Source organism: Lepidochelys olivacea (genome assembly GCF_965140295.1).
Source record: "Lepidochelys olivacea isolate rLepOli2 genome assembly, chromosome: 1".
Lineage (NCBI taxonomy): Eukaryota > Metazoa > Chordata > Testudines > Cheloniidae > Lepidochelys > Lepidochelys olivacea.
The window spans coordinates 340,635,939-340,924,296 of record NC_140411.1 but is presented as its reverse complement, the minus strand read 5'-3'; the positions used below and the strand labels follow the sequence as shown (position 1 = coordinate 340,924,296).

At 42.0% G+C, this 288,358-nt stretch overlaps 1 protein-coding gene and 1 long non-coding RNA gene across 8 annotated transcripts; both read right to left on the bottom strand.

Moving 5' to 3' along the window:
- Positions 1-4,875: 4,875 nt before the first annotated feature.
- LOC311513238 lies at positions 4,876-17,124 on the bottom strand. Its single transcript, XR_014709693.1, has 4 exons — positions 17,003-17,124; positions 9,323-9,386; positions 6,193-6,263; positions 4,876-5,095 (listed from the first exon to the last, which is right to left on the bottom strand). It is a non-coding gene; the product is annotated as an uncharacterized lncRNA (long non-coding RNA).
- A 46,532-nt stretch (positions 17,125-63,656) lies between these two features.
- Positions 63,657-287,775, bottom strand: USP6NL (USP6 N-terminal like; the record flags this gene model as incomplete). 7 transcript variants are annotated; one of them, XM_084617571.1, is made up of 15 exons in its annotated part: positions 63,658-67,467; positions 83,304-83,456; positions 87,451-87,550; positions 87,640-87,705; positions 100,277-100,371; positions 104,721-104,841; positions 106,908-106,956; positions 111,318-111,427; positions 119,672-119,779; positions 137,590-137,670; positions 150,678-150,717; positions 176,458-176,540; positions 180,315-180,388; positions 281,572-281,661; positions 287,270-287,775. In XM_084617571.1, the coding sequence occupies 14 exons, from the start codon at positions 281,573-281,575 to the stop codon at positions 66,017-66,019; spliced, it is 2,535 nt and encodes an 844-aa protein (XP_084473697.1). In that variant the 3' UTR covers positions 63,658-66,016. The 7 variants fall into 7 exon arrangements, with proteins under 7 accessions (XP_084473699.1, XP_084473694.1, XP_084473700.1 ...); XM_084617570.1 differs by having other exon boundaries at positions 287,343-287,775; XM_084617569.1 differs by having other exon boundaries at positions 287,425-287,775.
- Between the last annotated feature and the right edge of the window lie 583 nt (positions 287,776-288,358).

Here is a 288,358-nt window from a genome sequence, read left to right as displayed (position 1 = left end):
ATGTCCTGATCTTCCGAGAGAGACTGGCTGAACTCATGGGCCTGGCCAGGGAGAATCTGGCCAGAGCCCAGAGGAAGCAGAAGGTCTGGTATGACCGCACGGCGCGGGCCCGTGCCTACGCCACCGGGGATCCGGTGATGGTTCTCATCCCAGTGAGAAAGAACAAACTACAGGCCGCCTGGGAGGGCCCTTTCAAGGTCGTCAAGCAGCTCAATGAGGTAAACTATGTGGTGGAGCTGTCGAACCGGGCACACCACCGCTGGGTGTACCATGTGAATATGATGAAGCCATATTATGCCAGGGGGAATGTGGTGTTGGCCGTGTGTGGACAGTGGGAAGAGCAGGGAGATGACCCTTTAGTAGATCTATTCCCTGGGACCAGAGCTGGTTCCCCGCTGGAAACAATTCCCCTCTCGGATCAGCTAACCCCTGCCCAGCAAGCTGAGGTCAGGGAGGTGCTGCATCCGTACCGACAGCTGTTTTCCAACCAGCCTGGACGCACTAATCTGACTGTCCACCGGGTGCAGACAGGGTCGCACCCGCCGATAAGATGCTCCCCCTTCCGAGTCACAGGGAAAACTGCTCAGGACCTGGAAAGAGAGGTCCGGGACATGCTGGCTTTGGGGGTGATCCAGCCATCTGCCAGCCCTTGGGCCTCGCCAGTGGTGCTGGTCCCCAAAAAGGACGGGTCGGTCCGGTTCTGTGTGGACTATCGGAAGCTCAATGCCATCACTGTATCTGATGCCTACCCCATGCCCAGGCCGGACGAGCTCCTAGACAAGCTGGGAGGAGCTCGGTACCTTACCACCATGGACCTTACAAAGGGCTACTGGCAAGTGCCGCTGGATGCAGATGCCCGACTGAAATCGGCCTTTATCACCCCTCTGGGGCTCTATGAGTTCCTGACCCTGCCTTTTGGCCTCAAGGGAGCACCGGCCACCTTCCAGCGCCTGGTGGACCAGCTACTGAGGGGGATGGAGAGTTTTGCCGTGGCGTATATTGATGACATCTGTGTCTTTAGCCAGACCTGGGAGGACCACGTGTCCCAGGTTAGACAAGTGCTGGACCGACTCCAGGGGGCTGGGCTGACTGTAAAAGCGGAGAAGTGCAAGGTGGGGATGGCGGAAGTATCTTACCTGGGCCATCGGGTGGGGAGCGGCCGCCTAAAGCCGGAACCAGCCAAGGTGGAGGTGATCAGAGACTGGCCCGCTCCCCACACCAAAAAGCAGGTCCAAGCCTTTATTGGGATGGCAGGATACTACCGAAGATTTGTGCCCCACTTTAGCGCCATAGCCACCCCCATCACTGAGCTATGCAAGAAGGGGAAGCCAGACAAGGTGGTCTGGACCGAGCAGTGCCAGGTGGCTTTCTGGGCGCTGAAGGAGGCTCTGGTCAGTGGCCCAGTTCTGGCAAACCCAGACTTTGACAAGCCCTTTGTGGTGTTCACCGACGCCTCCGACACGGGACTGGGGGCGGTGTTAATGCAGGAGGATGAAAAGGGGGAGAGACACCCCATCGTGTACCTGAGCAAGAAGTTGCTACCCCGGGAGCAACACTACGCGGCCATCGAGAAGGAGTGCCTGGCCATGGTGTGGGCCCTCAAGAAGCTAGAGCCCTATCTCTTCGGGCGACACTTCACCGTCTACACCGACCACTCTCCCCTGACCTGGCTTCACCAGATGAAAGGAGCCAACGCCAAACTCCTGAGATGGAGCCTGCTCCTGCAGGATTACGACATGGACGTGGTCCACGTGAAGGGAAGTGCCAACCTGATAGCGGATGCGCTGTCCCAGAGAGGGGGCCCCGAACTTCCCCAGGTCACTGGTCAGCGTGACCCCGCTCAGTTCAGTCTCGAAGGGGGGAGAGATGTGACGATGTGACTCAGCAGGGAGGGGGGAGTGTTGACCTGGGAATGTGCCCTGGGGATGGGAGACCTGAGAGCCTGTCACCTGAGCCAGGAGGGGGTGGGGGAGGTAACACCTCTGCCCAGGAATGTGAACAGAGGCTGCAGCAGGGAACCTGCTGGGTGGGTTTAGTTTCAGTTTGGGGCTGGGGAGAGGAACACAGGGAACCCCAGGGCTGGGGTCTAAGCTCCCTGCTCCCCCAGAAGGACGTGATTGAGGGGTCCTGGTTGTACCCACAAGCTCTGTTGTGGACTGTGTTCCTGTTGTCCAATAAACCTTCTGTTTTACTGGCTGGCTGAGAGTCTCAGTGGATCCCAGGAAGAGGGGTGCAGGGCCTGAACTCCCCCACACTCCGTGACAGTTCTCTAATAGATCAGCAACCTAATAACGAAACAATGTTAACCGGGACTACTTTAGGTCAGGAGTTACTGTACTTGCTACTATGGAGATACTCCTAGCACAAAGCTAGAAGCCCATGTTCCCTCTCCCACTTCAGCTCCACTATCCAGCTAATTCTGAGTTTGTATCCAGTTATAGTGACTTGAGGAATTCTGGGTAGAAAGTTTATGCAAATGAGCACTCTCTCTAGCAGAGCCGTCCTGTCCATAGGATGGACTGGGGCAACCGACCCAGGCCCCGGACTTTGGGGGGCCCCGCATTTCGGGACATGGGGTCCAGGGCAGCTAGCAGGGGGCCTGGTGCCGGCAGCAGCGAGCAACCCAGCCCCAGGCCGTCCCGCCAGCTCCCGGCATCACTCGGGGGAGGGGACGGAAGCTGGAAAGAGGTGGAATGGGGGCAGGGGCTTGGGGGCAAGGGGTGGAATGGGGATGGGGCAGGAGCAGGGTCAGGAAGGGGGGGGTAGGGATTTGGGAGATGGTGCAGGAAGAGGTGGGGCGGAGCAGGGGCAGAGCAGGGGTGGGAAGAGGAGGGGCAGGGGCTCGGGGAAAGGGGTGGAGTAGGGGCAGGACCTGGGGTGGAGGGGGAGGGGTTGTCCCAGGCCCCACACCTCCCTAAGGACAGCCCTGCTCTCTAGTCATACTTCCCACTGTTAACCAACCGATGGGACAGAGAGCTACTTACCCCCCAGAGCTTCAGGCCACAAGGGTTACATTTGCACTAGCCCTCTGCACATGGGTGAATTTCATCTACAATTAACACTGATGTTTCCCTTATGCCTTACAGAATAGCAGGGCTTTGCCACACACACCCCAATTCCCACAGCTGCGCAGCTGCTGGTAGCATCTGTCCCAGATGTAGCTGTAGTACAGTGGTGCTCCACAGGAGAATGATCAAGGCGCACCACGAGAAATCCGGGTCAGATGAATTCAGTGGGAGTAGGTGCTCACATCTGAAAAGAAACAGGGCAGATACTGAAGGGTCGAAATGGCCTTAGGCCCAGATCCTCAAAGGTATTTAGGTGCCTAACTCATTCATTCAAGTGGGAATTAGGTGCCTAAACATCTTTGAGGATCTGAACCACAGGTATCTAATTTAAGGCATCCGGGTTTTGGTCTTCATCTGTGTGAGCTCATGAAACTTCCCTAGCCCACAAGAGTACTACCAAGCTAAATCCATTCATGACTGTAAAGCACCATGAGATCCTTGGACAGAAGGCACTATGCAAAGAGTTATCGTTATATAGGGTCTAGAGCATGGAGGATGAAAGGCACAACAGGCATGTAAAATATAACTGCTATTAAAAGCATGTAAAATATAACTGCTATATTACCATATAGGCTGGATGGCGATACTAGAATGCTGACCACATCATTTAAAAAAACAAAAAAAACCCCCAAAAAATGAATCCACAATATTCTTGCCAGACACAGGAAATAAGAGCAGAGATGAACTTTCAGTCATACAAGGAAAGGTCACCCTGCATCTTTCCGTTTCCCTTTGGTCTGCAAAAAACTAGAACAAGGTTCAGTGGAGAAAACGGGGAGCCATTATTCAGAGAGAGATGAAAGGGGGAGAAAGAATAAGGTTGAAAAGAGTGTGTGTTAAAAGTGGGGGGGTGAATTAAAATGGGCCAAGTGGCCCTGCTGAGAAGCCTTACGCAGGGAGAGGGAGGAAGAAAAGATCAAAAGGACAGAAAGCCAATTAGTCAATCACAAGGTAAGGAGCCCAGTTTGGAAATAATGGGGAATCGTTTTAAGCAGTTGGGCCGCGAGGAGATTAGGAGCGGGTTAGCGGACGGCTGTGTGGCTTAGCAGAATGCAGGGCAACACATAGCAGCAGAGAGACAGTTGTCCTCACTGTTATTTACTCCCCTCCCTCCTGTCTTTGCCACTAATGTATTTTGTCATTTTCCTCTGCCTTGGAACCCTTCACTATCACCACCTTGGTTTTTCTAATCTGTTCCCCAGCTGCTTGAAATTGTGCCCCTTTGTGTCTGAACACTGCTCCTTCCCCTTTGATCAAATAATTGCCTTTTTATCCAACAATCCCTTTTGTCTTCTCCACTGGTATCCTAATCATTTATCACCTAACCCTTCCCCCTGTGATGTCATCCCTCCCTTTTTATCGCCAACTTCTCCTTTATCCAAATAAGCTTGCTCCATCTCCATTCCCCTCCAGAGCCAAAAGCAAGTGTCTTGGTTCCACACCCAACGTGGCTATACTACGGCTAATCCGACTAGTTCCAGCATTCATTTCACTAACATCAAAGTGGTAATGCCAAAGCAGCGCCTGCGTCACTCACCAGGTAATTAATGAGCTGTAAATGTAAGTTTGTTAGTAACTAGGGAACATGTTTTCACAGCTTCTGAGTGCTCAGGAAGGTCTAGGCTTGAGGAAGGGCCTATGCCCTTGTTGGGAGGGACATGAATTCACACAGATACCAGGTTTTTCATCCTAGTCCATTTATTTATAATATGCACACTTTGGGGGAGAAATATTGGTTAAAGTCAAAACATCAAAAAAGCAACTCAATCTGTTTTCAACCACAGTGTGGTCCCAGTTCTCTGTTCCAGCCAATCTCTGCTCAATGGGGGATTGGATAAAGAGGGAAAAGGTGGCTTTATGCCACCTTTCAGCTCCCTCTCTTCTGGGTTCCCCCAGGAAGTGGATTGGCACCCGATGTAAATTAGAACAGCCTGAAGTTTGCTCCGATTTGTGCTCATCTGCCTGTAAAACTGAAGTGATTCTTCAATCTTCAGTTGATTCGTCAATCAATACAAAGTAATTTGTAACTGGTTAAAAGATAAGAAACAAAGGGTAGGAATAAATGGTCAGTTTTCAGAATTGAGAAAGGGCTTTTAGCAAATGAAATTTTAAAGAAAAGTTTATTAATATTGTTTTAATGAACAATGTAGTGCCTTTTTTCAAAATTAATTCTTGAAAATGTTATCAAATGTTCTAGAAACTCAGGTTTCCGGTAAATGGAAAATGTAGAACTATTTTTCAATCTGTTTTTCAAGAGTCTAAAAATTAACACAAAACACACACGCATCTATTTCAGTCACTTGGAAATGAAAACAACCTCAACATTTGTCCCAAATGTAAATTTTTGTTTGTTGGCTAATGTAATTGGTGAATTAATGAGAATACTAAGTGATGTAAAGAGCCTTGTCCTTCATAAGTCCATTTTCATTCCTTAGCCACTTGCACCTTTTCATCCAATATTTACCTTCAATGGTATTCAGACACTCACAAGAAAGGAGAGAGAAAACTAATATTTGCTCATTAATTTATAGGACCACTAAACAGAAGGAACAGAGATTTAAGCAGTGAACAGAGTGAGAGGAGGGATAGCTCAGTGCGTTGAGCATTGGCCTGCTAAACCCAGGGTTGTGAGCTCAATCCTTGAGGGGGCCATTTAGGGATCTGGGGCAAAAATTGGGGATTGGTCCTGCTTTGAGAAGGGGGTTTGACTAGATGACCTCCTGAGGTCCCTGCCAACCCTGATGTTCTATGAACTACCTAGCTGTGCCAGAAACTGTCTCAGTTCAAGTGACCTAAATTACACATCTTCAGGAAACTCCAATAAACCAGTGATTCTCCAATGGCCTCCTGTCATTCTTTTTTTTTTGTTCCTTCCTAAATGGGACCTGCAAAAAGTGGGGGGGGGTCAGCATTGAAGGGTTGTCTTTGGTTCTGCTTCATGGTGTATAAAGGCCTGAAAGATTTTTGTTCGTTCGTTTGTTTATAAATGGGCACTGGAGGAGTCTGGATCTTTCACAAAGAAAGCTTTCCTCTCAAAGCATTTGCCAATAAATTCAGTTAAACAGGTGTTAAAATCAGCCCAAGATTTTAATCAGTAAGACTCAAAATTCCCTTTCTCCTTCACCTGTCCATGATTCAGTCTCTTGTGATGCTGTAATTCCAACAGTCCTCTAGAAAACCCCAGGAAGCCAACACCTAATATTTCAAATAGAAAACACAAGCTAGAATTATTGTTCTTGTGAGAACGGTGAAAGGCAAAGTACTGTCATGGATCAAAAACTGGCTGAAAAAGAAGAGGATGAAATGGTCAATTTTCATCATGGCAAAAGGTTATCTGTGCAGCGTCTCATGTAGATCCAGTGATGTTAATATATTTATTAATTACACTCTCAAAAACTAAGTTAAAAGAATATTAAGGTTGCAAAGTCAAGCACTCAAAAGTTAGGAAATTCCAGAATTCACTAGGTAGCATGTGCAACCTTAACTCAAGCCTCCTGTGCAGATGCATTATGATAGTCTGTAATTACACAATCACATACTATTTTTTCTAAAGACCCTTGCCTCATTCAGCGCACATGATGGACAATTTTGCTTAAGGAGCAAATTTTTATTATTTGGTTTCTCTTCATTTCAGTGTGTGTCCCCCCATGCCTTATTTACTGTACACTGTTCAAACCCCACTCTGAAGACAGAATTATTAATTTACCCAGGGGCTTTTTTAGTGTGCTCATCACATCCGAGTGCTTCTTAAACATTAATTAATCTATCTTCACAACACCCCTGTGAGCTGAGGTATTATCCCCATTTTACAGATGGCAAGCTAAAGCACAGAGAGATTTAAGGTCAAAAGTATCCACTCATTTTGGGTTGCTATTTGAGATACTAAGGAACTTTACATGTTCAAAGCACAGCTACGGTTGACTTTAGTTGAAGCTGTGAGTGGCTCAGCACTTCTGCAAATCAAACCTCAGGGTCTCAAGTCAGGCATCAAGAAATTGATGAAAACCACTGTGAAAAGCCTGGCTTAAGTGGGTTTTCTGTATAATTTCCTCTATTTTAAAAAAGGAGGCAAAACACAGAATCCCATCATGTAGCATATTGTCACCCACATGGTTTGTCACCAGGATCAGGAACGTTTAGCTTCACCTCACAGATCTCTAACTTGAATAGTGGAGTAACTGATACAAGTAGTAGGTTGTCATCCTCAGTATTGCTGAGCACTTGATGGGGGTGAGACATTTCAGGCTCTGGAGGGGAGTGGTTCCTGGTGGGCATAGACTATTCTGCCTGTTTCCACCCAAGCATGACTCCTATTGCCCTGTCCTTTGAAGCTGCGCTTATTCTAGTCCGGTCTCTTCCCCACCTCTGGCTGTTTGTCCCAGTCCCATTTTACAAATTTTCAAAACAATTCAGCCAGAGGCCGACACCCAAAGTAGAAAATTTCAGTCCAAATGTGCCTAGCAAAGTTATACGCAACTGAAAACAGGGTCTTATAACATGAAGTGCCAAGCAAACTTAAGAATAGGCAGCGCTACCAGCCCTCCCTGCAATGATCTGAAAAAATGAGCAAGTAGGTGAGCTAACAACATTTGCAGGTGACACAAAATTCCGATGAAGCGAGCTGCAGCTCACGGAAGCTCACGCTCAAATAAATTGGTTAGTCTCTGAGGTGCCACAAGTCCTCCTGTTCTTTTTGAAAATTATTTAGGTTATTCAGGACCAGAGAGGACTGTGAAGAACAACAGAGAGACTCAAGGAGTTAGGTGAACTGGCATCACAGTAACGAAATTCAATGTCAATCAATGCAAACTACTTGTATACCTTACCAGGTGCTAAATTAACTATGAACCCAGGAAAGGGACAGGGCATCACTGAAAACTGGTGGTTCTCAACTTATTACACCTTGTGGGCCCCCACATATGCAGCTCTCAGTGTGTTACCTGGCCACAGGGGCCAGGTGGCAAGGCAGCAGCAGCCCAGACCCCTGCCATGAAGGGCAGGCGGCTGCCCTGGATCCCACCATATGGGGGTTGCTGGTTGCCCAGACGCCCGGAGCTCGTGGGACTGGGCGGCAGCCCCGGACCCCACCACGTGCAGGAGGCTGGCTGCCTGGCCCCCGGACCCCAGAACTCACAGTGCCAGGCGGGAGCCGTGGAACCCGACCATGCAGGGTTGGCCACACTGACCCAGAGGCTGTCCCAGAGCCTTGGCTCCCCGCTGCACTGGGCTGTCCAACTGCTCTGACTCCAGGCCCCCACCACATGGCTACCCTGGACCCCAGACCCCGCAGGACCGGCCAAGAGCCTCAGACCCCAGACTCCTGCCATGCGGGGCAAGCTGGCAGCCCTGACCCCACCAGGCAGCCCCAATCCCTCCATGCCAGGCAGCTGGGAACCTGGTGACCCCAGCACACTGGCAGCCTTTAGCACACAGCTGAGCTGGGCCACAGCTGTGTGCTAACTGGGCCACATATGGCCCGCGGGTTGAGAACTGCTGCTGTAGACTGCTCAATGACACCCTCTGCTTAACGTGCAGCTGTACTCAAAAAAGACTAACAAGATGTCAGGATTAGAGGTGGGCGAAAATTTTTAGATGAATACTTTATTTGCCACAAAAGGAAGTATTGGTGGACCCAGGACTATTCACAAATGTGTTGAATAATTTTGGCCAGAAACATCAGGGTGAGGGTGGCTACGTTCACAAAATGGCTGAAGGAGTCGGTGAAGGTGCCCTCCTTATAACTTTTAGCTGAGTGGTTAGGACCCTCTCCCTAGGATGTGGGAAACAAATGTTGGAATTCCCACAGTAGTGTAGGGATCTGAACCCTCCCACGTGAGTGCCCTAACCACCAGGCTATAAGCTATTCTGAAGTATGGCTCTCTCATTTTCTATTGTTGAAGCTGTTCCACTGTGTGTTAAATACTTGAATAGTCTTTGGGCTACAGATTGAGAATGAGAATAGCCTGGTGGCTAGACCCCTGTTCAAATCCCTGCTCCAAAGCCCAGAAACAAAATGCTTTGGGTCAAATGACATGGTTCGTTTGACCTGAAATGGACATTTTTGATTTGCCAACATTTTTCAGACTTTTTAGATCCAGTTAAAACTGAACTAATTTTTCCCCCAATGTTTTGGAACTGCCAGTGAAAAATCAGTTATTCACTCAGCTCTAGTTAGGCTGCATTAGGCACTGAATGGATAATAATACAGAGAGCATTATAATTCCTTTATAATAAAATCAATGGTGAGGCCTCACCTGGAATGTGCGCACTCTTGGTCATCCTGTCCTCCAAAAAGATATTGCAGAATTAGATGGGGTTCTGAGAAAGGCAACAAAAATGATCAAGAGCCTGGAAAAACTCATACGAAGAGAGATTAAAAGATTGGAATTGTTTACTTTAGAAAGAAGATGAATAAGAAATGACATGTTAATAGCATATTAAATAATGAATGTAATTGGGAAGATAGATCAGGAACTTCTGTTCTCCCTATCTCATAACTCAAGAAAAAGGAGACATTCAGTTAAAGTAAAAGGTGGTAACCTCAAAACTGGTGAACGGTCATATTTTTTCACACATATAATTAAAATTGGGAACTCATTGCCACAAGAACTGGTTAAGGACAAAAATTTAGCAAGATTCAAAGTTGGATTGGATGCTTATTTAGATACCAAGAATATCCACACTTGTTTATATTTAAGGATAATAAATTTTGCACAGATATTAAACCTCATGCTTTAAGGCTTAAGCCAATGTCCAAACTATTGGAGATCAGGATGAGATAATAGGGGCAGAGGGCTAGATTATTGCACATCGGCCTATTGTGCGGGTTTTATACCTTGCACTGGTGCTGAGCAGGGTCAGAGAGAGGGCACTGGACCAGATGGGCCTGGGGTCTGGCAATTCCTATGAGAAAAGCCTATTAGGCCCCGGCCACATATGCAAGGTGCACAGCAAGACTTTAAAAGAACCAGGTGAAAACCTACTTATTCGTCCAATTAATGCTAACGTTGTACCCAATTGCAGCCACGGGATGCCGCTGGAGATAGCTTTGTTAAAAGTAGAGGTGAGTGAAATTCCTCATCAAAGCTTTTATTTCAAGTGGAAAAAAAATGTTTGGTCAAAAATGGAAGTCTGCACCAAAAATATCCATTTCAACTAGACGTTTCCAGGTTTTTCATGGGAAAAGATTTTTCTGTTTTCAGCATCTGAAAATTTTTGGCCATTCAGTAAAACTTTTCAGTTTGGAGGGTAGCGGTTTTGCCAGTTGGCTGAAGTTTGTTGATTTGCAGCTACCAAAAGTAAAAAAAAAATAAAACAAAAACAAACAAAAAACTAATTTTTTTTGCTGAAACTCATCCCCCCCAAAAATTTTGGAGAAAAATTGCAATGTTCTATATTTTCATTGAAATTCTTCATGGGGGGGGGGGAACACATTTCCCAGCCAGACATGGTTAAAACATTCATGTGACCATCTTGCTGATATCGGCAGTGCATGCGTGTTAAGAACAGTGATTCCAAGAAGACCAAGACAAAACCCCTAGGTCTTACAAAAAGCGCCCTCGGATCTTTAACATTCAGGTAGGGCAGAAAGGACATTGGGCCCAAATTATCAAAAATGACTAGATTCATAGATTTCAAGGCCACAAGAGACCATCTCTTCAGAGTAGGCGGTATTTTTCATATTAGCTAACCTCATTATTATGTCATTTTAATAATTACCAGTCACTAGAATGACCACTACCACATTCCCAGAATACTGAACATTGAGGTACTTCTGGGAACAGCATGACCCTGGCCCCATCAGCACGACCTCACATGCTTAGTGCACGCAAGGTTACACCACGTGTAGGATGCCATTTTCTTCCTGAAAACACCATTCTGGCCACCATGGATGTAGAAGCTCTTTACACCAATATTCCACACGAGGATGGACTACAAGCTGTCAAGAACAGTATCGCTAATGAGGCCATGGCACACCTGGTGGCTGAGCTTTGTGACTTTGTCTTCACCCACAACCATTTCGGATTTGGGGATGACTTATACCTTCAAGTCAGTGGCACTGCTATGGGTACCCACATGGTCCCCACAGTATGCCAACATTTTTATGGCTGACTGAGAACAACGCTTCCTCAGCTCTCGTCCTCTAGCGCCCCTCCTCTACCTGCGCTACATTGATGACATCTCCATCATATGGACCCATGGGAAAGAGGCCCTTGAATTTCACCTGGATTTCAACAATTTCCATCCCACCATCAATCTCAGCCTGGACCAGTCCACACAAGAGATCCACTTCCGGGACACTACAGTGCAAATAAGTGATGGTCACATAAGCACCACCCTATACCGGAAACCTACTGACCGCTATAGTTACCTACATGCCTCCAGCTTCCATCCAGGACACATCACACAATCCATTGCCTACAACCAAGCCCTAAGATACAACTGCATTTACTCCAATCCCTCAGACAGAGACAAACACCTACAAGATCTTTATCAAGCATTCTTAAAACTACAATACCCACCTGGGGAAGCGAGGAAACAGATTGAGAGAGCAAGATGGGTACCCAGAAATCACCTACTAGAGAACAGGCCCAACAAGGAAAATAACAGACCACCACTGGCCATCATGTATAGCCCCCAGCTAAAACCTCTCCAGCACATTATCAACTATCTACAACCTATCCTGGAAAACAATCCCTCACTCTCCCAGACCTTGGGAGGCAGGCCAGTCCTCGCTTACAGACAGCCCCCAAACTGAAGGAAATACTCACCAGCAATTACACACCACAACCCAGAAACATTAACCCAGGAACCAATCCCTGTAGCAAACCTCATTGCCTACTCTGTCCCCATATCTACTCTAGCGACACCATCAAAGGACCCAACCACATCAGCTACACCATCAGAGGCTCATTCACCTGCATGTCTACTAATGTGATATATGCCATCATGTGCCAGCAATGCCCCTCTGCCATGTACATTGGCCAGACCAGACAGTCCCTATGTAAAAGAATAAATGGACACAAATCAGACATCAGAAATGGTAACATACAAAAGCCAGTAGGAGAACACCTCGATCTTCCTGGACATTCTATAACAGATTTAAAAGTAGCTATACTTGAACAAAAAAACTTCAGAAACAGACTTCAAAGAGAAACAGCAGAACTAAAATTCATTTGCAAGTTTAACACCATTAATTTGGGCTTGAATAGGGACTGGGAGTGGCTGGCTCACTACAAAAGCAGCTTTGCCTCTCCTGGAATTGACACTTCCTCAGCTATTATTGGGAGTGGACTAGATCCACGCTGATCGAATTGGCCCTGTCAACACTGGATCTCCATTTGTGAGGTAACTCCCTTCCCTTCATGTGTCATTATATAATGCCTGCAACTGTAATTTTCACTCCATGCATCTGAAGAAGTTGTGTTTTACCCACGAAAGCTTATGCCCAAATAAATCTGTTAGTCTTTAAGCTGCCACCAGACTCCTTGTTATTTTGAATAGTGTACTACTGCCTTGCTCCCTGCGGGCATGACTTCACCCACACCATGTGTGCAAGGGGGGACAGGGAGGCACGCTCTTCAAAATGGCGTCTCCAAGCCATGATACCAGATAAAATCACATCCGGTTTTGTCTCAGTTCCAGACAAGGAAAAACCTTACAAAAAAAGAGAACTGCCTTTCTTAAAACCAAACGAATGGCCTGCCTACCTATGATAAAAATTGAAAACAGCTTGGACAAAAACCCAATAGTTTCTGATTGTTCAGTTCAATGTGTCCGAGCCAAAGAAAGCATTCAATCTGCAGCCTACACGTCGCACATGTGTAAGGGGACTGGTGCCCCCTTACTAACATTCAGTGGGGGTGTTTTAGTTGCTAGCTCCCAGTACTCAAAGGGGAACGGTCGATGGGGAATCAGGACCCTGAGACTGACAGTCCCCAGGAAAAATGGGGAGAGGCCAACGCTCCAGGTCAGCCTGAATGACAGGGCGGGCAGGCTAATCTGGGAGTCAGGAGGCCAGGGAGGTCCCGTCCCCTGTGTGATCTGGAATTGCCTGGGTCAGACAGAGTGGGGCTGAGCTAAAGAGAAAGCAGGGGTGCACGCTGAGCTGGGGAGCAGAGCTGCAGCCCCAAAGCCAGAGGCACAGCCCAGAGAAAGCAGACTTGACCTGGGAGCAGAGCTGCAGCAACCAGAGCCAGAGGGGCCAGAGAAGCAGCCCGCGAAGCAAGTCAGTGCTGGGAGCAGAGTCACAGAAGCAGCCTGCAGAGCAGACCTGTCCTGGGAGCAGAGCTGCAGCAACCAGAGCCAGAGGGGCCAGAGAAGCAGCCCAGGGAGCTGGAGGCAGAGCAGCAGCAGCAGTGCAGAGACCGAGCGGTGGAGCTGGGGCAGTCCGGAGCTGGGTGCGGTGAGCCGCTGGGGACAGCGAGGGGGACCCTGGGCAGCGGGCCCAGCACAGGGAGACGCCTCAGCCAAGAGGCTCTGCAGGCCAGGCTTGGATCGTAACCCTGACAGGGCGGGGGTGATACTGGGAAGAAGGGTCCTACCACTCAGAGCCTGAGAGTGTGAGGCCACCACCAGAGCCAGTGTCCAACCCACAGCGTCCCTGCAGCACAGCCAAGGCCTGAGAAGAAGGCCTGGGACTTACAAGGAACAGACTGTGAACTGCCCTGACATTCCAGAGACACTGTTTGTGACGTTCCCTGCCACAGAGCGGGTTGATGTGTTTCCTTTAACCTTTCCCATTTTTCCTTATTCTTTTTAAAATTAATTGTTGATTAAATAACTTGCATTTGCTTTAACTTGTATGTAATGGTCAGTGGGTCAGAGAAGTGCCCAGTGCGGAGAGAACACCCCGGAGCGGGGACACCCTAGCCCCATCCTAGGTGACCACAGCAGGGTTGGGGGTCGAGCCCCCCAGGAATCCTTGGCCCAGCCTTGTTGGGGTTACGAGGACTCTGCCAGACAGGAGAGTGGAAGGGGAGTCCTCAAGGGCAGGGAGGCCAATGGGTAAAGGAAGAGGGAGCAAGGACTAAGATCCTTTAGCTAGCCCACTTCACCAGGGTAGTGCAGAAGCCGGGAAAGTTCCCCACAATAGGGGGACTATTCCCCCACTTACACATGTATTTTAAACTGGAGCAGAAGAGAAATATGCCCTGGAAGTTCAAATTAGCCATTCACATTCTGCGTTGCTAAATGTTGCTGCATACTTCCATGTGTTCCTTTAAAAAAATATCTTTGGAGGCCTGATTCTCATGTCTGGTACATGGCTCACATCTCTGCACATCTCAGAATATGCACTCCTGCATGGATTTTCAAGACATAGTGGCAAACACCAAAAGGTAAAACCTCCCACAAGGAACAATTAGCAGGTTGTGAAATTATGCAGGGAAATCAAGGGCCTACACATCAACCTGCACTGTCCTGCAGCCCAAGGCTCATAGCCTGGACCTGGACACGTTTTCCAGAAGATTGACTACTTGATAAAATTAACCCCAAAATTCTCTCTTCTCTAGTTTAAAGATAGCTAAGGCCTGGAAATCAGATGCATACTTTGTGTAACTCCATAAAGGAGTCATTTGATGCTGGATCTGTAATAATACACAGACAAGTTAGGTCTCTTGGCTTGTTCTGACATAATTTTATATGAACAGAGCCACAGACTGCACTCATAGTTCTCATCTCTAGCGATTTCAAGTCTGCTTTGTCTTACACAGCATAATCTAGCAGTAGAGTTTGAGTAGTGTGACAAGATGTCCCGATTTTATAGGAACAGTCCCGATATTTGGGGCTTTGTCCTGTATAGGTGCCTATTACCCCCACCCCCATCCCGATTTTTCACCCTTGCTATCTGGTTCAAGAGTGAATCTTCAGTTACTCCCTCTCCCACGATCCCATCTGAGTGAGCACAGCCAGCACCTGAGGCAAGAGTCTGACATCCTTAAAGGGCCATACCCTACAATGGCAGGGTTTTATGCCATGGTCCAGTTTAGTGAAGGAAAAACTACTGGCCATCCTGGGTAATTACTGCATTTGCAAATTCCCAGTGAAGAAAACTTACTGATTAAACAGTAAGCTTTTGGGAATAAAAATATATTTTTTAAAAAAACTTATCAGGCTTAATCATCAAATGACAACAGCATCTCTTCCAGTTTCACTAGCAGAGCAACATAGGTGAAGGTGAAATTTTGGCCAAGAAGACCAAGACTAAACCTTTAGTCTTACAAAAAATGCCCTGGGATCTTTAACATTCAGGTAGAGCAGAAAGGACATTGGGCCCAAATAATCAAAAATGACAAGGTTCATAGATTCCAAGGCCACAAGGGACCATTGTGATCATCTAGTCTGACCTCCTGCATAACACAGGCTAAAGAACTTCCCCAAGATAATTCCTAGAGCAGATCTTTTAGGAAAACGTCCAAACTTGATTGAAAAATTGTCAGAAATGGAGACTCCACCATGATCCTTAGTAAATTGTTCCAGTTTAATTACCCGCGCTGTCAAAATTTTACACCTCATTTCCATTCTGAACTTGTCTAGCTTCAACTTCCACCCAGCGGATTGTGTTATACCTTTCTCTGCTAAATGGAAGAGCCTATTAAAAAGTGGAAGTTAACTTGTGAAAGGAGTGTGCATTCTTATGGAACATGCAGTGTGTACAATAAAGGGAGTAAAAGAAATGTAAACAAGACAAAGGAGCAGTAGAATGTAGACCTGCCTTGACATGAGTAATTGAACATGAGTGAGGCCTCATTTCTTGGGAGAGAGCTAGGATAAGGGGGAACATTAGGGTGACCAGATGTCCCAATTTTATAGGGACAGTCCCAATTTTGGGGTCTTTTTCTTATACAGGCTCCTATTACCCCCCACCCCCTGTCCTTATTTTTCACATTTGCTGTGTGGTCACCCTAGGGAACATCCAGGGAACCATGGACAAGACAGGCCATCTCAAAAAAGATATATTAAAAGTGGAAAAGGTACAGAGAAGGACATGAAAAACAATTAGGGGTATGGAACAGCTTTCACACAACGAGAAATTAAAAGGACTGGGTCTTTTCAGCTTTGAAAAAAGATGACTAAGGGGGTAATTATAGAAATCTATAAAATCATGCATGTGTCACCTTTGGGTGGGCTAGAGTTCACTTCATTTCCCATCTCCACTGGCTTAAAAAAAAACCCAACTCCCATAGAAAGTAGCTGGAGACCCCCAGTTCAGTCTCAGAGTCTAAGGATTTTCAGCAAGGCTTGCACAGGGTCAGCCTCCCCACATTCAAGTCCCAAAAGGAACTAAAGAAATGAATTTAAATAACTTTATAAAATCTTATGATAAAGAAAATTAATTTTTATAGCATGAAATGGCTATTTTATAATCCACAGACTTTATCTTCACAGGTATATAGGAACATAAATAAAGAAAACAAATTAAAATATGAACAGTTCAGTTCCCACAGAAACACAGTTAGAAGAAACTGAAAGTTCCCAGAAGCTTAGGTTTTGTTCACCTAAGTCTCAAAGTCTTTGATCACCAAATCTAGACAATCTGCTGAGTGGAAAACATCATCTTCCCTCCATTTGCTTGCAGGAATCTTCAGTTGGAATCCGGGCAGACCCTTCCTCTGCTGAAATCACTGCTAGCCAGTCAGCTGACTGATTAACCACCCACAACATTAAGTGTATAAATTTAAAGAAAACCCTGTTACAAGAAAATACAAAACTGAAAATAGCAAAATAGAAATTACTCTTTCCCCAGTACGACATTTAAAGAAAAGTTGGTGAATCAGACTAGTTGAGACAATGGAACTGGAACAGTTTGGCTAAAATCAAAACCACATTCAAAGCACACAATTAAAACAAAGTTATTTTTCCCTCCCGATTTCCCCTTGCTATAATTAGCATTACCCAGGCTTCCCTGTTGGAGGGTTAACAATATCACTAACCTGCTGCAAAATGCTTCAGAGTTAGGGACAACAGCGTTGCTTCCTGCTCCCAGCTCACACAGGGCACATGGCCCCCTGCAAAGCAGCTGCCCTGACCGCTTGCCCTCATGGAGTCTGACCGCAGCAATAGGGAACCTACTGGAGCATCATATCAAAACCACCACCCCCAATTCCAGAAGCTTCTGGATGTGGAGTGCTTAATCCGCCCAGCAACAATGACCCAGACACAACTCACTCCTACCTCCCTGCAATGAGTCTCAAAGAGATATCTCCCTATTAGGCACATGGGTTACACATGGTGTAGAGAAAAAGTGTCATTTACCCATTCACATAATACAAGAACCAGGGGTCGCCCAATGAAATTAATAGGCAGCAGATTTAAAACAATGTACTTCACACAATGCGCAATCAGCCTGCGGAACTTGCCAAGGGATGTTGTGAAGGTCAAAACTATAACTGGGTTAAAAAAAAAATTAGATAAGTTCACAGAGGATAGGTTCATCAATGGCTATTAGCCAAGATGATCAGGTATACAACCCCATGCTCTGGGCGTCCTAAGGCTCTAATTGCCAGAAGCTAGGAGTGGACAACAGGGGATGGATAACTTGATAAGTGCCCTGTTCTGTTCATTTCCTCTGAAGCATTGGGCATTGGCCACTGTCGGAAGACAGGATCCTCAGACAATTGGTCTGACCCAGTATGGCCGTTCTCATGTTTTTATACTACTTAATTCAAATCCTATTAGGGCTCTATAGAGGAGACACAATAGGTTGTGTTTTTTCTTTTCAGATGGCTGCATGCTTTGAAAATAGAAACTAACCCAGCACCAAGGAAAAAAATGAGTAAATATAAGGAGTGACGCCCAACCATCTAAATCCTACTCAGAAGTGCCTTCCAAATTTTGTTTTCTTTGAACAGGTTACTAATTATGAATGATGGAGCTACATTGAATGGTGCAGTGGCCATCCAAAAACATGACAAAAGCTCCAACCACTGACAGCGTATGCAGCAGTTCCTTTTAACTGTGGTGTAAAATAAATGTTAAGGGAGTAAAAACAAAAACTATATGGAGGAGTTTTGTAAATTAAAAAAAAAAAAAAAAAAAAGACTAAGAAGGCCTAGACTAGAAACAGGTCGAAGTGGATTAGGGTTAAGTCCTATTCATGAAAGATTGTACCACAATGTTTAGTTTATTTATGGGTCAGTGTTATTGAATTTTACCAATCTGCAGTTACCTAAAGGATTGTGCCCACTAAAATTTGGTAGAATATAGTTAAAAACTGTTGAAAGGAATTTCTGAACAAAAGGTATACTTTAGAATGCATAAAACAGCCAAGGCAGGAGGCAACCACATCAAAAGAAACTTAACAGGATTGGCACAGGAACTGTTTGAAATTGGTATGTAGCTGACAGATATGCTGTGGGAACATGACCAAGCATTTCAGCAGAATATAGCAGCAAAAGCATCCACAGGATGAGCATAACCAAGGGCTCCTTAATGAAGCTTTGTTAACTCTGTGTGTGTGCGCGCACGCGTGCACGATGTTGCAATTGCTTTTAAGGAAGTATGAAATTAAGTCAACGTGTTCTAATAATAATATGTGTAGTATGTGGGGGATACATGCTATACAAAGTAAAAGCCACCTTAAGTGATATGGAGCAAGTATTATCACCACAGAAAAGTAAAAAATTTGGTAGAAGACGGGTGACAGTTGTTGCAGGATAAGAACATTAACAAGGATCCAATACCACAAAAGTGAAGGTGAAACCCACAGCAACCCCATGTGGAAGAAGTTGGTTTTCCCTCCTCTAATACTGTTGCAAGACAATGCAAGGCCTGGAAAACCGCAAACTTACACTGCAGTTTGCACCTGTAAGGCACTTCCATGAGCAGGTATAATGTCTCACAGGGAGCGTTACTGGCATGTAAGTTTGCTCTGGGGGAAAAGTCACCCAATTGCAAAGTATGGTTGAGATGCCAGGATGTTGGTAAAGTGAAAACTGATGGTGATAACATGTATTGTATGGTTTCAGAGCAGCAGCCATGTTAGTTTGTATCCGCAAAAAAAAAAAAAAGAAGATGAAGAAGAACAGGAGTACTTGGGGCACCTTAGAGACTAACAAATTTACTTGAGCATAGGCTTTCATTATTGAATGGAACATATAGTAAGAAGATTATATATATATATACTTATATATACACACACACACACACACACATATACATACACACACCCATTCAGAGAAGGTGGAATTTGCCATACAACCTGTAAGAGGCTAATTAATTAAGATGAGCTATTATCATCAGGAGAAAAAAAACTTTTGTAGTGATAATCAAGATGGCCCATTTAGACAGTCAACAAGAAGGTGTGAGGATATTTAACATGTGGAAATAGATTCAATATGTGTAATGACCCAGCCACTCCCAGTCTCTATTCAAACCCAAGTTAATGGTATCTAGTTTGCATATCAAGCTCAGCAGTTTCTCGCTGGAGTCTGTTTCTGAAGCTTTTCTGTTGCAGAATTGCCACCCTTAAAGTCTTTTACTGAGTGGCCAGAGAGGTTGAAGTGTTCTCCTACCGGTTTTTGAATGTTATGATTCCTGATGTCAGATTTGTGTCCATTTATTCTTTTGTGTAGAGACTGTCCAGTTTGGCCAATGTACATGGCAGAGGGGCATTGCTGGCACATGATGGCATATATCACTTTGGTAGATGTGCAGGTGAAAGAGCCCCTGATAGTGTGGCTGATGTGATTAGGCCCTATGATGGTGTCCCCTGAATAGATATGTGGACACAGTTGGCATTGGGCTTTTTGCAAGAATAGGTTCCTGGGTAGTGTTTTTGTTGTGTGGTATGTGGTTGCTGGAGAGTATTTGGCCTCAGGTTGAGGGGCTGTCTGTAAGCGAGGACTGGTCTGTCTCCCAATATCTGTGAGAGGGAGGGATCATTTTTCAGGATAGGTTGTAGATCTTTGATGATGCGCTGGAGAGGTTTTAGTTGCGAGCTGAAGGTGACAGCTAGTGGCGTTCTGTTATTTTCTTTGTTGGGCCTGTCCTGTAGTAGGTGACTTCTGGGTACTCTTGTGGCTCTGTCAATCTGTTTTTTTCACTTCAGCAGGTGGGTACCGTAGTTTTAAGAATGCTTGATAGAGATCTTGTAGGTGTTTGTCTCTGTCAGAGGGACTGGAGCAAGTGTGGTTGTATCGTAGAGCTTGGCTGTACACAATGGATCGTGTGGTGTGCCCTGGATGGAAGCTGGAGGCATGTAGGTAAGTATAGTGGTCAGTAGGTTTCCAGTATAGGGTGGTGTTTATGTGACCATCGCTTATTAGTACAGTAGTGTCCACGAAATGGACTGCTTGTGTGGATTGGTCTAGGCTGAGGTTGATGGTGGGATGGAAATTGTTGAAGACCAGTTCTGGTATGGACTCAGGGAATGCTATTTTAATTGACCTGTGCTCTGTTTCACGCCTAAATTTCCTATGGTGATAAATGGAAAGATTTTTATATTTTGTACCAGTTTTTTATAATGTAATAAAAGCAAAGTTAAAATTACAGAAAGACGCTTTAAAGGCCAAGCAAACTTATAATGCAAAATTACACTCTGGTGGGCTATCCCAGAGCAGGTGAGCTTGCACCCTCTGGTTCATACTTTGAGCGTAGTATTCATGGTGGTTCAGATGATTACAACTACTGTGGTCTTGTTGGATAGTGTACTTAAAGAAAGCATAGAAAGACAGGAATATGATGCAAATGAAACAAATGCTAATATAAAAAAGAACAACAGCAGCAATGGAATGTAGGCCTGGCTTGACATGAGTAACTGGACATGGGTGAGGCCTCATTCCTTGGGAGAGAGGATTAGGGAGGTAAATGGGTCATCAGGCTGGAAACAGAAGGTCTGTACTAGCTAAGATAAGGGGGAAGAGCCAGGGAATCATTTGCAATGGACAAGATAGGCCTAGAACACAAGATGAAGAAAAGAGTAAGGTGTTCACAGACAGCATGCGCTGTACAGAGATTGGTTCCTACAAAGTTACGAAGCCAAACCCAAAACGTGTGATGCAGTGTATAGTAAATGCCATGTAACGTGTAAACGTACATAAAGGAAGAGGTTTCCTGTGTGACCTTGGATGTATGGTATGCCCTGTACCCACCCCTCAGCTTGAGTCAGCTCACTCAGTGTAACTTTGCTGTAGGCCAAATAAAGGAACCTGACTGATGTGACTGCAGTCTGACTGAATTCTTGGGCAACCAAGTGGAAGAAGTCTCAGGGGAATCACAACAATAGACTGTGATCAAGTCATCCCTTAATCTTCTCTCTGATACACTAAATAGATGGAGCTCTTTTGAGTCTATCACTATAAGGCATGTTTTCTAGTCCTTAAATCATTCTCGTTGCTCTCTTTTCTCTCCCATTTATCAACATCCTTCTTGAATTGTGGGCACCAGAACTGGATGCTCTATTCCAGCAGTGATTGCACCATTGCCAAATATAGGGGTAAAATAACTTCTCCTACTTGAGATTTCCCTGTGTATTCATTCCAGGATTGCATTCACTTTTTTAGCCACAGCATCACACTGGAGTTCATGTTCTGCTGATTATCCACCACAACCTCCATATCCTTTTTTTCGAGTCACTGCTTCGTAGGATAGTGTCCCCTATTTGTAGGTATGGCCTACATTCTTTATTCCTCATATATTCATTTACATTTAGCTATATTAAAACGCATATGATTTGCTTACATCCAAAAGTGAGACTTTGCACTGCTAAGGGGGAGTGTGTTTAAACATTTAAAGGGACAGGACATCACATTACTCTACCCTACTTTAAAAAACTTCTGAAATATTCTCATACATTATTGTTTGTATGGCTAACATAAAACACAGTATAACCTAACTAAAAGTTGTGGGTGGACTAGTCCACACTCAAGTTGCAAGGCTTTATTCTGCCCTGGAACAGCAACTCACTAACTAGACAATTTATAAGTTCAGGCACACAACTGGATTTCACACTTTCTTGGTGGGGGTAATGGTGCAGCAGTGTCCTGAACAGGTTGGTATGGAATCAGCTGGGTCTGGTACCAAGGGTGTAGACAAAATGGACCAGGGTCATGCTGAATTTGCTGACACATAGTACAGTTCTTCACCATCCTCTCAATATCTATGTTGATCCTCAGCCATCAAACACAACTCTGGGCCCTGGCCTTCATCTGTACAATGCCAAAATGACCTTTGTGAAGAGCTTCCAAAACCTGATACTGAAGTGATTTTTCAGTGATCACTTGCATTCACCATAAGATGCAACCATGATTCACAGATAATTCACATTAACTTGACATGAATTGTGCAAACTGGGGATTCTGTTGATCCAACACTGTACCTTGTGGTATCATCCTTAGCGGTGTCTTTGTTGATATCTGTGCTAGTGATGGGTAACCTAGCCATCAAGTTGAGATAGAACTCTTCATCTGAAGTTTCTTTGGGTTTGATGACAGCTGGCATGGCAGGCATGACAGCCCATCAGCACTGCTGTGCCGAGTCTCTTTACAGAACTGAATAGTATATGAATGAGCTGAAAGTAGAAATGCCCATCATTGCATGCACCAACTAATGATGGAATTCCATGTTTCAGTCCAAAAACTGAAAGCAATGGGCAATGATCCATCAGCAATGTAAAATGCAGATATGTATGGAGCTTCCAAATTCCAAAGATAATGCTAAGAGCGTCTCATTCTATTTATGCGTAGTTCTTCTCCAGTGTGATGAGTGTACATGATGCAAAGACAATTGGTTTCTCCCTGCCATTCGAAAGAACTGCTCCCACTCTGAAGCATCACAAGCCAATTTCGATGACAGTGAAGCATGAAAATGCATAAGAACTTCAGCTGATGTCAACAGTTTCTTTGCTTTCTTAAATGCACACTCACACTCTTTAGTCCATTTCCATTTTTTCTTTGCTTGTAACAGTTCATGTAAAGGTGCCAATACTGCCACCAGACACTCAAGCAGTCCTAAGAATGAACGTAATTGTGACATGTTTTCTGGTGGTGGTGCTTCAAGACCCACCTTTTCTTTCTCTCGTTATTTCCTTAAGTCCATGGCATCAGTTACAAGTCCAAGATATTCAACAGAAGATTTGAAAAACTCACGTGTCTCAATGTACTCGGAGCCCCTCATTTTCCAAACACTGCAAGACAGCATACAAATTTCAAAGATGATCCTCTTGACCCTTTCCTTGGTCCTGGGATTTTTGTCCAAATAGCACTGAACTCTGTTCAGTCCCTTCAGAATCTCATCAAGGGCTTTCTGGAACAGGGCAGGTGCCAATGTGATACTGAAAGGCAACCTGTTGTAACAAAGTAAGCCTTTTTGTGGGTTGATTGTGAGATATTTGCAAGATGCCAAATCAATCTCCATTTTTAGGTATGCACTGAGCAAATCCAATTTGCTGAAACACAGTCCTCCACTAACCGTGGCAAACAAGTCTTCCACATGAGGTAGTGGATACTGGTCTGCATATATAATTGGATTCAGTGTCACTTTGAAATCTCTACAAATTTGGACAGAGCCATCCTTCTTGATGACTAGTATGATGGTTGCAACCAACTCACTGTGTGAAACCGGTGACAAGACTCTGACGTTCACTAATCAGTCCAAATCAGCTTCTACCAGAAGCGTCAGAGCATAAGGCACAACTGTGGCTTGCAGTATTTTGGCTAGCTTTCAGATTTAAGCAATGTGTTAGTGAAGTTCAGTGTTATCTGTCCAAGCTCTTGTTCAAAAATTTTGGAGCATCTGTCCAGTATTTCTTGAAGATTTCAGCATGCTTTCATGATCACCTTGATCTCGGTCCAATTCAGCTTGAGTTCCTCAAGCCAAGCTCAGCCAAATAATGGTGGATACTTTCCTTACATCACATACCAGGGTAAAACGACTGATTGCCCATCTAGTTGAACTTCCACCTGGAGCATCTCCTTTGGGACCAACTTTTCTCCAGTATAAGTCTTCAAAACCATGGAGTTTTCTTCCAAAGGAACTTGTGATGACATCTGTGGAGAGGTTTCAAGCACTATTCTTGTAGGAACTCCTTCAATCAAAGGTGTGACCCAGATGCCATCTCTGACTCCAGCTTCTGATAACACATTGCAGTGCTAGGTCTTGGTCAGTGTAAGGGGGCTTATTCCTTCACCCACTTACTTCCCTGGTCCTTCTCGCATGAACAGAGAGCAACAATACCCGAAGTCCAAAGGTGCAAACAATTCGATGTTTATTGGGGTGAACTTGCAGCAAGCATGATTCCAGTTTCCTTCCTTAGTATCCTCCTTCCCAGCTCTGACACCACAGAGCCTTACACCTGTGTCCTTGTTCCCATTCCTGCCCTTAGCCAAACATGATTCCAATTTCCTTACTCCCATTCCCTGTTCCCATTTGCCCCTTTAGCAAAACATGATTCCAATTTCCCCACTCTCATTTCCTGTTCCCATCTCCCACACCCACCCACACACCCACCCCCTCCCACCCACACCCACTCACTTCCTCATTGACTACAGATTATATAGTAACACTTGAGTTCTGCTTAGCTCTACCTTAACCAATCATTTTCCTGAAATTTAACTAACCAATCCTAACATATTGTAACATGATTATGTAACCAATTATATCCCACCACCTTAATTAGTTTACACCCAGCAAAATTAATTATACAGCAGACAGGAACAATCACAGAACCAGACAGAGATTATACAGACAAACAATAGCAAAGTGGGAATTATAATGACAAAACAATACAGAAGTGAGGATTTCACATCCCAGCTATTGATAAGTGAATTCTTGCCAGACAGGATGCTATCAAACTAAGTTTCCTTTTACATTTTCTAGGCACTTCCCTTTCTCTGGAGGCCATAGGCACTATCAGGACAGGACTGTATTCCTAACAGCCCAATAGCACCTTCTTTCAATGTGACTAGTTTGGAATGTGAGGATCTGACCATTCGCTTCCCAGCTTATGGCTGCCTCTGCTGCTTAGCCAAAGGCCTTAGCCTAAGCACAGGGCCTCAAACTGTCACAGTAAGAGAAGGCCCTTACACCGGCAGACAGTGATTTTGATTCTTTCTTTTGTACCTCTATAACTAGCCAAGTGATAAGAATACACCTAAATTCTTAGAGTATAGGCCTTTACAGACAGACCTGAATATCTATATCCTAACACTCCACCCCTTTTTTTTTCTTTTTCTTTTGGGATCTTCCTGCCCAGGTATCCCTGGAAAAGCGTAGGACATATGGCATCACATTTCCTGATAGGGCCAGGCATCAAGGTGGAAGGGTCGATATTCCATTTGTCCCACTGCCCCTTGTGTAGTATAGTGCCCTGCACCTTCTCTCGTACAGGCATACCACACCTATTCCAATTAGTGTTCCAGACTTCCCATTATAGTGGGCCCGAGAAGGTTGGGTCCGGGTTGTCTAGTACACTGCAGCGTTTGGAGGGCTTATTACATTACTTATAGGTTATCTCCCTGTGCAACGTAACACAAGTACAGTTAACAATACAAAATCCACAGCAACACCGAGTCCTGACCACTGCAGTATGGTCCAACATCCGAGACACCCCCAAAACACTGCCTCTCCTCCTTCGACGGGGTCACGATCTTATGTGTCCAGTTGCTGGCAGTTGCAACAAGCTGCTCCTGCAAGTTTTGCATGCTTTTGTCCATATCATAAGTCCATTGAATGTTCACAGAGAAATGGGATATTGTCCAAACCAGCTTGACCACTTGGTATGGAATCAGGTAGTAGGCCCTGGCTTATTCACAGCAATAAGATTCACAGATCCATTTGTGCACCAAAGTCCAGATAGCAGCATGTAGATGTGTGTAGTTTGGTTATGGGCTGGTGTAATTGTGCCCCCAGTAATATGTACATTCCCAGCAAAACACCTTATACACAGTACACCCAGTTGTCCACCCCTTGCATAGGCCATTGATCCTGCTCCTCTATAGTCATAGGAGAGGGGCACATCCAAACATCTTCTATTGATTTACACTATTTTACACCCCTCCATTGATTCCCAGTGAGCTCCTCCCCTTCTCATTAGTTCCATAGGGCTTGTGGGGGCCACCTTAGGTGCCATTCCATTTCCAGGTACCACGGTAGCTATTACACAGATGCTGGCCTCCTAGTTGAGCATTTTGCATTCCCATACACATCTTCCCCCCCAAGGTCAGCCTTTTGAAGCCATCCCCCACCCACATCATGAGGTTTTCTGTTCATTAAAACACAACAATGCTAGCAACAAGACAAACACCACAGACAAACAACACAAACATAGATCCACGGTATTCTGAGTTATTCTTCCGCTTGTGCCAGCTTGCTTGTAGAGTGTCTGAAAAACAAAAGAAACAATTTCCACCCCCCTGGTGGGGACAGATTATTGCTTAATAATAATAATACCACTTTCTTTTACAAACTTCCTTGCTAATTGCAGGAAAAACAGAAGAATTACCTCCAGGCTGTCCTTATTTTGTTCTATAGTCAGGCTAGTGAATTACCTCACTCACTGGTCATTTATGAAATTCATGAGATGGTGTACCTCAGTTTCCCCTCTTGTACAACAGACCAAGTTTGCAATAGTTTCTCTGCTGTACCAAGCTTTAAGTTTATTCTCAGGTAATAGCTGAGACACAGCTTCAGATTTTAGCACTGTACACACACACACACACACACACACCCACCCCTTAAGGTTAACCTGTCCCCTTTATTTTCAGGCTTGACTTTTTTTTTTTTTAACCTCCGTTTCCTGGAGGGCCATAATCTTGAGTCTTCTAGTAGCTTGTTTGCTGACCATATGTATTCGTTATTTGCAGCTCCTTTGTGCCCATCAGCTAGGTAATTTGCATTTACACAGAGGCTTACTAGCTTGCTTCTGGATCCAAAGCTGTTAGCAGTTTAGAGAGTGTCTTAAAAGGGAAACATTCCACTTCCACTAGAGTTCTGATTACTTTCCACTTTCATCTCCTGCTCCAAAACAAACAGAGATCTGAAAAAGAAAACACAACCTATTGTGGCTCCTTTTGGAGCCCTATTAGGATTTTAATGAAGTACCATGTTTTATTTGCATTTCTTTTACCCCTTCTCCAATATACACTGCACACGTCCTGGGAAAGTGCACATTCCTTCCATATAGTTTAACCTCGATAACATTATATTAGCCAAATTAATTTTACACAAGGTGTAACTGCCTTCCCCGTGCCCACAGAGTTTTCATGCACCCACCAAAGCAACAATCTGATCCCCCAGAGCCACCCCAAGGCTCAGTGTTCCCATCATTCCTCCCCTTTTCCTTTTACCTGTGCACATACAAAATTCTCTTTTACCTAACATCCCTTGCACTGTGATTACTCTTTTACACAACTGTACCCCGATTACACTTCCATCTTGTACAACTAGACACAACCAGGAGCAGCCAAGTTAAGTTCCAATAGAAACCCCTTACATCCTTTAGTGGTTTTGATTACATTACCCAATAGTCAAAATTTTGATCAGATTCTCTCTCTGCCTGCTGCCTGCAGCAGTCCCTTATAGACCATTTCTGTGGGAAAAGGGCCCATTTTCCCTCAGAATAGCTGTAAAGGCTTCTGGGGACAGAAGCATAGTGGTGGTAGTAGCCACTCTACCTGACCCCCTTGGAAAATTTAATTACCAAGCTTCCATCCAATATGACTGCACAGAGTTGCACATACAGTTACATGTATATAACTGGGTTTTATCATTAAACAAAAACTTCCTCCTTGACATCTCACATAAGTATCCAAAGTACCCTCCATTAAAACTTCAGAAAAACAAAAGAGTGTGGAAAGGCAGGTTGCACTTTGAAACTTCTTTTTTTTCCCCACTCCCCCAGGACCAAGTCCCAGATCCAGTCTCTAAAGGTGGTCTGTTCACTCTGCTTTTGACTATAAACCCTTTTGTGCCAAATCATCTTTCACCACCCCTAACTAATTTACAACCCTTCAGCAGCCCTTGCTGAAGCAGCACCAAACTTGAAAGATTCCTGGCAGCTTCCCGTAATGCTGCCCTTACTTCAAACCTCTCACAAGCAGACTGAAGTGCCTCCTTTCCCTAAAAGGCATTCAGTCCCCATGGGCAGGGACCTTCTTCCACTACCCATATACCAAGGAGGGTGGGCTCCTCAGCCACCCCCCATACCTCTGGGTCCCCTAACACTTCCTCCATTTCCTTTTTAATCTCATCCCAGGTTGACCCCTGCACCTGGTATGGGCCATAGTTCTTCCTTATCCATTTATCCAAAAAATCCTTTAGCCTGGCTTGCCAGAACCCGCAACTACCATCACGAGAGTTCGCGATACCCCCTCCAAGCAGCTGCGCGGACTGTTGGGGAGGGGGACTTACAGGCTGCCACTCACCTATCCGATGCGATGTCAGTCAGTGTCAGACTTCTTGTCTTTTTCCAAGTTATGAATTCCCAACTTCCATCCTTTCTTAGATGCAGTCTTCACAGGTGTCTTCTTGGCTGAATGGCTACTCTATGTTGCTGGTCACTGAACTGTGCAACAGATCCTGGTAATGTGTCCGTCCGTCCTGACAGTTTCTGCAAATAATCTGGCGTGCCCAGCAATCCTTGTCAGAGTGCGTAGTTTGTGCACAATGGCCACAAGGAAATTCCATAAATTCCCACGGTCCTCCGTCTCACCAATTCACAAAATGAACCTCTCAATTCACACTAAATTCCAGAGACTCCTCTGCGGTTTCCATTGCAACTGCTGTTTCAACTGCCTTCTTGAATGTAAGCAATAATGCAGTCAATAACTTCTTCTGGACCTGGTCACTGCATAATCCAGAGACTGACTGGCCACACAAGGCATCGCTTAACATTTGTCCAGACTGACAGTGCTTTGTCATCTGCCTTAGAGCAGCAAGGAATGAGGATACTGACTTTCCGCTTCCCTGATGGGACCTATATTCTGCTATCATTGGTGGGATAGGAGAAAAGTATTTCTGCAGTAGGCGTGGCATTCATACCATTCCGGGCCTAGTGTGAGACAACAGGTCACCCAGCAGTGCATATGCTTTTGGACTTATCGCTGTCAGAAAGGTTGAAACGTATCGCCGGCTGGATGGTGTTGCAGGATTCAAATGGCTCAAAATGTTCGAGGTATACCACCCATGATTCTCCATTCACTGACCTTGCCCACAAAAGTTGCCATTTTCTCTGCTCTCCTGTTGGACTTTACAACTTCTCGGACGCCTTTTCTGCCACAGGGAAACTTTTTTTTTTTTTGTTACTGAATTATCCACGCTTGGCCTGCCTCTTCTGGCTGCATGCCAACACTGCGGACTGCAGAATTCTTCCTTTAGCTGTGCTTGGCCTCCCTCTGTTGGCTATAGACTTTCAGTGCAGGCTAAGCTGCTTTTCCTCCTTTGCCTGCTTACTTCCCCCTCACGGCTTTTTTTGCAGTAGCTCTGGGCAGCAGCCTATTCCTCTGTTGTGTTTTTATTTGCCTACACCCTCCTCTCTAGCTGGCTGGTTCATGCTGTCCCAGCAGCAAAAAGCAGCAGTCTGTCACCTTGTGCCTCCAGGTGCCTCTGATATTATTTGCTTATATTTCCGTCTTCAGGCAGAGACGGCACTGAGCACACGTGGGATAGAAATCCTTCGTCATCAAATATTCTATCTGGATCCACCAGCGGAGGAGATAGACACAGTGGTTTGCTCTGGTGGTGGCTTTATTGTTTTGGCTGCAAAATGGAATTAACCCAAAAGTGACGCTTTGCACTGGGGAGGGGGAGAGTGCTCGAACAGTTAAAGGAATGGGAAATCACACCTATTATGGCCAACTGTCATGATTTTATCACGTCTCATAATAGCTGGTGTTTTTCTGACATCCCCAGCTCCTGGAGTCATGTGAATATGTGAAATTCTCAGCTTTCCTTTAAAAAGAAAAGATTTCAGCCCAGGTGGTTGCAGAGAAAAGCTTAAAAACATGACCCCTAAACATTCTGATACTAGAAGGCAAATAAAAGGACCAGACATTTTAATTTTAAAATTAGATCATTAGTTTTATGCCATTCTTATGATTTTGAGAGGCTAGACTCATGATTTTTGAAAGCATGGGACTGGAACTGAGGCATCCACTTTGAAGATGTAGGCCTCAGTTTTTACGGTTTTGATGAAAGACCTCTGGCTCACTAAATAAACTGCATAGTCCTCAATTTAACCACCACAGAAAGGTGGAAAGGTCAAATTAACCCTGCTAGGATTTGGTTCAAGGGAGCATAGGTACTTAAAACCTGAGGCTTAGCCCACCAGAGTTGGGAAATGTCACAGTTGCCTGAAGAACAATGAGAATGTGGAAATATCTCCTCAGGAAATGTATGTCGGTTGCTGTGCCTGTCAAGGAAATTGTCAGCAAAATTTCAACGGACAAACACGCATACCCCATCCTCAGCACTACCAAAAAATGACAAACTCAGCAAACCAAGGAAGAGTGATTGTCAAACACCTTCAAAGAGTGCACTTACTGCTCCAAGGGCAAACAATTCATAGGAGAAAAATAAACCTAGTCCAGTGGAAATTGCCATGCTTTCTGAGAAAATGGCCTGTCTCAGTTCCAGAACAAAGAAAACCCCTCAGACATTGCCAGAGTGGGCAATGAAGTACCAAGGTGCCAACCTATTCCCCCCGTCCACTCTTCTGCCTAACTTCCCTTCAAAAGAGATAGGCCGAGAAACACCCAGACTTTCCTACCAAGAGCATAGGCTGAGGCAAACACCACCACCATCTAGTTTTCATATAAATTTTTTTAATCAGTAGATCTCAAAGCACTTTATGAAGGGAGTAATCATTATCACCATTTTACAGATAGGGAAGCTAAGGTACAGAGGGGTGAGGTGACTTGTGCATGGTCATCCAGCAGGCCCCTGGCAGACCTGCGAATAAAACCCAGGTCTCCTAAATCCCAATCCAGTGCAGTAGGCCATGATTTATTGCATAAAATGCTTGACTTCTGGGTGTTGTCTCAACACTGAATTTTATGAAGAGAGTTCTAAGGGTGGAATCTGCACTGCCAAAATCAGGCATGGACCCTGCAGTATCTCTATTGCCTTCTTGGATGTTTAATACACACCCACACCCCACCCACATACACACACACACACACACCCCTGCCACTTCACAGAGGCCTGTCACCAAGCTGATGCACTAATAGGTACCCATCACCCACAAGCTGGCCGTGATGGGTGGCAGAGAAATGGGCTCATGCAAAACGTAAAGGTTTCTGTTACCCTATACCGGTGCAGACTGGCAGCTCCCATCACAGCCTAATGGCTGGGGGAAAGCTAACTCCAAGGAAGAAGAGACTGGGAAGAGCATGCCTACTGGATCAGGCCCCACAGGCCAAATGGGTGAGGCAACACCTATCTTCACCTGGTTTGAGGATTGTGCAGGGGCGTAGGCATGAGACAGATGCCCAGACACCTGCCTGATGCAAGAGTACACCTGTTCAGAGACAGAAAAACCTAGGCTCCTATAGAACTTTTACAGCAGAAATGTAGGCACCTACACATTCAGGCAGGAGCTGACTGCGGGGGGGGGGTTATGCAGAACACTGAGTATCCCACTCATGAGCAGTAGGGATACAACCTTGAGCTTGATGCATAAGCCTCCACTGCCTGAGCTAAGAGACAGATGTCTCTTAGTCCAGGCTGTAGCAGGCCTATCAATCTCTAGCGGGCCTCGCCTCCACTAGAGGGCGACAGAGTGCCACACTAAATAGGCCAGGGTTACGTACTCCCCCTGGGCAGGGCAGCACAGTCTTGAGTTTTAGAGACTTCCCAGTTGACTTCCCACTACAGGCCACTACTGGTAACACCAGCCACCTCAGTCATCCGCAATGGGGATCAAAGCTGGGACCTCTTGAGCTTAATGTATGAACTTCCGCTGCCTGAGCTAAGAGACAGGTCAAGGCAGTAGCAGGCTCCATCAATGTCTAGCTGGCCTAGCTACAATTAGAGGGAGACAGAGTGCCACACCGAGCAGGCAGGGGTTACCAGGGGATCACAATAGCCCTTAAATCTCGGGGTCAGGTGCCTAAGTCACTTTGTGGATCCGGGCCTCATAAAAATCAGTGGGAATATATCCACATTACACCTATGAAAGGTTGATGGTTAATAAAATGGGAGACTGTCTGCTTTTCTAACGAACGCCTTGAACGTTAGATCACAAAAGATAGCTACCATCGTCCTTACTTAGGGGTACGGAACTTTTCAGCGGCCTCTCCAGATCTAACTCTTAAATCTGACAAACCTAATTTCATATCTACCTATTTAAAGCTAGCACAGACAACTGGAAAGAGATGAACGCCTGTTAAAATGCCTTAAAAGAGTGCGTTTTTAAAAACATAAAAACAGCAACCAAGACAGCCTGAGCACTTGTGTGCCAATTTTAATCCCCTTGTTAATTTAAAACAGCTGAATTATAACCCTCTTTAAAAACTGGGATTACAATGGAAATGCCAAGCGAACAGAGCCTTCGCTGTAACAGCCCTGCTGGCGCCTCTAGAACATAATCACAAAATGGCAAAACACATTGGCGCCTTCTGTATATGCAATTGAAATATTCACTCGGTGCTGTCTCTTCCTGTTAATTGCTGTGTGGAAAGTGGTCCCCTTACAACCTCTTTATCTGTCTGCTTCAGGAGCATTGCCTACCTCTGCGAGCTCTCTTGGGGCGCAGTTGGCTAGGCTGCAAGACAAATGCCAAGCACTGAGAAGGAGCTGGTAGTTTTTTTCCCCAGCAGTGGCATCTGGATCTTTGTTTGGCTTCTTGTCTGGTGCCTTGGCGGGTTCTCTTTTGGCTTTGTGGGGCTCTGGAACAGCTTGCATGCATCGTCTTGGAACAGACTCACTGCTCCGGCTACTAGACTAGTTCAGAATCTCTGTTTTTTCTTTTTCATTTCACTAACCCTTTCTTGTCTTGAACACATATTTCAAGCAGCCCCTGCTTCAATAGCCTTTTTACCATGGGCGGCAGTGTGGAATAATGGATGAGGTGCTAGACTGGGAATTGAGAGACCTGGTTTCTAGTCCCGGTCAGCAACTCACCTGCAGCATGAACTTCTGCAAACCAATTCACCCCTCCCTTTCCCGTCTCACCCTTTGTCTGTTCTGTTTAGATCATGAGCTCTTCAGGAAGGGAACTGTCTTACTATGTGATTATACCACTCCTAGCTGCACATTGTACCTGTGCAATTAAACAAAGGGGCCCAGGCTTCTAGGTGGTCATGTAATACAAATAATAAATTGAATTAAACTGCAGGTGTAATCATAAAAGCAAGTGTAAAAATGGCTCCTCCTTTCCCAAGGGACCTATTTCCTGTCTGCAGCCAGATCCTAAACTGGAGCTATGCCAGTTTACACCAGCTGAGGATTTGGCCCCCCAAAATTGTTTTTAGTGCTGTTTGGCACGGCAGGGTCAGTGCAGCTACAGAAGTTTAACCTGGATTCTACTCCACCGCGTATCATTACCAGACACATCGGCTGAATCGTGATTGCAGAATCTTTACTAGCAGTGATGATATGAGAGAGTGAGGAAGAAGCAGATTTCAGGCTTAGTTTTGCAAGGTTGGCAGAGACATGATATTTTTGTCTTGGATTGGGGCGTTAGTCATTAAGAAATAATATAACACTTTTCATTTATATACCACCTACCAAAGGACCACGGAGGAGCTTTACAAACATGAATTTCCAACGCCCATCCTTTTATGCTGGCTAATATCGCCCACAGTATCCAAATAGAGAACTGAGGCATAGAGAGATTAATTGACTTGCCCAAGGTCACACAGCAAGTCAGTGTCAGAGCAAGGTGGAGTCTTCTGACAGCTTTAACGTCAAAGTCAGGGCTTAGTGTTTGAAATGGCATTGCCTTAAAGTGCACTAGGGAGCCATTAGTGCACACCAGCAGGGTTTACGTGAACCAATTAATGTGCAACACATCAGTACACTTTAGAAATCACACCCCTTATAGAGCACACTATTGTAGACAAGCCCTTAGAAAAACAAAGCCATTTCTTTGGAAGCTGAGCTATTCAACTGTATATAGTTTAACTGTTGATAGTGAAGAAAATGAAAATAGCTCTGCGAGAAAGGAAGAAAAAGCTTTTAATTTCCCCATAAGATGTTCTCTAGATTGACATGAATAGAAATATGAATGGAAGAGTGTAATTAAACAAGGCTTGCTAATGTTGCTGTTCAAATTAAACATTTTTTAAAATGTAAATAAAGAGACAGATAGACAAGGCTCAGCATGTTATAACCATTTGCATAGCTGTTAATCAAGGGGGATTAGAAACATAATATAGAAATGCAAGGCATGGCAATATTTGATCAAGCAAACTACTTTAATGATTTCCCCTCCCTAGTTTCATTAAGGTCATACCATTATGGTTTGATACAAAAATACATGAGGGGGACAAGACAGCGCCATGGGGAATTTTTCAAAATCGTCAGGGTTTGTTGAAAGTTTTGTAGAACTTCTGCTTTTTTCATTTTGGCTTCCTCTTGGCCCCATCCTTTGGAAATTACAAAGAAGATAATTCTGAAGATATTTATCAACTCATTAAACTATGAGCAAAAGTTGTAAATGGGACCAAAAGCCAATAGAAAAATGTCAAAAATTCTAGCCAAGTCTAGCTCTACAATGTTATGGAATAATAAAGCGTCACATAAGGCAGACTTTTGAAAGTGGGTCCAGATTTTTAAATGAGCCCAGCACCCACAAGCTCCTAACAAGATTAAAAGGAGGAAGGGTTTTTATTATTTGTATTACCGTAGTAAAAAAGAGGCCTCAAGTGAGATTGGAGCCCCATTGTGGTAGACACTGAACAAATAAAGAGAACGTGAGACAGTCCCAGTCCCAGAGATCTGCCAACCTAAACAGTCAAAGCAGACAAAGGTTGGGTGGGAAAAAGAGAAATAAAGCGACTTACCCAAGATTGCACAAAACCCAGGTCTCCTGACTCCCACTCCAACGCTCTAGCCACGTAATCAGGCTGGCTTGGCTGAGTTGTTCGGTACTGAACACTGGACACTTTGATCACGTCATTTAGATGCCTATCCCAGAGCTCTTTTGAAAATCAGGCTCCTAATATTTTAGTAGAGGCCCACTTTTAAGAGAGCTGAAAGGCAACGAGGATTGCTCATGGGGCCCCAAAGCCTTTCACCTCTGTAGGGTTGATACAAGTGCAAGTCTGGTCAGACGTGAATAGATATCACTGCTGCTTCCTGCCCTTTTGAAGGCTTGCATGAAATGCACTGATGGTCTCAGTCAAGATCCTAGCAGCAGGTTACCATCAATACTGTACTGATATAGCCTCCCTGACAGTTCAGCACTTGAGAATGAGACTGCCTGAATGGTTTTAGTTTGAAAAATAAACCAACTCAACCTTTGACATTTTCCTCTAAGTGCTTCTTTCTAAATGTTTGGATCAGATAGAGACAGCCTTGTTGTTCAAATGGTTAAAGCTGACATGTAAAGGTAAAAACTTGGGTTTGTATTTGTTTCTGCTTCTCTGTGGATATACACCAAGGGCCTGAAATGTGTGAGTTACCTTAGAAATATCAGGAATGTGGTTTAAATTCTGGTCTTTCCTGCTTTGCTGGAGGATTTTATTGGAAAATCTAGACACATAGATAGAAGCTTTCTTAACTGATAATGCAGGGATGTTGAATATTGAACAAAACAAATTTTCTTCCAACCCTTTGTTTTCAATGGGGCTTAAGAAAGATACCCACAGCTTTGAGTATCTGATTTAAAAAAAAACCCAACACATTTCATTCTTCAGTTATATTTTATTTGAATTATTTCTCTGATGTGATTCTCTCTTGCTCTTCCAACCCATCATACTGTCTCCCAGGAAAAACAATGTAAGTAAGACTTGAAATTCTAACTTCTATTCCATTCACGTTCATATGCTACCCTCATCACCACGGCGTCTTAGTGCTTTAGTACCTTCTAGGTTATCTAAAAGATTGTCTAAAGCTTGAGGATGAAGACCATGGTCAACAACTATGTTGCTCTGGTAGAGTGGAACTCTCAACAATAAGAGTAAAGTTAGTTTGTGAGGAAGACGGAACTTTCTCCAGGGCTGGGCAGAGAGTGTGGGATGAACTCCACCCCCCCAGAACTAAGGACCATTACAAACCTCCCCACCTTCCATTCCAAGCGCAAACCTTTGACCAGGACTTCTCCAATGTAAACACATAGCCACAGGCATATTTATATTCAATGTGGGGAGGGGGAAGACATCCAAGCAAACCAAGACACACTACTGCACATACTTCTCCCTCTGGTGAAAGGAGGAGAGAACAAGCAACACACAACAGACATGGTCATGTTGCTTAATGCACTACTCAAAAGTGCTCAGATAAAGTGATGACTGAAGTACAAAAAACGATATAGAATAGTTGAGCATTAACTGACATGACTAACATCTGCCATAGGCAGCTCTTCCTTTCTCCTTCCCAGGGGAAAACTCTATGGGGATTTATTCTTTTAGTTGAGAATACACACACACACACACACACACACACACACACACACACACACAGAGTTCTGTTTATTTATATTAGCAGTGGCGAGGTTACGGAAAAGCATCTTGGATGTAGAAGGGAAGGTGGGAGCCTGGAGGTGGTCTTTAGATTCCACAGTAGTTTATTATAGTGCCTTGGACCTGCCTCCCCAGAAAGCTCCATCTCCTGCAAAAAAGACAGTTACCTGTTCTGTAACTGGTGTTCTTCGAGATGTGTTGCTCATGTCCATTTCACATTAGGTGTGTGTGCTCGCGAACTGCACCAATGCCGGAAGTTTTTCCCTCAGCAGTATCTGTAGGGGAGCAGCTCTGGTGCCTTCTGCAGTGGCGCCCACATGGTGCGGTATAAGGGGTGCCAATGGGAGCAGAGAGGAGGGGGTTTGCCACAAGGCATTGTATATCTTCAATACCCCTTCGTGAAGGGGAAGGGCCACCCTAGCAGGGGTTGTGGAGGAGAGGATGTTCAACAGGGAGTCTGCTTGCTCCTCCAACTCCTTGGCCTCCAGGCAAAGGTTGGACACAACACTCTTCAGCAGCTCCTGGTGTACCTTAGCATCATCCTGAGGAACCGGGTGAGGGGGCTCCGTGATGGCCTCAGCCAGTGACTGTGTGGAGGAGGCTGGTACCGCGGGTTCCACAGCACCCATTGGTTGTCCAGCAAGCTGTTTCCCTTGGTCTACAGGGATGTGTGGGGTCTTATCCCCTGGAGTCTCAAGAATAGGAGCGAGTTGGGTCATCGAGGCCACCGGCCTGTCCGAGGCTCCCGACACCGAGCGGGCAGGCTGGGAGGGCTGAGTGAACCCCATGGTTTCCAGGGGTACCACAGGACCAGCCACTGGGCCTAGGGCCACGGGGCGCATTTCAGTACCGATGATGCAGGCAGCCAGAGGATCTGGGAGGCTGCGGCCACCAATGTGGAGCCTTCCTCCATACCGGAGCCATATCCAGAGCGATTGCTACCTGGTGACCAGGATCCACTGGAGCGACAACTGTGCCTAGCAATAATCACGGTCACGCCTAGAGGAGGACCAGTCTGAGTGGAACATGCACCTCCGTGGGGACCTCAGTGACCAGCAGCACTCGGCAGATCCACAATGGAAGACCGGTGATCCACGCCTCGTGCTTCAAGACCAGTATCGGGACGAGGGGCAGGACCTGCAGGTCCCGCAGGCCGAGTGCCAGCGGGATCTCCCCGAATACGGTGACACCCATCTCAGGGATTGTTGGCGGGTCCCATGGCTCCGGTCTTCCAGTCATTCCCGGGATCCGTAACAGCATTCCGAAGATGCAAAGGGCCGGCTCCAACATTCCTGCTGGGGAGCACGTGCCTTCGTGGGTCTGCGCCAGGTAACCGGTGAGGTCCACTGTCTAGTAACCATAGAGGGCTCCGATGCTTCTGTCTCCTTAACTCTGAGGCATGATGGCTTTGAGCAGGTGAACAGCGGCAGGATGTCTCCCACGATGGGGAGTGGTGCCGTTGAGGTGAGGGCGGATGGAAAGGTCCTAAGGTGGGTTTATTCTGAGTTCTGGGCAGCACCGGGAGCATCAGGATCTCCTGCGCAGCCTGGAGCGCTTCAGGCATCGATGGGACCTGAAGCTGAAGAAGGCCCGCCTTTGTGTCCAGGCTTCCACAGACAAGGAATGGGGTGGGGTCCATCGCTCAACATGAGCTGAGTCCAGACTTCCTGATGGGAGAGATGAGCTGCCCGGTGCGGGTCTTAGCATGCCCCCAGCCCTGTCCATCCCCTACTGGCCTTCTTCGACTTCTTGGCTGGGGCCGTGGATGGGGATGGGTGCCCGCTCGTCAATGGTGCAGCACTATGCACCAATGCTGTGGTGCTGGGGGCAGAGTTGGAACCTCTGCTCCGGGGCCGGAGCAAGAACCGACTCCATCAGGAGTACTTTGAGTCTGATTTCGCGCTCTTCCTTGGTCCTAGGTTTAAAGAACTTTCAGATACGACACTTAGCACTTATGTGCCCTTCACCAAGGCACCTGAGACAGCTACTAAGCGGATCGCTCACAGGCATGGGCTGTTTGCAGTGATCGCAGAGCTTAAAGCCTAGGAACTGGGGCATGCCCTGTCCCCCAGATAAGTCCCCGACGGGACTAACAAAACTAACTACCGCTAAGGGCTAACTAACTCAACTACTATGTACACTAACTTTACAAGAACTCTAGTTCGTACAAACAAAGCTTAAGCTACACTAGTAAGAGCAGCAAATGTTCCGTGCACCATCACTGGCAGCAACAAGGAACTGAGGGTGAGGGGAGCCAGCAGTGCCCCTTATATCGAGCCATGCAGGTGCCACTCCAGAGGACGCCAGAGCTGCTCCCCTATGGATGCTGCTGAGGGAAAAACTTCCGGCACTGGGGCATGTGGTGAGCACACACACCTAATGTAGAATCAAGTATCAGGGAGTACCCGTGTTAGTCTGTATCCGCAAAAAACAACGAGTCCGGTGGCACCTTAAAGCCTAACAGATTTATTTGGGCATAAAGTTTCATGGATAAAAAACCCAGCTTTCGTGGGTAAAAAACCCACTTCTGAAGTGGGTTTTTTACCCATGAAAGCTTACACCCAAATAAATCTGTTAGTCTTCAAGGTGCCACCGGACTCCTCGTTTTTCTAATGTGGAATGGACATAAGCAAGCACTCAAAGAAGAACAAGTTTACCCTTGTGGCAGATGGTTCCATGGAGCTTGAGGAGCAGATTTGATTATCACAGTCCTCCTTGAGCCTTACATGATCTATTCATGTAATAAACAGACATATATAAACACACACACACACACTTTTTTAAATACAACATTTCAGGTCTTTGATTTTACAAAGCATAAAGGAGTCACAAGAGGGACAAACCTAAATCTTGTTCCTTCACAGGTCCCTTCCAGCTTATTACTAGTTTCTGTGAACATTTGTTGATTTCCCATGTGTCTATCCTTAGCCTTGAAGTTTGATGTTTCTTCTCCTACATCCCCATCAGCAATATTAAATGCAGTCCATCTTCTACTGAGACAGATGTGGTCTGTTGGAGGCTCAGTCATGACCATCTAGTCTCATCGAAATTCACAGCCAACATTTATTCAGAGTGTTCAGTTATTTACAAGCTACACAAAAACTGAACATAATGCTTCTGGGGAGGGGGGAAGAAATATAGTTTTCCCCTCAATATCTTCCATCAGTTGGAGTCTAAGCTGTTTGCAAGAACCTCTTGAAATGAAGAATCGAATATTCAATCACAGAAAGATTAGCCTTTGCCTATACTGCACTCTATTCTACTGGAACAATTGGTAAGAGAAATGTTATGCGGCAAGAGATTTTATGGAAGATGGAGGACCAGGTGGCACAGTGGGTTGGTACATTAGCCTCTTGGCTCTGGAGACCTAAATTATAAAGTCTGATTTTTGCAAAACCTAGTTTCAACCTGAGAGAGTGGGTTCATTTACATGAAACGCACAACATGTGCTTCTCCATCATCCTCTCAACAGGGTGCTGTGGAGTCACTGCTCAAATGGATTCTGTAATACAGGGTTTGGGCTGACCTGTGTTACAAGAAAAACTGGAATTATTTTGGAGAAGCCCATTAAAAAGTAAAGAAGTCCATGCTGACAGTGACTGTTGAGGGTCTTCACAAGATTTACATGAAAGCGGCTAAGGGATTATGGATCATTAAGCACTAGATCTGGATCCAGGAGATCTGGATTCGGTCCCTGTCTCTGGTACAGACTACCTGAGCCTCTTTGGACAGGTTATTTAATCTCTTTATGCCTCATTTCCCTCCTCAGTAGAGCAGACAATTTCCTACCACATAAGCCATGAGGGGATAAATTCATTTTGGTTTGTGAGGTACTCAGATCCTATTGAGATAGGGCCCAGATGAGTACCTGGACAGACAGACTTCATGTACTTGGAACAAATAAATTTACTAGTTTATATTCTCTCTCCACATAATTTTCTAGTGTAACTTTGCTTTCAAGATGGCTCATGTCCTTAAGACCAGAGAGAAGGATATTCAGTATGTGCATGTGCCGTTATTACGTAGGTCTAAGAACAAAGCAAGTGGCAGAGTGGGACTGGTTGTTTCTCTAGAGTCCTGGATTTCGGTCACAAATGAAATGAATTAAGAACTTTCAATCTCATGCCCCACTTAAAGAGCCTCTCTCTACTAACTACCCTCAGTTCTTTGGTACAATGATCAGATTGCTCCAAAGTTATTTGTTACAAAGATAAGGAAAATTGCCCATCATTTATCAAACCACTTTTAAAATGGACTTAACCATTAAATCAAGGTAGCCTGAACCAAACATTATGTAAGCTCTGGTGGATTGAGACAGTTGAACCAGAAAAAAAATCTGTCACAAAATGTGTTTTTCCTATGGTTTAGTAACAGTTTGTAATGAAAGAAAAATATTTTTATAAAGATTTAATTAAACAGCAAAAACACAACTTGGATTTAGTCCAAGTCCTTTTTAAACTTGAGGCATTTATTAAAGAAAAAAAGATTTCCACAGAGCTCAAGTTCCAACTTTGTCCCTCTTGTTTACCAGGGACTACATCCTGTCTAGAATTCTATGCTGTGCAGAGACATCTAGAAGCTGAATAATATAGTGCAAGTAAACATTGTTACAATGCTACAACAAAGCCTTCTAGCAACTGGGCATTGAGCTCTCACATCAACAGGGTTCCCCACCCCCACCAGCTTACCAGGAAGCTGCCTTCCATCAGGAAAGGACTTCTGACCCCACTTGTACTTTACCTGTGTGAGATCTAAGCAGGGAGGACCTTGTCTCGCATAGTTCGGGATGAGACCAATTTGGATGTAAGCAGAGCTTAGAAATCACACTCTGTATTGTCATGTATCTAACTGTATTTAATAAGGGGAGGATGCATCCTGGATGCTCTTTTCCCCACAAATTTGTTGAGTATTGGACACTCAGAATCCTCGAGATACAGGGTATGAATATGGGCACTGGGAGGAAGTTGAAGTAGAAAGATGGGGTGGAGGTGGTGCAGGGTTCAGGTAATGGGAGACATGCTAGGCAGTCAGAGGCAGCAGGTGGAGGAATCCAGGCAGGAGAAGGGGACCTTGTGATATCTGCCAGGTGTTAGGGAAGAAGTAGGCAGTGGGGTGTGGGCACAGCCAAGGAAAAGGCAGGCAGGGGCTAGGGATGGGTGGCAGAGAGCAGGTGCTGGATATCTGCAGATGCCAGGAAGGGCAGTGGATTGAGGCCAGACAGCAAGAGGGGGAGAGAGTCATTGTAAATCTCCAGTTCCTATCCTTGATATTCATATCAGTATGAATCAGGTCAACATGGGCGAGCTGTGTATGCAAATTGTGTATGAACTGGAGATTCCTCCAATGCCCAGCATTTAAGAGTCGATTAAAACAGACAATTTAGAATTACTTCAGTCACACTCCTGCTTGTTCTTCAAACACTGCAAAACAGAATTTGGCATCAACCCTGTAATTTTTCATTCCAGGGACAAAGACTGTTCCCACCTTGCACACGAACATATTCCATAAGATTAAAATTCTCTCACAAGATTGTCAGATGCTGCCTTGGAGTTTCTCTTTCTTGTCATTTTCAGAGGCACAGCTGCCAGCCTGCAGTGTGTGTAAATTTAGAAAGATTTTAAAACTTTAAAAAGAGTTTTATGGGAAGGGGGAAAAGAAAGAAGAGGCTACATAGTTCCATATGAAAAATACTGACCTTCACTCCTTTGGGAAGTCAGTGCAAGTGCATGCCTGGAGGCAATGGGCATCCTGCAGAAAAAATTCAGTGGTTCAAACGTGCAATCACTTGACACATGGAAATTGCCAGGAGAAGGTCAGAGCTGACCTAGCAGTGAATCTGCATTGGTGACCCGTAGAGAGAAAACCTTTCTTGTAGAGCCATAGTTGGAAACCATTAGCTGTTGCTCCACAAAGAAATACTGCATTAGTCATCTCCAATGTAATGGGTTTCCTAGCAGGTGACATTAGTATCAATTGGGTGGAACAAAGGAAAATTTTGAAATGAGTTTGTACATGGAGGGTGAAATTCTCCCCTGTGCAGATGCCAGCACAAGGACCTATGTACCACTTAGCCCTCCATGTAGGGCGTAAGTGGTAGGTAGGCCCTTCTGCTTGGCTCTCTACGCAGGATGAACTGCACCCTTATCGGAACAATGGCCCATCTGAAAAGCCCTCATCACAAACTGCAGTTTTACCTTCTATGAAGAATAGTTTAAAATAGCTTCTCTTTTTGCAGACCAAATGTTTAACCACAGCATTCACAGACTGAAAGAACCACAACAAAAAAACACCACCACTCTGGCTCTAGAGATTACGCTGATGTCTGGCATTAAAAAAGCCACCGAATGACAAATGCATGCTGTGGTAATTCATGTTCCTGACATTAGAGTGATTGGCTTTTAATATACTCTTCAATAAATTACCCTTAGTCAAATGAACAGCTCTAGGGAGAAAAACAGAAGAAGAAATAATCAAGAACCCTGAATGTTCATCAGTTGGCTGAAATGTTCAGAAACAAAGAGAGCATTATACAGCATGGCCAACGCTCACCTCCCAGCAGTGCCTAATTTGTAATGAACGAGGTGCTGGGGTTCAAGCAATGATTTAATTCAAAATTTTAAACGCATGTCTTTGAACGGGTGGCAGTATTATTGCCATTACCAAAAATCAATGGTCGCCGTGCGAAGCACTGATGCAAGTCGATCATGCAAGTAGCAGCCCAGCTCTCCAAGGACGTTCTTCCGGCAAGCTGAGTGGCGCGTGAGTGGAGGCGGAGCGTTGCCCGGCTGGTGCTTGAATCTCTTATGCGCACAAAAGACCTTGCAGAATGGATAAGTAAGGGTGGTAGGATATGCGATGGTCACCCTTAATTCTGCGCTGCTGCTGCTGGCAGCAGCGCTGCCTTCAGAACTGGGTGGCCAGAGCCCAGAGGTGCCAGGGCTATGAACTGCTAAGCCTAGAAGCACCAAGGCTCAGCCCCAGCACAGATTAAGCATCGCCTCCCAGATTAACAATCTTTCATGCACACAAAGGGGAAAGTTACATTTCTATTGAGGAAGTGGGGAGGGCTGGGGGAGAACCACACACAAACACTGTAGTTAGTCAAGATGTTGCTGACAGGCTGTGGAATCTAGCAGCTAGAGAGACTGGAGAGTGACAACTCTTAAGATTCTATTCTTGACCACACCAGTGACGGTCTATGAGTCCTCAGCCCAGTCACTTGGGTCCCAATTCAGGAAACCACTTAAGCACAGGCTTAACTTTAAAAGCTTGTGAGGCAGGGAAATATTATCCCCATTTTACAGGTAACCGAGTCATGGGGGAATTAAAGGTTTGATCCAAACCACGCTGACATCAACGGAAAGGTTCCCATTGATATGAATCGGCTTTGGATTAGGCCTTGGGTGACAAAAGAAGTTTGTGGCAGAGTTAGGAACAGAACTCAGATCTCCAAAGTCCTAGACCATGCTCCCTAAAGGGGACACTATCAGCTTAAAAACACTTTTTAAAATTTGTATTAAAAGTACTTTAAACTTCTAATTTACTTTTCACTCTTTATCCTGCACTTCACTCAGCACAGTCAAAGGAAACCCCCTAAGCAATTTCAGCTTTTTCCTATAGTCAGTTTCGCCCGCTGGCACTCGTGCACAAATGCTGCAATATCTTGGTTGAGACCACTGCTCAGCGGAATAATGACATCTGCACAAAACATTGGCTTTCACTGGCATTTTAAAAATATTTCACAGAAACAATTGGGTTAAACATTTGGATTTGTCCACACATTTAAAAACTAAAATCCAAGTTTCAGGTCTAAACCCCTGTGTGTCCAAATGTTATTCATTAGTAAATTGGATCTAAGACTTACCTTCTGAGTATAAGGACATCATCATGTGGAAGGTGCAATGTTAATAAAAGGAAACATCAGTAATAGAAAAATCATTCAACTCATGTTGCTTATAAACACCCCTTGGAAGCTTGAAAATTTAATATTTCCCAACTAACTTTCCTCTCTATCCCATATGGGGCATTGGTTTGTTATTGTTCACGAGCGCTGAACCCCTGGCACTGTTTGTTTGTTTTTTTTTTTTTTAAAGAAAAGCTTTAAAATATCTAAGGTGAAAAAAACCAAATACTGAGACTATGCAAACAGTATGCCGTCCCACCCTTGATAGCATCCTTCCAAATGAAGTGAGGAGCATGACAGCTGGTTCTCAATTTGGTCTATGCTGGATGATGATATATGCAATAATTTCTACATGAGCAATGGGAGATAAGGACCCCTGATGTTCTGAATTGCAGCCATGTTGGACTGAACGCTGGTGATAATTTAATACTAACGTTTTGTGACAGAAAATTAGTGCATATGCTAATCTCCAAAAACTTCTCTTCATCTCAAACGGTCTTTCACATGATAATTTGTCATATTTATCCTTGTCACTTCCAAAAAATGAGACAAATAAGGCCCGGAACGTCCTGTACGCTTGCTAAATGTTTTGCCATTGATGCATATTTAACGCAATTTATTGAAAGGTTCCCAGTTCACCGTGCTAACGCAGCATATGCTGATGTCATTCTTCGCACTTAAATACAAACCTCCCAACATCACCTAGTGTCGCTATTAGCAGTTTATAAACAGGAAAATTGAAGCAGAGAGAGTTCAGATAATTTCCCTGTGGCTGCATGCACAGTAAGCCAGTGCCAGGGTTGGGAATTAGAACTCAAGTGATTTCTGCTAGCCAGGCCTTTGCATAATTCACCAGTTCACTGTAACAACATTTGAATATTCATATCTGAAATGTTGCTCATTTTGGTCCTTGGTATTATACAGGAACAGAGAAGATCCAGGGAGAAGCTAAGATACCTGGAGGAAAAATTAGGCAAAGAAAAGAGAAGAGAAACAGAACACACACACACACACACACACACACCATCTTCCCAATAGGGTGTTAATTCTGAAATTTTCCCTGGAGCACAATTTAAAACGTCAAATGCTGTTAATTTACTTCTCCAGGGAAAACCAACCATAAGCCTCCCTCTTCAAAACCCAGGTAGCATGACAAGAGGAAACCTATAGGACTCTCATCAGTCACTATAAAGGAGAAAATAAAACACACTGACAACAGCTATTGTCTCACAGTACTGGAAAGGCTGCATTCAGACACCCCCTTGCCCCACCTTCCGCCCAAGGCCCCGCCCACACCTGCTGGAGCCCCTAGTCCCCCCTTCCCCTGGCAACCAGAGCCCCGAGTCCCCCGTGGCCAGAGAAGCCCCAGACCGAGCCCTAAGCTCCAGACCGCCGGCTTCAGGGAAGAGGGGGACTGAGGGTGGGGCTTCGGGGTGGAGCATGGGCAGGGCCACAACATGGGTTAGGGGAGGCTTAGCCTCCCCTGGCCTTTAATACATGCCGCCCATGATGAACGTCATGCCTACCAATACCAGGATGGAGTCTTTTCCTAGCATCTGGAGTCCAGTGAATGATTATAATCAAAAATTAATAAGGGGCTATTGAATATTTTATATACCGTAGGACAAGCTATTTTAATCCTCAAACAAAAACCTTTGCAAAGGTCTTGAGAACAGCAGAGCTCGGCTTACCAGGTAAACTATAAAACCCTTGTTTCTCTTTGTTTAGTCACGTCTGATCCTCCCATTTCAGGCTTCTTTGTTCTCTTGCATTGGGCAGAAGTTTCCAGCCTGGTGAGCCTTTGCCTTCAGCTGGTTTCTGAGGGGATTGTTAACACTCTGCTCCTCTTCTTGCTGTGAGGTTGCTCTCTCTGAACAGTTAGTTTTGCTGGGAGCTCGTGGAATTGCCACTGGGCAACTTACATTCTACTCCATCCACACTTTTTTTTTAAAATGTTCTTTTTAATGTTTCTTCCCACCAGCCAGCTGCTATAAACCTCTCCTCTGTGCTTGAGCCCACAAGACATGCTGGGAGCGCTCATCACCCAATGGCATCAAGTTTTAAGTTTTCCTTTATAAAGGTGGTTCCTTTTTCAAGCCATTTTAGCAGCTGGCTAAATGAGACCTGGAGGGCTGCAGCATTCCTCATATAATGTACATCTCATCCATGTGTGTACCCCTTCTGGAATCCTGGGAACACTGAGGACAAATACTACTCTTACCATGAGACTTCCCCCCATGCTTGACCCTTTTCTAAAGGGTGTCCCTGCAATTGCTCGAATAACTGCACATTCCCCATATACTGTACCTTAAAAACTGCCTCCCCACTCAGAACCGCTCTGTGCCAAAGCAGCAAGGAGCGTCCCTGTTGCTAACTCCCAAGGAAAGGACCATACCCTGCAGGAAATCTTTCCCAACCCCCCACTTCTGGCCTTCAAACAACCCAACCTCTTTAAGCTCGACATCAGAAGCCTGCTCCCCTCAGACCAGGCCACACCAACTCAAAGCAGCACCAGACCCTGCCAGAACAGACGCAAAAACTACAGACATATTTCCACCACTGCAATGACCAACACTCCCCACAACACACCTCTCAAGATCCATGGGTCCTTCATATGCCTATCACTACATGTGGTATACCTCATCCAGTGCACTAAATGCTTGTGATGGGGGTGTACCAGGTCCTTTTAGGCCCCTACTGCAAATCGAAGGAGACCGGTGCTGGGAGTGTCATAGATCAGCAAGTATTCGGTGCCGGCGCTGGGAATCAGTGCCGTTGACCCTTGGAGCTAGAGAGTAGAAGCACCTCGCCAGTGCCACGGATGATGCAGAGCCAGGGACTGTGAGCGCCGCATCATGGCTGGCTTACCTCTAGAGACAGTACTGGAGGTTTGTCCCTCAGAGCAGGGGGGCTGCGAAGCCATCATTTCAATTAAGTCTCTGGCGGCTTCAAAACTGTCTGGGATGGAGGGCGGCTCAAACTCCTCCACCTGGTACTGCCCTGGCCGCGAGTCACTGCGTATCGGACTCAACAGTTCCTTCTGGGAAGCCGAAGTCAACGGCACAGGCTTGTGTTGTTTTGGCACCGATTCCGGTCTGGGGTGCTCCTGTGCATCCCCTGATGGTCCCGTGGCTTTTCTAGCCAGGGAGCGCCCCCTATCAGTCTTCTTATGGCGCTTACGCGGTACCGGCAGAGTCCCTGGTGCAGGAACTGAAACTTCCTCTCAGTGAGTGCTCTAAGCCCCAGGCCACAGAGATGCTCGCTCTTTCTCCATCTCTGGACCAATGACTATTTAAGTATCCATACGAAGTGGAGTAGCTTCAACAGGAGACAGCCACAGCCACCCCAGAATACCCAATAGGCCACTGGTTAAGGTCACTCACTTGCAATGTGGGAGACCCAAATTTAAATCCCTGCTATCCATCAGGCAAGCACCACTACCACCACCGCCTCCCCCCCCCCTTTGTGAGTGGCATTTCCAAATTTCCTTTGCTTCTGAACAAAAAAAAGTAGTTAAATGTCCTACATTAAAATGAATAATTTTGTTTCAGATCAAATGGAACATTTAGTTTGACCCAAAACAAATGCCTCCCCCCCCCCTTTTTTTGTGTGTTTCACAAAGAAAACCAAAGATTATTGATTTCAGCTTGATCCAAAATGACTTTTTTTTTTTTTTATTTTTCAGTTCGGCCAATGAACCAAAAAAAAAAAAATCAATTATTCGTACAGAGCTACGCCCGGTAGGTGGGAGGTACTTGCTGCAGGCGCAGATACTAATCTAGCCTTGCTTCCCAGTAGCTAACGACGGGCAAGCTCCCTGGAGCAGCTCATGAGCAGTTCAGGGAACAGCGTTACAAACCAGGGCACAAACCCCAAACTGGGGTTCTATTTTCTATAATTAAATTTCACCAACCAAGTATTAAGTGTGAACTCCTCAAGCATTGTAATAGCCTTAACATGGAGTCACAGACAGTTCCCTTCTACTCCAGTCCAGGGCTTAAATTCAGCTGGAGCTGTCCGGAGAGGAGCTCTGCTAAATATTTTGGCCCCGTAGGGCTAAGGCCCTGAGCCCCAGCACCTTCCTTCCCACACAGGGCTGAAGCTCCGAACCCCAACACCTCTCATGGAGAATGGGGTGTGTGGTGGGCTCCAGGAAATCCTCTATGAGAATTTAAGTCCTGCTCTGGTCTATCTTGCCACTTAGGCAAGCTTGCCTTTATGACAGATGGCTCCATACACCAAAAATCACAATACTATTCAGGTTACTCCCAGTCCCAAAGGACCAGTCACTTACAAGGTCAAGTGCAACCTAGCTCTCTCACCAAAGACTATGCTTGAATAAAGGGGCTCACTACTGCTTGGCTGGGCTGACCAGATTGGACTATGCTCTAACTTTCTTTTCTCATACTAACCAAAGGACTTCCTATGCTGTGTTCCAGCTGACTAATAACCCCACAGTGCTGTATGAGTGTCACTGCAAAGGCTTTGCGAGGTGCATTAATCCCCAGAGAGCGTACAAATCTCCATCCGGGGTCTGTCTCAGTTGGACTGGCTGAACAGAGCTCACTGTGAAGAAGGCGTGCTGCAGACCTAGAGGCCCTGTTTAAAGCTTTCCTTGGAGGAAGTGAGAGCCCTAGGTGGTCTGGGACACTGCAGGAGCTCCTCTTAAGGACAGTTCCAAAGCTCAGGCCACAGCCCCATACCTGCAGATCCATGACTAGAAACCATGCTCCAGTTTAAAAGATTGTTGAAAAATGAAAATTTTTCGACCAAGCTCCATCCATATGGATATAGGGAGTTCCGAAAGAAAGTGGAATGCTCTATGCTTTCATTCACACTTGTATCCCTAGCATGCTTTGCCAGCTCCCAGCTAACTGCAGATATCTGAGCTGGGAACAAACTGGGAGGTGTCAATGTGGCACTGGGGGCAGGATGCTTTTCTGACTCTCTGATCTTTGGATGCTGTCTCTCTCTCTTCATGAAACTGTAAATCCCCTGGCTGGTACATGAAACCATTTAAGCGATGTTACCAGTTTTGCCCATTACTTTGGGGTATGCTCATTTATTAGGGTTACTCTTCTGTGGGTGGGGGGGAATTCTGTACTACTATCAATGTGCTGTTTGTGTCACTTGTGTTCTCATACAGAGCTCTACTTCTCCCTTCTGCAAGTTCCCTCCCACTGGAGCGATCCTGCAGGACCTAGGTTCCCCAGGGCTGGCTTCTTCCTGCCCCAAGATCAGACGAACACACATACACACATTAACAGAGTGTGTCTGAGAGGACGGGATTAATCAGAACTCCCAAGCTGACCCCTTATATGTCTCTGGACTCAGCAGGCTGGGTCGAGCATCACCTCCAAGCTGTCACCCTCATATGCCATGGGCACTGCACCAGAATAGAGCATGCCAGGTCGAGCAGCACTTCCAAGCTGCCACCCTTGTATGTCCCAAGTTCAGCACATCCCTATCCCGACTTTCACGTTACAATTGTTCTGGTAGTAACCAACTTGATGAGCAAACCCCAGAGGATTTTTGGGCGCTGCAGGGATCTTTTAGCTTAGGTACAAAGAGTGTTGCTGCAGAGCAAATGAGGAAACCAAGCAACACCCGGGAGGAGGCAGGGAGAGAGAGAGAAGCAACCAGCTTAATGATGAAAGTTATTTATTGCCAGGTAATAACCATACAAGGGGAGCCAAACAAACAAAACAGTGATAATATTAACTCTAACTTAAATTTGATTATAAAAGTCAGGTTTACAAAACTATAACCGATTACGCAAGTCAGGGTCAGAAGGCTACACCGAGAGAGAGAGAGAACGCGCACACATGCGTGCTCGGTTCTCACCACTCCACGAAGCTGGAATCGATCGGGGGTCCCAGGTGGTGGTGGTAGCTGAGGGTCCAGAGTGCTGGAGGCAGGCAGAGCCCCTAGCATGATCAGGCAGGAGAAGATGAAGTCCCGATGGAACTGATGCAGATTTTGGATCCAGGCATCAGAACACTTACTTGGGTAGGAGTTTTTGGAGAGAAACAACAATGGTTCAAGGGAGAACGCTAGATTTGTTTATGTGTAAACAAGGGAGTATACTAAAGTTGTTTTGTTCAGGCTAGGCCATGGGAACTGATCATTCCTGGCTTTGGGTGGTGTTCCTTGGAGGGAGCTTACGAAGCATTTAGGGAGCTTCACCAATAGAGGATTTATTACTAGAATTGGTCTTTTAACTACTGAGCTGGGTGTGTGCAGGTATGGGTTCATTCACATCTGGAGCAGAGATCCCCCATCATGCAGTACTTCCCTGCTTTTCTAGTCCCAGAGTTCAGTGTGGTTCTTGCCTTGGAATCTGTTCTCCAGTCTGTATCTTAATGGAGATGCCTCCTTGTCCCATCTTCGATACAAATGAGGCTAGGGGAGTTTCCTTAATCCGGTCATCCTTATCCCAGAGGTTTAGGAGAGTCTCCCACTGCCTTTTTATTGCTTTTTGTAAGTCTTTCTTCTGATGCAGATTTGGTTCAAAAAGAAGCTGGGGAGGTACCGGGGGGGAAGGTCTTTCATGAGTCAAGACAGGCTGGGTACTGTGCCCTGGTTCCCCAAAAGCACAGAGCTGCTAGGTAACACTGATTAAGAGGGAAAGGACTGATGAAACCCAGCAAGCAACATTACAGATCACATAAATGAAGAGCTTTCCCTGTCCACCATTATCAGGTACATTAGTTCCCAGCAGATAGCGCTTGCCGTTGTACAAGGGCCATAAAGCGCCCCAACAACAACTAGTAATCACCAAAAACATTTAGCAGTTTTGCAATAAGTAATAATGTTCACAATGCCTCTGCCAGGAATTGCTCTCTCTTAGCAACAAACTCCAGACAGTAAACACTTGTAATGAAGTCAAGAGCTTATAGACTTTTAAGAGGTCACAAATCCTTTGGAACAACATGAGGAAGTTTGGGGAAAAAACACTCACTACAAGTATTGTGAAATCTATTTGGGTATTAAAATGGCCAACAAATATAGCTCTCCTTTGTAAATACTATATGGACCAGGGGGATTGGAGAAAGGGAAAGTAGCAAAATATAATGCACTGCATTTTGTGCCAATGAACAAAGGAGCTCAACACCAGCCATCCCATGTTTACAAATGCTGAGTGGGTTGTTTTCAGAACTCTCTAAAGGAGAAAGCCTACAACTGTCTACATCAAAATACAAAATCAATGTTGTTTATAAGTAACCAGAGTAATAACTACAGTGAGGAATTAACTTTAAGTGCTTCAGCCAATATTGGCTTAGAAAAAAAATGAATGCCTGTGAGTGTCTAGGGACACGGATGGACAGTACATTAAATGATGCAGTTTGCATTGAAACATTGATCAACGTGCTTAGGGTCAAAATCCATCTGTTTCTGCATTTGAAAAAAAGGGTTCCTTTCTGCAGTGCTGTTTCAGAGGACATTGTCTATGGAGGTGTTTTTGCAACTCTGAAAAAAAAATATGAATGCACCCCACAGTTGTACACGAGGCTGCTGATAGATGTTAGTTCCTCAGCACATCTCGGTACTGTTTAAAGAAAGAAAATATTTCCTTAGTAATTCAGGTTCTGGGTTCTGCTGGAACCTGCTTCCCAGGCACAGCCTCCTGACCGATTAGAAGTTTTTGGCACCATCCACGTCACAAAATAATTGTAAAATCTCAGTACAATTCTTTGTAGACAGGAATCCGCAATTGAAACCCTCAGTGGCAGTTCTTGCAGAAAAACAAATATCTTGAATGGGCAAAGAGAGACTTACCTACAAGGTACTATTAGAGAATGTCCCTGCAGATCGAGGTGAGGCAGAAGATTTCAAGCCAAGAAAATCCAGAGTAACCAGTGATTTTGGATGCTCAGTTGGAGGCAACTCAAAGGGTCTGATTTTCACAGGGCAGATGCTCAGCACTTTCTGAAAGTCAGGCTCCCTTTGAAGTGCCTCAGGTACAGATGTCCAGAAACTGAAGCACCCAAAATCATTGGTCACTTCTGAAAATCTTGGCCTAACTCTCCAGTGCTGCCCATCTGGAATCACTTCTTTTAAAAGGAAGCTGGAATTTATGTATTATCATCATTAATTATTTGTATTACCACAGTGCCTAAATAAAAGCTCTGGTCATGGACCATGTCCCTATTGTGCTAGGTGCTGTACAAATACAAAACAGACAGTCCCTACCCTAAGAACTCAGAATCTAAGCACAGGACAGGAAACAGAGGTACAGACAAACACACCCAGATGGAAGAGTATAAGGAAACAATAAGAGAATACTGCTCAGCATGATGGGTTGTGCAGAACGGAGTTCCATGTACACGGGTGAAATGGAAGAAGGCATGGAGTCCTTGTGGGAGGAGCCAATAAGAGGCTTAAAGGTAAGCTAAGTGGATGAGGGCAATGTGAAAAAAAAGCTAAGAGCTGATAAACTGGGAAAGACAGAGGTACACAGATCTTCAAGGTTAAGAGGCTTGAACTTGATGCTTTGGAGAAGAGGGGGGAGCCCAGGGAGGGCTTCAAAGACAGGGGTTGGACTGATAGGTTAGTAAGGTAATTAGCAACTTTTTTAATAAACTAGAAGAGGGCAACATGAGTTTCAACGGGGCCAGAGAAGAGAGATTTGCAGCAACTAAGATAGGAGAGGTGTGTGCCTGAAGAAAAGTTTTAGCTGCAAGGATTCAGGGAAACCAGTGGATCTGGGTAATGTTAGGGTCAGAGAAGTGGTTGGAAGATTTCCAAGTTCCACTGGTTTGTCTCTATCGCTAGAGCTAAAATATAAAACTATAATCCCTACTGATGGACGGCCCTTTACCTTCTCTTCTTCACCCCAGGGCTGGGATTCTGAACAGTGGTTTAAAAAAATTCTTCATCCAAACCTGTCTAGTTATTGTTTTTAAACTAACTTAGGTTCTGAATTTAGGCTGGTAACTTGTGAGTTTGGTAGCCTACCAAAATCCAGTTTAAATAAAATTTAACCTTGGGGATAAGCTTGTAGCATGTATCACAATAGTCCATCGCTATATGTAATTATCAATGAAGAATCCATTTAGTCTCAGAGGTCAAAGACAGCGCCGCTTGTTCAGCCTTTGTGTTCAGAACTGTTGAAGGTTTTTTTAAATTCTGAAAGAAGTCAGAATGAAGAAATGAAGCTGTCATACAAGTTCTGGCCGTAAACCCTCCATATTCCAGCAGTCTTTGTCTGCATCTTTGTCCTTGATTTCAACACTTCTTTATACCAAGGACCTCTGAACCAAAGCTGTAAAGAACTTGCAGAGCTGCAATAAGTTTCTTGAAGTCTGTTAGAATTAATGTGATTCATTTCCCTTCTGCTACATCTTAGCATTGTATTGCCACTTCAAATTCAGAGCCCACTTAACTTGTTCTGGAAGACTTCAGATGTCAAGGCTATGAGGTTTTTGAGCATCTTGTAGCATTTACAATGCAATTTCATTTCAAACAGCATCTTTTAAACAATATCTTTAAAGAAAGAAAAGCCACTGCAAAAAAAAAAGAAAAGAAAAGAAAAAAAAAGAAAAGAAAATGCTTTCCAGGATGGATTAACAATGAGTGCACAGAGTGAGAGGTTTATCTGACAACTAAAGCAGACCCAAATATTTGGTAATGTATAAAGAATGCTCAGCATCAACCAGAGCTCAGATCCTGCATTTTTAAATGGACACAAAAGCTTCATCATTTTTTAATTAAGAACAGAATAAACTGAATGAAATAGAAGATTCAAGAAATATGTTTTTTAAAATGGGAGGGTGGAAAAAAAGTTATTTTTATATTGCCATTACTGCATGAGATGCTTTACAGTGAGGTAGGAACACCTCCCAGGAGTTTATAAAACTACAGCCCCAACCCTGCAAACACTGATGGAAATATCTAGATTTACTCCCATTGGCCTCAATCTTCAAGCACTGTAATGCATGTGTTTCCCTTTTCTCATGCAAGTAGTTCCACTGAAGTCAAGCCCTGTGTATTTTCAGGGGGATGGTCTCAGAGAATATACATGCTAGGAATAGTGAGGTTGGGGAGTTCATTCGCAAGTTTGTTCTCCAGTGGTCTTTCCTACTTTAATGTATATCTGTTCTGCTCCCCAGTTTAGACTGATTTTTCCATCCATGGCACTAGTTGAAAAGCTGGCAATGGTAAATCAAAAAGCAAACAAAAGGAGTCATTCAGAACTGGTCCTATAATAATATATACACTGTACATCTAATATTTAAATACCAATTTGAGTTGATAAAGAAACATGGTGGCCAGTAACTACAAAAGAATATACCTCAAGCCAGAAATAGAAGCAAACAGAAGATCAGAACTGGTTTATCAAAAGCATTGGAATGAGAAATATTTTGAGATACATTCTGCTAGACAAAAAGCACTGAAGTGAGGATTTTTTGAAATGAAATGTTAAAATAGAGTTTTGGGGGAAGCAGGTTAAATTTCTCCAGGGCCCTTTTAAGCTCAGGAACAATCACTTTCCTAATGAAGGGGAAAATTCCACGCCTGCTTTGTCACTTAAACTTACTATCATTCACTCATGAAGTTACCATAAAGTTTTAGTTATACCATAAGTTCTAATAAAGTGCCAGCTGATTTTCATTACAAACCGCACTGCAGTTGAAGTATAATTTAGAAAATGCAAGATTAGGAAGCGTTGTTAAATATATTATTCTAAAATAAAACTATAGTTTAGTAATATAATTGGGCGTCTCTGTTTGTCTGAGCAGGGATCCAAGTGCGAGGAACTATGATGCCCCCCCGGACTGTGAAACCCCTCACCACCACCTTCACATAGCATGAAGCAATCTTGTGTCCACCTGCTGTAGCTCAGCTCCGTGAAACCAACAGCCTCTGGCCACACCAGCATGTATGATCCCAGGTATGTGCAGAGCTCACCCTCTCCATGCAGGCTAGTGATAGGTACACACCACTCCCCACGTCCTCAGAGCACATACCTGGCAATGTCAAGCCCTTCACGACTGAACACTCAGAAATTATCAGGTACACGGTCACCAAAGGAATAGGGCACACACACCCACTTGTTTAGTTCAACTGAGGACGCGCTCCAAGATAACATCACAGCACTGAGATATATTTACAATGAAAACAAGACAAAAATATGAATAAGGATAATTATGGAATCAGAAATGGTTAATATATAAAAAACACAAAAAGCATAAAGTTTCTTAGCCTCTAAACTTAACTTTAACAGGCTGAAAACCTTTGTCCAAAGCCTCTCCCTCACCTAAAGGATTTCCAACCAATGTGGTAGGGATCCCACTTTCCTGAATGCTAAAAGCGCCCTTTTTGCTTCCTCAGTAAAGGATAAAATGGTGCCCTTTCGCCTTCTTTTTATACCCCCCAAAGTGCATTGTTTTGTCTCCAGAGTGAGGATGAGTGTGCCCCCCCCCCGAATTTATTTTCTCACGTTTTATCCCCTTGATGACTTGGATACAGATTTTAAAACATTTTTAATATACACATACACAACTTCTTAAGTACATACATCTCGTAACAATGATGAGAATCAGTACGCTATCAGCTTTTATTAGATACCTCACTTGCCCCGCTGTGGATAAACACTATGAAAGCAATGTGTTGGGTGTGGTGAGTTTGTCAGGCCTGTCAGAAGTTACTACTACAACACAGTGAACCCTTTACCAGTTGGCATTGAGGGGTTCTTAGCATCCCGGGACTGTCTGAATCTTAAACCCAGGATTCTCTCTCTGCCCTTAGTAAGTCATTTAGAGCCTGATTTGCAGAAATGCTGAGCCCCCACATGTTCTACTGAAGTCAACAGAAACTGTGAAGTGCTCAGCTCTCTGAAAAATCAGACACAACCTTTTTAACCTCCTTTAGTCATTGGTACACTAAAAGTAGGACTAATAATACATAACTACCGTATGGGAGTGTGGTGAGCGTTAACTGCTCTGTAAGTGCAAAGCAGTATCTCTGTGGATAGAAGCAATTATAAACCCATGACAATTGATTTTACATATTTTTAACAGTACAGTAAGAGAGGAATTTCAGGATAGCAATACAGGCTGTGGAGTACTCCAGCTTCCGCATCCTTGGGCTTAATCCACAGCTCACTGAAACCAATGGAAAGACTCTGACTACAATGGCTTTTGGCTCAGGCTCCCAGGCTGCAGTGGGAAGGGAGTCCTGGGTAGCTCAGCTTCTTCCTCCATTATCTCCTCCACCTGAGCTCCTGTGTGCTCAGTGCCCAAGGTATCAAAGATGATCCTACTGGCACCCTCCCGCTCCCCAGCGCATAAAATCAAAACCTAATGAATCAAACAAAAACCGCCTTTAGCTTCCGTAACCTGGGAAACTTTTAAAAATATCGGGTAGTCAAATTGCGTAGGACTTATGTGCCTTACTATATATCTGGCCACTAATCCAGCACTCCATTGGTAGGTAGGATTTTTTCTTCATTATTCCAACCAGGAGCCAAATGAGAAATTTTGGAAGTTTTGGACTCCCCTCTTACAAGACCCATTAATCCAAGTGAAAAGGAAATTATGAAGCCCAAATTTAGAGAGATTCTATAGAGCAGACCATGATTCATGTCTAAAGAGAGGATGGGCAAATCTACCTTTCGAGAGGTCATATTGAAGTAATTACCAGGGCTGAATAAATGTTTTTTAGAGGCTAAACGCCTCTGTAAGAAACTCTTAGATGAGAAGGGAAAAAATATCTGACAAAAAGTATTAAGGATAAGAGTCATACATTGAAAGTGACCAGATTATACCCTTCCCAGGCTACACCCTTTTTTGTGCCCAAAGTCATAACTTTTGAAAGCATTTCAAAGTACTTCAGACACAGTTTTTAAGAAATTAAATGGGTGCACAGTGTACTGTAAGTACTCAACATAATTGGCATCACAAAGACTGGGTGGGGTAATTCACATGACTGGAATATTGGTATAGAAGGGTGCAGCTTGTTCAGGAAGGACAGGCAGGATAACAGGAGGGTGTGTTGTCTTGTATACCAGATGCATACACTTGCACTGAGGTCAAGATAGGAATGGGAGGAAGACCTGTTGAAAGCCTCTGGATAAGGATAAAAGAGGTAAAAAACAAGGGTGATGTTATGCTGGGGTCTACTATACACCACCTATTCAGGAAGAAGAGGTGGATGAGGCTTGTTTTAAACACCTAACAAAATCATCCAAAGCACAGGACTTGGTGGTAGTGGGGGACTAGAATTAGAATTCAAAATGATCTTGACAAACTGGAGAAATGGCCTGAAATAAATAGGCTGGAATTCAATAAGGACAAATGCCAAGTACTGCACTTAGGAAGGAATAATGAATTGCACAAATATAAAATTGGAAATGATTGCCTAGAAAGGAGTACTGCAGAAAAGGATATGGAGATGAAAATGGATCAAAAACTAAATATGAGTTAACAATGGGATACTGTTGCACAAAAAGCAAACATTCTGGGATATACTAGCAGGAGTGTTGCAAGCAAGACATTATAAGTAATTACTCCACTCGGCACTGATAAGGCCTCAACTGGAGTACTGTGTCCAGTTCTGGGCACCACACTTCGGGAAAGATGTGGACAAATTGGAGAAAGTCCAGAGGAGAACAACAAAAACGATTAAAGTTCTAAAGCACATGACCTATGAAAAAATATTTTTTTAAAAACTGGTTTGTTTAGTGTGGAGAAGAGAAGACTGAGAGGGGGACGTGACAACAGTCTTCAAGTATGGAAAAGGTTGCTAGAAAGAGGATGATACATTGTTTTCCTTATCCACTGAGGACAGGACAAGTAGTAATGGACTTCATTTGCAGCAAGGGAGATTTAGGTTAGATATTAGGAAAAGCTTCCTAACTGTTAGGGTAGTTAAGCACTGGAACAAATTACCTAGGGGTGGTTGTGGAATCTCTCTCATGGAAGATTTTTTAACAACAGGTTGGACAAACACCAGTCAGGGTGTAGATAATACATAGCCCTGCCTCAGTGCACGGGGGCTGCACTAGATGACTTATTGAGGTCCCTTCCAGTCTACATTTCTGTGATTTTAAGATTCATCCGATACATGCTCTTTTATAAAGTTATTTAAGAATCTAAATTCTTTTCTTCCTCTCAATTCCTTCTGACAGAATTTTATTCCACTAGGAGCACAGAAGAACAGAACGGTATGAGTTTCAGCAATTTTAGAGCCTGTGAAAGTTAAAATATGGCGGAACTATGCAGCATTCAACAGCAGTCTTACCATTCCCATTAATGCCTGGGCAAAACTTGGACTGTCCAAGGAGGGGCGGTGGAGGAAAGAAGTGATTAAAATTGAATACCTCTTTGTGCCCTTCCATAAAAAAACAAAATTTACTATCTGAACAGCCATGAATGCGTACAAGGGACTCGTTTGATTGTTTGTGAAGATAGGCTTGCCTAGTGATAGTTGAAAACACTGGTAAAACAATTGCTGGAAATGGAATTTAAGTTATCAGCTTAGTAGTTTGGCTGCAGAGAAAGAGCACCAGATGATGTTTCTATTTACACATTTTCTAATAGTGTGCTATGTAGCAATATCCTGTTTTATAGCAACAAAGGTTTAGGTACAGTTATGAAGAGTGGACGAACTCCCTTAATTGCAAATTAGTTACTGACTCTAGCAGTGAGTTTGCTAATTCTACAGCTAAAATAAGCTATTTATTTCCTGCTGAGCTTGCGGCTATTTATTAAATATTTCCACAGTGGCAATGTGCCCGGTTTATCCCAGTCACAGTTACCCCCACCATCACTGTGCCAGCCACTATATAAACACAAAAAGGTAGACAAGGTCCCTGACCCAAAAAACTTACAACCCAAGGCCTTGATTATGCAAAAACATATGCAGGTCAGTCAATGGGACTGCTCACAGTGTACAAAGTCAAGCAGGTGCAGAAGTCTCTGTAAGATCCGTGGCCTTTGATGACAAGCAACACGAAGAGGTGGGGAAGATGGAGACCATTAACTAGATGCATTTTCAAGCAGCCATTAATATATGTTTATAGTCATGTATACATTTTTTTTTTATAATCACGAAAAGAGATTGACTTTCTCCAACTGCCCCTCAGTCCAGCAGTCGCAGATTGGCTGATTTCTTGTAGTCAGTGGTGGCAGTGGGTCTTGAGGAGGAGCTTGAAGGTAGTACTAGGGATCAATGTAGGCAAGGTGCATCATAGAACAGGTGATGATCCAGGAGCTAGAGAGAAGACATTTGTTGGAGTGACAGACAGGTGGGCAGGGCAGGTCTGGCAGCAGTGGCAGAACTGATGAAACAAGGAAGGCAGACAAATGTTTGAAAGGGGCAGAGTTGTCAATGGGATCCAAGGTTAGGACAAGAAGCTTGAACTTGAAAGGAAGCACTAAATCTAGTGTCTGGATTCTTTGCCTAATTAGTTGGTGTCAGGTTAATCTTTTGTAACACAATTAGTTTCTTTACAGAGGAATAAATTTGTGGCTTTCAAGGAAACTTCCAAGGTTTTCAGGTTTTTTTTTAAATCCATGCTGTTCAGTTGGGTATAGAAAATCTTTACTATGCACATATTTATTAGGCCAGACACAGCTGACTTAAGCCTGGTCTATGCTAGGAAATTAGGTTGGTGTAACTATGTAACTCAGGGTGTGAAAAATTCACACCTCTGAGAGATGCAATTAAGCCAACTAACCCCTGGGGTAGACAGCGCTAGGTCAATGGGAGAATTCTGTACTGCCTCTTGGGGAGGTGGAGTGCCTACGCTGATGGGAGGAGAACTCCTGTCAGTCTAGGTAGCGTCTTCACTGAAGTGCTACAGCAGCACCACTGCCGTGTTTTGCGTGTAGACACGCCCTTACACTCACATGGGTTCCAAAATGGATCCACTGCCCAATTTCTTTCTTTTTTTTTTAAGTGAATGATCCTGCACATCAGGGTGCCCGATTTCAGAGGGTAGGTGCTCAGCATGTTATGAAAAACAGGTCCCCAGAAGGTGTCTCCAGTTGAGCTCCCAAAAATTGACGGCAACCAAAAATTGCTAGTCACTTTTGAAAATTCAGGCCATCTTCTTTACAACCTATGATCAAAACTCAAATTATTGCAGGTACTCAGGCATAATTTTCACTAAGTGTCCACTTCACCTGATGCTTGTGCTGGATTCCACAGTTACAAGGTTTGTATAACAGGATGGCTGTTTGCCTCAAAGGCCCTCCCTACCTAGTAGGTGGTGGTGATGATGGAAAATGTTAAAGTATGGTTTTCTGATTCAATCTTTGCAGGTGGCTCATTAACTGCTAGCAGAGGCAGATGTCGCTAACAGAGGATCAAGGGTGTGGGCTGAACAGCCCTTGAGAGGAAACACCAGGAATAGACAAGCATGGACTTGACCTGGATTTTGTCTCATTGAATTTGGAGTTCTTTGTGAATAAAAATAACCGTTGCATCGACTGCATTTGGAGCACAGTGGGGAAGACACCTGTTCATAATTATCTTGAACACATCTTCCCAAAAGAAAAGGCATTGCAAATTCAGACTCTACTGAATATCTTAATATCCATTAAGAAGGCTGACATACCTTTTATCTAGTCTATTCCCCTTCTGAATTGCACCTGCATTGCTAAATATGGAGGGAGACCCCCAGATAATATCCTTAGCAGTTTCCATAACTCCAATCTCACCTCTAATGTGTTGTCTCCCTATGCAGCATCATTTTAGCCACTGTTCTAAAAGAGTTCTTGGACAAAGAAAGCAGACAGACCGGCATCACAGTCAGAGCTAAAGTGGCAAGAGAGGGAGGCAAAAAGATGAGACAAAGACAATAAGTGGAGTGGTGAAGGGAAATGTGCATACATATCCAAGAAAGAATTTGTCCCTACCTCTTTTGTATTTTTGAAGTGTAACATGATCTTCAGAGATTAGCACCAATATTTCACACACTCTCTCTCACTTACATGCACTTCAGAAAGCCTTTAAAACCCCCTTAAAAAAAGTTTCCACAACAAGAGAGGCTTAGAACATGTATAATATGTTACCGTGCCCCTAAATAAACTTTTATCATTAAGGCCTGTGGGTAAATGCATTCAATGCACAGAATACAGTTTTGCTTTGGACATTATCTGGAAAAGGCTGAAGAGACACATGGTAACCTCTGTTGTCTTAACCATCTTGACAGCATTACCAATGAATAGCAGTAGATGAGTAAGAATGGAACACAGTTGTTCAGGAAAGTCCAGAGAATGGGTCAAGGGAGGTTACCAGAATGAAGGGAGAAAAGAAAAATGAAGTTCAGCACAGCTTAGTTTTGTCTGACCTACCCAAACAACACAAGCAGAACAAACCAATTTCAAAATCAGTGTCAAAAGCCAGAGGATGAAATGTTGGTTCTCAGAAGATTCAAACTCTCTAGTTTTTGTACCTGTAAAAAGCATGAGTGGTTTTCTGTTGATGCATTACAATATAAATACAAACAAAACTAGTCAACGTTAGGCAGTGGAGGAACCAAGAAACTCAGGAGAACTCAGGTTCTTTGTTCCAGGAAAAAATTCCTTATGGCACAAAGCAGCCCCAAAACAGTTTCTTTCCTCATGCCTGATACATGTGGCAACCATTTTAAAGGCCATGTTCAAATTTCTGCCATCATGGTTCTGATTTTTTGTTACTGATCTAGCTATCTCCTTGTTGTGACAGTGCATTGAAAAGCATTTGCGTTGGCTTGACATCCCCTAAAAGGAAAATGCTAAGACAAACTATGCAGGTTAAAATGTTAAACTTTAAGTGTGCTACATTCACAGATCTTCATACGCATGCCATGTTTACAGAACTATAAAAAGGGTCTTTTCCTCACTGAAGTACTGGCAGCAGAATGCACGCTGCTGGAAAAGAAAAGGTGGGCATTTGGTGGCATATACTGTGCAAGCAGTGTAATGGGACTCACGAGGGAGAAAAAAAATCTATAATTTGCAAGTCCAATTTCAAAGTCATATCTAGGATAATGTGAAACTCAGGGTAGGAATCTTTAAAAAAAGATCTTCTTGGAAAATGTACATGTGTTCCTCAGGGAATCAAAGGGATTTACCTCTCTGCTTTGCTAGGCTGTTCTGCCTTTTTGACATTTTGATGTTGTTTACTGTTCAAATCTAATTCTGGAATTATTGAGTGGTTCACTTCAAGGGTGTATTTTTGACTAACATTCAGACAGCTCTCCTAAGCCATGGCCCAGGAGTTGCTAAGCTCCTCAGCATCAGTGCTGGCACTTTTAAATTTGTTTATTTTTGTGGGGGATGTTGGGATGTGTTTTACTTTTACCATAAAGGCTCAGTTCTGCTCTCAATTATGGGGATACAACTCCCACTGAATTCACCAGTGTTACTGAAGGAAAAAATGAGCCCTAAATTTGTTTATGGAGCTATATTTACTGTTTGCATGTTTTAGAATTATAAAAAGCAGAGAAGGAAAAGCTCCAATCAGGACATTTAATCCAATACACCAGCCAATGCAGAATTTCTTACTGCAAGCTACAGATAGAGTTGTCTCCTACTGTGGCCTGTAATATTGAGCTTTTTGGTAACTAACATGAATAATTCCTTTGATGCTTGCAATGCATTTACCTTAAATAGGCAGATGAAGTTTACCCATAAATAAGACTTTTATTCTATAAACTATGATGTGCCAGTTTCCCTTTAGCATAGTTCAGACCACTCTGCTATATAAATCCTTAGTAAAATTATATTTTTCAGTCTGATTAGTAAAATTTTATAGGCCTATCATGTCAATAAGTCCACTGCTGTTGACGGACATAGGGTGAGAACACTGGGATAGGGCAGGAAAGTTATGATGACAGTTCAGACTCCTTGTTTCTAAAGCCATTGCTGAGGGCTACGTTTAGCGATGAAGAAGACTACAATCAATACTCGGTAACTTCTGAAACAATGACAAGGCATTTTAGGAATTATATTGATATTGCTCAGTCTAAAAGAAAACACATACAGACAAATTAAATAGGGCATACATTATACAAGAGTATACCATTAATTTTTAAAAAATAATAGTTTATCCTGGGAAGACCAGAATTATGGCTTTTGCCTACAAGCATAATCAAACATGGTAAAAAAGACACATAACATAGACTTTATTATTATTATACATGTTAAAAATGCAACCACATCAAAATAGAATACACAGTTAAAAAACTGTTGCAGATGACATAAGAAAATAGTGTGTATATATTTTATATATAAAAATCTACAGTATTTACTAGTGTTGATACATATTTTGGAGCAGTCCCAGGCTGCTAGCACAAAGTAAATTGTACAGATTTATTTATTATGAATCACAGAACCATGGTTAAAACTTTGGGATTATTACACTTAACCACATTATATACATACATTGCTAAGCTGCTATAAGCAATCGGAACTAAGGTAAGCCCAAGTAATATTCATCATCTCAATTTCAGTTTAGAGTTTTTCAGTGTAGTGCTTAGCTACTGTTACTTCACTGCAGTTTGCAATCTTTAAAATATAAAACTGCCCAGTTCATTAAAAATTACACCGCTCATTATATACACAAAAGAAGTGTGTGAAATATACTAAACGTTACTTCCATGTTTTAAAAAAAACATTTTACTTTTGTACCTTAAAACCTAGACAGCTAACCTGCAGCAAGAATAGGTACTACTGCTCCTTCTTTAACAGAATTTTTTTTCTGTTTTCTAGTGTTCAATGTACTTAGCTAACGCACCCCAAGAAAATGCAAATGACAAAAACCTCCCCAAACAAAGACTGATTTTTAAGCGTCCCAGAACCTACCAGTGTTTTGGTATTTAAGTATTATAAATCTTTTCTGTTAAAAGCTCTAAGGACTCAGTCTTGCAAGAGGCTTGTCACCCTCAGCTCTCATTAACTTCAATGAGAGTTCAGAGTGCTTAGTAATCCCTACATTCAGCAGCTCACAAGCCTGCACCCCAAGTACGCCACTTAATCTGCAATTTTTTTCTTTTCACAGTGGATGAAAGCCAAGGAGAATGTAGAGTACAAAAGGCTGCAAACACTAATTTAAAAAAAAATATTTAATTACAAAGAGTCTATTAAGCTTCTTATTAACAGTCAGGGTTGCACATCGCACAATCTCTCAACAGCCTGACAGTGCAGCAGCACTTGCCCAACCCTGGACATGAACCTATTGCTTTCTGGAAAAAGGAGGGCAAAAGCAAAATGTCATTGAACGGACATTATCGAGCTCATGGGAAAGAGCACTGAATGCATGCATATAGCACTAGGTTTGCCAATTATGGTTGGATGTATTCCTGGAGGTTTCATCACATGACAATCTTTAATTGAAGATTCATCTTTAACTCCTGGAGACTCCATGGCAATCCTGGAGGGTTGGCAACCCTACGCCACACACAGAGGGTCAAAATAGCTACACAACCTCCATATTCTGCCCCCAAGTTTCAAGTGACGGGCAATACTCTTGTACCAATAAGAGGACTATTTGGCAATCCAGTAGCTCACACTATGACTGGTTTGCTAAGTTAGATCCTATGGGAAGGCTGCATGCCATGAGAATGCAGTTCTGTTTCTGCTTCTAGCATTGTATACATTGTGCTCAAATAGTTCAGAGGACTTAAATGGGAACACAAAGCATTGCTTTGCAACATTGGATTTGGGTACAAAGGTACAGATTCCGTGCTGAAAGTTCACCCATACCCTAAAGACTTGCTACGCTCAGACTGCCCTGATTTTAAGCACCATTTGTCAGCCAGAACAGAGTGACACCCTTTTTGGCTCCATGGTTTTGCTTGTCTGTTCCTTCTGGCTGAGGGAAAGGCAAGATAGCAGCCAAAGGAATGGAGATTAACTGGGAAATAGCATCCCATGTAAGATTACATTAACAACCCAGAGCATCTCTTCAACTTCAATCAGATCCTGGGTTACTGAGGCAGTTTGTATACAAAGACAGGGAAGGCCATCCAAAATGAATGGGTCATTTATCAAATAAATTACAAAGAAAATAATTAAACTGAAATAAAAGTACTTCACTAACCTAGCTCAAGAGTAAATGCATCTACATTTTAGACTCTTTAGTTCTTCTCCATGAACATTGTTGTGTATTTGCACAAGCACACTTACTGCATTCTAATGTCAGTCAAAATACAGCTTGCAAATGTGTTACAGTTGGTAGGCAGAAAGATCATAGCTCTGTGCAAATTATTTAAATTTCAGAAACATAGTAGTGTTAGACACATTTTGCAGACAACTCTACTATTGCTATGTTTATGTGCATCAGATCCCTTTCAATAGGTTCAATGCAAGTTTAAAAGCTCAACTACCTTTCAGCCAAAGTTTAAGACTGCTTTGAAATAATGTTATTACTTTATCAGAGAATTGCATGAACTGCCCACATTCTGTATAAAATACTGACTTGGACAATTATAAACACAGCAATATATATCTAATGTTTTCAGCTCTTGCTTTTTAGTTAGCATTGATTGATTCTCACAGAAGCACTGATTCATGCATAGACATCCCATCATTTTGGTTTCTGTAGTGCTCAGCAGGGGCTGGTGGGCCTGAATATTGATATTGTGCTGAACCATGTTCTTCCAAGGTTGGTGAAGTCCTATATCTTATTGGACTATCCACAGAAACATTTGGAAGATTATGGTCCTGAATAGGTGTTGGCTGAAAGGCTGGATACTTCTGTAAGTTACCCAAGTGGCTTTGGTTAGCATCTTGGTTCCAGGGCTGCCCATATATCTCATGTCTATACATATAAACAGCATCCGGCCTCTTTCTGTTGTCTGGCAAATAATCCACTGGAGGAATTATAAATTTGACACCTGCAGGTGATCTAGAGTTGCCAGGATAGGCATCAACAGGTAAGACTTCTATTCGACTAGAAGGTGGAGAAATAGGATTTTGGCGATTGGCAGGATAGGAGTTCATATGTGGTATATCTGGAGAAAAATCTGTTGAAAAGATAGAACCATATGGTCTACCAGAAGTGTTGGTTCGATTCCCATGATTATACTGTGAAGGTATAAAACTTGCACTAATTGGGCTGGAGGCATGCTTTGGAGTGTTTCCATGGTACATAGGTGGGTTACTATAAGATGGTGGTGGTGGTTTAACACTTGGTCTGTGATCTGACCCATCAGACTGAGATGAATATCTTGGGCTTCTCGGTTGGGAACTGATGGCATAATTGTTGGATATTTTTAGTGGGCCAGGAATTTTTGCACCTTGCTTTCTAAGACTGCTAGAGTATGTTACATTCCTGGGAATTTGCGGATGAGCTCTTTCTAGCATCTCCTCAACAGGATTCTCATTCTCATGGTCAACACCTGGAATATTGTCATACTGCGATGCGTTAGACCCTCGCTTACCTTCATCAGCATCCAAACCTCTCATCTTTTGCTTTACATTCAATGGCTGTGGTTCACCAGGACTTGGTGGCGTACCTGACATAGCATGGTTTACTGACCTACCTTTTATCTCCACAGTAAGTTTTGTAGTCTTTTCAATAACTTTGATATCTGAAGGTTTATTCCATTTAGGTACAAATTCCCTTCTTGTATCTGAAGTAGCATTAGAATTTTGGTTAGCAGCTGCATTGTTATATTGTCTAGAATTGTCTTGTACTGTTGACTGAGGCTTTTTTCTGATATCTACGTCTTTCTTAGATAGCCCACTCTGGTCTACTGGTCCAGGCTTTTGTCGTTTTAAAGAAGGCTTCCTTTCCAGTAAATTAATTCTTCTTCGGTTATTTGGTGAATTTTCTTGTACTTTTTCAGGAGATAGTCTCCTTTCTGTCCTTCTTGCTGTCTGTGTTCTTGAACTACTAGCGTTGCTCTGTCCATTGAGCATATGAGTAAGATTAAGCATGGCAGGCTGAGGTTCCAATGGAATTTGTCCCAACGGCTTCTTTGGAAATTCATCATCTTTACCTAAAAAAGAAGAAATAAAGTAAATTGAGGCTTCTTGAACTGTGTGTGCCAGTTTAACACACACACAAAGGCACGCACACACAAACAAAATAAAACAAAATACATAAAAGACAAAGGTCCAGCCAAATTCAACTCTGGATTTAGATCTCAGACCCAAAGTTCAGTTATATTTGGATCTAGGGTTTTTGTTCTGGTCCATATATAATGTACATATTTATGGACATATAAACGTACTTTATATAGCTTTGATAGGAGTTTATCAGCTTTGAAAATCAGGCCACTTGTTTAAGTGCCTAAATATGATTTTAGGTACACTTTGTCTAAATTCCTATCTTTTACAGTTTCAAAGATACTAGTAGAACTAAATATGCACTCAATACTGCATTGATTGCCTCCCTGAGTCTGCAGCAGCTATCCTGCTGCTCAGAGTTTTCCCAAGCACTAGAGTGCAATTAACAAGATCCTGGTCTGTTTTACCACTGTTATATTGAGCATTGTGGAAAGAAGTGAAACTGGGATATGTCATGTCATTTTTACATGACTGCTGCTTGGGAAAGCAATTAGCAGTGGAGTACTGGAGTATTCATGGAGGGGACCCTCTTCATCCCCACAAAAACCTTGTGGGGAGGAGTAGATTAGTGAAGTCCCATTCCACTGAAGCAGTTAAGAGGCTCTGGAGGAAGGGGAAAGAGATAGCGGTTTCTCCCTTCCAAAAGATACATAGAGAAGGAAGACTTCAATTTTATTAGTGACCTTCTACCTTGAGTCCTAACAGGGGTTGAGGGACAAAACCTTGGTAAGAAACCCAGTCCCATCCTCTTTCTCAGCATTTGAAGGTGAGATGCTGGGTTTCTCACAAGGCCATTATCCTTGAGCTCCTACTTCTTCCTTATTGAAATATGCCTATTAGGATTAGACCACTGGCTTGCAGCTGTCTGGCAAATTTTTGAAGCCCTTTACATCACACTCTCTCTCTCACACAAACACACTAACGACCCCGGGAAGTCAGAAATAAATTCAGCATATAAATGCTTGTTTCTTAACTTTGTTAGTATAAGTATGCAATCAGGTGTGCAGTTATGCTAGACAACTATACCATGCAAGGTGAAACACAAGGCCAAGAGACTTCAAAACACAAGAAAAATGGGTACCCAGCGTAGCTATACACCCAAACTATACAAGAGCTTTTATTTTTTAAACATAGATTTTTGTTAAACACTGAACAGTAAGTTCACTAAAATGGACTAATGGTTACATTAGACAAAGCATTTAAGTGTAACTACTGTATCAGCCAAACAGCCTCTTTTCATAAAGTACAGTATAACTAAAAGATTATGCTTACCACCTTCATTTTTTAACTTCCGTTCTTTTTATGGTCATTGTAGTTAGAAGAGAATTTATTTAAATATCTAGGTACTACTACGGTCTCCATCACCACAGAATCTGAATGCCAAATGGGAACACGGATATTTCTGTTCTGACTAAGATGGCAGTGAAAGACAACAACGTTTACTTAAGAGCAGCATATAAGTGGAGAGTTCTTTTTTGGTTATGAGCACAATATATGTCATTCAGTGTTTAAATGTCAGTCTCTTAAGGTGACACAATATTCCAGATTGTAACCTTGTAAAAGACTTAATTATAAACAGAGAAATGATAACTATACAACCTGTCTGATAATGCCTATATGACTATTTATACCAACATTTCTGCTCAAATTACTCTCTCCTTTCAGCAGTCATAGCTATTTCCCCCTTCTAAATTAATACTGGTAAATATTTATTTTATACTGGTAAATATTTAATCTTATTTCTACACCTCATAAAATTGTAGCTTCCCTATGCACAGCAATTTCTTTCATATTATAAACAGAAAAAAGTTTTAATTTTTAAATGCATCTCCCACACAATCTGTTTGAAAATTTGCCTGTAACTTTTAAAAATCAGACAGCATAGCCAAATAAACTCTATCATATATCAGCTTACTAAGTAAAAGGACAGAAAAAAAAGCCCTGGTTTTCCTGAAAATTTATGTAGAAAAGCTATGTAAAATGGTTGGTAGAGAAATAATTTAGTATTTTGATCCTCATTGAGGCAGTAGACACACAGGACCACGAAACTTTCGTCTATCACTCGAAACTCTGAAGTTAAAGGTTAACATCTCGTCGTCACCAGTTATTTGTACGAACAATTCATTCTGCGTATCTGTATAGTGCATCTGAACAAACACTCAGACATACTTGTCTCTCTAAAATATACTGCTTAGAAGTATTAATCACATCATGGAAATTGTACAAACAATAATACGAGTTAAATCTTTGACAGCTGATTCTCATTAGAGGGGGATGGCAGAAACAGATGATCATTGGATAGCACATAGGAACTGCCATCAAGGATCAGGGCCACATTATGCTAGATTCTGCATAGGCAAATAAAAACAGAATTTACAGTCTAGGTGTCAGGCAGAAGGTGACAGGTTCACAAAACAGAAACATGATGAGGGTGGGAGAGATAAAGTAACAAAATGAGAGTTTAACAGAGAAGTCTCTGTTTGCTACTTGCCTAACTAATGCCAGTTTCATGCTTATTGTATGCTCGTGGTCATTTTCCTTCTGCTCCAAATGAAGTCTACAGTGCTGTGTAAGGTCAAACTTACCCCCTGCCTGAGGTCTTGCTGCATTGGTAATTTAAAACAAACATCAGCCTAAACTTAATCCTTCCAGCCTGACTGTTCTTAAGTTTTCCTGTGTCTATCACTGGTTATACTCTAATCAGGTCATACACTCTAATCAGAAGGTCTCATAACTTGGCAAAGTTAACAAGCTTCCTGCCACAAAGAGTCAGCAGAATTCACTCAGCTCATTTATGCAGGGCACTAACTCCTGCTAACCTGATAGGTCACAGAAGAGTCCAGCATCCCTATGCAGAGTGGTAGATGGTGCCACTCTTACAGTTATATTTCAAAAGAAGATAAGTGAAACTTTCAAGTTGAAGATTAAGAAAATAAAGTTAAGTTACAATGGTTTTCCCACAAATTTCCAAGACACAGAAAAAGAAAAAGAGAGGAAAAATTATGAAGGGGCTAATAGAAAATCCACAAATGTCTTAGAAAACCTGAATCAGCAAGTGCACTCAAATCGCACAGATGACATGATCAGTAAGAAAGAACTGAATGTTATTCTGCATGGTTCTGTTTTTTTTACACAATCCATATAGAGTACATAGAAACTATGATGACAGGTGCTTTAAGAATGCTGAGAGATTTCTTCATAAAGATGGCTTTCCAAGACAATATACTGAACACTACATCACACAGTTAAAAAACTGTCCCATATTCTTTTTGGGGTGGAATTCACTCCCTACAGAGGCTCTGCAAAACCTTTAAATCATTTATGTCCCACTTATGCCCTCCAACTAGGGTGTATGCAGAACTTAAAACCTTGTGCTTGTCTTCTGCACAGGCATGAATTTCACCCTTAATAAATATTCGCAACACTAGAGCCATATGTCATTAGTTTTTCCCATCTTATTTGTCTCAATTAATTTTTTTAAATTAAGGAGTGCAGCATTTCAGAAAAATGAAGCACTTCTGTGTAATACTAAACTGTATTTTAATGATAAGAATGAAATCTGAATTGCGAAGCAAAAACATACAATATGTCCTTCAAAAAAAAAAAGTTTGTGTAACATTAGATAGTGATATATATCACTTATATAGAAGTGATGTCGGTTTTATATGCTGTTAAGTAGTTTGCAACTTTCAGGTGATCTGTAAGGAGTTATGGGTTGTTGTAAGAGCAACAAAGCCCATTGCCAACTGTGTCCACATATCTATTCAAGGGACACCATCATAGGGCCTAATCACATCAGCCACACTATCAGAGGCTCGTTCACCTGCACATCTACCAATGTGCCATCATGTGCCAGCAATGCCCCTCTGCCATGTACATTGGCCACACTGGACAGTCTCTACATAAAAGAATAAATGGACACAAATCAGACGTCAAGAATTATAACATTCAAAAACCAGTCGGAGAACACTTCAATCTCTTTGTTCACTCAATTACAGACCTAAAAGTTTCAGAGTAGCAGCCGTGTTAGTCCGTATTCGCAAAAAGAAAAGGAGGACTTGTGGCACCTTAGAGACTAACAAATTTATTTGAGCATAAGCTTTCGTGAGCTACAGCTCACTTCATCGGATGCATTCAGTGGAAAATACAGTGGGGAGATCTATATACACAGAGAACACCCATTGTTTCATGTTCTCTATGTATATAAATCTCCCCACTGTATTTTCCACTGAATGCATCTGATGAAGTGAGCTGTAGCTCAAAAAAGCTTATGCTCAAATAAATTTGTTAGTCTCTAAGGTGCCACAAGTCTTCCTTTTCTTTTTGCGGATACAGACTAACATGGCTGCTACTCTGAAACCAATAACTTACGAGGAGACATGACTTATGAGGAGAGGCTGAGGGAGCTGGGATTGTTTAGCCTGCAGAAGAGAAGAATGAGGGGGGATTTGATAGCTGCTTTCAACTACCTGAAAGGGGGTTCCAAAGAGGATGGCTCTAGACTGTTCTCAATGGTAGCAGATGACAGAACGAGGAGTAATGGTCTCAAGTTGCAGTGGGGGAGGTTTAGATTGGATATTAGGAAAAACTTTTTCACTAAGAGGGTGGTGAAACACTGGAATGCGTTACCTAGGGAGGTGGTGGAATCTCCTTCCTTAGAGGTTTTTAAGGTCAGGCTTGACAAAGCCCTGGCTGGGATGATTTAACTGGGAATTGGTCCTGCTTCGAGCAGGGGGTTGGACTAGATGACCTTCAGGGGTCCCTTCCAACCCTGATATTCTATGATTCTAACTATAATGGTGTAATTTTAACACAGATAATTTAATGTGCTTGTATGCAATAAACGTCGTCTTAAGAAAAAATAGTCCTCCTTTGTCAATAATGTCTTCCATGCTTGAAATGTCACTGTTCCATCTATTTTTAAACAATAAATAGTTGCATTCATATTTAAATATGCATTCCAGTGTTCTTCCAGTACCTACATCAATGCTTTCTGTATTTGCATATACACAGTTAAAAGCATCAACTGTTTTCCTTTCTCTTACAGTCTTGAAGAAAGTCACATAGAGCAGATTGGAATCCTTTGAAATGTGCTTGGTTGAACAATAAGTTTTTGGTTTTTTTAATTTGACACACTTAAGATCTCTTAATTACCATTAAGCTTTCATAAAACCCAAGCGAGACTATTGCAGACATTTTTTATTGAATTCTACATTGCTTTGAAGATTATTTTCTGTAATCTTTCTCGCATAGTCCACAGTAACAGAGTGCATTAGCATTGGTGTGTGTGGTTTATATGATGTATGCAATAACCTAAATTATAGTTATAAAAAGGATGTCAGAACAACCCTACACCGTAATATTAGTTATGGATCACTACTGTGAAGCTGTTAAACTTTAGAATGAATTCTAAGACCAGAGTAAAAGCCAAAATGTTCCAAGCCTACAACTGTTCTTTAGAAAGATAAAACCGTGGGCACTCTAATAATGTGATACCAGGCTTTAGCTTTCTATGATTTGATGATACTGGAGCTTAGAGTCTGCATAGAAAACAAAAGATAAGATATAGGATGAAAAAAAAGACAGCTTTACATCTTCATCATAAAGCCTCCATACAACACAAATTAACTTAGCCTCACACTCAACCATCGAAAGTCTTGTCTGGATCAGTCAATAAGCATTTGCACTCCACCCTTTAGATACAGCCACTTTACTAAACTCTGTTAGCTATGCTCAGTTTTCCTAACAGGCAAAGCAGCAAAACACATACCTGAATCCCAGGCTCAGTAATGCTCAGATTAACATTCACTAAGGTTTGACCACTTCTTACCATAACACAACCAGGACTAAAGACATCATCAAAAGTGATGGGGTAGTGGCATGGACCACTAACAAGAATCTTACAGCATAAAGGCATATTCCAAACCACTGCCACCTCCTAAAAAAAAAGCACTTTGTTTCAAGCTATAAAATGTGTGTTTAATACCTACTAGAAATCAACAAACAATCATTCTTGGGGGCTATCAACTGCATTAGATGCCAAAAATAAATTACTGCCCTTGAAAACAATAAGAGCTCTTAAATTAACCTAAAATTAAAGAAAATGAAATCCTTTGAGGCACATGAAATAAAAACAGGAAGAATAATTTGCACACCCGTCACCATGCATATTAATGCAAATACATAGGACTCAAACTCACAAAGAAAGCATGCAAATCATGTACATGAATGTAGTGAAAAAGCCAGAGATAAAATACCAGGAGACACTTGGGGGGTAGTAGCGAACAGGAAGACCACGATGTCGGGTGCTGGTAGGAACAGAGGAAAAAGAAAAACAGGTTCACATCCTCACCTCTAAAAAAAGCAAAATGAGAAAAAAAAATAAAAATAAATACCCAGAGTGAAAGAGCAAGCAAATAACCATAGAAACAGAGAGAGAATGCGCAAGCCCCTCTGTTGAGAAAAAGTATGCAAATAAAACATCTCATGACTTGTCACAGTAACATGCCAAATATTCCCTTGCAAGTTCTGCATCATGTTCCACCACACTTCCGCCTAAAGCTTCACCTGCAGCCTCAGGCACACTTTTACCTTGACCCCTTCAACTGCGATTTTTAAGATCAATTGCTAAGAGTCCCCAGATCTGAACACCTAAGAATTAGCAACAAGGTGGTCTCAGTGTTGCTGCCTTAACTGGAATTTGTTTCCACCATTGGTCCAAAGATTGAGTTTAGGAACATTCAAGGCACACTCACTTGTTTGACTGCAGGGCCCATTTTTATCGTGTTAGCAGTAGTTTCTGGGCTGGGTATTTTTATATAGTTTACAAAGGTTAACAAATCTTCTCTTTAAGATGCATTTGCACCAAAAGATAATATTAATAGGGCAACTGAAAAAACAGAAAACATGAAGTGGAAACTGTCTGCCGGTGGCTGTTTTGGTAGTAATAATTAACATTATTATTGCCCAAATGTGCTGGTTTTGTTTTCTGGAGCTTTCTGGGCAACTGGATTTTTCTTAGCCTGCCACTATTAGATCCATAGTGAGGTGTGAAATTGTATTCTTCTCCCTCCTCCTCCCCTTTAACATACCAAGAAACTAAACAAAAAGTTTAATTATTGGGCCTTCCTCAAAAGGAATCTAATAGAAACTCTGCATGAGAAACTACAGACAGGACCGGCTCTAGGCAGCAGCCAAGCAAGCACGTTCTTGGGGTGGCACATTTCCAGGGGCAGCACACTCATAGGTGCTGACTTTACCCTGCTCTGGTGGGGGCTCACGCCGCCGCCCCTCCTCCCCCGTCCCCCAGGGGTGGAGGGAGGAGAAGCAGAGCGTAGGTGAGTTTGGGTGGGTGAGGGCGGGGAGCTGCCCGTGGGAGCAGAGCACCCACCAATTTTTTCCCCAGGGGTGCTCCAGCCCCAGAGCACCCATGGAGTCGGCGCCTATGTGCACATTTCCAGGGGTGGCACATTTCCAGGTGCGGCATTCCGGCCAACAAGGGGGGTAGCCAAAAAATTTTTTGCTTGGGGCGGCAAAAAACCTAGAGCCGGCCCTGACTACAGAGTTGATACAGTGCCATTTTTTTGTGGAAGCATGTAATGATTTGGTTGTCCTATGTCTAAAGTTAGGGGAGTCCATTCAGCATCAGTACCAAAAACCAGAGAGAGCAGCAAAAAACGGGGGAAAACAATACGACTATTCCTAAAATGATCTGAAATTAGAGTCACATTAAAAGGGTTTTTATTCTACTGATTTACTCTTGATCTAAAAAGTCTCTGTCACCACCCAGTGGAAATCAATCCCAACTACAAGACTTTACAGATTAATTGCTTCAGTAGGCACTAACAGCTTCTTGTATTGAACAACAGACATATAATTGGAGTAGAGAGCTTTAAGTGCTCTCTCCGGTGAACAACAGTCTAGTCCTTAATTTCAGCGCAAGCATATACACACTTTGTTCTAATACAGTTTTCAAGCATGGTAAAGGGTCAGAAAAATTATTCAGTTACAATGACATCTTGGTATTTTGTGTTTATTTAGCATCAGTGACTTTCTCCATCTTATTTGCTCCATTTACAAGTCAAAATGGACTTTTTAAAATGTTACTGATTGTACCGGAAGTTCAAGTTGCTATCAGAAAGTCAGACTACCTTCTTGCTCCACAAAATGCCATCATCAACAAAAGGGGATTCTATAGTTATGACTTGGATGGCAATTTTGATGATGGAGCATGAGGCAGACGAGAATACACAGTTTGCTTTTCTGTAGCTATGTTAGGTTTGCAGTGCCAATGGTAGCAAAAACTCACTTTATAATTATAAACATTTTTATTTAGAATAAAAATAATGCAATTAATTAAAAATGCTTAGCAGACTCACAGGGTAGTTTTGTGTCAAAGCAAGGTGACTTTTTTATAGTCATTTTCTAGTTATAATCACATTACATTTTATATCACTAATTCTTACACTTCTTGAGAAAAATTCTTGTTTGCACTGAAAGATTCAGTTAAAAAAACTGTGACCCACCAGCAGTTGCATCATAATTTCATTTATAGTGATCTAAAAATGTGCAAACTAAAGAGGTCAAGCAATAAAAGATTTTTAAATAGTGCAGAACCAATATATAAAATTGCTGGAAATAACACCACTCCATGCCCTACTATTCTTTTAAACATCAGAAAATACACATCAGACAAGCACTAGAAAAATTATAAGAAACACATGATAGAAATGTATTTTGATTTAGTTGGTTAATAAATAACGTGCAGTACAAAAATAAAAAAATAGCTACGTTTGTTTTCTCCAAACATATAAGTGAAAAATCCCAAATTCCTCTGAAACAAAAAACAATAAAAGATACCTAGCATTAGAAATAGTAAATCAAGCAGAGTTTCATAATTTTGTTGCCTCATCAGTGTCATAAGATGCATTTCACTGTCTAACATTTACAGCTAATGGCATACATCCTTTGGCAGATTATCACTAAAATATTACATACCTGGCTGTAGAATTCATAGAAAAATATGAAACTGAAAAACAAAACCTGTGAAAAACATGGTATTCAAACTTCCCACTAATTTTTCTGCACACAGAAAAGCCAGAAATGTGGGTGCAACTGAGGCAGCCAAACATTAAAGCAAGGGTTACTACACACACAGAGTGTAAAATGACAAAGGCAGATTCTAGGTTTGGAATTTGACAGAAATAGTGGCTATGTAAAATGGAGCAGTGCCTACTAGAGGACCTCAGGAGAAATTCTCAGCTACTGTAAATTGGTGTAGCTCCATTGAAGGCTTTACAGACATGAAGAAATGCGAGATTTGGGTCACAGGATGATTTTTGGGACCACTTTTGTGCTTTGTGGATCACAATATGGATGGTAGGTTGCTGCAAGAGTGGACTTCAGAGTCTTCAAATTTTGAATTCTGACCTGACTGACTTGTTCAGGAACTTTAGATTCAGGATCCAGTTTCCACCCAACTGCCTAAGGTCTACAGAGAAGGTGGAGGCTGGCCTCTTGGAAGCACATTGATTTTGTTACTGATTCTGTGACTAACTGAGAATAGGTGGGAAGTTATTCTCATAATTTAGGAGAATTTCAAAGTATTTTTGAAACTTGGGAAGTAAAGAATCTGTGTTGCGGAGTTGTTTTTTTTTTTTTAAACTCAGTGGCATAACTCAATGAGTTACTTCCATTACTCATTGCTCTACAGAGCAAAGTACCCACAGAGTAACAGCCTGTTCCAAAAGGGTCCATCAGGAGGATGGAGATTGGAGTCATGCAGACTTAGAGGTAGTGTGCATTAGCAGATTTCAGAAGTTGTTTCTTGGCCGTGTACCCCTCACTGCATTGCAATGGCCCCAGGAGATGATGTTTTCTCTTCTGCTAAGACTGTTTGAGGGGATGCACAGGAGAAATCTCAGAAGGGTTGCTTGCCTCTACGTGAGCATTTGTAGTCCTTCTGGTGGCTTGATGAAAGGAGGGGCTTGAAACTATGAGGCATCTTCTGAAGCACTCCACATTCCTAAAGCTTCCACCAGGTTAGCAGAGGCCATCCTGCACAGATTGACTCACGAGAGGATTCTGCCAGATATGCAATCTGCTCTATGAACAATATTCCTGGCTTTGGTGTTTGACATTTCAGTGGGTGCCCTATGCTTTATGGCTAGCTCCATGGCAACTAACTTGATTGTGATCTCATTGTGCTCCTGGAACCTGGATGTTCACACTAAGTATTTAATGGCTTCATCTCAACACACGTAGGAAAACCATTTAAACAAACAAACAAAAAAACCCCAAATACTGACGTTTTTCTGCCTCTTCATCCCCCTGCCCTTCTTCTGAAGAAAGGGAGCTCTTTGGTTCTGAGTTTAAAGCCACACAAGAAGAAACCAAGGGAATGCTGTTCCAGGAGGAAACTTGCATTACTTTAAGTGCTGGGCAAAGTTAATACCTCTTTTGATATTTGACCACAGCCTGCCCAAACAGGGTGTCTGAATTTTCCTGTACTAACAGAGACTGACAGATGGAGAATTCCGCTGAGCTTAATTAGCTCTCTGCTATTTTTGGATGACTGATACAGTCTGATGAAGGCTATAGTTTTATGTTCTTTTTAAATGGTTTTTAGTTCATAACAATTAAAGATGTTATTGTTGCTCAGTGCAAGAATGTAAGAAGGGAAATAGTACTTCTCTCCAATTTTAGTTGAGGAAAAAAAGATAAAACAAACTTCCCCCCCCCCGACTCTAATGGATGCTTACATGCCCAGACTAGCTTTTCTATGCATTGCTACCCGGCATATAGTAATTTGACAAGTTTACGTTAAAAAATAAATAAATAAATAAAAAGGCTAAAGAGCACGCAAGTAGCTGAATCAGACAGACAAGGTTTGAGCAAGGTTAAATGTCAAGAGAATGCTGAGAGCCTGTAGAAAAATATTATTGCCTGAAGACAGTGATTAGAAAAAACCAAAATGAACATCAGAGTGAAGAAAAACCAAAGGCTTGTGAAATTCACATGAAGAACAAATGAGGCATCAGACTTACTCAGCTAAGGATAACAGGAGACAAATCTGCTAGATTTCCGAGGATTAGGATAAAGGTATTTTATATTTATTTTGTGAAAAAAGTGAGTAATATTTCCACTCACCCCAAACAAAAATATGCCACACATACAGAGAGTTTCCCAGGCTACTAAGGCAGAAATAAAAGAAAATCAAAGTCTCCCTCCCCCCACCAATCCAGCAATAAAACACAGTTACCTTTGTTTGCAGTGATCTTACCTAAGTAGCAGCACACCCCATGTTAAAAAATAGTTATTTTTTTCACATCAGTCGTACTTTGGCTACCCAAAAGTAAGAGCAAAAGAAATTCTGAAAACAAACTATTCTTGGCTCAAGAGCCGCACCTTTTAACAAACAAGATCTGCACTGCATCCGATGAAGTGAGCTGTAGCTCACAAAAGCTTATGCTCTAATAAATTTGTTAGTCTCTAAGGTGCCACAAGTACTCCTTTTCTTTTTACGGATACAGACTAACATGGCTGCTACTCTGAAGATCTGCATTGTCTACTGTGGAGTATAACTTGTATTCCAACTCCATAATTTCTTATGGTAGAGATACATGCCCTGTACCTCCATGGGTTATCATTCCCCAGAGATATTTACTCCTAAATACCAAGCCCCCCTCCCCTTCCTCTGTGATACATCAAACACTCAAATACATGCATCTCCAGTGCACACCTCACTTCCTTAAAGAACATGCCTGCTCCCTTCCCAAGGGAGACCTAGGATTGAACACTTGTCCTATTTCACTACCCTTGGTGAGAACTTGGTATAAACCCAATCCTTCTTTCTGCTTTAAAGTGACACTCCAGGATGAGTGGGCAGCAGCAAGGCCTGAACCGGGGTCCTCTGGATGTAAAAGGAAGAGCCCCTACTGCCTGACCTAAAGAACCCAGCTTCTGCAGACAAAGGCTGTAGCCCTGTATAAGGACTAGCCCCTAGAAGGGGGTTAGAGCAACACTGTATAAACGTGGGTTACACAAGGAAGAGAAACATGATTTCTATCATGACGAGAAACAGCATAGGGCAGTCTCCCTCAGTCTGACACCTCTCCTTCAGAAGAAGAAAATCAAATGGAAAGTGCTTTCACAGATTATTTGACTCCCACTGGAGCATACATCTGATTGGGAAACTTCACTTAATCTCTTTCTCCTCTCAACAGGAATCTGAAAATGGGGAGAGAAGGCCTATCTGACCTGGTTCTTGCTTCCCTCCCTCATCTTGAAGTAAGAGACAATGAACACCAGTGTGTGCATATCTCCTCTATGCTACAAACCCAGGCTCATTCAAGCAGGCCAGGAGGGATGGGGCAGGGGAGGAGAGGTTGATAGGGTTCCCAAAGGGGAGGAATTGTGATCTCCAAAGCAGGGGACTCTCATACTTCTGTCAAAGCCATGGAGCATTGACAGAGGCACCTCTGAGCTGAAGAGCTGTGCTTGGTCCAGCAGAGCAAATACCATACTTGACAGGCTCCCTAACCTAGGAATACTGGATGTGTTGAAACTATTAGGTAAGGACGGACCCTACAACCCACTGCCTAGTTAGCTCACTAAACTGTCCCATCTCATTTGTTGATGGAGAACTAGAGTCCCCCATCCCATCTCCCTGGTCACCAGGATGAGATGAGTTGTGGGGGAAAACAAGTCCCCATTCTCTACCAGTACCCAATCATCCCTTTTCCAGCAGTGCTTCCTCTGCCTCATCAGTGTCCTGGGGATGCCAGGGTAGCGAGACACATACCAAGATGTTCTTGTTCTCGAAGCCTCCCTTGTCCACACTATTCCCTCTGATCATTCTCTCCCCTGATCTCCATCTCAGACATCTCCAGCTACTTCCATATTCCTGTACACCTCAGGGGAAGTCAGAGTGGGTTCTTTACTCTCTAATATAGAACCATAGAATTGTAGGAGTGGAAGAGACCTTGAGAGGTCATCTAGTTCAGACCCCTGCACTTACGGCAGGACTAGGTATTATCTAGACCATCCCAGGTTTGCCTAACCAGCTTTTAAACATCTCCAATGATGGAGATTCCACAACCTCCCTGGGCAATTTATTCCAATGCTTAAGCACCCTGACAGGAAGGTTTTCCTAATGTCCAACCTTACTGCCCTTGTTGCTTATCCTATTAATTGTCCTATTAAAACCCTTGGAAATTCTCATTAACAAAAACTTCATTAAGTTTCCCATCCCCCCCAAAATAAACCCTAAACAGCAAGGAAATGCCAAGTTAGGGGACATCTCTTAACACTCATACACCATATTTCCACTGACAGTAAAAATTCTGCACTTCACAACTCTCTTCTGCTTCCAAAAAATAAACACTAAATATTAATCTTCCTCATAGGATAATGTAAAAACCCATACTTCCCCCACAAATACATAACACACCACACACTTGAATGAGGCACAGGTCCCGTGGAAAAAACAGCGTAAGATCATGTAACTAAAAACTGTATCATAATGCACATGCAAGTGCAAAGGCCAAATTAATGTTGCTCAGGTACCTTTATTCTGGAATTTCTTAAATTTTGATAAGTTGACTTTATAACGTTATTTTAGCTTAGTTTTGTGTGTGTAATTCCTAGGTTTTTAAAAAAGAAAACTGAAAAAACTCCATCATGTGGCACCATGTTGACATCACCTGGGTCATCAGCAGTTTTGAACCTTAAGATCCACCATACAGACCACTACCACTTGAGTTAATGGAATAACTCACAGCAGTAGTTTGCTGTCATCTTCTGAATTGACCAGCACTAGAAGGGGATGAAAGAGATGCTTGGCCAGTGGGTTTCACAGATTTTTGGTGACAGCAGAGGAATGGTGAGACTAAGGAATCATGGGTTCCATTTCCGGATCTGGAGAGGAGCGTGGTCTAGTGGTCACAGACCTTTCTTCCCATTTCTCCTGTGGTTCCTCATCAGATCTGTCCTCCTTCCCCTTCACCTCCTTCCATTTGCCCCAGTACTTCCCAGTCCCAGATTCCTTGCCCACCCAGTCCCATTCTCCCCCCTAGCTCTCAACCCCAGTCTCCTTGCCCAGCTAGCCCCAGCTGCCTTCCTCATCATCCTCCAGTCCAAGTCCCCCACCCCACAAGCTCCTTGTCACAAGCTACAAGTCTGGCTCTTATCCCCTCTGCATTCGAGTCAGGCAGCTTCTTTCTCCAAGCTGCCTGGGTGTCAGCAGGAGGAACACAGGAGAGAGACGCTCCCACCTTCTAGTGCTCAGAACTAGCCTATACTGGGGTAAGTAGCCCTGCGTGTTATTAAAGCAGCTCAACCCTTTCCATGATAAGCAACACAAAGCAGGGTCTTATAACTTTACCGAACTTCAACATGGAGAATTTCCATGTTGGGTATCTTCCTCCGGCTGAATTTTTGTGGAGAATTTCAGCCAAAACAGTTCAGTATCTGAGTCCAAAATGTTAAAAAAAATTCTGGTGACTGTGTCTTTGGAAAGCTCTAGCTTTCAGAGTACACTTGTGCCATTGTTGCTGAGCACCTAAGCGTGCCCCATCCCAGGGCTAGAGGTGCGAAGCCGGAGTTTCCCGTAATTGCAGCTGCCAGCTGCTCCGGGCTGTGGTGTGTTTGGCACTGGAACTGAGGTGGGGAGCCTGTTTCTCCTGTGCTCACAATGACCACTCTTGCTGGCATCCAAGCAATGTGGAACAAGAAGCCTGACTCAAATGCAGAGGGGACAACAACCAGACTGCATGGGAGAAACAGACTGAACAAATAGGTGGGAGGGGGAAACTGCATGAGGACATTAATAATTCTGTTTTTGGAGCACAGTTGAATAGTGTGCACTAAATAAAGTCCAGGGCCACACAATGAACAAGGATAAAAAATAACAAGTGAGCATGTAATTAAAGACTGTATCACAATGCATATGCGGAAGGAGGCCAAATTAATGTGGTCTGAGCAACCTTAATTCTGGCATTTCCTATTTTTTGAGTCCTTGACTTTACAACCTTAATAATATTCTTTTAACATATTTTTGTGTATAATAAAATTGTATTATTTATAGCTATAGAGAGCTGTAAATCATCATAAGATAATTTGATATTTTTAAAGGTGGAGTTTTTGTTTTTTGGTTTGTTTTTTTTAAGGTAAAAGAATATCTACACAGAAAGGAGTGCTCCATTACGCAAATCATACATAGTGCTGAAAGTAACAAACACCCCTTTCCTTCCACTACAGAACATAGAGACAAAGTTTTTGAGGGAAAGGAGGAGGTGAATCAGTTCAAGATCTAGGAAGTCTGACTAGCTAGAAGGCATTCAAAGGGTGTATCTGACTAAAAGGAGGATTTTTTTGTTCTGGTTATATTTCGGGGGAATAGCAGTTTGTGCAGTTGTTAATCTACACAACAATCTAGAACCTTGGACCGAAATCTGTTGGCTTGAAAAGTAAGCATCCCCTGATTTTTATCTTCTTGCTTATAAACATCCCATTTTAAAAGTTCAACTTAATAAAGTTAATTCAACTCAGTTACCTGAACCTAGAAAGATTAAGTGTTTTGCATATATATGCAATAAAGTGCTAACCTTTTTTTTTTTTTTAAACCACTTCGTAGTGATGAGGAAACAATGTATTCATGGATGTTAATGGCAGGCAATTAACACTTTACAAGTGGGCAACTATATACTTAATTTGTCCAAAAAAGTTCTTAAGGTACAGATCAGTATGTGTGGTGGAAGTTTCTTACCAGCTGCTGGTAGATCCAACTTTGCTCGTTTCAGTTCAGACATCGAATTTTGGAGCTGCTCTATTACAAAGTCATCTTCTAAGAAGAAATCCTTTGATAGAGTCTCCTGAAGAAATTCTACAAGTTCTTCCATTTGTAATTTCAGCAGATGTTCTAGATTGGAACAAGAACATTATTGTGGACAAATAAGTTTTTATGATAAAAATCCAAAGAAAAAGTCTACAGAGTTGAAATGCCTTTACAGAGTCTTTTAACAATTTTGCAAATGGAATGAAACACATCTAACTAATTAAACAGAAAAAAAAATCACAGGCAGTTATTTTATACTAGACATTTACTAAGCATGCTATAAAACACACTCACTCATTACCCTTCTAAACATTTTCTCTTTTTTTGTACCCATATATTTCTCTCTCGGTCAGTGTTTGAAACTTTAAAACTAAGGTCCCCTTCAGAAAAATAAAACTAATCACACACCCCTAAAATTCCGATATGACACATTAAAAATCAACAGATTTTTTTTCATTTACATATCTTCCATCTCCTGCCCCCACACCTTGGGAAATGGTTCATAATATACTTATCCTCCTTTTAAAATGCTTTGAAGAGCCGTGAAAATTTAAGACATTTAAGGTGCCCTCATTTGCAAATGAGTCAGTACTCATTGAAATGACTGTGGCAGTGTAGAGCAAGAGAGATTGTTTCAGGCTCTCTGCAGATTCAGGTATGTATTGCTGCATCAGTTACATTCAGGTCACATTTTGAAGCTTTATTCTGCAGTCATAACAGCTAAACTCCAACTTTTTCTTTTATATATATAAAAACCAATTCTACTCTTAAAAGTTTTACCAGCATAGCTATGTCAGGTAAGGGGGATGATTTTTATTACGACGTAGCTATACTGGCAAAAGACCTTCTGTAGAAGCAGTTATACTGGCAAAAAATGCTTTTTTTCTGGTATCGCTTATTTTGCTCACCGAGTCAGAATAAGCTGTATCAGCAGAAACACTTTTTAAACAGTATAAATGAATCTACACTAGGACGGTTTTGCCTGTGTAGCTATAAAAACAAAACTTTTAAGCACAGACAAGACTGAAAGCTGGGACTCTGGAGAACAAATGAAAGGTTTGACCATGATGCCTCTTCTCTGCCTCCCAATGTGGTCCATTCGTTGGAGCTTCCCCAGTCTTTCCTTCAGGAAACACTGCTCAAAGGGTATGTCTACACAGCAACTAGACACCCATGGCTGGCTCAGGCTGTGGGGCTGTTTCATTGCTTTGTAGACTTCTGGGCTCCGGCTGGAGACTGGGCTCTGGGAGCCTGTGAGGCAGGAGAGTCCCAGAGCTCGGTCTCCCACCTGAGCCTGCAAGTCTACACAGCCTCACAGCTGGAGTCCAATGAACCTGAGTCAGCTACCATGAGCCAGACGCAGGGTTTTTTGTTTTTTGGGTTTTTTTGCTGTGTAGACATACTCCAAGAGTCCTTGATATTTTTACACAGTGAGGCGCTACACTGAACATGTTAAAAGGCTAGTATTAAGGTAAAAAAACTCCAAATTATCACTATTGTTTCTCAGAGGCTTGAGACTGAACACTCTTCACTTAAAACAAACAAAATCAAACCAAAAAAAGGGGGGTGGGACAAGAATTATACTGATTTTGTTTTCAAATAAAGAGGAAGACTGAAATCTGATTCCTACCATTATTTGTTCTTAAGATTCTTGAACATTTTAAGTAGTATAACAATTATAAACATTCTTCATCTTCAAAAATTTTTATGAACAAACTAAGAAGCAGCTCCTGAGAGAGATTGCGATGCAGCATCCCCATAGTTAAATGGGGTAAATTACCCAGCGAGATTAAGATAGTAATTCTGCAAAGTCCTCCACATGGACCTCTGCACTCCCATGGAGCCCTGGAGACTTCTTTGATGGGCCCATATGACTTATTCAAGGCCACAAAAGAAGACAGCATTGAAACCACGACTAGGGGTAAAATTTCAGAACCATCGAAGTGACTTAGGAGCCCAAGACCCATTTTCAAAAGTGACATATGCACTTAGGAGCCTAAGTCTGATTTAAAGTCAATGGGGCTTGGGCTCTTAAGTCATTTCAGAAAATGGGACATGGATGCTTTTGAAAATTTTACCTTGGCAGTATGATGTTCAGGCTCCTAGATCATATGCTCAATATCATTAGACCAACTCTCTCTCAAAAAAAGCCGCAATACGTACAGTCCTTGATTTGTTTGCTTTTAGATTTCAGAACTCCAGTTCAGGTGTTGGCTCCCCTGCTCCCAATATATTCTAATAAAAAATCTACAGCAACCTTATTACTTTTAGGTGTCGGTGATTACTAGAATTTAAAGGGTTTACTCATCAAAATGTAAAGCTTTAACTCATGTCTGTATTTCTTCTTACTGCAAAGTATATGTGAAACAAAAGCTAATAGGAGTACAATTACATGATCACATGATCTTGAAATTGAAGACTGTATCATAATGCACAAGCACACAAAGGGGCCAAAAATTAATATGGCACAGGGCAATTTTCAATCTGGAATTTCCTAATTTGACTTTGCAATCTTAATAGTGTTCTTTTTAAGGTAGTTGTGTGTGTAATTTTTCTAGTTTAAAAAAACCCCCTGAAATTAACCCTAATTTAATCATGTGGGATCATATTGACACCCATATCGCTTATGTGCAGGATTTGAACCTGTAGATCCACCCCACAGATCTTTGCCACTTGAGCTAATGGAGTAACAAAGTAGTAGTAGATTGTTGTTATCCTCTGTGTGGACCAGCACTAGAGGAGGATGGGACACTTTAACAGAGGGTTTCAAAGATATTTGTTGACATCAGAGGAATTACACCTATGACACATCAAGGCATGTATCTATGCCATGCCAACAGTCCTAGACCATAGTAGTATCAGAAGTAAGTCACTCACCATCCTTATTCGACAGCTAATTTACATGCAAAGATTTCATTGGTTGTATGAGGGAGACTGGCTTTTCGCATACTTCCCTCGCGGCTGAAGGTACCATGTCTTAGATGTTGTCTCTCTCAGTGCATCAACAGCACAGTAATGAACAACCTGTTGTAGCTTATTATCATATTAACCTATGATGAGTAACTGCATGCAGCTAGGAAACTAACATGTTGGTTTGCTTTAGGAAGGCAACTGGGGGTGGAGGGGAGAGAATCTGTTTCAGCTATGAATTTTTTCTAAAACTACGTTTCACACAATTGTTTTCTGCTGCTTACAATAAGGGGAGTTTAATACCTTATATAACAGCCAGAAACACAGAAAGACTGCCTCTGTACCAGATTTTTATGTAGCCAATGCACTGAGCCAAGCCAAGCCAAGCAACAGAGTTAAAAGAAAAATTATACAGGTGATTATTTTAGTAGCTGGTAAGGAAAAGAGAAGCAGTATCTACCACAGAGTGGCATTAAGTATAGATGGTCCACCAAAGAGTAGAATTAGGCTTGGATGCATCATGTCATCGCCCATGCCAGCTAAAGGAAACGGCTTCTGGAAAATTGTAGTAGGGAAAAAGCAAAAAACAGGAAAGGGCCAAACTTGAGACTCTTAACCCTCTTTTGATCTAGCAAAACACTACATTAAAGAATTACCAGAACCCAAGTAACTACAATGCTTATTCCCACAATTTTCTAGAGGCTGTGTCATTTACTGAGTAAATACAATTTAAATCCCTTTTTACTATTGTTCAACTGTATAATAATGAGTAATTTACTCTACCAAATAAGACATTTCTTCTCCTGAAAGTCACTTAAGATTTCCTGGCACAATTACCCAAGATATCAGATAATTAGCTTTTCAAGTCCTGCCATGCAATTGAACAATATTCTTTGTCAGTTCCTTGCAGAACAGTAATTCCAGCATCAGCTATATAGCATGATCTAGAAGGTTGCTAATTTGAGGGCATCACAGTCACGCTGTGCTGTGATGAAAGATTATGCAGTCACAAAGGAGAGATCAAAACAGGAGAAAAAAACATTTGCAAATATATTATTTTTAACAATAAAAGCCAAATAGAGGAAATGACTATTTTTAAAAAACAATAGACTACTTAAAAACTAGTCAAATCTTTGTTTAGCATTTAAGTTTATAAGAGATCTCTTACTTCTATGTAGTTTCAGAATTGTGTAAGACATAGCAGTGAGAACTCGCTCTCCTTCAAGTATGTAGATATCCCATATCCTGAGAGTTAATGTAAAGGGAGTCTGCAATGACAGAATCAGCCAGAAATGTCAAAACAGCTTACCCTAACATATGACTAAAAATAGAAATACAAAAATATACAGATACTCACACGATCAAGGAAACACTGAAAAAACCACTTCATTGTGTAAAAGCTAGTGGAAATCTCCTGGGAATCCTGTAAAAAACAACAATTTACAAATACTCTATTAAGAACGCTGCAATGTACTGCCGAGCACATAAAGGCCTCCCACTTTTTAACCTGGAGCAATAGCAAAGTACCCTCAGCCCAAAACTTAAAGTGAGCTGTTAGACTAACTCCTGCCCTAAGACTTGCTCACTGTACAACTGAACTTAGCTGCTACTGCTGTCTGGGCATAGCGTTCAGGCATTCTTCACACAAAAGAATTCTATTTCAAACAACGTTACTTCAGTCCAGGTTTCTCTCTCTTGTTTATATTTTTCCTTCATCTCCTTTTTCTGAAGAGAGATGTAGATGTTTGAGGATGAATATTAACGGGTACCCCTGGAAACATTAAGTCTTCCACTTATTGTCAAAACAAGTACAGAAGAGAGTGCATGTTTCTTTCATGTTCTGGAGGAGCCAGAGCTCAGTCTGCAGGCCCATTTAATCTTTAACTTCTCTGCTGACAAGGCTGCTAGCAAGGGTGCCTATTAGTGCTAGATGAGGTGGAGATCTATCCACCAGAAAACAGACTAAGATAATCAATTCATTTCACATAGGACCTCAAATCATTAGAATGATAATGAATTTCACTTCTCACTAACAGGGGCTTAGTTTGAACTAGCGGTTTAAGAGATGAAAGGTTTTGTATTCCATTAGTCATCTGCTGTCTTCCCACCATGTACATAGTTTCTAAACAGGAAAAAGCTTGCTATGCCTGAAATAACTTTCCGTATCTTGAGTATCAATACAACTAACAGTAACAAGAAGCAAAGAGACATGACATGCTTATACTTTTCTGTAATTGTAAAACAACTGCCATTCCTGTCACTTGCATTAGCACTGTAGCATTAGTTACAATGTGAAAGTCTTGGAGACTAGGCTGCTGTTTGAGTGGTGAGGCAGCCAAGAAATTAAGTGACACTGAATTTGTCTTCTCTGATGACTATGGGATAGCACAATTTTAAATTAAGCCTCCATGCTTGTCACAGTCAGCTATTTCACAAGTTTTGGAAACATAAGTTCTGAATTAATGAGGGACTGACAGTACAAGAATCAATAGTCATCTGGCATATTCACAGGCCATACATGTTTTGCCATTCCTTGCTGTTCTTCATTGCTCATACAGGTTCAGCAGGGATCATCACAATCTAGTACGTAAACAAATTCAATCTCTTTGTTCAACCAGTGTTACAGCTTTCTCTCTCATTTTAAGGTATATATAATGGAAGTTTCTAAAGAGGTGGAGTATTTGGAAAGATAAAACTACTGATTATTCTCTGGATTCAGGCCTGTGTTAGAGATCAGTAAAACCAATGGCATAGTTCAGTCTTGCAGTTTTGAGATCTAGAGTAGCGACTGGTTAATTTTATGTCCAATGTTATAGTCGAGACTCTGTAAACCATAACTTCCATTTGAAAATAATTATTCATAGGTACTATTACTGTAAGAAAGATGTGGCATATCCCCAGTGAGAAATTGTGACAATTAACTTCTAAAAGCATCTGAAACAATCCTAAAAAATAAAGAATTCATTTATAGGATGAGTCATTAAAACAAATGGGCTTGTTTGGCAATTTCCCAGTAAAACAAGGTAAATCAAAAGTCGACCACATGTAAGAAAATATAGTGGGTCAGGTTCTCAGTTGGCGTCAATTGTTGTAGTTCCAATAAAAAAAAAATCAACACAGCTAAACTGGCCTGGTATATATAATTCAAAGAAGATCTAGCAGGTTCTAGTAATGCATGTTTATTGAGATTTCAGATGTTCCTGTTTGCAAGTGGCTGAAAGGTCCCTCAGAAGGTGGGAACTATTAAGACGCTCTAAATAAAGCATGTCTACACTGGAAATACTGCAGCTGACACTCTGTAGATCGTTCTCAAGAGGTTCTGAGGAAGAACTATTCTTGGTTATTAAATATATTATAATGGATATGGACAATAACATCATATCACCAGAATGACTGACCACCATGAAGTTTTATCATCTAGTCATATCCTATTGCTCTTATTAAATACTATTTTACTTGTTGGTTTACTTTGATTTATTAAAAGCACCTAAGCAAAAACGAAGGGCCGAGAGCATAACCGGCGGCTCTATGCCTGGTAAGCCAAAATCCTCCAAAATTAAAGCAATAAGAAGCTCTGACCTATAGTCCAAAACCTGCATGAACTCTACTGTGAAAACGGAAGCCATAATTTTCATTCCAGAGGCAAGTGAGCTACTGGATCTCTGTTTTCACTACACAGTAATTTAAAAAAATCGTAAGATATACCCTGTGATTTTGGATTAATCTTTTACTGCAATGAAGAGAACATTTCCAAACTAATATATGTCATAGCATGGCCTGAACAAGACTCAGCACATTGTAAAAAAAATAAAGTTGATTAGATTTTAGTGTATATACTATTAATGTTCAATAGAAACAGATTTAAGTAGTATCTGAGCCAGCTACAGTCATCAGGAAGTTATTCTCGCCATAATGCATGTGTGTTGCATTCCCACTAAAAAGGTTACATGAACATTACTTATTGTTTGGCTTCAATGTGCTCAACATTGTAATGAAAATAACAAACACAGTCCCAGCCCAAGGATTTCATAACCGATAGGTAAACAGAGTGTACACTCTATTTCTTATGCCCAAGTTCTGAAAAAATTTCGTTCCTCCTGTCACGGAGGTTACAGTAGTTGCAGTTCCTCGAGATTCGTTCCCCTATGGGTGCTCCACTTCAGATGTGCCTGCTCCCCTCGAGCACTTGATCAGAGATTTTTCTAATAGCCGCATCCTTTTTACCCACTTGGGTCCTATGTATCCTTGTGCTGCACGCTGAGGGTATATAGTCCTCAGTTCCTTCTCCAGCCAAATATCCTAAGAAAACAGTCTGAAGCAGAGGGGAGGGAGGGTGGGTAGTGGAGCACGCATTGGGGGACACATCTTGAAGAACTGTAATTCCTGCAGAAGGTGACCTCTTCTTCTTGAGTAGGATCCCTATGGGTGCTCCACTTCAAGTAGTACTTTGAAGAGGAACATCTTTTTCTGCCTCTTCTTCAATAGGTGTCCTTATGGATGCTCTACTTCAAGTGACACCCAAGCAGGATCCCTAGAAGGAGGAGGGAGCTTCAGAATTGAGTCTAGAACTGAAGATAGTACCGCATTACCAAGTGCCCCATAAGATCTGGTGGCACGGCTCAAAGCAGAGTGCTTAGACAATGTATGTGCTGAAGCCCATGTAGCGGCTGTACTTGAGTATGCTGTGGATGTTGCTTCTCATCTGGTAGTGTGTGCTATCACCCTTTGGGAGGGTTGAGCAGCACCTGTATCATAACAGGCAACAATACACAAGAGATCCACCTTGACAGTCTCTGAAGAGAGACTGCAAACCGCTTGCATTTGTCTGCAATGGAAACAACTGCCTAGGTGACTTCCAAAAGTGTGTGGTCATATGTAGGTAGAAAGCCAATACCTTTCTAACATCTGAGGTAGGCAAACAGGTCTCCCGTTGAGATGTCTGCAGTTTTGGAAAAAAACACTGGTAGATGAATGGACTGCTAAAGATGAAATTCTGATAGTACCGTAGGTAAGAATTTAGGGTGTGGGCGTAAAGAGACCTTGTCCTCGAAGAACACCATAAAGAGGGGATCCGCCATCAAGGCCCCAATTTCTCTGACCCAAGGGGCCAATGTGACAGATGCTAAAAAGGACATTTTCATATATAAGTGGAACAGGTTGCCATTGACTGGTATGCAGGTCTCATGACATATTTAAATACCAGATTGAGGTCCCAAGTCAGAACGGGAACTCTAACATGGAGGTAAAGGTTCCCAAATATTTAATAAATCTTGACGACAGGCTGAGCAAATGGTTCTGGCTAAAAATTCACCATCTGAGATGGGCTAAAATTGTTCCCTATGTTCCTGTGGAAAGTATTCAATAAAAGCCAGTTTATAAAATTATATTTGGCCATGATTACCTATAGTTTGTGATCTGAAATTGCAGGGTCATTGACGAGTAAGATTTCCATTCAAAAAGATCTAGACTCTTTTGGTCCTTGTCATACAGTGTAGACTTGGAGTAGCACTGCTTACCTCATTCATTTATTGCATCTATCACCAGGGAGTTAGGTGTGGAGTGGCAGAACAAAAATTTGGAGTCCTTGGGAAGAACATAATATTTTTTATCCTCCCGTTTACAAGTTGGTGGAATGGTAGCAGGTGTTTGCTGCGCTGTCTTTGGCAGGAACGCCTCATTAACAGGTAACACAACCCTACCGAATGTTGCTGACTTCAAGATTTTAGACCTTGACCTCTTGGAGTCGTATTTGAAGAGTGTCAGGTACCTCTTTATAAGGTCCTCAAATTGCCAGAAATTGTCAGCCAGGGACGGTGGTGGAAGCATCATCACCTTATCTGAAGACAAGGCCACCACTCAAATAAGAGTTTGAATGGTGGCCTTCTTATTCACCCTAGCCCCCTACTCCTCCAACTTCGGTTGGTGGGCTGGTTGGGGAGAAGACTGCAAAAAAACTGCAGAATGAAACTGCAGAAAAACCTGAGTGTCTCTGGATTAAGTTTAGAAGAGTGAGCAACAAGGGTGATGTCGTCGTGGGAGTCTGCTATAGACCATCGGACCAGAGGGATGAGGTGGACGAGGCTTTCTTCCGGCAACTAACGGAAGTTACTAGATCGCAGGCCCTGGTTCTTATGGGAGACTTGAATCACCCTGACATCTGCTGGGAGAGCAATACAGCGGTGCACAGACAATCCAGGAAGTTTTTGGAAAGGGTAGGGGACAATTTCCTGGTGCAAGTGCTGAAGGAACCAACTAGGGGCAGAGCTCTTCTTGACCTGCTGCTCACAAACCAGGAAGAATTAGTAGGGGAAGCACAAGTGGATGGGAACCTGGGGGCAGTGACCATGAGATGACTGAGTTCAGGATCCTGACACAGGGAAGAAAGGAGAGCAGCAGAATACGGACCCTGGACTTCAGAAAAGTAGACCTTTGACAACCTCAGGGAACTGATGGGCAGGATCCCCTGGGAGAATAACATGAGGGGGAAAGGAGTCCAGGAAAGCTGGCTGTATTTTAAAGAATCCTTATTGAGGTTACAGGGACAAACCATCCCGATGTGTAGAAAGAACAGTAAATATGGCAGGTGACCAGCTTGGCTTAACAGTGAAATCCTTGCTGATCTTAAACACAAAAAAGAAGCTTACAAGAAGTGGAAGATTGGACAAATGACCAGGGAAGAGTATAAAAATATTGCTCGGGCATGCAGGAGTGAAATCAGGAAGGCCAAATCACACCTGGAGTTGCAGCCAGCAAGAGATGTTAAGAGTAACAAGAAAGGTTTCTTCAGGTATGTTAGCAACAAGAAGAAAGTCAAGGAAAGTATAGGCCCCATACTGAATGAGGGAGGCAACCTAGTGACAGGATGTGGAAAAAGCAAATATACTCAATGCTTTTTTTGCCTCTGTCTTCACGAATAAGGTCAGCTCCCAGACTACTGCACTGGGCAGCACAGCATGGGGAGGAGGTGACCAGCCCTCTGTGGAGAAAGAAGTGGTTCGGGACTATTTAGAAAAGCTGGACGTGCACAAGTCCATGGGGCCGGATGCACTGCATCCGAGAGTGCTAAAGCAGTTGGCGGATGTGATTGAAGAGCCATTGGCCATTATCTTTGAAAACTCATGGAGATCGGGGGAGGTCCCGGACGACTGGAAAAAGACTAATGTAGTGCCCATCTTTTAAAAAGGGAAGGAGGAGGATCCTGGGAAGTACAGGCCAGTCAGCCTCACCTCAGTCCCTGGAAAAATCATGGAGCAGGTCCTCAAGGAATCAATTCTGAAGCACTTAGAGGAGAGGAAAGTGATCGGGAACAGTCAGCATAGATTCACGAAAGGCAAGGCATGCCTGACTAATCTAATTGCCTTCTATGACGAGATAACTGGCTCTGTGGATGAGGGGAAAGCGGTGCACGTGTTGTTCCTTGACTTTAGCAAAGCTTTTGACACGGTCTCCCACAGTATTCTTGCCAGCAAGTTAAAGTTGTATGGGCTGGATGAGTGGACTATAAGGTGGATAGAAAGCTGGCTAGATTGTCGGGCTGAACGGGTAGTGATCAATGGCTCCATGTCTAGTTGGCAGCCAGTATCAAGTGGAGTGCCCCAAGGGTCGGTCCTGGGGCTGGTTTTGTTCAATATCTTCATTAATGATCTGGAGGATGGTGTGGATTGCACCCTCGGCAAGTTTACAGGTGACACTAAACTGGGAGGAGAGGTAAATATGCTGGAGGGGAGGGATAGGACACAGAGGGACCTAGACAAATTAGAGGATTTGGCCAAAAGAAATCTGATGAGGTTCAACAAGGACAAGTGCAGAGTCCTGCACTTAGGATGGAAGAATCCCATGCACCGCTACAGACTAGGGACCGAATGGCTTGGCAGCAGTTCTGCAGAAAAGGACCTAGGGGTTACAGTGGACGAGAAGCTGGATATGAGTCAACAGTGTGCCCTTGTTGCCAAGAAGGCCAATGGCATTTTGGATGTATAAGTAGGGGCATTGCCAGCAGATCGAGGGACGTGATCGTTCCCCTCTATTCGACATTGGTGAGGCCTCATCTGGAGTACTGTGTCCAGTTTTAGGCCACACACTACAAGAAGGATGTGGAAAAATTGGAAAAACGTCCAGCGGAGGGCAACAAAAATGATTAGGGGACTGGAACATGTGACTTATGAGGAGAGGCTGAGGGAACTGGGATTGTTTAGTCTGCAGAAGAGAAGAATGAGGGGGGATTTGATATCTGCTTTCAACTACCTGAAAGGGGGTTCCAAAGAGGATGGATCTAGACTGTTCTCAGTGGTAGCAGATGACAGAATGAGGAGTAACGATCTCAAGTTGCAGTGGGGGAGGCTTAGGTTGGATATTAGGAAAAACTTTTTCACTAGGAGGGTGGTGAAACACTGGAATGCGTTACCTAGGGAGGTGGTGGAATCTCCTTCCTCAGAAGTTTTTAAGGTCAGGCTTGAGAAAGCCCTGGCTGGGATGATTTAGTTGGGGATTGGTCCTGCTTTGAGCAGGGGGTTGCACTGGATGACCTCCTGAGGTCCCTTCCAACCCTGATATTCTATGATTCTATGAAGACTATTGGAAAACTCTAGCCTTCCTATGTGTTGGAGTCAGGGGTGTGGCAAACTGCTGCCGATACACAGCCCACAGATCTCAGTATGGCCATTGAGAGAGCTCATATGGGAGAGGGGGTGAGATTCACAGTCAGTTCCACCACACTTCTTGTTGTGCACAAGGTTCTTTCTACAAGCGTCAAAGAGCAGGTTCCTATGCAGATGCGTAGGAGAACCCCATACCGAGACAGAAAACACTAACTGGAAGTCTCCTTCATCCTCCTCAATAACCTCTAATGGGGGGTGGGGGGGAGAAAGGGGAAGAGAAACAGCAGAAAAGGGTAGGCAGTCCTCTGGTAAGAGAGCGTGATGGTAATCCAAAGATTGGGGTTTCGGTACCAAGCAACACTCAGTACCTATGAGCAGCATAGACTCCAGTTTCTCCATCACTGACAACTCACTAGAGTACCTGAATTCCTGCTGTATTGAGTAGATCACTACTGATGTGGTACCCAAAGATGTACCATTGACTGGGAGCATACTGTACAGGGGCCAATGGTGCCTGGTGCCTTGGTATGCCCAGTACCAACGGTGCAAAACAGAGAGGTACCAATGGCAGAGCTGTGTCAGAGGGTACCAGTCTGCAGAAGTGCTTATCCTCGCCCCCCTTGTCCCTCAGACAGTGATGGGGCCCTGTCAGAGCTATGTTCTTCTTTAGAGCTCTGGGACTTTCCAGCCTCGCCAGTACTGGAGGAAGTGTTATGAGAGAACAGGACTTGACATAACTGTAGCCATCTTGTGTATTCAGCCACCATTCCTTTGAAGTGAGTACACCACGTAGTCAGGAATAATTTGGTCTTTGCCAAAGCAAGCAGACAAAACAGCTGCACAGCTGCAGTGTTGCTACTAAGGACTGACAAAGTGACAGATTCATGAGAATGGGAGAGGATGTGAATAGCTGACCTTGGATCTGTGATCATGAGGTTTTTTTTGCTGGAAATTGTTTTGCTGATAAGTAGAATTATGAGTTCTTTGTTGTTACTAGGGAAATTGTTAGCCCACTAGAGGTTACTGTAAGTTATGTGCTTTGTATTGAGCAATCTATAAAAAGATTACTTAGAGTGTACAATGTGGAGAAGTTCGGAGAGAGATTATGACGAGCTAGGAGACTGACATCCAACTTCCCAGTGGCTAGGACGAAGGTGGGCCACCAGAAACCTGCTGCTGACCACTCATCACCATCTTAGTCTTTGGGTAACTATATCTGGGGTGCTCTAGACTATTGTTATTTTAGATGTGTGCTTGGGACTCAATAAAAACAAGGATTTTTGGGTGAAAGCACTCTTGTGTGTACCAATCATGTAGCACACTGAGAAGCTGTGTACCCATTGAATTATGTCCTGAAGCCGCTTGGAAAACAAAGACTATTTACCATAGTTTTGGGTTCAGAAAACCCCAGGTAACAGAGGAGTCTTTTGCATCTATGGTATTGAGTTGAGAGGTTGAGGACTTTTAGGAGCCAGCTCCTTACAATGAGAGTTCAAGCTCCTCTTCTTCAAAGCTTCCCCTGAGGCCTCCATTGTCTTCCTTCTTAGGGGAAACCTGTGGTGAGACTTAAGGGGTTGCTGGTGGATGGAATCTTCTGAGCTGACTCAGAAGCAGTTGAAAAGAGCACTCCATCACCAGCAGCCTCAATTTAATCTCCCTGTCCCTCCTTGCTTTGGATTTGGGGGCCAGGCAGAAGTTGCACTTCTGGGAGACATCGGACTCTCCCAAGCAATGGACACACCTGTAGTGGCTGTTGCTAACCAGGATAGCCTCTTGACAAGACAGGCAATGTTTGAAACCTGGCGAGCCAGGCCTGCTCTGCCAGGAGAGTAAGGCTCCCAGGAGGAAGGGGAGGAAGATGAAAGAAAGTCAATCCTTTCACTATTTAGATCCTTTACAGTTAGTTACATATGACAACTAACACAAAACTAATACTAAACCCCAAAACTACAGCTAAAGTGAATAGCCGAGGCATGTTCATGGTAGATGCGCTAAGGCTCCATCTCAGTCCGAGGTGATTCAGAAGGAACTGAGGGCAGTTCACCCACACAGGCCCACCGACAGGGGAGCAGGGCAAAGGCGGCAATTGCCCAGGGGCCTGGGCCATTTTAAAGGGCCTGGGGGGCCCAGCCACCACCGCAGTAGCAGCAGCAACCGGGAGCCCTGGGCCCCTTTAAATCACACAGGTGCGCACCCGAGTCCCAGCACCTGCCGTGGGCTGCAGAGTGGTTCTGCTGGGCTGGCCCACGAGGCTCTGTGCACCACGCCGGACAGTGCTGGGGCAGGAGGGGCCCTGGGCAGCCGGAGGATGAGTCGGGCAGTAGCCCCTGAGCTGTGCCGGGGGGCAGAGCTGACCTGGCTGTGGCAACCATTGCTGCAACTTTGTAACCAGGAGCAAAACTTTCTGCATCCATGTGAGTGAGCCGGGGGGTAGGAGTTGCCGGGCTGGGAACAGAGTGTGGGAGCTAAGCTCAGAGGGTAGAGCTGGGGGCAGAGGAACCGGGCTGGGGATGGCTGTAGGGAGCCAGGCTGGGAAAGGAAAAGAGCAGGGTAGGGGGCACAGTGCTAGGCAGGGACAACTTGGGGGGGCGAGAGGGGAGAGGAAAAGAGCGGGGGGCAGACTCGAGATCAGACTCAGGATCCAGCAGCCACTGGTCCAACATCTGCAGCAAAGGCGCTGACAGCACACCGCTGGGTGCTGGCTGGGCTTTGTCTGGGGTCCACCAGGAGGAGAAGAGTGGGTCTTGGAAGGGGGAGGGGAGGGTGTTTCAGTGACAGCGCTGGGCTGGTGTGTGTGGGGGGGGGAAAAGGGGTATTTGAGGCTATTTTGATTTGGGGCTGGGGGCTGTTCTTTGGCTGATCTCATTAGTGGATTATCTCTGGTATTTGGAGATGGTTTGGGGGTGATGGGATGATTGAAGATCGGGGCTGGTAGATCGGTAGCTGGTAGTTGCTGTTGGGACTGTTGTAAAGGGAACAGTGATGGGAGTCTCACCAGAGGATTTATTTATGTTCACTCATAATAATCCTGGTGGATGCTCCCTCACTGACCATTTTAAAATCAAGATCTAAAAAAATCTGTTGTGGAAATTATTTTTGGGAAGTTCAGTGGCCTGGGTTATGCAGGAGGTCAGACTCACCCGTCTGGCCTCGGAATCTATGAATAAGAATGTAACACTCCAAAAAGAGCTTCAGCTGGTGCATGAGTAACATGTCAAAGAGGGACATACAAGCCTTGGGGGATTATCGTGAGAATTTTCATACATCCACAGCTGTGGGTTTAAAAAACTCAAGAGCGCACAGTCGGTAAATTTAATCATTATTTTGGTCACTGGTTAATGTTGGGACCCTCCGCCTCCCATATATTAGTACTCTGTTTCAGCCAGACTTTCAGTGGGGATTTTCCTTCATGTTCTGGGTGGGAAATTGGCAGAGGGATGGGGATTAGCTGGAACATAAAGTCACAATGAATTTGGCTCAGGGAGATTAAATGACTTGCCTAAGGAAACCCAATGAATCAGTGGCACAGAGATAGAACCCAGAGATAAAACCCAGTGTGCTGCTCTAACCTTTAGGCAACATTATATTAAGTGTTCCCTAAATTAGGCATTTATATTTTTAAAGGAACCTCAGTTTGGCCTCCTTTTCAGATTGTTGCATATGCAAATGATTACGTGTGCAGAATTATATGCCACAAATGTAGAGTGTTGGGGTTCTTTTAACTGTAGGCTTTAGGAATGGGTCAAACAGCTTGACTGCCTTTTAGTGTATTTATTGTCATGTCTTGGAAGTTCATACTTATTTCTGGGAAGAGTTTTTATACAGAGATGATGGATGATCCTGGGGGTTCAGCAATAGGAGCTCTGTGTTCAATTCTCTGCCCTAGACTTCCTGCCTCCCACGGCTGGAGTGTGCAGTGGGGGCAGTGTAGGGCTGCCTATGATGGCACAATGCAGTGCCCATGGCAAGGGAATTCTCTGGCTGCTTGTGGGCTAGTTTGGGTGGGGCCGGGGGGACAGAATGCCACCTTGGATAAATCAAAATCTCCCTGGGCCTCAATTTCCTAACTGTAAAATGGGGATAATCCTTGTTTGTCTTGTCTCTTTAAACTGTATTCTCTGTAGGGCAGGGAACTGTCTCCATGAGCATGTACAGCACCCTGCACAACAGGACCCTGATCTCAGTTGGGACTTATAGGTCCTACTGTAATACAAATCCATAAATAACAACAGCTGTAATGGTTCCCCACTGGGACCTGAGTTATGGTGTTTGCATGCTGAAGTACCTTTGGATACATTCTTAGTCTTTTGACTGGTTGTCTGGAAATACCTTTAAAAAAAAAAAAAGGCAAGTCTCAGCTGGTTACTAGGGCATTAGGTTACCCCTGGCCTGGTGAAGGAGGGGGAGAGGGAATTTTTCAGTGTTGAGACATTGCACTGCAGATTCCAGACACAGAGCCTTCAGGTAGTGACACAGTTACAGAAAATGCCATTTATTCTGCCTCATCCTCCAAAAGGCCAATGAGAGGAAACTCATTTTGGGATATAATGGGGAAGAGGCTGAGTGGTATCTGAGAAACAAACGAATTCTGAAGCAGCTCTGGAGCTTGCACCAGTCCCAGGTGGATGGGAAAGGCAGCTAGATGGAGACCCATGGGGAAGAGCTGAAAGTTAGGCTCTCTGTGGTTGGCAAATGTGTATTAGAGAAAATGATCCATAGAAACACAGACAGTAGGAGACTGGAAAGAAGCAAAGGTTCTCCTGAGCCCAACGGTAGGAGATGCCGCACCCATCCATTCTAGGGGGCCCACTAACTGTTCTGCCCTGGGGCCCAGAATTGCTGTCAGTGGGCCTGCCCCATATACGCTTGTATGAGGCATAAGGATACACTGGATGCAAGAGCTTGCCAAGCATACACTGCTAACGGAAAATCTCTGATCAAGGGCTCAAGAGGTACATGAGCACCTGACGTGGAGCACCCATAGGGACACTACTCAAAGAAGAGTAAGCTGTCTGATTACAAAGTCTCCTTGGCCCAGAGGCACTGTGTGGTCAGTTCTGCACATGATAAATCCTTTACAAAGGGTGTTCAGTGCCCAGGGGGTTGCTAAATAGTAAAATCTTGAATTGCATTTACTGGAAACACAAATATTTTCAGGAAACCAGCACTCAGAGTTGTGACTCTCAATCTGATTATTTTAAGAGCCCAATCAATGTCCCAATTCAGCCAAGACTCCATGACTTCATTCATATAACATCAATAGGACTTTTGCCCGTTAGAACCCAACATCCATCCCCGAAATTCGTACCATTCTAAATCAACAGATTGGACTGGACTGAAACAAGATGATTGGCTTTAGTGCAATAAATACTACTTTTATCTGGCAGATTTACTTACGAAGTGTTGCTTAAGTTTAGACAAAAACTTCTTCAATATTTTCTCATGATGTTCTTGAAACCGCAAGAGTTTTGGAAAACCAGGAACAAAAAAGCCTAGGAAAAAAAGAGCAAACATGCAGCATGTAACAGGGATAAGTTTCACAAAAAATTATCTACAAGATCTCTAAAGATTTAAAAGTGTGTTGGTTTCAATTACACAAAGTTTCAATTACACAATTACACTCAAAATAATTTATACAGTACATTTTACTACATTGATGCAAGAATAAGTGTAGGTTTTATTGTTCAAGCTACTGTGGTAAAATCTCAACCATTTTCCTATTGCCTATTTTCAATTTAATAATAGCTATGATGGATACAAGCTGCATCAACTCTGATTTAGTCTGCACCACTGTAAAAGCACATGGCAAACAGCCTTTTTTTTTTTTTTAAATGACAGATTCCAAAAAAGGTTAAAAACAGAAATCTGAAGCGTGGTTTTGCCCTCAACAGTGAGCAAAGAAAGGCACCTTCTTAGCAAGTCTGCTCTCCATGTGTATTCACAGGACAGACGCAAACCACACAGCTGCCAGAACTTGTGCAGCAGCAAGGTTAAAGAGAATGAGAATATTAGGCAGGGCTCCCCACACAGATGTAGAATTAATAAGGAGAGAGCATAATTTGAAGACCATGGGCTTGTACAGTGAAATTAAGGGCATAGGTAACCTGCAAAAACTTTATTGGTGATATGTCTGAGAATGCAAGCACCCAGATTGAATTTCATTGCTTCAGTTGAGTTTGCAGGGCAGGCAACGAGGGGAAAAACACATTTCTACTTGTAAACTGAGATAGCTGATATGGAAGTTAGTGAGGCAAGGTGGGTGAGGTAATATCTTGTATTGGATCAACTTCTGTTGGTGAAAGTAGGAAGCTTTTCAACTTATACAGAGCTCTTCTTCCTGGTATTTTTTCAGCAAAGGTAGTCCAATAAAAGAATATTACCTCACCCACCCTGCCTCTCTATTATCCTGAGACCAACATGGCTACAACACTGCAAACAACATGGAAGTTAGTGGCATAATAAACAAGGACCCCAAAATACTATTTTAACGGAACCAGTTTTCAGAATAGAATCAAATTTTAAAACCAAAAGACGCCTTCTGGCCAGTTGCCAATTCAATAATTAAGGACAATATACAGAGTGACTAAATATTAAGATCTCCTATCTCAGAATCATGGAACGTATGTTAATATAGCGACTCCTCTGTCATATGAAAAAAGGAATGTCTGATGTTACCTACATTCAGCTAAGCAAAATTGTTCTCTTTTTACATAAACTGTGAATCAGTACCTCAAAACTAATTGCACATCATTAATAATATTCAAAGGTACTGCCGCTCTTTCCCTTCATACACCAATTCTTTAGCCTGAATCTGGAAAATAGTTATGGAAATCCTAAGGGAAACAGCTTTCAAAAATCTAAATCATTTTCATGGTCAGCTACCTACATTTTATGATTTGGAGACTGCAGTGTAGATGTACCCTTACAGTCAAATTCATCCCTTGATTTCAGTGGACTTATACCAGGGGTTAGTCAGGTTGTGTATTTTGAGAGACACTTGGTTGCACTGGAAAAACAGCCTGAGTCCCCAGGTCACGGGTGGGGGGCCGATGAAGCAAAGTGCTTTGTTTATTATAGGGAGGAACTTTTTAGCCCTGCTACTCTAGGCAGCACCTTTTTTAATTGCACTATTCAGCCATCACTATCAGCCACTGATTTGAGTTCAATCGTTGAGGGGGCCATTTAGGGATCTGGGGCAAAAATTGGGGGACTGGTCCTGCTTTGAGCAGGGGGTTGGACTAGATGACCTCCTGAGGTCCCTTCCAACCCTGATATTCTATGACTCTATGACTTCAGAGAGTGATGTCTTGATCATGGGCATCTAGTGTGAGAAGAGACAGCTCCCCCCGGTTTAGAACTGAAACACACGCATAGCAACAATTTAGAATTGAAATAGTTTAAGGGCTGCTTTTTTAAAGATGTACACAGGAAGAAATGCAAACAGCAATGTGCATGCACACTTCACGTAAATCAATTTGAAAGTTTACTCTTTAGCATCTTCAGTGTTTACAGTAATGCCTTCACTGCTATAAATGGATTTTAGGTATATAAACTGAAGTGCATTTGATTATTTGAGGGCGGGGGTATTATTCATTCAAACTATAGTTAAGGTTATATGTTAGCATATCTATAAACACAAACTTCCCCACCAGCGTGTTGTAAGGGTTAGTTAATACTTCTAAAGCACTTAAGACCTTCCATTTGAGAATCTCAAAGTGCTAAGTATTCTATTAATCACATTTTTAGAGATTTTTTAGCCCTAATAGAAAAGAATTTGCTCCAAGCTCAAACTTGTAAAGCAATAATTTGGCCTGGGCGGGAATATTTTAAAACAAATTTCATAAAATTAAATCCAGCCATTTTCATTTTATGCAGGTGATGGTAATGGTTTGTGAGGGGGAGATGGGACACACTTATTTTTATTCGATTCTATTTATTCCAGCCTGCTCATAGCACAATTGTTCATATATGTAAAAATGTGCATGCCCAGCTCTGGCAGTAGTGTTTGTTAGCTACCAGCTCAGTGCAGACAAGCAAAAGGAGCATACACTCATGGCCATGAAAACACACAGCAACCCTCATGGAGCTCCTTCACCATCAGCCAGTTGGGAGCACTTGGGCTCACTGTAGCAGTATGAAATGACCCTGCAAAAGCTAATCGCTTTAGACATTTATTCTATGGGAGTTCCTCAGAGGCGTCATGTTAAGAGCACAAATCCTACGGCAAGAATCTCTCCTGGTAACAGTGTGATGTGCCCAAACACCAACATTTAGAATCTGGAGGACATTCTTTATCCTATTTAATAGTTTATAGAAGACTAGCTTTTGGCCCAAAAGAGCATCCTTGGGGGGTGGTGGTGGGGGAAAGCCTACAGGTGTACAGGGGTCATATGTACTACAGATGGATAAACAAGTTTGGAAAATAATAAGAATAGATTAGTTTAGTTTACATTGGTTTGGAAAAGGTACAGAGAAGGACAACAAAAATGATTAAGGGTACGGAACAGCTTCTGTAGGAGGAGAGATTAAAAAGTCGGTGACTGGGCTCAGAAGAGGCTATGACAGAGGTCTATAAAATGAAAAATGGTGTGGAGACAATGAGTAGGGAAGTGTAATATTACCCTTCACAGGACACAAAAACCAGGGGTCACCCAATGAAATTAATAGTCAGCAAGTAAACACAAATATGAGGAAGTACTTCTTCACACAACACAAGTCAACCTGTGTGACTCATTGCCAGGGGATGTGGTGAAGGTCAAAAGTATAACTGGATTCAAAAAAGAATTAGATAAGTTCATGAGGAAAGGTCCAGGACAGTCAGGGCTGCAACCCCATGCTCCAGATGTCCCTAACCCTCGAACTGTCGGAAGCTGGGAGTGGATGACAAGGGATGGCTCACTCAATAATTGCCCTATTCCATTCATTCCTTCTGAAACATTTGGCACTGGCCACTGTCAGAAGGTAAAGAACACATAGAAAATACTAAAATTTAAAAGTAACAAATAAAATAGAGAGAAAACACAATTATATTTAAGTAGCAAAATGGTGGAACGATAGAATTCTGTGTGAGGCAGAGATAAAGCTTGCCAACAGTTTACCCTTAGCTCAGACCATTGTGCCTACCTACAGCATTAGTTTTAACTGAGGATTTCCAGGTTTGCCAGTTGATGTCACAGCCGTTTAACAGGTTTTTTTATATAATTTTCATTATTATTCTATTGCTATATAAATGTCTGCATAACCGAATTTCGACACTGCCAGGCAAAGATAACTGAAGTAACTTCCATGAATATCAGCAATGAAGTCCAGAAACACAGTCCTTAGAATAAATACCTGTAAGTGCAGCATTTAACATAGAATAGCAGCTTTATCAGCATTTTACAAGGCTCTGACAAAGTGGCATTTGTAACATTACTGTACAGAACAAATCAGCGGCACTAAGAGCTGAAGCAGAGACACTGGTACACTTAAACAAAGTGACAGCTCTAAGAGAACTTTTGGGTATTTTCCCAGAATAAATTACACACACACAAATCTTTTAATGGGACACAAGCAGAATAACATTAGAGGATGGGAAATTTTCATTGATGACTACTCGTAGAATATAACCTATAAAACAATCATATAGGAAATTGCAGATAAGTGTTAACCATATATATTAAGAGATTATTAAGCATCATTTGTACTGCAGGAGCATGCAATAGCCCCACACAAGATAACGGCCCCGCTGTGCTAGGCACTGATCACACACAAATGGATATGGCCCCTGTCTCAAACAATTTATTATCTAATTAGGACACGTTGAAATTTAAATGGTACTGCATGAACTGAAATTCCATACCATGCATAGCATGTTTAGGACCTGAGAGTAGTTTCACCAGGGCCCAGAAGGCATCTTCTTCATTCATGTACATGAGGAGTAAAGCTGTGATCTGGCTCATTCCCTGACAGTATCCAACCTCCTGAAATGTAGAGGACAGGAAACATTAACTTTGTAAACAAGCAAAAGAACTATTTGTGTATTTTTGAACATGAGAAAATACACCATTTTTGGAATAAGCTCTCTAAATATTGCAAACCCACACACCACTCAAATTTTCATGGTTAAAATTTTCCTTTAAACTCCATTACCATGGCTATTCAAAGACAAAACATATTCTACTAGAAGGGATAATTCACTGTCTTCCAACTGGTGCTTGAACTGGCTTTGGCCTTTCATTAAAATACAATATATTTGTACACTAAATCCTTTATTTTAAAATGTTTGCATATAATTTATATGAACCTACACCCAGAACAGATGTGTTTTCTATTCTCCATGTGGAGCAGCACAACATATAGCAAGAAGATATTGCAGATACATAAACATGTGAGACAGAGAAATCTCTCCTCTTATTCAAAAACTGTAGCAATGAAAAACAGGAAACCCCACAAGGCTACTGTACTAATATATTAACTCCTATGGTGGGAACCAGCAATAAGAAACATCAGACTGCTTAAGTAAGGATTATTACTGACTTTACAAAACCAGCTACTAATGTATATTTGATGAGAAAGAGATAATTATTGAGAAAGTCTTTTTGACAGATGGGTTCGTCGCAAGAACTTTGGCCAAGGAAGCCTTTTAATTTGCTTTAATGCCGAAAGATAAAAAGGAAACTAGCTAAGAAGTCTGAAACAACTGTGATATAAGAGAAAAAAATACAACAAGCCTAAATACTAATCTTTTTCTACTTGTTTAAACACTGCCAATGTTTATACAATATCCATTGATTTTAAACAGCATCTTTCATGTAATATAAATTGTGCTGTGGAAAACAAAAAAAGTCCCTGCTATCAGAGTTTTAACCCTAAACACCATACAATCAAAAATCTAGGGCACCTATTAAATCGCAGAAAACTTAATTCTAGAATTAAAAACAGTAATATTAGCTTCTTCTTGCACCAAAAGAGAGAGCTTTCAATCTGGTGAGAGCAAAACTAAAACTTCTTTTAAATAGATATGATGCTGGAAGGGAAGCAAAGTGATATTTAAGAATGATGACCTCTATAATTACTTATAATGAGAATAATCCTGCAAACATTTCTGCATAGACTCAGCTCTACATACGGTCTCATTGACTTAATTAGAACTACTCATGTGTTAAGTTACACACAATTATAAAAATGTTTCCAGAATGGGGGCATAATGTGTAAGCACAGAAGTGGACATCTGACAACATTTACATTACTTATGTTTTTAATAGGCAACTCAGACTTAGATGCTACAAACCTGGAACATTTCTGGCATATAACATGAGATCTAAAAACCCCATTCAGGAAAGCATCGCCATTCATGATAGGAATGAAAAACTTACCTTACAAGAGAAGACTCAAAGAGCTTGGCTTGTTTAGCCTAACAAAAGAGGCTGAGGGGAGGAGATATGATTGCTCTCTGCAAATGTCAGTGGGATCAAATAGGAGGGAGGGAGAGGAGTTCTTAGTTAAGCGCCAATGTTGACAAAATAAACTGGCAATCAATATATTTAGGTTTGAAATTAGATGAAGGTTTCTAAACATCCGAGGAGTGAAGTTCTGGAACAGCCTTCCCAGGGAAGTAGTGGGGCCAAAACACCTAACTGGCTTTGAGACTGAACTTGATACATTTATGGAGGCAATGGTATGATGAGACTATCTACAATGGCATATAGCAGTAGTGGGCAACCTGCGGCCCATCAGGGTAATCTGATTGCAGGCCACGAGACATTTTGCGGATGCTGACCGTCCGCAGGCACCGCCCCCCGCAGCTCCCAGTGGCTGCGGTTCTCTGTTCCTGACCAATGGGAGCTGTGGGAAATGGCGCCTGCATGCGAACGTGCTGGCCACTGCTTCAGCAGAGTTTGAACTCAAGCTCCCAACCCTACAACAGCCAGATTGAGCTGGCAACAGTTCAGATCTTTATGCATGTTGAGAAGTATGTTCAGTAACTTTCGCAACATTGTTTAAAAGACCCATATTTTATCTCAAATGTACATGAAACATGACTTACCGTATTATATATTGAATATGCAGCTAAAACATGGAATAAGGATTGTTGCCTGGAGAAACAAGACGGTAAGTAAATGGAAATATTTAACATTGTTTTTAAAAAAAACAAAAACAAACCAGAAAGCTATTGAATCTACTTTCTAGATATCTGTTTCTCCAATTTGTCTAATTTCAAAAATTTAGAGAAATATATTTCATAATCAAAACAGATGTATTATAATCAAACAATACTTACTACTTATAACGGTTTACATGTTCAAAGTACTTAATAACTAATACATGTAACACCTCTAGGAGATAAGTGGGGAAGATATCAATTTTACAGCTGTGGAAACTGAGGCATAAACTGGGTAAGAGTTACATTTTCAAAGCATCCACTAGTTTTGCATGCCAGTATGGTTGCCAAGCCTCCAGGATTGCCCTGGAGTAACCAGGAACTAAAAATTAAACTTTCATTAAAGACTGTCATGTGATGAAACCTCCAGCAATACGTCCAACCAAAACTGGCAACCCTATGTGGCAGATGAGAGACTCCTTGGACCTGATTTTTAGAACTGCTGAACATCAGCAGCTTTTATTCATTTTAGCAGGAGCTACGGGGGTTCAGCCGTTCTGAAACAAAACAGGCCCAATGTGTCTTAAGCTGGGCACTCAAAAATTGAGGCACTCAGAACTAGAGACCATTTCTGAAAATTTAGGCCTAAATGACTTTCCTGAGGTCCCACACACACATGCTTCCTTCACTAATTTCTTTTTATTAATCTTTAGGCATATACTTAAGCAAAATATTCTGACAGTTTTGATTGCTCTTGTTTTAACAATGAAATATTGAATTTGCTTTTTAAACTATTTATATTTTACCCTACATTGCTTTAAATTCTTTTTAGCAGAACAAACTAAGAGCCGGTCTTCATCATGTTTGAGCAATTCTGCTGATCTTTTTCCACAGATTTTAGAACCTGGACCTGGACCAAACTCTCAGAGTGCCCGTGCAGGGGAAGAAGCATCTGAAGAAGTGGGTTTTTTACCCACTAAATCTTATGTCCAAATAAATCGGTTAGTCTTTAAGGTGCCACCGGACTTCTTGTTGTTTCTGAGGTCCCACGAAGCATCAGTGGCAGACCCAGGAACAACATTTGGGAGACTGACTCCTATTCCTGTGCTTAGTCTTACACAACTAGCTGACTCTCATACATACTTTGAGAAAACTTTGCCCTATTTAATAATTACTCTCCCTTTTTCTTTCTATATTACCCCACCACGTTCTAATTACTATTTGTTAATACATTAAAATTGAAAGTGTGAATTCAGCTTCCTCTCCAATTCAGGAATTAAGTAATGTTGAGTGTAGAGCTGTGCAGAACTTTCATAATGAAATCCAAGACTTGATGGAACTGTGTGTAAACTTCAGCAAACAAACTTCAAGGTTTGTTCAGAACTTAGAGTCTGGGAATGTGAGCCAATATCAACCAAAACTTAAAACCATGGAAATGAAACTGCTGAGTTTTGCACAGGTCTAATCAGCTATCCTGCATCCCCAATGCATTCTTCCCTTTCCCCATCACTGAACCAAAACATGTAAATGTCCTTTTACACTTCTGCTGACCGTCAACAAAAAACGTTAAGTTTTCCATTAATGGAGATGGGAGGGAATAATCTGTTAGCCTTGTAGAGCACTTCCCCAGGTCAATTAACAGTGTTTCCTCTGAACATGCTCACTGCATGATTATGTGAGTGGATACCACTTATTTATAAACGTGTGTGTGAGAGAGAGAGATGGATGGGCAAAAGAATGAAAGTTGGACTTCAGTTTCAACCTTCCTTTAACTGTTGAATGATGATGAATTAGTATGGTACTAGATATTAAATTTGAGTCTTATTTCTTTGAAAGGACAATTTCTGTCTTTCACTTTATTTGGTCTTTGATTGCATTGGGTAATTAACGTATGTTTATTTTCATTTCAAGAAAATTTGCATTTAACCACATATTTCTTAGTCATCCAACACAGACCCACTTCACAAGGAAAAGGGGGCATATTTTAAAGACAATCTGCATTGGAAGATAAACAAAGAGGTGAGTAAAAGGCTTCATTCATATCTACAAATGGGCTTCATAAACAGATTGTGTTCTGCATTTTAAAATACTGCATCACATTACATTAATTCAGTTTAAGAATTTAAAACAAAAAAGAGCAGTCAGCTTTCTCTCAAGGTTTAATGTCAATGTATGTATGAAACACTACACTTTCATATGTCAGACGCATGAAAATTAAATTAAGAATACATTAGATTAGAAAATCTTGGTCTAACTTCTCCTGGGGTAAGTGGTCTAGGATTTAACTGAGCAAAGACATCTTTGCTTTTTAAACTATTTATATTTTAACCTACATTGCTTTAAATTCTTTTTAGCAGGACAAACTAAGAGCCGGTCTTCATCATGTTTGAGCAATTCTGCTTATCTTTTTCCACAGATTTTAGAACCTGAACTTGGACCAAACTCTCAGAGTGCCCATGCAGGGGAAGAAGCCACACTAACTTCAGAGCTGCCTTCAGAGAGTACACCTGCAGAGCTTCCTGAAGCTAGGGGAGGTACCTGGAAGTGGGACTCGTCTCCCCACAAGAGCGGCCGTGCAGGGGAAGAGGAAGTCCTGTCCCTCCACAGCGTGGCTGTGACCAGAAGCTAGGAGCCCCCACCTGGGGCGCTCCAGCAGCACAGAGGAGATCAGACTCACCGCCACGAACCTCCTCTGGCTGCAGGAAGCTCCACGGCTGATGCCTTTGGAATCCAACTCTGAAGGAAGCATAGAAGTAAGGGTGGCAATCCAGCAACCCTCCTACAACAGCCTTGCAAACCCCTCCCCCCCAACCACGATCCCCTTTTGGGTCGGGACCCCCACAGTTACAACACCCTGAAATTTCAATGTAAACTTCTGAAAACATGAAGTTGACTAACTTTAAAATCCTCCTGCTGTGAAACTGACCAAAATGGACCCTGAATTTGGTAGGGCCCTAATTATGAGGTGTCAATAAACTTTGCAGGGACTCGGTGCACAAATCAGATGGCAGGAAGTAGCCAAACAGAAACTAAATGTAAAGGGCACAATATCACTATTATTGTCTAACATTAACTAAGCTTTAACTAATAACATTTTAATACTATTTACCCTAAGCGTTCCCACTAAAGGCCTAAAACAGGATGAACACAAAAACATTCAGAAGAATACAAACTGTTGAAAAGGAAAGCAATTTACTTTCAGGGGAATAAAAACAAACTGGACTTCATTTCTTTAGTGCAGGATATGGTTACTGAACTTTCCCCAAATGCCATAAGTGGCGGCACTGGAAATACACAATGTGGAAATTCCACGTTCTACCACGGATTTAGGGTCACTGCCCAAAATTTTTATTTCTAGACGTCTACAGAATTTAAGGATTTTATTTAGACTCTACATTCTCAAGGACACAGATATTGGGGAATTTTTTACTTGTCTCTGAAGTATCCTACGCAATGTTCTACAATTATATGAACAACAAAGTAGTAAACAAAATAACACATTTTAGTTTATCTCACTTATGACTGTGAATATAACCTTTGGAAGGTGAACAAATGCAGTGAGGTCTTCCAGAAGCTACTGGAAAAGAATGAAATGATACATTTGAAGAGGAGTGAGATGTGTCTCATTCATCTCAATGGGGGTGTTGATCCTGAAGCCTAAGAACAATGCTGTCATTTGGTATGTTTATGTTAAAAATGTTTAAATAGTGAAATAGTTTAACATTCTTTATCCAACAACTATAAAATAAAATATTGCAAAAAAATGTAGAAGTATTAAGGTGGCAAGGTTTAATTACATAAATAATTACATGTTCATAGCTAAAAAGTTGTTTTATTTGGTTCTCAAAGCTACACTGCAAAAGAGGGAAAATACAGAAAATCTAGGGGAAGGCTAAAAGGCTAGAGGGGAGAGATTAAAGTTACCAAAAAAGTAAGAAAAAATTGTTTTTATAACATTACTTTATAAAGATATACATAATTTATTAAAGAATTTAGTCTTTTCTTGTGCTCTGAATTTGCTTTAAATAGAGGCCAACAAATTTTCTCAGATTTTGTAAAAATGTCTACAGCATCTGGGGGATAAAGAATTTAGATTTTTTCCTTTAGATTTCCAGTGGCCATAGCTTTAATACATTAAAGGGTAAAGCTAGCAGGTTGGAGATTAAACAATCTGATTTTGAACTATTCAGAGACTACATTCCTTTAAGCTATATGTGGTACTTTCTGAAATCTGAAACTTTTACATTCAAAGCTTTGTCATACTTCTTGGGTAGTAAACGGAGTCTTAGGTAGGTAAAGATCTATCTGAAAGACAAACAAGAAATGACTAAATTACATATATTTTTATTTACTTACTTAACACCATATCTGTCTCTAAACATGATATGATCCCTATATGTTCGATTTACATCAAGATCGATTTGCCTGATATCTGGTGAAGACCCTCGTGCTCGATGTTTTAATTTCTAGGAAAAATGGCAATAAAGAAATGAAATTAGGCAAAACTCTGTGGACATTTAAAATAGGAAGAAAAACTGCTTAAGGCCACAGAATTTATTGGTGGACAAAAACATTTGTAACCTGTGAACTTACAATGCTTATTATAGAAAATGATGGGGAAGCAAAGAGAAGCAACACAGGAGTTGGGGGTGGGGACACACATGGGCATAATTGGGGGGGCACTGCCCCCCAACAGAGACAAGGCATGGGCAGGCACGCAGGGTCACATGCCACTACCCCCCCCTCCCCACCACCACCATTTCTGTGAGCGCAGAGCTGCCCGGCTGAAGGAAGTTGGTGTTCAAATGCTGCCTCCTGGATCCTAGTGCTGGGTGTGCTCCCCTTCTGTGTGCTGGGAGCCATTCTATTTTCTGTATAAACAGTGAGTGCCCATGATGGGGCAGGGCAAGGGGGGCGGATGTGGGAGGGAGGGGAGAGAAAAGAGGGGTGGGACGGGGGCAGTGGAGAAGGGGGATGGGATGGGATGGGATGGAGCAGCAAAGGGGATAGGAGAATTGGGGGGGGAAGTGGGAGCCCAGCATGTGGCATCCCCTCAGCCGCAGAAGCAGCTGGGGCTCTCCCATTAGGCAGGCCTATTGAACTCCCACTCCCCAGGAGCACTCCAACAAGTACGCTGCACCCAGACCCCATCCCACCAAGACCCACTCCCCCAGTACCTGGACTCCCCTGCTGAGCCCCAACCACCTTCACCTGGACCCCCCTGCAGTCTCATTGCCCCTGCACCAGAACCCCCTGTCAAGGTTCCTTCCCCACTCTGAACGCTAGGGTACAGATGTGGGGACCTGCATGAAAAACCTCCTAAGCTTATCTTTACCAGCTTAGGTCAAAACTTCCCCAAGGTACAAAATATTCCACCCTTTGTCCTTGGATTGGCCGCTACCACCACCAAACAAATACTGGTTACTGGGGAAGAGCTGTTTGGAAACGTCTTTCCCCCCAAAATACTTCCCAAAACCTTGCACCCCACTTCCTGGACAAGGTTTGGTAAAAAGCCTCACCAATTTGCCTAGGTGACTACAGACCCAGACCCTTGGATCTGAGAACAATGAAAAAGCATTCAGTTTTCTTACAAGAAGACTTTTAATAGAAATAGAAGTAAACAGAAGTAAAGAAATCCCCCCTGTAAAATCAGGATGGTAGATACCTTACAGGGTAATTAGATTCAAAACATAGAGAATCCCTCTAGGCAAAAACTTAAGTTACAAAAAAGATACACAGACAGAAATAGTTATTCTATTCAGCACAATTCTTTTCTCAGCCATTTAAAGAAATCATAATCTAACACATATCTAGCTAGATTACTTACTAAAAGTTCTAAGACTCCATTCCTGGTCTATCCCCAGCAGAAACAGCATAAAGACAGACAGAGACCCTTTGTTTCTCTCCCTCCTCCCAGCTTTTGAAAGTATCTTGTCTCCTCATTGGTCATTTTGGTCAGGTGCCAGCGAGGTTACCTTTAGCTTCTTAACCCTTTACAGGTGAGAGGAATTTTCCTCTGGCCAGGAGGGATTTTAAAGGGGTTTACCCTTCCCTTTATATTTATATGACACCCCCCTTCCCCCATGAGCCCCTGTGCATCCAGACACCACTCCCCGCCCCGGATCACCACTGAGCTGCCCATACCCAGACTGCCCCACATAGAACCCTCTCACCACACACTTGGATCCCCCCCACACTAAGCCCCTCTACACTTGGATGCTGCTGAGCTGAGCCTGCCTGCCTACACCTGGTGCAGAGAGGCAGGGCCCTGCGGTGTTTCTGAAGCAAGCCCAGCCCCTGAGCTGTGTCAGGGTCAGGTGCAGCCTCACCACTGAGTCCCTGTCCCGGGGAGGTGGAGAGGTGGCTGCAGAGTGATCTCCCAACTCCATGCAGCCAGTGGCCTGTGCTCCCCACTGCCATGCTGGAGTCTCCACAATTATTTATTGACAAATAAAATTTGCAGAATTTTTATTTTTTGGTGCAGAACTCCCACCGGAGTATAGTTTTCAGTTTCCCAACTTTGCACATAGCTGGCACCTTTCCAAATTGGATGATGACTTTTTTCATGATTATTATGCGAGGTCTTGATAAAATCCTACCAAGGCAGAAAAGGATAAGTGAAGACTGCTATGACAGCATTATGCTTACAGGTTTCATTGTTTTACTTACTGGTCTGGCCCTTTGGCAATATCTAAGTTCGAGATTGGGTTTCTTTGTTTGTTTTGTATTTCACTTCTCCGTATGTTGTTTGGGTTGAATTGTATAATCACTTTACAAGTTCCCAATACAATTTTAAATTTAAGATATATTGTAGGATGGGAGGTGGATAGACCATGCTTCTGCGTCTACCCTGTTTTGGGAGTTAGACTGACAATAATAACCAAAGAACTCCAAATATGTCCTCACTTCCACACTAGAAAAAGGATCTTCTCCTATATCTTGTATGTATTTGTCACAGAATAGGTCTCCTCCTTGTTTGGCATTTTCCTTAATATTTTCATCTTTGTCCTCCAAATGCCTGATACACCACAGTAACTGAACCTGTACTATATATATGATAGTCTACCAAAAAGCTATTCTTATGTCTAGGCATACTTTCTATGTAGATAGTTCCCCCATCACAAATTTCTGTGACTAGCTTGTAAATTCTTTTAGATTTATATTTATAAAAGGCATATTGATTCTTGTGTGAATTCAGCAGAACCTCACTTATCCATATTTTATGTAAAATTACTACCTCCATTTCTCAGCAAAGATTTAGCAACAGATAGCTGAAATGGGTCGCAAAAGCCGAAGACTTAAAATATGTTTACACAAAAAACCCTACAGAAATGTGCTTTACGCTATTACAACATTGGCTAAGACATTATGGAATATTATAATAAAGTAAAATACAGTTGTCAAAATAAATCAATAAAGCACATTTCATGACATCTAGCTTTGCTTATTTTTATTGTGTTTGTTCTCTTAAGTTCTCAAAATTCAGAAAATTGCAATATTCTCCCCAATAATTACTGCAAACTAACAAGGTTCTGTTTTATAAACATTTGCAGAGTACTTCACATCTTCAAAGTGCTTTACAAACATTAAATTAATTCATCTTGGTTATTCTCAAAGCTTGATTTTAATGGTTTTCCCTCTGACCAAACATTCAAATATATAAAAAGAAAAGGAGTACCTGTGGCACCTTAGAGACTAACCAATTTATTTGAGCGTAAGCTTTCGTGAGCTACAGCTCACTTCATCAGATGCATACTGTGGAAAGTATAGAAGATCTTTTTATACACACAAAGCATGAAAAAATGGGTGTTTACCACTACAAAAGGTTCTCTCTCCCTCCACCCCACTCTCCTGTTGGTAATAGCTTATCTAAAGTGATCACTCTCCTTACAATGTGTATGATAATCAAGTTGGACCATTTCCAGCACAAATCCAGGGATTAACAAGAACGTCCTGGGCGGGGCGGGGAGGGGAAACAAGGGGAAATAGGTTACCTTGAATAATGACTTAGCCACTCCCAGTCTCTATTCAAGCCTAAGTTAATTGTATCCAATTGGCAAATGAATTCCAATTCAACAGTCTCTCGCTGGAGTCTGGTTTTGAAGTTTTTTTCTTGTAATATCACAACTTTCATGTCTGTAATCACGTGACCAGAGAGATTGAAGTGTTCTCCGACTGGTTTATGAATGTTATAATTCTTGACATCTGATTTGTGTCCATTTATTCTTTTACGTAGAGACTGTCCAGTTTGACCAATGTAGATGACAGAGGGGCATTCCTGGCACATGATGGCATATATCACATTGGTGGATGTGCAGGTGAACGAGATAAACCAGTTGGAGAACACTTCAATCTCTCTGATAGTGTGGCTGATGTTATTAGGCCCTGTGATGGTGTCCCCCGGTGTTCTGTTGTGTGGTATGTGATTGCTGGTGAGTATTTGCTTCAGGTTGGGGGGCTGTCTGTAGGCAAAGACTGGCCTGTCTCCCAAGATTTGTGAGAGTGTTGGGTCATCCTTCAGGATAGGCTGTAGATCCTTAATAATGTGTTGGAGGGGTTTTAGTTGGGGGCTGAAGGTGATGGCTACAGTCACCTACAGACAGTCCCCCAACCTGAAGCAAATACTCACCAGCAACCACATACCACACAACATAACCACTAACCCAGGAACCTATCCTTGTAACAAAGCCCGTTGCCAACTGTGCCCACATATCTATTCGGGGACACCATCATAGGGCCTAATAACATCAGCCACACTATCAGAGGCTCGTTCACCTGCACATCCACCAATGTGATATATGTCATGTGCCAGGAATGCCCCTCTGCCATGTACATTGGTCAAACTGGACAGTCTCTACGTAAAAGAATAAATGGACACAAATCAGATATCAAGAATTATAACATTCATAAACCAGTCGGAGAACACTTCAATCTCTCTGGTCACGCGATTACAGACATGAAAGTTGCGATATTACAACAGAAAAACTTCAAAACCAGACTCCAGCGAGAGACTGAATTGGAATTCATTTGCCAATTGCATACAATTAACTTAGGCTTGAATAGAGACTGGGAGTGGCTAAGTCATTATGCAAGGTAACCTATTTCCCCTTGTTTTTTCCTACCCCCCCAGACGTTCTTGTTAAACCCTGGATTTGTGCTAGAAATGGCCCAACTTGATTATCATACACATTGTAAGGAGAGTGATCACTTTAGATAAGCTATTACCAGCAGGAGAGTGGGGTGTGGGGAGAGAAAACTTTTGTAGTGGTAAACACCCATTTTTTCATGCTTTGTATGTATAAAAAGATCTTCTATACTTTCCACAGTATGGATCCGATGAAGTGAGCTGTAGCTCACAAAAGCTTATGCTCAAATAAATTGGTTAGTCTCTAAGGTGCCACAAGTACTCCTTTTCTTTTTGCGAATACAGGCTAACATAGCTGTTACTCTGATTCAAATACATGAAACTCCTCTGGAGTCAAACCACCCAGTTATTGCTTTATTTTTAAAACGTACTGAACATTTTTATTTACCACCATACTTTCTTTTTAAAGAAATCTGCCTCCAGCTCCAAGACAACAGTGGGAACCACTGCCAAAGTTTCACAAGATGAGGGCAGGATCATGAGATATAGTGCTTCAAGCTTACTTTCTGGCTAGTTATTAGTATGGTCTTTCACCCATGACTGCCTCCTCCTGCAAAATGACAGGTTTCAGAGTAGCAGCCTTGTTAGTCTATATTTGCAAAAAGAAAAGGAGTATTTGTAGCACCTTAGAGACTAACAAATTTATCTGAACATAAGCTTTCGTGAGCTACAGCTCACTTCATCTGATGCATTCAGTGGAAAACACAGTGGGGAGATTTATATACATAGAGAACATGAAACAATGGGTGTTACCATACACACTGTAACCAGAGTGATCATTTCAGGTGAGCTATTACCAGCAGGAGAGCGGGGCGAGGGGGAACCTTTTGTAGTGATAATCAAGATGGGCCATTTCCAGCAGTTCACAAGAATGTCTGAGGAACCGGGGGTGGTGATAAACATGAAGAAATAGTTTTACTTTGTGTAATGACCCATCCACTCCCAGTCTCTATTCAAGCCTAAGTTAATTGTATCCAGTTTGCAAATTAATTCCAATTCAGCAGTCTGCTACCCAAGATCCGTAAACCTGGAAATCCTGGGGACGCCCCATCATCTCAGGCATTGGCACCCTGACAGCAGGACTGTCTGGCTATGTAGACTCCCTCCTCTGGCCCTACACTACCAGCACTCCCAGCTATCTTTGAGACACAATTGACTTCCTGAGGAAACTACAATCCATCAGTGATCTTCCTGAAAACACCATCCTAGCCACTATGGATGTAGAAGCCCTCTACACCAACCTTCCACACAAAGATGGACTACAAGCCGTCAGGAACAGTATCCCCGATAATGTCACAGCAAACCTGGTGGCTGAACTTCGTGACCTTGTCCTCACCCATAACTATTTCACATTTGGGGACAATGTATACCTTCAAATCAGCGGCACTGCTATGGGTACCCGCAGGGCCCCTCAGTATGCCAACATTTTTATGGCTGACTTAAAACAACCCTTCCTCAGCTCTCGTCCCCTAATGTCCCTACTCTACTTGCTCTACATTGATGACATCTTCATCATCTGGACCCATGGAAAAGAAGCCCTTGAGGAATTCCACCATGATTTCAACAATTTCCATCCCACCATCAACCTCAGCCTGGACCAATGCACACAAGAGATCCACTTCCTGGACACTACGGTGCTAATAAGCGATGGTCACATAAACACCACCCTATACCGCAACCTACTGACCGCTATTCCTACCTACATGCCTCCAGCTTTCATCCAGACCACACCACATGATCCACTGTCTACAGCCAAGCTCTACGATACAACCACATTTGCTCCAAATCCTCAGACAGAGACAAATACCTACAAGATCTCTATCAAGCATTCTTACAACTACAATACCCACCTGCTGAAGTGAAGAAACCTGCTGAAGTGAAGATTGACAGAGCCAGAAGAATACCCAGAAGTCACCTACCATAGGACAGGCCCAACAAAGAAAATAACAGAACGCCACGAGCGATTACCTTCAGCCCCCAACTAAAACCCCTCCAGAGCATCAAAGGATCTACAACCTATCCTGAAGGACGCCCCATCACTCTCATGGATCTTGGGAGACGGGCCAGTCCTTGCTTACAGACAGCTCCCCAACCTGAAGCAAATACTCACCAGCAACCACACACCACACAACAAAACAACTAACCCAGGAACCTATCCTTGTAACAAAACCCGTTGCCAACCGTGTCCACATATCTATTCAGGGGACACCATCACAGGGCCTAATCACATCAGCCACAATATCAGAGGCTCATTCACCTGCACATCTACCAATGTGATATATGCCATCATGTGCCAGCAATGCCCCTCTGCCATGTACGTTGGTCAAACTGGACAGTCTCTACGTAAAAGAATAAATGGACACAAATCAGATGTCAAGAATTAGAAGATTCAAAAACCAGTTGGAGAACACTTCAATCTCTCTGGTCACTTGATTACAGACCTAAAAGTGGAAATACTTCAACAAAATACTTCAAAACCAGACTCCAACGAGAGACTGCTGAATTGGAATTAATTTGCAAACTGGATACAATTAACTTAGGCTTGAATAAAGACTGGGAGTGGATGTGTCATTACACAAAGTAAAACTATTTCCCCATGTTTACCCCCCCTCCCCCCCTCCGTTCCTCAGACGTTCTTGTTAACTGCTGGAAATGGCCCACCTTATCACTACAAAAGGTCTCCCCCCGCCCCCTCTCCTGCTGGTAATAGCTCACCTTACCTGATCGCTCTGGTTACAGTGTGTATGGTAACACCCATTGTTTCATGTTCTCTATGTATATAAATCTCCCCACTGTATTTTCCACTGAATGCATCTGATGAAGTGAGCTGTAGCTCACGAAAGCTTATGCTCAAATAAATTTGTTAGTCTCTAAGGTGCCACAAGTACTCCTTTCCTTCTGCAAAGCAGAAATCAAACTTACAGGTCTTCAGAGTTTTTTTTAGGGCTTGTCCGCACATGAAAATTAATCCAGAATAAAGCAGGGGGTGAATTTCAAGTGGATGAACTGTATTCCTTATTGTTTGTATGTTCTTATTTCAAATTAACTTAATAAATTTCCAAAGTGGATTAAGCTAATTCAGAATAAGGACTCATTCTGGAGTTAGTGTGCACACGTGGGTAAAAGTTCACTCCCACAAAGTTGTGTTGGTTCTGCAGGGCTAATAAGAGTAAAAAACAAAAATAATACAAGGAGAAAAAACTCACACACAACCCCCCCCCCATTACTTTTTTCACTAAATTAAACAGATAGGGCTTTGGGGGCAGGGGGAGATTCTGCTGAGTAAAATTATGCTACTTTTATAGTTATTTTTCTGAGTAGAACTGCACTTTATTTATTTGATTGATGGGGGAGGGAATCGGAAGAATTACATAAATTACAAAACCAAAAAGTAAGTGGATCAAATGCTGAGCCCCCATGGGTTTCTATTTGGCGACAGAGTTGAAAATACAGTTAAATACAATTTCTACTCCTTTTGCTACATTGCATAAAATAAAAGCTCAATATTTCCCAGCATCTAAGAGTTTGTGATTGGTAATTCTAAGGGGAAATTTTGCAAACTCACATTATAAAAGTCTTTCATTTCTTCTTTCATTTTAGGGACATCAAGTAGTAAACACCAGACTTCGCCTCTCAGCTGCAGTGGGATTCCTTTATAAATTCTCCTATGGAACTGTAAAAAGAAAAAAATAAACTGAATGCAGAACAAGCCAGAAAACCTTGAGCTGAGTGAGGGCCTTCCCTGCATCAAGCATTATTATCAAAAGAAGAAGGTCATAATATTATCAATCAGCCCTGAAGTAGTACTGGAAGTAGTTTGGCAAGTTCAGCGTGTCTAATAAATACCGGTAACTGGGATCCCTTTTGGCAGCCTTAGCAGGGAGGCCAAGGACGAGACATGGACACTGAACTATCCTCTTATTCCTGGAAGAGGCTCTTCCAGGTCAGGATGTGCACAATGGCACGACTAGTTGGAGAAACTTGCATTGCTGCTGCCTGTGCTATACTTATTCCATGAGTAGAGACCTGAAGCGTTGTCAGTCTGGCCCTGTGCATAAGCACTAAGCTCATAAACAAAATCAGTTCCAAAGTAGTCCACACATAACTCGCTATTATTATGCAGGGTGAATTAAGAAGTTAAAGTTTCTGAGAGGGGGAAAAAAGATAATCCAGTAGTATACTACAACTCTGAAAAATCAGTAACACTCAAAACATGTGGCACTATCCTTTTTGAAAATGTCTTGTGGGACTGTAACACTGAGGATATGTCTACACAACAATCAGGAGGTGTGAGCGCAGCTCATGTGTCATACCCAAAACAACTTTGATTTAGCTCAAAACATAGCCAGAGCAACATGGGTGGCAGCATGGCTACCCACTTGAGTATGTACCCAGCGTCGTGGGCGGGGCTGTACATACGAGCCTAGCCATCCCGCTGCCCCTGCTGCCATGGCTACATTGCTATTGATACTTGAGCCAGCTTTGATCTCTAGCTAGCTCGGGTATACCTACAGAAACGGCACTCAAACCTCTTGATTGCAGTGTAGACTTACCCTGATTTAAAGTGCATACAAGTATAAGACCATCACAAGTACAGGAAATATTACATATCAAACTAACAGATTTCAGGTCAGATATTCTGGTAACTGTCACATTTGGAGAGATCTGATCAGAGTCAACTAATAAGTAACTAGACATTTTTTCCGCTTAGCTGTGCATTATGAGTTACAAATTATACAAAAATGCATTCTTAAAGGATTTAATGCTTTTGGCTGCAGTGACAAATACTGTATGGTAGATAGTCATGATGTAACAGTATTGCCCGATTCAATGCCAATACATGTTGTGAAAGCTAGTTTTAATTATGCAATACAAATTAATTTCCCCATAGATATGTTGTTGCACTAAGACACATACAGAAAGGATGAGAAATGGGGGAGAAAGGCACCACTCAGTCCTTGTATATCTCCTTCCAATTACACAGCCCATCTACCAGCACGTAAAAGCAATGACCATGTTTTTCCATTCTTTTTGGAAGTCCTGCCTCTAAAACATTCTACTGTACTTGGGCTACAGGAAACAAAACCAAAATTGTCAAACACTGGGAAAGTCCTGCATGAACCAGAAGCAAAGGTTAGATCAGTGAGGACTCATCCAACCCTCCATTGGCCACAGGATTTGTGGCCCAGTATGGAACCCTTTGAGGGAAGGAAATGAGATAAAGAACAGAAATGGATGATACTCTGGAGCATTCTTCCCACTTACAAAACAAGTTGAATATCTGCATCAATCATTCCTGGAAACAATGCTTTTAAATGATGGTATTTCTTTGAATGCCACCTACAAAATAGTATCCTTTTGGAGATATGGTTAAGCAAGCACATGCACCTCACCCACAGCAGGTCTCAATAGCTGTGAGGTGAGCAGAAATCCCTCTGACCTTAACATAGCTAGTTTGGTTAGCAGTAGAAATATCACTAAAAGAGCAAACAATAGGCCAGTATTAAATCAAATAGTTCTGATGCTCCTATATCCAGGGCAATACATTTCTCATTCCCCTATGGAGCAAGCAGCATGTTACAGTGTTAATATACTTCAAGATATAAACCTGACCAATATGTGACTAACATAAAAATATCTTTGAATTTATATATTTTGAGGTTTTTTTTAATAAATACACACACCCCATATACCCAAAGAGGAATATGTAGGCTATTGCAAATTTTAAAAAGTATATTTGGACAAATGGACTGGAGATTAAGAATGAATTGTTTCTATTTACTTTTCCATTTGCAGCATCTTATGTTGTACCCACCATTGGAGTACTTGTATACTAAAGATTTTGCTGTTATTATATCACAGAAAATCGAGACTGACTCTTACTGTGTACTGCATTTCTTCTCACCCATTATCCTAGTATATCATAACTGAAAGCATGAGACAGTACACAATATCAGCATAATTAAAAAACATAGATCTTTCTTCTGAAATTTCGTAACTGGTTTTGTAGTCATTTCATGCGGATAAAACATTGACTATAAACGAAACGAGAGGTAATTCAATAATAGATCTATTGGATTGTTTTTTAATTTAACATGCTTTGAAAGTCACAGTAGATCAAGTGACAAATTACTGCATACATAAAACATCTGTATGAATTATGATTGTAATCTAGGCAGCAATTTAAAAACAACTCTCCCACCACAAAGAGAGAGAATCTTAGTCTTATTTTCATTTCTGATTTTAACTCAAGTTTCCAGAGGTGAAAGGCTAGTAAACAAGCCACTGGCTAAACTTTAGGCTATTTGGGCAACAGAAATCCCCATTTTAAAGATACATTTTCAAGTAGTTCAGATCAAAGCTTTAGGTTTAGGAATGTACTAGTGACACTAGGGGATTATTTAAATTTTTAAAATGCTTTCATTTTTAATAATCCAAGGACCAGAGGCCCATTCAAAAGTACAATGTGGAAAGCTAAAAAGCATGAAGAGTAGTGGCCAACTTAGAGCTTCTCAGAGATAGGGAAATTTATCACTCAATTGTCATCTCTACTATACAAGGCAGATGTACACAATCCTTCATCATTGCAAAAAGTATATGCACATCAAGCAGAAAGATTGCGATCCTCAAAAAGCTTGCTGTCTAAAGGCACAATCAGACACACTGAGGTTGTGTATAGATTTTAGCATATACATTTTGCTGCTATTATTCCATAACCTAAATTTCTACATTATTTTGTCAGTTTCATGCACGTTAAAAAAGGCCAGCAAATGCTTGGGTGAGAATTTTCATTTAAAAATTTTGGGTGAAATGTATTGCTTGTAAAAGGAATTGGATTGCCCATCTTGGAGGCTGCAATCCTCTGTTTATCCACAGAAAAGACATGGTGACAGCTGTATTGTAAGGCCTTGTCCACATTAGAAAGTTTTGCTGCTTTAACTATACTGGTATAAAGCACCTTTATATCAGCTGACTTAACTGCATCCACACTAGGGCTTTTACCAGTTTAACTATTTCAGTAAACAATTAGACCCCTAGCTTGTAAAACTTAAGTGTAGACCAGGCTTTACTCAACAAAGTCCCACCAGACGGGTTGCCACCCATCCAGTTTTCAGCTGGACAGTCCAGGTTTCAGCTTGTGTGTCTGGGTGCCATTTGACAAACCCTGATGCCCCCCCCCTTGTTTTTAAATCTGTGGAAACTGCTTGCTGCCAATTTGAATTTAACCCGCTGAGAGAAAGTTCACCACCCTCATAAGGAGGGGGACAGAGCCTAGCCAATCATAGCCCGGTGCCCTGCCCATCCAGCCAATCACAGCACCCAGCTCTCCCTGCCCTGCCTACTCCCAACTGGGGAAAGTTCAGAAAGTTTCTCAGCCTGGAATTTGGCAGGGTGTGGGAACTGGCAGGTGTGCAACAAATGGGGTGGGGAGACGTGCTCCCCCCCCTCCTCTCTCGGGTCGGCATGCTGCAAATGGGAAGCACCTTTTTCCTCTTCCTTCCACACACTCACTCTGTGTGCAAGTGGGTGGGACCTTCTTCTCTCTTAGGTACTGGTGGAAATAAGGGTAGTCTCTCTGCCAATCTGGCATCTGTATAAATGTAGGGGGGAGTCCTCCCTTTCACCCCAGCTGTACATGCAAAAGGGGGAGTTCCCTTCCTCTGCTCTCCAGAATGGGTGTGCTAATGAAGCAAATCTCCCACTGTGTGTGTATGAAAATGGAGAAGTTCAAACAAGTGTCTGTAAAGGACGTGTGGGCAGATGTACCTCAGAGGTAGCAACCCTACCGGGGGAGAGGAGCAAGTGATGGGGGCGGGGCTTCAGGGGAAACTCGTGAAGAAGGGGTGGGGCATTGGGGAAGAGGCTGGTCAGGTTACCAGCCATTAGAAAGGTGGCAACCTCCCCTGCCCAGTCTGTCTCAGCCTTCATCTGCAGGGATAACTACCCATAAGTGAGAAAGTGATTAATTCTTCAGGGCCCATTTTCGGACACCAATTGTGGTACTTTTTGTTTGGAACTTTGGAATGATGCAGCTCTTTTCCAAATATCCATCCAACAGCCATCAGATAGTAATGACTTTCAGTAGCTATCAAACTAGGCTGGAATTGACCTAGTAATCAGTAAGTTAAAGGTCCTATCCTATTACCAGTCCCCTATATCATGCCATTCTCCTAATCAGGTGATAATTATTGCAATACAGGTGTACTTTAATAACTAGCATTTTTGACATTTCGTAACAATGTTGTTGCTTGTTTCTTCATCCATTTCCATCAATTAGTCTCTTAATCAACAACCTATACACTGGAGAAAAATTTACTAACAGATCTATATTCTAAATAAACACATAGGGTTGGGAAAAGGAGGAGTGGGGAAAGGTCAGCAGGATACTGAGCATCTGCACTTAATGGACGCTCCATAATCTATACTTTGTGATACACACTTCTTGCTGAAATAAAAACAAAACTGAATCATGGTATGGAATAACAGCCAAAGGCCTGAGCACTGCATTATTAAACAAAATACCCTTTGAAAATGAGTGACACTAAGGAAGGAGAGAGATATGTTTTCAGGGTCTCAACAGAGTGGGCAACTCTACCACGCTATGTGCCCACTCAGGCTGAAACAACCAGCAACTAGGACAGCTCTCTGAAATCCTGACTTGAAGGTTGATGATAAAAGGGCTGACAGAACTTCTGTGAAAGCTAAGTTGGAAGAACAGTCAGCACAAATAACTTGAACAAACAAGTGAAAGGTTCACAAAGCAGAACATCGTCCATTGAAAAAATATTAGGACCCAACAGGGCTATTCAAAGCTACAGGAAAATATTGATGTGAGCAAACATTTGTAATTGATTTGATCAGAAGTTTTGCAGTACTGGAGAGGCATGTAGACAACTTGCAGAATAATACCACACCTCATTTTGGTCTTCCCTGCAGGCCCTACAGACTCAGATCCAGTGACTTCACTCTCAGAACTATTGCTGAATTTAAACAGAGGCAGATCCTGTCATTATTGAGAGATGTTGCAAGATTCTGACTAGAAACAACAGAACGCTAGATTAAGGACTCCCATTGTCTGACAGGTTTCAGAGACAGAAAGAAGCTCAAAAGCTGCCAGAAACAAGATTGATATCTCCTTTGAAGGAAGAAAATCTTTCATGACATAGGCTCAATTACACAGGCAATAAGAAGGGAAAGGAATGTGAAAGATTTTTTTTTTTAATAGGAGGGAAGAGACAGAGCCGAACCATATTCAGCAAAACCAGGAGCTATACACAACAGAAAACCTCTCCTTTATGATAAGTCTTCAGCTACCACACTGTTAAAGAAAAGTCAAATGAAAAAGCAAATGGAATATTAGCATATTTAGTCTATCACCATTAAACTGTACATTGCTATTACCCTATATAGCAAATATACAGTTATATACCTGTGTTGGAAATAGCTGTTTTTGTATATTATCATATGACTTGCATGATCATAAACAGATTTTGTATTCTCTCTAGATTCAAAAACAAAACAAAATACACACACTAGAACTATTACAGTCCTCCAGAAATGGAGGAATTTTCACGAACCAAACTATAACAATATCTGATTTAAAAGAAATTATAGTGCTACGTTTACATATTTGTTTTTCTTGTAAGAGATATTATATATTTCAGTTAACTGTTACTGTCTGAAAATATTTCTCCATAACAGCATAGCATTATGAAATTGGAACAGTGCCCTTAGCATTAAACATGATGAAAAAATTATCCAAGTATTACATATAAAAATGTAATCATTTTTTTTTTTTAAATGCAAGCTTCTACATCTGGCACACTCTGGGGCTGAACCTCAGCTCGGGTAAATTGTCATAGCACTATTGATATAACTGAACTCAGATTTCAATGGAGCTATGACAATTTACACTAGCTGAGAATATGTCCCCCTCACTTTAAGAGAGAGAGAGAAAGTGGCTGTAGAATTGAATCCTTAAGTAGCTCTTTCCAACTCTGAAGTGAAAACACATGGCATGAATTAAAACGGAAAAGAAAAGTTTAAAAACGAACTCATTTTGATTTTGCAAGATGAGTATCTGTGATGATTTGGGGGATCTGTTTGTACAACTTAGGAATTCTGGTTGACATTATGAAGTTGTTCTTCTGAAACTGCTGTATCATGGAAAGCCCCTATGTATGTGTCTCCACCACTGCAGACAGGACCTGCAGCAGGTACACAAGACTGAGTACAACGGGGAGGACTTAACTTTAATAACTGTGTTTTGACTACACAATAGTTATGCTAAGGAGACTGCTGGAGTGGGAAACCAGCTCAGCCAAATTGATCTGCAGGGGGGCTGGGAGTTTGGAGAGTGGAAATTTCCCAAGTAGCACAAAGCTACAGACTAAAAGAAGGAGAATATAAAAGGATTCACAAGGGGAAGACTCAAAGGAGAGACATAGGACGTTTGAGCAGGAGAGGGGAAGGGGACTGACAGGCCATAGTCAGAGAGGAAGAGCTGTGGGGGAGAAGGCTCCATACTTCTGCACACAAACGATGCATTGCAACAGAAAAACACTGGATGACCTCAAAGGACTCTGACCCCAGCCCAAAGAATGGTCTGTATTAGTGAGGAAACTGAGGCAAGGAAATGCATGTAGGGCTCATTATATCTTTATAGGTCTGTATTTCTTGTGTGATAAGTAAAGAGCAATACTGTATTTGAAAGGTTTCAGAGTAACAGCCGTGTTAGTCTATATTCGCAAAAAGAAAAGGAGTACTCGTGGCACCTTAAAGACTAACCAATTTATTTGAGCATAAGCTTTCGTGAGGTACAGCTCACTTCATCAGATGCATCCGATGAAGTGAGCTGTAGCTCACGAAAGCTTATGCTCAAATAAATTGGTTAGTCTCTAAGGTGCCACAAGTACTCCTTTTCTTTTTACTGTATTTGAATTCTGTGCAAAGTTCTATGGGTTATGTGCTATACCTTACCACATGCCCCATGAGAAAGTTAACAGTAACCTAGAAGACTCATACTCTCTCCCAGAACTCCATCAAAGGTATGTTTGATCTACAGGGGAATTCTGAGAGCTCTGCACTGCTTTCAGGGACTATGCAGTGGGCCACAAGGTCTAAATTCTCAGGACAGGGTGCTCAATTGGGGACCTATGCACCCTGAGCTGGTGCCAAGACTGGGCTCTATTCAGACTCCAGAGGCTTAAAACATGAGCATCTGGATCTCCTCACAGCAATCTTGTAAGTGGCCACAAGGTGGGTGCTCAACAAGATCTGTTACAACAGCCAATTAGTCAATCTACCTGACTGTAAAATGCATACTACCTAATGAGACTTGCACACACACCCCAAAAATGTTCCCACATACTCTGTGGGCTCCTGTGAAAATATCTGTGAAAAATAAAAAAACAAGACACTTCTCAAGCCATGTTGCAAGAGCAAGCTCACAAATCTAATTGGCTCAGGAAGGGAAATGAGGCAGCTATCAGAAAATCTAGCTGTTAAGAGTGAGAATCGTCATTTGGGCACCCAGAAGGCTGAGGGAGGCCACCAGCTGAAAAAGAATCAATCATGGCAAGGATAAGAATCAAATCCTGAGGTCCTAAAGGAATGTATTGCTATAATGGAGCTTTCACTAGTTATTTCATCTTTCATAGGTTTTGTAACAATAACAGGAGAGTGCAAGCATAAGAGCTCTGCACTATCTTATTCTGAAATCTCGGAGAGGGGAAAGTGATACTTTATTCAGGCTTTGAAGACTGAACATAAAGCAAGTGGAGATTTGACTATCACATCCTCTATGAATTCTAAAATAAACTTAGCTACCTTTTCTTGGCAGATTCTCCTTCCCTTCCCAACCTCCTCTCTCTGTGGATAGCTTCTCAACTAAAGCTAAAGGCAGACTGTGAAAGGCAGACATATAGCGTTGTCAATATTCGAATGGGAAGATAGTAAGTGGAATTTTATTTAATCTTTCCTGAAAATTGTGATCACATTAAGTCGGGAAAGCTTTAATATGAGTAGTGACTGATGGCTTGATGTACCTTGGCTTGTTACTGTAGAATACAATTAGGAAGTAAAAGCATAAACTAGAAGAACTGGTGTCAAGAATGATAGAAATTGAGGAACTTTGCCATTCAATAGACATCTTCTACATAAGAAGCTGCTCCTGGAAGAGAGTAGTATTTTATTTGGACAAGCAACAGACATGCAAAAGGGTAGTTTATGCAGCTTCAGGAGACCATTACAGTGTCTGAAAGTGCAACCTGTTCTTGAAGAGGTTTCTGAATAATTATTATTTTGGAACCAATGGGCTTCATTTTAAGATGCAGCTATTGAGTTACCTTTAAGATGGTTTCTATTAAGGCACTTTTGATTACCTTTAGGTCACCAGTTCAAATCTGACCAAGACTTGACATCTTAACCTTCAGATGGCTGTTTGGTCTCAGTCCAGTTACTAGTGGTCAGATGTTCATAATCCATTCAAACTAGCACCTTTGTAAGCTGCATCAGCAGAGAAGTTAAGGACTGAATGAACTCCCTTCCTCACTCCTACGTCTGCAACACAGGTTAGGAATATGGGCAACATAGTGAGATAAAACATGACTAAAGAAGAAATTCAGTGTCCAGGACTTTGTCTTACATCTTTCATAACCTCTAAAATATTTCCTAAATCTGAAGTGGCAGATCTAGTTTCACCTAAAATTATTTCTCTCTTTTTCTCTGTCTCACACACGAATGCTTTCCCATTAACGCCAACTGAAAAATTAAGAAGGAAAGAATTAAGGAAGCAATAGATAAGCAGCTTTTCAAAAGAGAGGATTAAAGAAAACTGTACTTTGCAATTATGAATAAAAAAGTTTTCGAGGAATATAATCAAATAAATTCACTCTCATACACAGATACGACGTTTCTTGAAGGCAAAACCGTCTCAGTAATATATTATGAAAGGTCATTACAGAAGTCCTGCCCAACTACTTACACTAGTTGTTCTTGTGGTTGTTCTATCCTTAGGGCCTGCTCCTCCTCTCTTTTTTCTGCATTCCTGGAATACCTCATTACTGCATTTTCCAAAATGGATTCACAACTACAATTACAGTCCACAACTCTGCAATAATATGGTGCTATTCTCTTTACGGTGCTTTATTAATATACTGATTTCAGGAGCAGTCCTCTCCCAAACTGCAGGGACGTGAGGTGGAATGGGACGCTCTAAGATAATGCCTGTAAGTTTTCTTTAGGTACAAGCTGCTTCTCTGGCTTTTGGACACCCAAAGAGAAGACAGAAAGAGAAAGACAGGAGTTACTCCAGCAACTGTAGCACTGTTCCTTGCTGCCTTAAGAATGGCAGGGTTGAGGAGCTACCACATTCAGTGCCTGTCCCCCACTCACAATAACTGAAGCGCTAGCCACACACCCCTCCTCTTTATTAGAGCTTTTACCGAGAAGCAGCAACAGCTCTCTAATAAATAGTAAATAATAAACAATACTTTAATCTTACCATCTATGGCATATTTTGGGAAGCTGGAACTCTACTCAGTTTGTGCTCTGGATCATCCATGTTGTGTGTATGGGGAGAGGGTGGGAGAAGTACTCAATTCTTGTTTTAAGAGTCTCTGTGTGCTCAGTAGTGTTCAGATGATCAGAGTGGACGATGAGTTCCTAGCCTTTGGCAAATAAAGCCCCTTGCTGAATAAAGCTCTATTATCCCTGCCATTATTTATAGTGCTTTGTTCAATTAGTTGCCTTTAACGAGGTACTCCCCATTCTATTGGGAACAGTAAATGTCCATCTTAATGGCATGCACAAGTGGCCATTGTTTCAATCATACCCACTTTATAATTGCAATATGACACTTCAATAGCATCACCCATCACACCTGAGGTACAAATTTACTCAGTACAAGTACCTTCTCTATTGTCTTATTGGGAATTAGGAAGTGAGTGTTATTTAAAAAGCAAATTTCTGCCCACAAAATGCTGCTCAAGATGTATTATCTACAATCAGTACTACTCCTGATCCAGCTACATTTACACTGACAATAAAAAAAGAAGATGGGGACACAGACAAAAACATAATCATCAGCCAATCTCTTGCACTTAGTCTGCAAAGTAACAATTAACTTTATTCAAAACTCAAAAATTGAGTTTCATACTTGAAAAAATACCTCACTTATTTTTGTTACGAGTAACACTTTAGGTTAACTTTTTTCTTTCAATGTAATTTATTAATGTGCTCTGTATTATTTTAGATACATATAAAATTAATACGTTACTAATAATTCACATAAAACCAAACACACCACACACACACACCCCACTCATCTGAGCAGGAGTGCTACTTGTGTGCCCCAGGCACCAGAATCGCACACACATACATCTCTCTCAAATGAAACTCAGGAAATAAAATGGCCCTGTGGATTTTTAAAGGGACACTATCAACCTGAAACATTATCAGTTTTAAAACAAACATGCACATGAGTTAAAAATGGTTTCAGCTGCAACAGAGTCCAATTGTGGTTTTACAATCACATTTTCCTATTTTTAAAACTGTTGTATGCAAGACCCACAAATGACAGAAGAACGTCTATAGCAGAACAAAAAGAAAAGGAGGACTTGTGGCACCTTAGAGACTAACAAATTTATTTGAGCATAAGCTTTTGTGAGCTACACTGAGCTGTAGCTCACAAAAGCTCATGCTCAAATAAACTTGTTAGTCTCTAAGGTGCCACAAGTCCTCCTTTTCTTTTTGCGGATACAGACTAAGACGGCTGCTACTCTGAAACCTGTCATATGGCAGAACAGTGAAGCTAACTGTGCATGAAGGTCTGTCAAACGTCCAAAGGGTGCGTCTTCACAATCCAGTAAACTCGAGTTTTATAACTCAAGTGTTACCTCTAACGCCACTTCAGTCCACACACAAAAATCTCTAGCTCAAGTTAAGTGGTGCTTAAAGCTGGAGCTAGCTGACCCATGAGGCGGGGCAGTTTGCAAAGACGACAAGCCCAAAGTAGAACTGGAATATAGTGAGAAATACTCTTATCTAATCTTAGGTAACAGCAGGTAAAAACTGCAGACTGAAAGGACAGAAAAGGTGTGGCGCATGGACATGAAATTGAGAGCTGCCCTGACGGTGGAGAAGCAGGTGGCTATTGCAATCTGGCAACTTCAGACAGCTACCGATTGGTCGCTAATCAGTTTGGAGTGCGGAAGTCAACCGTTGGAATTGTATTGATGCAAGTTCGTAGGGCCATTAATCGCATCCTGCTCAGAAGAACCGTGACTCTGGGTAACATGCATGACATTGTGGATGGCTTTGCACAGATGGCTTTCCCTAACTGCGGATGGGCAATAGATGGGACACATATTCCAATTCTGGCACCAGCCCACCTTCCCTCCGAGTACGTTAATTGGAAGGGGTATTTCTCTATGCTTCTCCAGGCGCTTGTGGATCACCATAGGCATTTCATTGACATTAACGGAGGCTGCCCTGGAAAGGTACATGAAGCATGCATCTTTGGGAACACTGGCCTGTTCAGGAAGCTGCAAGCTGGGACTTTCTTCCCAGACCAGAAGATCACCATAGGGGAAGTCGAAATGCCCATTGTGATCCTTGGGAGACCCCGCTTACCCTTTAATACTGTGGCTCATGAAACCCTACACAGGGAGCCTTGACAGCAGCAAGGAGAAGTTCAATAACAGATTGAGTCGGTGCAGAATGACTGTGGAGTGTGCTTTTGGCTGTTTAAAGGGCCGCTGGCACTGTCTGTATGGGAAGCTGGACCTGGTCGACGACAACATCCCCATGGTTATATCCATGTAGTGTACCCTCCATAACATTTGTGACGGGAAGGATGAAAGATTCACTCAGGCATGGAACTCAGAGGTTCAACACTTGGGGGCTGAATTTGAACAGCCAGAGAGCAGGGCTGCAAGGATTAGGGATGCCTTGAGGGAGCAATTTGAAGCTGAAAGCCACCAGTAATGTTTGGTGCCCTGCACAGGAGTGAAGAGCGGTGGTTCCAATGTAAGTAGGAATCTGTGTTTGCTACATGGACTTGCAGTGCCTGTTGCTTTCCTGTGCTACGGAATCTTTTACTTAATGCAATAATAAAGAATGTTTTCAAAGCCAAAAAAATCCAGATATTGAAAAGAAAATCCATTTATTGAAAAGAAACACAACTGCTTGGGAAACAGAAAGGGCAAGGGGGTGGGGTGGGGTGGGGAACGGTTCAATCACAGATTTGCGTATGTCCGGTTATCATACCAGCCTTCCTGTCTAGAGAGCTGTGCAATGAGTGCTGCATTTCAAAGGCTGGCTAAAATGCATGATGATGGGGGTTGAGTGCAGTGGGTAAGGGTCGTAGTTTGCAGGACTGGGTGATGAAGCTACAGGCGTTGGAGGCAGCTGGTGGCGATAAGAACCCAGATATGGGGGAGAGAGGGTTGGAGGTGACATGGGGGCACAGGGGAAGGAGTTCTGGGACAAGGGCTGCAGGCTGGGTGGGCGTGGTAGTGCTCTGCCTGCATTGCTAGGAGCGCCTGTATTGAGTCCGCTTGGTGCTCCACAATGCTTAGCAACCGCTCCGTGCTTTGGTGCCAGCGATCCGCATTCTGCTGGCGGACCCTCCTTCCGCTCTCCCGCCACTCCTGCGCCTTTTGATTTTCATTAAAAAGCTGCATCACTTCATGCAGCAGGTCCTCTTTGCCTCTACGTGGCTGCTTCCGAATTCTTTGCAGTCTTTTGGCCGATGATAACAAGGATGGCTGAGATCTCAAGGTTGAAAAAATCTGTAAAGCCAAAATGCAACACTTAACAAAGGCAGCATTGTTCATACCAGACAGAGCAATGATTCCCCCGTACATAAAGGCAAGCACAGTCTACACAATAGCAGAATTGCCCATCCCAAAATGAGTGCACATAACCCATAGGACCCCCAAAATGGTAAGCAAGCACAGGGGCAAGGGGGACTGGTTGTTTCACGGACATATGGTCCTCTAGGATTCTGTGCCTTGGGGAGAGCTAACAGCTGTAGGGGGCCCCTGTACTGAACACTGTCCCCACATTTTCCACAAGAGTTCATTCTGGAAGATATCTCGCTGCTGAGGGTGACCTGGGAAGCAAGGGAGGGTCTTCTACTACAATGCAGCTTCTGCCCTGGCCCATATGCAGTTTGCCTGTGTGCAGAAATGGTCCCCTTGTCCCTCACGGAACAGTGGCACGGACATGTTAGCCTGACTGGGACAAGGAGCAGAGTAGTTCTGCCAAGGAACCTGCGCAAGCGCATTGCCCAGCTCCTGCATGAGACCTTTGAAGAGATCACTGAGGCCAATTACCGCAATGTGAGAGCACATCAATGCCCTATTCTGCATCTAGGCATGCATGCAGCCCTAACCCTCCTCGCTCCAAGAGCCTGCAACAAACAACTTCCTTCCCAAAATAAAAGCCGCTTACCGGGCACCTCCCCTGGTGTTTGTCCTTCCCCAAGCACTGTCCGCTGCGACTGGCTACCTTCCTCCTGGCTTGAGAGCAGCTCCTGGCTGCATGCATTTAGGGATGCCGGGCCGTTTCCCTCCTCCTCAGCACCCTCGCTCCCGCCTTCCTCCTCCTCCCTTGTTGAACTGGGCTCTGAAGTGTCCATGGTGGTACTCGGAGTGGAGGTGGGGTTGCCCCCACGTACTGCATCCAGCTCTTTGTAGAAACAGCAGGTCGCAGGAGCGAAGGACTGGAGCGGCACTTTGCCTTGCGGGCTTTGCGGTAGGCATTCCACAGCTCCTTCACTTTAACTCTGCTCTGCAGTGTGTCCCAGTTATGGCCCCTTTCCATCATGTCCCTTGATATCTGCCCAAAGGTATCGTAATTCCTACGGTTGGAGCGCAGCTGGGACTGGACAGCTTCCTCCCCTGAAACACTGATGAGGTCCAGCACCTCACCACTGCTCCATACTGGGGATCGCCTGGCACATGGAGGCATGGTCACCTGGAAAGATTCGCTGAGAGCACTCCATGCCTTCCTGAGCAAACAGGAAGGGGATTTTCAAAATTCCCAGATAATTTAAAGGGTGGGTCCGACGGTTGGTCACCTGAGGGCAGGACAGTTGAGTTCAAAGTGATGACCAGAGTGGCTAGAACAGGCATTGTGGGTCGCTTCTGGAGGCCGATCAGAGCGCATTAATTGACCAGGGCGTCCACACTGACGCCACGGCGCTCCAGTTGGGGCGCATCAAGCATTATGCTTCTTGTAGAGGTGGAGTACCAGAAGCACTCCAGCCGCGGAGTCCGGGCGCTCTATGTGCCTTGTCAGTGTGGACATGTCGTGAGTTAGGGTGCCCGAAGCTGCTTTAATGTGCTCCAACTCGCAAGTGAAGCCATGGCCTAAGATTCCCAGTCTGAACCGGCAAAGGTGTTTCTTACAGAAGATACCATCTCTCTCACACAACTGGCCCCTATATCACTTAAAGCTACTGTTGCTATAGTTACAGTCTAGTACTTTTAAACTATGTATCAAAATAAACAGTTTTGTAAAACCTGCCATAATGGGCAATTTGTGTGTTGCCCTTTACAGAAATATTTATGGGTATTTTTAAAAGACATTTGCAGGAAGGGAGGGCAGAAGTCTATCGCAGGTAACCAGTACCTCTTCCATCTCCTTCCAAAGAGGGCGATAGGACAGCAAGCACACATTACTTAGCACTTAACTGTGTAAACACCATTATGCCCATCTTACAGATGGGAAGTGGTACTAGGAAAAATGAAGAGCTAGATATGTCTATGCAGCAGCTGGGAGGGTGCTTCTCAGAGCAGGCAGACAGACACTTGCTAGCTCTGCTTGAGTTAGTATTCTAAAAATAGTAGTGTGGCCACACCAGCACAAGCAGCAGCTCAGGCTAGACACCCGAGTACAATCCTGCACCCAAGCCCCTGAGTACACACTCAGGTGGCTAGCCTGACCTGCCATCCTTGCTGCTGTGGCCACACTGCAATGTTTAGCACACTAGTTCAAGCAGAGGTAGCAAGTGTCTGTCCACCCATGCTGTGAAGTGCCCTCCCAACTGCTGTGTAGAGATATATTACGAGAGTTCACTCTCAGCCCACTTTAGGGTTACCATATTTTAGTTTCCCAAGAAGAGGACACAGCCAGAAGGGGGGAGGAGCTGGAGAGGGGTACAGTTGGGGATACCTGCAGCAGGGATACTCACTGGAGGTGGGAACAGTGTTGCTCCATCACAGTGGCAGGGCGACTGCTGTAAGCCCAGGATGCAGCAACAGCCGCCAGTCAGTGCCTCCCTGCGGGACTCCCTCCCCAGAGTTGGGGCCTGGCTGGGTGGGATCCAGCAGTTGTGGCTTGCAGGAGAATGGACCCATCAGGTAGAGATGCAGGGGAGGGACCAATCGGGGCTTTTTCTGAGCTGCAGTTTGTCTGCGCTGCAAAAAGCTAGGACATTGACTGTTATTTGAAAAATCTGCCTGGACAGAGAAAGGAAATTCAAAAAGGAGGCTACGTCCGGGAAACCCTTGAAGTATGTAACCCTAGAAAGGGTAGAGTACGTTCACCGCTCCAGCTTCAGGAAGAAACTCTGATTCAGAGAGTAACAATTCCTTCCTTCCTTCATTCCCCCTTTCTACAGCAGGTTGTAACTTGCTGTAGCAAGGGAAACGTGTAGGTTGCTTCTCCCCAGCAACACCAGCCCTATTCAGCTTGCTATTGCCTGGAGGGACACAGCTGGGCTTCTCACCCACTTCTGGCCTTTTTCTAGCCCCTCCTCACCAATTCACTCACAGTAAAGGAGGATGAGAATGCAAGGGCTGTGCGCTGCAGGAGACAGAGAACAAAGATCCAAGTAGATCTTACACGGCCTCATGGAGGCTACAGGGCCTAATTCCCCTATTTGGCTGTGCAAGGCATGGACAACACCTAACCCTAAGTGAACTGCCCAAGACAGAGCTAGAAAAAAGTCCAGGTTTCCTGACTCTCAGTCTAGTACCCTAGCATTACACAACTGTCTCTCCACATGAGGAAGCCATTACACACAGAAGTACAGCTATTACACATGTAGATGTAGTCTATTTTCATTTGTTGTCAAAAAACTCTCTTGTGGTCATTAAAAATCCCACAGCCATTTTCAAGACAGTTAGTGATGTTAACCTCTGGCTGAATCCTGAGTTAAATACCAAATGGCTAATTATACCTACTTAAAATTTCCCTGTAATTTCAGTTGAACAAGATTTTTCTTCACCTTTTGTCCTGACCTGTTGTGTGGCATTAATGTGCACTTTTAAATAGCTACTGGCAGTATTTCAGGGATGGCCCCCTGTCAAATTCAGTAAAACCAGTGCACCAACATGTAAGCATCACCCTCCTAAGAGAGAGATCATTTCCACCACAGAGAGGATCCACCTGTATGAAGGGCACTTTGCATTTTTTGCTTAGTCACATGAAATCAACACAAGGAAAATGTAACTAAGTTGTACTTAAGGTTTAGGTTTTAATTATTTGTTCTGTATGTTAAAGCTTACTCTAGGAAACCACTTCCAAGAGAATCTTTAAAGCATCCTTTAAAGCTACTTTAAAGCATCCTCATGGTGTCTGGTTTCTTCAACATGTAGTTAGATATCACAATTTATGACTGGTCAAACTCCCTGGTAGGAACCCAAGACACCTTTCAGTATACAAGTAGCAGAGGCTCTCTTTGCCCATCCACCAAACCTGTGGCTGCAAAAGGAGGCTGTTTCTCTACATAGCTACCTGCTTAATATCACACAAAGAATTTTAAAAGGATTCAAAATGAAGAGCCAGCAGATTCCCTGATGAGTATACACCACCTGCATATCAGTTTGATTAAAAATTTCAGCATTAAACACTACAATAATGTTCAGCATACAAACGGGCACAAAGCACTACAATAATGTTCAGCATACAAACGGGCACAAAGTCAAATAATAAATTTAAGATTCAGATCCAAATTTTTCCAGAGTTCTCATGTTCTGATCTGGACTTTTGGATTGGGCCTCTCTCAGCTTAACTTTATAAAAGCTTTTGTTTCTGTTTTTAAACTATTTTCAAATATAATTGTGTGCTGACTATTCCTCCTGAAGGCTAGTAGTTGACTCTCTATTTACCTGCTCGGCTTGTGACGGACAGTTCCCCTTCTCCCACAGATATTATGCAGCATGCATGCGAACAGTGTGTATTCCCTGGCCGTGCATGTCCCAATTCCACTCCACAATTATAATGCAATACAAGAATTTACAGGCAATGGTGGTTCTGAATATGCCATGTGGCCCCCCAAAATGCTGTCCTTCAAAACTCCTGTATTTGAACACCAGTTTCTTTGTTAATTTATTACACTGTTGCACCATGCAATCATAAAAACAGCTTTTCATTTTTATTTTTAAATGTATTTTTCTGAAATGAGGTGTGAATTATCACTATACTGCTACATTCAATAGAGGAAACTGACCAAAAACACGAATAACTTACCTTTTCGCTGTTCTTGTATTTTTCCCAGCTTTTCAGCATTTTTAGCCATTTTGTAGTTCTTTCAATTTCAAGGTGCTTTTGCTGAAATAAAATGACAATTAATAATTTCAGACCTAGTTTTTTCCAAAATATCTACTTTAGAGTCTTCTAAGAGTATTAGAAACAAGTTTAACCAAGATATTTTCCTCTGCAGGAGCATTTAACGTCAAGAATTATAGTGGCACCAGTGGCATCACCTTTGCTAAATTAGTCTCCCTTGCAAAAAGCCATTTCTTTGCATACGAGCTGTCAGCCTGGATGTGCTTTTATTTATTTATTTATATAAGGGCTGTCAATCACCGTTAACTCAAGCAATTAACTCAAAATAAATTAACTTGATTAAAAAAATTAAGCACAATTAATTGCTGTTTTAATTGTACTATTACACAATAATAGAATACCAATTGAGATTTTTTATAAATATATTTTGGATATTTTTCTACATTTTCAAATATATTCATTTCAATTACAACACAGAAAACAAAGGTTTCAGAGTAGCAGCCGTGTTAGTCTGTATCCGCAAAAAGAACAGGAGGACTTGTGACACCTTAGAGACTAACAAGTTTATTTGAGCATAAGCTTTCGTGAGCTACAGCTCACTTCATCAGATGCATTCAGTGGAAAATACAGTGGGGAGATTTATATACACAGAGAACATGAAACAATGGGAGTTACCATACACACTGTAACCAGAGTGATCAGGTAAGGTGAGCTATTACCAGCAAGAGAGCGGGGGAGGGGGATGTGTGAACCTTTTGTAGTGATAATTAAGGTGGGCCATTTCCAGCAGTTAGCAAGAACGTCTTGGGGGGGAGGGGGTAAAACATGGGGAAATAGTTTTACTTTGTGTAATGACACATCCACTCCCAGTCTTTATTCAAGCCTAAGTTAATTGTATCCAGTTTGCAAATTAATTCCAATTCAGCAGTCTCTCGTTGGAGTCTGGTTTTGAAGTTTTTTTTTGTTGAAGAATTGCCACTTTTAGGTCTGTAATCAAGTGACCAAAGAGACTGAAGTGTTCTCCGACTGGTTTTTGAATGTTACAATTCTTGACGTCTCATTTGTGTCCATTTATTCTTTTACGTAGAGACTGTCCAGTTTGACCAACGTACATGGCAGAGGGGCATTGCTGGCACATGATGGCATATATCACATTGGTAGATGTGCAGGTGAACGAGCCTCTGATAGTGTGGCTGATGTGATTAGGCCCTGTGATGGTGTCCCCTGAATAGATATGTGGACACAGTTGGCAACGGGCTTTGTTGCAAGGATAGGTTCCTGGGTTAGTGGTTCTGTTGTGTGGTTGCTGGTGAGTATTTGCTTTAGGTTGGGGAGCTGTCTGTAAGCAAGGACTGGCCTGTCTCCCAAGATCTGTGAGAGTGATGGGGCGTTCTTCAGGATAGGTTGTAGATCCTTGATGCGCTGGAGAGGTTTTAGTTGGGGGCTGAAGGTGATGGCTAGTGGCATTCTGTTATTTTCTTTGTTGGGCCTGTCCTGTAGTAGGTAACTTCTGGTTACTCTTCTGGCTCTGTCAATCTGGTTCTTCACTTCAGCAGGTGGGTATTGTAGTTGTAAGAAGGCTTGATAGAGATCTTGTAGGTGTTTGTCTCTGTCTGAGGGGTTGGAGCAAATGCGGTTGTATTGTAGAGCTTGGCTGTAGACAATGGATCGTATGGTTTGGTCTGGATGAAAGTTGGAGGCATGTAGGTAGGCATAGCGGTCAGCAGGTTTCCAGTATAGGGTGGTGTTTATGTGACCATCGCTTATTAGCACCGTGGTGTCCAAGAAGTGGATCTCCTGTGTGGACTGGTCCAGGCTGAGGTTGATGGTGGGATGGAAATTGTTGAAATCATGGTGGAATTCCTCAAGGGCTTCTTTTCCATGGGTCCAGATGATGAAGATGTCATCAATGTAGCGCGAGTAGGGGCATTAGGGGACGAGAGCTGAGAAAGTGTTGCTCTAAGTCAGCCACAAAAATGTTGGCATACTGTGGGGCCATGCGGGTACCCATAGCCATATATTCTATTTAAATGAGCAGGAGAAGGAATTTTTTTTAAAAAATCTAATTTAACTCCTCTCCCGTATCTACACTACATACCTTGCAGCGGCACATCTGTGCTGCTGTAGTGTGTCCTGTGTAGCTGCTCTTTGCCGACAGGAGAGAGCTCTTCTGCTGGCAAAAAAAACCCCACCCCCAACAAGCAGCACTGGCTTTGTCAGCAGGACAACAAAGTCTCCCACCAACAAAGTGCTGTCCACACTGGCGCTTTTCGTCGGTAAAACTTTTTTCAGTCAGGAACGACCTGACCAACAAAAGTTTTACCAACAAAAGTGTGGTGTAGATATAGCCTAACTCAGTGTAACTGCTAAATACAAGGTGAAACAGATTGTTTAGCATAAATAGTTAACACACATTTCAAGGGACCATTCAAGGTGAAGTTATGAATTTAAGCTCCCAGGCTTTACTAGACACTAAAAATCATGGTCTGAATAGACACACTGGATTATGGATTATTACAACAATCTGTAACCCACTACCAAACCCCACCCCAGCTGCTTTTTCCCCCCTCCATTCCTTTCTTCCCTATGACTGGAGGGGTGTTAATGAGCCACTTAAGCTTGAATGGTCCCTCAAAATGTATGTTAGCCACTTCTGCTAAACAATCTGTTCCACCTTGTTTATAGCAGTGACACACTGAGGCTATGTCTATTCTAGAGCCCATACAGTGCCACAGCTGTACTGCTGTCTAGGGTGACAGGAGAGAGCTCTCCTATCGGCATAATTAAACCATGCCCAATGAATGGCAGGAGCTATGTCAGCTGGCAGTTACACACTGGCACTTCTGTCGGTGTAACTTATGTCGCTCAAGGGTATTTTTTTTTTCAAGCCCCTGAGCAACATCAGTTTTACCTACTGAAGTGCTAATGTAGACATAGCCTGAACTAGTTTCTCAGACCGGAAGAAAGCTTGTGTAGCTCGAAAGCTTGTGTCTCTCACCAACAAAAGTTGGTCCAAGCCTGAACTAGCAGAAATAGGGCTGAGGCCAGGTCTAAACTACAGACCTATACCGGTATAATCACATCACTCATAGGTGTGAAAAATCCAAACACCTTAGCAACGTAGTTATGCTGACCTAACCCCTGTGTAGACAGAACCGTGGGGGTGGGACAGCTTCTCTCACCGTCTCTCGGGGAGGTGGATTAACTATGACGACGGGAGAAGCTCTCCCATCAGCATAGTAGCTTCTTCACACACAGCACTACAGCAGTGCAGCTGCGCCACTGTAGGGCTTGTCTTCACACACAGCGATAAGTGTCCTTACAGTTATTTTCCATCTTTAAATTAAATTCCATGATAAAATTCATGAAGTGAACTGGAAAACAACTTGTTTTTAACAGTTATTGTTCTCTTCATCCATCTAGCCTAAGTCTAGAGGTAAGGACAATCCACTTGTATTAGATATCTTACTGTAATTAAACCATGTATACTCCTACTGTTTTGTGTAATAAGATAAAGACCAACTATTTCAGAAATGCTTTTAAAAGCTGTGTACACAACTGCACACAAAAGCTTAATTTACACATACACACACAAAACTTCTGTACTGTCGCACAGGGTTTTGCTAGAAAAAAAAGTTACACTATATTGATAATTGCCCCAGAAGATGTGTGGAACAGCCAAATGCCATGTGTAGGCTGATGATAGCATTGTACTGTGTTAAATAGAAACACACCAGAAATAAGCTCCTGCCAGTCAGAACCCATAATAGTGATTTTATAGCATTTCAGGCCATTATAATAGAGTAGAAACACAATGTGCATAATTTTCTCTGACTCACCTATAAATAATATGGCAAGCTATTGTTAGTTCATAATGTTGGGTATTAAAAAAGGAAGGAAACACTCATGAGATAGCTTTAGAAAAATCTGAATGTGGATGCACAACAAAAATTTCATTTTTAAATATGCTGATCCGTAATTTCATAAATGACCCCATATCATAAATTGACCCCATGTGGATTTACACTTTAGAACTAAGGTAATAGTTAAGTTCTGATCAGCAGAATTTATGCAGAAATAAAGCAGATGGATATAACTACAGGTCTGAAAACCTGAAAGAAAGTATTAGGAAGTTAAAGGTGTCCATAGAGCGTTTTCCACAATAAAGTGGAAATGAAAAATATGGTCATAGTAAATACATGGATGACATTATAATGAAACAACAACATTATATCCATTTTCTTGGGTGGTTTAATACCATCAGGTATTAAACTAACAGGGTCGAGTCAGATATTGCTACTTTGCCAGTCTTACTTATCTGACTTTTCACATTGCATTTAATTGCCCTGAGGTTCTTGTGGAGTTTCATGCTGTTGAGGCACCTTTATGAGATTTTGCAGATAGAAAATAAGAATATTTTTAAAAGCTGAAGATGCCAGTGTCTATCTATCTTGTAACATTTAGCTTAAAAAGGAACTGTAGAAAAACTGCTGACTCCCACATATCTTAGGTCTAGATCATTGCACTCTTTTGTTTTCACAGTGAGGCTGAGAAAATACAGTGATCCCTTATAATAACCCTGTAGCAGAAGTTTTCCAAATTATTTCTCTGGATGTAATTTAGGCTGGGAGGGAAAGGGGGCAAATTGCATACAAGTCTCCAGTAAAGCAAGCCAGGTCTCTGCTCTGGGCAAGTTATTCAGTTAGTTGGTCAGAAAAATAAAATCCCATCTTCTCCCTGAGCCTCTAATGCTGAACTCTTTTCAGTTTTAGGTTAATTCAGGCTTCTTGTCTCCTGGGTCAGTCTATGCTGGTTCTTAAAGCCTTCTCAGTTTGTGTTTTGGACAGTTGTGGGTTGTTGTTTTTTTTAACCTAAGCAATGCGCATTTTCACATCCAACAAGAGTTGCTTGGAATACATGGCTACATCTCAAGAAGCACATTGCAGAGAAGACGGATACTACTGCTTTATCAGGAAATCTAGAGTCCATGTAGTAGTCTCTGAAGAAAACCATTGTTCTATCTTCTGCAGTAGGTTTTAAAGGCTACGTCTACACTAGACACCGCTGCAGCTGGACTTCTGTAAGGTCTCCTGTGTAGCTGCTCTCCCACCTCTAACGAGCAGGGGTAGCTATGTCGGTAGGATAGCATCTTGCACCAACACTGCACTGTCCACACCGGTGCTTCTATCAGTGTAACTTATGTTGGTCGGGGTGTGTTTTTTTCACACCCATGACTGAAAAGTTTCACCAACAAAAGTGCTAGTGTAGACACAGTCAAACTTGGAAGTATTTTTGCCTCTGGGAATACTAGAGTCAAACTGAAATTGGGAGGGAATCTTATTCCAAGTAAAATAAATAATGGGCTATTGGAAAGGGATGAATCTTAACTGGCAAATATCCATCTTTATGACACTCTCTTATTTATTATTAATATTGCAATAGCACCTAGAGTAGAGAGCCTAGGGTAGTGCCTTGGTAGAGACCCCAACCAAGGTCAGGACTTCATCATGCAAGGTGCTGTACAAACACATAGTAAGAACTATTAAAATCGGAAGAGTTTACAGTCTAAACAAACAAGACAGAGCAAGGAAAAACTGACACAGAGTTAGGGTTAAAAGAAAAGGAGTACTTTTGGCACCTTAGAGACTAACCAATTTATTTGAGCATGAGCTTTCGTGAGCTACAGCTCACTTCATCGGATGCATACCGTGGAAACTGCAGAAGACATTATATACACACAAAAAGAAAAGGAGTACTTGTGGCACCTTAGAGACTAACCATTTTATTAGAGCATAAGCTTTCGTGAGCTACAGCTCACTTCATCAGATGCATATCGTGGAAACTGCAGCAGACTTTATATATACACAGAGAATATGAACCAATACCTCCTCCTACCCCACTGTCCTGCTGGTAATAGCTTATCTAAAGTGATCATCAGGTGGGCCATTTCCAGCACAAATCCAGGTTTTCTCACCCTCCACCCCCCCACACAAATTCACTCTCCTGCTGGTGATAGCCCATCCAAAGTGACAACTCTTTACACAATGTGCATGACAATCAAGTTGGGCTATTTCCTGCACAAATCCAGGTTTTCTCACATCACCCCCACCCCCATACACACACAAACTCACTCTCCTGCTGGTAATAGCTCATCCAAACTGACCACTCTTCAAGTTTAAATCCAAGTTAAACCAGAACATCTGGGGGGGGAGGGGTAGGAAAAAACAAGAGGAAACAGGCTACCTTGCATAATGACTTAGCCACTCCAAGTCTCTATTTAAGCCTAAATTAATAGTATCCAATTTGCAAATGAATTCCAATTCAGCAGTTTCTCGCTGGAGTCTGGATTTGAAGTTTTTTTGTTTTAAGATAGCGACCTTCATGTCTGTGATTGCGTGACCAGAGAGACTGAAGTGTTCTCCGACTGGTTTATGAATGTTATAATTCTTGACATCTGATTTGTGTCCATTTATTCTTTTACGTAGAGACTGTCCAGTTTGACCAATGTACATGGCAGAGGGGCATTGCTGGCACATGATGGCATATATCACATTGGTGGATGTGCAGGTGAACGAGCCTCTGATAGCGTGGCTGATGTTATTAGGCCCTGTGATGGTGTCCCCTGAATAGATATGTGGGCACAATTGGCAATGGGCTTTGCTGCAAGGATAAGTTCCTGGGTTAGTGGTTCTGTTGTGTGGTATGTGGTTGTTGGTGAGTATTTGCTTCAGGTTGCGGGGCTGTCTGTAGGCAAGGACTGGCCTGTCTCCCAAGATTTGTGAGAGTGATGGGGCGTTCTTCAGGATAGGTTGTAGATCCTTAATAATGCGTTGGAGGGGTTTTAGTTGGGGGCTGAAGGTGACGGCTAGTGGCGTTCTGTTATTTTCTTTGTTAGGCCTGTCCTGGAGTAGGTAACTTCTGGGAACTCTTCTGGCTCTATCAATCTGTTTCTTTACTTCTGCAGGTGGGTATTGTAGTTGTAAGAAAGCTTGACAGAGATCTTGTAGGTGTTTGTCTCTGTCTGAGGGGTTGGAGCAAATGCGGTTGTATCGCAGAGCTTGGCTGTAGACGATGGATCGTGTGGTGTGGTCAGGGTGAAAGCTGGAGGCATGCAGGTAGGAATAGCGGTCAGTAGGTTTCCGGATTAGGGTGGTGTTTATGTGACCATTGTTTATTAGCACTGTAGTGTCCAGGAAGTGGATCTCTTGTGTGGACTGGACCAGGCTGAGGTTGGTGGTGGGATGGAAATTGTTGAAATCATGGTGGAATTCCTCAAGGGCTTCTTTTCCATGGGTCCACATGATGAAGATGTCATCAATATAGCGCAAGTAGAGTAGGGGCTTTAGGGGACGAGAGCTGAGGAAGCGTTGTTCTAAATCAGCCATAAAAATGTTGGCATACTGTGGGGCCATGCGGGTACCCATAGCAGTGCCGCTGATCTGAAGGTATACATTGTCCCCAAATGTGAAGTAGTTATGGGTAAGGACAAAGTCACAAAGTTCAGCCACCAGGTTAGCCGTGACATTATCGGGGATAGTGTTCTTGACGGCTTGTAGTCCATCTTTGTGTGGAATGTTGGTGTAGAGGGCTTCTACATCCATAGTGGCCAGGATGGTGTTATCAGGAAGATCACCGATGGATTGAAGTTTCCTCAGGAAGTCAGTGGTGTCTCGAAGGTAGCTGGGAGTGCTGGTAGCGTAGGGCCTGAGGAGGGAGTCTACATAGCCAGACAATCTTGCTGTCAGGGTGCCAATGCCTGAGATGATGGGGCGCCCAGGATTTCCAGGTTTATGGATCTTGGGTAGTAGATAGAATATCCCAGGTCGGGGTTCCAGGGGTGTGTCTGTGCGGATTTGATCTTGTGCTTTTTCAGGAAGTTTCTTGAGCAAATGCTGTAGTTGCTTTTGGTAACTCTCAGTGGGATCAGAGGGTAATGGCTTGTAGAAACTCGTGTTGGAGAGCTGCCGAGCAGCCTCTTGTTCATATTCCGACCTATTCATGATGACAACAGCACCTCCTTTGTCAGCCTTTTTGATTATGATGTCAGAGTTGTTTCTGAGGCTGTGGATGGCATTGCGTTCCGCATGGCTGAGGTTATGGGGCAAGTGATGCTGCTTTTCCACAATTTCAGCCCGTGCTCGTCGGCGGAAGCACTCTATGTAGAAGTCCAGTCTGCTGTTTCGACCTTCAGGAGGAGTCCACCTAGAATCCCTCTTTCTGTAGTGTTGGTAGGGAGACCTCTGTGGATTAGTATGCTGTTCAGAGGTATTTTGGAAATATTCCTTGAGTCGGAGACGTCGAAAATAGGATTCTAGGTCACCACAGAACTGTATCATGTTCGTGGGGGTGGAGGGGCAGAAGGAGAGGCCCCGAGATAGAACAGCTGCTTCTGCTGGGCTGAGAGTATAGTTGTATAGGTTAACAATATTGCTAGGTGGGTTGAGGGAACCATTGCTGTGGCCCCTTGTAGCATGTAGTAGTTTAGAAAGTTTAGTGTCCTTTTTCTTTTGTAGAGAAGCAAAGTGTGCGTTGTAAATGGCTTGTCTAGTTTTAGTAAAATCCAGCCACGAGGAACCTTGTGTGGAAGGTTGGTTTTTTATGAGAGTATCCATTTTTGAGAGGTCATTCTTAATCTTTCCCTGTTTGCTGTAGAGGATGTTGATCAGGTGATTCCGCAGTTTCTTTGAGAGCTTGTGGCACAAGCTGTCAGCATAGTCTGTGTGGTATGTAGATTGTAATGGATTTTTTACCTTCAGTCCTTTTGGTACGATGTCCATCTGTTTGCATTTGGAAAGGAAGATGATGTCTGTCTGTATCTGTAGAAGTTTTTTCATGCAGTTGATAGATTTCCATTCCATACGGCTAAATGCAGTGCCTTGCATAATGACAGGTTTCAGAGTAACAGCCGTGTTTGTCTGTATTCGCAAAAAGAAAAGGAGTACTTGTGGCACCTTAGAGACTAACCAATTTATTAGAGCATGAGCTTTCGTGAGCTACAGCTCACTTCATCAGATGCATATCGTGGAAACTGCAGCAGACTTTATATATACACAGAGAATATGAACCAATACCTCCTCCTACCCCACTGTCCTGCTGGTAATAGCTTATCTAAAGTGATCATCAGGTGGGCCATTTCCAGCACAAATCCAGGTTCTCTCACCCTCCACCCCCCCACACAAATTCACTCTCCTGCTGGTGATAGCCCATCCAAAGTGACAACTCTTTACACAATGTGCATGACAATCAAGTTGGGCTATTTCCTGCACAAATCCAGGTTTTCTCACATCACCCCCACCCCCATACACACACAAACTCACTCTCCTGCTGGTAATAGCTCATCCAAACTGACCACTCTTCAAACTCTTCAAACCAGCTCATCCAAACTGACCACTCTCACAAATCTTGGGAGACAGGCCAGTCCTTGCCTACAGACAGCCCCGCAACCTGAAGCAAATACTCACCAACAACCACATACCACACAACAGAACCACTAACCCAGGAACTTATCCTTGCAACAAAGCCCGTTGCCAATTGTGCCCACATATCTATTCAGGGGACACCATCACAGGGCCTAATAACATCAGCCACGCTATCAGAGGCTCGTTCACCTGCACATCCACCAATGTGATATATGCCATCATGTGCCAGCAATGCCCCTCTGCCATGTACATTGGTCAAACTGGACAGTCTCTACGTAAAAGAATAAATGGACACAAATCAGATGTCAAGAATTATAACATTCATAAACCAGTCGGAGAACACTTCAGTCTCTCTGGTCACGCAATCACAGACATGAAGGTCGCTATCTTAAAACAAAAAAACTTCAAATCCAGACTCCAGCGAGAAACTGCTGAATTGGAATTCATTTGCAAATTGGATACTATTAATTTAGGCTTAAATAGAGACTTGGAGTGGCTAAGTCATTATGCAAGGTAGCCTGTTTCCTCTTGTTTTTTCCTACCCCTCCCCCCCCCCCCCCCCAGATGTTCTGGTTTAACTTGGATTTAAACTTGAAGAGTGGTCAGTTTGGATGAGCTATTACCAGCAGGAGAGTGAGTTTGTGTGTGTATGGGGGTGGGGGGGATGTGAGAAAACCTGGATTTGTGCAGGAAATAGCCCAACTTGATTGTCATGCACATTGTGTAAAGAGTTGTCACTTTGGATGGGCTATCACCAGCAGGAGAGTGAATTTGTGTGGGGGGGTGGAGGGTGAGAAAACCTGGATTTGTGCTGGAAATGGCCCACCTGATGATCACTTTAGATAAGCTATTACCAGCAGGACAGTGGGGTAGGAGGAGGTATTGGTTCATATTCTCTGTGTATATATAAAGTCTGCTGCAGTTTCCACGATATGCATCTGATGAAGTGAGCTGTAGCTCACGAAAGCTTATGCTCTAATAAAATGGTTAGTCTCTAAGGTGCCACAAGTACTCCTTTTCTTTTTGCGAATACAGACTAACACGGCTGTTACTCTGAAACCTGTCTATATACACACAGAGACCATGAAACAATACCTCCTCCCACCCCACTCTCCTGCTGGTAATAGCTTATCTAAAGTGATCATCAAGTTGGGCCATTTCCAGCACAAATCCAGGTTCTCTCACCCTCCGCCCCCCCCCCCCCACACACACAAACTCACTCTCCTGCTGGCAATAGCCCATCCAAAGTGACCACTCTCTTCACAATGTGCATGATAATCAAGTTGGGCCATTTCCTGCACAAATCCAGGTTCTCTCACTCCCTCACCCCCCTCCAAAAACCACACACACAAACTCACTCTCCTGCTGGTAACAGCAGGAGAGTGAGTTTGTGTGTGTATGGGGGTGGGGGGGTGAGAAAACCTTGATTTGTGCTGGAAATGGCCCACCTTGATTATCATGCACATTGTAGGGAGAGTGGTCACTTTGGATGGGCTATTACCAGCAGGAGAGTGAGTTTGTGTGTGTGTGGGGGGGGGGGGGGGGGTGAGAAAACCTGGATTTGTGCTGAAAATGGCCCAACTTGATGATCACTTTAGATAAGCTATTACCAGCAGGACAGTGGGGTGGGAGGAGGTATTGTTTCATGGTCTCTGTGTGTATATAACGTCTTCTGCAGTTTCCACGGTATGCATCCGATGAAGTGAGCTGTAGCTCACGAAAGCTCATGCTCAAATAAATTGGTTAGTCTCTAAGGTGCCACAAGTACTCCTTTTCTTTTTGCGAATACAGACTAACACGGCTGCTACTCTGAAAAGAGATAGGGTTAGACACAGAGAGATGAAGTGATTTGGACATCAGAGACAGAGCCAGTTATAGAACCCAGGTCTTCAGTTCAGTATTCCATCCACTGGACCATGGTGCCTCTCCTAATTTTACATTTTAAAACATTGCATAAATTTGAAGGTGAATTGGTTTATAACATACTTCAATGGTTTCTGGCATTTAAGCATTCAAATGACCTATGCAATGAAGTATCAAAAGTAGTTATTGAGCAGTCACACGAACCCCATCCATGTTACACAAAGAAAAGCAATTTAGGCTGTACAGTGGAACATGTATGAAGGACAGGTTGTGACCAAAGGGAAAAGAGTTTCAAATTTAACGGGAAAGAAGTAAAAGACTCCTTATGTAAACTACAAACTGGTCAAAACACCACCAATATTTGCTTCTGGGCATCACACAAGGTCAGAAATGATACAGGAAAAAGCCTGGGCAGGTCCCCACTGCCAGAGAAGTTAATTAAAAAACCCTCCATCTTTTCTTTATTATTAGCCCACAATGAACTTACATGCTAATTGCCCTATCAACTACTGTGGTAACAGACATTTCAGAGAACTAAGCGTCACTGACTGGAGTAATGCAAACCGCAGCCTCAGGCCAGCAGAGGTCAGGATATCACCAAAAGTATAACTAGAATACAATGTAATTATAAAAAGTAACTACATTTGCAACTTAACATTGGAAAGTGTACAATTAATATAGTTCCTATGCAAACACTCTGTCTGGGACAGTATTATTAAAACATGGGATATGAGAATTAGACACTATTTTCATAGCATAGCTTAAGGATACTATATATCTCATGCTTAGTTAAGTGAATCAGAGCTTCAAGTATCATATATGACAATGAAAAATAATTGTTAAGTTGTCTAATATTTGAGACCATGAACATTCATAGCCTCACACACAGCTGTGTCCTTCTGATTAAAATGAAGTTAACAATATATGCTCATTATGCTATAAATGCAATGAAACACTGCAGGAAAACAATGCAGTTTCAGGTTGCAGAAACACGCTGTCATGAACCAAGAACCACCTAGCAATGCAAAACAGACAGGGACTCGGGGATTTTTCTTCTCCTCTCATAAGCAGCACTCCTTTCTCTTACTCTCTCACACACACACTGCCCTATACTGATCCCCATCAGCTTCTCTTGGTAGCTCAGCATATTGCAATTTTCCAAAGAGACAGCTTTTAAAGGCTATGAGAGTTGCATTTGTTCAAAACACACACTCACCCCCACCTCCATGCACTAGGAGGAGCTGATCTGAGCAGCACAGAGACATTAACTTGAAAAGACAATAGTAAAGGGTATCAATTAACCAAAGGGAACTGAACTAGGGCAAGAGCCAAGCGTAACTTGAAATATTTCATTAACAGAATTGCCTTCTTATTAAGCAGCAGCTCAACATGCAGCCACATTAGGGACTTATGTTTGTCCATAATTCATCCAGGCCAGCAGAGCCTGGGATGTATGTGAAGGCAGCAATGTACAAAAAAATGCAGTGACCTTTTGTGGTTAACCCAAGAGAGGTGTTAACAGTTCCAGAAGGACTTAATGGCATTAAGTCGTATATGAACAGAAATGCAGTTCAACCAAAAGTGTGATTTTTTAGAGGAGATTGCCATCCTCTAGCAGATGTGAGAAATGTGTTTCTTTCAATATGAAAGTCCATAGTATGACACTATAGCCCCCAGTTATAAAAAAACTTATACATATTATAAAGGACACACTGTCAAGTGTTGATGCTTACTTACAGTTTTAAGAGACGTGAGCATAGGACTTACCCTTTCTATTACTGCATCACGAAAAGGAAGCTCCTCTGAACTAAAAACCAAGAAAAAGATGTTAGTGCTGCTTAACTGGCACATATTCATTTTTTTCATAGGTTCTTACAAGTATGTAGTTACCGAGGTGAATGCAGAAAACCAACTGTTAACGCAAATTACTGCTAGATTTCCAGCAAGCGATCACAACAGCACAGAAGAGCATTGCAAGGGTTTGTGCAGTAAGAGAGTCCCAACAATTTTAAAAAGCAAAATACAGATGGCATAAATAGAAAGTAAGCCATCTGAATCAACATGGGTTAACCTAGCTTCAAAAATAGTGTCAAATGCTTATTAGAATACATTAAAAAAAAGTTATTTTCTGCCATGAAAAAAGCCAGTGAAATAGAATTTAAAGTCATTGTCCTACAGGATTTCTAGATGTATACTGTACAGTTTCAAATAAGTTAATGAAATCTTTTCACCCAAACAAATGTTTCTAATGAATAGCTCTGTCTTATAAAGATTAGCTAGTTCCAAAATATGGGCCCAGCAATCCTTAGTCCATTTCATATGGTTTTCAATCAATGCCAGTCCTATTTAGTAAAAATTGTTTGAGTCTACCACTTTCAGCTAAAGGACATGAAGACAGGTTCTTATTTTTTTGTATTTTACTCCGTTTCGTGACAAAGATTGACTCAAACCATCTTTGAGCTAGAGGGAGAAGCTTCAATATTTCAATTACCTAGCAAACTCACTCAGATTGGTGGGAAAAGTGCATTTAGTGCTTTTAGTAGGTATCTAACCTATAAAGAGAATTCTTTCATTTCTCACCCTAATTCGAAAAGGCAGCTTGAAATCATATGAACTCAAACTGAAAATTTACCACCAAAGCCTCTTTCAGGCTTTCTAGGTATATGAAACCCTCAAAAAACACAAGAGCAAAAATAATAAGGTCACTTATGTGCAATTGTACCTGAGAACAGCTCTGGACTCACAAGCGACACTACCCTTTGAACACATAGGGTAAGAGCTGAGCTGTCATGCCAAAACCCTTAGTGCTTGCAGAGCAACAGACTCAAAAAAGGGGGTCTTTATATGATTCACTATTTTAGACACCACTTATACTGTAAGGAGAAAAGGGACAAAGTTGAAAAGGTACTAATGTTTAAGCTCAATCTATCAGAAAACAAATCTATTCTTTTGCCAACCTAGTGGTCTAGATAGGGGGCCATTACATGCCAGCTCCTCCAAGTTGCACAAGGGCTAAAACAGGGGTTCTCAAACTGGGGGGAGGGTCATGAGCCCGGCCAGGTGCAGTGGCTGTCAGCCACAAGTGCCTGTTACATTAAATTAAATTCCTGCATTCTTAATTTATCAGGGGGTCTCACTCAGAGGCTTGCTGTGTGGAAATGGCCACCGGTACAAAAAGTTTGAGAACCACTGGGCTAAAGGGACCCCTGCCAGAGCCAGAAGGAAATTGCAAAGGTAGTTTAAAGCCTCCTTCCACCTCTTCATTGCTCCTGCAGTCAGCACAGAACTGAAGGAACACAGAGTCCAGCACAATATGATTAAGTGATGTATGGTCACATTCACTTCCTTTAAAAAATGCTGGCATTTAAAATCCGGGGTCTACATTTGAGCTGAATATTGATGAAAAAAAATTACTTTATTATTAGAGCTTGCCCAGGGAAACACCCTCTACAGAATTCCCATGTTTAGGTCACATGGCTTCCAGCACACATACTGGAAACTAACGTGAAAATCCAGACAGTTAATCTTTTGAATAATATACCTACAGTAGAACAATTTGATCAATTAACTTGATAACATTTTAAAGGTATCTGAATGCCTTTCTGAAAAGAAACAGCAAGGTAACAACTTCTAACCTATTGAAAGGCAGCTTGACTATCACACGGCTGACTTGTTACTTTATGTGCACCATTATTCTATCATACAAGTTTTTCTTTATACAGTAAAAGCTGTTTTATCCAGCATACTGGGGGAATGGGGGGTGCCAGTAGGTGAAAAATTCCAATTAACTAAGAGGGAGGAAGTTTGGGTGTGGGAGGGGGCTCAGGGCAGCAGGTTGGGGCACGGGAGAGGATGCGGGGTGTTAGATCTCGGGGGTGCTCACCTCAGGTGACTCCCTGAAAGCAGCGACCTATCCCAGCTGCTCCGAGACGGAGGCCCAGCAGGCAGCTCAGTGCACTGCCTCCAACCACAGGCACCGCCCCCACAGCTCCCATTGGCTGCAATTGGGAGCTGTGGAGCTGGTGCTCGGGGCGGGGACAGCATGGGGAGCTGCTTGCTGCACCTCTGCCTAGGAGCAGCTGGGACAGGTCGCCACTTGTGGGGAGCTACCAGAGGTGAGTGCCCCCCAGATACAGCACCCTGCCCTGTGCCCCAACCCGCTGCCCCGCACCCTGTCCTGCACCCAAACTCCCTCCCAGAGCCCACGCTCTGCACCCCTTCCCACAGCCCAACCCCCTGCCAGCCCTGCACCAACTGGACTATAAACTGGAATATCCATGAAGATAAGGAATGACATTTTATGGAGCTTTCTAGTGGTGAAGTGCTGGATAAAACAACTTTTATTGTATATCAATTAAACCATATTAAAGTAGGCCCTCAATTATACTCAATATCACCTAAAATTAAACTACCTTGAATAAAATTTGTAATAAATAAATACAACTTCACTCAAAAAGAAGTGTTTTCAGGTCTTCAATCACCACCTTCATTTTCCCCAAGTGACAACTCTCAAGTGTCTTGTTCAGCTGCTGGCACCATCTGCCTGCACCCGGAGATCTGGCTTCATTTGTGTTGTATGAATATACAGTAGCTGCATTCCGCATGACCTTATGGATTACGCAAGCAACTAGTTCCAAACACACAAGAGATGCCTTTTCTCAATGCCAAGGCATATCAAAATCAGCAGCAAACAGGACAGTGTTCTAAAGTCTCCATATTTCTATGCGTCTCATATAAGACACACAGCTATTAAACCAAGCTAGTCTGGTTTGGCAGCTTAACTTTTTAGTTGTGGTTTGTTTTGGACACTAGTTTACTATGTACTGCATGTGTTCTACACTGTCCTACCTCAGTCTAGCACACCGACTAACTCTAATTTTGGCTCCACCTATAGAAATACAGCAACTGACTTACAAGGGAACTGCAATATGTAAACTTTATACAGAACTGCAGTGCTTATCCACACAAAGGAAGACAGTCAGCTGGGTCTGCTGAGTAGACGTAAGAAGGCTCCTTTCTCTTGTGAGGTGTGTGTGTGTGTCTCTCTCTCCTCTTTATAATAGATTAGTTTAGATCAGAGGTCCCCCAACTGTGAGGCACGCCCTTAGAAGAGGTGGGGAGGAATGTCCGGCGGGGAGTGCAGCAGGCATGGGCCAACCCCCATAGGGGGCAGGGAGGGAGTGCCACCCAGCCCCTCCCTGCACCCAGCCCCACTCTGGTCCCAACCCCAGTCATGTTCCTGACTCCTGGCCCTGTCCCCAGCCTCAGCACAGCTCTGCTCCTGGCCCCATACCAGCCCCCAGCCTTTGCCACTGCTCTGTTCCCAGCCCGGGGCTGAGGCCGGGAGATGCACCTAGCCGTGGGCCCGGCTGCCGGTCTCCACTGCGGCCCGGCTGCGGCCCCGCTCCTGCCCCCAGCCTCGGCCCCCTTAGCCTTGTCCGCTTTCCTCTCCTCCCTCCCGCTCCCCGGAGCCACGGCCCCGCTCCAGGCCACAGCCTGGGGGAGGGAGGATGCAACCCTCAAAAGTTTGGGGACCGCTAGTTTAGATAAACTGATGAACAAATTAAAACTTAATCCTTTAATGATGGGCTTGAACAATAATATACCTAGCACCTTGATAGCACATTAGAACATCGAAGCTCTGTACAAATACTAAAAAATCCTCATGACCACTCTCTGAGATATTATTCCCATTTGGCAGATGGGAAACTGAAGTAGAGACATTGAATGACTTGCCTAAGGCTTCAAAGTGAATCAGTGGATTGGAACTCAGGACTTCATAGGCGCTGGTCCTACATTCAAGTCCACTACATCACACTGCCCATGCACATATACCAACAAAAAAGTCTATCACTAAAGGGTTGGAGAAAGGCACACAGCTGATGAGCTCCCTCATCCCTTAGGATATTAAATAAAAATCAGTGAACTCCCCTTTTCTCAATATGTTTTGTAAGTAATGGGGCTAATAAACTTGAATATAAGAAGCCACTTGTTAGGATCAGAGATAAGGAAATAGTGGTCATAACTGAACCTAATTTTATTATTACCTTCTTTTTTGCATATCAATTTGTGGCTTTTTTGTCTTTCAAAGTTGTTTAAAGTTGCATTCTTCTATTTTTAGATCAGTGCACACTGTCCAGTAATAATGTGAATTCCTAAATTAAATATTATCCTCCATCTATTTTCTACCTTGTGAAAACAACTTTAAATAGTTATAGTAATATGGATATGGGGAATATGGAGAGGGAGGGAAAGAGTATCAGGCTTTAATATAAACACCTTCAAGACATGCTACTTGATATTCAAAGAGGGAACCAGGAAGAAAATCTTTAGCCATGACAAATTTAACACACATCTAGAATAAGGATTTAATAGCAGCAAAAGCTTAAGTCTTTTATTCTCTGTAAAAAGGATCCACCGAATTGCACTGTACAGTCAGCTTAAATGGGCAGAAATTAAAGGTCATTACACCTGGATGTATTTTTTGTCCAAACATACATAAAGAGAAGGGCGTGGTGTACTGGTCTAGGCATAAGACTGGGATCCAGGAACTCCAGAGCTCTAATCTGGGCTCTGACACAGACTTACTCTGTAGCAATGGCCAAGTCACTTATTCCCATCTACAGAATTGGAATACTACCACCTCCCTGCCTCATAGAAACATTGAGGATTAGTTCATCTTTGCAGAGTGTGCACATGAAAAATACTACATCACACCAAAGAAACCATATTTATTTTTGAGCAATACAAAAGTTTTGCTGGCAAATGCACATTTCTATTAGGTTTGAAGTGATGAATGAAATTAGATCTTTCAATTTATTATGGCCTGTAAGGGGCTGGTGCAGGGTTTCATACATCTTTCAAAATACAGAGACCCTCACATTACTCATAAGTTGTCTAATATAAAATTGTTTGCATATTTTATAACACTTTACAACATTATAACCACAGATATATGTGTTTGGCCATTATTACAATAAGCTGCATATAGTAATTAGCAAGCTCCAGTGCCAGTGAAATAAGTCAAAAAAGCTGCTGTCTCAAAACAAAAGGAAAGAGTATGAATTCTTAGACTATAACTGAATACAACCTACTGCCTCTCTTTAGCAAACTCATATACAGCTCCACTGTTACAGTTTAAAGCACAATGTAAACAATATAATTGTATATATTTTATTAATAAATAATAATCATAATAATACAGTAGACTTCACCCCATTCAGTCATCAGGTTTGTTTGATCTTCCAAATTCAAAGTTGTTTGTTTAACCCTAAAGGACCAAATTCACCACTGGCACAGGCCAGTACACAATTTGGCTCAAGGTGTTGTGACAGAGTTCCTCGTCTGCCTTGGTGGGCCCTGTGCTTATTGGTGGATTTGCTTGCCTCAGAGATTCACGGCAGCTCACAGTTTGGCCACTTTTGCTAGTGGCTCAAACCTGCCGTTCACTCAGCTAACCTCATCACTGACCAGCATGGGGAAAAGGAAGGAGAACAATCCCAGCAGTCTCTGCTGATCCACCGAGTGTGTCGGGGGACAGGCCAGGGACCTTCCCCTCTGGTGGAACCCACAGTCCAGGTCAACTCCTCTGGTATCCAATGTGGGGGGACAAGAGGAACCCAGGCCCACCCTCTACTCTGGGTTCCAGTCCAGGGCCCTATGGATCACAGCTGTCTACCATGCTTCCTGTAACAGCTGTGTGACAGCTGCAACTCCCTGGGCTACTTCCCCCTGGCCTCCTTCCAACACCTTCTCTATCCTCACCACAGGACCTTCCTCCTGATGCCAGATAGCGTTTGTACTCCATAGTCCTCCAACAGCATGCCCTCTCAGTTCCCACTCCTTGAGTGCCCCTCACAGACTGAAGTGAAGTCCTTTTTAAACCAGCTAGGCTGGTGCCCTGATTACCCTGCTTGTCTTAATAGATTCTAGCAGCTTCTTAATTGGCTCCAGGTGTCCTAATTAGCCTGCCTGCCTTAATTGGTTCCAGCAAATTCCTGATTGTTCTGGAACCACCCGTTACTTTACCAAGGGAAAAGGGACCTGCTTAATCAGTGTAGCTGTTGCACCATGTTTGCTGTATGAGCGCACTGCACCAAATCAATACTAAAGGAATTGGCTTTAAAAATGTAATGAACATTTTGAATACTCCAATTTAGGAATAAAATTGTAGTAATAATTGGATTTATATATCATCTTTCATTCTGAAGGATCCCAAAGCTCTTTATAAACTTCACTGATATATAGCATACTGAAATGCAGTCATGTCTGGGAGAGAGGGCTACAGCCAGGCCAAATAGCACACAGTGTGGAGGTAGGGGAACGCTGGCTGGGAACGCTGGCCAGGAACACCAGATCACATCTTTACTTGTACCTAAGTTGCTATAGGGTCTTCAGTGTCCATGCATGGTCGACAAGATCCTGGTTTTTTAGACTGTTTCTGAAAGACCTTCTGTGTATGGTACATAGTTTATCTGTTTTAGAAATATGAAGGACTGAATTTATTCTCTCAGGATTCAACTTGATGGTTCTAGGGAGTATAGGCATTTCAAAACTGATGTTTAGACCACTAACCATCCCTCCAGATTGAGATAGGGAATGCTTAAATAGGGAACGCTGAAAATCAAAGTTCTAAACTACAGAAAAGGAGGACATATCTATTTCCAAAAGACATACTGTGACAGGGTTGGGCCAGATGGCTACAGGAGAGTGATAGAAGGCCCCAATCCCACTCAGATCCTTCACACCAGGAAGGCTAGGCTCCAATGCAGAGGGAATGGAGGGTGGGTTGTGGGTTTGCATCATATCTCCAAGAACGACAGCTACAGTAAGTAACCGTTTCTTCTGCTTTGAGTTGATGGTCCCTCGACCAAAAATTTGAATACCTCGGCACCTCAGGTAAGCGGCCACTGGCACTATGCACTTTGTGAATACTCTTGCGGCTGATGAGAGACCAAATGGCAGCGCTGTGAATTGGAAATGGTGCTGGCTCAGCACAAAAAGGAGGAAGCGCCTGTGCCCTGGGAAAATAGAAATATGCGTCCTTCAAGTTGAGGGTGGTGTACCACCTCCAGGATGGGAATAATGGAGGCCAGAGAGACCATGCAAAACTAACTTCTTGAGAGACTTGTTGAGGTGGCACAGGTCCAGAATGGGTCTGAGGCCCCCTTTTGCTTTTGGGATTAGGAAATAGTGGGAGTAGAAACCTTTCCCCTTCAAGTCTGGAGGGACCTCCCTTACCGCCCCCAGCCGTAGGAGGTTCTCGACCTCTTGAACAAGGAGTTGCTCGTGAGAAGAGTCCCTGAAGAGGGATGGGGAAAGGGTGTGGTAGGGAGGGGTGGCCACGAACTGCAGGGTACAGACTGAAGATTTTATGTCAAGCACCCAATGGTCTGAGGTCAGCCATGACCAGGCCGACCAAAAGGGGCGCAGGCTATTGAGGAAAGAGCAGGGGGGTGGATCCTGGGAAGTGACAGGGGCACATCCTCAAAATGCCAGCTTCTGGCTTTCTTGGCCTCTAGAAGAACCAGGCTGGGCAGAGGAATGAGAAGATGAAGGGTAATGCCATTTAAATCCTTTGTCTCTGTCCTTCTTCCTGTAGGAACTAGACCAGGGGATGCCCCAGGACCTCAATGGAGGTGGGGTACAGAACAACTTTCTAGCCTGCTGAGGGGTGCGTAGGTCCAACGAACGATGGGTGGCATGGTAGCATTAAGGCCGTGAAGCCGTGCATCAGTCAGCTCCGAAAAGAGCCCTGCTCCTTCAAACGGGAGGTCCTGAAGGCTAGTCTGCATCTCCTGGGACAGTCGGGAGGATTGTAACCAGGAGCTGTGCCTTGTGACCAACACAGAGGCGACTACCCTGACCGACGAGTCCGTAGCATCCCAGGCCATCTGGAGGGCGCCTCTCAGGTGTCCTGTGCCTTGTAGGTGGAAACCTTGGCATCAGGGACCTGTCTCTTCTAACCGGGGACCGAGGCTGCGGTGATGTGGTCCGGTGATCGGGGACACTCCACTGCTTTAGAGGGTGGTCCCATAACTGGCTTGCCCATAGATGCAGGGGCCTTAGCCGGGTCCATCACATGGCTTGGCCTCTGCGGTGCCGGACAACCTACTTGGCTGCTGGGCCCGCTTTGAGCACAGATGACCCTGCTAAGGGCCGGGACCCCCCGCCACTCTCAGGAGTCAGAGGTGAGTCCCTGGCTGGGAAGGGGAACGGTGCCAGGCGTGGAGTCCAATCAAGAGGGCTTCGAGGTAGGACGAAGCACAGCCTTCATGGAGGGCCCTCAAGCAGATATCCCGCTCCTTTTGAGTTCGAGGGTGAACGTTTTTGTAGATCCTGCACTTGTCCTTTCTGTGGAACTCCCCCAAATATTTTAAACAGCTCTCGTGGGGGTCACTAATGGGACTCTAACTACTAGTCTAACACTTAATGGTCCAAGTATCTATCAACCGAAAATAAAGGAGACAGAACAATGGACTGTAAGAACTGCTAACGCTCTTGCAATGGAAGACAAGGCGCTCTGACTAACCGTCATGGGCGGTAAGAAGGAACTGAGAGGCCGTAGGGTCAGTGGTGCCTGGTATACCAAAGCATGAGCATGGCATTACAGCCGACCCTATAGATACTGCAAAGGCAAAAATCTCTGATGACTGTGCACGTGAGTGCACACACACCTACAATGGAATCGACATGACCAAGCACTCGAAGAACAACATTAACCTTTTGGACTGAAATTTTGAGGTCTGTGCAGAGACCTAGAGCAGAAGGTTCAATTCTGATCCTCACATTAACAAAAAGAATGACAAAGTGAGGGATTTCACAAGCAACCAATATGATCATGAAGTAAAATTTCAGAGAGCTAAATATGCACAGATTTGATAAGAAATTAGAAGCAGCAGCAATGTAAGTCTGCAAATATTTGATGGATGGAAAAACAAAGGTGGGAAATTGAGTTATTTAGTGTGGTATATGAGGGTAAAACTAGCATAAATATGATAAAAAAATTAAATATATGAGGAAAAACATCCTTAGACTGAGCTATATATTGGGCTGTGGTATACCTAGCCAAAGAGAAAAAGCAGAATTTCCAATATTTAGGACTTTTACATCACGGCTGGACAAAATATTAGTAATTATACCTTAGGGGAAAATGCCTGCATCGTCAGACATATTGACTAAGTTATCTAATAGAATCAAAAAGGTAAAAGAGAAAAAGATCTATGACACACAAAAGTCGTCAAAAGAGTGATACTTAGTATAAAAATACTATGATATTTAGCAGTAGGATATATTCTTGTTTTGTGTATGCAAACATGTCACCCTTTCCTAATAGCTTTCAAACCGATGTCCTATAATGTGAAATGAGCCAATAACAAAATATTCTAGAGCTGCTGATCTCCATTAAAGAATTAACTGACATTGTCATACATAAGGTAACTAAAACTACTAGTATAAATCAGAGTTTATCATATGAAATCTTACATGGGATGAGTTTTGATATTTATCACTGCATTAAATTATTGTAAACAGAATGTGTCAGAAAATAAAAACAGACCTTTAAAATGAACCAGAAGATACCAATTACTTTTACAAATAGGAATAAAACAATGCATTAATTTTACATTTGTTCAGCCCCATCTTTAAATTGTTCTACCCTTATATAGAGTACATCTAAATGTTAATTTTGTTTGTGTTTCTTTCCCACACACACACACCATTATTTTAAGTCCAGTGCTGAGCTCAGAACAAAAACCAAGATATCCTTTTGTATAACAAAACTAATTTGGAGGTGGGTAAGGAGGTAGCTTTGTGGATGTTTATGGAGAATGCCTCCCAAATAAGTAATGGGTAACATGGGTCAGTGCTGTGCATATCCACCTTTAAGTCCCTCCTCAAAACTCTTTGTTGCCATGACGCTACACAAAACTTGACAACAGTTAGACTGCTGGTGTGTATGACCAATGCTTATCAGCAATATGGCTTTGTACTGTCCTGTCTGTATCCATCTGCTGTCTCAGACTTTATGTAATGAGTGAAGAAATGGTACACAAAGTTATTGAGGATACCATAAGAAGAAAACATAAGGAAAATCCATCCTGAGACACAGATTTTCCTTCTCACTTAAGGTAGGCAGATAACTAGGGCCCTACCAAATTCACGGCCATGAAAAACATGTCACAGACCATGGAATCTCGTCTCCCCACCCGTGAAATTTGGTATTTTGTGTGCTTTTACCCTATACTATACAGGTTTCGTTGGGGAAGGGGGGGGAGACCAACATTTCTCAAATTAGGGGTCCTGACCAAAAAGGAAGTTGCAGGTGGGTCACAAGGTTATTTTAAGGGGTCACGGTATTGCCACCCTTACTTCTGTGCTGACTTGAGTGCTGGGCGGCATACCATACCATGCTACCCCTACTTTTGCACTGTTGCTGGCAGTGGCTCTGCCTTCAGAGCTGGGCTCCTGGCCAGAAGCCGTCACTCTCCAGCTGCTCAGCTCTGAAGGCAGTGCCGCCGCCAGCAGCAGCGCAGAAGTAAGCGTAGCCGTACCGCAACCCCCCCTCTCAATAACATTGCGACCTCTCCCACAACTCCTTTTTGGATCAGGACCCGTACAATTACAACACCGTGAAGTTTCAGATTTAAATAGCTGAAATCGTGAAAATTTACCCCCTTTTAAAATCTGATGACCGTGAAATTGACCAAAATGGACCGTGAATTTGGTAGGCCCTACAGATAACAGTAGAAAGAGGTGGAACAATGTCCTGAATGCTATCCTTCTGATCCTGAAGCAACTGGACATAGAGATACTAGCTATCATCCACAAGACGGTTAGGAACAGACTCAAACTTGACAAAGAAGGTGCTTTTGGAGGGGCAATAGTGACCATTAAAGAATTTTCCAAAGTAGCCAGAACTAGAATTCACCTTGCAGCACCCATTTCTCACCACCTTTCAGTCTACAACAAAATGCTGATTTCAGAAATGGGTGCAATACTACTGCAAAGGAAAGATGTGTGCCATATGCATTCAGAATCTTCAAACACAGAAGCTTAAAACAATTGTTTATTAAAAGGAAAGGATGTGTGATGCAGCTGTCATTATTCTATAAGAATGTAGATGTACAGATCAAAGCTCATCCTCCATTTTGGAAAGCAGGGTCCTGTACTACAAGAGGCATGGCTGAAGTTTACAGCATGTGCACTATTGCTATATTATGCAATATTTAAATAAAAATAATTGGTTGTTAAAATACAAAGTTATCCATATCTGAACACCATCATCACATCCAGAGGTTTGCACAATTTGAAAATGCCCTGAGTGACATTATTCTGCATGCTCCAGAGTTCAGAATTCAGTCAGACTTGCTGCTTAATTTTAAAACAGGAATGATAATAATTAAGAAAAAATGATACAGATGGTTTCGTGACCTGAAGCTTGTACATCTTCAAGAGTATTTGTATATTATACTGTTAGTTATGTTTTGTAATCCTTCTAAAATATGCAATAAAAATATTTTTTTTAAAAACTGCTGAATGCCTTTGAAATCACCAAAAATATCTTTTCTTGTATTAGTAAAATGAATCTTGAAATTTATTTTGACTTTCCATTACTAACCTAAGAAAAAAACTTCCACTATGCTCATTTTAAAAAAAGCTTGACTGCACAATAGGTTATAAAGGCCAAAAGGTTAATTGGAGCTGAATTTGCTTTTTAACAGCACTTCCCCTACAATTTCACCAGTGCTGATTAGCAATGCATAATTTCAGAGAGTAGAATCAATCTAGGGAAATGCATCACATATTATAAGGCAGAATTCATGGTACACTATGTAAGGTTGTGTTACAACTTTGATAATAATTCCCTATTCTCAGGAGTAAAAAAAAAACTTCGTAAGAAAATAAAATCTCTGCCAGTCAAACTCCCATATACAAGGCCTCAAAGAGAATTTACAAAAATAAATTAAAAATTAAGTTTTGAACTCTAAATTTGTTTGAGGGTCTGCCTGAGGCGGAGATTACTCGGATCTCCCAAGAGAAGTGGGAGTCAAGTCACTATCTTGACTGACAGGCCTGACCCTTCCTCACATGCAGATGAGAAGGAGGAAAACCCTGACAGAAAGCCTGGATGCGAGGCAGAAATACCAGTAATGTAACAAGATTTGAATTCATAATTAATCTTTGTAAACAACAAACATTTCACTGATATTTTTTAGTACACAGGCACAATTTGGTGCCACTTGAGTTCATTAATGCCTGGCTGGGCCCAGGAATTGAAGGATATTGGTTATGCCTCACCATAAACTATGGCTTTATCACATTTTCCAAAAACCTTACTTAATGTTAATACAGCTTTCCTAGTACACCAAGTTAATACAGCTTTGGTGTATGGGTTTTTCTATTTATTTCTACCTCCAAGATCAATTAAAGTTACAGTACTTCCATTTTTAATATTACTCAATGCAAAGCTGCAGCAGCCTGGTTTTCATCTTCAATTTATATTCTCCTGTAAATCTCTACTACTTTTATATGCCTCACTATAACACACAAAACATGTTTGACATCCAAATTCAAGTCAGTGAGACCAGCTGCATGAATAAGGGTTTGCAGGACCCAGGTCCATGATTGCTTTTGGAAGCCATGGTGTTATTCTGAGCTATGTAGAAGTGATCTTGGGAATGTATAAATGATGGAGCGATGGTATTAAAAGGAACTAATGTTTTAGGGACTAAAGACAATATTCCAACAAGGCCAATGCATAAATAAACTGAAATGAAAAGAAGAAAAAAACCAACATTATGCTTATCAAATGTTTCCTACTGACATTACATAGCTAGATTAAAAAAAAATCAATGCCTTCATTTGGAGGCATTTAATGGAGTATCTAACAGTTCTTGATTGAAATCCATTTTTTTGCTTCATTATTTTCATTTTTGCCGCCTGCTGCAAAAATGCATTAGGCAACTAATAAAAATTCAACACACATAAAGAATACAGTTTGATGGGGAAAAAAATGGGTACACATCAGTCTCTTAGTGAGAGAAAAAGTACTGATCTCTGCTGCCTGATGTATGCCCCAGGCAAAGCAATAATCTCCAGCATTAGCAAACTATTCTGAAACATGTTCAGTATTTTAACAGACTCTTAGAATAAAGAGAATAAAACTATGAGCCAAAAGCTCAGCTGTTGTAAACTGGTACAGCTCCACTGAAATCAATACTTGAACTAAATAGAGCTGCCTCAGTTTACAAAAGCTGAGAATCTGGTCCAAGGACCTAAATTTCAATGTTCCAATACCAAATGATAGACTTCTAATTTTAAAAAAAGTTTGTACAAATGTGCACTTTCCAGAATCAGCCCCAAACAATGCTTGACTCCAACACCTTGGTGCTACTTGCAGTCATGGGCGGCAGGTACTGAAGGCCAGGGTAGGCTAAGCCTCCCCTAACCCATGCTGTGGCCCCGCCTTCAGTCCCCCTCTCCCATGAAGCCAGCAACCTGGAGCTCAGGGCTTGGGCCAGCTTGGGCTGGGACTCCTCCGGCCATGGGGCACTCGGGGCTCTGGTCATGGCAAGAGGGGGGTTTGGGGCTCCAGCAGGTGGGGGCGGGGCCTTGGGCAGAAGGGGCAGGGCCAGGGGGTTAGCCTCCCCAAGGGGGGAGTTCACCCGCCACCCATGCTTGCAGAACAAATATAGTGGTCTCTGCCCTGCAGCGTTATACTTCAATTTCAGACACGACAATGGGTGACAGCAACAAAGTGAGAGATGGGGTGAGGAAAAAAACAAGTTAAGGGACGCTTAAAGCAGGTAAGATTAAGTTTATTATTACTTGTCTTGATAGTTTTCTTTTTAAAAACTGTAAATTGATAGAGAAATCTTCATATTGCTACAGTATATTTTTGACCAACAGATTTTGAGAGTCAAGTCTTGACCAATATCTATCCCAGAATTCCAAGTAATTGTTGCCTTTGGCAGCTCTCTTAAAAAAAAAATACTACACATCCTTCACAGATGATAGAGCTACAGAAAGAGGAGACAAAGATATACACAATTCTGCAGTGGATAATATAGATCTCCGTAGCTGATTAAACAAAGGAAATACAGGTGTATAATTTGAGACCTATTGCTTAATCACTGTATACCAGATGAGCAACTAAAGTAATTAGCTCTGACTGGTGCCAAATAAAGTATCCAAGCATACTTCAGATGACTGAGGCTGCTTAATCTTGCAAGGGGATGTCTTTCAGTGACTTGGTAGGTGAGCGAATATCTTTTATTGGACCAATTTGTGTGGGTGAGTCACAAGATTTCAAGCTGACCCAGAGCTCTTCTTAAGGTCATATTTCAGTGACACGGTGATTTCCATATGGAGGAGTGTGAAGGCTCTGGCTGCATGTTGCCAGGGACATGCCTGATTGGAGAAATAAGCAAGGAAGTGTGCTTTTTGCTGTCCTACAGCAAAAGCTTATCTACAGGCTATGCCCCTTCCACCCTAGGAAGCTGCTGAGGCTGCTGTATTCATATTAGTCTTTAGTTCTCCCCTGATGCTGAATAGCCTGAAGATTAGGAAGTGCAGGTGTCACCTTATGCAAAAGCCACTGATCTTCAGGGCCACCAAATGCTGCCTCTCCTACATCTGTCCTATGTTTTGGGAACATGCACTAGCTCTAGAAAGATGTAGTTGCACACGAGACATGCAAATATTGGACGTATAGGCTCCTTTGAAAATCCCAGCTTAAGGCACTGAAGTAAGGATACAAGCAGGAAAAATTGTACAAGGTGTTACACACACCTATCAGAGGATGCGGAAGAGGTAGTATAAACCTTAACGATAGGTATACCTGGCAGTCCACTATAATGATGCATTGTTTTGTGTGAGCAACAGTAGGGGCTCATGTAAAGACTATACTAAAATGTATTTGCACAAGGGGATAAAGTTGGGGTTGTGTGTTCCACTTTAATTTTGACATTTCTTGACTCTGAATGCTTAACTGTGCAACCTTAACATTGCCTTACTGTAGTTTTAAAATACAACTTGCAAACGGAACTCCAGCTAGCTAACAGGAAGATGATGTGTGAATTTGAACACAACAAAGATCTTAGTAAGAAAGAGTTAAGACAGAAGACGTTCTTCACTGGAGTTCTGCTAACATCAAAAATAAAATGTTTCCACTTCTGAACAAATATTTTACCTCTTAATAAAAACAAGCACGAAGGCCTGAAAAATGAACAATTAAGGAATTCAGCAAGTTCCAAATGGCATACAAATCAGTCATCAGACCTTTAAAATCAGGCATTCTTCAAACTGCTCCCACTACATGCATTGTAGGATGTAAAAATCATCAGACTCCAATAGTGATCTTCATAGTACTTGCTAGTGCTCCACAAACAACAGGCTGGTCACATGGTTCTTGTTTCCAGCTGCTAAAATTCATTAACAAATCAGCTAAAATAATAAAGGTAAAATCCTGGCTCCAAGGACATCAACAGAAGTTCTGCCATTGACTTCAAAGTAACCAGGATTTCACCTTAAATTCTTTTCTAAAATTACTTACCCATGCATTGTAAATGGGAGAGGAAGCATCAACAAGATAAACTCTCTATATTAAGGCAAAGTCCACGATATGAAAGTTTGAAAACACTTGCTGGTGGCTAGTTGATGAGACATGGTAGATTGATTTGAAGGCTGTCATCTCCTTGGGGGCCACCGTTTCTGGCCTCGTAGCTCATATTACCTGTGTGTCTGCGTATATGGTGTGGACCGGAATCTTTGAGGGTTGTAATATCTGCCTTGTCGTCTTTTTGTCCTAGGAGATACACAGGGACTTCAGAGTCACCCTCAAGTCCTTGAGGGTGTACAGAGACTCATCCATTTTGGCGCCGAAAAGTTTGGGCTCTTCCCAAGGCAGATCCTCCACTGTTCCTTGTACCTCCTTGGGGAAGCCAGAGAGATGCAGCCAAGATGCCCTTCTCATTACGATCGCAGAGGCAGTAGATAGTGCTGCTGTATCTGCAGAACGTACAGAAGCTTGCAGTGCTGTCCTGGAGATCATAGGTGCCGACTCCGTGGGTGCTCCCGGGGCTGGAGCACCCAGAGGGAAAAATTAGTGGGTGCTCTACACCCACCAGCAGCCAAGCTTCCCGTCCCCCCTCACCTCCTCCTCCGCCTCTGCCCCTGAGCATGCTGTGTCCCCGCTCCTCCGGCTACCTCCCAGCGCTTGCTGCCACCAAACAGCTCTAGCAAGCTCCGGGAGGGAAGGGGAGGAGCGGGAATGTGGCACACTCAGGGGAGGAGGCGGAGGAGGAGGTGGGGCTGGGGCAGGGATTTGGGGAAGGAGTAGAATAGGGGCAGGTAGGGGGCAGAGTTGGGGCGGGGGTCACCCGGCAGTATAACTGGCAGGCTGAAGTTTCACACAAACACTCAGGGTGTGGCTTGCATGCTGGAAGGAAGTTTGTGAGCAGCCCAGGTGGGAGCTATACAGCAAGGCATTGTAAGGCATCCAAGGTTGCAAGGCAGGGGTGACAGCCCCACCCTAGTCTGGATTCTGCTGCAGTATATCACACTCTCCTCATATGGTCCATGCCCTTCATAATTTTTGTTGCTCTTCTCTGTATCTTTGCCAATTCTAACTGAGCTAGGGCAACCAGAACTTATGCAGTATTCAGTATGAGGGACCATGGATTTATATACTGAGATAAGACAACAGAAAATATAATACATCCCTTTCCTAATGGTTCCTAGCATACTGTTAGCTTTTTTGACTGCCACTGCACATTGATTTTGTAACCTCTGTGATTTTTGCCACCTCACTATTTATCCTTTTTTCCAGATTATTTATTAATATGCTGCATAGCAAAGGTCCCAGTGCTGGCCCTTGAGAGACCCTGCTATTTACCTTTCTCCATGGTGAAAATTACCATTTATTCCTACTCTTTGTTTTCAATCTTGTAACCAGTTACTGATCCATGAGAGGACCTTGCCTCTGATCCCATGACTGCTTAAGTTTCCTTAAGAGCCTTTGGTGAAAGACCTTGTCAAAGACTTTCTGAAAGTTCAAGTACAATATATCCACTGGATCACCCTTGTCCACATGCTCGTTGACAAACTCAAAGAATTCTAATACTCTGGTGAGGCATGATTTCCCTTTAAAAAAGTCACATTGCTCTTGTCTTACATGTGTGATAATTCTGTTCTTTACTGTAGTTTCAACCCATTTACCTGGTGCTTAAGTTATGCTTACCATCCTGTAATTGTCAGGGTCACTTTTGGAACCTTTTTATTTAAAAAAAAAAGTTACATTAGCTATCCTCCAGTCATCTGGTACTGAGGTCGACTTAAGCGATAGCTTACATTCCACAGTTAGTAGCTCTTCAATTTCATATTTGAGTTCCTTCAGAACTTTAGGGTGAATACCAGCTGCTCTTGATGACTTCTTACTGTTTAATTTATCAATTTGTTCCAAAAACTCCTCTACTGGCACCTCAATCTGGAACAGTTCCTCAGATTTGTCTCCTAAAATGAATCGGTCTAGTGGGAGAATCTTCCTCACACTCTCTGCAATGAAAACCGATGCAATACATTTAGCTTCTCCACAACAGCCTTGTTTTCTCTGAGTGCTCCTTTAGCACCTTGATTGTACAGTGGCCCCACAGATTGTTTGGCTGCTGATAAACTTAAAAAAAATTGCTGTTAGTTTATATTTTTTGCTAGTTTCTCTTCAAATTCTTTTTTGGCCTGACTACTTATATTTTTACACTTGATTTGCCAGAGTTTATGCTCCTTTCTATTCTCTTCACTAGGATATGACTTCCAATTTTTAAAGGATGCCTTTTTGCTTTTAACTGCCTTTTACTCTGCTGCTTAGCCACGGTGGTTTGAGGGGGAGGGTCCTCTGTTTTGCTTTAGTTTTTTTTATTTTTATTTGGGGTATAAGTTTAGTTTGAGTCTCTATTACAGTGTTTTGAAACAGTTTCCATACAGCTTGAAGGCATTTCAATCTGTGACTATTTCTTTTACCACTTCCCCTGGAGTCTATTCTGCAACCTAGTATATCTGTCAGCAGGCTTTTCTGGATATTCAGCTTAAAAATTTCCCTTTATTAATATCATACTGTTAATCCTTATTACTGTACTGCCTTGTACTTTTCTGAGAACACTGCCCCATTTATGGCCCTTATTGCCTTAATTTACCAGCAATTTATTTTGACCATTCATTTTTAAAAAACATTTTAATAACTGGGCCACACCAATTTCTTTTCAATATCCAGCAATTTCAATAGTACATCCAAAATTCATCAAAAGAATTACAAAACGGAAAATAACATTAATGTGAATAATTTGAATAGTTTTCCTGAGGCAGTAATTATTAAAAATGGAATAGTATGCATTAGATGCAGGCAGTATTAGACACTGTAAACAACAAATTATCACTGTAATAATCATTGGAACTGACCAAAGTTTCACAATTCATATTTCACTGTGGTTTTAAATTACAGTTAGTATCAAGGTTAGGAATTCACCTTGAAATGAAATCTCACTTTTGTACTATTTTTGTTGTCCTTGTAGAACACTGTATATGGAGGCTCCAATGTCAGGGCTTTACGCTCTGACACTGGTATCATGGATATTAACGCCACAAGGAATGCGACCTTCCATGACAGGTGGGAGAGGGAGCAGGAGCCCATCGGCTGAAAGGGTGGGCCCGTGAGCCTAGAAAGAACCAAGTTAAGGTCCCACTGCACGACAGGAGCCCGGGCCAGTGGTAAGAGTCTCTCAAGCCCTCTCAGGAATCAGACCAACATGTTGTGTGAAAACACCATCTGAGCTTGGATTGGCAGATGAAAAGTGGAGATAGCCATCAAGGTCCATTCTGATGGAAGAAGGCCAGCCCCTGGTTAAGATGGAGCAGGTAATCTTAGATAAATTGTAAAGAGGAGTGCATTGGAGAGACGCTATACTCAGATGTCCAGTGGGAGAACCTCATCCATTTGGCTAGGTACTGGAAGGCTTCCTGCTTTCCAAGAGAATGTGCTGGACCTTGTTAGAGCAGGCCGGTTCCTCCAAGTTCAACCATGCAGCATCCATGCCATGAGGTGGAGGGGGGTGAGGCTGGGGTGTAGGAGATGGCCTGTGATCCTGCGAAAGCAGATCCAGTCGGTCAGGAAGGGGCTGAGGCAACCAGTATGACTTGGGCCTTGTCTCCCTTGACCTTTGACAGGACTCTGTTGATGAGCGGAATTGGCAGGAACGCATACATCAGACCCCTTGACCATGACAAGAGGAAGGAGTCGGAGAGGGAGTCTTTGCCCAGACCTTGTAGGGAACCAAAGCAATGACATTTCCTGTTCTGTCTGGATGTGAACAGGTCCACTTGGGGAGTTCCCCACCTCTGGAAGAGGGTCCATGCTACCTCCGGATGGAGCGACCACTTGTGGTAAGAGGAAAATAATCTGCTGAGGCAATCTGATAGTGTATTCCTTATGCCGGGGAGGTGACAGGCCTCCAGCTGGATTGCGTGGTTGATGCAGAAATGCCACAGTCGGAGTGCCTCTTGCCAAAGGGCCAACGAGTGTGCTCCCCTCTTGCCTGTTGATGTAGAACATCCAGGCCATATTGTCCATCCCCACTCTCACCACCTTGCCTGCCAGGTGCGGTAGAAAGACTCTGCAGGCCAAACGTACTGCTCTGATTTCCTTGATGTTTATGTGCAATGTCATCTCCTCTGGGAATCACATGCCCTGGGTCTGGAGATTGCTGAGATGCGCTCCCCAGCCTAGGTCTGAGGTGTCCCATATCAATCGATGGAGTGACGAAGGTCATCGAATGGAACTCCATTCCAGGACCACCCTGGGGTCGGGTCCACCATTGCAGCGAGGTAAGTGTCATCGGTGGGATGGTAATGATCTTTTCCAGGTGATCTCTGGACTGGGAATAGACTGTCGCTAGCCACTGCTGTAAGAGCCACATCTGGAGCCTGGCATGGCCGACAACATATGTACATGCTGCCATGTGGCCCAGCAGGTGCAGGCAAACCCGGTCGTGGTCAGGGGAATGCAACCCGAGTCCACCAATGCTTGGAACCTCTCCTGCAGTAGAAATGTTCTGGTGCAGATGGAGTCGAGCACCGCTGAACTCAATCCTCTACACCAGAACGAACCGTCGACTTTTTGCCGTTTACCAGCTAGCCCAGGGATGGGCACATGGCCTGCAGCACCGCAACATTCCTCTGAACTTGGGACCTAGAGCGGCCTTTGACGAGCCAGTCGTCAAGGTATAGGCAGATCTAGATACCTCAATGTCTGAGTTAAGCAGCTACTACTGACATGCACTTGGTGAACACCCTCAGTGCTGTCGCAAGACCGAATGGGAAGACCGCGAACTGATAGTGGTTGGGTCCCACCATGAAACGTAGGAAGCGTCTGTGACCTTGAAAGATCGCTATGTGGAAATATGCGTCCTTCAAGTCGAGGGCAACATACCAGTCCCCGGATCCAGGGCGGGGATGATGGAGGCCAGGGAACTTCAGCTTCTTTAGGTATTAGTTGAGATCTTGCAGGTCCAGGCTGGGCCGTAGACCGCCCTTAGCTTTTGGGATTAAAAAGTACCGGGCATAGAACTCCTTGTTCCTGTACTCACGAGGAACCTTTTCGACTGCACCCAGCTGCAGCAACCCTTCTACTTCCTGCATAAGAAGACTTTCGTGAGAGGGGTCCCTGAAGAGGGACTGGGAAAGGGGTTGCGGGGTAGAAAGAAACTGGAGGGTGTAACCCTGCACTACAGTATTGAGGACGCAGCAGTCCAAAGTTACAGTGGTCCATGTGCGGAGGAAAAAAGAAAGGCAGTCGGAAAACAGCAGGAAAGACGGATCCGGGGTATAGTCTGGTAGGTTGCCCTCGAGCGCACCCTCAAATCACTTGCTGGCCCTCCTGCTTATTGCAGGTTGGGCCCAATTGGGCAGAGGGTGGAGACGGGTGGCTCGGACAGCACTTGTAGCCTCTACTCTTCTTATGGGGCATCTCCTGCTGGGGTTGGCTTCCTTGATCCTGAGATAGCTACAGTTTGAACTGCTTACGGGCTGGACTGGGGACATACAGCCCTAAAATTTTCAGGGTAGTGCTTGAGTCTTTCAGTCCATGCAGCTTACTGTCCATCTGTTCTGCAAACAGGGCCTGGCCCTCGAAGGCGAGTTCATGCATCAACTGCTTACCCTCAGTCGACAGACCCGAGAAGAGCAGCCAGGATGTCCTCAGTATCAAAATGGCCAAGGCCATGGTGCAAGCTGCAGAGTCTGCCGTGCCCGAAGCTGCTGGGAAGGCTGCTCTGGCCACCCCCATGCCCTCTTCAAGGATCACCCAGAACTTTTTCCTGGACCCTTTGGGCAGCGAGACCTTTAATTTGGCCATGGTCTGTCACATGTTGTAGTCGTAGCAGCCAAGGAGGTCTTGGTGATTGGCCCCTCTCAACTGAAGGCTGGAAGACTAATAAATTTTTCACCCAAATAGATCAAGTCTCCGAGTCTTTATTCTTAAACTTTTCTGCCCATCAGCAGCCAGCTCAGTCGAAGGTGTACATCCACAGAAGGATGATAAAACAGGATGCAGACTTCTAATGAGGAGGAGGAATGAAAAATACAAACTATGGATGATAATCAAGGCCCACTGAAGTCTGTTACTCGTGAGACCTAATCTTGTGATAAGTTCCCTACATTCTGCGCATTTCTCTGCATCAGACAGAAATTCTGCAGCAGTTTAAACTTTTAAGTTTTAAATAAAATGAAGATTAAATATACAATCACTACAGATTTCCCTATATTTTTTATTTTGATGTCTCGTTGAATTTTACACTTCCCCACATTTCCAATTTTCTATATTCTACATTTTTTTTATTTCACAATTCAAGGACATTATAAATGCTGTCAGGAAAAGTCAGTCTTTAAACTGGGTAAGGAACAGTTGGGAAGACAAAAACCTTCAGATAAGCTTGTTCCCATAAAACTATCAACCAGTGAAATTGTTAATGCAGACTTTTGTTACCTTTAGATTTCAGAGTTAACGGTAAATTGAAAAGAATGGGGCAGTTCACATCTCTTGGGGCCATTGTTACAGGCTTTCTATAAACTGCATTATGACTACACTGTACATATTTTCAAGGTTATCTTTACAACCATAAAGCTAGAGTTCTTTTTTTCCTTATATGAAAGCTTACAACCTGAATCACAATTCTTTGGCAAAGGGATAAATTCTGATGCTTCAGTACTGCAAAAGATACAAGACCGTGACCACAATTAAAAAGTGAACCCAGTGTAAATTGGCTTTCCCACAAAGGGAGTTTGACATTCCTGTTTTGAGTATATTCTTCTTCGGGCAGTATGGCACATCTCAGAATAACATAAATGTCATCTAGAATGAGTTCTAGGTTCGAGAATCATGGAGCTGCAGGGATGGCACTCAAGTGAACTTTCATTCTCAAGGATTAATGCATAAGTAGACAGATACTAGGTCTCTTCACAAATTACACAGACCTAAGATCTTTGCTAATTTATACAGTCTGTGTATTATAAATCTTTCAATTTCCATCCCAGAGAGTTGAGTACACAGGGACTGGATTTTGTACAGTACTATGTACCAATGAATAGATCATATTTCCTCTCCAATATTGACATTAATGATTAAGATACAGGACTAGGGTCATGAGATCTGAGTTTCCAGAACACTGACTAGCTGAACAGAAAAAAGAATTCTAGTAGAAGTGAGGGGTTGAGTGACCTTCAAAAGTTAGTCAAGAAAGAGAGGGTTATTCACGTAGCAAGCATTAACAATCAACTTAAAGGAGTAGTTCATAAGCGATGCCTAACTGTAGAATCTGTTTGTAAATTTCCAGCAGTTTGATTCAGCTCTTCTTAAAGTCAATGGGAAACTTTTTCCATGACCTCAGTGATCTTTGATCTAGGCCCTAGGAAAGCAACAAGAAATAATTTTTCTTTCGCGCCACCCATGTATGTGTGTTTCTCTTTTTACCCAAAATACATGCAATGTAACAATAGTAGTTTATAAAGTACACCATCTTTCATCCCACTTGACTCAAAAACACTTTATAAACCAGATATGCAAGAATCAATTCACCCAACTCTGGAATAATGAAGCAATTCACCCACCACTAATGAAGCAAAACCACCCCCAAGGCAAAATTTGACAGCTAATTAACAGCTTGTAACAACATAGAACAGTATGGTCAGGAAGTGAGGAAGAATGCTATGAGAACATATTTATTAGGTCTTTTAAATAATGTCTTCACCAGCCAGCAAACCATCTAGACTTCCCAATTTCTGAACTATTTTTTTTTTTTTTTTAACACCGTTGGACAAATTTTCCATGAAACGCTAAGGCCTAGTCCATGCTATAAAGTTAGGTTGACATAAGTCACCTACATGAACTTATTTGTGCATGTGTCTATGCTCAAATTTGTCTCCAGCTGACAAATACCCTGCTACAGCGACACAGTGAAACCACATCCTGAACAGCGTAGAGCTATGGTCAACCTATGCAGAACACTGAGGAGGAAGAGAAAGAAGAGGATTAGGGAGGACACATTCTGTGAGATCCCATAAACCAGTGCTGCGTCAGACCGCGAACAAAGGGCTTGGTGGGGCAATATGACTGACTGCATGGAGAACCAGTCAGTGCTTGTTTCTCAGTGAAGTGCCATGTACGGACTGGTTTGCAGCTGCTCCAGGAACACCACCAATAGCCTTGAATTGTTTGTCTCTATGTCCCTCAGCAAACTGACCTAGAAGAAATCCTCACATCCCTCATTATTGCAGTACATTCTGCAGGTCTGCAAACACAGGAGAATCATGAATCCTGTATTTGCAATGTTCACGAGAATACTGCAAAGCTCTGTGGCCTCCATGCTTCTGTCAGAGATTGCAGAGACAGAAAAGTGCCATGTGGATTTGTGGGATTTTTTTTTTTTAAAGGCATGAAAATTATGGAGTATGAATGGTATTCTGAGATGGAAAAAGCTGCATGCTTGGAACTTGACCCCTAGCTCCCAGAAATTCCTGGGCAAGTCATTTCTATCCCACAACACGTGGAAAAAATTTCCCAAAAAGCACTGTACCCAATGGTGGTATGTGGCACACTGGGACATTTACCCATGATGCACCACAGTTTGCATTGACACAAGCACCCCTGGTGAGTACACCAGCACCAACACAAGCAGCCAAGTATGCAAAAGCCCAAGCGATATAAAATCTTCAGTGGCTGTATGCCAACATAACTTGCATCCACCACAGTTTGTAGTGTAGACATGGCCTAAAAATGCTGAAGAATCCTGACTGGCTAGTAGAAAGGTTAGCAAATCATTCAGTGCTGTTCAGTATCTGTAAATTGGTCTTCTAATAATATACTCTTACATCCATCTAAAGGCACTAATGGAACACAGGCAGCTTTGGTAAAGACATTTCCAGGTCTTGAGGCTTATTTATGTCCTGATCCAGTCCTCTATGAAGTCAATGTTAACTGACAATGTTAACAGACTGTCATGACTGTGTTACTGTATACAGAAAAGTGAAGAAATACCAATCTTCCCTCTGCCTCCTTTTGTACATTTCTTATACTGGTCTTTACTTACAATATCACATACTACAATTTAATCCTGTATTTTAATTTAATTTTTTTAATAAATAGTATGTGATCAAGTCTATATTGGAATGCACCAGGAGTGCACACAATCTGGATTCTGGCATTTCCTGATTTTGAGTGCTTAATTATGAAATTTTAGGCCCCATCCCTGCAAAGACTTATGCTCAAGCTTAACTTTACACAATATGAACAGTCCCAATAACTTTAATGGGACTAGTCAGTGAATAACCTGAACCATAGGCATATGTCTTTGCAGAGTCAGGATCTTCCTTTATTAGTGTAGAATTTTGTATGGAATTTCCTACGCTTTTTAAAATGAAAAAGATGGAAAAATTAGTAAAAACATAAAAAGAAGCTTCCCTCTCTAGGGCTTCAAAACTTCTGATCTTCACTTTTCAAGTATTTTATATGTATATTACAATTTTAATTTTAGAGAGACAAACTAGGTGAAGTAATATCTTATCAGACCAACTTCCATTGGTGAGAGAGAAATTTTTGCACTTACACGGAGCTTTTTTCTTCAAGTCTCTAATATTCTTAGACTAACATGGCTACAATAACATTGCAAATTTTAATTGTAATTCAAAAAATACAAATAACTTATCAAATCTTAATTCAGATGCACTGTAACTAAATACAACATTCACACCCAAATAAAATAGTCCAAAACCTTTCTATTCCCAACAACCGATCAATTTCAATCATAGAATGAAAAAAGCTGGGAATACACAGAAAAACCACAATGCAAGACCATTTAAAATGTATACATTAAATGTAATTCTGTTCTCACAGCAGTTCTATTACAACTACGCAATCAATACTTTCACCAATTAGGCATACAACTTATTAGTATTTTTTGATGTAACAAACTTTTAATCTTATTTCCTTTTCAAACTAGCAACTTACTGTAGAAAACCAAATCTATCTGTGACTTTGTAAAGAAGGTAGTCTGCATCTTCCCAAGGTTCAATCTGGGCACCCTCTCGTCCCTAAAAAGAGAAAGGGAGGCAACAATGAAGGCTTATGGCACCACATAGCAAGCTGATCTAAAACTTAAAAAGACAGGACATGAGTTCTGTAGTTAAAGGCATATTCTATATCTGTCCCCCAGAACACCACAACAGAACTCCCAACCTGACCTACAAAGGATGAGAAAGCTCCACAACCATCCCACCAACTTAACTCTTGTAAACAGTATTTCCACTGCACAAGAGTTCATCAGGTTGTCTTTTTCATACAACCCTTAAGGTCACTGGTGGAGTTGGAGTGCAATGTGGTAAAAGAAGAACAGATGAGTAGTGAGGAACAATATTTTAAAAGGCTTTGAAGGACAAGATGTGTCTTTAACTTGATGTGGTGGACAAGGGAGAGCTAGTGGAGAGATTAAAAAGGGAGGGAATGATATGGACTGATCAACAGGGAAAAATTATTTTAGCAGCTGCATTTTGTAGAATGGGTGGGAGTAATATGTTTGTCACAGAGGTCTGAGGAAGTGGTGGAGGTGGCGGAAGTCGTGAAGATGGGAGATCATGCAGCATTTTAGCTGTATGGGCGGAAAGAAAATGATGAGTCTTAGACATATGTGAATGAAGAGCAGCCACATTTAGATACTGTCTGCATATGAGGAGTGAGAGGGAGGCGACGAAGATTTCCCCAAGGTTACATACAAGCCTGAGTGATACAGAAGATGGCAATTTCTAATGATAAATCAAAGCTGATGAGAGTGTATGCACACACATCCTTGTTGTTCATGACAGGTGCCATTCTGACAGCCAGTATGCCTCAGCACTCACTTGCCCAGGCCTCCTCCATGGGTAAGGCCAGTCTTTGATGCCTATACATTCAATAACCCCTGTGATAAAGGTGCTGGAAACGGTCTCCATTAGCGCCAGCTGTGATAGCTAATTTTATAAGAATTCTTGTCTCCCAGAATATTGAATGGACCACCAGAATCATGGTAGAGCTGGAAGTGCAGGGGTTTGGGGTGCACTCGCAGAGTTGTGGAGAGAATGGGGAGCTGGAATGCAGGGGTCTGGAGCGGACTGGCAGGGTTGAGATGCAGGAAGCTTGAAGTCCACTGACGCTGTGGGGTGCAGGAGTTGTGGTACACTGGCAGAGTGTTTGGTGCAGGAAGATTAGGGTGCAGGAAGGTTGGGGTACACTGGAAGAGCTAGGGAGTGTGCCCCCACCCTCTCTTGCCTCCTACATCATCCCCATTTATCTCCCTCCTGATAGCCACCTCCCCTTGCTTGAACCCCAAATCTCTATTCCCCTAACCCCCCACTTCTTCATCCCCTAATGCCCCTCCCCTCCCAGGATGTATTACATATCCAAATTTCCCTTCCCACTGGAAGACTTCAATTACATTCCCCACAAAATAAAACTGCCACTCCTGACTCACAAATTGTAGCAACCTCCAGCTGCTCAGTTTAAAAAAAAAACAACTGCTTTTGTCTTAGGTGGGGGCTTGTGATTAACTTATCCTTAATTATATTAATTGACGGGTAAGTTCACAGCCATCGTGATTCATCCAATCATTAACGTGTCTCAGTACAAGACAGCACTAGGAAACAATTTTTGAAAGTGCCTGCAATTCAGGAACTCCTTGGCTGAATGACTGCGAATTTGAATTCCTAATGCTGTCCTGTCCCCTGCTCCCCATGAGGGGCACTAAATTTCAGTGTAATACAAGTAACTATTCAGATTTTAGAGTGCTTACAAGAATCAAGTTTTAAAGCTTATAAAATGGCAAGAACATTAACCTTCTAGCTGATTTTCTGTATTGATGCATGCATAATATTAAAAATTTATATTTTCTTAAATACTGTTTTCAGCATGGGTACCCAAAGATTTAGTGCACTACCTTGGGTAAAATGTGACAGATTAGAACCATTTTGACCTGCTGGGTTCCTTGTCATCATATCAACAGTTTGACCTCTAGCTCTGTACAATGAAAATAAAGTAAAATAAAATATATATTGAAAAAAAACAGACACACACACACACACCACTTAGCCATTTTTTTAAGTTTCTATTTTGTTCTGAGCTTACATATCTGGAACCCCTGGCTCAAATGACTCCACATTTAAGTCATTAATGCTAGCCTGCACACTTCAGAGGCACACCAACTTTCAAAGAAACCTGAAAAAGTTTGTCTATTCTAGATTACTTAGCAAGGTCAACCTTTAAACAGATGATGTGATGCAACCTCAACTATAGTGGCACTGCTGCACCACTATAACTAAACAGTCTTTCAGCCATGATTGCTACCAACTTTGTACTAAAGCTATTGCTACAAAACAAATGTCCATGAAAAGAAAATCCCTATGGCTCCCTTAAAATCATACATATTCCACATTATATAGATACAGCTTTACTTTATATAAAATTTTGCATGATGTTTCCTTACCTCCACAAATTACCGTCTAGCACAGTACATACTCACGGTATGTCTACACTACCCGTTGAATTGGTGTGAAACAATCGATCCAGTGGGGGTCAATTTATCATGTCTAATCTAGACACGATAAATCAACCCCCAAGCGCTCTCCTGTCGACTCCTGTACTCCACCGCTGTGAGAGGCGCAGGCACATTTGACAGGGGAGTGGCAGCAGTCGACTCACCGTAGTGAAGACACTGCAGTGAGTAGGTCTAAGTATGTCGACTTCAGCTATGTTATTCACATAGCTGAAATTGCGTAACTTAGATCGACAACTACCCCCCTCCACCCCAGTGTAGACCAGGGCTTAGACTGAGGTTTGGGAGCCACAAATGGCTCTTTAATGAGTCTCCTGCAGCTCTTTGCAACACATATTAAAACACTGTGTGATTTAATTATTAACCAGTCTAAGCTATTAACCAATAAGGATGCTTTTATTATGTTACTAACCAATTAAGTTATCAACCTGCACTAAGTTATTAACTTCTTTGCTGTGAGAATAATATATACTACTATTTTATAGATATAGATGTATTATAGATATAAATATGTGTGCATGTAACTAAGTATTTCCCCTGTCATACCATTTAAATATGCATATATTACTATAGCCAAGTACTACTGTGGCTCTGCTGAGTAATGTTGATCACTAATTTGGCTCTTGAACCACTGAGGTCTGAGTATCACTGGTTTAGCATGTAGTATGGCTACCAATGATACTGTGATAAGACTATGCGAGTAAGATGTAGGCATGCATAATCCAGTTATATTATATGACAGTCTTACTTGCTATATGGTTCAAAAACATCACAGGCTGAAATTATTTTCTTTATATAAAATAGGTTACAATAGCAAATCAATGTGGCTTTTTTTTTCCTTTTTGATTGCCATTACTGATTTAGCATTAAATTTATATTATCATGCATCAATAAAGAGTTAAAGTATGTGTATCCTCAAAAAAAAATAGTGTCTCTAGATCAATACCTTGGTTTGACTAAAAAGCATCAATCAGAATAAATAAAACCCTACTGGATGTAAGACACAGGCACCTCAATACAAGTGAAAGAAAAATGACAAAAATCTTAAAATAGTCCTGAAGCAACTTACATACATCTGAAACTTAAGATCATCAAACCATCACCAAAAACACATAGAAAAAAAATAAAGCAAGCTCTCCTAATGTTAATGTGTACTGAACACGATGCAGAATATCACACAGAATATTTTAGAGAAGGCTATTTATTTTTGAACTTGCCAGAGGAAGACCACATTTCAATTTCTAATAGTCAATGCCAAAATTACACTATTAACAGGAGCACTTACTTTGTCATACTTGGCAACTATCTCAGCTCGTTCTTGGGCAAGTTTGATAGCAGCATCCTGTTCGGCATCTGAATCTGTTCAGGATTAAAATAAAATGTAACTGAGGTTTACTCTCTCTGTAATCGAGAATTGTTGAAAAATAATTAGAGAATAAATCTTATCACACAGACATTAGGTCCTAGGAGTACCAAAATAAATATAGTGAAATGAAATATGGTGGTATAACCTGAAAAGTAACAATCTGAATATTGTTCAAGATCAATAAAATTGTGCACTATTCCAACTGCTGAACAGATGTAACTTCAACTCTCAAACCTGCAATTTAACAACATATTTTATTTCTATACAATTATAAGAAACGGAAGAGCTAAAGCTTCTTGCGATAAGATGCATTAGGAACTTCTGAGGTACCACTACTGAGTTTTTGTGATTCTTTCACAACTTTCACTAACCATAGTACTTCATTCATTGATTTTCTCCTTTTTAAAATTACATCCATCATGATTTGAGATGTTACAATGCTATCTTATGTGGAAAAGGGTTGGCATGTCAATGCTGAAGTATTTTCTCCAACCTTTCTGAAGATGGACGTTTAAATCTTGAAAAGAACTGGAAGACTGAACGCCTCAGGGCTACAACTACCACAGGTGCCTTACCCTTAAGAACTCAGATATTGCAAGTAATGCTACAATACACGTTATTACCACTTCTAAAAAAAATTTAAAATTAACAGTGTATGAGTAATTCCCAAGATTCATAAAGTTGCAGGATTAGAATACACCAGAACTATTAAAGTAGCAGCACTCGAATGAACTCTTAGGACATTGGCTATTCCCAAGGAAGCAGTGAAGGAAGAGACGGGTCATATCAGGAACTGAAGCTAGGGCAAGAAAGAGCTAGTGCAGCGGGAACAGCATGACACATCAGGATGATAGGTCTGACACATGCGAGGAGATGGAGCCTTCCAGCTAACTGAAGTAACATTTCACTGTAGCACTGGGGTCAGAGCATTAGCCCTGGTCTACACTACGAGTTTAGGTCAAATTTAGCAGGGAAGTAGAGAGTCAACCAAGGGGGTGGGTTTTCATCAAGGAGAAACAAACAGAACTGTCACACCGTAGCCTGGCCAGTCATGAAACTGGTTTTCAAAGCTTCTCTGATGCACAGGGCGCCCAGGTGTGCTCTTCTAATCGCCCTGGTGTCCAGTTGTGCGTAACTGACCGCCAGGCAATTTGCCTCAACCTCCCACCCCGCCATAAACATCTCCCCCTTACTCTCACAGATATTGTGGAGCACACAGCAAGCAGCAATAACAATGGGAATATTGGTTTCGCTGAGGTCTAACCTAGTCAGTAAACTGTGCCAGCAAGCTTTTAAATGTCCAAATGCACATTCTACCACCATTCTGCACTTGCTCAGCCTACAGTTGAACTGCTCCTTACTACTGTCCAGGGTGTCCGTGTATGGCTTCATGAGCCATAGCGTTAAGGGGTAGGCTAGGTCCCCAAGGATAACTATAGGCATTTCAACATCCCCAACGGTAATTTTCTGGTCTGGGAAGTAATTTCCTTCCTGTAGCTATTCAAACAGACCAGAGTTCCTGAATATGTGAGTGTCATGCACCTTTCCTGGCCATCCCACGTTGGTGTTGTTGAAGCATCCCTTGTTATCCGCCAGTGCTTGCAGCACCATTGAAAAGTACTCCTTGCTGTTTACGTACTGGCTGCCAAGGTGGTCAGGTCCCAAGATAGGGATATGCATTCCATCTATCACCCCACCACAGTTAGGGAACCCCATTGCAGCAAAGCCATCCACTATGACCTGCACATTTCCCAGAGCCACTACCCTTGATAGCAGCAGCTCAGTGATTGCATTGGCTACTTGGATCACAGCAGCCCACACAGTAGATTTACCCACTCCAAATTGATTCCCAACTGACCAGTAGCTGTCTGGCATTGCAAGCTTCCAGAGGGCTATTGCCACTCACTTCTCAACTGTAAGGGCTGCTCTCATCTTGGTATCCTTGCGTTTCAGGGCAGGGGAAAGGAAGTCACAAAGTTTCATGAAAGTGCCCTTACGCATGCGAAAGTTTCGCAGCTACTGGGAATTATCCCAGACCTGCAACACTATGCGCTCCCACCAGTCTGTGCTTGTTTCCCAGGCCCAGAGTCAGCGTTCCACTCCATGAGCCTGTCCCTATTGCCACCATGATGTCCATATTGCCAGGGCCCGTGCTTTGAGAGAAGTCTGTGTCCATGTCCTCATCACTATCGTGATCGCACTGTCGTCGCCTCCTCGCCTGCTTTTGCGGGTTCTGCACATACTGCAGGATAATGTGCGAGGTGTTTGCAATGCTCACAGCAGCAGCGGTGAACTGAATGGGCTCCATGCTTGCCATAGTACAGCGTCTGCAGTAGAGCACAGTTGCAGCAGAAGTGGTGGATGACAACGGATGCCACGAGAATAAGATATTTATACAGAACGACGAGAGGACCTGAGAGGTGGGTTCATGGTACCAGGAAAGCAGGAGAGCAGAGTTGCAGCAGAAGCGGTGGATGATCATGACGGTTAGCAGTCCTACTGCACCGTCTGCTGACGGCAGTATGACATCTGTATGGAAAAAAGGCGCGAAACGATTGTCTGCTGTTGCTTTCACGGAGGGAGAGGCGACTGACAACATGTACCCAAAACCACCCACGACAATGTTTTTGCCCCATCAGACATTGGGAGCTCAACCCAGAATTCCAAAGGGCAGGGGAGACTGCGGGAACTGTGGGATAGCTACCCACAGTGCAACGCTCTGAAAGTCAACGTTAGCCACGGTGGTGAGGACGCACTCCGCCGACTTAATGCACTTAGTATGGACATATACAATTGATTGTATAAAATCAATTTCTAAAAATTGACTTCTATAAGATCGACCTAATTTTGTAGTGTAGACATACCCTTAGAAAGGATCTTGTTGACTGAGAGAAGGGAGTAGAAAATAAAATGAGAGCATGAACAACTCGACTAGCTTATCTGGCTCCAATCACAAAGTAAAAAGTAAACTCAACCCTTAGTTTTCCAGTGGTAAAGGAGGCACGTAAGATGAAAGAAAGTTAAGATATCTTACCAACTAACATTTGACAACGATCAAGTAACGAATTCAAAAATGGTTATGGCATCAGAATTAATGAAGGAAACAATCTTCCACCAATGGAAGATTTTCATCTTTTTTTTTTTAAATAGCAATAAACTTTGAAAAACGAAAAAAAACAGCTGTCAAAAAAGATTTGGTATTTAAAAAATACATTCATTTCAAAACTCTATTTTCATTCACCATTTAGTCCTTGAAGTGAGCATCGTTGTAGTGTATTATTTCTCTAGAAAGGGAACACTCCAAAAGTATATGCCATGAAAAATGGTAAATTTTAAGGGATTCTACATAAAAGCATCATATTCCAAGAAGAGACTTTTTATTGACATACTTTTCGATATTTGTTCCATCCTTATATTTCCTTATGCAATTTACTATGACTATTTTCCAGGACAATGGCTTTCCTAGATATTTCCACTAACCAGATTACAAATAAAGGCAGAACAGTCTTGAGAAGAACACATTTTCTTACTGATGCCTAACTCAATACAAGATTAACTGTAACAAATGGATTGTAATGAGCAATGAATGAGAGTTAAGTATCCCTTAATAAAAAAGGAAAAAAAAATAAAAGCTTTACTATGTTAACCAAGGAGCCAGTTAAAGGTAATTGCTGTTAGAAAATTCTTAACACATTAAGTTTTGCATTTGATGTGGTGGTTTTCTTTTTTTGTTCTTTTAAAACCACAGCTGATAGAATAAAACGTGCAGGTGTCCCATCTGCAATAAGGTTTCGGGCAACATACAGTACCTGTACAGTAACTTCTCGCTTAACGTTGTAGTTATGTTTCTGAAAAATGCTACTTTAAGTTTAAGTTTTTACAACATCCCAGCCTTAGAAGACAAAATCTTTGTTTGGCAGACAATTGTAAAGATGTAGAACCCTGCTTTCACTCCTGAAACTCTAGAAATGTATTTCTAAACAGGATCAAGACATGAATTCTACATTTTGGGGAGCAGAACTATGTCCCTATTCAAATGAACCTTCCCTTACTGAGGGCAGAAGTACCAAAAGTTCATGCTGCTGTGGTATGTTTTTCCACAGCCTCCCCACATCTTCCAAAACTATATTCCATTCCCTTTGTTATAGCTCTCCTCCTTTCCTCACCATCGCTGCTGAAGTCATATTTCCTCATGTTATCGGGTGATTTATAGTGTAAATTCCTCAGGCCAGGGAGCTTGTCCTTTTCAATAAAAACAAGGAGGAGTCCTTGTGGCACCTTAATGACTAACAAATGTTTTTGGGCATAAGCTTTTGTGGGCTAAAACCCACTTCATCAGATGCATGGAGTGGAAAATACAGTAAGCAGGTATAAATACACAGCACATGAAAAGATGCGGGTTGTCTTACCAAGGGGGGGGACGGGGAAGGTCAGTGCGAACGAGCTAATTCAATTAAGGTGAAAGTGGCCTATTCTCAACCTTCTATTAAGCTATACCAAACTAATTTAATTATATGTTAATTCATCCACACACAAAAATTGGAGAGCAGCTTGCAATGGGGACAACCGGTTATATTTTGGGAGATAAAGGACATAGCGTGGTCTTCCTTACAGAAAGAGTGCTTAAATATTTCCAAGTTAGAAGTTACATAATGGCTCAGCATTGAGTCAAATCTAAAAACAGAAATCTGATAGAAAAGTTATTTTTGAATATCTGCGCAATTCCAAAAAAAATAATAATAATTTTACCATCTTTTATCACAATGAAAAGCAAAATTCACAAAATCACTTAGGCGTAGTACTGTATGGAAGATCTACAACAAAAAATTATGATTAAAAACATTCTAAACTTTTCTGATTTAAAATTTGCATTATTCAAAAAAATCAATGATTTATTCAAAGGCCAACTGATAAGATTTCAGATGAGGTTGACAATGGGGAATTATCAATCCGAGTTGGTAAAGGGACATTATCAACTCATCAGGTTCCTTTGGGATCTGTTCTTATGATGCTATTCAATATTTTTATCAATGACCTGGACGAAAATATAAATTCATTCCTAAGCAAGGTTGCATATGACCAAGATTGGCAGTGAGTGAATAACAATGAGGACAGGTCACTGACACAAAACAATCAGGGTCACTTGGATGGCTGGATGCAAAGAATCAAAACATATTTTACATAGCCTAACTCAAGAAAAGAATGCAGTCCATACTCACAGGATATGGGACTGTATTCTGGAAAACAGTGACTTCAAAAGGGACTACAAAGTCATTGTAGATAGCCACCAGAATATGAGCTCCTACTCCATGATGATGTCACAAAAAAGAACACACACAATACCTGGATGTATTAACCAAGGTAACACTGAGAAGGAGTAATATATTACCCCTGTGTACAGCACTGGTGAGATCACTAGTGAAATACTGTGTCCATGCTTTTAAAGGGGAATTGAAAAATTGGAGACAGTAAGGGAAAAAAGAAGAACTATAAGAATGATTTGTGAACATTAAGGAAAACTGGGAAACATTCCTCACAATGAGAGACTAAAGGAACTCAATCTATTTAATCAAGGAGAAGATTAAGAAGTGACTTATCTTTCTACGACATATTTTAGTTCAACCACAAAGTTGGTGAGCTACACATAGGAATCCCCAAGTGACAGTAATGGTCTACATTATAGAGGCCATGACAGACATAACAGTTCCATGTCGCCTTAAAATATATGAATGATGATTAACAATAATGACATTTGTCATGGTCCATTGTGGTATTGATTGGATTTTGTTTCTTTAAAGATATTTTTTTAAAAATCCACAGGTAAAAACACATGAAAAACAAACTTCCTGGTTATTTAAAAGGCTCTAATCACAGCCAGTTTATAATCATTCATGAGTATATGTTTAATAGCTAAACACGGAATATGGAGGAGTGGTGGGGAGAGGAGAACGTTCCTTTTATATTAGCAGGGAAAACACTCAGAGAATGACACTTAGAAATAAAGCAGCTCATCTTGTACATTTGACTTTTCCACATTTGTGTGCTACTTTCAAATTAAAACCAAAGGCTAACCTTAAGTAATAAAGGTTGAAAAAAGATATGTTTATACTTCGCGTTACAGATATATACTGACAGGCTTCAAAGATTAAGTCCCCTATTTATCCACAGAACAGGAACAGTACTGATACCACCAGTGCAGGTTTCTAATGTACCAATGGGCCTCCAACCTGACCTGAAGAAACCCAAAACTTCCAAGCCCATTTAATACTTGACCTCTCTTCTGAGGCTGGCAACAAAGGTGCCAGTTAGTGCTAGTATTTTTAGATGTGTTCACTTATTCAAAAAAACTGGACTCCAACTGCCAACTAACTTCATACAGAGCATTAGAAAGTAGCAGCTATCTTATTTGCGCCTCATCTTCTATTTTTAAATTAATCAAAGGGAAAGTAAGGCCTGCTGAACTGGGTAGGTGTGGACTGGCCTCAGAATTAGGGTTGCCAACTGTCTAATCATACAAAGCCAAACACTCCTGCCCCACCCACCCACCCTTCCCCGAGACCCTGCCCCTGCCCCTTCTTCAAGCCCCCGCCTCCCTCCCTCCATCTCTCACTCTCCTCACTCACTTGCTGGGGCACTGGGATGGAGCGCAGGATGAGGTGGGGACTCTGGACTGGGGCCGAGGGTTCAAGTGCAGGAGGGGGTGAGGGGTGCAGGCTCTGGGAGGGAGTTTGGGTGCAGGATGGGGCAGGGGGTTGGGGAACAGGAGAGGTGAGGGCTCCACCGGCGGCACAGTGGGGTTTAGGCAGGCTCCCTGGCTGCTCTGGCCCCACACCACTCCAGGAAGCAGCCAGGAAGCCTGCCTTAGCCCCGCTGCAGCAGGCACAACCCCTGCAGCTCCCATTGGCTGCAGTTCCCAGCCAATGGGAGCTACCAAGTCACGTGCTGCCCCCAGTGCTGGAGACCTCTTGCTTCCCCCACACACTCCCGGGGCCATAGGAGCCTGCCTTAGCCCCGCTGCACTGCCGGACTTTTAGCACCTAAAATTTCCTGGTTTGGCTCCTGTAGCCTCTGGGAGATAGAGCCTGATTCCAGGAGACTCCCAGCAAAACCAGGAGGGTTGGCAACCCTAATCACAACAGGTATAATCAGCAGTATAACTGCTTCCTCCTCTGCTATCTGAGCAATATTTAGCACAGACAACTTATTTTGCTCCCTGTTCCCGCACTTGGGGGTGTAGGATTATCCTCTTGTTTCAGGAAGAGTTAGAATACCTTCTGAAAACAGGAAGTAGGATTGGACACCCTGATGAAACAAGCTGATGATAGAAGGCAAAACATTACATAGCCTTATTCAAGAGATGTAGGCAACACATTTTGAGGCCTAAATAGATCTTCTGTAAAAGGAAAGCAAATGAGTTTCGGATGTCAGCATTACTTACGAGTGACAAAGCCACAAGTGAGTTATGGCAGACATCCCAAATGAATATCAATAAAACTTCCATGACAACCAGGTTTGCTGCATGTGCCATATTTTAAAATGAAAACAATATTTTAGAAGAGGTTTTAAAAATATTTAGACTCTTGTATTTCTCCACCTGTTAGGGAGTCCAGCATATTGGTCTCAGAGGAAAACAAATCAAAAACTTCAAATTTAAGTTACTGTGATGTTGGACCCCATAATGCTTTATGGAAATATGCTTATGAATCTATATATGACATAACTGGAATATGTCTTGCGCTACATATGCCATGTAACATATCTCCGCAAAGCTTATGATCTACTGAACATATTCATCCTATTTGTATGCATGTATCATTTTTGTATTTGAAGTTATGAATATTGGCTGTGTACTTGTTTGATTTTAAGTTGCCTCAATAAGGCATTTGGTCAGCTTCTTAATAAAGGAATTTGCAAGTTAAGTGCCCAATCAAGAAACACTTAATGGACAATGGAACCTTGGAAGACTCCAATCCATATAAGAAGTCTACCTGAGGACATTCAAGGTAGCATGTGAACAATGGCTGCCACCTGTAAAGTCCTGAGTCATGCATGGACACTTGATTTGCCCATGTGATTCCCAAAACTCCATCTTGTAGCTAGGTTTCTGCATAGGAAAGAGGAAGGGATCTCCACCCACAAGAGAAATTCTATTTAAGCCACTGGGAGACCCCTCCATTTTGTCTTCAGCTGGCTCAAGAGATACCTCTCCACCCACAAAGGATACCTGAAAGAAACTGGAACAAAGGACAGTAACTCCAGAGGTGTGAGTGATTGCTGGACCCAGACTAGGAGGGGGATAGTCTGAAAAGAAGCTTACTGAAACATCTCTGAGGGTGAGATTTAATCTATAATCACTTTTACTGTATCAGGCTTAGACTTGCGTGTTTTATTTTATTTTGCCTGGTAATTAATTTTGTTCGGTCTGTCATTACTTTGATCCACTTAAATCCTACTTTTTGTATTTAATAAAATCACTTTTTACTTATTAATTAACACAGAATATGCATTAATACCTGGGGTGGGGGGACAGCTGTGCATTTCTCTCTATCAATGTTATAGAGGGCGAACAATTTATGAGTTTACCCTGTACAAACTTTATACAGGGTAAAATGGATTTGGATCCCATTGGGAGCTGGGCATCTGAGTTGAAGACAGGAACACTTCTTAAGCTGTTTTCAGTTAAGCCTGCAGCTTGTGTGGGACATGATTCAGACCTGGGTCTGTGTTTGTAGCAGGCTAGTATGTCTGGCACAACCAAGTAGGGTTCTGAAGTCCCAAGCTGCCAGGGAAAATGGGCTTAGAGGTAGTCCCAGCACATCAGTTCTCAAGGAGTTTTCTGTGATCCAACCCATCACAGATACCTCTAAAACTGACATAAAATAGATTTCCTATACATACGGGACAAGATTTTCTTTAAAAATATATTCAAAGCTGTCATAAATATAAAGGGAAGGGTAAACCCCTGTGAAATCCCTCCTGGCCAGGGGAAAGCTCCTCTCACCTGTAAAGGGTTAAGAAGCTAAAAGTAACCTCGCTGGCACCTGACCAAAATGACCAATGAGGAGACAAGATACTTTCAAAAGCTGGGAGGAGGGAGAGAAACAAAGGGTCTGTGTCTGTCTATATGCTGCTCTTGCCAGGGACAGACCAGGAATGGAGTCTTAGAACTTTTAGTAAGTAATCTAGCTAGGTGCGTGTTAGATTATGATTTCTTTAAATGGCTGAGAAAAGAATTGTGCTGAATAGAATAACTTATTTCTGTCTATGTATCTTTTTTGTAACTTAAGGTTTGCCTAGAGGGGTTCTCTATGTTTTTGAATCTAATTACCCTGTAAGATATCTACCATCCTGATTTTACAGGGGGGATTTCTTTATTTCTATTTACTTCTATTTTTTATTAAAAGTCTTCTTGTAAAAAACTGAATGCTTTTTCATTGTTCTCAGATCCAAGGGTTTGGGTCTGTGGTCACCTATGCAAATTGGTGAGGCTTTTTATCCAACATTTCCCAGGAAAGGGGGGGTGCAAGTGTTGGGAGGATTGTTCATTGTTCTTAAGATCCAAGGGTCTGGGTCTGTAGTCACCTAGGCAAATTGGTGAGGCTTTTTACAAAACCTTGTCCAGGAAGTGGGGTGCAAGGTTTTGGGAAGTATTTTGGGGGGAAGGACGCGTCCAAACAGCTCTTCCCCAGTAACCAGTATTAGTTTGGTGGTGGTAGCGGCCAGTCCAAGGACAACGGGTGGAATATTTTGTACCTTGGGGAAGTTTTGACCTAAGCTGGTAAAGATAAGCTTAGGAGGTTTTTCATGCAGGTCCCCACATCTGTACCCTAGAGTTCAGAGTGGGGGAGGAACCTTGACATGGTGGCATAGTGGTGGGATTAACCTGAAATCATTTTGAGATCCAGTTGAGATTTTTTGAACTAGAAATACAGATTTTAAAAAGGAATTTTTTTTTTCCTGTGGAAAGGAAGTCCAGAAAGCAGCTTTGAAACTGAAAGCAGTTTGTTTTTCTCTGCTTTGTGGCCAAGCAGAGACAAAAGGGGATTATCTTGTGAATTGCAGGTTTTCTTTGCCTGGAGGCAGGGTACTTAACTCCTGCAGGGAAATTCACAGTCTTCCAACCCAGAGGTTTTTTTTTCTTTTCTTCCTAAAAGTAAATAGGGGGTGTGTGTTCTACCCATTTGCTTTTTCTTTGGGCTGGGTAAGCAGGTTTCCAAGTAGTTGGAGGTTTTTTGCTTTAATTTGGGCCCAGAGCAGAGACAAGGGAATTGTCTTTTTCTGTAGGCTGACAGTCACTATCAGAGAATAGGTATTCTATTCCAGCACAGCAAAATTTTACAGCCACGTTTTGTTTGTTTATTTCTAAACCTCGGGTGTAAAGTTAGTTAAAAACAGAGAGGTTAGAATGACCAAATCCTCAGCTCGACTACAGCTGGAATTAGCCAAATTTCAGGCTGAGGAAAAACAAAGGGAACATGAAAGACAGATAGAACTCATGCGGCTGAAGGAGGTGGTACAGGAGGCTGCCCACAAGAGGGAAATGGAGGCAAGGAAGCATGTGGAGGAGGAGAAAGAAAGAGAGAGAAAGCATGTGGAGGAGGTGGAGAGGATAAAGGCCCAGCAGAATATACCAACAAACCCTAGCAATCCTTCTCCAGGTACCACTTCCCATCCCAGAAAGTTCCCCACCTACAAGGCAGGTGATGATACTGAGGCCTTCTTAGAAAACTTCGAAAGGGCCTGCCTTGGGTACAACATCTCTACTGACCAATACATGGTAGAGCTGAGGCCGCAGCTCAGTGGACCCTTAGCTGAGGTGGCAGCTGAAATGCCTAAAGAACACATGAACAAGTATGAACTGTTTAAATCCAAGGCGAGAGTCAGAATGGGGATAACACCCGAGCAGTCTCGTCAGAGGTTCAGAGCCCTAAGGTGGAAACCAGACATGTCATTTACCCGACATGCCTACCACATTGTGAAACATTGGGATGCCTGGATATCAGGAGCAAGTGTTGACTCTCCAGTAAATTTGCCCTTCCTAATGCAAATGGAACAATTCTTAGAGGGTGTTCCTGAGGAAATAGAAAGATACATCCTAGATGGGAAACCCAAAACTGTAATTGAGGCAGGAGAGATTGGAGCCAGATGGGTGGAGGTGGCAGAGAAGAAGAAAACTGGTCGCAGTTGGAGCGGAGACCAGAAGGGACCACCCCAGACCACACCCTATTACTGGGGGCCGCCCAAAGCCCCACCTACCTCCCAAAGAACCCTCCAGACCCCTTATCGTCCCACCACCCCGTTCTCAAGCAACCCTCCTCACCCCAGTGACCCGTCAGCTGGACGATGTTTTAAATGTAACGAGCTGGGGCATGTAAAGGCCAACTGCCCCAAGAACCCCAACAGATTACAGTTCATTGCACCGGAATCACACCAGAGGTCCACAGGCCCAGATACCTCCCAGATACCCTTGGAGCGGAGGGAAACTGTGAGTGTGGGCGGGAAGAAGGTCACCGCGTGGAGGGACACCGGAGCACAAGTGTCAGCTATCCATGCTTCCTTAGTGGACCCCAATTTAATCAACCCAGAGATCCAAGTGACGATTCAACCCTTTCAAATTGATTGGTTGGATTCAATTGAAAGTCCAACTCTTTCAATTTGCCTACAGCCAAGTTGCCTGTCCAGTACAAGGGCTGGTCAGGAATGTGGACTTTTGCAGTCTATGATGATTATCCCATCCCCATGCTGTTGGGGGAAGACTTGGCCAAGCATGTGAAGCAGGCCAAGAGGGCGGGAACGGTCACCCGCAGCCAGGCTAAACAAGCCGTGAGGCCTCGCTCTGTTCCGGAAACTTCTATCAGGACCCGGTCAGAGGTGATGGACCTGGACCCCAGGCCAATGTCTGCAACAGCAGTAGTGGATCCAGTCCCAGAGACCCAGACGGAACCAGTCCCAGAACCGGAACCAGCCGAACAACCAACACCAGACCCCGTGTCAGCACTGAATCCAGTACTTGCAACCTCAACACCAGAGGGCCCCACCGAACCTGAACTGGCAGCAGCCGATAACCCTACACAAGAGGCTCAACCGGAGCCTGAATCCCAACATAGTGCACCAGCGGAGAGCGGTTCACAGTCAACAGAAACAGCTCCATCCCCTATATCGCTTCCAGAGGGACCAAGCCTAGGTCCACAATCCCATAAGGAACTGATGTCTCCAGCATCAAGGGAACAGTTCCAGACTGAACAGGAAGCAGATGAAAGCCTCCAGAGAGCTTGGACGGCGGCACGGAGCAACCCACCACCTCTCAGCTCTTCTAATCGATCCAGGTTTGTTATAGAAAGAGGACTTTTATACAAGGAAACTCTTTCTGGTGGACACCAGGAAGACTGGCATCCTCAGAGACAGTTGGTAGTTCCAACTAAATACCGGGCCAAGCTCTTGAGCTTAGCCCATGATCACCCTAGTGGCCATGCTGGGGTGAACAGGACCAAAGACCGTTTGGGGGGGTCATTCCACTGGGAGGGAATGGGCAAGGATGTTTCTACCTATGTCCAGTCTTGTGAGGTGTGCCAAAGAGTGGGAAAACCCCAAGACCAGGTCAAAGCCCCTCTACAACCACTCCCCATCATTGAAGTTCCATTTCAGCGAGTAGCTGTGGATATTCTGGGTCCTTTTCCGAAAGAGACACCCAGAGGAAAGCAGTACATACTGACTTTCATGGATTTTGCTACGCGATGGCCGGAAGCAGTAGCTCTAAGCAACACCAGGGCTAAAAGTGTGTGCCAGGCACTAGCAGACATTTTTGCCAGGGTAGGTTGGCCCTCCGACATCCTCACAGATGCAGGGACTAATTTCCTGGCAGGAACTATGAAAAACCTTTGGGAAGCTCATGGGGTAAATCACTTGGTTGCCACTCCTTACCACCATCAAACAAATGGCATGGTGGAGAAGTTTAATGGAACTTTGGGGGCCATGATACGTAAATTCGTAAATGAGCACTCCAATGATTGGGACCTAGTGTTGCAGCAGTTGCTCTTTGCCTACAGAGCTGTACCACATCCCAGTTTAGGGTTTTCCCCATTTGAACTTGTATATGGCCGTGAGGTTAAGGGGCCATTGCAGTTGGTGAAGCAGCAATGGGAGGGATTTACACCTTCTCCAGGAACTAACATTCTGGACTTTGTAACCAACCTACAAAACACCCTCCGAACCTCTTTAGCCCTTGCTAGAGAAAACTTACAGGATGCTCAAAAAGAGCAAAAAGCCTGGTATGATGAACATGCCAGAGAGCGTTCCTTCAAAGTAGGAGACCAGGTCATGGTCTTAAGGGCACTCCAGGCCCATAAAATGGAAGCATCGTGGGAAGGGCCATTCACAGTCCAGGAGCACCTGGGAGCTGTTAATTATCTCATAGCATTCCCCACCTCCAACCCAAAGCCTAAGGTGTACCATATTAATTCTCTAAAGCCCTTTTATTCCAGAGAATTAAAGGTTTGTCAGTTTATAGCCCACGGAGGAGACAACGCTGAGTGGCCCGAAGATGTCTACTACGAATGGAAATGTGGTGGTGGTGTGGAAGAGGTGAACCTCTCCATGACCCTTGGGCGTATGCAGCGACAGCAGATCCAGGAGCTGTGCACTAGCTACGCACCAATGTTCTCAGCCACCCCAGGACTGACTGAACGGGCATACCACTCCATTGACACAGGTAATGCTCACCCAATTAGGGTCCAACCTTACCGGGTGTCTCCTCAAGCTAAAACTGCTATAGAACGGGAGATCCAAGATATGTTACAGATGGGTGTAATCCGCCCCTCTGAAAGTGCATGGGCATCTCCAGTGGTTCTAGTTCCCAAACCAGATGGGGAAATACGTTTTTGCGTGGACTACCGTAAGCTAAATGCTGTAACTCGCCCAGACAACTATCCAATGCCACGCACAGATGAACTATTAGAGAAACTGGGACGGGCCCAGTTCATCTCTACCTTGGACTTAACCAAGGGGTACTGGCAGGTACCGCTAGATGAATCTGCCAAGGAAAGGTCAGCCTTCATCACACATCTCGGGCTGTATGAATTTAATGTACTCCCTTTCGGGCTGCGAAATGCACCCGCCACTTTCCAAAGACTTGTAGATGGTCTCCTAGCGGGATTAGGAGAATATGCAGTCGCCTACCTTGACGACGTGGCCATATTTTCGGATTCCTGGGCAGACCACCTGGAACATCTACAAAAAGTCCTTGAGCGCATAAGGGAGGCAGGACTAACTGTTAAGGCTAAGAAGTGTCAAATAGGCCTAAAAAGAGTGACTTACCTTGGACACCAGGTGGGTCAAGGAACTATCAGCCCCCTACAGGCCAAAGTGGATGCTATCCAAAAGTGGCCTGTCCCAAAGTCAAAGAAACAGGTTCAATCCTTCTTAGGCTTGGCCGGTTATTACAGACGATTTGTACCACACTACAGCCAAATCGCTGCCCCACTGACAGACCTAACCAAAAAGAAACAGCCAAATGCTGTTCAGTGGACTGAAAAGTGTCAGAAGGCCTTTAACAAGCTTAAAGCGACACTCATGTCTGACCCTGTACTAAGGGCCCCAGACTTTGACAAACCGTTCCTAGTAACCACAGATGCGTCCGAGCGTGGTGTGGGAGCAGTTTTAATGCAGAAAGGACCTGATCAAGAATTCCACCCTGTAGTGTTTCTCAGCAAAAAACTGTCTGAGAGGGAAAGCAACTGGTCAGTCACTGAAAAAGAATGTTACGCCATTGTCTACGCTCTGGAAAAGCTACGCCCATATGTTTGGGGACGGCGTTTCCACCTGCAAACCGACCATGCTGCACTGAAGTGGCTTCACACCGTCAAGGAAACTAACAAAAAACTTCTTCGGTGGAGTTTAGCTCTCCAAGATTTTGATTTCGACATCCAACACATCTCAGGAGCTTCTAACAAAGTGGCTGATGAACTCTCCCGTGAAAGTTTCCCAGAATCAACTGGTTAAAATCGTCCTTGAGATGTGAAAAATATTGTTAGTCTTTATGTACTTGGTAGTATATTTAGAGATGCATGTGTCTTATTAACTCTGTTTTTCCTAGAGCTCCGGGAAGAAATCCCAGCCAGTGTTTCACCCTAGCTGAGATTTGGGGGGCGTGTCATAAATATAAAGGGAAGGGTAAACCCCTGTGAAATCCCTCCTGGCCAGGGGAAAGCTCCTCTCACCTGTAAAGGGTTAAGAAGCTAAAGGTAACCTCGCTGGCACCTGACCAAAATGACCAATGAGGAGACAAGATACTTTCAAAAGCTGGGAGGAGGGAGAGAAACAAAGGGTCTGTGTCTGTCTATATGCTGCTCTTGCCAGGGACAGACCAGGAATGGAGTCTTAGAACTTTTAGTAAGTAATCTAGCTAGGTGCGTGTTAGATTATGATTTCTTTAAATGGCTGAGAAAAGAATTGTGCTGAATAGAATAACTTATTTCTGTCTATGTATCTTTTTTGTAACTTAAGGTTTGCCTAGAGGGGTTCTCTATGTTTTTGAATCTAATTACCCTGTAAGATATCTACCATCCTGATTTTACAGGGGGGATTTCTTTATTTCTATTTACTTCTATTTTTTATTAAAAGTCTTCTTGTAAAAAACTGAATGCTTTTTCATTGTTCTCAGATCCAAGGGTTTGGGTCTGTGGTCACCTATGCAAATTGGTGAGGCTTTTTATCCAACATTTCCCAGGAAAGGGGGGGGTGCAAGTGTTGGGAGGATTGTTCATTGTTCTTAAGATCCAAGGGTCTGTAGTCACCTAGGCAAATTGGTGAGGCTTTTTACAAAACCTTGTCCAGGAAGTGGGGTGCAAGGTTTTGGGAAGTATTTTGGGGGGAAGGACGCGTCCAAACAGCTCTTCCCCAGTAACCAGTATTAGTTTGGTGGTGGTAGCGGCCAGTCCAAGGACAACGGGTGGAATATTTTGTACCTTGGGGAAGTTTTGACCTAAGCTGGTAAAGATAAGCTTAGGAGGTTTTTCATGCAGGTCCCCACATCTGTACCCTAGAGTTCCGAGTGGGGGAGGAACCTTGACAAAAGCAAAGACTAGAGTAACCAGATATTCAGTTTTCCACCAGAACACACAGTCGAAAAGGGATCCTCACACTGCTGACCAGGCCGTTGACTGTCCGGGTGACAGCGCCACGCAGCAGTATTGGCAGGCTCCCTGCTAGCCTCTGCACCCCGCGGCTCCCGGGAAGCAGCCGGCATGTCCCCCCTCTGGCTTCTATGTGTAGGGCAGCCAGGGGGCTCCGCACAGCCAATGGGAGCTGTGGGGGAGGCGTCTGCAGTACGCAGAGTTGTCTGGCCGAGCCTCCGTGTAGGAGCTGGAGGAGGACATGCTGCTGCTTCCAGAAGCTGCTTGAGATAAGTGCCTCCCTGAAGGCCCCCCCGGCACCCCAATCCCCTGCCCCAGCCCTGATCCCCCTCCTGCACCCCAACTCCCTCATCCCAGCCCCATATCAGAGCCCACACACACACACACCGTGTACCCCAACACCTGCCCCACCCCAGAGCCCCCTCCTGCACCCCAAACCCCTCATACCAGGCCCCACCCCAGAGCCCATACCCCCCTCCGGAGCCCTCAACCCCACTCACACCTCAGCCCCCTAAGCCAGCCCAGTGAAAATGAGCACATGAGTGAGGGTGCGGATAGCAAGCGACAGAAGGACAGGAGGATGGAGTGAGCGGGGATGGGGCCTTGGAGGAGGAGCAAGGCAAGGGTGTTTGGTTTTGTGAGAGTAGAAAATTGGCAATTCTAGCTAAAACTCCTAAATCCATATTTAGACTCCTATACAAGTGACCTGATTCTTAAAGAACTGAGCACCAAGCAGTTCTCACTGAAATGCTTTTAAGAGAAAAAGGAGAGAGGGGACAGATAACTGAAGACAACTCTGGAAAAATAGATAATCCTGAAGTATTCTAGGAAAGTAAAAGAAAATTCCAGTGAACCTAGGAAGGGACAGAAGGTGCTAAACAAAAGCAAGTGAGATGTAGTAAAACAAATAAATATATAACTGAAATGCATTTATCTCTGGAGTAGAACACAGCAGCAACTTAGCTACTGAAATGTGTACAGCAACCATATTTATCAGTTAAGGAAACAGAGAAGAATAATGTAGTCAAATGAAAATAAAGAATAAACCACACTACTTTTAAAAAATAATCTGGAATAAGATTGCATGCGAATGTACTATAATGAAGGGTCCCCCCTCCCGCCCCCACCCCATTAAGGGTTTTTTCCTTTCAGGATAACCATTCAAAGAACAAGATCACTGAAGGAGAAATGGTACTTAAACAATTCAGCTCTCTGCAATGTAATTTACAAAGTCTAACATTTAACACAACTAAAACAGAACATGTCAATCTCACAAGCCCTTCAGTGAACACACACACAGCTACCTCAGAAGAATACTGAAAGCTGAGACACAACACAACTGTGTAGATGGGACAATATATCAGCACAACATATTTTCTCAAGTTGTTTGATGATTATAAAACAGTTCTATGTATACATTTTTATTTAAGGACTGGATCCCTGTTCACATTAAGGGTACTTTTATAAGTAGTTCATAAAGAGTGAATAAATTATTAAAAGATGCTATAAACATGTTACAGATATGAGTGGTATGTGTTATAGAGGATTATAAATTATAGATGATTTTGAACCCTGGCTACAGGTAACCTATTGACATGTTGGAGTGTATATATATATATAGCAACTGATTAACCATTTATTAAAGCAACTATTTATCATTTATTAATCCTTTATAATTTTATAAACTGGCCTTCAAGAAACTTAATACACCACAATGTTCTCTCCCTAGAGAGTAACACTAGTATCTCTCTTTCCCTATGGATAAAAGATACCTACCCCACTTTCTCTACCCATTGTCATTTATAGTTTCTCAGATTCGCCTCCTCCAATCAATGTTCCACATTTCATTCTCTGCTACAAGTATCATAACTAGAATCCTACCAAATTCACGGCCATGAAAAACACATCATGGACCATGAAATCTGGTCTCCCGCCATGAAATCTGGTCTTTTGTGTGCTTTTACCCTATACTATATAGATTTCAGGGGGGAGACCAGTGTTTCTAAAATTGGGTGTCCTGACCCCAAAGGGAGTTACTGGGCGCTCAGTATTGTCACCCTTACTTCTATGCTGCCTTCAGAGCCGGGCGGCTGGAGACCGGCAGCTGTTGGCCGGGCGCCCAGCTATGAAGGCAGTGCCCCGCCCGCAGCAGTGCAGAAGTAAGGGTGGTAATACCATACCAACCCATCCTTATTTCTGTGCTGCTGCTGGCGGTGACTCTGCCTTCAGAGCTGGGCTCCTGGACAGTACCTGCCACTCTCCAGCTGCACAGCTCTGAGGGCAGCGCGGCCGCCAGCAGCAGCACAGAAGTAAGGGCAGCAGTACTGCAACCCCCTCCTACAATAACCTTGTGACTCCTTTTTGGATCAGGACCTGTACAATTAAAACACTGTGAAATTTCAGATTTAAATAGCTGAAATCATGAAATTTACCGTTTTTAAAATCCTATGACCATGAAATTGACCAAAACGGACCGTGATTTTAGTAGGGCCATAATCGGAACACTAATCCAAATAAGCACAGAAGACCTAGTAACATGAGCAGCACGGGCTGCTGAAGCACGGCATTGAATTTTTTGCAATTAAAGTTATAAGAAAGTTACTGAATTTTAAGATGTCCAAAAACTGCCCTACCACCCTGGAAACAAAAGACTATCAGAGAGCACTGGGCTGGGAATTAAGTGAACTAGGTTATAATCTCAGCTCTGCCAGTGATTCACTATTACTTACTTCTCTGTGCCTCAGTTCCATCTGCTAGTTATAATTAGCTGCTGAAAGACTAAGTTAATTTAGTTCTGTAAACTTCAAGGTGCTCAGATGAAAGGTGCAATAACTTTAAAGGATCATATTATTTCATATATATTGAAAAGGAGTGCCCCACTATCTTGTCATTTTCTCACCATGATTCATTTGCAGCTGCAGGGGTAAAAAGGAACCAAAGAGCCATGGAAGATGCAAAGTTATTTCCCATTACTTCACTCAAATTCTTGCTTGCTTGCACATTCCACAGCACAAACAGCCAGTTGCATTGGTATAAACTACTAACTGCAGGCACTATTAACAGCTGTTCTGCATCTGCAACACCACATTCAAAGCTCATCTCAGAATGATGTTTGGAGGGTTTGGGTTTTTTTTTTTTAAACTGTGTGGTCAAATCAGAGGGTTCTTTTAATGACAATAATATTCATTCTCCCTTCCTATTTTAAAATCACAGTACTTTACAGTGAGTAACTGATATAACTGGCCAATGCACTCTGACCGAAGAATATCAGAATTCCTGGAAACCATCCTCAAACCACTCACCACACAAAGCTTCCTCCAGGACACAACTGACTTCCTCCACAAACTCTGCAGCATTTAGAGCAGAGGTGGGCAAAGTATGGCCCCACAGGCCACATCCGGCCCCCGGGACTCTCCTGCCCGGCTGGCTAGCCCTCTCCCCCGCAGCCTCAGCTCACTGCGCCGCTGGTACAATGCTCTGGGCGGTGGGGCTGCGAGCTCTTGCCAGGCAGGGCAGCTGCAGATCCGTGGCCTAACCTGGTGCTCTGTGCTGCACAGTGAGTGGCTGGCTCCATCCAGGCAGCGCGGCTGCCTGTCCTGGTGCAGCCATGCCGCCAGCCACCGGTGCTCCAGGCAGCGCAGTAAGGGGGCAGGGAGGGTTGGATAGAGGGCAGGGGAGTTTGGGGTGGTGGTCAGGAGGTGCGGGTGTGGATAGGGGTCCAGGCGGTCAGAGGGCAGGGAACATGGGGGCAAGGGTCCCGGGGGGGACAGTCAAGAAGGAGAGGAGGGGTTGGATGGGGTGGCAGGGGGCAGTCAGGGGACAGGGAGAAGGGGTGGTTGCCACTTCCCTGTACACCAACATCCTTCACAATAACGGCATAGCTGGCTGCCTCAAATATTTACATGACAATCGCCAAACTCATCCATTTCATCCTCAACCACAATCATTTTACATTTAAAAACAAAACTTTGTCCAAACCACGGGAACAGCCAAAGGTACTAGGATGGTTCCCCAATATGCCAACTGCCTCATGGGCCACCTTGAAGAAAAATTTCTGAATACAACAAAACCAATGAAACACCTGAGATTCACCGATTACATTTTCATCCTCTGGACAGATGACAAACTCCTTCAGATTTCCACCACAACTTCAACAGCCACCATGCATCTATTAAACTCTCTCTGGAACACTCCCATTCCAACACTCCCAGTCAACTTCCTGGACACCACGATCAGCTTCAACCATGGAACCCTACAGACAACCATCTATAAGAAACCCCCCGGATCACTATACCTACCTTCACAGATCCAGTAACCACCTCAAACACACCAAGAAATCTGTTATCTACAGCCAGGTATTCAGATACCACAGAATATGCTCCAAGGAGAAAATCCAAGGTGTACACCGTAACGCACTCAAAACCGCCTTCAACAAACAAGGACACTGCACCACAGAAGTAAATCACATCAATCAAAATACCCCAAGAGAATCTGATTCAATACAGAAATTAAACCCCCTCCAACCGCATACCTCTTGTTGTCACCTACCACCCACACTGGAACCCATATGGAGTATCATGAAATAATTACAGGTTTCAGAGTAGCAGCCGTGTTAATCTGTATTCGCAAAAAGAAAAGGAGTACTTGTGGCACCTTAGAGACTAACAAATTTATTTGAGCATAAGCTTTCGTGAGCTACAGCTCACTTCATCGGATGCTTTCAGTGGGAGTATCCAGTTTTGAGAGCTCATTCTTAATCTTTCCCTGTTTGCTGTAGAGGATGTTGATCAGGTGAAATAATTACAACTCCTCCTATGCAATGGGGACCCCATCCTGAAAGAAATCTTTCCTGGCCTTCAAAAATCCCCCAACCTCGCCAAGCTCATCATCAGAAGCAAGCTCCCCACAGAATAGGACACACCAACTCAAAATGGCACCAGACCCTGCCAGAACAACAGATACAAAGTCTCAAGACACATCACCACTGCTACAATGATCAACACCCTGCCCAACACACCCTTCAAGATCCATATGTCCTACACATGCCTATCATAACATGCTGTACCTTTTCCAGTGCATTAAATGACTCAATAGCAACTACGTGGGTGAAACTAGACAATCACTATGCTCTCAAATAAAGTCACACCGGAAAATGATATAAGACAAAAACACCGTATCACTGGTGGGTGAACATTTTTCACAAAGTGATCACTCTATATCTGACCTATCAGTCGTCATCCTCAAAGGAAACCTGCACAACATTTTCACAAGACAAGCCTGAGGGCTTAAATTCATTACTTTTCTAGACACTAAAAATCATGGACTAAATAGAGACACTGGATTTATGACTCATTTCAAACAATCTGTAACACACTAACCAACCCTCCTTTTTGTCCTATGACTCAAAGAGGTGCTAACAGGCCACTGTACCTTGAATGGTCCCTAGAATATGTGCTAACTATTTATGCTAAACAATTTATTTGATCTTGTATTTAGCTGTGACAGTACCTTTACTGTCAGTACCTTTCCCAGACCTGAAGAAGAGCTCAGTGTAGCTCAAAAGCTTGTCTCTCTCACCAATAGACCTTGGTCCAATAAAAAAATATCTTACCCACCTTGTCTCTCCATTTTAAAAATAATAATTTATCATGGCAAATATCCTGTCCCCCCACACCACACACACACTAAACCTGTTCTAAACAGGTGTTGGGACTGTACCAAAATATTAAACCCCTTTTACTGTATTTATTTCACACACACACACACACACACACACACACACACACACTTACTTCAAAGGCAGATTTTCTGAGCTGTGAAAACAAGTTAAAATTAGGTTGGAAAAAAGTTGAAATACCACTTAAATAATAAGATTTGTCAGAAAAGAAATGGTATTAAAATTTAAATTACATTTCTTCAAATTTCTATTGTTAAAGCCAGGGTGCTTTATTTTAGTACTATTAGATGTCCATCGGCAAAGTAAAACAGAAATTAGATATGCTAGGATAGTAAACAACCTCTTCTAATTCTTAAGGAAGCTAAATAAGAATTATAGATTCTTAAATTAAAGCACTTAAATTAAAATATTTTACCATTCTTTAGATTTTGATTTCCTGTCTGGTCCTGGTAATTATACATTGTCTTAGTCTTCATGTCATAAATTCATTTATTTTTGGATCATATTACTGTATCAAGTAAATAGTAAGTGGCGTAAAACATGCTAAATTTCTCTTTCCTCTTTTCCAACTGCTTCAGATAGCCAAGTCATTTTGTAGTCCACATAGCTATAATGGAATCACTGCAATTAGAAAAGGGGGAAGCACAATCATTCAAACAAAGATTGTGTTTGTTCAAAAGAAGCGTCTTTCAGCCTACACACAAGTATTATCCATTGCAGCCTACAGCCAGCATTCCAACTAATAATAAACAAGTGAATTTGAACAAGCAGCTTCACTATACGTTGTTCCTGAAACACATCATCTTCACAGCCACACTCTTGGCTAAGAATTCTTTTTGGTGTTTACCACAAACTAAAGAGACCGTATTCAAAACTTTTGGAGAGGTATAGTTCCAGGTGTCCCATTTTGAACTTTGCTCATTTAGAAACTAGTTTAATTCTGAAAGCAGGAAACAATGTAAATTTGTAGAAATATAGTTCAGTTTTCCAGTCTCTGCCTGAGCTGGAGACCCATCTGGAAGTCCCTGGTCAGCACTCCTTAAAAAACGGACTGCAGGGTTTCCTTATTCTCTAAGTTATTGACAGAACCCTAAGTCTCTCTTTAGGTCTAGGTATCTAAGTTTAGAATCTGAAATACCTAGCAACAAAACACCACACACTTTCAGGAGTTGATGGCAATCCTTTCCTAGACAAACTTGCTGAATATTCAGAAGTGACAGAATCCATCTTTTTCCTCCTCCTCAGAGTATGAGCAACGTGCCTCAGGTAGCACATGACCACGATTCGTCACCAAATTTGGTCCGCTGGTTGGATCATTAGTTTCCCTGACCCAGGCCGGATATGAGGGGGAGTGTGACGTGATGAAAGCTTGTAACTGTGAGTACAGTACCCTCAGAACTGGAAAGCAATCCCAAATTTCACATATTCATACATACAGATCAAGACATCCATCTAACCTTTAAGCATATTTAGCCTTTAAGCATATTTTCTTCAACAAAATGCTAGTAATTATCCAGGGGTTACATCTGGGGACTGGGACACAACAACAAACACTGTTGCAGATCCTGTAAGCGATTCACTGCATAACTTGAACTTTGCGAACTCTAGATGCAAGACATATTTGGGTCTGATCCAACTCCTATGAAGTCAAAGAAAAGATTCCCATTGATTTCAGTGGGCCTTGGGTAGGGCCCTAAAAGTGCAAGGCATTATTACAGAAGTAATCAGTTTCATTTTTATTATTTATCCTATTCACTGGTGCCTCCCACTGATTCAAATGACTTTTCCAGTGGTTTTAACCCTCCTCCTTACACCCTTCATTGTGGTACTCGCAAAAAGAAAAGGAGTACTTGTGGCACCTTAGAGACTAACCAATTTATTTGAGCATGAGCTTTCAGTGAGCTGTGCTCATGCTCAAATAAATTGGTTAGTCTCTAAGGTGCCACAAGTACTCCTTTTCTTTTTGCGAATACAGACTAACACGGCTGTTACTCTGAAACCTGTCATTGTGGTACTGAATCTGGAAATTATCTTTAGCTCCAATGTATTTAACATTAACTGCTAGCCTGTATCAGATACTCAACAGTAATAAGTTTAGATGGTTTATCTTCTCGACGTAGTATGTTAATAAAATGTACCAATACCAAATGCCCTTGTAATTATGGTGAGGATACATGATCAACACCAAAGAGTTCATTATAATTGAATGCAGACCTATTTGGTGTGCTCTCCACTACTCCGCATATTTGCTTCAGGTAGTGTGGTTCCTTGTGGGTAACAGTTTTTCTATATAATTTTTTAAAAGTATTTTACCAACTTTTCTTATGATAAATGACTGTAACAAGCCTGTTAAAATGAATTACATTTATTTTTCCTTATCTTACAAGCTATTCCCTTACTTTTCAATGTATAACTTTGGTGGGGGAAAGAGCGTGAAAGGGATTTGTACAAACTGACTAACTTGCTCATTACACAATAGCTTAGTATGTTTCAACATAGATCCCTCTGAATTATGTAAAAATAGATAACTGACATTTTAATGATCCTGAAATTCTTATACAAGGTTCAAGGATAGTGATTGTAAACAGGTGTGTTCTCCTACCTTTTTTTTTGTTTTGTTTTTAATTGTTTTTTTTTTTAAATCAAACTCACAAGAGGAATTACACAAAACATACCCAATAAAATGAAAGACTCACATGAAAGGGCTAGTTTTTGGCCTGAGAACTAGAGTTATTTTTCCAGAGGAGTAGTCAGACAAGAGGAAATACAGAGATTTAAAAAAAAAAAAAAAACCAGGAGTACTTGTGGCACCTTACAGACTAACAAATTTATTTGAGCATAAGCTTTCGTGGGCTACAGCCCACTTTATCAGATGCATAGAATGGAACACATAGATAGATACATACATAGAACATGAAAAGGTGGAAGTTGCCATACCAACTCTAAGAGGCTAATTAATTAAGATGAGCTATTATTAGCAGGAGAAATAAAAAAACTTTTGTAGTGATAATCAAGATGGCCCATTTCAGACAGTTGACAAGAAGGTGTGAGGATACTTAACATGGAGAAATAGATTCAATTTGTGTAATGACCCAGCCACTTCCAGTCTCTATTCAAGCCCAAGTTAATGGTATCTAGTTTGCAAATTAATTCCAGTTCAGCAGTTTCTCATTGGAGACTGTTTTGGAAGCTTTTCTGTTGCAAAATTGCCACCTTTAAGTCTGTTACTGAGTGACCAAAGAGGTTGAAGTGTTCTACCGGTTTTTGAATGTTATGATTCCTGATGTCAGATTTGTGTCCATTTACTCTTTTGCGTAGAGACTGTCTGGTTTGGCCAGTGTACATGGCAAAGGGGCATTGCTGGCACATGATGGCATATATCACATTGGTAGATGTGCAGGTGAACGAGCCTCTGATAGTGTGGCTGAATCATAACATTCACAAACTGGTAGAAAACTTCAACCTCTTTGGTCACTCAGTAACAGACTTAAAGGTGGCAATTTTGCAACAGAAAAGCTTCCAAAACAGTCTCCAACGAGAAACTGCTGAACTGGAATTAATTTGCAAACTAGATACCATTAACTTGGGCTTGAATAGAGACTGGAAGTGGCTGGGTCATTACACAAATTGAATCTATTTCCCCATGTTAAGTATCCTCACACCTTCTTGTCAACTGTCTGAAATGGGCCATCTTGATTATCACTACAAAAGTTTTTTTATTTCTCCTGCTAATAATAGCTCATCTTAATTAATTAACTTCTTAGAGTTGGTATGGCAACTTCCAACTTTTCATGTTCTATGTATGTATCTATCTATGTGTTCCATTCTATGCATCTGATGAAGTGGGCTGTAGCCCACGAAAAGCTTATGCTCAAATAAATTTGTTAGTCTCTAAGGTGCCACAAGTACTCCTGTTCTTTTTGTGGATACAGACTAACATGGCTGCTACTCAGAAATCAGAGATTTTTAAATAATGTTCAAGTTTCCCTGTGTGGCTATTTTCTACACGAAAACACATTCCAAGTGCGTTCAAACATGTGCCAAAAATAAGCTGAACACTATTAAGGTTTCTTCAATAGAATTGGCTGTAGTTATAGGCATGTGGGGGGTGAGGGGGAAGAGGGGAGAGATGGGGGTAGAGAATGTAACATATATAACACAGGAAAGCAAAAATTTAACTAGGCTGTAGGAAACTTGACTAAACACTCACCTTTACGAACGACCCAATTTCATTGCAACAGAAGACTGACAGTTCTGTAAGATTTCCTGTGAGATTCTGCATATTACACTGATGAAATAAGGATTCTTTGGAAACCAGGCTCCATGATAAATTATAAATAATAATACTACAGCAACTATCAACTTCAAAGCACTTTTACAAACAATCTTCAAAGGACTCCAATAAAGTAGGTATTATTCACTCTTTATAAATGAGGAGACTCAGGCAGAGGTGTTAAGCAATTTATCACAGTGTGTGTCAGAGACAAGATTAGAACTCAGGAGTTTGTCACACAGTTACAAAGAATTTAAAAATAAACTATCGCCACACCACACTTAAACAACAACTCATCTGAGCATCCAAGGAAGCTTTATAAACATTATCAATCCTCAACATCGTTATTAAGTAGGTACGAGTTTTATAGTAGAGCTTTACTAATGTGTACTCCTTATTGCGAGAACACTGAAAATGACTGAATTTTACCAGCAAGTAAGTGAGCAAACAAAAAAGCACATCACAAAATATATTTTGGTAATTTGATGCGTTTGGTTTTAATTAGTAACACTTCACATTATAGTGTTTTATATAAATTACTAAGAAAATCTTAATATTTAGCCTTTACACTGCACTTTACTATAACTAATATTTTTATCCAATTTGGAAGCTGTAATCTGAAACTTCACTACAGCATCCTACTATTTACTCTTTGCTCAGTACACTTTTTAATCATGTGAATTATGGGGTAGAGAGATCATCAGTACACTGGGAATTAAATGCCCATTTTACAGCTGCACCCTATGTGCAAATGGATAAACACTTGTGGATGAGAGACAGGTTTTAATTTACTGAAGGTCAACACAGCAAATCTCTGTCAGAGCCCAGAGATATCAGGGCGGCTAGACCACTGCTTTAACTACCAGAATTCCCTACAAGCGATTTGACAATATTCCATTCAAGAAAAACAAACAGGATTCTGGAAATACAGTAAAAATGTTTAAGACAAATATTCTATGGCAGAAAAGTTAAATGAAAGACTTGGGCTGGGCACATTTTGAGCTTGGCAGGACAGTATCTATGGACCAGTTCTGCTTGTGCTACAACTAGCTAATTTTGTATGTTCTCAGATTAGGTCATCTTTAGCTCTCCTTCCTCCAATGGGTGTAGTCAGTATCAGTCCTTGTTTACAGTTAATTATTTTCTGTCTCTGGCTGGTATGAATGAATGGCACTTATGATAAGATCAAGTATCACTCACTTCATGTGTAAATCATCCTAGACGTAGAAATTAACCACTATTCTGTCTAGATTAATGACAACCCTGCAACCAGCTGTTGGGTGATCAAAGCATACTGTATTGCCACTGTTTAAGAAGACAGTGAAGCACTGTCTCCATAAATACTATAACCAGAAGCTATGAAACTGTAGAGCAGTCTCTATAAAACACAATATACTTTCTAATATTCATTTTACAACCTTCCATGAAAAAATTAAATTGACAAAAAGAATTCATAAAACTCCTATTCTGGCTGTAATTCACATACTTGTAATGTGCTTTTGGCTTTCCACATTTGTTTAAGTCATTGTCAGCCTTAAACATGAATTTCACAACTTTTCCCAATTTTTGCCATAAATAAGTAAATCCATTTGTTCATGTCTGAATACCAATAACATTATAGCAGAATTTTCAGAAGCCCTCATGACCATTTCTAACTTAGAGCACTCAGCAGCTGACCTTCCAGGGATCGACTGCATACTATCCATCCATTTCCTCGCTGATTGTCCTATTACAATGACCCTCCATCATAATAACTTTGTCAAGGTTATCTGCATCTCCATACCTTTGACCAATGTACATAAGCTTGCATCTATTGATTTCTGACACCAGGGTCTACTTCTCTCCAATAATTTGTGCCATAATCCTTATACTATTTTATATTTTAATAAAATACTAATACAGCAGTTAATCTACTAATGTTAAAGTGCATTGAGGTGTGTTACCACACAAGTGGCATTAACAAACATTGCCAAGAATTTTATCACCATCACCATCGTCCCTACAGTCTCTCAGAATAACATCCTTTAAATTGGTTTCAGAGTAACAGCCGTGTTAGTCTGTATTCGCAAAAAGAAAAGGAGGACTTGTGGCACCTTAGAGACTAACCAAAGCTGAACCACCAGGATAAAATCAATCAATCCCTTCAGTCATGTCATATTTTGTTTGAAATGTAGGCACAATTAGCTTTCACTTAAAACAGATTGTATAGTTCTTCAGGGTATGGTATTTCCTTTTTCTTACATATTTTGATAAGCAGTGAAATAGTTAACAGTGATGTCATTTAAACTATTATCATTTGCACCTGATTTAACACCCACTGAAATGAATGGGATGGTTCACATATCAGAGCTGTTTGGAGGCTCTTTCCAAACTCACTCAGACATTGCTGCACAGGTTACACTGAGGGCATGTTTTCAAGGCTCTCTTTGCAACCATAACAACTAGAAACTTGCATGAAAATGTAAAAGAAAAAGAGAAAAGGAAAAAAGGAAAAGAAGAGACTGTAAAGTAACTGAGTCTCCTGTCTACCCCATCTTTTGGCTAGTGTTTTACTTTCCTTAGGGAAACACTATTAAGTATAAAAAGTCACTTGGTTTTTCAGGTCATACATTAGTAAATGTAAACCTATTTTCACACACATTTTTACAAATAGTATGTATTTCATACATGCATATACTAAACACGAACAAGAAAACACATTGTGAAATCCAGGTAAGACAGACTGGATTCTTTTTTTTTTCACCCTTCCTAGCTCTCTCTATCAAATGAGCACTACTCAACCAGTCACCAAGGTCAACCTTAATTCCCTTTGTTTGATGACAATGTTCTTGTGGAATTCATCTTTATTTCCTACTACTTGCAGCTTCAAATTTGGCATAAATTTCCCCTTATGAAAACTGTTAATATTTTGTTTTTCCCTCTATCATTTATGTTCCTTTGGCTATGTGTAGGACCCTACCAAATTCACAGCCGTGAAAAATGCATTATGGACCTTAAAAATCTAATCTCCCCCCTGAAATCCGGTCTCACTTGTGAAATCTGGCAAGTGTAGGGGAGAAGCAGGGCTGGGAACTCTTTATCTTGTACTAGTCTCTAGATGCCAGTCTCAGCCGGGCTTGGACTTGCTCTTTCCCTGCAGGGGCCGCTCCTGGGGCTGGGTCAAACTCACCTCTGGGAATCTCCACTGGCTGCAGGTAGCTCCACGACTGTGGGTTGGGAGCCCAGCTCTGAACGCGGCAGCAGCAGCACAGAAGTAAGGGTGGCAATACTGCAACCCCCCTATAATAGCCTTCTGACCCCCACAGTTACAACACAATAAAATTTCAGATTTAAGTGTCTGAAACCGTGAAATTTATGATTTTTAAAATTCCATAGCCGTGAAATCAACCAAAATGGACCCTGAATTTGGTAGGGCACTAGTTATGTGTCATTAGCAGTGTGGTTGTGTTGATTTCTGGTATCTGTACTGCTTTGCATTATTTCTTATCCAGGAAACACATCAAGGTTGTAGCAAGGATTTTTTTCCCATTCAATTCAGAGGACAAAGTTGGTGTGTCTGGATGTGACCTTCCTTGGTGACTATGACTGAGCAACACTGATTCACTAGGAAATTGATGGTGTATGTGTAGATGTCTGTGAGAGAAGCTTATGTAGGCAGATATAATTGTCTACGTCTAACAATATAAGCTTCTCTCAGACTTTCACACATTAAGTATAGTGTGCATAACTCTTCCATCCAAAATGTTCAGCATTCTGTATTGCTGTCTAAAACACTAGAATCCCTACTAGTGATCTGGTTTATATTAAGCAATGTTTAATGGCATTATAAAGTTCAGCAAGACGACTTCTAAATGTCCATTTAGTTTGTGGCAGATTGCAAATATGCTTTCAAGGTTTTCAAATTTAAGGGTTTAACTATCTTCCCTTTATTAAAAAAAGGGAACTTTTTTCAATACATTTACTTTTACATTTATTCTAACATTTTTAGTTACTTTATTATATTATCAGTAATAATGTGTCAATGTTTTACTAGCACTAAGATTTGCAGCATTATTATGTACAGCTCTAATCACATGGTTCCAATTTTAGACAAAAACAGAATTCTGAACATTTTATACAAATGAGTTATACACTTCACAGTAATAGACTTAGCTTTAAGTAAAGACACCATAATGTACTCATCATTTTGTGTCTTCTAATCAATCATTTTTTCTCAAAATTAGCCAAAATTAATTATACAAAAGATAAAGCTGTTTTAAAATTCATTGATACTAGTGAACTTTCTATTCCTGGCTTAGACTTTGCCCAAAAAAACCTCAGAAGAGCACAGTTGGTTTGGGACTCTTTAGTGAGGTTGTTTCTTTTTTTAAAAATGAACTTGTATCTGACCTCATCCCACGTACATGGTGGTCTTAGCAGTACAAGTTTGATCATGTGCTCATTACGTTCTACAGATTTTCCCAGCTTTCCCAGTCCCCCACCCATGCACCCTATGCACTACATACTGGCTAACAACAGAAATCCACTGTCAATAATTTACCCTCATTGAATGTTTTACTACTTTTTCACAAGTTACAGTAATTGCCTTCTTCTCCAAACATGTTCTAATAGCCCCTCTACCTTGTGGTCCAGGGAGTATCTCCATGAGAATTTTGTCTCCAGAGGAGGGTATGAGGGGGATCAGATTATTTAGAGTAGAATGCTACTACTTAGCCAATTTTGGGATCAGCAAGCCATGGATCATATAAAATTAATCTTGTCTGAGCATCTCCAGCCACCTGGGCAAGGTAGTGGAGAAACGTGCTGCCCAATACCCTGATGCCATCCTTTTGATATTACAAGAGCATGGGTGGCAAGGACTTATTCAGGGCTTGTCTACATGGGGACACTCAGGAAAATTAATGTAGTTAATTAAAGGTGTGAATTAAAAGTGGATCAGTTAAACTGCATTAAACAAACCCGTATGTGGGGGCACATTCAAAATTCAAGTGACCTTGTTTTGGCTCAGTTTAATTCATTTCAGTTCTCAGCTAAAGCAAGAACTTACTCCTCTCTGCACCCCTCCCTGGTTCCGGGCCATACAGAGGACGGTAAAGTGGTCGGGTCCCCGTACCTGACCAGGGCCTCTTCAGGCTACCACATGTCTAATACGTATCCATTTCTAAAAGTTTATCCCGTGGAACAGAAAGTGCTGGAGGAGGATACAGGATTCCCTATTTTCCTCCAGAGCATAGGGAGTTTCCTCTGAAGTCACTATGGCGTACAGAGAAGGAGGTTGGCAAAGTGGCTACCTAGGGTACATCTACTTTGGGAGACTGCATAATCCCCATGTAACTTTCTCCAATTTGAGGAGTTCTCTAGTGGGATATCAAAGATTTTGGCTTCTGCTACTCCCCACCCAGCTACTCTAAATAAAAAAATAAGATACTTGAACTCCAGAGACATGCTAAGTAGCTGAATATATTGGAAAATACTTGTTTACACAAACAGGATTTTTAAGTTTGGCTCCAAAGACACAAGAAGGAAGAGTCAGACCTCAAAATAGTTTAAAAAGGAAGGAATATTCCAATTTAAAGTTTTTACATAAAAAGGATGTTAGATTTGAAGCTATATTTCCCTGTACTACAGTGACTAAAAAAGCAACCTAGATAAAAAGATGGGCTATTTTTAATTACAAACATTTAACTTTTATACCATTTGATAACTGTACTACTAGTGTTTAGTAGCTTTATAAGGGTTTGACAAGTCACTAAATAATATTTAATTGTTATTCCACGAACAGACTGGAGGAATCAATAGCTCTTAGCAGGTATTTGCTGCGTGCTAGGTTGGTGCCGGACACATTTTCATGAGAAATATATTCCTTTATGCTTTTCCCAGAAGAGGGAAATTGTGTTTCCTGGACAATGTTCTTATTTTAGTTTGTATTTCAAATTGTACATGGTTTTATTAAAAAGGTATACCAGCAATTAAAAAAAAATAATCTCTGGTCTGATTTCCCTGCCATTATTGTTGCAACAAAACACCTATGGTTACCATAAACTGAAAGATTAGAGACAAATCTCTCTGGTTTTCAGTATTTGTCCATATGACAACACCGTGAGCAGCTTTTCCCTAGCAAATAGTCAATCAGTTTCCCTTGTTTGTGCTATTCTTCCACACCAAGATTTTAAAAATAGGACTATAAAACTACAAGTATAGGCAAGGGAGACTGGTTTAGTACCTGAAGTTATTTTAATTCAAGTTTTGGGGTTTGTTGTTGTTTTCTTAAAATTTGTACGGTTTCAATTTAAGGGTATCCCTTTAACTTAACTTTTTGAGTTCAAATTAATTAGTTATGATTTAGAAATATGAAATATTTATCTTATATGAACTGAGCACCAATGAAAGTATCATTCAGGCTAGAAGATCTGGAGTGAAATTTTGGCCCTGCTAACAGCAAAACTCCCATGGACTTAAAATGGACCAGGATTTCTCCCTTGGAGATTGCCAGTACCCTTTTTATTTAACAGTCCAAAAAACTCTGTGGATACTTAATGTATGCCCTACTACGGACAGCTAGATCCAAGAATTGGTAAGCTATCTTAAAGTTAATTCTTATTACACTGAGAAAACAACCCCACACACTATGAACTTTGATTAGTTTATGGTCTCTACCTCAGTCCTGAAGAATAAACTTGTATCATTTAAGTATGAAAAAACTCATCTCAATGAAGTGTTAAACACTAGCTCTGCTTCAAGCAATCCACATATTCTGACATATTTGCTCTGAACTGTGCTCAGAGAATTGCTTCCCTTATTCAGCACAAAATACAATACAATACAAAAAATGGAAATACTGGTCATCTATCTAGAAGTAAGCAAGTAACCATGATATTTGTTCATAAACTCCAGTCCCTGCAGTTTATGTATTTAATATTTTGTGCTATTCCAATTCCAAACCTATTGTGTGGACTTGTCTAGGAAAACTAAAAACATTATGCAAATAGAAAAGAATTGTTTCGAACCCTTCAAGTAGTGAACAAGTTCTTCCAAATAATCAATACTATTGAGACAGAGAGAGAACGTGCAATTCCTAGAATTTTCAGAAACAATTTTGTACTTCAAAATGTGAAATTAAGAAGTTCCTAAGCATTGCATTTAATAAACAGACTTCTGGGATATTGGCTTTGGAGTTACTAAAAGCAAGTAGCTTGATGGTCATGAATGGAAGAAGTTGAGAACTGAAAAAACTAGTATTTAATAGTTAACCAGAATTACAAACTTTTCCTGTATACCACATTTTCAATTGTTCAGTAACAGAAAACTATATTAGCTTTCTACTTATAAATCACTTGCTGGCTATCTCATGCTTCTCCACATTATGCTTTACAGTCCAACTCAACAGCTACACAACACACACTGGAACACCATCTCTAACTTCAAGGTAGATACACTAACTCTGAATTACACTCAAGTCCCCTACAAATACAGCAGACCAGATTCTAAGGACCACTCATCCTCCTTTACATTGCTTCTCCTGAATGACACAGCCATCTCTCTTCTGTTGAGTATTTCCAGCGTGGGCAAGTCACCAGAAGGCAGATAGCTGGTATAATTGGCTTCTACTTCACCCTCCTACCTCCCACAGTTCCCAGAATAGAAAACAGAAAGAGTCCTAGTCCAAGGACATTGCCCTCCAGTTATCATTGGCGGGTGGACAGCCTCCTTGTGAGCCATAGCCATCTGGTGTGGTTTAGGGCAGCCCCCCAGCTGCTCTAATGTAAAGTGAGAACAGCAGAGAACCAGCCCTATAATCAAGGAGCTACAACTAGATCCCTTGTGATCAGCCCCCCTCTGGGTGTGGCTCAGAACCTAGACCTGTTTCTCTAACCTACATCTCACTTTAAAAGCCTCATTGTTTGAAGCAGTATTCTCTCCACCAAATCACTGAGTAAACTAGTTTTAAATTACATGCTGCAGTTTTGTCAACCGCTTGCTGCAGGTTTAACCAGCTTTCTTCTGCTACAGTTCTGCTTTTGAAAGTTAACCAACTTAGAGCAGATAAGTACAAACATACTTATATATGACAGTACAAATGGAAAGCCTCCGGGAGAGATCTGTGAAAAGTATGAGTGGTGCTCGGAAGCTCCCCTGTGACAATCTACTCATTGCTTCAAGTTATATTTGAATAAAACTGCTGAACCACATTCGGGCAGTTCTAGATACCTGCCCACTTATACATTAGTCATATTTATGTAGCATTAAGTACACTAGTTTTAAAAATCTGAGTAAGCAAACACCTATGTTAAATCATGGTGCTCACATGGATTCTATTAAAAGATTAAAATAGGATTGGGGCAAAGAGGAGGAGAAAAGTCCCCCCTACAACATTTTAAGTGCACTTAATAGTCATGCACAATCAGCCTCATGATTTTTACATCTACAAGCTGGCTAGGGGATGAGTGGGAGGCGATGGAAAGAAGTTGGCTGGTAGAAAGGGCTGAAGAGGGTTACTAGAAAAGAGAAGTGGACCTGTAGGAGAAAATCTACAAACTCCATTTTGTTTAGGCACTTTGCCATCTTGTTTCTAAATAGTTGTTGTTGTTTGTCCACCATTTTGGTGACTTTCTTCATGACATAATTGGCACCTTTTTCCCTCTAAGGCGGGAAAAGAGCAAGGGTCACATGGTACATATTCCACCTAGTAAAAAGAGAACATAAATGACTGCTGCACCTGAGAGAAGGGGCTGTCCTTCCTTCCTGTATTTCCTAGCCAAGACTCCTGTAATCTTCCGTAGATCTCTCGAAGAAGATCCAAACTCCTGTTCCAGCTACCTATTGCTCATCAGTTCCTGTCTTACCTGTGTTTGAGGATCTTGTTGTACCTGGTCCATTAAGTCCATTGTCGTGGGTCCATTCCTCTGAACTTAGTGTAGTATCTGTACCTTACCTGTAGTAAACTCACTTGTCTTGTGGGTTTGGGACTTTGACTTCATGTCAGTTTGTTAAGCCAACCTGTACCTGAATACCCTTTTGTGTACTTTTTTATTTGGGGGTCCTATCAGTTACTGTTTAAATCTTTGTTAAATAAATCAAATCTGTTTCACTAGTTAAGCCTGTCTGTAGTTTCTCGCCGATGATGGATGCAGGTTGGGGAAACGAATCTACTGGTTGGGGCTTTAAGGTGTGGAACCTAGGGCATATCCAGTTAACCGCTAACAAAATATAAGTAGAGCATATTGCTGGTTAACAGACCAGGTAGGGGTAAAAATGCAGCTTATGCTATTGCTTCTTACTTTCTCCAACCTTACCGCCTGATAGGGAGGTCATGCTCAGCCAGCAAGTTTCCACTATTTCCAGTCCCACTGTTGGCAGAAGAGGGGAGAATAAATCAAGCCATACTGGGAGTTCCCCAGCCAGCACTGGAGTGCAGTTATCAGAGGGTATCTTGTACTCTTTGGGCCTAAAAAGACCACCCCAAGTTTATGGAACATGTCAGAATAACCAATGAGACCTAGGCTACATGCAGTTTTTGCACCAATTTAACAAAATTGGTGCAGACCCTTAGGGTAGACACTCATACCGGTTTAAAACTATTCCTCATCAGTTCCTGTCAATACAAACTAAACAAACAGATACAAACAATTTAAATCAGTACAAAGTGTCACATATCAGGACAAATGCACCTATATTCCCTGCGTCTATAGCTTAGCAAGTGCACCCACTCTAAGTTTCTGTTTGGCTGTCTTGGGTGGAGACACACCTCTCCCTCCCTTCAAACCAGGGTGTTTCCAGACTGCACAATCTCTGACTACATTGTGAAATCCCCAGCAAAAGAGAGGTTGCCTTTTGCCTTCTCTTCAGAGACAGTGAACAGTGCAATTCCCACAGGTATAAATTACTATACAGCTTTTTTTAAGCAAGCACATTTTATTCCTAAATTAAAAATATTACAGAGAAAACGTATTAAAAACAATAAAAGAACCTACAGACTTGCTAATAAGCTTACCAGAGATTACCCTTCAACTTCAACCTGGGCTCTGGCAGGTGAGCAGTCTTTCAAAATGCCACACAAGGGTGTTCCTGTAGTTTCAGATTCATGACATCCTTTTGCCCATAACAAGAACTCCTATTATCAAGTTTGGGTCTTTGGAAAGACCGTGAATAGATAATCAGCCAGACAATAATTTGCTACTCAAGGAGTAACTTCAAAGGGAAATTCCTAGGAAAAACACTTCACACACATTGTCCCAAGCAGTTCTTCCTAGAGATTGCATTAGTCACATCTTCTAGAGAAGTTACATATAATTCCACAACAACAACAAAAAATCGCATTTTTAATATAGTGGACCCCAAAGTTATTAAACTTCATCCCATAAGGTTTGCCAAGGATATTGCAGGACAAGTCATATCTGCCACAAAGTATCCCCACAAGTTAGTTATATCAATACTAAAAACGGTGTTTAGACAAGCCCTGAAAATTAATTTTTGCTTATCCACTGACCAAATTCAGCACTGGCAGGACAGACTTTCCCATTCCACTTTGCCCAGGTGCCTGAAGTGTGACCTAGAAGGATCAGCTCATGCACTACATTCTTCCTTTCTCATTGTTGGTCCAAGACCAAGGAAACATTTGCTTGCCCTCAAAGCTCTTCATAGGTCTGTCAGGGTTTTTGTAGTACAGATATTTGTGATAAAATGGATCAAATGCCATGTCATTCTAATCATCTTATTTGTTCCACCACCTTCAATATCACTTCAAATTTTAGTATGATTTTAATAATTTATATTATTTATTTTGATTTTAAAATTCACCTATGTACATACTAGGCGCATCTCGCCAACATGCATTTTGACTATCTATTGGAGACACCTGGTACAGTAAAGTTACGCTCACATCCTACATAGGTATGCTTTACTCTTGGGTCTCCACTGGAGCATAGAAAAAAAGCAGCAGAAAGCAAAGGGAAAAGAAAAAAAGAGGCACAAACTATATAAATGAATCAGAGCTCTGGACAAAAGGAACACACTCATGTTAAGTGTAGTTCTCATCCTCATATACCTACAAATAGTATGTATTGTAGGATACAAGAATACTTATTCGGTTAATTCCTAGGTTGTATTGAAAATATTTTATAAAATCTGGTTTAAATTTAAGAAATTTCTCAGTCATTTATTCAGTGATGTCCATGTTAATACATTCAGTGACAGGGATCAAAATATTTCATTGCATCTTTTCACTTGATCATTTATCATAAAATTATAAACAGTACTATATCTTAATGCTACCACTGCAACCTTGATAATGTCTGCAATTCTCTTCCCTCAGGAATGTTAATACTTGCAACTTTTATCAGCACTAAAATGGAGATAGCAAAATTCATTGCCAAGAATGTGGGAGATATCTGTATTTTTATGAATATTCTCTCTCTCTCGGTTTGCTTATTGTAGTGTGGCTGGTTCTACAGAACACCACGGCTTAATTTTCTGATCCGCACATGTATTCAGGAACAAGGCAATTGACAGTGCTCAAATGGATAGTACAGTAAATCCACAGTTGAAAGTCTACCTGCAACCACCTTGGAGAGGTGCATAAACCAGATTCAGGTGCCCCACAACAAACAAAAGGACTTTGAAAAAAATAAATCTAGGGCAGACACACTTACTGAGGATCAAACTAAGTGGCAGAAGTTCCAAGGGTACAGCCAATTTCACCCAGCCCCCCAATATGGAGGGATGCCTGGAAAGAGGGGAGCTTATCTAAATATGCAAGAAAAGGCTAAGGTTTAGGTAATAGAATAATCATACAGGCCTTCTGTTGTTTTAACCCATTTCCTCTCTCTTTGTTATATTCTGAAGGATAAATAAATACTACTTCATTCTGAACTAGCAGTATTCTGTCACTCCCCTTTCCCACTGCTCCTAAGCTCCCAAAAGAAAGCCTATAGCAGGGGCCAAAACCCAGCTGGACCTGCTGAGGACAGGGTTAGTAAACAGGGTACTGTAATCTGGTGACTCAGACTGAGTGGGGATGAACTGCATGATTCCACCTTGAGAGAAATACAAGTGCAGGCCTGGCACTTGGAAGGGATGCTCATGAGGAGACAGAGAGAAAGGTCAAAAGACAAAGCTCACACTGAACCTTAAAAAGAAAAGGAGTACTTGTGGCACGTTAGAGACTAACAAATTTATTTGAACATAAGCTTTCGTGAGCTACAGCTCACTTCATCAGATGCATTCAGTAGAAAATACAGTGGGGAGATTTTATATACACAGAGAACATGAGACAATGGGTGTTACCATACACACTGTAATAAGAGTGATCAGGTAAGGTGAGCTATTACCAGCAGGAGGGGTGGGGGGACAACAAAACAAAACGCTTCCGTAGTGATAATCAAGGTGGGCCATTTCCAGCAGTTCACAAGAACGTGTGAGGAACAGTAGGTGGTGGAAATAAACATGGGGAAATAGTTTTACTTTGTGTAATGACCCATCCACTCCCAGTCTTTATTCAAGCCTAAGTTAATGGTGTCCAGTTTGCAAATTAATTCCAATTCAGCAGTCTCTCGTTGGAGTCTGTTTCTGAAGTTTTTTTTGTTGAAGGATTGCCACTTTTAGGTCCGTAATGGAGTGACCAAAGAGACTGAAATGTTCTCCAACTGGTTTTTGGATGTTATAGTTCTTGACGTCTGATTTGTGTCCACTTATTCTTTTACATAGAGACCGTCAAGTCTGGCCAATGTACATGGCAGAAGGGCATTCCTGGCACATGATGGCATATATCACATTGGTAGATGTGCAGGTGAGCGAGCCTCCGATACTGTGGCTGATGTGATTAGGTCCTATGATGGTGTCCCCTGAATAGATATGTGGACACAGTTGGCAACGGGCTTTGTTGCAAGGATAGGTTCCTGAGTTAGTGGTTTTGTTGTGTGGTGTGGGGTTACTGGTGAGTATTTGCTTCAGGTTGGGGGGTTGTCTGTAAGCAAGGACTGGCCTGTCTTCCAAGATCTGTGAGAGTGATGGGGCGTCCTTCAGGATAGGTTGTAGATCCTTGATGATGCGTTGGAGAGGTTTTAGTTCGGTGGGGCTGAAGGTGATGGCTAGTGGCGTTCTGTTATTTTCTTTGTTGGGCCTGTCCTGTAGTAGGTGACTTCTGGGTACTCTTCTGGCTCTGTCAATCTGGTTCTTCACTTCAGCAGCTGGGTACTGTAGATGTAATAATGCTTGATAGAGATCTTGTAGGTATTTGTCTCTGTCTGAGGGGTTGGAGCAAATGCGATTGTATCGGAGAGCTTGGCTGTAGACAATAGATTGTGTGGTGTGGTCTGGATGAAAGCTGGAGGCATGTAGGTAAGCATAGTGGTCAGTAGGTTTCCGGTATAGGATGGTGTTTATGTGACCATCGCTTATTAGCACCGTAGTGTCCAGGAAGTGGATCTCTTGTGTGGACTGGACCAGGCTGAGGTTGATGGTGGGATGGAAATTGTTGAAATCATGGTGGAATTCCTCAAGGGCTTCTTTTCCATGGGTCCACATGACGATGATGTCATCAGTGTAGCCCCTACTCTACTTGCGCATTAGGGGACAAGAGCTGAGGTAGCACTGTTCTAAGTCAGCCATAAAAATGTTGGCATACTGAGGGGCCATACAGGTACCCATAGCAGTGCTGCTGATTTGAAGGTATACATTGTCCCCAAATGTGAAATAGTTATGGGTGAGGACAAAGTCACAAAGTTCAGCCACCAGGTTTGCCGTGACATTATCGGGGATACTGTTCCTGACGGCTTGTAGTCCATCTTTGTGTGGAAGGTTGGTGTAGAGGGCTTCTACATCCATAGTGGCTAGGATGGTGTTTTCAGGAAGATCACCGATGGATTGTAGTTTCCTCAGGAAGTCAGTGGTGTCTTGAAGATAGCTGGGAGTGCCGGTAGCGTAGGGACTGAGGAGGGAGTCTACATAGCCAGACAGTCCTGCTGTCAGGGTGCCAATGCCTGAGATGATGGGGCGTCCAGGATTTCCAGGTTTATGGATCTTACTTAGCAGATAGAATACCCCAGGTCAGAGTTCTAGGGGCATGTCTGTGCGGATTTGTTCTTGTGCTTTTTCAGGGAGTTTCTTGAGCAGATGGTGTAGTGTCTTTTGATAACCCTCAGTGGGATCAGAGGGTAATGGCTTGTAGAATGTGGTGTTGCAGAGCTGCCTAGCAGCCTCTTGTTCATATTCTGATCTATTCATGACGACGACAGCACCTCCTTTGTCAGCCTTTTCGATTATGATGTCAGAGTTGTTTCTGAGGCTGTGGATGGCATTGTGTTCTGCACGGCTGAGGTTATGGGGCTGCTTTTCCACAATTTCAGCCCATGCACGTCGGTGGAAGCACTCTATGTAGAAGGTAGAAGTCCAGTCTGTTGTTTCGACCTTCAGGAGGAGTCCACTCAGAATCCTTCTTTTTGTAGTGTTGGTAGGAACATCTTTGTGGGTTAGTATGTTGTTCAGAGGTGTGTTGGACATATTCCTTGAGTCAGAGACGTCGAAAATAGGATTCTAGGTTACCACAGAACTATATCATGTTCCTGGGGGTGGAGGGACAGAAGGAGAGGCCCCGAGATAGCCCAGCAGAAGACTCTGTTCTAAGAGCATAGCTGGATAGATTAACAATATTGCTGGGGAAAAAAGACTGAAGAGCAGAACTCATTCAACAATCTTCACTAGCAGAAACTAAAACAACCACATAATTTGGGAGGCTGGGGGGGGGAGGGATTACAATATTTCACTTTGAAAAGAGTGTTCTCTTTGAACCTTACCACTGAATACATTCTCTTCAGTACACTAAAATCCCAGCTTAGCTGTCTTCCCTTTGACCTGAAATCCTTTTCAATGATATAGCCAAGGTTTGTCTCTGAAGAAGGTAACTATAAAGCAGTAAGAGTGCTTCCCTCAACTTCATAAACACATATTAAATATACCTGGCTCCTGGAAAAGATACGATAAGGTTGAACACTCTAAACATTTCAATAATTATGGGATGTTGAAAGGCTACAAATTCAGTGATGATCTAATAAATTAATTTTTCGTCAAAGTTATTTGCTATCATTTTATTTACACAAGCAGAACAAAAATTTCAAAAACCAGGTACATGGCCTGCTAACACATGTGAAAACTACAAACATTTCATTTAATTTCAGAGCTACAGTTTGCCCCCTATCCATGAGGGATTTTAAAATGTGCTAGCTAGGAAATAAATATGCACTATAAATCGGGCCCTACCAAAATTTATGGACCTGAAAAACATATCGAGGACCGTGAAATCTGGCCTCCCCCATGAAATCTGGCGATTGTAGTGGGGTCCCAGTATTGCCGCCCTTACTTGGGCACTGCCTCCAGAACTGGGAGGCCAGAGATCGATAGCTGCTGGCCAACCACCCAACTCTGAAGGCAGTGCCGCTGCCTGCAGCAGCACAGAAGTGAGGGTGACATGATATGGGCCGGGCTGGCCTTACAAGTGGGTGATGAGAGCGACCGCTCAGGGTGCCATGGTCAAGGGTGTGCTGTGGTCACCCAACACACACACAGGCAGCCCAAGGTCCCTTTAACCACCAAGCGCTGGGGAAGGCCAGGGTAGGGGGCACCCCAGCTGGGGGCTCTTACAGTGCACTAGGCTCCAGCTGCTAATCCCAGCTGGGCTGCAGAGGGACAGGACTTCCTCTTCTCCTGCATGGACTGGGTCAGACCCACCTCCGCCAGCAGCACAGAAGTAAGACTGGCAATATCATACCATGCCACCCTCACTTCTGTGCTGCTACTTCGTAGCACTGCCTTCCGAGCTGGGCTCCCAGCCAGCAGACACTGCTCTCCAGCCACCCAGTTCTGAAGGCAGCGCCACCCACCAGCAGCAGCACAGAAGTGACGGTGGCAATACTGTGACCCTCCTACAATAGCCTTGTGACACACACCCACAACTCTTTTGGGTCGGGACCTCACACAGTTACAACACCATGACATTTCAGATTTAAATATCTGAAACTATGAAATTTCAAATATTAAAAATCCTATGACCATGAAATTTACCAGAATGGACCATGAATTTGGCCATTCTACATAACTATAACTATAAAAGTCAGTGACAAAAAGCTCTTAGTTCACAAACACACAGCTGTGTGGGAGTGTGCTACCACTAGAAACCGCAGACAAATGGCAGGTTTACATAGCCCCAGCGGCTGACTTTATGACAACAGCACTGTCGAAGGTTCATTTACTATGGTGATGTGTGCTATAAATAACTGGTAATAAGAATAAAAACATCAGATACCTCATGTAACACTGAGTCCCTCTCCAAAACTGAATGCTGAGACGTTTCCATAAAAATATGATTCAATTCCTGGGCAATGTTGTTATACAGCCTTTATTAAAACAACTCCCAACATGTTATTCTGTCTGCAAGAGGAGATATTTTACTGAACCACTGGTTTTGTAAAGCAGCTAAACAAAGCTTTCTTTTCTTTTTTAAATAAACCATTTTTATTCATTTTGTTTTTGTTCTGTTAAAGTAAAAATATTAAAGAATAAAGACTTAAAGTACATGGATCTGCAATTAAACTAATCAGATTCTAATAGATATCAGGCTATGATGAATGTGTAAAACAAGACTGTTCCTCTATCATAAAATTATCCAGATCTGTTGTGATGAGCTGGCTATGAACTACCACAACATAAATGTAGCCATACAAGTCAAAACTGCCTTTTAGAGGTATTCACTGTGCAGACCTCAGTGTTATAGTTCAGCTCCAATACTACAAAATGAACCCAGATGCACAAAATTTTGCAGGAGTAGATGACCTATATAATTACTTTGTCGTAAAATGGCAGCACTTTCTAAGCTCAGAAAAGCAGAAAACAGATTATTTAGAAGTTCTGTGTAAGTGGCCAAAAAATGCCACACATGAAAGAAACAGAGAAGATATGTGGGAAATGAGGGAAAAAAAGCAGCAGCGTTAAAAATTATGGAAATAAAGCCTGAGCGGTTGAGGTACCGAAACAGTTTGATACAATAAGCTTTCAACTTAAAAAGTTAATCATGTAGGGTGGAGAAAGAGAACTGTGACAAGACAATAGGGTAACAGAATAATTCAACATATTAGTTATATGTTGAAATATATATATAGTGGACAATAAGCAGACACCAAATTAGATGTTTAGGCCAGTGTATTATTGAATTGTTCTGGTATCCTACTGTCTTCCCATAGAACTAATTATATCAAATATTGGGCCTGATTCTCCACTGCCTTGCAACCATTAAGTCATTTACAGCCAAAAAGTTAGAATAGTAGTGTTTTATACCCAATCTGCACAGATGCAAAGCAATAGAGTGAAAAGTCAAAGCCTCGGGAAAGCTTCTTAGAGCAACTTCCTTCCTCTGAGTCCAGACACTGAGGAGAGATGAGTCTGCAGCTCCAAAACGTGCATCACCAGAGGGAGCTGTAAAGCCACAGCTTAATTTTTCCTGGGGCTTGCAGTGGCTCAGCCCCAGCATCTCTTTTCATACTATTTCTGTTATGGCATCTTACATGCATTATGAGTGTGAGGTCACGTTAGCGGGGGGTATGCATAATGGCGTCCTCCATGCAGGGCGCTCTGCTTAAGCCTTGGCACCTCTTTCCTTACAATTTAAGCACTGTGTAAAGCAGGTTGCTGTAGGGGAAGGAATAATATAAAAAGAATTTACTGCTGTCATGGAGACTTTAAAAAGATGGAAAACCCAGCCATTTCCTAAAAGCCATGAAAAGGGATTAGAGAGAGATGGATTGGAAGGGAGACCATTCTAGTTTGTGTTTATTAAAACTGATTTACTGGAATTAGTCATCTTAAGAAGATATAGATAGTTGCCGTATACACACGCTGCTGTATTTATTCAACAGTGCATCCGATGAAGTGAGCTGTAGCTCACGAAAGCTTATGCTCTAACAAATTTGTTAGTCTCCTAGGTGCCACAAGTACTCCTTTTCTTTTTATGGATACAGACTAACACGGCTGCTACTCTGAAACCTTTTCAACAGATGTGTCCTACCCCTATTTCACCATACTTTCACCAAGTATTTGGAGTGTTGGTCTAAGATGACTGTAACTTAATGTAATTGTCTCTTCCAACTTCACCATCATGCTATATTCTAGACAGTGCAGACAACTAGACAGACAACTTCCATACAGCTATTACTAATCTGGGCTCACGCAGACAGAATCCTAGATTAAATGATGTACTGAACAGGTGCAGGCTCCTGTGCTGAAATCCAGAACTTAAGAACAAACCTAACCGGAATACTTTTCAACAGATTTGTCTCAAACAAAAAGGTACGCATTGGAAATAAACTCATCTGATTTTTTTAATTCCAAAAAAGATATCATTAAGAAAACAAGAGGGAATTGAAATCCTTTGCTTGCTAAAGCAATTTTGTGACATCTTTTCATAAAAAGAAGTTCTTTTGAAGTCCGAAGTTGAAAAACATTTTTTACTTTATATTCGAAATCTGTTTTCATCCCAACAAATTAATAAACCAAACTGATGAAAGCCATGAAACACATAAAAGGAAGGAAAGAGGGGAAGAGGAAGCTTATACAGACTACTGCGGAGGGCTTGACTTAGAATTTCAAGGCATCAGAAATGCAAGACACAGCTGACAAATATCAAAGCTAAATTTCGCCACTAATAGTATATTAATAGCCATGAATATGTTCAAATTTTATATCAAATAGGCTCTGCCAAACAAATCACATCGAACAGTATTTCCCATCAATCTTAATCCAGTTCTCTCTTTTAAAAAGAAAGCTTCCTGTATCATGCAGTCTTTATTTCTCTTGCAACATTGCCACAATCTGTCAAATATTTTTCTAGGGCAGCAAGCACTTCAGTAGCTCTACCACTCACTAAGGGGAACTGCTACTGCACATTTTAAAAGAAGCTACATTCATACATTCTAAACTAAGTAGTATTGCAAACCTGAACTGTTTACATTTACATATGGATTCAGTAAGATTAACAAAAACAAAACTTAAAAGCTAGTGCAAACTTTAAGTTACATTTGACATTAATACTAGTTCAACCTAATAGCAGTAAAATGAGAAAAAAATGAAACTTGACTTTTCCCCATGTCAATAAAAACTATCCTTTTAGAGGATACAACAAACATTCCATACTACGTTCTATGGATGTATGTTGTACCACCTCATCACTGAACAAAAAAAATGTGTTCACCTCTACAAAGAATGGTTCAGTATTCATGGAAAACTACTGCACAGGACAATCTGAATCTAACCACAATCATTCCATTCATTGGGAAGCAAAGAGAATTATTAAAACTGCCAGTTAAAGAAGATTTAGGAAACGGTCAAGTACAGCAAGTGAAGCAGGACAACAATTCATTCTAAGCATACACACCTCAAAAATATAAGCAGATATTTAACAACAAAAATTTCTATTATAATCACTTCTTTATAAAATGACACCTAAGTGCTCTATATATTTGGACAACCACCTTTTCAGCTGGTTATATTTCTTCAGATGACAGCATACATAACAACTGAACATAACATTATATAAGAACACACAAATGGCCATACTGAGTCAGACCAATGGTCCATCTAGCCCAGTGTCCTGTATTTCAACAGTATTCTGTGCCAGAGGGAATGGTCAGAAGAGGGCAATTCTGCATGATCCATCCTGTCATCCAGTCCTAGCTTCTGGAAGTTGGAGGTCTAGGACAGCGGCTCTCAACCTTTCCAGACTAGTGTACCCCTTTCAGAGTCTGATTTGTCATGTGTATCCATAAGTTTCACCTCACTTAAAAAATACTTGCTTACAAAATCAGATATAAAAATACAAGTGTCACAATATTACTGAAAAATTGCTTACTTTCTTATTTTTACCATATAATTATGAAAAAATCAATTGGAATATAAATACTGTACTTACGTTTCAGTGTATAATATACAGAGCAATATAAAAAAGTAATTGTATAAAATTTTAGTTTGTACTGACTTGGCTAGTGCTTTTTATGTAGCCTGTTGTAAAACTAGGCAAATATCTAGATGAGTTGATGTAACTCCTGGAAGACCTCTGCATTCCCCTGATCGAGAACCACTGGTCTAGGGACTCCCAGAGCATGGGGCTGAGTCATTGACTATTTTGGTAAATAGCTCTTGATGGACCTATCCTCCATGAACTTATGTAATTCTTTTTTTGAACCCAATTATACTTTTGGCCTTAACAATATCCCTTGGCAATGAGTTCACAGGTTGATTGTGTGTTGTGTGAAGAAGTACTTCCTTATGTCTGTTTTAAACCTGCTACCTATTAATTTTATCAGATGACCATTTGTGTTATGTGAAGGGGTAAAAAACACTTCCCTATTCATTCTTGAAATCATTCATGATTTTATGTACCTGTATCATATCCAACCCTAGTCACCTCTTTTCTAATCTGAACAGTCCTAGTTTTTTTACTCTCTCCTTATATGCCCTTTTCTGTACTTTTTCCAGGTGGGGAGATCAGAACTGCATGCAGTATTCAAGGAATGGGCATACCATGGGTTTATATAATGGCATTGTGATATTTTCTGTTTTATTATCTATCCCTTTCCTAATGGTTTCTAACTTTGTTAGCTTTGTTGACTGCCACTTCACTCTGAGCAAATGCTAAAGAACTATCAGACTCCAAGATCTCTTTCATGATTGTTACAGCTAATTTAGACCCCCTCATTTTGTATGTGTAGTTGAGATTATTTTTTCTAGCGTGCACTTTGCACTTATTAACATTGAATTTCACCTGCCATTTTGCTGCTCATTCACCCAGTTCAGTGAGATCCCTTTGTAACTCCTCACAGTCATCTTTGGACTTAATTATCATAAGTAATTTTGTATCATCTACAAATTTTGCCATCTCACAATTCACCCCGTTTTTCAGATCATTTATGAACACTTTGAAGAGAACTGGTTCCAGTACAGACCCCGGGGGGAACACCACTATTTACCTCTCTCCATTCTGAAAACTGACCATTAATTCCTATCCTCTGTTGCCCCCACCCCTTTTTTTTAAACAGCTTACTGATCATGAGAGGACCTTCCCTCATGTCCCAAGATTGTTTAGTTTGCTTAAGACCTTTTGGTGTGAGACCTTATCAAAGGCTTTCTGAAAGTCCAAGTACCTTACATCAACTAGATCACTCTTGTCCACATGCTTGCTGACACCCCCAAAGAATTTTAATAGATTGACGAGGCACAAATTCCCCTTACAAAAGCTGCGTTTACTCTTCCCCAATATATCGGGTACATCTATTTGTCCGATAATTCTGTTCTTTAATGTAGTTTCAACCGATTTGCCTGAAGTTAGACTAACTGGCCTGCATTTGCCAGGAACACCTCTGAAACCTTTTTTAAAAAAATCAATGTTAAATCAGCCTCCATACTAGATGGCTGGATGTAAGTGATAGGTTACATACCACAGTTAGTAGCTCTACAATTTCATAGTTGAGTTCCTTCAGAACTCTTGAGTGAATACCATCTAGTCCTGGTGACTTAGTATTGTTGATCAATTTGTTCCAAAACCTCCTCTACTGAAACCTTAATCTGGGACAGTTCCTTAGACTTTCATCCAAAAACAATTTTTAAAGGATGCCTTTTTGCTGTTAACCATCTCTTTTACTCTGCTGTTTAGCCATGGTGGCATTTTTTTTTTCCCTTTTGGTCCTCACTGTTTTTTACTTAGGGTATACACATTTAGTTTGAGACTATTGTGTTTTTAAATAGTCTCTATGCACCTTACAGGTTTTCATCCTTTCATTTAACTAGCTTCCCCATTTTTTATTAGTTCCCTTTTTGAAGTTACAGATTCCACTCCAGGGGTGCATGCACATGAGATCAGATTCTTTTGAACAGCATCAGGTGTAGCTGTGTTCCATGGGAGCCCTGCCAGCTCCAGAGTACCTTGGTGTTCCCCAAAGCCAAAGGCAAAAAGAGTGAGGTGGCTGCAACCCAAACACAGTTCCTTTGTCAATAAGAATCCCAAAGAAGCAAGACTCTGATCAGCAGGAAAGGAGGGCAAGTCATGGAATCTGTGTGGACAACACATCTCGAAGTACCACATTCACTGTTAGGTAAAAAGAAAAGGAGTACTTGTGGCACCTTAGAGACTAACCAATTTATTTGAGCATAAGCTTTCGTGAGCTACAGCTCACTTCATCGGATGCAACTGTAGCTCACGAAAGCTTATGCTCAAATCAATTGGTTAGTCTCTAATGTGCCACAAGTACTCCTTTTCTTTTTGCGAATACAGACAAACACGGCTGTTACTCTGAAACTGTTAGGTAAGTAAGCATTCTTACCTCAAGTGATTGTCCATACAGATTCCACTCTTGATGACTAACAAGTGTTTGCTCAGGTGCTGGTAAGCAGAGGCTTATTTGCAGGGTGACTGTAGGACAGCCTTACCAAAACTATTATAAGATTTCAGAGTGGATACCAGAAAATAATAATAATGCCTAGTTCTTACATAGCAGATCTCGAAGCACTTTACAAAGAAGATTAGTATCATTTTCATGGAACTGAGAAATTTTCCTATCAACACAGAAAATTTCACTGACCTATCTAATATTTTTCTTACATTCATTTTACACTGCCTGTCTTTGGGTTTTATACTGCCATCCACCACTATAATATCTGAGCTCCAGGTCCCTAAAATATATAGAAAATAACCTTGCAGCTGGAGATAGAGAGGAAGACACAGCTACAGCTTAAAAGAAATAAGTATAGCAAGAAGCTATTGAGAGGCAGGTAATTTGAGTAAATACATGTAGACCAGGGGTTCTCAACCTGTGGGTCAGGACCCCTCAGGGGGTCACGATATTATTACATGGGGGGTTGTGAGCTGTCAGTCTCCACCCCAAACCCCGCTTTGCCTCCAGCATTTATAATGGTGTTAAATATATAAAAACATGTTTTTAATGTATGGGGGGGGGGGTCGCACTCAGAGGCTTGCTATGTCAAAGGGGTCACCAGTACAAAAGTTTGAGAACCACTGATGTAGACATTACTGCATAATATCTATTAAGCACTGAGTTAACCATTTTTTATCTAAGAATGTACACAAAAGGTAATGAAAGGATTTCAGTTCCCATCTCCCTCACCTTTAGTGCAAATACAGCTTTGTTTTAGAGAAGTTTTACAGACTATTAGTCCATAGAGTGGAGAACCTTTGTCTATACTGGGTATGAAAGAAGCAATGGAGCTTAGATAAATTAGTACAGTAAAAGCTGTGTTATCCAGCCCTGTACCAACCAGATAACATAGAAAGTTATGCGTTCATAGAAAACAGAAAGTCTGATTTATACTCCGGTTGGCGTGGGGCTGGCAGGTTCCCTTCCTGGCTCTAAGTGGCTCCCTGGAAGCAGCGACATGTCCCTGCTGCTCCTAGGCAGAGGAACGGCCACAAGGGGTTTGGAGCATAAGAGGGAATGTGGGGCTGGGGCACGGAAGGGGGCTCGGGATCTCGGAGCCGCTCACCTTGGGCAGCTCCCTGCCAGCAGCAACCTGTCCCTACTGCTCTTAGGTGGAAGTGTGGCAGGTGCCGCCACTGCAGCTCCCATTGACTGTGGCTCCCAGCCAATAGGAGCCATGGAGCCAGTGCTCAGGGCGTGGTGGGGGCAGAACGCAGAGCCGTTTGCCGTGCCTCCACGTAGGAGCAGCAGGGACAGGTCGGCGCCTGCAGGGAGACAACCAAGGTGAGCACCCCCCAGATCCGGCATCCTGAAACCCCTCCCATACCCCAAACCTCTGTCCCGAGCCTCCTCCTGTGCCCCAACCCCCAGCCCAATCTCTTATTGTTAGTCCCTAAATGTGTTACCATGCACTTTACACTATTACACTTCATTCCATTTCTATTACTCCAGATTTCAAGGTTGTCCAGATCTTCTTGTACAATATTCTGGTCGTCCTCTGTACTGGCAGTACCTCCCAACTTTGTGTAATCCACAAATTGTATTAGCACACTTCCACTTTTTGTACCAGGGTCATTAATTTTTTTTTAAATAAGATGGGTCCCAAGACTGATCCCTGGGGAACTCCACTAGTAACCTCCCTCCAGCCTGAGAGTTCATTTTTCAGTGTGACCCATTGTAGTTTCCCCTTTAACCAGTTCCTTATCAACCTTTCAATTCTCATGTTAATCCCCATTGTCTCCAATTTATCTAATACATTTCCCATGTGTAACTGTATCAAATGCCTTACTGAAATCCAGGTAGATTGGATCTACTGCATTTCCTTTGTCTAAAAAAAAAATCAGTTATCCTCTCAAAGGAGGAGATCAGGTTGGTCTGGCATGATCTACCTTGTGTAAAACCACATTGTATTTTATGCCAATTACCACTCACCAATATGTCCTTTACTTTCTCTTTCAAAATTTATTCCAAGACCTTGCGTAAAACTGAAGTCAAACTAATAATAGGCCTGTAGTTTCCTGGATCACTTGCCCCTCCTCACTTTCTTAAAAATAGGTGCTATATTAGCAGTTCTCCCATCATAGGGTCTCTCTCGCTCTCTCTCTCCCTCACACACACACACACCCCGAGTAGGGTTGCCAGGCGTCCAGTTTTCGACAAGAACACCCGGACAAAAAGGGACCCTGGCGGCTCCGGTCTGCACTGCCAACTGGGCTGTTAAAAAAGTTGGCAGCACAGCCAGGGCCCAGGGCTAAGGCAGGCTCCCTGCCTGCCCTAGCTCCGTGCTGCTCCCAGAAGCAGCCGCCAGGTCCCTACAGCTCCTAAACTCATGGGCGGCCAGAGACGCTCCACACACTGCCCCCACTCCAAGGGCTGGCTCCACAGCTCCCACTGGCCAGGAACCACGACCAATGGGAGCTGCTGGAGCAGTGCCTGTGGGTGTGGGAGCAGTGCACAAAGCCTCCTTGGTGACCCATGTGCCTGGGGGCTGCAAGGACCTGGCAGCCACTTCCTGGGAGCCACAGTAAGCGCCGCCAGAAGTCCGAACTCCCTCCCGCACCCCAGCCCAGAGGCTTATTTGCAAGGTGACTGTAGGAGCCCCCTCCTTCACCTCAAACCCCTCATTCCCAGCCCCACCCCAGAGCCCACACACACACCAACCCCTCAGCCCCAGCCCAGAACCCCCTCTTGTCCCCACAAATCCTCATCCCCAGCCCCATCACAGAGCCTGCAGGAGCCCTCACCGCCCCCCAACCCAGAGCCTTCTCCCACACCCTGAATCCCTCATTTCTGGCCCCACCCTAGAGCCCGCACCCCCAGCCAGAGTCCTCACCCCCCTCCCCCCCACACACACACCCCTCAACCACCTGCTCCAACCTAGTGAAAGTGAGCGAGGGTGGGGAAGAGCAAGCGATGGATGCAGGGGGGGATGGAGCGAGCGGGGAAGGGGACGGGACAGGGTTGTTTGGTTTTGTGCAATTAGAAAGTTGGCAACCATAGCCTTGAGATTACAGATTTGTTAAAAAACCTTGCTATTGGGTCTGCAATTTCATGTGCCAGTTCCTTTAGTATTCTTGGAATGAAATTATCTAGGCCCCCCAATTTAGTCCCATTAAAATGCTTGAGTTTGATTTCCACCTCAAACGTGGTAATTTCTATTCCATATTCTTGTTCCCATTAGCCACCCTGCCACTGCCCCTATGCTCCTTATCACCCTTATTAAAAACTGAGGCTAAGTATTCATTTAGATGTTGGACCACACCTAGATTATGTTTAATATCCACCTCCCCTCTATGCTTAGTGGGCCCACTTCATCTTTGTTTTCTTTTTATTTATATGGCTATAGATCCTTTTACTACTGATTTTAATTTCCTTTGTGAAGTCCAACTCTGCTCACTTTTTCCCTATACTTTCTGACCTCCAAGAAGTAGCTTTCCTTGCTCGATCCATTCAGGGCTGGCCTTACCATGAGGCCTCAGGTGCCAGACTGTGGAGGGCGCCACTAGGACCCAGAGTATAGAAAATTGTGTCTTCTGCTGGTAAATCTCTGCTCTAGATGCACAGAGATGGTGGAGTGCTGTGCTGGAGGAATGAGGGCACAAGAGAGATAACAGGCAGGCAGGAGAAAAGGTGAGAGGGAATAACAAAGCAGCAGGAGCTGCAGGGAGAGAGAGGAGGAGCCTCTTATGTACCTCTCTAGAACCCCCAGAAGCCTGGACTGATTAACACCAGTTTCTCAGGGAGCTTCCTGTTTCCTGCTGTTTCCCTGAACCCACTTGAGAAGAACAGGCAGTCAACTGAAGTAGTAGGAGCCAGTTAAGCCCTTAAGACGCTGATACCTTCCCTCACTCAGGCCCTGCTACCAGCCTGCTTATTTGTCCCCTTCAACTGAGTGTTGAGAGCCACTACAGCTGGCACAGAACAGCAGTCATGAGTGAAAGAAGAAAACGCCCCTCTGGGGCAGCATTCAGAAAAAGAAAAAGCAAAGGAAGCTATTCTATCTAAGTAGGAAGGAGCTCTCCTGAGATACATAGACACAAAAGTTCACAGTTAGCCTTCCGGCCCCAGTGAGGATGAGAGTGGTAAGGAGATGCCTGATCTTCCAGTTAGTCAGAGTGCAGGTGATCTGGCACCTACTGCAGCATCCATATCTCCATCTCAAATGGATGTAACCAGGCACATTCCTGAAGAAAAGTGTAGATCAGAGAAGAGTGTGGTGGAGACGTAAGTAACAGCTGTTACTGAGTTTAGTTCCTTAAGTCTAGATGATCCAGGACTGTGGACCCACTTGAGCAGCAGCCTGAGGGACTCTCCTATACTGCCTGGGCCACAGCAAGTGAAAAACTTCATGTTCCCCAAAGACAATGAAAATAGAAGTTTCCATCCAACACATTACTGTTGTGAAATCCCCAATGGTGACAAAGTGGAGAGGCCAGGGCTTATGTACTCAAAAACCCAGAATGCTGCACACTGTTTTTGTTGCAAACTCTTCCAGTCTAATGTTCCAGCCACATTGGGTTCTACAGGAACAAAGGACTGGAAAAATCTGGCAGGCCATGAGAAGGCAGCAAATCACCAGAGAACATAGAATCATAGAATCATAGAATATCAGGGTTGGAAGGGACCCCAGAAGGTCATCTAGTCCAACCCCCCGCTCAAAGCAGGACCAATTCCCAGATGGAACATTCCACAGATGGAAAGAGCTTGAGATGAGACTAAGGTTAAAGGCCACCATAGACGATCAGCTACAAGAGAAGATTGCATCAGTCTCTCTTTACTGGCAAAATGTTCTGAAAAGGCTCATTGCCATTGTGAGAATGCTTGCTACCCAAAACCTAGCACTGCATGGCACTTCAGATCAGTTGTATGTGCCAAACAATGGAAACTTCCTTAAAACTGTGGCGCTGATGGCCAAGTTTGATACTGTACTCCAGGAGCATCTAAGAAGAGTCACCACCTAAGAAATGTACACACACCACTACCTTGGAAAAAATTCAAAATGAGATTATACAGTTACTGGCAACAAAAGTCAAACAGAAGATTGTGGCAGATCTGAAGTCAGCAAGATATTACTTTGTTATTCTGGACTGCACACCTGACATCAGCCATATGGAAAAAATAACTTTAATGGTGCATTTTGTAAAAACCACCGAACCTAGTGAAAATGTCCCTGCAATGGTGACTGTCAGAGACCATTTTCTAGAATTTATTGACACTGATGATACTACAGGAGCTGGTATGACAAATGTGCTTCTTAAAAAGCTGGAAGATATGGGAATTGCGGTAGCTGACATGAGACATCAGGGCTACGATAATGGTGCCAACACAAGAGGAAAGAACAAAGGAGTGCAGACACGGATCCGAGTTAAACCCTCGAGGTTTTTTTGTCCCATGCAGTTCTCATTCAGTGAACTTGGTGGTCAGTGATGTAGCATCAGCTTCGAGTGAGGTTGCTGAATTTTTTGATGTAATTCAAAGCATCTATTTATTTTTCTCTGCATCAGCTCATCAATGGCAAATTTTGAAGCAACATCCTCTCTGACACTGAAACCACTGAGTGCCACATGATGGGAAAGACAAGTGGAGGTGATAAAGCCTAACACACACCAAACTGGGAAGACAGATGATGCCATAGTTGCCATTATGGAGGATAATGCTATGACAGGAACTGTTCATGGGAGAACAGTGGCAGAGGGAAATGGAATCACCAGAAACATACATAACTTCAAATTTCTGTGTGGCTTAGTGTTGTGACATGACATACTGTTTGAAATAAATGTTGTAAGCAAGAGACTCCAAGGTCCTGACCTTGATATATCTGGAGCAATGGAACAACTGGACAAAGCATAGTCATACCTACAGTCTTATCGGTCAGATGAGGGATTTCAAAATGTTCTGAAGAGTGCACAAAAGTTGGCAGAGGAACTTCACACTGAAACTATTTTCCCCCCCCATTCAGGAATACAAGAGTCACAGAAGACGACATTTTGATTACGAGGCACAGGATAATCCCATAAGAGACCCCAAACAATAATTCAAAGTTGAATTCTTTAATCGGGTGATAGATTGTGCAATAGTTAGTTAATCGTTTCATGCAGCTCAAGGAACACAGAAGTATATTAGGGATGTTGTATGATATTCCAAAACTCCTCACTATACCTGAAGACCACCTACACCAGCAATGCAGGGCACTAGAGACAGTGTTGACACATGACGACATGTGTGACATTGATGCGAGTGAGTTAAGTGATTAACTGAAAGCCCTTTCAAGATACATTTCAGCAGGATCAACTCCAAAGGCCGTTCTGGAATATATGTGCACAAATAAGATGACCACCCTCTTTCTAAATGCTTTTGTTGCTCTGCACATACTTCTAACACTTCCTGTAACAGTTGCCAGTGGAGAACATAGCTTCTCCAACCTGAAGTTAATAAAAACATCTGTGCTCCACAATGACACAGGAGAGGCTGGTCGGCCTTGCAACCATCTCAACAAAGCATAAACTTGCCCAGACTGTGGACCTTCAGGAAGCAGTTCAAATCTTTGCAACCAAGAAGGCACGGAAAGCACCACTTTGATTATTCAAACAGATACAAATGTCAGTGTTTACTATGCAGACAAGAAGAGTTACATTTGCTGTTCAGGGGTTTGAAAGTTGAGTGTTACTTAAAATTTTTGAACAGGGCATTTTAAGTTGTTAGTTCTCCTTTACTGGGGTAGGTAGCAGAGCAGTACCAAGAGGAGTAGAACAGGAAGAAGGTAGAATTGAGACCTTCCAAAGTTTTGGCCCAAGCGAGGAGGCATGGGGGCGTCATTTGAGCTCTCCAGCTCAGGTGCCAAAATGTTGTGGGCCGGCCCTGGATCCATCACATCATCTATTCCTTGTAGGCTCTCTTAATAACCTATTTGAGATCTTTATTCATTCAGCTTGGTCTGGTGACTAACAGTATCAAAGGAATTTTAGCAAGATAAGTATGGATGAAGTTCCTATGTTTATAGACAGAAGGCTATTCACCACAGCTATGAGTGATGTCTGTGCACTTTCCCCCATAATGAAGCCTCAATAAGCTCAGAATACTGGTAACACAGGTGAAGTTAGAGACTGCTTTTTGCTGGCTTCTGATTAGCATGAGATTTGCACATTTGTTTACTTATTTTCCCATTCCCACCAAGAATTTAATTAACTGACATTAATTAGGTTTTCTGTTTGAACTTCAGATTCGGGTTGAATTAACATTTTTCCGGGTCGCTTAACTGCTAACATTGATTTGTAATTTTTGGGAGGGACAGATTCCTTGGGCTTCCAATGAGACTACTTACTGAAAGACACTTTTGTTGATCTATAATGGTTTTCTAATTCTTACAATGGAACTACTGTAGCCAGCTGGGAAGAGACAAATATCTTCTTCCAGTGGGAGCGTAGTATTTAGATTTGCTATGACATAACTGGTTAACAGTGGAAACTACTGCCTAGGACAGTGGTTCTCATACATATTTGAACACGCCCCCTTTCTTTGTGTCTGTAGTAGTTTACACCAATACGATAGCATGCCACCTCTGGGTACCCAGCTCTGACGGTGGCAGCTCTACCGTCAAAGCTGGGTACCCAGCCAGCTCTCTGGCTGCCCAGCTCTGAATGTGCGCAGTAAGGTTGTCTTTTTCCCCTAAAGCTTCTCTTGCCTCCCCAGAATACATTCCATGTTCTCCCCACCCTCGAGTTTGAGAGCCTTTGGTCTAGTGGAGTGGAAGCTATTTTTCGGTTCAAGGCATCTGGATGCAAGATTGCCTATAAGCCATAGAGAGGTACAGGTACATGAAAGCATCTAAAGACAAGACACTTTGGAGAAGCCAGACAAACTATCCTGGAAGCTGTGTGAACTCAGGAAAGAGGCCAAGACATTATGAGCCAACAGACTAATATAATCATTTGTTGTTGTGGCTCTCTGGCTGAGACCGTCTCACTTTGAAGACTTACCAGGTTCTAATTCACCAAATAATCCACTTACTGGCATTTGATTCTGCACCATACTATTTTCCACACACCAGTTATTTTCTGTTTTTACTCTTTATTCTCACACACTGTATTTTTTTAACACAAACACAAAACCTCATCCGCCACAGGAGTTAGTGAATAAAAAATTCTGTGTACATGTCACAATTGCTAAACCCAGAGGCTAATATTCATATTTAACATATTAATTCCAAACTTGATAAGCATGAGAGTATAAAATTGCTCAAGGGTTACAATAAAAGCAATAATTTTAAAATTAGGTCAGCTCTAACTGCTTTATGCATATACATCATATTAACATTGCAAGTTTATCTTTAGGGAAAAGAGGGCCTTTTAATTATCTAATAAAAGATAGATATTATTGTATAATTTATTGTAAATGTAACACTGAGGATCCAAAAGAAAAAGCCTGTGTATGTGCCAAAATAATTTTTGCTATCATAAAAAGCTGCAGAATCCTCATCATATTCCCCAAATATAAGTATCAATGAAATGTTCACCTGAAAGTACATCTACATTAAGTTAGTAAAATGATTTGCTTTGCCACAAATTCTAAAATACTGGGCTAATATCCGATGACATGCAGTCAAATTTACAAGTCCCTTCCTAGACATTTCCTTATACCAAAAGTAGAGATGTACCTATGTTGCAAAATTCACATCAAGATATAATATCTCTAAAGACCAGAAACTACATGATGAGTCAACCCACAGCCTCTGGCTCAAAAAAAAAATTGACAAAATTTTGCGTAAGCATTAGAAAAGTCACTAATTCCTCATGTACAAACTGTCTTTCCTCTTCTCTTTCAAGAATCTCCTTAAAAATCAGGGTACTTACAAAAACTACCTTGTTTTTGATTGGTCTTTGTAACTGACTGCCAGGTTCCCTCTGCTATGGCAGACTGAAGGAAAGGCTATTTAAGAGATATTGGTCTTGGCCAAACAAGCTCTCGGTTGGAGGCTAGCACTCCCAGCATTTTAGAAAACGTGGATAAAGATGGGTGGATGTGCAGACTATTTAGCGTCACTCTGTTAGTTAAAGAATCAGTCAATTCAATACCTGATATGGAAAGATTTTTAATAGGAATTTTCAATTTTGATAACTATTTTCTTTTCTAAGAAACAAAAAGATAAAAGAAGCCTATATATTTAAAAAAAAAAGTTTGCCTATTGCAGGGATCTAGCCAGCCAGCTGAGGTAGTAAAAGTACTGCAGTATTAATGACTAGTGCCAGCACCACAAAAGTAGACGAATTTCTGTTTCTCCAACAGATCAAATATGAAAAGGCAGGAAATATTGTGACTCCTGCACCACTTCTAGTGCCATAGGTAAATGTGCAGGGCATGCAGACAGGGAAGCAGATGTGACTCTACCGGTCTCCATGTATTTATTTCTGTTAATACCACAATATGCTAGGAGCTGTACAAACATAAGACATTCAAAAGCTTATATCTTAAAAAAGTATACAATTTGTTTAAAACCAAGAATGCACTCAGCACCATATAGTACAAAGAGTCCTTGATCTAAACGTCTTACAATCTTAAACAAACAGAGATAGAAAGACACATGACACACACATCTATCATCAGGCTGGAATTCAGAGTTCTCTCTGTTTAAAATGCCAATGAACAGGCAGCAGTCATGGCATCCAGAGTGCAATCCAGGATGAGTGATCATCACCTGACCTGTAGTCCTGAGTACCTCAAATGCTTTGCTGCTGTAACTCCCCACCTGAGACTATCATAGCCAGCATACCAACAAACAGGTAACACCCGAAGCCTCTGTGTAGTAGACAGCCCTGGTTCAGCAGCTCTGACCCCCGCCACCTATATACAACCCCACAACCTCACTCTGGCTTCCACCAGCCTTGTTTACAACCAGCAAGGTAACCCCCAACACACTGCTTTCCCAGATTTTCCCAAAACCATGTGCCCTGAAGTGTCCAGCCCTCACCGGGATCACTCAGAGAAATAATAAGGTTTGTTGCTCCTTTAAAAAGACAAAAGCACATTACAGCTTAACTTTACCGTGGTAAATATACCCTTCCCTTCAAACAGAACTGAGCTGGTTTATAATAAAAATAAAACAATTTTATTAAAAAAATATACATGGGATTTAGTGAGTTCAAGTATATGGAATGAAGACAGAGTTACAAGTAAAAACAGAACACATTTTTTAGTGACTAAGACTTGTAGTCTTTGTTCAAGGTAGCTATCTCACCAGTCTTTCTTCTTTCCAGCCATAGCTCACTCTCTCTCAGTCAGAATCTTCCACAAAGAACAAGCAGCTGGTTTCCCTGGTCTTCCTAGGTGAAAGATCTTTGCCTAAGCAGGTTTTTCCATCTATATTCACTTTCCAGAGACTTCAACTCCCCCTTGGTTGAAGGACCCACTTTGTCTGCTTGCAAGAGCTCTGTTCCTTTGTGTCCATCTACTAGTGGATACCAAAAATTCTGTCTTTGCTTATATCTTTCAAAGTTGAATTATCTTGTTTCAAGAGGGAGGATGACCTCATGCTGTTCTTTCCTTCCTCTGGTCTTCTCATCCCCCTGCTGATTTGAATGTAAAAGGGGCTTCCATTGTTTTTGGTCACACCTTCCTGAATTTTATTGGAGTCAGGTAGATACCTACCATTTTTGCCTTCGGGGAAAGCCTGTTTCTCCCTTTGTTAGGTCACAGGCTATAAAGCATAATAGCAGCGAGTATTCATAATTCCTCATAGAGTGTTAAAACATACATCATCCGATGAAGTGAGCTGTAGCTCACGAAAGCTCATGCTCAAATAAATTGGTTAGTCTCTAAGGTGCCACAAGTACTCCTTTTCTTATTTCAGGATGATATCACCAGTGTGTCATAAGCTTTCATAAAAAAGCTCCCTCAATATACTTTTATAATATAGTAATATTTGTATACAATCAGTTGATTCAATTGCTTATCACTTGAGATTCAACCTCACGTCTTTACAGACCAGCAAACCTTGCAATATATTCTTTAGAAAGTAAAACCCAGACCAGGCTTCATTCTCATCCTTTCATCATGCTGTCTCCTCCCCCACTTATAGTTTGATAGCTTTGTAAACAAAACTTCACTGTCTCTCCCTAACCCTGGGGTTGGTCAGAGAAGCAAACACATTCCTTTGTCTAGGACAGACCTGTCTACCAACTCCCCCAACATGCTTAGTTTAAACACACTTTAGTCCTAATTCCCGCATATATCCATAACCCAATATATACCCTGTACATATATCAAGCAAGAATATTAATGATTTGTGAGTTAATGGCTTTCCAGTGACGTTACAGGACACCTTTTAGATACAGATTATAACCCTAGTGAGTTGGGGTACACTGAACTGGTCAGGCCAGCTGAAACTCATTATTTGATACCAGTGAGCCCCTTGCCCTCTGGCACTGAGATGCTCTTAGGGTCACACCTCCACTCTCTTTTGCTGCAGGAAGGTTAGCCACTGGCTGACCTGAGACAGCAGGTCAGAGCCCTCTTTCCTGGACAGGGTGTCTGCCACAATACTTTCTTTCCCTTTTATATAGGGAAAAACCTGTTTTGTCTCCTTTGCCTGCTCACAGCCTCCAGGACTTAGAATCAGAGAGTATCCATCATTTCACCTACAGAGTTGTTACAAACATTTCAGTGACATAAATAACTCTTATCCATAACTCTTAATACAGACCCTGTAATGCAAGAATATTAATGACCAGGGAGATATTAGATTTTAAACTATATATTATGTGTCACCTTTTAAATAAATATCATGAAAAATGTATGAGGTCCAGTGAATATGTCAGGCCTGACTGGAGTTGCTGACACAGAGTAGTAAACCACAAATGGGCCTCTGTGTCACAGAGGGCTAACGGAAATCCATGCTACACAAAACACCAGTTTGGTTCAGTTTGCTCCTGCTAAATCTGCTTCAGTGACATAGTACCATGAAAATTCTTCTCCAATGACTGGACCAAAATCACATTCTCCAGTGTAAGAGCATATGATCACACACACACACTTTTCATCCCAAAAGGGTTGGCTGGTGCCTATCTTATGCCTCTCTCTCTACCAAAGATCACAGCAATTACAATACCAGAACTCTTTTATTCTTTAAATAGGGAGGAAGGGAACAAGATGATCTCAGAGACAGTGAGAAAAATTAAGATTTTACTGTGTTTGCAGAAGCAAGAATTTAAATTAAGTTCTCAAGTTAGTGTGTGTATTTAGATTTCAGAGTAACAGCCGTGTTAGTCTGTATTTGCAAAAAGAAAAGGAGTACTTGTGGCACCTTAGAGACTAACCATTTTATTTGAGCATGAGCTTTCGTGAGCTACAGCTCACTTCATCGGATGCATACCGTGGAAACTGCAGCAGACTTTATATACACACAGAGAATATGAAACAAAACATATTCTCTGTGTGTATATAAAGTCTGCTGCAGTTTCCACGGTATGCATCCGATGAAGTGAGCTGTAGCTCACGAAAGCTCATGCTCAAATAAAGTGGTTAGTCTCTAAGGTGCCACAAGTACTCCTTTTCTTTGTGTGTATTTAGACACTCATTTACATTTTTTACACATTTGAGTGCCAAGCTGTGATAGGAAGCCCAGAGAGCAACTTCATGTGCTATGCCTATCTCAAGCCAGTTCATTTGCTTTCTTTCATTGACCTCAAATTCACACACAAAACAGTTATTTCTTTTTCTCCGAATTTTTTTTGCTTTCATTGGTTAGATGTACATTTTAACGTAATGAAGTTGGCTGACCCAAGGGGCAAACAACGCAAAACAAACCAACCCTCTTTTTCAGACAATAACTGTTACTCCTGGGGGAATTCTGTGCCACCACGCATGTGCAGAATTCATGTCCCTGCAGATTCCCCCCACCCCTGTAGAAAATAGATTCTGCCAAAGAGGCACTGCAGTCACACCTTTTGCCCACCAAGGGCTGCTGTGGCACCAGAACAGAGAGCAGCCTGCTCACGGGCTGGAGTAGCCAGCCACGGTTAGGGAGGGGGCAATGGCTGCGTTCCTCACAGCACACAGACCCTGGGGCCAGGTGAGGAGGCACAGGATATGCAGGGGGGAACAGAGCGGGCCACAAAGGACTGCTGGTGGGTCAGACTGGGGCTCAGAAGGGCTGGTAGGGGGCATAGACTGGGGTGGGGGCACAGGAGTAGTGGGTTGACAGCACTGAGCCAGGGCTGGAGAGTGGGTGCAGGGACACATGAGGATGGGGGGTGGCTGAGTAGGGGGGAAGAGACGCATGGGGACAGGAGAGGAGGGTGCAGGGCCACAGAACAGAGGGTGGAGGACCACATGGGGATGGGGGAGTGAAGGGACACATGGGGACAGGGGAGATGTGCCTGACTGAACGGAAGAGGCTAGGAGTCAGCCAGGGTCTGCATGGGAGAGGCTCCCCAATTCCCTAACAATCCCTCCTCCCTTGCCAAAAAAAACATGGCTCCATATTTCTCCCACCCATACCCAACAGCCTGCCAGGTTCACTCCCAGGCTCCTTCCCAGCAATTACTTCCCTCTCCCTCAGCTTCGTTACCCCCGACTCCCCCAAGCCTTTGCACTGCTTCTAAGGGGTGTGGGAAATATGCTTCTGTATTGTAGCTTAAACGAATTATTACTCAAAGTTCTCTATTAATATGCCTAGTAAGGAATTTATTTGTCAAAGAGCTTTTCCTCAATCTTTTTTGTTGTTTGTACTCTTAAGGACATACCTACTGACAGGTATTTTGAAATAAAATTACCAAAATAATTGAACTGGCATGATTACATTGTGTTATTCTGACAAATAGCATAAGCAGAATTTTGCAGTTTTTAAATGTTGTGCACAGAACTTAATTTTTTGGCGCAGAATTCCCCCAGGAGTAAACTGTAGTTGACCAGCACTACTGCATACAAATTCACATTACCTCACTTTTCTAAAGTTTCATTAAAACCGAATCAAACTCAAAATATCTGAACTAATTTTGGTAAGCCACAGATAAATCCCTTGACATAACATCCAAGCATTTTGTTGATAATATAACCATACCTAATACTAAAAAACCAAAACAAACACATCTAGTCATTAATGACTAGATATTGCTAAGCAGTATTGAAACCTTTCCTAATCACTTCATCTGATGTCTAACAAGTGAGAAGGAAAGATACATGTATAAGCCATCCATTTTTAAAGGGCAATAAATTATTTGGATAAGGAATGCAGTAGGAATAGCACATTTACATTCTGTACAAGATAGCAGTATTGAAAGTCAGAGATACTGAATAGTAGCAAAAACTAACATTACTTGGCTTAAAACTGAACATGTTAGATAAAAGTCCCCTTAATAAGTTAGAACACTCATAAGTCATTTGTTCTCTAATAAGCATATTGTTTAATTATCCGAGAGATATATCAGTGTGGGGTGAAACTCCCCACAACATCTTGAACCTACATATTAAGCTAAGGGCACATATACAGTACAAGTACAACCATATCAGAGGATCCAATTACAACATGATTCAATCTGTAGTACAGACAGGCAGCCACTTCTTGCATAAGTTTCCTTGGGAAGAGGGGAGGAAATTTAAGGCAATAGAGAAAATCCCTACCTTAACAGTGTCATAAAATCACTAGTATCAGTGCAGAGCAGACTGAACCTCAGGTTTCAAGGTCTCATCCAAATATAAGATAGCATAAAAATTGAAGACAACAAAAAAAAGTTTTTTCTGAGAAGTGGGAGGGAATGGAGGAAAGTGACATTTTCTCAAGAAAAGCAGCAGTAAAAAAAGCAAGAGTAATATCAAGATATTTTTTAAATGACCCATTTCTTCAAAAGCCTATCTTAAGAGTTTCTTCCTTAAGAGTTTCTTCCTTTAACTATGAAGGGATTTCCTTATAAGAAGGGGAAGACTTAATGCTGAAATCCCTGTTAAAGGCAAAACCCTCAGTAGCTTTTGTATCAAAGAGGCTAGGCTGAATAGAGAGATTGAAATGCTGTGAAGACTAGTTTCTGCAGTTTTTCTGGTTCCCATGAAGGACTATGATTATGATACTTTGCTGTACCATCACTCAAAGTAACAAGAGAACTCCTACAGCAAGTGCCCATGGCATTTTACAAGAGAAAAACAAAAATCAAGCCATTCTATATCCTCCAAAAGAAGATAAACCAAAAAATGCTGCCAGTTTCCTGCCTCATTGATCATCAAGGCCAACAATGAAGAGCACAGCCCAGGCCCTACACTATTTGTGCATAAATTCAGGCAGAAGCTTCAAAAGTTATCACCTATATTACTGACAAATCAAAAACAGGTTATCCTGCCCAATCGATATCCCATTGTTCTAGGTGCAAGCTTTTGGAAATCCCCTAACCTTAGAATGGAAGATATTCATGGGCTTTCCCATACACTACCATGAATTCATTGCCTTTGGTATAGTCCTCTGCCTACTGATAAACAGTAGATTTTCATCTAAACAGCATTACCCTGAAGTTATGATCCAGTGCTGCTAAATGGACGGTGACCAAATCTATTGTTCCCCACTACAATCTATCAGAAGGCAGAAACAATTTTCTCTTAGCTATTAAGGCATCTATTACCTTGGTATGTTAAGCACCTTTGTAATTTTAAGAGTCAAGGTTTTAATTACCTGTGATTTCTAATCTACCAAAGTATTTCAGTGTTTCATCCCAATATCCTTGCTATTCTAACACTAAGATGATATATCTGCCAAATGTACAATTTTGTATGGCTGTTCTGTGATAAGGAACAAGAGAGCTAAGACGATTTTTTTTATTTTGACATAAGTTGAACCTCTAACTCCAGGAGTGAAAGACGCATTCATGAACACACCAGCCAAACGAAAGATTCTTATCTAACAGCACCTGTTCATTATACCCAGACAACTAAACTACTAAATTCTGGGGAAAACAACTGTATGCTTATCAACAATAGGTATTGTCAAAGTTTGACTCAGACTCGCAATTTATCAGACCACTCTGTTTTATTAGCAAAGCTGCTCTGCTAATACATTTAGAAGTGAGCCCCCCGAGTGGGGCTTGTGTCTTTTAATTTATACAGTTTTTTGGAGAACAAGTTACAGAGAAGTTACAGACAAAAGAAGAAAAAGATTTTAGTCACCACCCTTCGAGATCCCTGAGACCAGTCACGTATCTTCAATTACCTGCCACCCTTAACAATCTCCTTTAACAGCTTCCAGTTAACTTAACTAATTGCCCTTCACACCTTCCATTCTGATGCCTGCTTCTTAGACGTGCTGGCTCTATCTTAATTGCTTCTCCATTCAAAAGCTAACTGTCCCTACGTGTGCTCCCTCAGATACTTTGTAACATGTTTTGGCATGCCCTCTCATATACAATGTATCCAGCATGTCCCCTTAAACAACGTTATACTTATACAATGTTATACTTCCATAGTATTCTTATAGAATAGGTATACAACAATAGATATTGTAACAACACAGACCTCCTAAATGGCTGTTTCTATGCCAGTGCTCCTAAGCCTAAGCCACAGCTCATCACATCCTGTAAGTTCTAAGTAAGTTCTGCCCCAATCAAAGTTTCAGTACAAAAGCATTTGAAGCAGCAGCCACCGAGAAAATGAGTCCTGCAAGATTTTCAGTAAAACCATGGGAAGAAAATCCAGAAATCAATTTCAGAAGGCCTAAACCACTAGTGAATATATTTTGAGAACAGGTAAATGCCAGGGGCCAGACTCACTCTCCATTCAACACAGCTGGAATCATTGACAGAAATAAGCATAACACACCTTTTAGAATGGTGATTTAAGTGTTGAGGAATGTCTAGCTTTGAATTACAATAATTCTTGAGAGATTTTTGTCTAGGGTGTCTTAGCTTAAAGGCACTGACCCAGAGTCCATTAAAATCAATGGGAGCATATTAACTTCTATGTCTTCAGATCTGCCCTTTAATAATTAAAAGAATTTAAAGATTTCTGTAATAGATAAGAAAAAGCCCTAAGATTTTTAAAAAACTTAAAGTTTTTACAAATATCATTACCTTTAATATTTCTCTGAGTTTGAACAGTGAAAATTAACTAGCCTTTCACTTGTATTGTCTCATCCAGATACTGAGAATATTAATTGGCCTTCCATTAGCATAATGGTTTGGGGATGGCAGTAATGCAAAAGGAATAGTTCAATAACCTTTCCACTGGAATTTTTGAGAGTCATGAAAACACTTCTATTATATAAAATTTGTTTTTTTACAATACCTAGTTTGGCTTGAATTTAAACTGACAGCAGCCCTTTAAAGCAAAAATCAAATCTAGAATTTTTTTTAAAATTTATAAAACAAATGAAAATTATTGGTCATTAACTGTCATTTTGTTTATCAGCATTACATTTTTGACAATCCACTGTACATACTGTTTTTGCGAATAGCTAAATGGACAATGAACTCTATTATTCAGCAATAGCGAATATTAAATACAAAACACAGGTGTGGTTCCAGCCCTGCAAAAAATTATGTATGGAAATATTTTTACTCATATGTGTAAGTGTTTGCTGGATTTGGAGCTATATTGGTTAGTCCATTTCTTCAGTCACATTATCATGAGATCTTCTAAACTAAATCCAATTTGATTGGTTCCCTGGGTCATCTTAGGGTGAAAACAAGCTCAAGACTCTTTTTGACATGCAGTTAGAATAGACTGCTTTGGCAAATTGTTCAGCTAGCCTGTTAAATCCACAGTGCAACCAATAAAATTCTAAGTATGGGTGATAAAAGTTTTCTTTTAGCAAGCTTTCTGGAATCCTCCAGGAAATAATACACAGATCTGTTATTGGCTTTACTATAAACTCCTGTTTTCAAGTCTTGAAGCTATGGCTGTAAAAATGTGCTCTTGGCTAACATTTGCCATTCCAGGTCTCAGCCTGGATATAAGCTTTTTTTTTTTTTTTTTTTGGGGGGGGGGGGGGGGAATTAGTTTTAAAAAATACTGATTTATAGGTCATTAGCTTGTACATTTCAATGGGAAAGTAATGAATTTTTTAAAAGAACTATATACAATATGTGAATTCATTAATATATGTATTATACCATTTTATAATACCTCTGCCCTCACTGGGCCTGAATTAAAGAATATTTAAATGATGCATATTTTCACCTGACATCTGGAGTGCCCTCACCTGGCAAAGACCACTCTGTCATTCTGAACATCAGTTCTCTCTCAGAGAGTTTCTCCCCTCGACTCAGCACAGTGTAGACACCACATTAAGTTGACCGCAGCTACATCGACTCCAGCTACGTTTTCCATGTAGCTGGAGTTGCAAACTTAGGTCGACTTAACCCCATAGTGTAGACCTGCTCTTAGTGTCAGATATGGGACTAGCAGAGTCGTGACAGGATTTAGTCTCAGATTTTGAGAAATGTGATCTTAAAATTAAAAAAAAAAGTAAGATTTTTTTTGTAACAAATCATTTTGCTCATAACAAAACCAGCACTTTTTATTTATGGGAGAAGAGTATCCGTGAACCAGACTGACCTTTGCCATTTAACAGTGATTTGAAAACATCTATAAAAGCTTCACATATCTATCATGCCTCACTAAATCCACCACACATTCTAATACACTGGGCTTCCAAGCAACTCTTCCTCTACAAAATTTATTTTTCGATTTACTGAATACACTAACAAGAATGACTCATTCTATAGAATGTAGTCCTTCACATACACAAACTGTCCAAGGCTGAATTCAATTACAGCTTCAAGTGATATAAAACTGAATATTTATTCACACTGCTGTGTATTTAGCTCCTAACATTTTCCCATTTTTGATGATTTCTTCAGAATATTAGAAACTCAACCTTAAATAGTGTTATACACGTGTATAATGAAGTTAAAAAGTAACAGCTAGAACCTAGTTAGTCATTAGCAGCCTGTGAGCCTTGGCTATATGATGACCAAGATGTAGGAAGAACAAATTCACAGCCATTTAACAAGAGCTAGAAAAACAAAACTATGAAAATTAATTTGCATTCCCTCAGCTTTTTCCAGACATAGTCCAAAACAAATCTTGATTTCAATGCAAAGTGAAAATTTATATAATCACGTGGTTTTTGTTTTTTTTTTGGGGGGGGGTAGACTTCTGGGGGGATTAAACACAGTTAGTCCACTACTTCTGTAAATCAAACACTACTCCATAAATTGCCTGATCAACTAGCTATGCTCATATCAAACAATCCAGTTTATTTCCCCATCAGTGCATGTATATAAATTCCACTGTCATCAATGGAAGCTAAGCACAGAGATCAAAAGGGAGACTAGAATCTCTGCTCCTCAATCATTTTTTTAATTATAAATGGGTATTCATAAAATGATAAATCAAACTGACTGAAGAGTCCATCCAAAAAACTATTGTATAATATCATTGATCAGATTAAATTAGCCAAATTGCCACAAAATCAAATAAGATACACAAATAAGTTTAGGAAGTTCAATTTTATTCAATACCTGCACTCTTTGGGTAATGGGTGGCCCAATTCTGCACTCACATTGGTTTTACAATGATGTAGTTCCACTGACTTCTCTGGAGTTACTTTGGATTAATACTGGTGGTATGAGTGATTTAAAATCAGGTCACTGGCCTCTCAGAGCCTACTTGAGAAGGAGGCACACAAAACATGCAGACAAATCAAACACAGATGTTTACATAGTGAATGCCTTAAGGCAAATTACACACACTATGAAAAATACTCTCAGGAAGTGAATTTCTATAAAAGGCTTTTTTAAAACCCAGTTTTCATTGTTAAGGGTCCTTTCAAACAACACATTTGTTATCAAACATTCTTCTAAAAATATTTAAATAAACTGAAATAAACTAAACTAAAAATGGGAAATTTAATTTAAAAACTCCAGCATTTTAACAAGTTTCTGATCAGGTGTAACGTGACACTTTCTGCAAAAAATTTTATCACTTTAACCAAGAAATGTAGCAAATATTTGACACACTGAACAGTTTAACAAAAGCAATTAATATCAATTAATTTTAAACAGTGACAAAATGTTTCAGGTAAAGTTTGGCAACATTTGTTTGCAAGAGCCATTTAGGATTTTAAAGTTAGAAATATTCCATATTTGTGTTGCTGTTTAGGGGTTTAAAATGGGTTACTATCTCATTTCAATCAGTATTGATTAAGTCTTTTTTTATTCTTACTCCAATTTAAAATACTTAAATTCAAAAAAGCGATTCTGATCAGATTACACAGAACTTTTCACAGTCTCAGATATGTGCACAAGGCAAATATTTCTAGTACAGAAAGAGAAGGAAATGGTCCTTATGAAAAAGTAGTAGTTACAAATACCGAAATAAACTCTATTTTTAGCACAATAAATCTGATTAGGATTCGTTTTAGAACAGCTGCAGTTGCAAACAACAATGGGTTTAATGTAGTTCAAAGCCAACTACAATAAACGAATGTCAGAGTGCAACAATATACAACCTTATAATAAGGGTTGGCTATACATTTCAAATAATTATACGAGAACCAACCTGGGAGATAATCCTAATTGATAAACTGCTTAAAGGGCTAAGAATTAATATTTCAATGCTGCTCCTACCTTTCTTCACAGCATCTGTTCTACGTCTTGCTGGCAACACAAGCTCCTTCACAATCTGTAACACCTGAATCATTACTGGTTAGCAAGATCAAGGACACCAGCTGCTTCTCTAGATTTCCAACAGGTTTCATCACTGCAGATCATTACATATCTGTCTTCAGTGAGCTCAAACAAAACTGATGCAGGAGCAATTCTGTTACCTTTCAGAAAAAAAATTTCTGCATGACAACTATACAGTCTGAGGAGAGGGATTTAAAGTGGCTTCTACATATGGAGACAAAATCAGTCCCTCAAGGACCGCCAATTGTATTAGCATAAGGCATTTTAAATTAGTTACATATTAAAGGCTGTATGAACCTTTTCAATTAATAAAGTTTAAAGAAAATACTTCTCCAAAAAACTGAAGGGAAAAAAACAGCTAAAATTCCTTGAAATCAAAAGTTGACAGATGCAACATAATCCCTCAGGCACATCATCCAAAAAAGCATATTTCAGTGCATTTTTTTTTTAGCAAAACATTTAAAGAAAACTCTTGGTTCAAAGAAATCTGAAAATATAGTAATGAAGAAAAATGAAATCTGTTCTCAGATCTACTAATGAAACTAAAAATCTAGCTTACTAAACTCCAAGTTCCCAGCAATGCCAAAACCATCAAGCAAATTCTCAAGCACCTGCTAAAAAGACCCCTTTGGTTCCTTTCCCTACCCTCCTTCACACACAACACACACACACCCCTCTCTGACATTATTATACAATATCACTATAATTCTTATACATTATGCTGCACACTAGAAATCCTAGGTGTATTTCAAACATTCTTTTCTTTCACCGCCAGAGGCACAGAGAACAGAGTTTCAACTAAAGTATTAAAATTACCTGACAGAAGCAATGATAACAGCTGAATTGCAACAAATGCACAATTAATTTTTAATACCGTTTTGCAAACTGTACACTGATCATTCAGAAATCTTTTCTGTCAAAGTAATCCACAAGCTAACAAAAGGTGAAGGGAAAATCATTTTTATAAAAGGTGCATAAAATGATTGATAGCCAGCTCTTTCTACGTGAATGTTTTTAAAAACTGAAATCCTATGAAGAATCATGTGGCCTGGACTACACACAGAGAACAGTTTAGGAAGCCAACTACATATTCCAGGAAAACCATAACATTAAAACAAACCACAGGCTACAACCAAGGCACAGCAAGACCAGTGCTCTGGCCTTTAGACCTTTTGTTCCTGAACACACTGCATGGCTCAAGTTTTGGAGGAGGAGGTAGGTCAGCTCTTTCCACTTTCTAGCTACAGAGTAAAAACGTCTGTGATTTTAACTATGCTGACACATTTCTGTGCATCTCTCTCTCTCTCTCTCTCTCTCACACACACACACACACAATGCATGAGAAACTACATTTATCACATACAACTCATCAACTAATCCATCCCCACCATAAATTACAGCATTCCGAACAGCCATCATACCTGGTTTAAACAAAGCACAATCAAGAATTTCAGTCAGACAACTTGTCAAAGAAATACTTTCTTCCCCTTACACCATAAATAATCAAGTGCTAGATCAATAGGAAGTTTAGAAACCACTACCGTGCAATTTATTCCTGTTCAAAAAATGTGCTTTATCCTATTAGAAGAACAGGAATCCCCCTTTCTAACCTTGGTACATCCCCTAAGACTTCTGGGTTTATAATAGTGACTTTACTGTGTAGAGAAAAGCCATTTTAGTTCTAATTAAAGGATTTTAAAATTTTGTTGTAATTTCTCTATCCCTGAGATGCCTGTACAGTTGGACACAGGATAGTAAGGCAGGAAATGAAAATGATAATTCCAAAGGGGAGCAAAAATACAACTCTAGACTAATTACTAAGAAAGTTAATTTAAATTAAGCAACCTATTGAATTCATGACTGTGTGGTACAGAGGCTTTTTTTTATTAGCACTTGTTTAGACTGACCTCACCTCACAAGGGGGCATTGTCTGGCTTGTTGGAAAAGGTGTGTGCCCCTTTAAGGGCTTGAGAGCCAGGGCGTTACTTTCGACTGCAACAGCAGACCAGAACAATGAGAGGACACTGACCCCAGGTGACTGAAAGCGGGGGAGGGGGAGATTATCTAGTAGTGTTGCCAACCCTTCAAGTTTCACCGGGAGTCTCCTGGAATCGGGCTCCATCTCCCAGAGGCTACTGAAGCCAATCAGAGATTTTAGGCCGCTAAAAGTCCGGTCGGCGGTGCAGCAAGGTTAAGGCAGGCTCCCTCCCTGTCTCCGTGCTGCTCCTGAAAGCAGCCAGCATGTCCAGCAGCGGCTCTTAGGAGGAGATGTGGGGGGGGGGGGTGTCTCTGTGCGTTGGCCCAACCCCGAGTGCCGACTCCACAGCTCCCGTTGGCCGGAAACAGGGAAAGCAAAGCCACAGTGAAAAGTTGATTTCCAAGTTTATTGTTCACAGAACAGAATGCTATAAATTATTCTTACACTGCCCAAAAGCTAAGGTCAAGACTCTTCATAGAAAAAGATAAAAGCATTTTCTCCAAAGAACTTACAACTTAAGTTTGAGGTGGGATAACAAGTAAGGATAAAGAAAAAGTAGGGAAGGAGTAAGGTAGAATCAGGGTTCCAATAAGACCACACTGTTACCCAGTTAAGCATGAGCATATCTTGAGGATTCTGTTAAAAGAATTTTTTAATTAAAGAGGACTATCTCACTTCCACAAAAGCGAGTTCTTGGAGTGTGTGAATAAGGAGAGTATGGTGGCCTTTGTAAAAGCAACTCACAGAATAGGTGAAGAAGAGGCTGCACTCCATGCTTAGAATAGCAACTGCTGTTGTATAAGAGGTAGTTTCATAGGAGTTATATTCTCCCTGTGCCAACGGGGGAAAAAGCTAGAGAATGTCCCCAAGCCCTTCCATGGCTCTGGGGTAACACCCAGGAAAGGGTTATAGAACTTTACTAAATGTAGGAGTGATGCTGTTTCCTCTTCCTGTTGGTAATAAGGCAGAGAAATGCAGAATGACCAAGCTCTTAGTTGTCTGGCAGTTTTGGTGGGGCTACAAAGGGAATGTAAAAAGATACACAAGAGGGGAAGGAGGGGGAGGGAAGCCTTTAGAAAGACTGCTCTCCAATTCCCATGTTCTTCAGTAAGCCCCTGCCTCAATGCTCCAGGTGGCAATCGAGCCATGCCATGGAGTGAAACCAAAGATAGTTGCTGCATGCTCCCAGTGTTGAAGCAAGATGCACCAGAACTTCAGGATCAGGGAGAACGAGGTCACCTGCACTGATCTCCTTCAGCATTCAATAACCTGCATTGTGTTTCCCCTTCCTACTCTTAGTGAGGTTCTACTGTAGAAAGTAAAGAATTCTAAGTATTAAAGTGGCCTTGGGAATCTAAACAAGTTCATCTGAACATCCTGTTTGCCAAAAGCATAAAAAGAGTGACGAAACCAGCATGAGTCGGAAGCAAAGGCAGATTGTTATTCATGATAAACAATGTAATGAATAATTTAGGAATACTCACTCACACATTGCAGTATTAGACACCAGTTTTACTGGCTGCTACTTTCCCTGTCAAAAAAAAAAAAAAAGTGTTGCACAAGGACTCCAGCTTCTAAAGAAACAGACAGGTTTCCCTGGGCTTCATGTCAGTCCTACTGATCTCTCCCCCCATCCCCAAAAATTAACGAGACAGTAGTCAGTCTCCTTTTACTCTTGAATGGTTACAGAGCAATAGTTTAAGTTTGTTTTCTCATCTTCAAATCATCGGCCACTGATAGTTTTCTTAGAAATATGCATTCGATACAGATGTGGCTTTTCATGACATATAATCTTTAAAAAAAAATAATTACCTACAGTGATTCACCTACAGCTGGCCACGAACAGCCTGCAGGAATTCTGAACATTATGGAAGACTGATTCAGTATTGACACACAAGGGAAATTAAGTGCACCTTATATAATTCCACTACATACAAATATTTAAAATCAAACAGATTCTGTTCAAAGAAACATGCTCAATTTTAAATTAGTGTTAATGCATTTAATAGAACTTGGTGTGGTAAGAAATCAGCACTAATACCTGTCAAGCTGACTATGGAATATACACCTGTTAAAGTAGACTATAGCAACTTATATGGAATAATGAAGAAGGCTTGAAGATTTAAGTGCAGGGTAGTAATGTTCTGAAACCAGTTGTTATATACAGAAAGTTAACTGATGTTGGATTTTATGGATCACTATGATCAGCTCTTAACAATCCTTCACCAAACAGAAAGAATGACCTCCATTCTGATTAGTCAGTTCTCATCACTCAAGATCAAAAATGCCTCCTTTAACATAATTACAATTAGTTGTTCTTTGAAAACAGCTTTTTATGAAATGTACTGCCAGGAGGCATTACATTTACAGCACAAAGGGAGCCAAGAAACTATTCTTCAAACCTATGGCTCAATAGAAATCTGTCAGAAATGCTTGCAAAGTCAGCTTCTTAAGTTTGAGGAAATCCCAGCAATGTTTTCTCCCTATCTTTCCTTCCAATATTTAGTCTGGAAAGTTTTTTAAATGCTCATGGCATTCTATCTAGGTTTTTAAAAAGCCATCAAGCATCAGCCAGCATTACATCTACCCAAAAAAGCATGAGTTTGTTGTGCCCTCATTTAAAGAAAGGAAGATGTACATGCTACTAAAGAAAAAATGCTTAAGGGAATGCAAACAAGGAACAATAAAACTCCACGCATTTTCTAGATGTAATTTAATCATAGCCACTCTGTTTCCAATTTTAAATAAATCAAGCCTTCCTAGGAATTGAACTGCATTCTGACTCTACTAGGCAGCTCAGTAATGAGCAACCATCTTAGTTTTCAGAGATTAAAAAAAAACAAAATTCTCCAATAAAAAGGATAAAAATCCATCTTTTTCCACGATTAAAATGAAATGCTGAACTTTAGTTTCCATAGCCACAAAATATATAGGTTTCAGTTGAACACATTTTACTGGTATTTTATAAAATTACATATATAATTTTTAAGCCGACAGCAGGAGCCCTGCCCATTCTCCTCATTATCTGATCTGGCCCCAGTCCTGATTAAACTGGATAATTGGGGTTCCACTGTATGTTTTTTTTTCCCCCACAAACTGTAAAAACTGAAGATTCTCTGTAAAAACATGAATTCCATGTTCTTCTGTGGCAAACAAATTTCAACACACAGATATATCTATGCAGACTTCTTCACCAACATTAGGGTAACCAAGACGTCCCGATTTTAAAGGGACAGTCCTGATTTTGGGGGCTCTCTCTTACATAGGTACCTATTACCCCCCACCACTGTCCTGATTTTTTACACTTGCTATCTGGTCACCCTAACCAACATAATACAGATCTTAAAATGGGAGTTGTATATGGCCTTGTTGCCACATACAAGAACTCAAAACGTGGTGTCCAAATATGTTCAAAATTAATCAGCCTTAGCATCCTGACAAAGCCAAAGATATAAAAAGAGCTACCAACCATAAAGGACAGGGAGACAGTTAAATACCACATACAGCAATACGGGGAATATACCTACTACAGATCATCTAGAGCAGTGGCTCTCAACCTTTCCAGACTACTGTACCCCTTTTAGGAGTCCAATTTGTCTTGCGTACCCCCAAATTTCACCTCACTTAAAAACTACTTGCTTACACAATCAGGCATAAAAATGCAGAAGTATCAAAGTACACTACTACCGAAAAAGTGCTTACTTTCTCATTTTTATCATATAATTATAAAATATTATACTTAAGTTCGGTGTACAGTATATAGAGCTGTATAAACAAGTCATTGTCTGTCATGAAATTTTAGCTTGTACTGACTTCACTAGACTGCTTTTTATGTAACCTGTTGTAAAACTAGGCAAACATCTAGATGAGTAGATGTACCCCTTGGAAAACCTCTGCTTACCCCCAGGGGTACACGTACCTCTGGTTGAGAACCACTGATCTAGCGGTCTAATCCTTGCCACCGAAATCAGTAACAGATGGATCAAGCCTGTGTCTTGTCATTACCACCTAAAGAAGCGGGTAAGTATGATCAGGGATAAAATGACACAGTAACAAAGAATATCTTTAAGGTCTGTACTACAGTATTTGGTTAGTTCTGCAATTGTTGGTGCCAAGACTTATGTTTATATATTTATCATAGAAGACTAGCCACTTGCATCTTTTTATTAGTAGTAGTTAGGGCTAGCTTCCTTCATGACTGAAATGAGCATTTGGTTCTAAAGGCTACAATTTATAAAATTACACATGACAGCATCTAGCCAATTCCACATGGATTCTAACCAGTCCCAGTAAGAAAATTTTTTGCTCAGAAATTGAAACAAAACTCTTACCAGAAATAACTATTCTTCCACTTGCAGGCAAATTTTCACCCATTGACATTTTGGACTTTAAACATTTCTTAATTTATAGGCATAAGTAAAACACATGATTTTGGAACAGGCCCTTTGTAGATATGTGACTTACAAACAGTGAGATATTGATGAGGCATCTGCATAGTAATTTGGGAAGAAAGATTAAACTCCCTTCACCAAAAATAGTTGTTCAGTATACTGTATCAGTATCTGAATTTTGCCAAGTTAATAAAATACTAAAAACAAGTGAAGTATCGTGAGGGACTTTTGTTTCAGAATAGTCATCTCTGACTTCAGCTATCGGATTTATTCTTCAAAAGTCTCAAAACACATAGGCCCTAAAAGCACCTTTAAAATAGGCAATACATCATGACTTAAGTTAATATTAACAACATCTGTAAAATAGGTTATCTACCCTTTCTCACTAATATTTTGAATTAATTCTTTAGTCTCTGAACTAAAGTCTACACTTAAAATTTAATGAATGTAAATAGTCTACTATAGCTAGAATGTTATTAATATGGAACACTAGGATTCTGCCAAATACCTCCCATAAATCTCCAAAACCTAATGAGACTCAGACACTTATTGCAGCACTGTGCAAGTGAACTGTGTGGAGAAGAGGATCACGAGAGAGATGAAAGGGAAAAGAATCTACTTTCCTGAAGAGATCATAGCGGCAATTGTGGTACCATATGCTAGGAAACTGCTTGCATCTTGTGAAATGTTCCAGTTTAAAATCCAAGGCATAGATTGAAATACTTTAAAAGGGCTCAATTTTCAGAGACTAGGTTCTCATACTTTCTGCAAGTCAGGCCCCCTTTAAAAGTGCCTCAAGTTAGAAACTCAAAAACTGAGATTCTAAAAATCACTTAACACTTTTGAAAAATTAGGCTCAGAAGCAAAAGGGTTGGAAGTTTTATTTTATAAAGTTTATTAGGTTACAAAAATACAGAAGACCAAAAACGGGCTATGAATCAGTGTTTCAGTTCTTGGATAAAGTCTTTTTTCAGAAGTAAGATACTTTTTTTCTTTTTGCTAGTTCTCACTTTAAAAGGAGACCTGCAAAGCAGAAAAAAAAAGTGTGCACCCCCTTTTTCTAATTTAGAATGTACAGGGGCATGAAAATTCTCTTTCAGAAAAGTCTGATTTTTTTTGTGTATTTTTTTAAATACACACTACAAATTCCAGACTTCTCTACTGTTTTTTCCTGGAAGACTCTGGCCATGTCTGCATTTCAGAACTGGAGGAAGTCATAAGGTGAAATCCTGACCCCACTAAGTCCATGGGAATTTTGCCACAGACTTCATTGGGGCCAGCAGTCATCCATAATGTACACAAACTTCCAACCAGGAACATAAGAATGACGGGGACGGGAAGAGAGCATACAAGAAGCCAGCTAATATGGATGGTTACATTAAGCAGTAGTCATGAATAATTTTTTTAAGCTTTGAAATAACTATCGAACTGTGCACATAGGTATCAAGTGGTATTATTGCCGTTACTCATGTACTCCTCCCTCACTTCCCTCCTAGGCCTTTTCTACATTAGCTATAACCCTTATTCTATGAGCCAGGCTAGACAAACTCCTGTGCCCCTGTAGAGACGCAATGAAGTCAATGGGGTTCTCCCAGATGGATCATCTTTCAAGATCAGGGCCTAAACTACTACCGGCTGATAATGGATGCCAGCCACTGGTGCAGTCGAACACAGTTTAGCTCCAAGCACAGCCAAGGACTGACTGTATTTGGCATAATTTCAGAAGCCAGGTTTAAACCACATATTAAAATATACATCAGAAAAAATGACAGATACAGCTTTTGAAAGCAATCTTGTAGGGTACTCTATCCTGCATTTTTTCTGACAGGGATCTGTTTTACACTAATAGTCCCTTCCACCAAAATGCATGAGTTGTGCAGTTTTTGGGTACAGTTTTATGGTAACTGAACCAGTCACATGCAAAACGTTTCATCCAATTTAAGCATGTAAATAAATGAGTTCAAGTACCTGCAACAATCTTAGGACTTGGCTACACTTGCGAATTACAGCGCATTAAAGGAGCCCCAGGTGCACTAGCTCACTACCCGTCCATACTGGCAAGGCACGTAGAGTGCACTGACTCCGCGGCTGGTCCGCTCCTGGTACTCCACCTCGGCGAGTGGAATAATGTTTTGTGCACCCCCACTGGAGCGCCATGGCACCAGTGTGGACGCCCTGGTCTATTAGTGCGCTCTGATCAGCCTCCAGAAGTGTCCCACAATGCCTGTTCTAGCCACTCTGGTCATCACTTTGAACGCAACTGCCCTCCCTCAGGTGACCAACCATCAGACCCGCCTTTAAATTCTCTGGGGATTTTGAAAATCCCCTTCCTGTTTGCTCAGCGAGGCGTGGAGCGCTCTCAGCAAATCTTTCCAGGTGACCATGCCTCCACATGCCAGGCAATTCCCAGTATGGAGCAATGGTGAGGTGCTGGACCACATCAGTGTTTCGGGGGGAGGAAGCTGGACCACATCAGTGTTTAAAGGGGAGGAAGCTGTCCAGTCCCAGCTGCGATCCAGCCATAGGAATTACGATACCTTTGGGCAGATATCAAGGGACATGATGGAAAGGGGCCATGACCAGGACACGCTGTAGGGCAGGATTAAAGTGAAGGAGCTATGGAATGCCTACCACAAAGCCTGCAAGGAAAACAGCCACTTTGGTGCTGCCCCTGCAACCTGCTGTTTCTACAAAGAGCTGGATGCAATACTTGGGGCCGACCCCACCTCCACTCCGAGTACCACCATGGACACTTCAGAGCCCAGTTCAACAACGCAGGATGAAGAGGAGCAGCAGCAAAGCGGGAGTGAGGGTGCTGAGGTGGAAGAAGACACCCCGGAATCCCTAGAGGCATGCAGCCAGGAGCTGTTCTCAAGCCAGGAGAAAAGTAGCCAGTCGCAGCGGCCAATGCTTGGGGAAGGACAACACCAGAGGAGGTTCCCGGTAAGCGGCTTTTATTTTGGGAAGGAAGTTATTCGGTGCGGGATCTTGGGGTGAGGAGGGTTAGGGCTGCATGCATGCCTAGATGCAGAATAGGGCATTGATGTGCTCTCTCACATCATGATAATCGGCATCAGTGATCTCTTCAAAGGTCTCATCCAGAACTTGGGCAATATGCTTGTGCAGGTTTCTCGGGAGAGCCACTATGTTCCTTGTCCCAGTAAGGCTAACTTGTCCACACCACTGTGCCGTGAGGGGCGGGGGGACCATTGCTCCACACAGGCAAGCTGCAAATGGGCCAGGGCGGAATCCGCATTGAAGTAGAAGACCCTCCCTTGCTTCCCAGGTCACCCTCAGCAGCAAGATATCTTCCAGGACGAACTCCTGGGGAAAATGTGGGGACCGTGTTCAGGATGGAGGCCTCCTACAGCTGTTGGCTCTCCCCAAGGCACAGAAACCCAGAGGACAGTACAGCCGTGAAACAATCAGTCACGCTTGACCCTGTGCTTACCCACCATTTTCGGACTCCCATGGGTTATGTGCGCTCACTTTAGGACGGGCAAATTATGCTATTGCGTAGACTGTGCTTGCCCTTAAATACGGAAGAATCATTGCTCTGTCTGGTGTGAACAATGCTGCCTCTGTTAAGTGTTGCATTTTGGCTTTACAGATGCAACCTTGAGCTCGCAGCCGTCCGCGTTATCACCAGCTGAAAGACTCCAAAGAGTCAGAAAGAGGCCATGTAGAAGCAAGGAAGACATGATGCATGAAGTAATGCAGCATTCAAGTAATGAAAATCGAAAAGTGCAGAAGTGGCGGGACAGTGAAAGGAGGATCCGCCAGCAGAATGAGGAGCGCCGACAGAAAAGCGCAGTGCTCTGGCAGCAAAGCATGGATCAGCTGATAAGCATAATGGAGTGCCAACCAGACTCGATCCAGGCACTCATAGCCATGCAGGTGGAGCACTGCCGTGCCCGACACCCCCTGCAGCCCTTCTCCCAAAACTCTTTCCCTTGTGCCCCCATGTCCCCCAACATCCGGGTTCTTACCGCCACCAGCTGCCTCCAACACCTGTAGCTTCACCACCCAGCCCTGAAAACTACGACCCTTACCCACTGCACTCAATCCCCATCACCATGCAGTATAGCCATCCTGAAGAGCAGCACTCATTACACAGCACTCCAGACAGGAAGGCTGAGTATGATAACAGGACATACGCAAATCTGTGATTGTACCGTCCCCCACCCCTTTGCCCTTTCTGTTTCTTTTCAATACATGAATTTTTTTTCAGATAAATGGATTTTTTGGCTTTGAAAACATTCTTTATTCTTGCATAAAGTAAAAGATACCTTAGCCCAGAAAAGAAACAGGCACTGCAAGTCAGTGTAACAAACACAGATTCCTACTAACATTGGAACCACTGAACTTTGCTCCCGTGCAGGGCACCAAACATTACTGGTGGCTTTCAGCCTCAAATTGCTCCCTCAAGGCATCCCTAATCCTCACAGCTCCGCGCTGGGCCCCTCTAATAGCCCTGCTCTCTGGCTGTTCAAATTCAGCCCCCAGGTGTTGAACCTCTGCGTTCCATGCCTGAGTGAATCTTTCACTCTTCCCTTCACAAGTGTTACGGAGGGTACACCACGTGGATATAACCATGGGGATGCATCCGACGTATGCATCCAATGAAGTGAGCTGTAACTCACGAAAGCTTATGCTCAAATCAATTGGTTAGTCTCTAAGGTGCCACAAGTACTCCTTTTCTTTTTGCGAATACAGACTAACATGGCTGTTACTCTGAAACATGGGGATGTTGTCATCGACCAGGTCCAGCTTCCAATACAGAGTGCCAGCGGCCCTTTAAATGCCCAAAAGCACACTCCACAGTCATTCTGTACCAGGTCAGCCTGTTGTTGAACCGCTCCTTGCTCCTGTCAAGGCTGCCTCTGTAGGGTTTAATGAGCCACAGCATTAAAGGGTAAGCAGAGTCTCCATGGATCACAATGGGCATTTCGATTTCCCCTACAGTGATCTTCTGGTCTGGGAAAGAAGTCCCAGCTTGCAGCTTCCTGAACGGGCCAGTGTTCCGAAAGATGCATGCATCGTTCATCTTTCCAGGGCAGCCTGCGTTAATGTCAGTGAAATGCCCACAGTCATCCACAAGTGCCTGGAAAACCACAGAGAAATATCCCTTCCGATTAACGTACTCAGAGGTTAGGTGGGCTGGTGCCAGAATTGGAATGTGTGTGCCATATCGCCCCTCTGCAGGTAGGGAAACCCATTTGTGCAAAGCCATCCACAATGTCATGCACGTTACCCAGAGTCACAGTTCTTCTGAGCAGGATGCAATTAATGGCCCTGCAAACTTGCATCAACACAATTCCAGCGGTCAACTTCCCCACTCCAAACTGGTTAGCGACTGATCGGTAGCTGTCTGGAGTTGCCAGCTTCCAGATTGCAATAGCCACCCTCTTCTCCACCGTCAGGGCAGCTCTCCGTCTTGTGTCCTTTCTTCGCAGGGTGGGGACGAGCTCCTCACACAGTCCCATGAAAGTGGCTTTTCTCATCCGAAAGTTATGCAGCCACTGCTCATCATCCCAGACTTGCATGACTATGTGATACCACCACTCAGTGCTGGTTTCTGAAGCCCAAAAGCATCGTTCCACGGTGGCGAGCATGTCCATGAATGCACAAGCAAACTCGTGTCATATGCGTTACTCGAGTGGATATCATCATCATCTGAGCCCTCACTGTCACTTTGGATCATAAGGAATAACTCGACTGTCAAACGTGACATGCTCGCGAGACTCTGTCAGCATACTCCTCAGCAGTTCGGGTTCAATTCCCACAGACCGAAAGGAAAGACAGAGCACGCAGTACAAAAAACATTGAAAGATGGAGCTAAATGTGGACGGAAGCACAGGGATTGCTGGGATGCAAACCAATACATCATGCGGCATTGGGACAGGACCTGGAATGCCCTGCACCCTCCGCCCCCTTCCCACAAGCCACAGCACCAGAATGGGAAGAGGTGCTCTGTGGGATAGCTGCCCGTAATGCACCACTCCCAATGCCGCTGCAAATACCACAAATGAGGCCACGCCAGTGCGCTTGTTCCTGTCAGTGTGGACAGACTGCCGCGCTTTCCCTACTGCACTCTCCAAAGGTGGGTTTAACTCAAAGCACTCTACATCTGGAAGTGCAGTCATGCCCTTAGTCCATTTGTATTGTACACTAATTGTGCAACAGTAGCTATCCAGAAATCTGAGAAATGTAGCCTGCCTTATTTTTCACAATTGTGTTGTTGAGAAACTTTGATAAAGAACTGTTTAGCTGTAACTCTAAACTCTGTAAGAATAGCAAAGGTACTGTAGCTAATAGGGCTGTTAAGCAATTATACAAGTTAATTGTGATTAACACAATTAAACAATACCATTTAAATATGTTTTCTACATTTTCAAATATACTGATTTCAATTACAACACAGAATATACAAAGTGTACAGTGCTCACTTTATATTTATTTTTGATTACAAATATTTGTGCTGTAAAAAAACAAATGAAATAGTATTTTTCAATTCACCTAATAGAAGTACTGTAATGCAGTCTTTTTATTATGAAAGTTGAACTTACAAATGTACAAAAAAAACTGCATTCAAAAATAAAACATTGGAAAACTTTAGAGCCTACAAGTCCACTCATTCCTACTTCTTGTTCAGCCAATCACTCAAACAGGTTTGTTTACATTTACAGGAGATAATGCAGCCCGCTCCTCGTTTACAATGTCACCTAAAAGTGAGAACATGCGTTCACATGGCACTGTTGTAGCCAGCGTTGCAAGATAACTATGTGCCAGATGCACTAAAGATTCATATGTCCCTTCACCTTCAACCACCATTCCATAGGACATGCATCCATGCTGATGATGGGTTCTGCTCAATAATGATCCAAAGCAGTGCGGACCAATGCATGTTCATTTTCATCATCTGGGTCAGATACCACGAGGAGGAGGTTGAATATCTTTTTTTCGTGGTTTGGGTTCTGTAGTTTCCACATCAGAGTGTTGCTCTTTTAAGACTTCTGAAAGCATACTCCACACACCTTGTCCCTCTCAGATTTTGGAAGCACTTCAGAGTCTTAAACCTTGGATCGAGTGCTGTGGCTATCTTTAGAAATCTCACATTGGTACCTTCTTTGTGTTTTGTCAAACCTGCAGTGAAAGTGTTCTTAAAACGAACATGTGCCAGGTCATCATCCGAGACTGCTATAATATGAAATGCATGGCAGAATGAGGGTAAAACAGAGCAGGAGACATACTATTCTCCCCCAAGGAGTTCAGTCAAAATTTAATTAAATGCATTAATTTTTTAACAAGCGTCATCAGTATGAAAGCATGTCCTCTGGAATGGTGGCCAAAGAATGAAGGGGCATATGAACATATAGCATATCTGACATGTAAATACCTTGCAACCCCAGCTACAGAAGTGCCATGTGAACAGCTGTTCTCACTTTCAGGTGACATTGTAAATAAGAAGCCAGCAGCATTATCTCCCGTAAATGTAAACAAACTTGCTTGTCTTAGCAATTGGCTGAATAAGATGTAGGACTGAGCGTACTTGTAGGCTCTGAAGTTTTACATTGTTTTGTTTTTGAGTGCAGGTATGTAACAAAACAAAAAAAAAATTACATTTGTAAGTTGCACTTTCAGGACAAAGAGATCACACTACAGTATTTGTATGAGGGGAATTAAAAGAGTATTTTTCATCATTTTTACAGTGCAAATATTTGTAATAAAAATAAAGTGAGCCCTGTACACTTTGCATTCTGTGTTGTAATTTAAATCAATATATTTGAAAATGTAGAAAAACATTCAAAAATATTTAATACATTTCAATTGGTATTCTATTGTTTAACACTGTGATTAAAACTGCAATTAATCGTGATTAATTTTTAATCACAATTAATTTTATTTTAGTTAAATCGCATGAGTTAACTACGATTAATCGACAGCCCTAGTAGCTATTCTTAAGTCCTTTCAATACAGTCATGTCAGCCTAGATACCTGGATGTTATGAAAACAGTGAATACAGATTCTTAATGATTCTTCACCCCACTTCTTCCACAAAACATATTTCACAAGACACCAATCCACATTAACCAAGTCTACACTTTTTTAAAAAATAAAGCCAAATATCATACAACTATAAATACCGTTTTAACTGATCTATTTTTTAAAATGTTATATCCTAACAGTTCATTTGTAGATCAGATTTCATCTAATAAAACTTGACAGAGAAATGGAATCAATGGAAACCTTCATAGGAATCCAGGCACCAAATCTCATCTTAGTGTACATTTGTAGGGAAAAAATAAAAGTATACAATTTCTCATACACTATATATTACAGTTAGAGCCATAATACACTTTTTAATAAATTATGTACATTAACAATTGACAGATTACAAAGGAAAAATTTACATATTAGAAGATTAAAATAGAAATACTTTATGAAGTTGAGGTTGTTGCAATAAAACAGGTTTCAGAGTAGCAGCCGTGTTAGTCTGTATTCGCAAAAAGAAAAGGAGGACTTGTGGCACCTTAGAGACTAACCAATTTATTAGAGCATAAGCTTTCGTGAGCTACAGCTCACTTCCTCAGATGCATATCGTGGAAACTGCAGTTTCCACGATATGCATCTGAGGAAGTGAGCTGTAGCTCACGAAAGCTTATGCTCTAATAAATTGGTTAGTCTCTAAGGTGCCACAAGTCCTCCTTTTCTTTTTGCAATAAAACAGTTAGCCAAAAAAAGATATTCAAAGCAGAAATGTAAGTTACTAATATATCATGATAACAGGTACAGCAAGATGTTTCTTCAATCTTGTACAACCTGGCTTTTGTGTCACAACTTTAATGGTATTCACAACTGCATTTTAATACTCTATTGTGGTTTTAAGTGATTCTGTAAAATCTACATATTGTGCCAAAAGGAACTATATTAAAGACTAACAAGACTATAGATCAATTCAAAGAGACAATGGAGAAAAAGAATATATTTTTGTCCTTAAACACAGTCTTTCTTCAATTTTCTGCTGAGAAAAATATTAACAAGATCATTTTACCCTCTTACACACCACCAAGGTAACTACACAATTCCATCTGTCTCTATTAGTTAGCAAGATCAAATTCTTCACTGAATGAAACATGCCTTTGTTGATATTTAATTCAAGAAATAATAGGATGCAGCTGCCCACCACCACTACAGAGAAGATACGATACCTTATTTAACCATTGCAAAATATGTGGATTCATTAGCTGCATAGAACAGACAGCAGTAATAAATACTGCTCACTAAAGTGTGAATTTTCCTTTACCCATAAGGCCAAGATATACAATGGGAAATAGAATCATAGAATATCAGGGCTGGAGGGGACCTCAGGAGGTCATCTAGTCCAACCCCCTGCTCAAAGCAGGACCAATCCCCAATTAAATCATTTAAAGCCTTCAGTTTAAATATACTTGATTAGACTTTGATTTTATTTATCTTTTCATAATAATCTAGCTAACACCACCAGACAAGTGAAACTTTCTTTACTCAACTATTAATTTAAAATAAATAGTAAAAGGAGGCTAATACAGAGATTTTACCATTTAAAACATTTAAATTTGGAAAATTGATTTTAAGAGCCTGCAAATCCACAATGTTCCACCTTCCTTTTTAGGACATGTACTTGTTGCTGTGCATATTTTTTACCAGCACTATTAGTTTTACTCAGACAAAGCACTGTGTTTTAAAACATGTTGTTAACATATTTTAACTTGCAAGTTAAAATACAATACAATTTGGCACTCAGAGTAGACTGGGATAAGCAGCGTTTTAAAACATGTTGGCTAGATATGGTTAACTCTAGGATTATACCGCATCTACAAGTCACTGCACCTCTCTCTATCACAATTTCTCGATCTATAAAATAACATGGTAAAAACTTCTGTGTGCCTTTGTTACCACTAGTGGAATTGCACTGATGCTTGACAAAGGGCAGAAAAAGCACTTGTAGACAAGGCCTCTGCATGCAGCAATTCTCACTTAGAAGACAGTCAAATGGGTGTACAGGAGCAGTCATGGCCTCCCTTTTCTGAAAGTAAAGATGATAAAACCAAAATGTAGGAGAATGGGGACCTGACCTAACAAAAACTTCCACAATCACCTGTTTTTCCAGGCAGCAGATGGCAGTACACTTGCTGTTCTCAGTGGTCTGGTCTGCAGCCTCAGTCTGACAGTGCCCAATGTTCCAACCAGGTTTAGGCAATTTTTTTTTTTTTTTTATAAACAACAAACTCACAAACCTCCATCCTACCTACACCCATTTGACCTGCATAGTCTGCGGGCATGGAGCCCCTCGGTTAACTGCCGTTCCCAGCCAATGGGAGCTGCGGGAAGTGGCTGAGAACAGCGAACCGTGGCCACTGGGAGCTGAGGGGCTCCGTGCCTGTGAACACTCCCGACCTGCCAGCAGCTTACCTCGACGGGCCAGGAGCCAAAGTTTGCCAACCCCTGAAATATAGGGTTGGCTTCTGAAAGGGTCATACAGTTTTTACTATTTTTAACCTATCCATCTTGGAGGGGTGTGGTCAGCTTGTAAACAAACGGGCTAATGAACAAGTATATACGGTACTTATTATGTTGAAGCATTTTGATGTCCCAGCCAGAAGGGTTATCCCCATAGTGCTAGGTACAGTGAACACATTCATGGATTCTAAAACCAGAAAGGACCACTGTTACCATCTAGCCCGACTTCTTGCACAACACTAGCCACAGAACTTCCCTGAAATAATTCCTGTTTGAACTAGAACATTACTTTAAGAAACCATCCAATCTTGATTTAACAATGGTCAGTGATGGAGAATCCGCCACAACCCATGGTAAATTATTCCAATGGTTCATTACCCTCACTGTCAAAATGCTTCAGATTATTTTCAATGTTCATTTGTCTAGCTTCCACCCATTGGATCTGGTTATCTTTGTCTGCTAGACTGAAGAGACCATTATCAAATATTTATTCCCCACACAGGTACTTGTAAAGTGTGATCAAGTCATCTCTTAACCTTCTCTTTGTTAAGATAATAGATTCAGCTCCTTGAGTCTATCACGATATGGCATGTCTTCCAATCTTTTATAATCATTCTCATGGCTCTTCTCTGAATCCTCTCCAATTTTTCAACATCCTTCTTGAATTGTTGACACCTGAACTAAACATAGTCGTTCAGTAGCAGTCGCACCAATGTCAAATACAGAGGTAAAATAACCACTCTGATCTTACTCAAGATACCTGTTTTTACACATTCAAGAACAACATTAGCCCTTTTCACCAGAGTGTCATATGGGGAGCTCATGTTCAGCTGATTAACCACCAAGTCTTTTTCAGAATCACTGTTCCAGATACTTACAGGATGGGGGACTCTATGGCCTACATTCTTTGTCCCTATACATATACATTTTCATCTTTGTGTTGTGTACAACAACTAACATAATTGGATTCTGGTCTATGACGAGGGCCTGTAGGCACTACAGTAATACAAATAATAATAAGTAATAAGAATTTGGCTGTATTAAAAAACACACTGTTTCCTTGTACCCATCTTACCAAGTGGTCCAAATTGTTCTGTATTAGTTACCTGTCTTCATTATTTACCAGTCCCCCAATTTTTAGGTCACCTGGAAACTTAATCTGTGATGATTTTGCTTTCTTCCAGAACACTGAAAAAAGTGTTAAATAATATTGGGCCAAGAACCAATACATGTGGGGCCTCACTAGAAACACACCCACTTGATGACGATTCCTGTTTACAGTTACATTTTGGTACCAGTCAGCCACTTTTTAAATCTATTTAGTATGTATAAGGCTATGATTATGTCACGGAATCTGTGACTTCCATTGACCTCCGTGACATTTTCTGCCCCAGGGCTGGAGCTCCAAGCCAGCCCCGCCCACACAGCTCCCAGCCCCCACCTTGTGGGGGGACCCCACAGCTGCCCAGCCACAGCAGGCAGCTAGCAGACCCTGTAGCTCCCAGCTGCCCCAGGGGCAAGGCGACCCCACAGCAGCCCAGCCCCATGGGCAGGGGGACTCCAGAGCTCCCATGCAGCACAGTGGTGGGGGACCTGGGAGCCCCAGAAGGAGTGGGTGCTGAACCCGCCTACCCCTTTTGTCAGGGATATTTTTAGTGAAGGTCAGGGACAGGTCATGGGCTTCAGTGAATTTGTTTATTGCCCATGACCTGTCCATGACTTTTACTAAAAATATCCGTGACAAAAACGTAGCCTTAATTATGTGCCATGTTAATTTTCTCATTATAGTTAGTTTTTTTTTTTAATTAAAACATCATGGAGTACCAAGTCAAATGTCTTACAGAAGTCTAAGTGTATTACATCAACATGTAAGAGAGAGAGCGCATCTCCCGTGTGCTAGGCACTCTACACACATGTAACAAGGCATTGGGGTATTTGTGAGACATATGGATGTGCATGCACGGCCGAGAAGGAGGCTGGAAACGTACAGACGTTCATTCAATTTGTTTTCTAGAAAGGACATGGAATTTTTAGACTGATTCAGGAAGTAGATTGTGCTTATTCCACTCCATCTAACCTCCTCAGATCTTGGTTTAGAAGAATCTGAGTTACGTTTTAGTATTAGTTTGAATAATTTCAGTACTGTTTGTACTTAATTCTATATAAAAATACAGCAAAAATAATAATCAAAAGATGTTTCTGTTCACAGATTGGTGGTAAGTTTCCCTCCCTCACCAAAAAAAACATTACTATTTAGCATCATTTTACATCTGTTTTACAACAGAATACTTTTAACTGACTACGACAAGCTGACCACATTTATAGTGGTCAACAAAATGATCAAGATCATGCAGCTATTTCCCCATGTACACACCAGGAGTCCTCAAGCTATTTCAGTGTGTGTTCACATCTCAAAAGACATCTCCAATCACATTTGTGCAGATTACATACACACCTGAACAATTGCACGTAAGTTTTTTGTAAGCTTACCAATCACCATAATATACAAACAGTGCATTACGGCCTACCTACCCTACCATTTATTATTGAAAAATACTTTTTTTGTAACTACAGAAATCACTTACATTTCTATGTAACACCAGGAAAGTATTTGACGTATTTGTAGCTGCCTTTAAGGCAATTTAACAACTGAAAACCAAGAAAACATACAGCATCATGTAATCGGCCAGCTCTCTCCAGAGTACAAGGGTCCACAGCCACAGTTTGAGAACTGCTGGTTTTAACCTTACAGATTGGTCTTACATATTATGTAGACCAAGGGAGGAAGTTAAAAAAATAAAGGAACCACCAACATATTTTAACTACAGACTTTTTAATTCAAAATTTCCAAATTTATTCTGAGAAGTTAGGGTTCCAGCCAATGGGAGCTGTGGAGTGAGCGCATGGGGCACGAGAAGTGTGAGGAGCTGCCCGCCACGGCTCTGTGTAGGAGCAGCCGTGACAGGTTGCCACTTTTGGGGAGCCACCCAAGGTGAGCGCCCCCCGGATCCAACACCCCACACCCCCTCCCATGCCCCAAACCCCCTCCCGCACCCAAACTCACTCCCAGAGCCCGCGCTCCACACCGCCTCCCGCGCCGCAACCCCCTGCCAACCCCAAGCCAGCCAGACTATAAACCAGAATTTCAATGAAGATCAGAAATGCCGGTTTATAGAGATTTCTGGTTGGTGAAGTACTGTATAAAACAGCTTCTACTGTATATACTTTCCTACTCACTTTAAAAATTTTGGCCAGCAGAGAAGGCACAGGCATGCCAATAGCCTTGCGGGGTGTGGACGGGGGGACAGGACAGATCCAGTCTGGCCATTCTTCTGTATAATTTTGAGGCAAGGATTTTAACTATAGTTTTTCCAATGAGAGATTAAACAACTTTTTCACCAGCTGCTAGATATAATAGCACCTCAACATAGCTACCTAATGCACAAAACTTCTGCAAACACCCTTTGAACAACAGTTAAGAGTCAGCAAGTTAGATGGTTTAAATGAAGAAAAGATCTTAAGTTTAAACAAAAACAGAACCAGTCGTGGAATCCTGCTGGGATTACTTGCATTACACCACATATGGTATCAGTCCCCAGCATCTTCCATCTGTACTACAAATCAAAGAGGTTGTATCCAATAAGAAAACATGTTAAGAACAGAGGAATGCCACAGAGTAGTGTAGCTTTTTGATTAACCACAAATCAATCATTGTAGTTTAAAATAAGTGCATATCTTTAAAATCAGCAAATTGATATGCTGAATTAGAACATCTGAACAATAAGAAACAACCATTTAAAAAGCTGTTCCTTAATGTTTAGTGTTATCAACAATTCTATGCCACTGGTGGATGGTGGTTGCTCAGTCTTTCCAATGCAATGCTGTATATTGCTTGATCAACAGCACAGACAAAAGGAGAGGAACATCATGACGCACATTAGAAAGCTTTCTATTTGCTCAGGATCAGTTGCTTTTGGAAATCTCCCTTCAACGCATCTGAAGCCTCCCAACCCTTCACATATAGTGGGAAATGTTCTCCTATGAATGGATTTGAAGATAATTCACATCACCAAGAGAGTATTACTATTGCCTACTCCCAGGAATAGGAAGGCTTTGATGGTATACCTTTACTGGAATACATACTGGCATAGCATTCCTAGTGTGGACGCAGCTGTCCAAGCATTACTGCACTTTGTACTGGTAAAGTAAAGCCATCCCCCAGGAGCAAAACAAGCCATACCGGTAAAAGCACAGCTTTGCCAATATAGCTATGCCTACAGTTGGGACTTCTGTCAGAAGAGGTACAGTGGTCAGGTATTGCACCTGTTCAAACCCCTGACCGATGTAGTTACGTCAGCTGAAGTCTCTAGTACAGACTCAGCTTAATACAAAAGATCTATCAGCAAATGCATGCCTTGATTCACTGAGACTTGCCATTCTCCAATTCCTCTTCAGAGGAATCATGCTGTCCTTGTGCCAGGGAGAGGCTGCAGAAGTTTACCTTCGATGCTGTATTGCTAAAGATACTATGGCTGTAGAAGCCTAGCTGCCCATAAATTCAAAAGGAAGGAGCTGCCATTTCACAGTGGCAGTTCTTCCTTCTTCATCCTCTGACAAGTGGGACAGGAAGACCTGACTATAGGGTCCTGAAGGACGTCACTGTATGTCAGGCACTAACGTCCATTCTTCCCAAGAAAAGACAACAACATGGCAATGTACTGAACTAAACAAAATGTCTTCAGTCTAAAGGAAGACCCATATAAGGGAAACAAAATAGCTTTCCACAAAGCTAGTGATTAACAAAAACAGGCACTTGCTGGGTGAAAAAAAACACCATGTTCAAAAAAACCTCCATTTGGCTCACTTCCTCAGAGGCATGAAGTATAATTGTCCTATGGAGTGAAAACTGGAGTTAGATTCTGCATATTACCAAAATGCTCATTTTCTATTGGGCCACTTGCTTGACAAGCAGCAAAGGGATTTTATCATCTGCAAGGGTAAAATCACGACACAAGAGAAGTTATTTCCTCAAATTTTTGCACTGTTTTTTTTCTTTAAATGTAGGGAAATATGTTGAAATATAGTCCATGTGGAATCACCTCATCCACCTGAACAAAATTCACACCGTCACATAATATGCTCTGGGACTCTTTACTTAAGAGGTTGTCATAAATATAAAGGGAAGGGTAAACCCCTTTGAAATCCCTCCTGGCCAGGGGAAAGCTCCTCTCACCTGTAAAGGGTTAAGAAGCTAAAGGTAACCTCGCTGGCACCTGACCAAAATGACCAATGAGGAGACAAGATACTTTCAAAAGCTGGGAGGAGGGAGAGAAACAAAGGGTTTGTGGGTCTGTCTATATTCTGTTTTTGCCGGGGATAGACCAGGAATGGAGTCTTAGAACTTTTAGTAAGTAATCTAGCTAGGTACGTGTTAGATTATGATTTCTTTAAATGGCTGAGAAAAGAACTGTGCTGAATAGAATAACTATTTCTGTCTGTGTATCTTTTTTGTAACTTAAGGTTTTGCCTAGAGGGGTTCTCTATGTTTTGAATCTAATTACCTTGTAAGATATCTACCATCCTGATTTTACAGGGGGGATTTCTTTACTTCTATTTACTTCTATTTTTATTAGAAGTCTTCTTGTAAGAAAACTGAATGCTTTTTTCATTGTTCTCAGATCCAAGGGTTTGGGTCTGTGGTCACCTATGCAAACTGGTGAGGCTTTTTATCCAACATTTCCCAGGAAAAGGGGGGTGCAAGTGTTGGGAGGATTGTTCATTGTTCTTAAGATCCAAGGGTCTGGGTCTGTAGTCACCTAGGCAAATTGGTGAGGCTTTTTAACCAAACCTTGTCCAGGAAGTGGGGTGCAAGGTTTTGGGAAGTATTTTGGGGGGAAAGACGCATCCAAACAGCTCTTCCCCAGTAACCAGTATTAGTTTGGTGGTGGTAGCGGCCAATCCAAGGACAAAGGGTGGAATATTTTGTACCTTGGGGAAGTTTTGACCTAAGCTGGTAAAGATAAGCTTAGGAGGTTTTTCATGCAGGTCCCCACATCTGTACCCTAGAGTTCAGAGTGAGGGAGGAACCTTGACCGAGGTATAGATCAGTGGACAGGGTCTTGTCTGTGGAGGCCACTTCCCTTTAGCAATTCATCATTGTGACATATTGTTATCACTGTTTTGCAGATACAAAATGCAGCCTCTAACTAGCTGTCTGACAGTTTGCTATAAAGTAGTAAGGACACTTAACACTTAGACAGTGCTTCACACTTTCAAGCACAGCACTGAAATTAAGTTACCAGACAGCACTAGACAAAAGGCAGTATAATCCAGCTATGTGAGGTATCAAGTACTGACCTCAGTGAAGTTTATCCACAAGTATTATTAAAAAGTAAACTTATAGTTTATGATGTGCCAAAAAACAGATTATGGGAGTAAAAGTGATAGTAACGTACATTTTTCTATATATCAGCTGACAGAAATTCCACTTTCAAGTGCTCTACACATTAAGCTACAGTATCTTAGTCCAATCTCTGATCTCTCCAGAACTTCCTAATTACAGCTCAGTCAAGGCCTTTTCTCAAAGGCAAGGAAGTTTCCATAACTTAGTAATTCTGACCTAAACACCAATTCTCCATTTAGGCCAGATACCTGCCTCTAGCATGGTGCTACTGCTGTAACCACTCTGTTCCCTCTAGTGCTGACTGCAATCTCTGAAGTGCAGAGAAGCCAGACAGGTGATTAAAGTAAAAAACTGCAGACCGAAGGAAGAGAAGAGTAGACCAAAAGGCAAGATATGCCAAGAACAAAACAGCAAGAGAGGAAAGTATTAACCCCTGAAAGTAAAAGTGTTTAAGTGAAAAAGGTCACTAGAAGTACAGATTTAAGTTTTTAACTACTTACGCTTTCTACTATGCCCATGACTGGGCTTAACACGATTATCCTATTTTTTCTCCTTAAGGCCCGAGAGCCATGCCACACCAAGTTACTATTAAATTCCTCTGCTGTGTAGCTTCAGGAAGAGGCAGTTCACAGGTCTTTTCAACCAAGATATGTGTGACACTGCATCCCATATTCATTATAGTAATATGATTGTGATATGATTTTGGCATAATTATGATGCATTTTGTACAAGATGGGTCATGTGAGGTGTCATTGGAAAAGTTATGATTTGCTGAATCTGATCATCCTCTTTGTGTGCACGCATCATTTTTGTATCTGACATTATGAATATTGACTGTATATCTGTATTTCAAATGTGCTTACTCTGGGTGACACCCACAACTAGCCTTTCAGGTACAAGAACGAAGAAGCTAGACAATGCTAACGGCTCATCAACAAAGAAAATGGACTGCGGAAGAGCTTAGCTTTCCTGTGAACGTTTCACCCAGCCTATGGTAATGGTTGCTATGACTCAGCAAGGCATGCAAGGGAATGTGATCAGACCACCTGACACTGAACTCCATTTTGGAACCTGTATTTTTCCCACAAGCTGAACTGGGAAAGGAGTTTGGAACAAAGGGTTCCCACCATATGGAAAAACTATATAAGTTGGGAAGTGACATCATCTCTTGGCCCCACTCCCCACACAAGAGAACTCCTGGAAACACCTGAGGAACAAAGACTGAACTGGGGGAAGTGCTGGTCCAAGGCTAAAGGGATTTCTAGCCTGTGTATGGAAACTTGGTGAACTGCTTGTTTCAGGGTGAGAAACTGCTAATTCAAATCTCATCTATCTAGCATATTAGATTTAGTTTGTGCCTTTTTATTTGTTATGTAATCTGCTTTGATCACTTATAATCACTTAAAATCTTTCTGTAGTTAATAAGCTTGTTTTAGGTTTTATCTTAACCAGTGTGTTTTGACTGAAGTGTCTGGGAAACTCTCAGCTCTGTAAATAAAGGCTGTGGCATATCTTTTCCATGCTGAGGGGGAAGCAAATATTAATGAGCTTGCATTGTACAGATCCCCGTGCAGTGCAAGACTATATACTTCTGGGTTTATACTCCAGCAAGGGTGCAAGGCTGGGGAGCTGGGAAACTGGCTCTTTGTCTTTGAGTGGCTAAGGTAAAGCACTCAGGTAGCTCAGTTGGGTGTGTGGTGCCACATGGTGTCATGTTGGGTGATAACAGGGCCTGGAAAGGCTGGCTGAATCACCAGCAGAGCAATGTGAGAAGGGCCAACTCAGTTTTTGGTTAGGGGGCACAGCAGTTCCCACGGCACCCAGATTGTACCCCAGGGACGACAATCCATCACAATATGCAGTATATATTTCCCTTTGTAAATACCCTGCATTGAATGTTGTCAATCACACAAGTTTTAAGATGCAATAGTGCTTAGCAATTTACTAATCTTATATTTAACTGGTGAATTTTGGTTCATTCCCGTTACTTAAAAAACCCCAACAACCCAGAAATAACAGCAATCACTAAAATATTCCACTATTTCACTGTGAATACATCTTGAGTTTTTCAGTCTAAGCATTTGTGACTTTGTACGCACTACAGCTCTTTCGAATTCCAAGTTCATGGTTTCATAGATTCCAAGATCAAAAGAGACCACTGTGATCATCTAGTCTGACCTCCTGTACCACACAGGCCATAGATCTTCCCAAAAATAATTCCCAGAGCATTTTTTTAGAAAAACATGCAATCCATTTAAAACAGCTACTCATGAAGAATCCACCACAACCTTTGGTAAATTGTTCCAGTGATTAATTACACGAACTGTTAAAAATTTACACCTTATTTCCAGTCTGAATTAGTCTAGCTTCAAACGGATTATGTTATACATTTCTCCATTACACTGAAGAGCACATTATTAATATTTGTTCTGCATGTAGATTCTTATAGACTATGATTAAGTCATCCCTTCAACTTTGTTAAAATAATAGATTGAGCTCCTCAAGTATCAGTATATAGCATGTTTTCTAATCCTTTAAATCATTCTTTGTGGCAAATCTCTGAACCCTCTCCAATTTATCAAGACCCTTCTTGAATTCATTTGGGCATAAGCTTTCATGGGCTAGAACCCACTTCGTCAGATGCATGGAGTGGAAAATATAGTAGCAGATATAAATACACAGCACATGAAAAGATGGGAGTTGCCTTACCAAGTGGGAGGTCAGTCTAACAAGACAATTCAATTAATAGTAGGATACCAAGGGAGGAAAAAAAATCACTTTTGTAGTGGTAGTCACCTACTACAAAACAGGCTCAACAAAGAAAGTAACAGACCACCACCTACAGCCCCAACTAAAACCTCTCCAGCGCATCATCAAGGATCTACAACCTATCCTGAAGGATGACCCCTCATTCTCCCAGACCTTAGGAGACAGGCCAGTCCTCACTTACAGACAGCCCCCCAACCTGAAGCAAATACTCACCAGCAACTACACACCACACAATAAAAACACCAACCCAGGAACCAAACCCTGCATCAAACCCCGGTGCCAACTCTGTCCACATATCTATTTGAGGGACACCATCACAGGATCTAACCACATCAGCCACACCATGAGGGGCTCGTTCACCTGCATATCTACCAATGTGATATATGCCATCATGTGCCAGCAATGTCCCTCTGCCATGTACATTTGCATAGAGAGTGTCCGGTTTGGCCAAAGAATAAATGGACACAAATCTGACATCAGGAGTTCTAACATTCAAAAACCAGTACGAGAACAGAGACCTACAAGTGGCAATTCTTCAACAAAAAAACTTCAAAAACAAACTCCAAAATGAAACTGGAGAACTGGAATTAATTTGCAAACTGGACACCATCAAATTAGGCCTGAATAAAGACTGGGAGTGGTTGGGTCATTACAAAACCTGATTTCCCCCATAGTAAATTTACCCCTACTATTACTCACACCTTCTTGTCAAATGGGCCACTCATTACCACAACAAAAGTGATTTTTCCTCCGTTGGTATCCTACTGTTAATTGAATTGTCTCCTTAGACTGACCTCCCACTTGGTAAGGCAACTCCCATCTTTTCATGTGCTGTATATTTATACCTGCTACTGTATTTTCCACTCCATGCATCTGACGAAGTGGGTTCTAGCCCATGAAAGCTTATGCCCAAATAAATGTGTTAGTCTCTAAGGTGCCACAAGGACTCCTCATTGTTTTTGCTGATACAGACTAACACGGCTACCACTCTGAAACCTTCTTGAACTGGACACAGCATTCCAGAGTAAAATAACCTCTCTACTCAAGAGTCTCCTGTTTATACATCCAAGGATTGCATTAGCCCTTTTGGCCACAGGATCGTACTGGGAGTTCAGGATCAGCTGATTATCCACCAGGACCACTCAAGTCTTTTCAGAGTCACTCTTTCCCAGGATAGAATCCCCCATGGTTCTATCACCAAACTTTTGATATCTGACTAATGTTTTCAAATTTCAGGGATAAAGAGCCAGAAACAAAAACTTCATTTTTTCCATCTTCCTATTCTTTAGAAATATAATGACTGGAAGAACATATACTATCCTGTGAAGTTAGGACAACTTTTGGAAAAAAGTCACATTCATACAACATACATTTAGGCAGAATTTATAAAGCTGTGTGTTGTTAAAAAATGATTGTATAAATAACAATACATCGCATATAAAAAGCAATAACTTAATCTTCTTTGGCAGCTTTTTATTACCCTTCATTATAAGTACATTTAAATTCACTTTTTCGTTTTCCAAGGGATGCAGTTTATTTTGTGGATGAGAGCCACTTGGTCTCTCTTCCTTTTTTGATGTTCTATTGCAACTCACTGGCAGCAGCTGTAACAAAGTATTTTTAAAAACCTTTTTAATCAATCAGTCTTCGAGTTACTTGAAAAACCTCTTTATATGGAATACACAAAACACATAGCCTCACACTTCATGATAGCACAGAGAACTGTGTGTCTGCCAGCATTTGTGTTACAGAACACCGTAACTTAGCCCTACAAGTTCACTCCAAACACAACCTGGCTTAGAAAAACTGAACATATAACCCAAAGTTCAGATCTTGTTTAACAGGGTAAGATATGTGCAAATGCCAGGAAGCCCTACAAAAACAGAGGTCCAGGATACTCAGTTCTCAATTGCAACCATGTGAGAAAATGTGTACACGCAATGCTTTTCTCTATGATGCCTGTCTGCTCCATTCTCTTTGGGCCCTTTTCGGGGGGGGAGCAGGGGTCATCTATGTATGAGTTTATTTCTCATGAAAAAGTGTCAGATTGACAGCTGAGTCCGCTTTATCCACAGAACATGTTACCAGTGTCTGTAATGTACACTGGCCTAGAAGAAGTAAAAGGCTTCAGATCTCATCATTACTAGTCCCACCTTGTCTGTTCTTATCTGAAGGCATCAATATTTATTATTTAGATCGCAGTGGCATCCACTTTCCAAATAAAAAAAGACGTCAGAGTTCTTGCCCTATATATATAAAGCCCAATGTATCTATAAAGTAAGAAATGTTACTGATGCGTGCAAAACGGCAAGTTATTTTCCCAAACTTGTGCATTGTAAGATTTTTGGGGGGTGTGAGAAATTGATGTACGCATAGTCAAAGCAGAATCATTTTATACAAATAACTAGGACAGCAGAATTTATTTGGAGGGATCTGGGGGGAGGGAGGAAAGAGCCTTAGCACTACATCCCATTGATTTAAAAAAACTGAAGCTGTTAGCAGCTTGTTGCAAGAATGTTAGTATTTAGTACAACAGTGTGTACTAACATTTAAATTTCATTGTTTCTAAATTCCAAGTTAATGTAGCAGCTCAAAGAATAAAATTCACTGCGTTGACCTTCTCTTTCTTCAATGGAGTAATCAAAACAAAAAAGAAGAAAAGAAAAAAATACTAAAAGCAGGGAGCCTGTAATCATAGGAAAATTGTAATGACAGCCTGTAAAAGTTTCCTGCAGCTAAATGTCACTAAGAAGAAAAAACTTTTACAAACAGATTGAACAAACTCCTGCTTGTGGGATTTTAGCAAGATTAGGTACAGCCAGGATTTTTGCAATAAGTAATTTATCTTTAAATATGAAATAAATCCAGAATAGTTAACTACAACATAATACACATCTTTACCATGCCTTCAATGTATCATCTGGTTGCCACACTGTACAAATAATTTTACTATATGTGTGATTTGACAGCTGGATTTAATTGTCTTTCTGTAAACTCAGCAGACATTTATAAAAAGCACTAGATATCAACCCAGTGAAACAAATACTACAATAAAAGCCACTTACATTTGAACATGTCAGATAATCTATTAAAAAAAATTATCCATGGGCAACAGAATCCATCATACACAGAAGTTATCTTTCCATAGATATTCTTCGCTTAAACCTGTAAGTGTTTGTAGGATTGGGGCCTAACTTTCAGACCAGGAGTAGTCCCAATGAAGTCAATCGAAACTACTCACATGCTTAAAAGTTATTGATAAGCATCTGCAGTACCAAGGCCTTACATGTTAGCTTTTATGTTCAATCACACTGTTCAGATGGTAGAACAGACAATATAATCTAAAATACTTCATAGCACATTAAAGAGATTGAAATTTTAATATTTTATATTACACATCAAATGTGCATTTGGAACTTCACTACCAGGTCTGAAAATTAGGAAAAACGAGAACTGCATACTTAAACTACTTTAAGGTATCTGACTGCAGATAAGGCCCTAGCTCTTCTCAATGCAAGGGTGAATAATGACATAATTTATACATTGAGATAGATACAAGTAAATATCTTTTCCCTGACATGGGAAATACCTCTGAGTCTACAAGACATTTAGAAGAGCATAATCTAATATTACAGGGAACAGCTCTTACTGCAAGACATTTTTAAGGAAGCAAACTTTAACTAATGCTTCCCCCAGCCAGTATAGTTGTAATACTTTCTACAGCTAACATCTGTAAATAAACATTCTCCTCTAATCTCATTTAGAGGAAAAGGCATCTTTACAACTCTGTCCTTGAAATCCATGACTTATCATGGAAAGGAGCATCTGCACCTGACCGAGAGATATGCTGCTCCCCTGAATACAGGTGACTACATACTGAGTAACATTAATGCCAACAAACAAAAACTGCTCAATTTTCAGAAACAGACACTGATTACAGATGTCCAACTTGAGATGCTGGAGTTCTAATATTCAAAAGGTGCCGAGCTCATAGCTCCCACTCAACACTTCTGAAAAATCAGGTCTATAGTACCTCAGACTAGCACCCCAAATCTGTGGTCACGGTTGACAATGTTGGCCTTAGCAATGCTAGTGTTAACTTTTATCTGAACTGATTTTCAGAATGGACTTCTTATGCTTCCCAACATCAGGCCAAATCCTCCAGTCCATACTCAACCAAAACTCCACTGAAATCATTCATTGTTACAAAACCTGCAATGACTCTATATACGACAATCACAAGAATATTTTATGAACCAGACTGACATAGCAACTATGCTCTGAGAGGAAACTAAATTTATCAGACAAAACAAATATCCACACTTCACCAGGCACTGACAACATCCTTGATGCTGTATCAGATCAAGGAAGACTAAACTAGCAGCCTTTGACAAACTGGTATATTTGAGTTTATGGAATGCTTGGTATATTTAATAAGAATCATCAGTGAAGGGTGTTATTTATGCAATATTATAAATGTTTTAAACAGAACCAGATCCCATGCAAACTGCTGTGTGCAGGAAAAAACATTTTACTGATTTTACATAAAGAAACAGCATCCAACCACAGTGACAGCTAAATAATACCACTTACATTCAGTAAATTAACCTGATAGTTCTTTTTAGATAGCTGCAGTCTTTTTTTTTTTTTTTTGGAGGGGGGGCAGATTGATTAATATTTACTCTATCAGTTTTGCCGTTTTCTAATTGACAAGAAAAAATGGTTTTCCCTTGTTTTGAATGGCGCTGAAATTAACAGCTGTTTTTCCTCAAAGCAAGCTATTTAAGCAAGGGCCATGTTAAAAATGAATGGGACTTTTGCCAATGTCTTCAACAGGCAGGGGATCCAGGCCATAGGTTCTGTGCATGCCTATGTTGTTAATGAGACTTCACTGTTATGGACATGGTTTTATTAGTTAGCTATTGCTAACACAGATAGAAAGAGGAATACCATCGTGGTTCTTTGTACTGGGAAGTGAAGTAATAGATTTAAAAAAAGACAAACCAGTGAACTCACAATTTAGAAGCAGATTAAGTCTTGAACTAAACTTGATATGGCCTTCTGACTACATAATACAGTACTTGTAATTGTGAAAGGGCTGTATTAAGATGTTTCACTGTAGTTTCTATGGAATGTAACTCCAGTTAGTGTTGCTGTCATGGATTTTACTAGGTCTTACCAGTGTGAAACTCCATTAACAAACAACTCACTTTTTTTTTTTTTTTAAAAAGAGATCAAACACCACCTCAATTTGCTAGAAAAGGAACAAAAGAGAAACCTCCACAATCAGATATGGTCTTAGACCTGATATTGGAGCTTTTGGCTTCCTTCCTTCTCTATTTTTTGCCAGACTCATCTTCAGATTCCTAAACACAAGCCAAAGCACATTTGCTTTCACACCTCTTCACTGGAACTTGGTTAATATATTTCCCTGTTCCCTTAAATGAAATCCCTTCATTTTATGCTGGATTTGTACCAAATATTCTAATTTAGTGGACACCCACATATTTTGGAGTTCTTTAGTAACACAAATAAGTTTTCTAGCTCAAAGCCTGTGGCATATTTGATTCAAATGAACAAGATCAACTTGTTTCAGAACTTTCCTCCCTAAATTATACCAAAATCTTGTCAGCACAGCAACTCTTATAAAAACATAAATAACCATATTTTTTTCTTGTTCATAAAATAAATTCTACTCAATAAATCAATTTTTCTTTGGTTTAAGAATCACCTTGGCTTATTTTTTTTTTTTTAAATAAAAGAGGAACCTTTCCAGATGTCAATTCTACCTAAATATTTTTTGTGAAAGAGGAACTTTCAAAACCTAACACAGAAGCATAGGTTTCTTTTAAACTGTGAAACAAGTTTTACAAATCCTTATTTTGAACTCTTATGAGGATATGGTAAAATAAAGGAATTTACTCACTCATGACTGGAAACTTCTTTGCATATAGCCCGAGACAGGTATAGAACCAAGGTATCTTCTTAGAAAAGGTTTCTCAGAGGTATACATGTCCTGAACAAAGAAAGAAAAGGGTATTATTCTCACAAACTTATACCCAAACAATTAAAAATGATTCTTTCAAAATAAATTACTTTCCTTAGTTTGTCATCCCCTTTCTAAAAAAAAAAAAAAAAAAAATTAAAGAAAGAAACCTCACACCAAAAAGTGTCTTTGTTAATTCTTGGATTTCATTGTTTTATGATATGAAACAACATTCTTGAAATTTAATCTTCTAAAATTCTCACTTTCTTGTAAAAGTCATTCTAGTAGGTCTTCAAAGACTAATTCATAAACATTAACTGCTCCCTTATGGGTAATAAATGTTCATAAGGCATGAAATACAAGATTGATCATATTTTTTCTAGTAGATGTAGCGTTATTATAAAAGTCATACTTCCTCCCAAGTACATTCAGTTAGCAGTAAGATGCAGTAAAAAGTACTCTATAACGAGATGACCATACACAAAATTTAGTAAATAAATATGCTGTTGGCACTAACTTCTATACTTTCCCCGCTCCTCCAAGAAACCAAGTCTTGAAAAGTGACAACTCCATCTAGTGTGAGTGTAAGCCATCATACCTGTCAAATCTAAAAATCCAAACCGAAACAAGGCACCTAAGTAGGACAGATGTTTATTTTTTTTTATTTTTTTTAAACAATACATGCCTGGCTTTATCCATAGCTAAACATGCAACATTGATTTGTAATAGTAAAAGCACAGCAAAGTACGCTTTAGAAGGTTTATTAAATAACCTCCATCCTGTTGCTATGAGCAATTTTATACAGATGTATGAAAACAGTTAAAATTGAGATGACTCTCTCATAATTAACTTAAAACCAAAAACAAGAAACGCAAAATCCATTATATATTAGGCTATAAAGAGAGTTTTCTTTCAATACGTGCATAAGGATAGACTTTCTGTAAACTAAGGAATATTCTCTAATATGATCTATTTCTTCTTTCCAGAACCAAATATAACTTGCAGAGTCTGACCACCTGTGCTAGTCAAACCAGATAATTCCTTCTGCTGACTCAGATTTCAAGTCTCAACTCTCTTCATCTCATAAGGCTAAAGAGAATACACACAAGGAGAGACAATTATCAAACTTCTTTAAAAGTGTGACTGAGCATAACATTTACAGATTTGTAGCAAATGCCAAAAGAGTAAAGGAAAGAGCATAGTCATGTACTGTTGAGCCAGCTCCCACTCCTGGATCAATTGCTAAAATGGGCAAAAGGGACAACTAGAAAGAAAAATGCAACAGTGCTGTGGCTTTATAAACACCAATGAACATTGCAACCAGCCCCTGTGCACTGGAGGGAATGTGAGAAGGACAGACTTAGGAGGGAGAAGAAAATGGAAGCACTGAGTAACCATATTTAAAAACAAAAGAACACAAAGTTGTGAGATGCTGCAATTGCTAAAGAAAAAATTTGACATTTCAAGTCCTGTTGATTCTCTCCATGAATGACTGCTAAATTGAACATCTAAGCACACACAGCTTAAACAAAAATAAAATGCCTAGTTAAAATATATCATTAGAACTGCAGTCCTGTCAGTTTTCTTTCGATTATTGATGTCAAAATTAGCAAATGTAATGTTCACTACATTTAATCACTTACTACACTAATTACAGTTATTATACTAGAGTATCCTTATGGCTGGAATTATACAGATTTGGGCCCCAATCTTGCAATTGGACTGCATGTGTGGAGTCAACTGGTGAATCAGAACCCTGCACTCAAATGTGTTTTTAGGAGGATATTGTCTCACCTATGCTACAGGAAAAACAGCATACTAGCACAGCGCTCTGCTTTAGTAGGGATATCTGAATTACAATACTTTCTATTGCTGACGTGGACAGGAAAACACAGCTCTATAAACAAAAGCAAACCCTTAGTTTTGAAAAACAGTCAGTGTTGTTAAGTGACAACAATGTAGTTATCCACCACATCATTTACAAAATCCAAGCACCCTAAAAACTAAGGAAATTAGTAGTTAAGGTGATCATAAATTTTACACTGCCCGCATATTAAATACAAAGTGTGTGTTTATTAAGTATGAAGAAATGCGTATTTCACTATATTGTAACCTGAACTCTAATCAGGGGGAGGGAGGAGGGTAAGAAGGGCGGTGATAAATGATTTCACTAACTAAATATTTTCTTTGAAGATATGTTGTTAAATGAGACATATCAGTAAATATTTTTATGCTGAAGTATACTTTCTGTTCCTCAAGAATAATGCTGCATATGTAGTTTAAAAAAGGTGTAACATTGTCAAATTTATAGTTAAAGTGTGGACATGGATTGCATTTGAGGCTGATCAATATGTACATGCAGTTTTGTTTTTTGTTTTTTTTTTTTTTTAAGATTGTGTGTTGTTAGTATTTTTAGATTACTGATGAAAGAATAATATGGGGGTAGGGGGTAGAGTGGAGGCTACTGTGTTGTGACCAAATATGCATTTTACAGTTGATAAGAAGAGCATATTTATTACTGTGTGGTAAAATTTGGGGGGGGGGGGGAGAAGAAGGGGATGTTTAAAATGATGCAGTAAGCATCTATAGAATTGTCACTTAGCATCTTTTTTATTTTTTAACAAAGGTGTTCGGGGATTTTTTTTGCAAAAGTTACAGACTGTTTTCTTACATACCAACAACATTAAGAAGTATTGTAACCCACATGCTCCTCAGTGAGACAGGAAACCGTTAATTGGTTTTTTTTGTAGTGAAGATGTGTCCCTTAGAAAGGTTATCTTCATGTAAGATGTTGAATCAAGGTCTTTTCTGCCTTCCGGTAGCTAGCCAGGTAGAAAATAAATACCTTATGTCCTGTACTCTTTTCCGAAACAGTTAAGCCTGGCCAATATTGCCTCTATGAATAAAGCAGGTTCTAATATCCTTCCAGGGTATGCAAGTTATTACTGAGCTTTAAATGCTGACATGTTTGCCTACACAGTCACTGAGCTACCAATACCTCTTAGCTTTGAAAGGAGTATTTAGATACCTCAGGTATGGGAAGGAAACACCAAATTCACATCTACTTAAAAAAAAAATCAAAATACATCATATCCCACCTAACATTGTATCAGCATTGACTCTGAACTTTCCTCTTGTAAACTGTAATTTCTACGTAAACCATCATGAATGTAATCAGGGCTGTAACTAAATTACAGGATATGATAGCCTTGTTCTATGCAGTTTGCATCATCCATGCAATGCCAAAGTATGAGATTCCTTTAAAATTATAATTAGAAATTCAGCTCTAATTACTGTTCTGTGCATACTCAATTTTAGTACCATTTTAACTTAGATGGACAGACGTTTCAAATAAGAAAGAATGTACATTTCCAGTCATCAGGAAGCAGAGAGACCATAGGATCTTTGTCCTGAAGATTTACCAAGTGTGTGTCATATACCCACAGAGTTTATATACATAAAATCATGATAAAGTGATCAAAACAGAGCCTAAATGCAAAGAAATTATTTTGGTGTAATTTACTTTCCCCAGAAGCCTAAACTGCTATTATCCTTCAAAAGATAACAGATTCAGAGCTTTCACAAGGGTATATTTGAAATTCTGACAGGCAGCAAATGAACAAAATATAACATCTAAAATTATTAGTTTCCAAGACACATAATGAGAGAGCAAAGGGACTGCTGGTTTAAAGGCAATTTCAGTAATCTAAAAATATTTCACCCTGCACTCAGTTTGCATCTGAAGTAAGAAGTTATAATCAGTAACATTATATAAAAGATTTGTTCAAGTTTAAAAACAGGCAAGCACAGTCACCTAAGCGCAGTGCCACTAAAGCGAAACTTACAACAAATTAAGAACTTAATTTGATCTGGTGTTTAGTTATGCCCAAGTGAGAGAGAGAACATAAAATTCACAATAATGAAACTGTCGTATGGTTTAATGAGACAAGGTGGGTGAGGTAATATCTTTAATTGGCTCAACTTCTGTTGGTGAAAGAGAAAAGCTTTCGAGTTTACACAGAGCTCTTCTTCTGCCCTGTTCCAATAAACGATATTACCTTACCCACTTTCTCACTCTATATCCTGGGACCAACACAGTTACAACACTGCATACTACTGTTTAATAATCTAAACTGACTCACTGATTAACCACAAATGAGGAAGCATACAGTAGAAGCACAAATCAAATAAGCACAATGACACACCCTCTTCTTTGAGCACAGCTGGAGTACTTATACTACAAAAAAGTGTTCAGCAAATTGCTTTTGGCTCTCTGCAATGTTAATTGGTTCCTGGATTTAGTATATGTAAGCCTAACAAAATTTGAGTTTCTACTGTGCAATAGCAGCTTTAGAAGCTAATAGAATACTCAAATTTAGTGACACATTAAGTAATCATACAAAAGTTACTCTTTTGTGAAGATATTATACAACACTGGTCCACCGTGAAAGCTACTTATTTGTTGTAGAGAAGGAATATACTTTCATTCCATCAAAATTCACCATTAGAGCTAAAGTCCAGTCAGCCCCTAGCAGTTGAGTTTCTGTGCCACTACTTATTCCAAACCGCAACTACACAAAGAAAGTTGTTCTTTAAGTGTGCACGAGCAACTGAATGGTTCGTGAGATGGTAGAAGGAGGCAGACCATTTCTGTCTTCATCTGAATCCAGCCCCAGTCAACAGTGAAATAACTTTGGTTTCATTCCAGTTCCCTGCAGACAGATGTCCACAAAAACCACAATATAGTTTGACAACCAGCTCTTTTGTTGGCAGTCTCAGTAGATGCCAAGGACTGAGAACGCCACGGCGATTGAAGTATATTGGCAGCACGCTACGTGGGAACCCTGTTTAGTCAGGCTGTTCTATACTAAGCGTGCGCACTTCAGTCTCAAGGCTTGGCCAGCTGGCACCTTCAAGAAAATAACCCAGAGTTTTGATAGTGTCCATAGTTATTAGCGCCAGAAAGTTCCCATTGCTACTTCAAATATCCAGACCTCAATTATCCCAAACTCTGCCATTCTCCAACAGCAATGGCACCAAAGAGCCCCCAGCCATCTTGACACAGAGCTCCATCCCCAACAGCAATTACAACAGAGAGAGGTTATCATAGACCTGGTTATCTGGCAGAGTGACGTCTCTCTCTCTCTCACACACACACACACACCCAACAGCAACAACACCAGAGAGCCCACAAATTATCCAATACCCCCCCCCCCCATCGCCCTGACGCAGAGCCCATCCTCGGCTCAAAAGGCAGTGACACCAAAGAGCCCCCAGTTTATCTGAGCTCCCCATTCTCCTCAACGGCGATGGCATCAGACTCCCCCTGGATCACCCAAACCCCCTCATCCCGCTGGCACCGCCCCCCAGGCAGCCCCCGGAACTCCCCACCTCCTGACACTGTCCTCACCGGCCCCCTCCCCAACAGGGCGGAGACACACACACAGGCTTAGCAGAGGGGCCTGCGCCCCTTCTCTGGTTTGAAGCTGACAGGGGTCCTGCCCCCTCCGTGAGTGGCGGGGTCCGGCTGCCCCCACCCGCAATGGAGAGCTCCGGCGCTCCACCCGTGTAGCACTCGGAATGGAGGGGTCCGCCTCCTCAACCCCTCGGAACAGAAAGGTCCGCCCCCCCCCCTTACCCGCGAGTGGAGGGGCCCGGCTCGCCACCCCCCGCGGCTCGGAATGGAGGAGTCCGCCTCCCCTATGACCCACCGGCCGTGAGGACGGAGCGGGGCGGCCGCCGGTCCCAAGTCGGAGCGCAGTGGCCGGACGTCCCGTCCCGTCCCGTCCCTACCTTGCCTCGGCCTCCGTCCGCCTCCTCCCCGCAGGCGCTTCCCCGTACAGTGCCCCGGCCCCAGCGGCCTCCAACCAGGAAGCGCCCTGGTGTGTGACACCTACTCACTGCAGCTATGGAAACCCCACTCCCACCCCGCCTGCGGCCACAGCGCCGCCCCATAGGGCGAGCCCGCGGCCGCCGCCATCTTGGGCTCACAACGAGGCTGAGGGGGACCGAGTGTCGCCACACGGGGCGAGCCCGCGGCCGCCGCCATCTTGGGCTCACAACGAGGCTGAGGGGCCCAGGTGCTGCCCTGTGCGGGAGCAGGAGGTTCTCCCTCTGTGCAAAGGGAAGGCTGGCCCTTGCTGGAGTCAGGTAACGCTGGATCCACTGGGCATGGCTCCCTGTGACAGCGGCTAGGCATGCATGGTGCTGTATAGGTATTAAATGTGGCAGGGGCCCTGGCCCAAGACGCTTGCAATCTCATGTGGACACAAGGCGAAGATAAGCTGGCCAGCCCTGAGACTGGGATGGGATGGGATGGGAGGAGAATTAGTGGGGTAACAATACAAGTAGGCGGGGGAAAGGGAAGTTCGGCAGGGGGATCACTTTTCTTTTTGTATTACAGACACTTCTGGTTGTGTTCATTTGAGTTGTACAAGACTCCTGACCCCCTCGTCTCCTGAAAGCGTCAATCGAGCCCCCAAAATCGGATCTTTTTAAAAAAAAATGGTGACATTTAAAAAGAATTAATACCTTTGAAATGCTTTTTATTATTTTGTTTCTGAAGTGTAACGAGCACATGATTGAGCTTTTCTCCACCACCAGGAAGATTAGAAATGTACTTTAAAAAAAATGAAAGAAAACAGATTTTCCCATTATTTCTTTCAGAGCTAGGATCTTAAGCAAAACAGCAAATATCAGCATTGCCATGGTGGTTGGGAGTTTGATT